The sequence below is a fragment of the Nipponia nippon genome, unplaced genomic scaffold (assembly GCF_047370975.1).
Source record: "Nipponia nippon isolate SJK-2023a ecotype South Korea unplaced genomic scaffold, ASM4737097v1 scaffold_11, whole genome shotgun sequence".
NCBI lineage: Eukaryota > Metazoa > Chordata > Aves > Pelecaniformes > Threskiornithidae > Nipponia > Nipponia nippon.
The window spans coordinates 5,664,675-5,943,728 of record NW_028262302.1 but is presented as its reverse complement, the minus strand read 5'-3'; the positions used below and the strand labels follow the sequence as shown (position 1 = coordinate 5,943,728).

Sequence of the window (279,054 nt, the reverse complement as noted above, 5' to 3'; positions counted from 1 at the left end):
CCCGCAGCCACTGCATGGGGCTCACTGTGGGGGAGGCATCTCCCCTTTAAGGAAATGTCTCTATTTGCCTTATGTCCCTGGCCGGTCCCTTGAGCTTCCTCTGTCCCTTGTTCCCAAAGTGCGTAGCTCTGCTCCCCAGGGTCCGGTGAGAGGCGGTGCGAGGGACACGCCTGTGCATTTATAGCATTGACCTCCAGCCCTGTCCTGCAGCTGGGGAAGGGTAAGCTCGGCCCCCAGGGAAGGAGGACAGCAGAGGGGAAAGCGAGCGGCCGCGGCCCCAGCCAGCTGGATGTTTCTCCCATTTGCAGGAGGATGTTGCTGGTCACAGGTTACCAGTGTCCAAATATTGTTTCTCTGCTCCTGTCTCTGCTCCGTGCTGCCTAGAAAGGGGATGCTCATCCCAGGAATGTAAACTCTGCCCAAGGCCTCTGAGGAAATAGCTTCAGACCAGTAACAGGATTGCACTCGGCAATTAAGGGCTGGTCTCCCCAGCCACACGGCTCCGAGGGGAGAGCCCTTTGCTCCAGCGCCAGAGGCTGGCCTTGTGTCTGAGAGGTGGCCCCGAGGGACCTTCCTGCAAGGACAGGCGTGAGGCCCCATGTGGTCACGGTCTCTGCAATAACAGGATTCTGTCTGTCCAGTGAGTTGGCAGCAGCTGCTGCTCAGTGCGGCCTCTGGTCTGGGCTCTCAGGTGGGAGGAAACGCTCCATTTGCCCCCCATCTCAAAACCATCCCTAGGGTGGTGGTGGGGGGTCCCCTTGGCCCAGAAGGGTCTGTGGGGTGGCAGAGGGAGAGCACAGGCATGCTCCAGCCATCGCAGTGGGGACATTACCTGCTCCTTGCTGCCCAGCCAGGGGCAAGAGCGTGAACAGGCACCGATCGCTGCCGCGGCAGCCCCCGGCAGCCGCCGCGCTGTGCCGCTGAGTGATGAACTGCAGCGCACCCAGCCCCCCGGCGGGGCCAGGGTTTCTGTGCGCTTATCTCTGCAGCATCTCCTTGCTAATTTGCCAGGCCCCGCTCCAGCAGCTTTCTCACACGCTCAGCGGTACCAATGCCTGGAAGCTTCAGCCAGACCCCGGCTCCCACTGACGCCTGAGCCGCTGCCACCTGCATGTCCCGGCGGGGCTGGGGACAGGCGGCTGGCGTGTCCCACATCCCCTGGGGACAGACCCCACGGGGCTGGGGACAAGGCACTGGCTCACGCCGCAGGGACGGACCTCACACAGAGGTGGGCAGGCAAGTCCTGGAGCAGCCTCCCCGCTCTCCCAGGAGGACAGAAACGTGAATCCTGGCAGGGACACAGAGCCCGTTATTTCCCTGGGACCTGTGGCCCACAGGGGATCGTGTTGCCTGCTGGCATCTCGTCCCTTCCCACCTCCCATAGCTCCAGCTTCCCTGGCCGCTGGGGCTTAAAAATAGAACAGAAAAGGCCACAGAACTCCTTTGGGTTTACCCTTGGCAGCAGGATTTGGCCCCAGACCTGCTCCAGGGAACCGCTGTGCCCCCTTCCCTCCCAAGCTGGAGGGACCCCCCATGGCGGACAGGACCGGGATGCTGTCCCTGGAGCTGAGGGGGCTGGAAACCCCCTGCCAGGGCTCCGATGGCAGGAGCTGGCTGGGCAGGCAGGGACAGCTTGGGGGGAGAGGGGTGGGTGGACGAGCATGGGGTGCCTGGATGGGGATGGGGTGCGTGGATGAGCATGGGGTGCCTGGGTGGGGACGGGGCAACAGCAGGGGAGCGGGGTGGGCGGATGGGAAAGGGGCTGCTGGGTGGGCACAGGGCAGCCGGGTGGGCACGGGGTGGCCGGACGGGCGCAGAGCAGTGCACACCGACCCTGGGAGAAGTGGGCAGGACCCGGGGGAGCCCAGCAAGCCGAGGAACCCCGACACAGCCCCGGTGCTTCCCGCCCCCCGGGGATGCACCGGGCACGGGCCGGTCCCTAGAAGCCCCGGGGCAGCCCGATGGGGAAGCGGCCGGTGCCGGTGCGGGGGGCTGGAGGCAGGGGGGACTCCGCCGCGCCCGGGGGCACCGGCCGTCGCCGCGGCCGCCGGGGCCGGGGCCGGGCACCTGCTCCCGCCCCGCGGCGGGGCCGGGGCGGGCGGAGGCGGGGCGGCGGCGGTGAAATACGGCGGCGGAGCGGGGCGCGCTCCCATGGCCCGGCGGCGGCGGCGGAGGCGGCACGGCGGGGCCGGTGGCCCGGCGGCGGCGGGGCGGCTATGCCGGGGGCGGCGGGGCGGGATCGGCGGCGCTGAGTCGGTGCCGGGGCGGCGGGAGCGGCGATGCGGCTGCTCGGCGCCTTCCTGCGGCTGCTGGTGGCCGGGGCGCTGGGGGCGCCGCCCGCCCCGGTGAGAACCGGAGGACGGGAGCGGGGCGGGAGCGGGGGCAGCGGCAGCCCGGCCCCGCCGGTGCCGCTGCCCGGGGTGGCGGCGGCCGCCGGGGCAGCTCCTCCCGGCGCTGGGTGGGGGGACGGCGGCGGAGCCCCCCGTGCCACCCCCGCCAGCGCCCGCCTTTCCCTCCCTGCAGGCCCCGGAGGCGCGGGGGACCGCCAGCGCGGAGCCGCCCGGTGAGTTGGCAGCGGGCGGCCGCCGGTGCCCCGGCTGGGAGGGGGCGGCAGCCCGGGGAGGGCTGCGCGCAGGGCCGGGGGGGGGGGCTCGGTACCCCCGGGGCCGTTGTCCCCCCGGAGCCCCGCGGCGATGCGCGGGGGGCAGCGGGGAGCTGTGCCGGGGCTCGGAGCAGCCCGTTCCCCCCAGCCCGTTCCCCCCAGCCCGCCCCGGGCGCTTGCGGCACCGGGCACCGCCGCGGGCCGGAGCGGAGCGCAGCCCTGCCCGGGGCTTGCCGCTCCTCCGGTGCCGGGTGCGGGGTCCCGGGCAGGAACGCTCCGCTTCGGCTCCCCTCTGCTCTCCGCGCTGGGAAACCCGAGGGGACGGTTGTCTGCTGCGCTGCGGGGCTGGGCTCCGTGCCCGCCGGGGGAGGGCAGGGGAGACGGGGGGAAGCGGGGTGCCTGAGACGGAGGAGGCGGAGCTGGCAGGCAGGTGGTGAAGGAGCCCATCGGGGTGCATGTGGTGGCTGTGTGAGCCCCCGCACCAGTGCGGTGATGGACTTACTGGGGGCACAAGGGGGTCCTCTGCATCCCTGTGCCCCTGCGATGGATGCAGGACCCCATTGCGGCTGCTGCACCTGCCCCGGCAGTGGCTCGGCTGGGCTCAGCCTCTCTGGGGTGCCTCCTTATAGCCCCCCACCCCGGTCTCTTGCAGTCCTGACCTTTCGGGAGATCTGGAATCGTAGTTTCTGCCGGCCTCTGGAGCAGCTGGTGGACGTCATTACCGAGTTCCCCAACGAGGTGGAGTACATTTTCAGACCCTCCTGCGTCTCCCTGCAGCGCTGCGGAGGCTGCTGTGGGGACGAGGGTCTCCGTTGCGTCCCCGTGGAGACAAGCACGGTCACCATGCAGGTAAGCACTGCCGCTGCGGGGCCGTGGCTGCGCCGGGAGGTGGTGGGCTCCTCGCCAAGCACCGGGAGGGTGAACTTACAGCTTCGCATCCTCCAGGTGTTGTAGCAGCATGGATAACAGGGGAGGGGGCTTGCTTACAACTGCTCAAGTGCATGCCAAACCTGGAGGGTCCCTCTGCCTGCTCTTTGGGCTTGTCCCTGAGGCCAGATGACACCCCGGGTGGTACTGACCTCGCTCCCTGCTTCCCTGCCCTCTCCTCTGTGTGGTCCATCTTGCTGACTGCCGTTCCCCTTCCAGACCTTCCCTCTGCTGTGGTAGGGCTGGGGGCGTCCCAGTTGCCTGTGACTCTGCTTGCTGTGACAAAGCAGGCGCTGCCCCTGAATCGCAGGGAGAAGCAAGGCTCTCATGTCTCAGGAGATGCCCGTGGTGGTGCTGACAGTGAACCTGTGCCGGGGGGATGGTGAACGTGAAGGGCTGCACCAGCCATGTTTCCAGTCCCCACTGTGGGAGCTGCGCGAAGTGGGGTGGGAGATCCCGGGCTGCGAACAAGCTGCCGGTCAGCTCTTGCCCGTGCACCAGGCAGCCGTTGTCCTCACACCGCAGCCTTTGTGCTGCGCTGCCGGAGATCAGCCCTCTGCTGCTGCAGGGAGCAGGGAAAAGCTCTGCTTTCCCATGGGTGACAGACTAGAGAGTGCCTGCAATAAATCACCAGTGGTTTTGGTCCCTCTGGGGTTGAAAGCATGTTGGAAGACAGGGTGGGAGTCTCCAAAAAATCTTGACTGAGGTGGAGCAAGTGCCTGACATGAACGGGAGGCAACTTCCCAAGCACAGGTCTCCTTCCACGAGAGGGATCCCACTGCTGTGTGTGGGGTGGCAACGCCAGGCACTTCTGCAGGGGTTAGTGTGGGTCACACCAATGATGAACATACCCTGGGGAGCCCCTGGATGTCCAACCCGAACTCTGGACTGGGCTGTGGACTGGCACATGACAGGGCAAATCCTGCACCCAGGGCTCGGGAGGCACCGTGGTACTGACTCCAGGCTTGGTGCTGCAGGAAAGGGGGCCAGGAGGAGGCAGCAGCAACGGGAATGGTCTGGGAAACATGACTGGGGGATATTTCCATAAGAGAAGGGACATGTGCAAAGCGGTCCAATATGTGAAAGCTCTCCACAAAGGCAGAGACAGAAAATTCTCCTCTAAGGCTGGGAAATCCCAAGACCACGGGACTTAAATTTGAGCCCTGAAGACACAGGGCAGTATACTAGCAGAGCCTCCCAAGCTGCCGGGGCGGCTGGGCCTGGCCAGTGCTGCGGAGGTGGAGTCTCCGCTGCTGGAGGTCCAGAGGAACAGGTTAGACATGCGTCTGCCCGAGAGGCTGGGGTGTCGAGGCAGTGCTGCGGGAGCCCTTCCAGCCCCCTCCTGCCGCCGGCCGGGACGTAACCTTTGCTCTTCTTTCAGCTCCTGAAGATAAAACCAAATGGGGAGGCACCCTATGTGGAGATGGCATTCACCGAGCACAAGCAGTGCGAGTGCAGGTAGGGACCCCGGGCTCATTTTGCAACCCTGTGCCTCTCCAGCAAGAGTGACCCTGCCAGCTCACCCTGTGTGTGAGACAAGGATGCCCTGGGGGCACCCCAGCCATGCCGGGACACCCCCACTGTGTCCACTCTGGGATTTGCCAGTGCTTATGGCCCTTGCTGAGCTGCAGGCTGCACTGTGCCTCTGCAGCCTGCTCCCTGCAGCCAAGGGGGTGTGTAGCATTGCGCGGCCAGGTCGGGCACCATGCGCTGTCTGCAGGGCTGGAGCTGCTGCGGCACCCTGGCTCTGAGCAGGGATCTCTGTGCCCCCATCCCTGCGGATGCCGTGGCATGCCTGGCGTGTGCTCCGCTGGCCAGAGGAGCTGCCTGTGGGTAACGGAGCAAGGCTGGTGGCTCTGAGGCAGAGGTTTGGTGTGGGGCAGTGTGCCCCAGGTGGCTCAGCAGGGAGCTCCATTGCTTGGAATACGTGAGTGTGACTGCGGCCCAAAGAGAAAGCTGAAGGGCTGGGCCTTGGGCCTCCATTTAAGGGAGGCTGCCCCATCCAGAACTGGGAAGCAGGGGTTTACATCCAAGCCGACAAATGAAAGCTTAAAACCCTGCATGGATATGCAGCGCTGGCCCAGGATGGATGTGCAGCACCAACCTGCCACAGGCTCCTGGCACATAGTTAACCCCTCGGGGTGCTCATTGCATCCCAGAAGTGGTGAGAGCTTGGGCAGGACGGGGCCTCTGCCCGGGGGCTGCAGTGCTGTGGGAGCAGGGAGCGGCTACGGTGCTGCCCACAGCTGGTCCCCACCGCAGAGCCTCTCCAGCACCGCCTGCATGGGGGTCGTGGCATTCGCTCTCTGTCATGACCCCAGGGTGATTTAGTATTGCGAAAACTGGGGACTGAGTGTCCTGCTGGGCAGCTGTTAGATGCGATCCTTGCCTGGAAGAAGAGCCTGAGGATCCCTGGGTTGGTATTCCCCTGCAGTCGTAAGAGCGGCTGTGCTGGAGCAGACCCAAGGCCCATCAGCTCCATGCCGTCTCTGGAGCATCTGTCAGTGGACTCAGAAGAGGGAGTGGGAAAAGGCACATGTGTTACTTCCCCTCCCTCTGCTTCCAGCTATTTTCCGTGCAGGGAATTTCCTGAGCCTGTTGTGGTTTTCCTACCTTGGGTAACTCCCAGGGGATCTCCTACGAGTACTTGTGCAGGCTGCCTTTGAATCTGTGTAAAATTCTTGCTTCTGCAGCACCTTTTGGCTTTTCCCTAAGCCACCTTCCACACCTTTACATTGCTCCCCTTTGAAGTTTAGTGTAGGCGTGGTGGATGTCCTGGCCTTGGCCCGTGTAGAGGATGCTTAAGCTGATTATGTCGTGGCTGTTGTCTGAGAACCACTACTGAGACTTTGCAGCAGATCCCACTGTTACTCAGGATGTTGCATCTTGTTTAACCAGCTGAGCCATGAAAGCTGTCACTGAGAGCAGCTGAAACTGAACCTGTGCTTCCCGGCCTCATGAACAAAATGTTGCATCCCCAGGGAAGTCACCAAAGCTGACCATCCCCTGCCCCTTTGCTGTCTCTGCCTTCTCTCTGCCTACTGCAATCAGGTCCGGGCTGAGCAGCTGATAACATGGAGAGAAGTCATACTGGGTCTGTTTTAAGCATGAATGATAACAGGTAGATTGTGCTGCACACTGGGGCATCTCAATAAACCACCTCCAGCAGCTCAGCAGACAGCATTGCCCAAGTAACCACTTCACTCTGTCCTTTTCCCGCCCTGCAGGCCCCGGCAGGACCTGATGAGGTTGGGAAGGTAAGTGACATCAGGGCGGTGCTACCGGCTGGGGTTGTGGGTCTCATCTCCCACACATCAGCCTCTCTTGTGGTACTTTCCTTTCAAAGGAGGAGGCCCAAGGGGCGAGGTAAGAGAAGACAAGACAAGAAGAGACGTAAAGACTGTGAACTGTAAGTGAGAAGGGGCAGGTATGGGTGGTGTCTTCTGGGTTCATTTCTTTGGGATGAGCAGCTTCATTAAGCCTTTAGGTCTTTACTGACGCTGTGAGCAGCGAGGGACTTGTGCAGAGCAGACACAGGAGAAAGCAGGATGGAGGGGACAGTGGGCGGCTGTGGGGAAATGGGCCTTTTACTGAAGGCTCAGTAGGTGCTCGGTAGTCTCCAGGCTCAGCTGCTCAAAGCTGGCCAGTCCCACCCGGGGTGGGGATGGATGGGCTGGGTGACTTGATGGTGTGTAGCTCTGTCACCATCACAGACCACGCTGGGTTTCCTGGATCCATGAATTTCCAGTTTCAGCCTCATCTTGCTGCCAGCTGTGTCCTTCTTGCAGTCCTTGGCTACTTGTTTGGGTTACTCTACCCATTCCCTCCTTACATTTAGCTGACTGTCTCGAACCTCTTGCTGTAACAGCACAGGCTGGACTCTTACTGCAGACACTTTTGGGTATGGTGGCTGTGGCTGGCACCTTCCCATTGTATTTCCCTGTTTCGTCTGAAGCTTGCTGCTTGGGGCTCAGCCAGCACCTACAGCCCCACTTTCCTCGGTCCTCCCCGTGAAGAGGCTGCCTGCGGTCCTTACCTCATGGTTCAGTGCCAGAGAGGCCAGGCACAGGGAGGGGGGACCCGGGGCAGAGCGGGTGAGCCTGGAGGTCCTGGTGTCCCTCGCCATGCCGTAAGCACTCACCCCATGCCGTAATCTCTTTGCAGATGTGGCACACCGCGCAGGTAGCCTCCGCTCTGCCCCCAGCCTTGCTCCTGCTGCCTGGGTTTGAGCCAGCTGTGTTTCCCCCCGGCGCTGGGGACTTGCGGAGCCGTGCCCCTCCAAGCAGTGGTGGGGAGCAGGACTCTGGCAGGGAAGAGCCGACTGGACTCTTGCTTGGCCTTGGCGGGAACGCAGCCTTGAACCGAGGACTCCCTTGCCCTGTCTGCACTGTTGGCAGCAGGACAAAAGGACCCATGACCAGGCCTGAGGCTGAAGATGAGGAGCTCAAGCAGCATGTTGGTGTTCAAGGGCATCATGGAGGCAACAAGAAGCAGAGCTGGTGGACGTGCTGCTGGCGCTGGCTGGGGGCGAGCGGAGAAGGCTCAGAGGGCTGCAGCTGCAAAACTGCTCTGTCCTGCCAGCGCCCTGCAGCTGGGGAGGAAGGAAGCCTAGGGCAGGCAAGGCTGCAGGGCTGTGTCCGTCCCAGCCTTGGCACGGGGCAGCCCAGGAGGGTGCCAGGGAGTTTGCCTGGGAGGCCCTCCTGGAGGGGAAGGGGAGGGAATTGGGGTTGCCAGGGCTCCTCACGTAGTCACGGCCACATCCCAGCCTTGCCCTGCTCAATAAAACCTGATGGTCAGATGCAGGAGCTGGCAGCGCGAGCACTCCTATCTGCTTTCCAGCATCTGCAGGCAGGGCTCTTCCCCATGGGCACCCACCCACCTGGAGGAGGACAGTCCTGTGGTGGCCCAGGGCTTGTTTCCAGCACCGACCCCTGCAGTCCCCAAGGGGCTGCCTTTGGTGTGATGCTGGAGATGGGCAACCGGCAGGTCAGGACCAAGCTGCTTCCCAGGCTGGGGGCTACCCACAAGCTGGAGCTCAGGTGGGTACTGGGAGACCCTCAGGGGAACTGCCCTTCTCCATACCATGGCATGGGGCTGGTACCTCTCCCTATTCACCCTCCCCATCCTGTTCTCACCCCAGTCCAGACGTCTGGCTCGCTGTCCTGTGGCTTTCCTTCTCCCTGGCTGGGCTGATGCAAGGTTAGGGTGGCAGGGGGCAGGCTGCCTGTGGGCCGTCCCACCCAAGAAACACCCCACCAGGGCTCATTCACCTGGCATGGGGGCAGGCTGGCCTGGGGGCCCCGTCTCTTGCTGGGAACACCCTGGGGTGTGTATGGGCTGGTGGCCCTCACTGAGGTGGCTATGGGTGCTGCTGTCTCCTGCTTTCCCCGCTCGGCCAGGTCTGTGCCCAGGTCCTGGGGGCAGCCCCAGCCCTTGTGTCTGCGTGCCTTAAGCAGTGCCCCTGGGGCTCTTCCTCTCCCCTTTCCTGCCCCCACTGCAGGGGGGCTGGGGCTGGCTGCCAAATGCATCCCGTACTGCTCCGTGCAAGCCGTACCCTGGAGCAGTGCACGTAGCTGGAAATCCTAAGGGCATGCTGGGCACCAGCGTGCTTGTGGGGCACCCCTGGCATGGCATTAAAACAAAATCAAGGGTTATTCTTGAAAGCTTCAAGCAAAAGGCTAGAGGGCAAGATGTGCAAAGACTTCAATGTTGCCATCAAATGAGGTGACCTGCAGTTTATCCTGCACTGAGGAACAAGAGCAGAGCCTAACGTAGCAGGTGTTGGGGTCCAAAGCAGCTCCTCCCTGCATCCGACACAGCAGCCTCAAGCCAGGGCACGTCCCCTCGGAGCCATCATGCTGGTGCCACCTGAGGCTGGCACAAGGACGTGGGGACAGGGCAGGTCCTGTGGCAGCGGTACCCTGGCAGGGAAAGCCAGTGGTGGGTGTTGAGGTGATGTGAACTTCCATGCTGCCACCATGCAGCATGGCATGGACTAGGCGAGTTGCACCTGTGCAGCTGGGCATATCCTCCAGGAGCTTGCTGGATCCCTTTTGGACCCCATTTCCACTTCTGGCATCCACAGTGTCCTGGGGCACAGCCTACGTGGGCTCTGCCTCAACAACGGCCCATGAAGCTCCTCCTTGGTTGCCTCATGGATGAGGGGACCTCGCTGCTCCCCTTCCCATGCTGCTCAGGGTCTGCATGGGCCACATGGCACCCCAGCTCTGGTGGCCTGTCCTGGTCCATGCAGGCTCTCCCCATCCCTGCATGCCGTTTCAGCCTGGCTGGTTGTGCTTTGAGGATAAGAACTGTGGGCAGCACTTGAGGGATGTACGTGACGATTTCTGTATTATTTTTAACAGTAAAGTTTCACCGTGGTAGTATTAAACCTTTAAAAAGGAAGTTACATAAACCCAAGGATGTTAATTAATAAAAATAAGTTTGTCAAGAGTGGTGATTATGGTTAAAAAAAATTCAAACCAACTCCAGCCCAGCAGCTTTTCCTAACAGTTACTGGTGTCTGGCATCACCTCTTTGGCTGCTGAGAGTTCTTCAGGCAGCTCTGCCCAGAGCCGGTGGGGCTGGGTGCCTGCCTTGTATAGCCACGCTGTGTCGCTTCTCCCCCTGCATCGCCTGAGCCCCCTGGGTGCTGTGTGTGGCCTCATCCCCTGCTTCTCCTGTGGTGTGGGGTGTCGGGGTGGGTGACAAGGACGTGGGTGCCTGGGAGGGATGTGGCTGTCCTGTTGCAGCAGCAACAAGAGAATCAGCTGGGGCAGGGCAGGAGCAGGGGAAGGCACCACCGGCATTGGAGGTTTGGGAGGTGCATCTCCAGGTGTCGGGGCTCCCTCCAGCTCTGGGGGGTGTTTCACTGAGGCGTCGCCAGTGAGGGGAACCCAATGAGCCCTAGCAGCTCCCTGATGCTCCCAGGGGAGGACTGGCTCCCTTCCCTGCCCCTGCATGTCAGTACCAGAGGGGAGAGTCCTGGGACCCTCTTCATCCCAGGGTGGCAGGGACTTCCAGCAGAACATCACACCCAGCGGTGACATAAGGGTCCCAGTTGCGCCTTTTTTGGAGGCTTACACCAGTAGCTCCTGTCAGCCCTCCCTGGTCACAGTGGCCGTGTCCCCTGAGCACCCTGACAAAGTCAGCTACATCTACAGAGCCCCACGTCCCCCAAGCACTGCAGAGCAGGGCTGTAGGAGGGGTCTGGTTCTCTTTAAAGGGACCGGGACAGACCCCAGCCCCAAACTCAGCGGGGAGCAGAACAACCCCATGCTGGTCCTCCACAGACAGGCAGCAAACATGCCCCAGCCCCAGTGCTCCCAAATCCCCCATTCCCCTTGCAGATGGGCAGCTGTCTGACAGGAGCAGCGTGCCACTGGGTTATCAGCGTCCCTGGGCTCCCCGTGTCTCCCAGCCTTACAGAGCAAAGGTTTGTTTAATAAGGCTTTAGGAGCCAGAGATGCAGCAAGATGGTTTAGAAGGAGAGTTATAGGGGAGACAAAACATAAGTTGGGCTCCAGGCTGCACTAGGAACAAAACATCACATATTTTTGGAGAAGTACCTGAAAAGGTGATGTGGAGATCAGCCCAGAGATGTAGTATCATAGCTGATGAAGCCTTGATGTGAAAGCTTTGCTGGTAACCTCCGGCATCCCCAATCCTGGGATGCCAGCAGAGCACTGCCTCCCAGCAGCTTCTCCCTGCACATGCTGGTGCAGGTCTCCCATGTGCTTTCATGCAAATAAACACGCGCTGATATCCTAACCTCTCGCTTGTGACTTACAAGATTTTGCATCCTCACAAAGTTGGGCATAATCTTTCTGCTTGTTGCAGCCAGCAATGCTTGCATCCTCAGCGTGTTTTAAGCTTTTGCCAGCTCTCATGCATCTAACAGAGAGATCCTGTTTCACTAACCTGGTCTCCTTCCATGACAAGGTGACCCGCTTAGTGGATGAGGGGAAGGCTGTGGATGTTGTCTACTTGGACTTTAGTAAGGCCTCTGACACAGTCTCCCACAGCATTCTCCTGGAGAATCTGGCTGCTCATGGCTTGGATGGGTGCACTCTACGGTGGGTTAAAAACTGGCTGGACGGCCAAGCCCAGAGAGTGGTGGTGAATGGAGTCAAATCCAGTTGGCGGCCGGTCACGAGTGGTGTTCCCCAGGGCTCAGTACCGGGGCCGGTCCTGTTCAATATCTTCGTTGATGATCTGGATGAGGGGATCGAGTGCACCCTCAGTAAGTTTGCAGATGACACCAAGTTGGGTGGAAGTGTCGATCTGCTGGAGGGTAGGAAGGCCCTACAGAGGGACCTGGACAGGCTGGACCGATGGGCCAGGGCCAACTGCATGAGATTCAACAAGGCTAAGTGCCAGGTCCTGCACTTGGGTCACAACAACCCCATGCAACACTACAGGCTTGGGGAGGAGTGGCTGGAGAGCTGCCTGGCGGAAAAGGACCTGGGGGTGTTGGTTGACAGCCGCCTGAACATGAGCCAGCAGTGTGCCCAGGTGGCCAAGAGGGCCAATGGCATCCTGGCCTGTACCAAGAATAGTGTGGCCAGCAGGACCAGGGAGGTGACAGTGCCCCTGTACTCGGCACTGGTGAGGCCGCACCTCGAGTACTGTGTTCAGTTTTGGGCCCCTCACTACAGGAAGGACATGGAGGTGCTGGAGTGTGTCCAGAGGAGGGCAACGAAGCTGGTGAAGGGTCTAGAGAACAAGTCCTGTGAGGAGTGGCTGAGGGAACTGGGGTGGTTTAGTCTGGAGAAGAGGAGGCTGAGGGGAGACCTTATCACTCTCTACAACTCCCTGAAAGGAGGTTGTAGTGAGGTGGGGGTCGGTCTCTTCTCCCTAGTAACGAGTGATAGGATGAGAGGAAACGGCCTCAAGCTGCGCCAGGGGAGGTTTAGGTTAGATATTAGGAAAAACTTCACCGAGAGGGTGGTCAAGCATTGGAACAGGCTGCCCAGGGAAGTGGTTGAGTCTCCATCCCTGGAGGTATTTAAAGAACGGATAGATACGGTGCTTGAAGACATGGTATAGATGAACTTGGCAGTGATAGGTTGACGGTTGGACTCAATGATCTTAAGGGTCTTTTCCAACCTTGACGATTCTATGATTCTATGATTTTAGGCTGTAAGACAAAGGGCAGCTCTCACTCCCCTCCTTGTTATTTGTCAGTGCTGGTCTTGCTTTGGAAATTCCCACTTCCCAGCAAGGGCCGCAAGCTCTTCAGCAGGTTAACCTAAAAATAATGCCCCAAATTTAACATCCTCCAGACAGCACTGACATGGGAAACTGGAAGCCCACAGGTAAGGGCCGCTGTGCCTCAGGGCTGGTACACATCTTCTCCCCTTGCAAGGCTCTTCCTCACAGGCCGGTCCTTGGGGTACTTCTCCTGGCCGATGCCTTTGGCTCACTCTCTTCTGCGCTGCCCCTTGTCCCCTCTGCCTTGCTGGCCCTGTAGTGCAACTGCTCAGGGCTGAGCAACCCCAGCATCGCCCAAACTCGGCCCCGCTCAGCTCTGCAAAGCTCCGCTGTGGGCTCCTGCTCCCTCTGCCCGCCTCAGGGCACAGGTCTGTCAAACCACCACCTTCCAGCTCCTCCCTTCCCGACCAGAGGGGACACTGCTTTAACTGTGTGAAGCAACAAAATGCTTTAAATACAGTCCTGATGTGACTTTGGGTAACAGCCAGTTTATCTCTGCGAGGGCTAAAGGAGGTGTTTGGCAATGAACTCACTGGAGTTTTGTTCCCCTCCTGGTGACTCCTCTTCACACATCTCTCCATCACCATCACCCCGATATCCAAACCCCTGTACAGATCCCTTACACTGGGTTTTGTAGTTTACCTGTCCTCTCTGTCCTCTCCAGACCCACATAGATCTGCTGAAGTCAAGCAGATGAGTGGTGCTGACCGAGTCCCTGCTCTCCTCCCGGTGCCTGCTTCACTTCTTGCCTGCTCAGACTTTTCTCTTGAAGGAGGAGCTCCCGGGCGCTGGTGGGAATTAAAGGGCCCTAGAGACTGGGGGGGGATAAACAGGCTGGGCAGAAAAAAATGGTCTCTCTTAGGTAGAGATTGGTGGGAAAAAGGAACCTGGAAGTGTTTTGAGAAGAAATCAAAGAACCAAGCACACGGATTATGTTTGGGCAGCGGCTTGTCTTACACAGCAGACCCCTTTGCATCCTATCAGACCTGCCCTCCGAGGCACAGTATGAGCCTTTCGCACTCCCAAGCAAATGGTCTTCATAAGAAAGAGAGCATTTGGTTGTTGAATGCTGAGCTGAGCCACGGGCACAGGCTTTACTTTTCCTGTTCTGTTATTAAGAGACTGGGCTGTGCAAAAGAGCTGCCTGGGGAAGCTGAGCTGGGGAGATGCCCCGCCGTCAGTGTGCGCAGGGTACGAAGTAGGGGGTCAGCCACAAACGGGTGCCCCCTTGGGCATCCTGGCCTGGCTCTGGGGCCTTCCCTCTGCTCTGGGCTCAGATGCCGTCTGGTCGCTCCCTGGGAAAGGCTGGGGCCAGCCCCGCAGCAAGCACCGGCTCCAGCAGGGGCTGAACGCGGTGACCATCCAGGCTGGCGTGGCTGCGATGGCACGGCGTGGAGTCACCTCCTGTTGAAGTGAAACCGCCTTTCTAGAAACCTTTCCTGTTGCAATGGGACATGCCCGTGGGTTAGCAAGGGATGGACAAAGACGCGGATGCCTCCCTCTTCCCAACTGATCGCAGCACAGTCTTTCTTCGGGTATCACTGGGATTTCATTCCAGCTCTCCTCCCCTTGCGGGTCCCCCGCCACCCCTCCAGAAAGGCGGTTATTTGGACCTGGACCAACCATCCCATGGACACAGCAAACCAATTGGCCTGAGCACTCCTGATTCAGCAAACCTCCTTCGCTAATAACTGCGACGATCTAGCGAGCCCTGCAGACCTGGCCTTCCAAGAAAAAGCCGGGCCAGGAGGCCAGGAATGAGTGGGTTAAGCCAAAGACCAGTATTTTCCACATACAAAACATTTGTTAGCCACCAGCTGGGATCTCGACTATGCCGTCATTTTGCTGCACCTTAATGCATTTGTGCTGCCATATATTTGCTCTATATATTTGAAATAAGTTTGTAAAACCAAATGAGTCTGCAAGAGTCGGTAAAAGGGCCAGCCCAGGGTTGGGGGGCAACGACACCCGCTTGCAAGATGCAAACCAGAAGGAACCACCCGTGGCCAGGGCCACGCAGAAGAGGCAGGTCACCCACCTTCAGCAGGCCGGCAGGGAGCTGCTGGAGCGGGTGCGCCCCTGGAGAGGGAGGCAGAGGCAAAGGCTGTTTAAAGCACGGCTCATTACGCGTCACGGGAGGAAGGAACTACGGTAGCGAAGGCAGCGCTTAATAAACGGGAGCGTTATTAATTAAGGACAATTAATGGTGACTAACGATGATGATAAAGCAAGCAGAGCAACGGCGCCCACCCCGCGTTAACAGAGCGATGAAGAACCTGCCTGGGGGGGGGGGGGGCGGCAGGACCCGGGCCGGGACACACCCCCCCCCCCCCCCGGGACCGCCCCGCTCCCGGGACCCCCCCCGGCCGGGACCCCACCCCCCCGCCGGGACCCCCCCACCCCTCCCGGGACCCCCCGCTCCCAGGACCGCCCCGCTCCCGGGACCCCCCCGCCGAGACCCCCCCATCCCGACCGGGACCCCCCCCGACCGGGACCCCCTCCCGGCGCGGCCCCCGGGGGCGGGGCGATGACCTCACCCGCAGCCAATCAGCGCCGCCCGCGCCCCGCCCCGCCGCATCTGGCGGCGCCCGCGCGGGCGCGTGCCCGCGGGCCCGGGGCGGGAGTGGGGCAGGGGACGGGGCCCGGGGGCGATGCCGGTCACCGGCGCCGGTCACCGGCCGGCGAAAGGGCCGGGGCGTGCGGCGCGCCTCACCCGCGCGTCCCCGCTCCCTCTCTCCCGGCGGCGCGGGGCGGCGGCGCGGGGCCATGAGCCGGCCGGAGGCCGAGCCCTGCTCCCGGGCGCTGGCGCAGGCCCGCGTCTACCTGGGGCAGCTGCGGAGCCGCGTCTCCCCGGCGGGCCCCGAGGGCGGCGGGCGGCGGGACTACCTGGTGGAGGCGGCGCGGCAGCTGCGGCTGGCGCTGGAGCGGGACGTCAGCGAGGACTACGAGGAGGCCTTCAACCACTACCAGAACGGCGTGGACGTGCTGCTCCGCGGCGTGCAGGGTGCGCGGGGCCGCCTCGGCGGGCGGGGGGCCGGGGCGTCCCTCCGGGAGCGCGGCCAGGGGCCTGGGGCATCCATCCCTCCGGGGAGCACGGCCAGGGGGCCGGGGCATCTATCCAGGGAAACGAGCGAGGGGACCTGGGCATCCCTCTGGCGAGCATGGCCAGGGGACCGGGGCATCCCTCCGGGGCGTGTGGCCAGGGGTCCAGGCCATCGCTTCGGGGAGCACGGCCAGAGGCCTGGGGCATCCATCCAGGGAAATGAGCGAGGGGACCGGGGCATCCATCCAGGGAAACGAGCAAGGGGACCGGGGCATCCCTCCGGCGAGCGTGGCCAGGGAACTGGGGCATCCCGCAGGTGAGTGTGGCCAGGGGTCCAGGGCATCCCTCCGGGGAGCATGGCTAGGGTCCTGGGGTGTCACTTCGGGGAGCACAGCCAGGGCGCCGGAGCATCCATCTGGAGAAATGAGTGAGGGGGCCGGGGCATCCCTCCAGGGAGCACAGCCAGGAGACTGGGGGATCCCTCCGGAGAGCGCAACAGGCCCCTCACGCCCACCCCCTGTGCCGCCCGCAGTTGACCCCAACAAGGAGCGTCGGGAGGCTGTGAAGCGGAAGATCACGCAGTACCTGAGGCGTGCGGAGGAGATCTTCAACTGCCACCTCCAGCGGGCCGCGGGGGATGGCAACCCCACCGCCACGGTGAGGGGCTGGTGTGGGGCGGCACGGGTGGGATGGCAGTGGATCCGTGGCACTGAGAAGCCTGGGGGGACACACATAAAGCAGCCCCGCTGAGCCTCCTCAGCCACCTCTGCCAGATGTTGTGGTAAGGTGGTGGAGAGAAAATGGCAGACACATGAGCTGCAGAGTGTCCCGGCGCGCTGGTGGCTGCGAGGGAGCTGGCAGCCCCTCACCCTGCCTGGAGCAAAGAGCTGAGGTGGGCCCAGCTTGCCTGGGGCACTGCCAGGACCCTCCCCGCCCCCCAAGGTGTGTATGTTTAGCTTGTGGCCATCATAGTGAAAATGGCCATTTTCGGTGGGACTGAAGCCACCGGGGGAACCACCTTGTCAGATGTTAAAAATGTTTTCCCTGTCATTGTTCCTATCTGGATGGAAACCAAAGACGATGGCTGCTTGCTGCATTGTGGGAAGGAGGTGGTTAATGAACGGGGAGGGGAGTGAAGCAGGGCAGGGTTGGGGCCCGGTGAGAAGGAGGAGAGGAGAACGGCAACTACCTTCCATACAGATCCCCTTAGTGTTGAGGCAATCCAGGCCCAGGTGTAAATTTTGGAGTGATTTTACCTCTACTGCAGGTGCAAGCTTTCCCTGAAAACTTCAGAAATCCAGGAGCTGGCCAAGAAAACGGTCCAGCTGATGTTAGGAATCAACCACAGCAGTTGGAGAGTTGTCTCTGGGTGTTGACCAGCGCGGCAGTATTGCTGCCCGCTCTGGAAAATGGCAGGGACTTCTCCCACCCGCTCTCGTGGACAGTAGCATCTCTAGGTCCCTCATCCTCTTCTTCGCTGCCTTGCAGGGTTACAGCAGCCTGCGCTTCCGTCCGATCAGGACGCTGAGCTCGGCAGTGGAGAACCTGAGACGGTGTAAGGTTGTGGGAGTGATCGATAAGGTAATGCCTTGACCGGGAACTGGGGGGTGAGTCTGGGGCTGGACCAAGGGTAGCGTAACCTGGAGGGTCCTGGCAGCTGGGATGGGGGTGCCAGCCCCCAGCACACCCACCAAGGAACGTGAGGGTTACCATCCACACCATTCCCACCAAGGAAAATTTGCAGGCGAGGATGCAAGACCCTTTAGGGGTTAGTTGGGAAATCTGTTAACGCCCCCATTCCTTTTGCTTACAAGATCTCCCAAGATATTTACAAGGAGGTCGATGCATCCGGTTCTTTCCCGTGCATGGAATCGTGCTTGATGCCTAGGTACCATGGTAGTGGACTCCTATGGATAACCTAGACTTCAGCAGAAGACAAGCTATACGGATGAATCAACTAAGCAGTTCATGATCTTGGAGTGAAGATGGCTTACCACACGCACTGGCACGTTGCTCTCCTCTGCCGTTCACACAGCTCAGTTTGTCAGGACTGGTCCTCCTGTCCTGCCGAGGCCCAGGTGGGCAGCCCAGCGCACCCCACAGAGCCCAGAAGGAGCAGAGTGAAATCCTTTGTTGTGAAGGAAGCAAAAATAGTGTGGGAGTCAACTCTTTCTTTAATTAACTCTCTGCTCCCTGGCTATCTCATTGCTAATTACCTGTGTCTTGGCTTTCAAGAGTAGGGGTTTGAGTACCACCAAACGCCTCTAGTGGGGTGGGAGTTTGTTGTTCCAGAGTCTCTGGGTCATTCCTGCAGGCTGTGTGTTGGGGTGGGAGCAGTCGCCGTGTCTGACCGCTACTGTCTATACTGCTCTCAGGTGCAGATCGTCCAGGATCCGGCCAGTGGTGGGACCTTTATACTTAAGGTGGGTGTCTTCAGTTTCATCTGCCTGTTTCTTCCCGTCATGCCAGAGCCTCCTTGTCCAAGCAGATGTCTGGGGCAGGTGAGAGGACCAAAAAATAGCAGATCACAGAAGGGTTAGAGGAAGTTCTTTGTTCATAAAGCTTCTGTTGGCTGCCTCAGCCATCTTCTGTGATTGGAAGGGAACTGGTTCTCCTCGGTCATCCATTCCTCTGCTTTGTAGTGCTGCAAGCCAAGCCTTATGCCCATGCTAATCGAGGTCAACCACTGAAACAGGAGGTGGGTGAGGTGTGGTCAGTACAAGTCCTAGGGCATTTTCCAGTGCCCTTGAAACTAAAAATATAGGACTTTAATAGTTGGACGAGGAGGCTCTGGCATGACAGGCAGAAGCATCAGTTCCAGAGGGGAGAGGAGAGAGGGCTGGGACGATGGGTTCCCATCCGAAGGAAGTAGGGGCAATTGTGGGGGAAGGCCACTGCTCTGGACCAGCAAGTGTCCTCTGGGTCCTGCAGTACAGGTGGGGAGCGCTCTGCCTTGGCAGAGCTTTGCAGAGCCCTGCCTTGTCACAGCTGGCTGCTGGGGGCTGACAGGGAGCTCCATTGCAGGGGGCAGCCGTGGGACTTAGCAGCTGGCACGCTACCTTTCTGGCTGGCCTCCTGCCCTGCCAGGTGCTAGGTTGCAGGGAGTCCAAGCCTCTACTGTGCTGTAACATCCATCTACCTGCACCTCCTCAGAGCCTCCCCAAATCCCATGTTGAGACCCGTGAGCGACAGACCATCATCCCTCATGGGGTCCCCTTCATGGTCAAGCTACTGTGCTACTATGCGAGTGAGGACTCCATCTTCCTCCACCTGGAGCACGTGCAGGGTGAGTAGGGACAGCATTGCCTCCCATCTGTGGAGCATCCTGCTCTTATCCCCAGCCTCCCTTTCTTTAAAGTCTCAAATATGTTTCTTCTGCTGTTTTGGGACTGTTTTTTATAGTGACAGCACAAGCTGCCTTCTTTATAGAAGGGTGATGGGTACCAGGGCTTGGAGACTTTGTGGAAGGAGGTGCTGCGCTGTATTGGGGATTCTGGAGGTTTGGTCAGAGCTGACTGGGGAAGTAACCTAGAAATGGGCCTGTGGAGACCTACAAAGAGAAGGAGGTTATGTGTGTAGGGGTGTTATGTGGACACTAGCCTTAGGGGCCATGGAGTCCCATGGGAGGGAATGGTCATGCCTTGAGGTAAAGAGGTTGATGCGGTCCAGTGTCTTGAAAAGAAAAGCCTCTTCATTTTACTGGCATTGTTTATCCATGACGGGAAGGTGATGGAGAAGGAGAACCAAGTGAGGTAGTTCACCTGGATGTTGTAGAACAAAACAATTGTTTGATAAGACCTTTATAAAACATTTTTTGGTTACAAAAGAAGAGGCCACACTGGATTTTGAGATCAGACCAAAGAGAGGAGATGGAGAATTGGGGCATAAAGGGCAAGGGAGCACATTGCGGCTTGGGTACAACAAGGAGGCAAGCTTGGGGCTTATCCCAGATCCTGGTGAAGAAGTGTGACAAGGTGGAGGCTTGTCCCAGGGAGCTTCTTTGCTCTCTGCTGGTTGCACAGATGTGTAGAGAGCAGTTGCTGGAGTCTAGCGATGACAAATGAAATGACAAATGTGTTGGAGAACAGCCTCAGCTACTCATGCATTGCCGTAGGATGAATTTGCAGAAAGCGGCCAGCAGCTGAATGTGGTGAGGCTGGGAAGCCCCGGCAGTGTGCTGTGGGCTCCAGGGCTCACTGCTCTGGCTCATTGCTGACGCACAGGCTCTGTGCCATGCTCTGGGAGCTCTCTAGCATCGCCGTCACGCGGGGAGGAAAGGCCTTCAGGGGAAAGTGGGGATGGCGGTGGGATCGGAAGCATGTGTGAAGATGTGGCTGGCCTGTGATATGGCAGTGGCAGAGCTGGGATCAAGGAGACCATGCAGAAGGGGGAGCAGGGCTGCTAAAGGAGGAGGGAATGGGCCTTTGGTGTGCCAGGTCCTGGGGGAGGCAAGGCGTTGAGCATGGTGTGTGTGTAGGGCTGGGGAGTATTCTGCATGGACTTGAGCTTTGCTAGGGAAATTAACGATGCTCGGTCACGTCCCCAGCATGCAGGCCTTGGCCTGTGCCTGAGTGGGCTGTGTGCACAGCGGGGGAACCAGGGATGCTTTCTGCCCCATCACTTGTTCTCTGCTTTCCAGGGGAGATGCTCTGGTCTCACCTCCGCTCCAAGTACTGTGCCCAGCAGGGCTCTGCCGATTCAAACACCATTCAAGCCCTGAGGGACTGTGGCAGAGAGGACGGCGTGGGAAGCTCCCAGGGCAGCAGCCAAGTCTGCGTCTTCTCTGCTCGGACAGGCAGTGGCCTCCCAGGCTCTGCGACCTACCGAGTGTTAGGAAACACCGATGCCTTGCACCCTCGGGAGCAATCCCCCGACCCCACAGATCCCAGCTTGGGGAACCGCTGCCGGGTTCGCCTGGCTCCCACCGGTGGCACGAGGGCTGCACCTGGAGGGCAGGATCAAAGCGTCACCCAGGCTATGTCTGGCATCGTGGACCATGTTCCACCACCATCAGCCAAAGGCCCCGACCACCTTACCAACCAGGGCTTGGTCGTCTACCCCTGGGATGCTCTAACGAGCAGCACGGACTGCGTATCGGAGGGAGCAGCCTCCCAACAAGACCCTGGGCCACGTGCCGGTGAAAGGTTTCCCCAGTCACCCGGCCCTGTATCGAAGACTGTGAGAGGGGGCCAGCCAGGGGCAGGGGAGCCGCTGTCTCAGCAAGTATCTGGGGTTCCCTGGGCTTGGCCTCTCCTGAGCTCCTTGGGTCAGAGGCAGCTTCGTGCAGGAGTTGCCCCGTCCGGCTCTGGGCCTGACCCAGCAGCGCGGGAGCCGTTGTGGGGAGCAAGCGTGACCTGTGGCCGGCTCGGAGAGCAGCCGCTCTCAGGACAGTGCCCGTCTCTGACCTCCCGTGGGCATGGCTGGAGAGCGTGGGCTGTGAAGGAGGAGCAGGTGCAGCTGTGGGCAGCGGAAATCCTCCTGGCCTTAGAGGGACTTCACCAACAGGGTGTATTGTGCCGGGACCTCAACCCCAGGAACCTGCTGCTTGATGCAGCTGGTAGGTGGTGCCCCAGGCTGCTGCCCTGAGGAAAAGGAGGTTGGCCTCTCGGCTGGGAGACTGCCGTTTGCCCCATTTCCAGGGACACGGACTTTCCCGAGTTTGCTTTGGGGGAGGGTGGGAGTCTGGGGAGGTTTAGATGTTTCTGAACCTGGACGTGTGGTTTCAGTTGGGATTTCCAAGCCGTTATTACAAGAGGTGGCTCTGCAGTGGGAGAGTCAGGGGCCGCAGCCACAGGAATGCATTGCCCCTTCTCCCACGGCGGGGCTGGCTGCCTGGGAAATCCCAGCACAGGGAAGCTGAGACCAGCTGAACTGTGCCTGAGGTTAGTGGGATTGCAGCTTTGCCCTGCTTGTAGTAACTGCTCACTGGGGTGTTCTGGAGTCTGCCCATCCCTTCAAGCCATGGGTACCACTGTCACTGCAAGCTGAGCACATGTCCCTGCTCAGCTGGCAACCGCTGGGGCAAACTGGAGAGCTACAAATTGCTTAGGAAAAGAAAAATGCAGAGACCTTTGTAAGGGGAAAGCTAACCTTCCTCCCTTTGGCACTACTTCTTTCCTCACTACAGCCTGCCCTGGGGTCCATGAGCTTGGAGCCCACCTACCCAGTCTCACCAGCTGCACGGGCCTGCTGGGCATCTGGAGCAAGCACTGGGAGGCTGGGGGATGCGCAGTGCCAGGGAATGCACAGTGGCAGGGGCCCAGTGCCCTGGCTGTTCCCAGTTGCGGGGATATGGCTCGACTTTGTGCTCTGACCAAACTCCCTAGCTTTGTCCTAACCTCCCTGCTTTTGGCTCTGGTGCTGCTCTGCAGGTCACATCCGTCTCACCTTCTTTGGCCAGTGGACAGAGGTGGAGCCCCAGTGCTGCAGCCAGGCGCGGGAAGAGCTGTACAGTGCCCCAGGTAAGGGATGCGTCTCCTGCCAGCCCGGGGAGAGGGGGCTTCTGCAGGCAGCGAGATGTGCCTGGCATGGCACAGCCACTGGTGCTCCCTGCTTCCAGCTCTAACGCCTCTCTGGCTCTTTCTGCAGAAGTGGGAGGGATCACGGAGCCCACCGAAGCAGCTGACTGCTGGAGCTTTGGCTCTCTCTTGTACGAGTTGCTGACAGGCGTGGTAAGTGGCAGAGAGGAGCTGTGCAAGGAGGGGGGAGGAGGAGGCGACACGGTAGCACAAGAGCTGCCTGCCATGCAGGTCTGGGAGGCTGCCTTGCCCTGCTGGCACCTCAGCACCGTGCCAGGTTACTTCAGGCTTGTGACTCCTAGTGCCTGTGTGTGGTCTCTGGGTATTCAGGGCCCTGGGTTTTAAATTCTGCTGTGTAGAGCTGGGGTTATGTGGTGATGAAGGCTCGGCAGGGTGCTCCTACCCTCCTCGGTGCCTCTGCTCACCATCACTCTCTGCCTCCTGCAGCCGCTGTCCCAAAACCACCCTTCAGGGATTCAACCTCACACCCAGTTGCATCTGCCAGAGGGGCTCAGCCTGGCCGCTACGTCGCTGCTCACTGAGGTGAGGGGCTTGGGTGGATGGGGCTAGAGGGTCCAGCCTGGGTAGCTTTTCCAGTGTCCCCATTGTTCCATCCCCTTTCTCTGCAGCTCCTACAGTACAACCCAAAGCGGCGTTTGGGCTTTGGAGGAGGTGGCATGGCGAAGCTGAAGTCCCACTCCTTTTTCAGCACCATCCCGTGGAACAAGCTGGTGGGCTAGGCAGGCTGTCCTTCCCGCAGAGAGCTGGGCACGGAGCCACTGTCCCTGGCACTTGTGACCACAGGTGGCACTGGCAGCTCTGCCTGCTGGGGGAGGTTTGCCTCCAAGGGCTGCCCCGGGGTGGGGTACGCATGAGGTTTTGCAGCCTTACGTGTTGTTCTGTCTCTGCTTGTGTGTGTTGGTGTCTCAGAGAGAGGAGGCTGCGGTCTGGGGGAGGCTGTCTTCTCCTCCAGGTCCTCCCTGGTGGGAAAAGGAGCCCAGGTACCTCCCCCTGGGGAGAGGACATGCTCCCCTTCTGGGGCATCCCTTGCTCAGCTTAGCACCAGGCCCTAGGACTCCCTCCCTATGGTTTTTATCTCTGCTGCTACCACAGTGACTCCCCTGTTGTTTTTTTTTTTTTGTGGCTTCCAAGCGCATCTCCTCTGAGCCTGGCTGCATGTGTGGGTAATTCCTGCTGCGGGGGTGAGACGGGAGGGAGACCTCTGCTCTTTTCCCCCCAGCACTCTGAAAAGAATAAACCACTCGTTATCGCTTGCAGAAGTGTCCTTTTGTTTCTGAGCTGCACCAGGGAGGCCTGGGCTGAGCGAGGGAGGACCCCAAATCTGTCTCAAACTTGCCTGGGAGCCCGGGGTTGGTGTGGGCCACTGGCTGCCGGCACCCTGCAGCCAAAACCGAGAAGGTGGCACCGATTGCCTGGCCATCTCCCCTTGTGCCCTTGCCTGCCTCATGGTCTCGTGGCTCCGCAGCCATGCAGCTGCAGCTCAGAGTTGGGAAAATGCACAGAGTGCCTGTGTTTTCTTCCAGCCTTGACTGTTGTCGTTATCTGTTCTGGCTCCAGCCTCCCGTGCCTGGGTGCTCCTTTCTGCTGGCAGGACAGCAGTCCCGCTGCCCTTGTTGCTGTGCTTTGAGCATGGTCATTCCTGGTAGAACAACCAGCGAGGGTTTAAAGGGATGACCTCTGAGAACCAGCACTGATGGAAGGAGGGTAAGAGTAAATACAAGCCAGGATGGAAGAAAAAGCGTGAACAAAAGGTGTCCACTAACAAACAGCCCAAGGCAGAAGATGCTGTGCTTATTTGTGCAAGTCAAAGCCATAGGCTGAAGGACAAGCTAGCAATGGCAGCAGTGTAGTTTTGGCCTTCCTCTTCCAGCGCTCCCTCCCATTGCTCACTTGTCCCCAGTAGTAAGGAATTACTGGTACCAGTGAAACTTTTCTGTGACTAGCTGGTTCCAGCTCCTGCTTGCCACCAGCAAGTAACACCATGCGCCTTGCCCCCTCAGCCTGGCTCTCGGGCAGCAGCGGGAGCGCTTCTCCACCAGAGGGAAGCAGAGCCCGGGAGAAAGTCATCTCCCACCCCAGCAAAGGCAGGGGACACCCCAAAGGCTGTGCAGAAGCAAGAGGACTAACCAAGGAGCTGACCACCAGTGCCAGAGCAGGCCAGATGCTGGGAGCAGCTAGGCCTGGGGCTCTTCCTCTCTAGGGCAGCCTGCGCTGGCTGAACCCTCCGGCGGCAGCAGGCTCCCCCTTGGCCATCAGCCTCCTAGCCCTGTGATGCAGGGGAGGGGCAGCAGGACTGACTCTCAGGCCTGCCACTGAAGCCACAGCATGGCTTCTTGCAACAAAGTGCCCTGGGCATCACCCAGGAGGGTCAAAAAAGGCAGCTTCAAGCACAGCAGCTGCACAACCCTCCTACAGAAAGCCCCAACGGGGCAGATTAAATAAAGCAGTTTGCTCGGCTGCATCATTTTAAGAGCTTGACTGTCCATTCACTCCCTGGGTAGTTCAAAGGCCTCATTTATTGCAGCTCCAGACAGAATACAGGCATTGCCCTTCCCCAGGCTCATGTACAAAGTCAAGGTGGGCCCCTGTATCCTAAACCAGCACAGGGCAGCAGGTGCTAGCAGCATTTTTTAATCAGAACCGTCTCTTTCATTCCATTTATTTGTGCAGGAGCAGCTAGACTCTTTGCCCTTCCTTTAAGGCACAGGGAAGGGTTTTTTTCTCTCGCTCCTCCTAACCTTCTACCTCAACCAGGGACGGTCAGAGGAAAACTGACTCCAGGCGCGGGTTTGTCCATAGCTGCCGGGAAGGTGCAGGCAGCAGTACTAGGAACTGCTCTCCCTTTTGTCAGCATGCCAGCTCTGAGTGCAATTGTTTTCTGTTAAAAGGGGCTGCCTTCTTCACTCGTAGTCGGGAAGGGCAACCCATTCTCTGAAGCTGATGTCAGAGCTGGAAAAACCCTGCCATGATCCAGGAACGATTTCACATTGTTCCAACAGGGAACAATGTGAAACAGCTCCTTGGGGACACGCTCTCAGCACCACAGACAGCTTTTGCGTTACAGTTCTTCTTTGATCTGGCCTCCTTTCTCCCTCTGCAACCCTTAACAGCCCTTTTCCCACTTTCATGATTTACAAGACTTCCATTGCATCAGGGAAAAAGGAAACCGGCTCTACACCTGTACTTTAAGAGCCTGTCCCAGTTCTCCCTCTTGGCCATCATGCCATTTAGCAAATACTGGGATTTCCATGCCGTCCGCAACAGTTCTGTTGCTAGACTGCAAAAAGGATGATTTCCAGCCCTGAAAACCTCATCTTTGCTGGGAAGAGCCAGTTCTGTGCCAAAGAGGGTTTGAGGACAGTAGAATTCACAGCCAGGGAAGCCTCAATTTAGTACCACCAGGGACGGGCCCAGCTCCCAGTCCCTCTTTTCTCTTACCCTCAGGTAACAGGCTTCTTATGCTACACTAGGGATGATGCTGATGCCTGAGTCCTCGCCCAGGAGCTGCTGCTCACCCCCTCAAACACACCCCACCTTGCAGTTGTTGCCCAGTTTTATTTCATTTAAAATCCGCTGTGTTAAATATTTTAGTTACAAGTTCTGTGTAGAGGGTAAGAGTAATAGACTCTGCAGGCACTAGCAACCCCCTCACTCCCCAATACATGTGTGCGCTATTGAATTAAGGACTGCCCCCCTCCCCCCAAAACCAGCAGCCTTGGGCTGGGATATACATTACACTTAAAGACCTGGCCCTCCCCAGCTGTCTCTTTGCTGGTAGCAGGCCAAGCCCTCACACGCAGGAAGCCAGCAGTCGGATCCACCATCAGTGAGCTGTGATTCAAGGACAGCTGCTCGGGGCTGGTTCTTACCCCCGTGTTGGGCATGTAATGGTGAAAGGGTTGTCCCCCCAGGAACAGTGCTACCTCCACAGAGGTCACGGGCTCTGCCCACCCAGACGTGAACATTCGTGCCACAGTGACCAGGCTGGAGAGAGACAAACAATCTCCAAGGGAAAGCAGGGGAGCTGCCACCGCTGCATTCCTGTCTGTGAAGGGAGTGTAACTAGGGCACTGCCAGAGGCATGACACCTACCTCAAGCCCTGCTCTGCTGCAAGCAGCCTGGGGGTCCCCAGACTGCCCCTGCAAGGCAGACAAGTGTGAAATATTTTCAAGCAAAACAGGGACAGAACAGTAGCCTTTCCTCTCCTCTCCCTCCCAGGAACCTCAGTGCTAGGAAATAAAGCTGAACCTGCCTTGGAGTGGCAGGGAAGGGTACCCTAGCACAGCAGCAGCAAGCAGTTTCCACTGGTATAGGACAAGCTAGAGGTGAGAGTTTGGTGCTGTGAGGGAGAGGATGCCATATAGACAGCTCTGGAAAGGCAGTGCCATTCAGCGGTTGGCCCACTGCACAGCAATCCTCGTGAGAAACTGAACTTTCGTTAAACAGAACAGGAAAGGAGGTATGAGCTATCCCCACAACTCCCTCCGGGACAGCTCCGATCACAGTGGAGGGAGCGGGACTGGAATGACCGCTGCCTGTTCCTGAATGCCCTGCATGGCCCCTGCTGGTGCTGTGGCCCTGCCCTGGGTGGGTTGTGTGGGGGTGTGGCTGCTCTACAGGTCGAGCAGCAGCACGCGGGGATCCTCCACCGCTGCCTTGATCTTGCGCAGGAAAGTCACCGCCTCTCTGCCATCAATCAGCCGGTGATCGTACGTCAGTGCCACGTACATCATGGGACGCACCTCAATCTGAAGGGGAGGAATAAGACAAGCATTAGTGAGCTCAGCCCTACTGCCTGCATGATGCCCTCTTGTGAATTCAGGGAAGACCTGACTTTTTCCTGTCCTGAATCCAGGGCTCAGGCCCTCCTGGATGTGTCCTGCCTGGCAGGATTACCCACCCACACTCACTCACCCAGGCACTGACCACCACCCAGGCTGGGTCCACACCACACAAGACTAGGTACCTTTCTGGAGCTGTTCTCTATCACAAAGGCTATAGCCTCCTCCTCCCCACACCTAAGCAGATTATCCAGTTTGCCCCCTGATGGATAGGACAAGGCCCCCCGCACACCTCAGGCAAGTACCAGTGCCAGCAAAGCTGCCCTACACCCATTCGTCTCTGCTCCTCCCTCACAGTAAAGCCTTTTAGAAGTTGACACCAACCCCCTAGAAAAAGCATATGGGCTGTGGTCCTCATCCCACTGAGCCCTCCCCTCTGTTCACTGAAACCTCCTGTGCAGCTCCACCTACCTTGCCTCCAACAGCCACAGGCCTGTCGAAGATGGCATGCATGCCTAAGATGGCAGACTGGGGTGGGTTAATGATAGGTGTCCCAAAGAGTGACCCAAAAACCCCTCCATTGCTGATTGTGAAAGTGCCGCCATCCATGTCTTCAATGGCCAGTTCATTTTTCCGTGCCTAGAAGAAAAAGTGAGGTCTTAGAAAGCCACACAGATCACAGAAGGCAAAGGACAAGGCCTTGGGCGTTCACCCTCTCCAGGAGTAAATGCTGATGGCAAGAGCTTCGCTTATTGACCTGTTCAGCTGAAAACCAGCACGAATTACTTGAAAATGCATTCTGTCTTTAGCTCTGAACATTTACTGGCTTTGGGGAAGGATTCTCTTGCCTTCACTTCCAACTCTGGATTTTGCAGGAGACAGACACAGGGACTTCTACCCCAGGGCAGTTCAGCCTTGGCCTCTAAAGACAAAGGTGAAGACACACCATGCCACAAATGCATAGTCTGCACTCTTTTGGAAGGGCAACAAGTAGATAGGCCTGTCCTGTAAGGCATAGGCACAGCTACAGCTGTAACTGGATCATTCCCCACAGCACAGCTCAGTGTGTTAGAGGTCAGAGATGACGACTGAATGGGACTGAATCAATTTATGCCTATCTGGCACCCCCAATTCTTCCCATTCCTCCCAGCCCTTTTCAGAAAACCCTCCAACTTTCCTTACCTTCTCCCCCAACTCATAGATAGCACGCTCTATGTCAGCAAAATTCATGTTTTCTACATTCCTAACGACAGGGACCACAAGACCCTAGGGAGAAGCAAAGTGCATGATCAGCAAGTTCACGGCAGTGACACACAGGTAACTTATCAGGCAGGAACCTGGCCTCAGCCCAGCAGAGTTCCTGCCTCCTCCTCCTCAGCCCACAGCAGGTGGTTGGCAGAGCTGCCTCACTCCCTGGCAGCCTGCCGGGAAACCTGGCATGACACGCACCACAGGCCAACACCATAAATGAGACATCTTTGCCTCTGTAAGCCGATCTCATAAAATCAACCAAGCCTGTTTGGATCCAGTTCCACATCCATAAAACCAGGTGAGGCACTGGGCAGAGTTCAGCTGCCACCTCTTTCTAGGTGAGAAGAGCAGAGTCCCTTTGTGCTGGACCTTTCCTGGACTTTGGGAACAGTGACAGAACTTCAGTCCTGGACAAACCTCTGCCTCACAACAGAACCAACTAATTCAACATCTGTATCTCTATCCCATACTCTCCCTCAACAGGAACCCCTCTTTGAGGCAGCAATGTGATTTACTGATATGGTGGGACAGCACAGCAGGATTAGCCATGAAAAAAAAGGGTTTCCCTAGCTTGGCCCTACTCATTAACCACTGAGATCTATATTGACCTTGTTACTACATCTCCTAGTACAGTGGCAGAATATTCTTGGTCCTCCATCTTCACCCAAAACCCATCTCAGCAGTCCACAATGTATCAGATGTCTCATTTAGAAGATCAGTCTCATCAGTAAGTTTCCGCTGCAGAGGAGCTCAAAGCTGAGGTGGCTCAAAGTATACGATCATCTGAGACCTGAGGCTGCAGGGACCATGGCCAAAGCACCCAAGGTACCTACCCGGGGAGTTGCTACAGCAACACTGATGTCCACATAGTCCCTGTACACAATCTCTTTGGTCGTGTCATCAATCACTAGAAGGAGGAAAAAAAGCTGTGTTACACATGCAGTACCCAAGATCAAGGGCTCAAAAGGCCAGAAGTAGCCACAAAATCGTAACAACTTGCTCATATCTAGCTTAACCATAACTCCAGAGAAGAATGAGCCCTCGCTGCACTGGTGGGAGAAGCATCAGTACAGACAGAAAGGAAACACAGTCCAGACAGGTCAGTCCCCCTCAGACATCCCCTTGGTTATTCTCCTCTTCTGGGTTTGAGCAAACACCTCTGACAACCCCCAGGAACTGCATCGCACCTACAGCAGCTACCTCTACACCAACCAGCAGGCTCTTCCCTCTGCGGGCTGCATATGCATGGCCCCAGCCCCGCTCCTGGCAACCTCTTCCTAACAGAGCCCCTCTTCACAAGCTCTTCTCTACCTACACAAGTGGCATGAGCAAAATCAGCTGCAGCACGTAGGACGGTCCCCGCTTTTTCTGCATATTTGACTTGCCTGCCCAAGCTATTAGCCCTGCCATAGACTTGGACACCTGCTTTTCCCCCCTCTGCTGCGTTCACTGGTGAGATGTGCAACTCACCAGCAAGTGTCACCACTCACCTGCATTCACAACGGGCTGGTCCTGCAGAGCAAAAGCTGCAGCTTTCACAAAAGCTGACATGAAACCTAGCTTCAGGTTGTGTTTTTTCAGGAAGGGATCCTTGTGTACGGCTCTCATCTCCCGGATGTTGCTGCAAAACACATGATAATGCTGGTCAGCATGGAGTCCAAGAAAACACTGTTCCCTCACTCCGTAATAGATTTCAGTGCCAGCCCCAAGGACTGCAAACCTGCACCTCCAACTGGCAAACCCCCAGTCTGCTCAAAAATCCTTCAAATGTCACAGGTGAAATGGGCTGAGGGTGGCTCTAAGGACTTTGCCAAAGGATCCAACAGGAACTGGTCCTGGACCACAAACTCAACAGGATGGGGTTAATCTGCTTGGCCCACACCGCCAAGCACAAAAGCGAGATGGGGCACGGCCTATTTCCTGCTGAGGCCTGGCGTCACCACCAATTCTCTGGAGACACCACTGCCAACACCAGCGTGGCACCGCAGACAGCAACTCCAGGTGTGGCTTGGCCAACCTTGGCAGGGTGAAAAAACAGGAAATACCAAGAGCAGAAAAGATGCACATGGTGATCGAGGCAAAAGACTTCAATCATTGTGGCAAGCCCAGTGTCAGCAGCACGACGATGCCTCTGTACCCAACTCTTTGGCGTTGGGAGTTGAGTGAAATGAAAGAAATCTTCCCAGGTGCTACGGTAGTGGGTGCCAGCCCACCCACAGCCCTCAGCCAGGCTAATCATGTTTCCCCACTGCTTCTATTTATCAAACCCGAGGCCATTTACAAAAATTCAACCAAGCTGCGCCTACAAGCTCTGCCTATCCCAGGCTAATACCAGATGCTGTGGAATTGCACAGTCCATCCCTCCCCCCCTCCACAGACCTTGAGTCTTTGAAGAGACAGTTTCAGCAAGGGGCAGGGGTCTCCATGGTTTAGAGTGTTTGTTTTCCTGCACCTAACCTTGTTTAGGGCTAGGATTACTGCCCAAAGACATTAGTGCCTCCCAAGACACAAGGACTGCAGCAATGAGGACGAGGTTTGCTCTGAAACTGCCTCATTATGGCTTCCTCCTTTCAGACACTGACCCCCCACGGGAAGCAGGAGGCCCCAGCACAGGCCCTCACCAGTCAACCTCACAGCAATCAATCCAAACCAGATTACCAGATGCAACAAGAGCCCAAGGCCAGCGTAAAGTGACACCTCAATGAGCCTCTGAGAGGAGATAAAGCTGCAACACTTCCCCTCCAATCAAGACTATTTTGCCAACCTTATTGTTCCGAGACCCAAATATTTACATGTTTTGTCTTAAGGAGCAGAATAGGATTTCACAAGGCAATTTGATTTGGGTACAATTTCCCCTTAATGCACTGTAACATAAGCTGCCCACCCTCCAAAGCCATTAGTGCGCTCAGTCTGTGCAAGCACTTGAGTCAGGAGACCCCCACCTGCCTGGAGGGGATGGGGAAGGACGCTAGTCCGTCTCTGGAAAGCTGCACCATCCGACAGCAAGGGCCTCAGACCTATGTACTGCTCACCTGAAAGGCTGATTAGCCCTGGGGAACCACCTCATGGGAAGCTAAATATGTCCACCTCCAACAGCAGTAACCTGGTGGAGTGGCAGAAAGCAGATGCTCCATCTTGGTGTCTCCTAACAGCCACTATACAAGTGACACTACTCACTCCTGCTCTTCTGCTTAACATCTACCAGTCCTCAACCAAGAACCACACAGATGAGGAATCAGGTTGCCCCTTTTACAAGCAGCAGATGACTCAGGAGGAATGACAGGCCGTTAGGAAGCCACGTACCCCTCACACCACAACACCATGGCCCTGATGAAGCTGTGCAGATGGTGGCACACACCTAAGAAAACGGTCCCAAAAGATGTGTTGCCAATCTCTCCAAAGAGAACCAGCAAGGTCTTGGCTGCTATTTAAAGATGACTGCCTGCATCTATCTCTACTTTACAGGGAAAAAGAGGTCTGCTCCTCACCTCATATCAATCTCATTGAAAGTGGTCAGCATGGCACAAGTATTCTGAGCCTCTTTCAGCCGCTGAGCAATACGCTGACGCATCCTATTCATTTTCACCTGAAAATTAAAAAGACATAAGCAGAATTGCCTCAAGTTCATCCAAGGGGCAAAATGCAGAAGAAACTCAAAAGGCCCTTCTTCTTGCCGTCTGGTTGACTAGTAATGGATACCTAGGGCCAAGGTTTTCAATCCAGGTCTCCCTGAGGAGCATGACAGGCTGAGGAGTTGATTTCACTATGGAGCTGCCCAGCTCAACGCACAGTTTCCAGCATGAGACTAACATGAGAAGAGCAAGACTGCTAAGAAAGCAGGCTGCTCAACTATGTTCTCTTAAGAACAAACAAGGCAAGTGGAGCAGCTTCAGTCCTTTGCTGAGGGCTTGTGGAGAGACCAAGCAGGTCACACCGAGCCTTCTGTTCTCAGTCAGTACTTTTTGCTAGAAAAGACCTGTGTCAGATTGGACCTGGCTCTTCCTCCACCCCACCCCTAAGTGGTCCCTCACGTAGAGTATCTCCCCATCTGTCACAGCCCCACCGAGCTGGGTGTGAACAGGTAGATATGGACACATCCGGAAAGCTCAAGGCTTACACCAGAACAAGTTGTCACCCAGCAACAGAAGTGCTGGCAAGGCCCCTATTCCCACAGCTTACCCTGTGCTCTGATCTGGCACCTTTGCTGGGCACTGCCTCCCCAGGAGGGGCTGCCGCTGGGGCTGCAGCCGGCTTCACCGCAGACACTGAGGGTAAAGAACACATCAGTCAAAAAGGGAAGCCAGGGCTTGATCGGAACGCCCTGAGGTAGAAAGCCAGTTTCAGCTCCTTGCTCAAGAAACACAGTGCAGAAGCAGCCTTGAATTGGGCTGCGCAGGTACCAGGCATAGCTGAGATCTTCAGCCTGGAGCATGCAGGGCAATAATGCAGGGAGGCCTTCACCATAAACACCAGACTGTTTGCCATCTTTAACCTTACACACTCTTCCCAAGGAAGAGAGGCTTGAAAATAGGAGAAAACAGCTGTTGCCTCACCTGGTTTGCTGTCGATGGGCTGAGTTGACACAGGCGGCACTGGTGGCATTGTAGTGGGAATTGGTGCTGCAGCAGGGGGAGGAGCAGCTGCAGCTACAGGTTCAGGGGCTGCAGGAGGAGGAGGAGGAGGGGCTGCTGCTGGCTTGGCCTTGGCAGGAGCAGCTGAAAGACAAGGAATAACCATAGTAAGGGCATAGACAGCTTCCACTGTCAGGGATCTCTGAATCCAACCAACCTGATAAAAGTTAACCCTCCAGCAGAGTGCCTTTATGTTCTCAGCACTACTGAACTGATAGGAGGCACCACAAGAGGATCCCATGGTGAAAGTGTTTTTACTCATTGACACTCTAGATCTCCTCACTGTGCAGGAGACTGGATGCTAAAGAGGGCGGAGAAGGGAGTTATATCCGGGGAATTCTCAACTAATTTTAGCTTAGAACTGCAGTCTCCTCCAGAGGGAGCAAAAGGAAAGTTCCCCCCTCAGAAGGACTAAAATTATGCTTTTCTAAAGGACAACAGGAGTATTTTCTTCCAGCTACAGAGGCAGATGGAGGAAACATTTAACCTCTCTCAAGATCCCTCTAAATGCCTTGTTTCTATCTTCAGAAGGAAGGCCTGTGCAAGTTATACACGTCTGACTTACCTCCAGTTTTCCTGAGTTTGAACAGAGGTGTCCCCCCTTCCACTTTGCCACCATCAGGTACCAGAAGGGCTTCAATCACACCAGCTGCTGGGGCTGGAACTTGCACTGATGTCTGCAAAAAGGAAAATCAGTGAAATTCCCCCAAATACTGGATGGAGAACAAGTGCCCAAGAGAAGATGCCAATATGCGCAGATACACATTGTAATTTGGCACAGATGGCGGCTCTGTCTCGCACCATTTGCACCAGTTTTCACACCCTCCACCGGGATTTTGTGCCAATACTCAGAAGTTTTAGGAGATGCTGGCAGTGCAATACAGCCTGATCTTCCTGCTCCAGGGTACAATCAAGAATCGACCCGCTGCCAGCATCTTTCTGACAGCAACACCGGAAGCAGAACTTGGCAGGGAGTTTTAAGAAGAACTTCAAAGCTTAATAGCCCTTTAAGGAGTGAGTAAACTTAAAGGCTAAATTTAAAACAATTTGAAGACATATCGTGGCTCTGCGGATTTCTCCTCTGTTTAAACAGAAACAGATTTCAAAGCTCAGAGCACCAAAATTGGAAGGAGTGGAATTGCAGCTCCAATAAACATCAGCACCATTGATGCTTAATCAAATGTATGAGGAAGGAAGAGTTATCGAAGAATTCTCACTTAAGACACAGCCAACTTTCATATTAAATGAGAAAAGCTTTTCTCCATGAAGGCAGCAGGAGACATTGGCAGGGCCGGCAGGCTCTAGGAGCTCTTAGTGGGAGAGGAGCCATGCAGGGTACCCGCTAAAGAACTAGAAAAAGGTTTGGTCCAGAAAACTCCTACCTTGTCTGTTTCAATCTCACACACCACTTCATCTTCTGCCACTGTGTCTCCAACAGCTGAATGATAGATATGAAGACCACCGTGAGGAGGGAGGTGTGCTCCAGCCTCCCCTCTTAACCCAGAGCAGTTTCCCCCACTAACTCAGAATTTTCTCACCCCAGTTCTCCACAACTTCTAAAGAAAAGTCTAGCTCAAACAATCAATCTACTGCACAGTCAGAGTCTGATTCCAGTTTAGACATCACCCTTCACCCAACATCACCCATGACAGAGAAGTACTGAGGCAGTAACTGCAATCCTTACCCCTTAGGAGAACTGCAGTTAACTGCCTCATTTGTCACAGACTGAAAGGCACAGAGCGGGCTGTCAGCCAGTGAACTACAATCCATCCCCGAGCTGTCCAGTGCAGCAGCAACGGTGCTGAGAATTTCAGGGAAGAGACAACTGCTTACCTTTCTCCCACCTAACATCTCCTTCTGTGACTGACTCTGCAAAGGCTGGTGTGTTCACCGTAACCACGTCATCCCCTGTGAGAGAGACAGACAGACTTGAATGCATTCACAGCTTAAAACTTAGGGCATTGCTTCATTCTTGTCATCAGGACTCTACTAGAGGGGGTAGGTCAACAGACATCAAATGGCCTTCTTCAACACTGATTAACATTTAAACACAAGAGAAATTCCCACCTGATCGAAAGTCACATTGTGATAGGAATGCCAGACAAAATTTTTAGGGCCCTAGGACATAAACCCTCAGCTGTCCATCGAGGAAGGACAGTAGTGGGCCTAACCCAAGGATGGAAGAGGTAGCTTCAGCTCTTGTCAGGACAGCAACAGGTAGCACAAGAGCCATCCCACTGACTCCTGACTTTTTACTTACTACATACTGCAGTGGTTCTGAAGTAACGGACAGTGAAGACACTGGAGCTATTTACTCTGCAGAAAGAGAGAAAGATATGAACACAGAAGCACGTTACTCTGCAGGCTGCCGGCACCAAGCTCAAGTACAGAATTTACATTTGCTTAACTGATCTGAAAGGCTGCTCAGATGTTCTAATGTATTTTTTCCAAGGGACTCCTACTTACTGTTCAAGCTGCAACAGTCCCAGTAAGAAAGGAAACATTACAGCTTACCATCACTTGTGCTCTCAGAAACTCAGTGAGAACTGACACCTATGGAATTTTAATTTAGGGAGACAACCCAACAGAACCCCCGTGGTTTAAATACTGACAAAAGGCTGACCTAGCCAGCCCCACCCTATGCCTAAGACTAGTGCAGTAACCACGTTTTACCTCCAGATCAGGACTGTCATCTCTACAGAAGTTGCTAGATTGCTCCACAAAAAGAGAAAGCACCATAAATTGCCTATGGCAACACATCAAAGAGACAGCTATTTCTTTCCATCATGTCCCTTCACAGGGAGCTGGCAATCCCAAGCGTTCCAAAGGATGTTTTTAATACCTACTGACACCACATTTGGAAACCTGAAGCAAACGTGCTTTAGCATTTCCTCTAACACAGGCTACTTGATGCAAACAGACCAGCACTTCAGGCTTTTATGGATGTGCTCTTAAGGTTATTTCCCCAGATACATTTTTACAAGACCACCTCAGCAATCCAAACCTTCCCATATGAACACCAGCTCCCTGAACCACCCCACTTTTCCTGACAGAAAACCTACCAGGAGGCCACCATAGAGCAAACAAGACTTCTAGCCAGATAATCCAAGGGTAGAGATCCATTTATCACCAGTCTCCTCATTCCTATCCCTTCCCTGCCTCGGTATCTGGTTCCAAAGCAAGCTTACTTTCTTTAAGCATGCCACAGTTCCTGACCTGCAAAACCTAGATTTTGTTAAGGCTAGCTCCACGCTCCTACGATGTGCACAGGGATTTTATGACAGCCAACCCTATTCTGCCTCCCAGCCCCCAACTCTTATCAGGGGTAGAGCAGCCGCAGCCCCTCCACATCACAGCTTTCCTGGGGATACTTACACAAGCTTCCTGCTGTTGGTGTAAGCCAGTCCCTGGCTCCCAGCCACACCTGTGAATGAGAATGGTGTTACCCCACAGGAACGTTATCCATCCGCCCAGCCCTCAAGTGTCCCTGTCAGGTAAAACAGTGCAGAGGACACCACTGTCCACCCTGAAAGAGGCTTGGGACTAAGTGGGGAATATAGCCATACAGAGGCACCTCAGTGCCGTCAAACCTGCCCAGAGCTTGCCAAGAAGCCCAGAGCTTGTCTTGTCTTCATCTAGATTTATAGAGATGGGGAAAACAGTTATATCTTGACGACAAAACTAATAAGCGTGACTTTGACAAGGGTAAACAAAGCAGCAGCTACGCCAGTCAGAACAAAACCAGGAAACAGCTATGAGGGACACCTCCAGGACCACTAAAACCTCAGTTTCTGCTAAGTTATCCTCACCAATACAAAGGGGTTCCTAATGGGAGCAAGGCATCAGTCCCCTAAGAGGCACCCCCAGGAAGCCGCACAGTCGCATGGACAGGCAAGGAGGAAAGGAAGAATGAAAACAGGTCATAGAGCAGAGTAATAGGCCACCATCATCCCTCTTCTCTGTCCACCCCCTGTCCCAAGAACACTTCTTTTCCGAAACTCACAGCAGGGAGGTACTTGCATAGCTTCTCAGTTTTACATACCCCACTGTCCCCTTCCCACACTGCTCACATGCCCTGACACTGCAATTTTTATTACGGACTGAACTCCTGTCCTTTGCCTCTTTCAGGGCACTGGGCAGTTTTCCAGACTGATCTTAAAGAGAGTCAGTGTAGCAATCGGGGAACATAATTATCTCAATCACACAATGCCAGAAGGAAGAACCATTTCCCCACTTGATTTTTAAAACAAGCAATACAATTTTGACACCATCCCCTACTAAAGAGCTGATATTGGAACTCTAAAAACCGGAAAAGGTAAGCAGATTTAACTGGTTTCTCAAAGCGGAATCAGAGTGATGTAATGCTACATAAACACAGTACAGCTAGAAAAAACAGAGCTCTGGGAAAATCCAGTTTAAGCACCGAAGAGGAGTTCACAGGCATACTAGATTTGACATGTCACTTAACATTCACCCATCATTTTCAAAGGAGTTTATTATTGAGCTAGGCTCTGCAGCAGCATGTGTTTCAAGCACTGCAATGCTTGAAATACACTGTGCTGCTGCTGTGAAACCTTCACCAGAGCTGAACGGATCGGGCAGCACGTACATTAGGCAAGGGAGGCACTCACATGGAAACACAGCTCATTTCACCAACTGTTTCTTCATTACATGACTGACAGAAATAAACCCCAATCAAACCTATTACCAATTTCCATCATCAGCTCTGTTCTGTCTAGGTAGTTTGAAATGAAATAAAAGCGTAAGACTCACCAGACAGAGAGCATCTTGCCAGAGTACAGTTCCCCTGTCAGAGAGAAGAGGAACTATCAGTATTGCAAAAAGACGGACCCACCCTAGAAGGACTTTGGTTTTCCCACGAGACCTGGATCAGAGACAGGACCCACCATTCCCATGCTCCAGACTGCAGGCATGCTACTTTCCCATAGTGTGCAAGAGCAGGAGATGGCGAGAGCATCTACACCCTTCTCTTTGCTTTGTCTCATTCTAGGATGCTTTCTAGGATACTGTTAAACCTGATGCACTTGGTTTTCCATTGTGGTTCCAGCTGTTTTGCCCTTCTCATGCACGCTTTCTTCTTTAAGAAGGAACAGATTTCTAGAGACTCATTCACTAAAATCTGCTGTGAATGAGAAGGTCAAGGGTACCTACTGGATACGATGAAAAAACATCCCACGATGTTTACTCCTACAGTCGTGAGTCTGGGGTTTGGTTTTTTTTTGTTTGTTTCTTTGTTTCTTTTAAGGCTATGGAGCTTTTGAACTCCAGAAAGCCAGAATTTCCCTCGATGGCAAAATTTCTACTGCCTTCAATGATGTTTCACTTCATACCCATGTAATCATTGACTGCACTTCTAGCTCAGTGTAACATTCCTCAAAAGTAAAAGATATTTCAAGATATTCCAGTTACTTTCCTTATTGTTATTATACATTTCTCTAGCATTGAACCTGCAGATCTGGAGAACCTAAGAACTCTTTAAAAGCTACAGGAAAATATCACAGTAACCATGACTAAAATGCAGTTGACTGGTTTGGAACAACAGCTACTCAACAAGCTCAAAGCACTCTTATCCAGCAGCTAAGGTAAGAGGTAAAAATTAGATTTTATTCATATCTTCAGTGTCTGAAGGGAAGTTTGCATATAAGCCCTGATTTCAGCTTCAGCAGAGCAAGCAGGATGCGATATAACTTATCTTAAATATCAAAATAATTTGTGGAGCTGTGTGTGGTAAGACAATGTAGAGATCAAGGACCAAAGAGCTACTTAAGCTTGTCACACCGTCTACAGGACTGAGTGCTGTAGCATGCAAAAATACATTCAGTGAACACTTCGTATCATCAAAACTACTAACAGGCCTGGAATCGACCCCTTGGCAGTTTAATTATCCAAACTTACTGATGGATTTGGCTTCTCTGATATTAATGCACAGTCAGCTCAATGATTGATGGGCAGTTCAACAGGGTTATGATTAGCTGTGCCGAGGATGCAGGCAGCCAGGCTGACTTGCTGCTAAACCAGCCCGGGTCTGGCAGAGCTCAGGAGCTCCAGCACAGTGCCATGCAGCTACCCTGCTTGCTGGTTCACTGCAGGGACCAATGATCCTGGACCGACAGTCCTGCAAAAGCGGCTTCCAGCAGGGCCCGCTGGAGCCCCTGCCCCAGGTCCGGCTGGGGAAGGGAAAGCAGGGAGCACTGTGCAGACTTTGCAGAGTCATCGTGAACGCTACAACGCTTAATCTTGGTGCAGCACTGGCCCCCTGCTAACTCAGATCTGGTTTGTGTAAAGCCAGCCCTAAGCTGGGATCAGCAAGACAAACTTCAGCTTAACTCCACTTGGTCAAGCGTCTAAAGCACCACAATCCTCAGCACATATGTTAGTTCCTGTATTGATGAAATTCTTCCCACTTTCCGTAGTGTCCCAGATAATATGAAGTCAATCACAAATAAAATATCAAGTGACCTGAGCTCCCCTCTGCCCATTAATGTTTTCCTGGGTGCTTTATTAAAAAAGTGGTTAAAGATATTCCTAGCATCCCAGACAATAACTTGTTAAGAAAGAGGAACAGCCTCAGACTGAAGCAGAAACAGCCAATTTTATTTGCTCAGGACTAGTTTACTGTAAGGTTAAAAAAAAAAAAAAAGTTTAGAAGGCCTGTCCTAAAATAAATCGTTGTGAGAAAACACATCTGCAGCTCTCTTCCATGAGAGGTGCCAAGTCTGTGTTCCACAACTGCTGCAAAATTAAGGGAAAAATTGGTATCACACTACCCTTCTGTCTTTTAGGTTAAGAAATGAGGGAAAAAGCTCTAACATGAGGACGAAGCCACTAATAAAAGACACTGACATTCCTCTGTCTTATGTCCTGCAGAACCGCTGTGTGTCCATCTCTTAACTACAGTACCTCAGAGATGGATGTGCAGCTCCGGGAGATGCCTGACAGGGCTGTTCCCTGTTCCCTTTTTCCCTGAAGGAGTCACTGTGATTGCACCTGTTCCTGGTATCACCTGGCTAAATCTGTCAGTGAAAATGGAAACATTTAGGTTTTGCTAGCTGGCATTAGCGCTTTGGGTCACTTTAAAAAGACAGCCTTCACTTGGAGAAATAAGTCTTGGTCTAAGTAGCTAGTGACTCACCTACCAAGTGATTAATTTTTCCCTCAAGTTTCACATGACTTCTCAGAATTGTTTTTATAACTGTTATTATGCCACAGTGACCCTGGCACACAGCGTCCCAGGCCGCACCTTTCAAGGAGCCATCACCTTCCAGTAGGTCACTACACACTGAAATAAATTATGGAATACATCAGCTAAAGTGACAGGCTGTATACCTACAGATTTCTTCTCCAACAGTGGGAAGAGGGACCAGTTCAGGTAAGGACACTAGTCAAAAAGGAGGGTACAGTTAATTTCAACAGAGCCAGAACAGAAGCCGAGTGCTGGGCAGCTCTGACGACAGGCAAAGCAGCCATCGGTTCTCCAGCCCCAGCTTCTTCAAAGCAAAGAAGCTGCTGCTTTAACAACAAGGATGAGCGCAAACCACTGCTACACACAAAAAACCCGCTGCACATCTTTTGTGGGTTTTAACACAATTATGTATAGCATGGCAGGGCAGACACTAAGATGGGATGGAGATACCAATACAGAGTGGTAAAGGATACTGTTACTAAGACGACAGGCTGAGAACTCCTCCAGCATGTGGGGAGGATCAAACAGGGAAGAAAAAGTTCTTTACAAACTCTTCCCCAGATAAATAGAAAGACTTGATTCTCAAAGCACTGAACGCAGCTCCTGATCAAACCATCCTTTTCAGACTAGCTCTTCTCTGGACTTTTTCAGGTCACCCTTCAACAGCTGCCCGCCCCCCCCCCCCCCCCGAGTCTTACATGCTCGGATGCAGGCTATTGATGCACATTCATGATTTCTATTTGATATATGAATCCAGGACCTTTTTCGTTTTTACGAGATCATCAAAATCCAGCCAACCCTTCCCTGCCCTCGTTGTTTCTTGCTGACCCCACTGTTCTCCCATTCAACCCTACACTTCTGAATTTTGTACATGTCTATTGTTCTCACTTCTCCCATCAGAGGTTTACCAAGTTCTGGCGTTTCTTTCTGTCTCTCCAAAAAGCCTGTATTATCCCCTTTGTCAAAACTTACTTCCCATATCCTTACTGAAATGGAAATCAAACTACTACGACCATCTTCTCAACTTTTCTAGTACATCTAACAGGTTAACTAAAATTATCTCCCCTTCCTAGTACGCAGCTATAACCTCCTGTAAACTCCCGATTTGCAGACTAGTTTCGTAAAAGGTTTCAATACTCCATCTGGCTTTCCCCTCTGTTCTGTATAATTACATGGCACCACTGAGAGTTGACAAAGCTTAAACATTGTTAAAATGCCACTTAAATAAGCTTAAACTGCACTATAATCAATTTGTACCTACATATATGTATAACAAAATATAACTATAAAGTTAGTTATAAATTGCTTAATGTGCAGTTGTATATACACACCCACCCCCATATTTATAAACACAAATCTGTTTGTAGCGCCCAGAGACAAGCATTGAACACACAACAGCCCTATGGGGAAGCGTGACGTAGTTAGATGTTTAACATTACAATTAGCTGTCAACACTTGCTTGCCTACATTCACGCGACGGCTAAAATCAAAACTCATGCTCTATGGCTTCAGCTGGTCGTCTGGAAGAGAACTGGTCTTTTTCCTCCTGTAGGTATGCATCTATATGTATGCATATGCACGCATATATAAATATATACACGTGTATGTACATAAAGCTACGCATGTTTGCTATTCAAACGGAAGATGTAGCCAGAAGGCAGCAAATGACAGAAACCAGCTGGCCAAGAGCGGGCCGGGAGCTGATTTAAGGAGCTGGCTCTGGCTGTTAGACTCTGCAAGCCCAAGCTGCCGCCAGCACAGGCAACTGCCGTTTGCATCTGTTCAACGACTGCTTTGACAACTGAGCACAGGAATTAAACAAGAACGTAGGCACGGGTTCATCTGCCGTTTCTGCACGGGCCGGCCCCGGCCGGCAGGGTCTCGGCGGGTGCGAGGCGAGTCGCGGCTGCCAGCAGCGAGGCCCCCACACGCTTCAGCCCAGCAACAGGCGGGGACGGCGGAGCCCGAGAGCGGCGGTTTTCGGAAGCTGTTCCCGTCGGTCAGCCCTGCCCGGTGCCGCAGGGGAGCCGCCGCCGCCGCCTTTCCCGAGAAGGGCGGCGGGCCCGGCCCGGGCGGGGCGTAGCGGGGCAGCGGCACAGGCACCGGCGGCGCCGGGCCCGGGCAGGGGCAGCGCCGAGCTCACCCCGGCCCCTCCGGGGGGGGGGCTGCCCCGCCGCCCGGGCCGCCCCTCCCTGCCCGCCCTCCCCTCGCCGGGGCGGCGGGCGGGGGGGAACGGGGGGGACGCGTCCCGGTGCCCTTGGCGCCGCCGTCCCCGCCCGCCCGCCCAACCGCCGCCCTCCCTCCTTCCTCCCTCCTCCCTCCCCGCGGCCGGTGCTCGCGGCGGGCAGTACCTGCCGGAGGGCGCGGAGCGAGCGGCCCAGCGCCCGGCCGAGGCAGCGGGACCGCCACAGCAGCAGCATCGCGGCGGCGGCGGCAGCGGGAGGAGCCGGAGGGCGGACACCGGAAGCAGGCCCGGCGCGAGCCGGAAGCGCGCAGGGCCGCACCAACCTCTCCGGAACGGGGGGGAGCGGGACTGGGGGAGCGGCACCACGGCGGGCGGGGGGTGGGACGGGGACAGGGACGGGCCGCGGTGCCCCGGTAGCCTCCGGTGGAGCCGCACCTACGCTGTCGCCCCCAGCCCCTGCAGGGCCGGGGGGCGGGCGGGCGGGCAGGCGGCCCGGTTGTGCCTTGTGTCGTGGTCGTCGGCGCCTTGGCGCGGCCCTGCCCGCCCACGTGCTGTGCCGCCGCCGGCACACGCCGAGGCGGCGGCTCCCGCAGGGCGGGTTGCCTTCCCCGTCCCGCCCGGGGGGTCGGTGGGCCCGCCTGTTGGCGGGGGGCGCCGCTCCGCCGTGCTCTGCATTGAACCGGCTCTGGGTTGCTGCAGGAGAGCGGTGCCGGCGGTCTTCCAGCTCGAATCCTACCGGGGGATATTGCCGCCGGCGGCAGCCAGTGGGACGTTGCATGGTTAGAAATGGGCAAGCAGCTCATCTCGGCACGGCAAACGGGCGAGTGAGTCCACAAGTAAGCCCGCTGAAAACGTTTGAGAATCCCCCAGCTGCCTGCTTCCAGGTGGGGAACCGCTGGTGGAAGAAAACCCCAAGGAACCCGTTTGCAGAGTCTGAGAATTAGCTGGGATAGTCGTAAAAGGCTGCCTGGCAGCCAGGCATCTCTCAAGGAGCCAAGCCCACGTTATGCACGCGCCCTTAATTTACCCATTACTTAATAATACATGAATGGTAAACTGCAACCTTCACAATAGTCTCCTCATATAAATTTGCAACGAACATCCTGGGGATCGTTTTCAAAGAAAAGAGGTTGAATAAAAACCAACAGGGGATAGTCTCTGAGGCTTTGAGGATGTGCTGACTGCTTTAATCAAAGGCAATTGAGCCAGAAGGGCTCTCTGCCAGGGATTTCTCCACGATCTGTCTTTCGAGGGCTAATACCCTTGAACAAGACCACCTGATGCCACCTGTTTTTAATCACAGCCCCCTGCCTACCAGGTGAATACCCCAAACATCGCCATGTTCAGTAAGCATGTGGAGGCAAAGCAGACGAAGCCCCAGGAGTGGCACACGTGGCTAGGCTTTGTCCACCCACCCCACAGCTCCTGCACACAGCGTCTCACAACCACGCGTCCCCCTGGGGCCGGCAGGTTTGTCCTGGGGCTGGGGTTGGGGCGTGCTCAGCTGAGAGCGGTGCTGGCTCTTCTGGCTGCAGCAGTGTCTCTAAAGAGTCCCTGTGATAAGCAAGGGACTCGGTGTTGCTGCTTTTCCTGGGTTGTTCCATTTCCTGGCCACGTCCTACACCGCAGACCTCCAGGCCAGCTGAAAAGCCTCAGCGTCCCCATGGCAGGGGATGTTGGAAATGCCTGGGTGCTTTCCATGGGAGCTGGGCAGCACCTGGAGCTCCAGGCCAGCTCCTTCCTTGCCTGTGGCACTGCTTGCCTTTAGCCTGGTGTATTTGCATCATCTCACCAACAGTTCACCATCCTGGGTCCTGGATGGTGTTTCCAGGCCAGACTGTAGCGGGGGAGTTGCTCGTCTGGCCCTCTGCCCACCTGGGCAGCCAGCAGCTCCTTGCCCATCTCACCCCAGGGGCTATGAGCCTGGGAGACTGCCGAGCGGCAGGGAAGGTGGCTGGACGCTGGCGCTGGACCTGACCTCCTGGACGTCCATCTGCATATTCAGAAGTCGTTCCCAGCCGGTTGGCTGCCTCCGGACTCCCCACTCCCTCTTTAAAGGACCTGAGCGCAGCAGGCGGACGGGGATGCGCCGCACTGCCTCTGCGGCACCCACCCCGCAGCGCAGCCCGGATGCCTGCCCTCGGGGCGCTGCGCTCCCTGCGGCCCTGGAGCCAAGGTGAGTGGGTGGAGAGGTGCAAGCGGCTCGGGTCAGGGACCGCTTGCCGAGGACAGATGGATGCGGCGGCTGGGGAAGGCTCTGGGGGATTTGCAGAGGGGCGGCAGGCTGCTCCACGCACAGCTCTCCCACTGAGAAGCGCCTGGGGAGCCCATATAAGGTGGCTCCCATTTTGGAGAGGACATGCTTGCCTTCTCTTCTGAGCATCTACCTTTTGTTCCGTGGTCTTTTTCTTCAGGTAAGAGGAGCCTCGGCTGCTTTTCAGTATTTTGGAAGGTGGTACCAGTGAAGGCTGGTAGTAAGAGTAGGAACCAAAGCATGCATCTGCTAACTCAGTGGGGAAAGGGCTGCATCAGCGGGAGCGGTTTGCTTGGGGCAGCACCTCCCGGTCCTGCGGCGCTGGGGAGGCTGCGGGGGGGAGCCGAGGCCACCCATGGCGGGCTGCCATGGCCTGGGACCACAGGCTCTGCTCCCACCCTCCAAATCTCCAGCAGAAAGATGGTGGTGCTGGAAGCCTTAGGCAAGTGGAGGGCTTCTTGCCAGCTCTGAGTCAATCTGCTTACGAGGGGTGTATTGCCCCAGGTTTCTGGGGCTGGGAAGCCTCCGTACAGGGGATGGGTAAGCTCCCTGACCTTGCTGTTGAACACAGAGGAGGTGAGAAATTGTGACCAAGTGCCAAAAGAAGGTGTTTCTGTAACAGACCAAGTGAGGTAGCAGGACCGGCTGTCTCATTCCCATGCCATGCGGAAAGGCTTAAGGGTGGATGAAATCTATGGCTGCATTGCATTTGCTGTGTGGCTTTGTTGGAAGCAGCTGGCAGGCTAAGAGGCGACCACAGGCAATGGTGAAGCTTGTTGTACAAGGGCGAGGGTGATGCTGAGACCTGCTGGCACCCCCACCTCGTACTGGCCACGGGTAAACTGAGCAGTTTGAATGTCCCCACAACAGACTGTTAGGAAAATGAAACCCTAATGGTTGGGAGGGTTGGGGAGACAACATGGGAGAGCAACAAGTGGTGTTGGACAACCCAGAAAATACTTGGTTTGTCCAGACTAGAGCTCTGCAAAAGGTAGAGCTCTCCCAGATACCTGCCTGGAACACAGGGCTGTTTGAAGAAAGGCAACCTGCTAAAAACCAGTGAGAAGAAACCCATTTTCTACACTGCTCATTAGGCTGGGGGACTCGCTGTGGAGCAGACAGTCACGGGGACAGGAGACTGATGGTGTTGAAAGTGATCAGACATTTCTGGGTATGGCAAAATAATCTTAGACACTTTAAAGGTGTCTGGAAAAGACATAAACTGTCCTACTTCAGGGATGCAAATCTACTGCTAATTAATGTGGATGAGGAAGAAGCATCCCACAAGGACAGCTACTCTGTAATTGCCCAGGATACGAGCTTTTGCACCTTCTTTTGCAAAGCTGTTCAAGTGAACACACGAACAGAGGGGTTGGATCCCTGCCTGGAGTCAGCATGATAGTTTTAAGCCCAGGGCTGCTGGTTCAGTAGTTTTTATCTTCCCTGGTAATCCCCATCCCTTTTATTCAGTGTTTTGCCAAGCGCTTAGGAGCCCTGTGCTGTGTTAGCCTGAACATCCTGCTCGTAGCAGGTCACATCACACTTTCACCCTTGCTGTGCCCCTTTCCACCAGCCTGTTTGTGTTGCCCCGGTCCCCCAGCGCTGCCACCCATCACCGTGCCCTTGGGGCTCTGGTGGCGGGTGCTGGGTGCCGGCAGAAGCAGGCAGCAGCCATGCCCTGGCCTAGCTGCTACTTGCCATGAATGCCTTCACCAGGGATGTAGCTGCCGTCCCCATGCTCTGCCAGCACCTGGGAGCACCTAAAACCACCTTTGCCCAGGTGTGCGTGGCAGAGGGCTCCGTCTGGTGCTCACCACCCTTGTACCTGAGTCCATGAGCCCAAAAGGGAGTTTCCCCAAATGCCTCCAGTGCAGGTGCAGCTGGCGGTGTGGGAATTCTGCACTGCCAGGCACATCCAGGGCCCAAACCATGTGAAATGTAGTCTGGGCACGATGAATGCCTGGCTGGTAGGTGGGAGCTGTGACAGTGTCCATGGCATTGCTGCTGTCATGCGACACCCGACAGCCTGCTCACGGGTTTTGCAGTGCCTGGAGGTTTCTGCCTGGGTCATTCCCTGGTGAAATAGGTTTTGCAGGGGAGCAGGGATGCCCTGGAAATCTGGGAGGAAAAATCCTGGCCATGTGCATGGACAGCTGCTCTATGAGGTCCGCTCCACTGATGTGTCTTGCCCTTTCTCCAGCTCCACACTGCTAGCAGGCTGAAACATCAAACACCTGGGAAGCCTGCCAGTCTGTCATGGGAAATGATCCCCAACCGGCTGAAGGTCAGCTCTTCGGTGTCCAGGCAGGAAGAAGAGGCGATGGATGGCAAGACTGGCTCTGAGCCGGACAGAGACCGTGCCACTTCAGGGCACGGCCAGGGGCTGAAGTCGGAGACCTGTTTCCAGACCCACTCTCTCTTGCCTTCCCCCAGTGCGTCCTTGATATCACAACTCCTAAGCCACCCGATGGCTGGCAGAAGCCTGGATCCCACCATCCTTTTCCCTTCCTCTCAGGCAGTGGCCCTGCCTCAGGACTACGAGCGTGGTGCATCTCCCGGAGAAGGAGTGCAGGGCCTGGCTTTCCCCAGGACCCATGCCCCGGCTCCCGTGCCCTGTGCTGGCAACAGGGACCAGCTCTCCGACCAGCACCTACAGGACCAGCTCTCCAACCAGCACCTACGAGCCAAGCGGGCCAGGGTGGAGAGCATCATCCAAGGCATGAGCCTCCCACCAACCCCTCAGGCATTTGGCACAAGCCTGGAGGCCGCTTTTGGGCACGAGAGGGAGAGGGGTGGCAAGATGCCCTGGGAGAGCAAGAGGAAGCCGAGGGCGCCCCAGCAGGGCACAGGGGCGGCCGGGCGAGTGGCCCCCGTGGGGGGCAGCCCCCATGCCGAGGGCTGCCAGCAGCTGAAGGAGCAGCTCTGCTTTCTAGAGCAGCAGCTGAGGCAGCTTCAGGAGAAGTTTTCCCAGGTCTGTGACTCTGGGGATGCTGCCCAAACCCAGGAAGGTGCTGAGAAAGTGCATCCACTGCCTGGCAAGCCTGGAGACAGACCGGACAAGGACAGTGCCACTGCCACCAGCGATCTGCACCAAGCGCCTCTCTGGAGGAGCGACCTGGAGCTGCATGGGCCGGAGGAGGATGAGGACAGAGGCAACACAGGTGGCCTGTCCTCGGCAGCAAGAGTCCTCTCGCAGGCGCTGAAGCACGAGCTGGCCGGGGTGACGTCCCGGGTGGTGGATTCTGTCCTGAAGACCATCTGGCCGAAGGCAGCCAGCCACCTCCTGCAGCAGCATTGCAGCCTCCCGGTGCCAGGGCCAGATGCCAGGAGAGAGCATTTTGCTGCTGGTAAATGCAGAAAGTCACTTGCTAAGCCATCTCCCATGAACGCACCGGGCTCACTGGGCTCACCCCAGGCTGAGGCCCTGTCAGGAGCTGTGGGGAAGAGCCCAGGCTCTCACGCTGGCTCCTTCAGTTCAAAGGGGGTCAGAGAACCCTCTCAGGTACCCAGAGTGGGTTATTCGCTGGGCTCGGCTGCCCCCGTCCAGGACAGCCAGCTGCTGAGCCAGCTGCTGGGCTATGGCGAGCACGGCCTCTGGGGCAGCGGCTCTCGCGGCACCCCCTCTGCTCCGGAGAGAGGTCCTTCAGAGCCCCTCGACTTGCACTGGGGAACCATCAAACTGAGGTCATCAGTCGTCAGACAGCAGAAGCAGCAGCAGCATCCCCTGCCCCTGAGCCCTGCTGCCATGGAGAGCCTGGCGCTGCTGCCGGCTGGCAGGGATGGCCACAGGGAGGTGCAGGCTGCAATGGATGGGGCACCCTTCGCCTCCACCCATGTATCCTTTGGGGGCAGCTGGAGAGGTCCGTGGGCTCAGCCGGAGCTAGAGAGGTCCCTGAGTTTCGGTGTGCTCCCCTTGTCCTCCAGAGTCACAGCTTGGCACAGCTCCTGCCGGTCCCCCCAGGGCCAGGGTCCCCGCTGCTCCACAGGGAGATAAAAAGGGATGGGCAGGAAAGGGGTCCTGAGCCGTGGAGGGGCACTGCTGTGCCTCAGCATTGGGTAGATGCTGTAGCATAGCTGGGGGTAGAAGTCAGGAGCTCCCAAGCCAGTTCTTAGGCCATCCTGGCGGTCCATCATCCTATGCCAGGAACAGGTGTCTCATGGAAATCCCTGTTCCCACCGGCCTGGGAAGTGCCGTGGGGAGTGGCAGCTTCCCTGGGGATGCCGAAGGGAAAAGCCAGTGGGTGCCCAGCCAGGGATGAACCCCCTTCACCCTGCTGCCAGGCTGTGGGGAGGGGTTATTGCGGGCACCAGGCATGTGCATGCCAGGGCCAGTGCTCAGGGATGTGCCCAGCTGCATGCAGGCTTTCCTTGACCCCGAGGCAGATGCAGGAGGCGCTGACCCCCGGCCACCTGAAGAAGGCCAAGCTGATGTTTTTCTTCACCCGCTACCCCAGCTCCACTCTGCTGAAGACCTATTTCCTCGACGTGCAGGTAAAATGGTAGCACCTGGTGCTGGTGCCAGGCAGGGCTCCCATGCCGCGTGGCACCCAGCCTGCCTCGCTGGGGAACCGCGGGGAAGGAGATGCTCTCGTGTCCCCCTGCCTCACTGGCAGGAGCACCCACTTCAGCACGGGCTGCCCTGGAGCGGGTGCTCAGGGCTGCAACAGGCCTGGGCTGCCAGGTCTTCGCTCTGTGCAATCAAGGCGTTGGGATTAAAGCACATCGCAAACGTGCCTCCCCACCGCAGGGCGGCTGGGATCCAAATCTCAGCGGGGAGAGGCATCGCAGACACCCCCATGCCACGGTCCTGGCTGGTGTTTTTGCACCCCTGGGGCGGGGCTGGGTTTGGGGCCAGGCCAGCAGTGTGTGGCTGGGCTTGCGGGGGCTCGTGGGTCGTGGGGCTCCGGGCTGGCATGACGCCTGTCCTCCGGCTCTCCCCCCTGGCAGTTCAGCCGCTGCATCACCTCCCAACTCATCAAGTGGTTCAGCAACTTCCGTGAGTTTTACTACATCCAGGTGGAGAAGTTTGCCCGTCAGGCCCTGCTGGAGGGCGTCGTGGACGCTGGCACCCTCCGGGTCTCCCGGGACTCGGAGCTTTTCCGCGCCCTCAACATGCACTATAACAAGGGGAACGACTTCGAGGTGAGGGGGGGGAGCCGGGGGGCAGGGGTGGTGGGGCGATGTGGTTTGCCAAGGTGAGGGGAAGCTGGGAACCCGGTGGTGCCAAGGGCTGATGCCCGTCTCACCGCAGGTGCCAGGGCGGTTCCTGGAGGTGGCCAGCCTGACGCTGCGGGAGTTCTTCAGCGCCGTCAGGGTGGGCAAGGATGCTGACCCCTCCTGGAAGAAACCCATTTACAAAATCATTTCCAAACTGGACAGCGACATCCCGGAAGGATTCAAAGCCGCCAGCTGCTCCCAGGAACTGCTCCGCAGCTGAGTCTCTGTGAAAGCAGCCCCGGGTTCTGTGTGCAGCCACCACGCGCGAAGCACCTCACGGGCACTCTGTACAGCATCTGTTATTCTGAGTATTTTCTCTCTGGCCTGTAAGACAGCTCCTTGGGTGAGGTCTATCACTTGCCTGAGGTGCTGGGATTTTGTGCTATGTGTTTTATTCCCCTGCTCAAAGCTGGTGAGGTCCTGCCAGAGACCCTTGGAGGGGAGGGATGGAGATGAAGCCATCAGGTTGAAGCCTGGAAAATCGCCCTGCCCCAGCTCTCCCAGTGACCCTGGGTGAGCTGTCTTCCTTCTCTTCTCCAGAGGGCCACAGATCAGGGCAAAGAGCCTTTCTGTTTATAAAGCAGGCAGAGGTCCTAGCAGCGGGCAAAGTTTTCTTGGCACAGCAGACCAGTGGATGAGCCCGGTCCAACAGCACGCCTCAGTTTCTGTCCAGATACAACACGCCAGTGTCCAAAGAAAACAGCTGGTGAATTCCAGCATTTCAAGCACCCCATGGGGCTTGTTGACCCTGTCTGGGAGATGTAAAACCAGTGTTTGTTGTAGCCAGCATGAACAACACTCCCCCCTGCCTCCCCTGCGCTGTTTGGCAAGAGCCCCCCGTGCAGCTGCGCGCTGTGGCCAAGCAGGTGAGTGCGTGCTGGTGGAAGCAGCCCAGGAGCGACCGCTCACCAGCAGTGTTACCCGTGATGCTGGAGGAGAGCAGGGTGCCCTGCAACTAGCCCCCATCAGCCCATTGCCTGGGAGGAGGGTGCCATGTTAAACACCCACCCGCGTCCCCTTACACCATGCTTCTGCTGGCAAAACTGCCCCAAACATCTCTGCTCTGCAACCTGCCCATGGTGAAAGAGGAGCACGTTATCTGGGACCTGTTGGTGCCTGTGGGTTTTAACACAAGCCGGTGAGGAGCTCGGCCATGAGGTCTGCAGCCCCATTGCTGTAGGGGTGTAAACCCAAGGAGATTTCTTTTCCCTGTGACCAGGACTCAGTTGCCCATTTTCCACCTGATGGAGCATGGCAAAGCATTTTGTGTTAAGGGCTCTCTTGTCCTGGCGGAAGCAGCAGTGGGGAGGGAAAGGCTGTGAAGAGGAGGCAAGTCCGGGGAGAGGCATGACAGGAGGGCTCTGGGAGGGCAGCGGTGTGGAACTGTGGATGAGCACCGACATCCCTGTGCAAAACACTCGGGGAGAAGAGGGTTGGGAGGAGGTCAAGATGTTGAATGTGCTGCAAGGTGCCAGCTGGGTACTAGAGCACAGCAAGTGACACAGGAGAGGAAAATCACAGCTCCAGCATCAGAGGAGCGCATGGGGCGATCCGCAGGCAGTGCGTCTGCAGGGGTAAGGAAGCGTGTGATAACATGAGGGCAGGATGGGGTCTCCGCAATAGGGACTGTTTTACAGTGGTTCCCCCCATCGCGAGTGCGGCTAGCCAGATTTCCTGCTCCTGTTTGTATGTTCATTTCTGGAGGTTTGTATATTTTACAACCCCAACATCAAATTTACTCAATCCACTTTTAAATAAATGCGTAGTTTAAGTTACCCCTTTACATGTCTAGAGACCTATTTGATAACTTCTGCTCTAAAGTGTTACCCTGGGAATTTCTTGCCTTTTGCTGGGAAAAGAATAATACTGCAGCAAAAGGGCTTAATCCTCCTGCCGGCATCCCTGCGGGGCCGAGCACCCCCACTAACCAACATGCTCGATTAAACCCGCACCCTCACCCCAATGCCTCGGTGTCAGTCTGCTCTGAAGTGCAACTTGTCGGGAGGATCAGGAAGGGGGGGCTGGAAGCAGACGGAGGCACCTCCCAAAGCTCATAGGTGCCAGACTCAAGTGGACAGCATCTGAGAAGCGCTGCCGGTGGCACTGTTCCTGCAGGCAATAACTACCTCAGAGCTTCAGTAATGCATTGGTTAGGCAAAACCGACACTGCTGGAAAAAGAAATGATGGCCTGGCTCAGGGAAGGGGTTAGTAAATTCTTTTGGCCATAGCTAAACAGTTAGGGGACGTAAGGTACAGGTTTACGGAAGGCATCCTGCTGGAACAAAGCCCTTTTACAGAGAGTCCCCGGGGGAGCAGCTTCTTGCTTCCTCTGCTAACATGCAAGTTCGTGGGTGTCAGTAAAGCGGCAGATGGGGGGCTGAGGGCAAGGCAATGCCCCAAATCAGAGAGTCATGGAGTGGCTGAGGTTGGCAGGGACCTCTGGAGGTCATCTGGCCCAACCCCCTGCTCAAACAGGGCCACCGAGAGCCAGTTGCCCAGGACCATGTCCAGATGGCTTTTGAATATCTCCAAGGAGGGAGACTCCACAACCCAATCGTTAAGGAAGATGTTGAACAGGATTGGACCTAGTATCTGGAGCAGTAATTTTGCTCCAGTGTTTGCCATATAGCTGCAAGGAAGCGGGAACTACAGAGCTGTGTTTTACAGTGGCTTTTGCGAAACGTGGACCAGCATGACCACAACAAACAGCATCTCACATCAGTTATCCTCTGCCTGTGTTGAGGCCTCGCCACTTGTATCCATGGGTTGAATTCTGCCGGGGCAGACTTTCCATCCAACAGAAACAGGAAAAAACAAAGCAGGGCTAGAGAGACACTGCGAAGGACACAAGCCTACAGGGCATTTATCTGGCTGGCATCGTCCCCAGCAGCTTTTCAACCCCCTGTTCACCTTCAGCCAAGTGTGACAGAGAGCACAGAGGTGTCAGGGATGCAGAGGGAGCACCTACCCGCCTTTCGGTCACTCCATGCTCCCTCTGCTAGCAGAGCTCCTGTCTGGGGAGCCTGGGGTGCAGCTGCCTGCTCCGGGGGTGCTCAGCTGCCGGAGCCAGGGGGGCTGCACCTAGGCAGGCACCGCTCTGCCGCACCATGCTGAAGTGGGGTGAGCTGAATCACAGCCCCGTGCTCCTGCGAGAGCCTTGGAAAGCAGCAGCTGGCTGGCAGAGAAGGAAGGGGGGCTCACGCTGCCTTCGCTCCATTTAGGTCGCAGGAGCGCTGGATATGGAGAAGGCAGCACGGCTGCTGGGGTTGCTCTAGGGGCGATGGAGCCTGAAGCATTAGGGAACTAGGGTGTGAATTCTCAAGAAATTAGGGTTTCACTGGTTGTGCTGTGCAAGGTATGGTGTGTAGTTTCATTTACATTCTAGCAGTGCCCAAGATATAGCAACTAATTTTTAATCAAAGACTAATAGGTGCCTGTCACAGAGAGATTTCTACAGACAAAGTCTGTCTGCTTGGAGGGCTGGGGGGAGAAGGGAGAGTCGCTGCCCACGCAGTGGTTACGGTCGTGACCACCAGGCTTGGGTGGGCTCTTGCTTCACCATTACCCGAGGAAGCAATGCGGGTAGCACACTCACCTACTGCTGACTGGGTTTCATCTTTAAAAAAAAAAAAAAAATCCTTTCCTTCCTTCTATCCAAATTCCTGTGGTATATGCAAAAAGCCCACAGCCACCCATAACTGTATCCTTTGGGAACAATTCCTCGGGGCTATCCTTTTACACTTCCAATCGCATTCATAACCCATCCGCAGCAATGCACCCTGTCCACACAGCTAAACAAGCAGCAAAGACCACTAAGCACTAAAAATTGCTGTTTTCTGCCTCCAGGCTGCTGCTGTCCTGTAGCAGCCGAAAGAGGGAGATGTGACCATGCTGACTAAGCTGGTGAGGCCCTGAGAGCCCTTATGTACTCATCTATGTTATTACTTACCATAGGAGCCCTTATTACTCATGTACAGATAATTAGAGCTTGAAGAAGTTCCTAGTGAATGCTCATGCCGTGTGCCAAAATAGCTTGGGAGGAAACTCTGACAAGCAATAAAACATCTCCATTTTTTCTTTACTCTTGCTAATGACTTGGACCTGTCTGCAGTGACTGAACCAGCCCTAGAGGTTCCCAGCTCAAGCAGATGTTCTTGAAAGGGATCTTCCCTCAACTACACATCTCAGATGTGTATTTGGCATCAGGGCAGCTCTCTCCAGGTAAGCGTCCCCTGGTGAGCCAGCGGCCCGTGCTCATGAAATCTCAGCAACATTTGCTGTCCCATTATATGCATTGGAAGGATGGATTAATCCAGGTTACAGTACAAATACCATGTTTGAGAGAGCTGACATCACTTTTCAGCTGGAGAAGACACCCCTTCCTCTGCCTCTGGTGCACAGAGCTGTGCTGCAGACCCAGCGCCGCTCCAGGGGAAGGCACGAAGAGATTGTGGAGATCAGCCTCAAGGATAAAACACCCTGTGGGGTCCCTCAAGACAGACTGGCATCTCTAGCTGGTAGCAAAAGCTTTTTCTTTTTGCACACCACGGAATATATTAGCGTGAGCCATGGACCAGGGGATGGGAGCTGAGGAATGGGGCTGTGCCAGGTGCCAGCTTCACAGGAGCAGCTAGTTGAGCTGTTCTCCCTTGACTTATGCAATGAAAAGCCCCATTTTGATGAGACAGTGGCAATGGAGCCGCACAAACAGGGCTACACTCTCCCTTCTGGGGCGCCCCAGCTCACCAGCCTGCCTGCAGCAGCTTGGGTGCAAGCACTAACGCAAGCCTGGAAGCTCAGGTGCAGAAGGGAGATGTCTCACAGGGAGCTCTGCCCAGGCAGGGCAGCGCAGGCAGGCACGGGGAGGCCACAGTGTAGCCCAGGGGCTTCCGAGGGAGATATTTACTCTGAGCAAGGGTGCACAAAAGAGTGAGAGGGTAGTCAGCCTCTGGTGACTTGCCTCCACCACCCCAAACCAGCAGGCTGGCTGGGGGTAATGCTGGTCTTGGAGGGGAGACAGCTGAGGTGGGAGAAGATGGGAGGCAGGCTGCCAGAGAACAAGCACATGTGTTCATGCATAGATAAATACCAAAGTAGTAAATCCTTTTTTAAAAGCAGGACTGATCTAGAATGCTTGAGAACGGCTATTCAAGCAAAGCCAGTGAGAGCTGTGCCACGGATCTCAAGGAAAAGCAGATTTAGGTCAACACTCAACACGTGTGAGGATACAGTCTATATTTACATACTAATTCCTTCTCAGCTAACTGTACAGGCTATGTGGCAGGTGAAGTCCCATGTCATTAAGTCCCATGTCATGATCAACTTTTTTTTGGGAACACAGAAACATTACAAAGATGTAAAATTTGAGAAATGTCCTATTTGCTACTTTTGAGAGGGCTTTCAGCATATTTACAGTAAGCAATCACACCTACCGTCAGTCTCTGCAGTATTTCTATAGGCTTCCCAAATTTAGTAATTTGTTTTCTAGCACTAGGCTTTTGATTAAAAGTTCATAGAGTAATTTTCATTTTGTGTATTAGGGTCAAACACCATTCTTGGTTTTGCTATTCCAATAAAATGGGCACTTTCTGTGGCTATTTCCCATTACCTACTAAGCAACTCGTAATGACCCAGCATGAAGTCCAATTGGCATGAGCCAAACGTGGCAGCTTCCCTGCTGGTGTTCATTGCTCAGGCTTTTATCATTTTCTCACTAATTGTTCTACTAGATTAACAAGAAGTGTTCTTAAGCGTGCCAGCCTGTACCCGACAGGATCAATCTTTTTGTCTTATTGCAATCATGGAAAATAAGCAGCTAAAAGCAAGTGGTGAAGTGAAAAGCTGGGAGTATGAAAAATACAAGAGAAAAAACCTGAAACTTCAAGGAAAATATTTTACTGGATTTCCCAAAGCGCATATAGGTCATCTATAGCTTTACACAAAGAACAGAAATTATAAAAAAATACTTTGTATTATTTTAAAAAGCTAAACAAAATACCTGACAACATATATGTGTATATACAGATCTATACATCTCTATATAAAACCTGTCCTCATTTGGTTCTCAGAATGCAAGCACAGAATATTCAACAGCTTAAGTAATTGTTTTCCATTTCTAATTTCCAGGTCTGCGAGTAAGAAACAGTAGAAATAAGGACAACTTTTGAAAACACTATGAATTCATGCTCAAGGGAAAAGCGAGGCCAGCCCTACGCATCTCTGCGTCTATAACTGGCAGTGCAACCTGTGTTCAAACAAAAACAATTACAAAGGCTGTTTTTAAATAAAACATTTCAGGAACAGTAGCTACAGTTACAAAAAGATAATGCTGTAGAAACGGTATTTTTAAAAGCCACAGTGCTCTCCTCTCTTGAGCAATCGTTACAAAGCAGAGTATCATCCATTCATGTTTAGAAATATCCCGGGCTGCAGCTGCGAGCATTATGCCAAGCAGCAGCAAAGCCCTATCTTCTCAGCTCTGACAGCTGCTGGCCCAGGTATTTTTCAGTTTGTTGTTTCTTTTGTGGAAGGCCGTGCCCACAGCATGGCATTTCCAAGCGAGCACAGAACACCAGAGGCTTTTTACTTGGCAGTGGACTCTTAAATAACCCCCAGGTATAGCGCAAGCCCCTGCGCAGCACCCCGCGTCACCGCTGCTGCCAGAGCTCAGGTAGAGCCCTTCACTGTGTTTTTCTTCGTCACGCCACAACTTCAAACGAAGCGTTTATTCTGCAGCTATTTCTAACCCCTGAGCTTGAAAGGAATCTCACCTCCGTTTCTGACTAAACTTTGAATGAGCAATGTTATCTAAAAGACCAGAGCAATCTCTTTGTTGGAAGTTGGAAACACCTCAGTCATGCTCCAGTCAGTGAAGTTCTCTGTATTCATGGGATCTTGGCTTCCCAAGGTGGTAACAAGCCAAGCCAAGCCAGGGCAGGAGTGTTTGATCTGGTGACAAATGTTCTGTTTCAGCAACTTCATGGAGCTTTGATTATGTATTGAAACGTAAAGGAGTGACAATACCGTACTCACCCATATGTTAGCACTTAAGTGGAGACGTGTCCATTAACACGATACGATTTCCTTGTGTAAGCATCTTCCGTACCTGCACTGTAACCAGTAGCAATGCTTTTTGCTTTTGAACAGTCACACCAATCAGGAAACAAAATCCTTGCAGATCCCAGGTTTACTCATAAAGATGATTGCATTTCAGTTTTTAGAAGGGGCCACCTGATGCTGGAAGGAGTTAACTCTGGACCAGTGTTTCTTGAGCAGCTACTGTGGGGAGGATTGCAATGGCACAGACCATCAGTTCGGTGCCAAAGACATTGTTGCCCTGTGAACTCTCCAATAACTGAGACGAAACTGCAGAATCCTCTTTCTCCCGAGTTGTTGTAAGCTTGTTTGCATATAATGGTGCCGTGCAATTCAAACAAAAAGATGGCAATTTCTTTCATTTACACACTCAGTGGCTGTCCTATTCCCTGCTAAAAACCTATGGTCTGTCTGCATCAATACACTCATAGTAAAGCCCACCATCTCCTGATGGTATTGCTTTACTCAGATCCCCACACCCCATCTGTGACCATTTGCCCCCAAATTTACTGGTTAAGCAAAACCAAGTTTAGCTTTTGACTGCGTCACGACTCACAGGCCAACACTTATGTGGCAACAGCCTTACTACCGTTCTCAAGATCTGTTTCTTAACACACAGCGAGTATGGAGGCCTCAGTCAGTCAGCAGACTGGCAGTTACCATCGGAAGACCTTACCTCTCTTAATACTACCGGATGGCCTGTTACGTCAACCACAGCCCACCATCAGCCTCAGAGGCGCCCAGCTGTTCTTTCAGCATAAGTTGTGTTCCGGCAGCTAGTGGCAGTAGCAATTTTTTGCAGAGTAGCTCCTCTCTTTGCAAACGATGCTGGAACCAGTGTGGAAGGTGTTCCTCGGGAGCATGGCACTGACATCACCTGAAAGCCGTCTGTAATGTCCCAAAAATCTTTTCTGAAAATTTACTGGCCCTTTCGCCGCCCATCCAACATGCTCCAGTGATCCAAGGATCTTGCTAGTTGAGCAGTTTGCAAAACTCGGTTCACCATCTCACAAAGCTTCTCCTGTAAGCCTTCTGGCGTCAGTTCAATTGTCTTTATTCAGTACATTATTGAATGGTCACGTGTTTGCAAGCATTCAGTGGCTTTTTCCACTGGAAATAAACCATAGAGTGAACAGCCCCACGCCTAAGCCACAACAACGCACACTGGAAGCTGAAGTTGAGAAAGGATTCTCAGACATACAAAATAACAATTAAGAGAGCTGGGGGAGAGGAAGGCGGAGAGGATAAATGCAAGTATTGTAGACGTAACTGATGCCATGCAGGTGTAAAACAGAAATCCATAAAAGTAATGGAGTAATGACAAGGTAAATAAGGTGTTACAAAACAAAAATCAGGCCCTACATGTGAAAGATCTACATACAATAGCCCTAAATCCTGGTACAAATAAAGGAGCACTGAGATTAACAGGGAGGAAGGTTTTATGCAGACGCCTCTCCAATGTCTGTTTTCCCCATAAGACATTTAAACAGAACTGCAGCATTGCGAAAATCCCCTGCCATGACAACTCAGTTCTGCACTGTTAAGATTTAGCACACAGGTATGTTATCAATACATACGACTGTAGCGTAGCTTCGGACATCCAGTGCGCCCCAGAACATGAACCCACACCATAGACAGTTCAAAATTACATGTGACTCATCCACCATCCCACATCAAGATGTGGCATCCCCCCAGCCCATCTGTAAAATGGAAGAGGACTGACTCACGAGGGTAAACCCCTAGATAAAAATCAAGTTAATTAGTCTATGAGAAGGTATAAGGTGATTTCTGAGAAGCATCTCTGACGACATGCATCTTTGTGCCATTCCCTCTCTGGTAACAGGGCTTATCTGCTCCACATTAACTGTTCAGAGCTTGGCTCAGACGCATCCCGGGCGCAGGACGGAATCCCTGTGTGCATAGGGTTCAAGGGCAACATGTCAGTGACGCTGCTGGAGGTAGGCTGCTGCTTCCAAAGGCAAAACTGCTCTTAAAATAAACCAAACTCCCTGACAGTGACATCAGCAAAAAAACAGCCAAATAAAAAAAATCCCAGTTGATAACAGTGCAAGTAAAAAAAAAAAAAAAAAGGTGCCTAAATGCTACTGAGCATTCTTCTCCCTGAGATCACCAAAAGCAGCATTTAACATATTATCCTATTTTCAAAGCCTTTGTCTTTTATCACAGTTAGAAAGTCAGCAAAAAAAAGGAATCTGACACTAAATGCTGAATTCCAATTCTTACTTTTTTGCAATGTATTTCTACCCTTTTATACTTTACAAAATTCCCAGTCTTGATTTTGCTGCTGATTTATATCCTCTTTGCCAGGGAAGATGCCGACCAGGTGCATATTTGTAAAATATTTTAATAACGTTAATGACTTCAAACTCAATGCAATTTTAGCGCCATTATTTTCAGAGGTCTTCCTTCTCCACAGGTGGTGTATCAAAGGTAGGGAACAATGAAACCAGCAATATTAAAAAAAAAAAGAAAGCAACCTACACATTACAGAAAGTTAACAATGTTTCTACAATACAGAGACTCCATCTGTACATTCAGCTATACCGAACTCTGTACTCACCAGGTCTATACAACTTGACACAAACACAGAGGAAAAAAAAAAAATAATCACAGCAAAGACTGAAACTTGAAAAATAGCAGTGCAGAAGGCTCTGGAGGTCTTAAATCCCTGTTGGACTGGACTAATCCAGCTGGAGAACTGAATGTAAAGGAAAATGATTTCAGCATCACACTTTTTTTTTATATAATATACATATGAGGTGCATTACACATTTGTTTATGACCTGTGCTAGAAAATGCAGAAAAAGATGCCCAATTAGGTTAATTATCACAAGGAGAGTAGATTATTTGTCTCTCCTGTACATCAAGGCTAACAAGTAGCTTCCACTGTTGAAAACAGATTTCCCTCATCTTGATGGATGTAGCCAAGGACAAATTAAGATAAAAGGAACCACCACCATCGTCCAGAAAAGGAAAATCGATGTGTACTACAAGAGATAAGCTATACATCTTTATCTTAAAAAGGTAATTCTCCCAAACTGGAAGAACTAATATACCAAATTCTCAACCTAAAGCATTCATCTAAATAAGAGACTGATACAGAACTGCTGCAGAAAGAGTATTTTCCAAGGCAGTGACATTTGAAATCAATTCCTCTGTCAATAAAAACACCCAGATGAAGAACATATATAAATTACATCCTGCAAAACATAGTCACCTCACCGCCAACCCTGGACCTCACATCAATTGTGCAGATTTATAAGTCGTGTATTTCTGAAGTTGTGTTTCACTAGGAATGGTAAACAACTGTCTATGAACAAGAACACGGCACCCGTACTTTTATTTACAGAACTTAGCACCAAAAGGCCAGACACGGAGAAGAAATGTCTGAATGAAGAGAGAAATCTTGCAATACTCCCTGAGAAAGACAATCTCTATGAGATTTCTCAGCTGTAACAGACACTGTTGAGGAGCTCTTCTCCAAACCTCTGGCTGCACTGGATGCTGCTGCATCAGAGTATGTAGTGGAGAACAGCCTTTGAGAGAGAAATTCTCTGGACAACTGTGACTTTTGAAATGAAGTTCAAGACTATGATTTAGATGCAGAATCCAAGAAACTACCAAAGCAGAGTGCAAAGTGACAACATGATATGGTCAGCATTTTTGCATTTAGCAAAACATAAATCGTGCCAGTCTTCCAGGTAGTCCTTTCCTTCAACATAGCACATTGTAAGTCTAGCTTAGGAACAAGAGAAGAATGGAAATCCACAGGACTGAGACAATCTTCTCAAGCCAGAACTGGACAAAAGTGACAAAGGAGGTGATAGAGAAATATTTATCACTGAAGGTCACAGGTTTCATCAGTTCCCCAAACTGACCCAAAGCCAAACAGTCACTTCTGGTTTTACTGAGGTAACTCTAGCTTTTTAGTCAGATTTTTATTCTCCTCCAAGTTCATCTTCGAGTAGAAGGTATGGACATGCACTGTTAGCATACTACTAGCAATGCAGCCTGCTCACCATGCTGGTGTCTCTCCCAACAGATTTGTAGATAAATTGCTTAAAGGGTATCTGAATATTCTTCTCAAGCTACATCTGAAACATATATACTGCAATGAGGCTATATCAGACAGACTTTTAAGTAAAAATGAGGAAATTTATACCTACGTTTACTTAGGGCCTTCCCTTCAGCCTTACAGCACATTCTCTCTGTCTGCTGGGAGAAGGGAAAGGAGATACAAACCATTTTATTCCTAATAAAGGAATATGTAGATTGTAAACTCCTCAGAAAAGGGTATTCACATTCCTCCTTAACTATAAAGTACCTACTGCAAAACTTCCAGTAATCATATCACGCATTGTGCAAACCTGTTTGAACTGTTCACATTAGAGCTTCAAGTACGCCTCTTTGTGAGAGATCTCGGTAGCGTCTCCGAACAAGCTGAAGTTCTGAGATTTCTTAGCCAGAGTGAAGCTAGCAGGTTCTTTTATCAGAAGTATCTTTAGTGCTTTGTTTAGGATATTTATGCTTATTTTTCTTCATTCCAAGAGGAAAAAAGCAAAAGATTCAATAAGAAACCTTGGAAGACTTCAGAAGAATTATTTCTTGCTACAACATATTTAAAGACTCTACAATCCAAAAGCAGCTACTAGCAAGTTAAATCCTGTTTTCCATTAGATGTCAGCAGTTGTCAAGCTTTTTAGCAGGATATAAAAAGACCATTTAATTTTGATGCCTCTCCTTAAGGCAGAAGAAAGATCTTGTTCCGTATTTATGCAGCATGTAGGTTCAATGGAGCGCAAAATGTTGACTGTGCACTGCAAGTGATACTCCACACAACAGTGCAATGTTAATCCACTGAAATTTTTTCCATAGAAAAGCAGTGACTTTTTCTTTCATGAAGTTAATGGTTTAAAACTGTATTGGGCAATATGAAACCACAAAAATTTAATTATAGTGGAAACAATTTCAAGCTTTTGTTTTTTCTTCAATTTAATCCTAACATGAAATCAAAGCTTTAGTGCCGTCTGGTTGTCATTACCTGAAAAATCTTGATTTCTGTGTGGCTCTAATTGAAGAGTACAATGAGATCTGCTACCAGACAAGTTAAGCTGTCCATGTCTTCTTCAAAGGAAAAAATTTGGTAACTTCAGTTCAAAGGAAATGGAAAAACAAACACCTCAAAGAATAGCAGTAGAGACTCATCACTTGCACAAGAGCTCTGAGCATCCACAGATGAGTAAGTTGAAACACTGTAGGTGTTTGTCGGTAAAGCTGTGTTTTCTGTACTTCAAACAGTAATACAGTCTTCTCAAAAACCAGAAGCTACATGTACAAAGGCTAGTACCTGGATCAACAACCGTGGTCAAACAAAACTTTTATTACTATCTGCATCAGACTTACCAAAACAGAATAAAAAGATAATTTTTAAACGCTGCTTAAGATACTTTGTCACCCACATATGGTGTAGTGCCAGATTAAAGTCATTGTCTGTATTACCTACCTGTCAAAACAAATACTTAGTTTTTTTGTGTTTTAAGGCCATTTACACTCGGAAGCAGGGAAGCACTGCAGCTCTGTTCCCTTTCTGTGCTAATCCCCAGAGGAGAAAAGTAACATCCTACAAGATTTAAACAGAATGAATCTTAGTTTTTGAAAGATGCTTCTATTTTTGGGGGGGCAATGTTTCAGTTTACATGTAATCTGCTAATGGCTTGTGCTTTTAAAGAGAATTTAAAAGTACTTTCAAATCACCCTTAAAAGTTTTTTTCAAGATGAGCTGCTTTCTAAATCAGCTTGCTCAACGATACTTTTGACCTGCAGACAAAAAATGGTAGGGATTAATTTCAGATTCTCTTCCACAAATATATATGCAGCCAGTTGCTAAAGCGGACACCTCAGACAGTGGAGTTGCTAGCACATTCTAGCCACACAAGACAGATTCCAGCTCACATAATTAGAGTTAGTTAGTTACTAAAACTAACTGAATTCCCATTTTTCTTTCTTTCTTTTTGTTTTTTCTTCATTTAGATGGAGAGTTTTTACTTCTCAGGTGTTTTTGTTTGTTTGTTTTTCAAGGAGCACTGCAGTTATAATTTCCCTCCAAAGACAGCAAAGCAACATCACAGGAATTGGTGAAGTGATAACAACCTTGCAGTCTTCATGTACTCCCCCGAGAGTACTAACTGTTCAAACACAGCAACTTCATATATGAATATACTGGTCACTGCAGACAGTTCAGATGCGATCCTAGTAAAAAGCATCAGAAATTTCTTCTGTAAAGCTGAACATCCATACATACATGTGTATCTTCACCAGTTAAAGAAACAAACTTTGTCCCTGTGCACACATACAAAGGAAGCAGTACGGAGAAATATTTGAATGACTGACACTCCAGAGCACAAGCCCTAGGGCAAGGCCTACCCTCCCAAAGAGATTCTATCTGAGAGTTCAACAAGTCAGAAAAAATATTAGAAAAAAAATGAAACCGTGCCATTTCCACCCAGGTGGCTTTAAGGTTTTGCATATTCAAATCTTAAATCCTACAACTCAAAGAGACCAGGGCCTCCCGACTAGAAACCTAACACAGAATGGAAAACATAAGCGACTTCAAAACACTTCTGGCTCTCCATTTCCAGAAACCTGCTGTACTTGTTGTTTGGTAACAGTACTTGTGCTTACCTGGTTTAAGCAAAACCACGAATAAAAGAGCACATTCTGCTTCCAAACAGTATTAATCAGCTAGAAAGTGATAATCCACCTGAATGAAATATTGTCATTACCAATTTTCCAACCTACACGCATGAGGAAGATTTAAGGCTTCGGCCTGCAGATCCAATACCACGTAAATTTGGAAGTGGTAGAACGAAACACTGCAATTGCTGGAACACTCCACTGGTAAGAATGAAACAAAACAGTTTCACCATGAAGAAGAAAGTGACTAATCTTCAGCAGAAATCAGAAGAGTTACTCGGTGTTCCTTTAGTTGGTTGAAGGATTCTGACTCACACCTGCAGGAACGGATGAGCAGGAGAAGAGAAAACAACTTTGATTCAAGTTTTATGAGAGAATAAAGATGATTGCCCTGGAGACTCAAAATAGAGAGAGAATTGTGTCATTCATATTTCGAATTCTAGGAAATTTCTGTTCTTTCTCTTATTTCTACAATGATAAGAAAACTAAGTACCACCAGTCTTACACCACCACGTTGTAAGAACTTGAATTTCTTTTTACCCACTTATAGTTTGCGCTGCAAACGTGCAGATCTCAACTGAGATGGCCACCTCTGCTCCTCAAATACGTTATCTCATAGTATGCAGGTTGTCCTGGCACAGTTTGATCCCAAATTGTCAGGGGACCTCAAGTTCAGTATTGAGACCTCACTTCCCAGAAGTAATCTGGGCAACATCAAATAACGAAGAGAGGCACAATAAAAAGGAACCATGTACCCATCAGTATTTGGCTTCCTGAGGATGCAGACCATGTGAATGTTCCACAGGCAAAGAAAACTCTCGGTACTGCTTCCCCTTTCCAGTCCACGTACGCCGAGTTACAACACTCCAAGAGAGTTCCTGGGTTTCAGTTCAGTCAACTCACAGTTAGCTAGCTGCATGCTGGCAGAGACATTAGGAACTTCGTAACAAAAAGCACAATTTGCCTCCAACCCAGATCAACCACATTTTCTTCAAGTCCCGAGGTCTGTCCAATATTGTGTGGGTTTCCAAAATTTTGTGGCAGCAATATCAATAATAAAATGGCACAATCTGCTAAGAGAAATTGTGTCCGAAGGGCACGAAACAATTCACCATGACAGCTGTATTAAATAAACGGACAAAGAATATTTTTTCTTCTGGTAACAATAAATTTGCTTAGATGGCAACAAGCTGTCCCACAGGCTGAATTACTGCATTCCTTTGAAAAGGATTCTCAGAGTGTTCCAATGATGTTGAAATCTCAAATTGGGAAAAACTGATTTTGGCTGGTGAGGTCGTGTTCTTCTCTCTCATTTAAAAGCACACTAACGACAGACTATTCTTCTGCAGGAAGCATACTTTCTAATGTGACTTGCAAATCACGATTCTTCAATTTTCCAATTCAATCCTTTCATAAAAGCCACTACTGAAATCCGACTCAGGATCTCCATGGTATCTAAATGGTTGTTCAGAGATTAAAAGGCTTCAGAAAACACTTAAAACAAACACCTTAGAAACAGACAATAACAGTGCTGTATTTTGTTTACCAACAGGCAGGCAAGGAACAATTAATGCACAGGGTTTGCAAAGATGACTGAAGCAAAGTCCAAAAAATACCAAACCCAACCTGATGGGTGAAAAGTGAAACTTCACCAATTCTTCCCTTCTAAAGACTGGAAACTAATAATGCAAGGTAAGTTGTTTATGTTGATGTAAACATTTTGAGAAAAAGAAAAGCATGACATTTCCAGAACTGATATAGTATTCTATGCTATATTTTCACTCTTTCATACCATAGTCAGACCATCATGCTTAATGAGTAATCCTACAGTAAAACACAAGGTGACAACAAAGCTCTATTCACATAGCAGCAGTATGTCTTAGGTTGCACGTTCCCTTGCACAAAGCTCATGTACTTCTACCATGAGACAGGTAGTTTCAATACTCTTAAAAAAGCAGGCGATCTTGAGAAAAACTGAAGCACCATAAGAAATGGTAAGCAATGATGAATTTTTCCTTTTTACTTGATTTCTTCATTCACTGAAGGACTAGAGTATGTAGAATTTGTTACAGGTTGTAGTTCTGGCATAAGTTAATTTCCTTTGAGAGCCACTTCCCATCAAGCAGATGAAGACTGACCTGCTTAACATTCAAACCAACTGAAACAAATGGCAAAGATTATGGAATGATATTTCTGTACTACAGAAACTGAAAAAGTTCTGAAATTCAGGGAACCAGGAAAACAACAACAACAAAAAGCCCCAAGCCCTTCAGCCTGTTCTGATCAAACAGTCTAACAAAGAATCTGCAACAGTATGTTTTCATAACTGAAATTTTGCCCTAAACTTGAAGATTGATACATATTCTCTTTTCTCATCGGAGTAAAGTATAACTTTATGCGTATTCTCTGCTCATCTCTCTTTAATTCTACATGCACCACAGAATAAACAGTGTGACCCCTCTGCATGTTATCTGCTAAAATAATTTTCAAAATTGTTAAAAACAGTAAACAATATGATCAATTCTGTCACACGCTATCCATTTGCATGCTCCAGAAATATTATTTAGCCTGGAAAGAAAAATGTTAGAAGAGGGTCTCGTTCTGGTGTATTACCAAAAATACAGACAAAACCATTATCAGTTCTTAAAAGTGAAGAAACAGCATCAACTCATAACAATGGCGTACCACAAGAACTCTAGTTTTGTTACGGACAACTGAAGATAGACTGAAACCCATTTTACACATACCTGAGAGTAACTTCTCCGAAGCGAAGCTTGCCTGATTTCCACAGCAATACACAATACTGATTTCTTGTTAACTATTAGTTTCCCTTTGTCAACAATTCTCAGTCAGAATTCAAAGAGTACTTAGAAACATTTAAAAAAGAAAGTATATATGCTACATAATAGCATGTGTACACAGAAAATGCATATTTATTACCTTCCATTTTAAAAATGCTGCATTCAGGGAGCTTGATTTTCTTGTATTAAACACATTCAGGGCATAACACAAGTTCAGCTATTCCCCTCGTTTACCAAAGAGCTTTCAGTCATGCACCACAGACAAGGCTGAGAAACATCCAATAAACCAAAACATCAGAATGGCAAACAAAACCATCTATTAGCACCACAGCTCTCCTTTAACAGCATGAACTAGCACCACACCAGAACTAGTTGATTTACCAACCTAGACGCAAATCACAATGTAATCACTCAGCACAGCAACAAAGAATAGGACAGAAGGAAATTCAGGACTTCATTTTCTTCCCTCAGAAAGGTCAGGAGAAAAAATTCAATTCACCAGTAAAAGAGCAATTATTTTCAGATTTAAACACCTTGCCTGTTTACAATATTGTTAAACATAGTGCCTTGTGTTAACACACAAAGCCTTAACACAAAATTTGAAGCCTTTGCTTCAAAACCTGAGAGAACAAAAGAAAGTTTTCATCAGCAAAGCCTATGCTGTGCAAAAGCAATATACCGGCATCTATGAAGAATTTGTACCACATTTAATAGCGTGGACTGCTATTCATTTCTCTTTTTTAGCAAGCTAAACACATTTATTAAAGGAATAGAAAGGTATAACTTCTGGTCTTTGTTGCTTCTTTTAATGATGTTTCTTTATGAGACAGTAGACTTATGAATGGAATGAAATACCCTGATAGGGATCAGTGTTGGCTAAAAGACCAAATGAATTTTCTAGGCTGCCCTCCAGAGAACTCTGTAGTACCTGTTTTCAAGTTGCACGTTAAAGAAATGTTTTTCATACATTACTACCTTGAGTATTTCAGAGCCATCCAACAGAATTTATACTCACGTAGTAATGGAAATTTGACATAATTGAGAAACTAGGATCCAAAAAATAACGATCATTCCTGCTCTCCAGGAAGAATGGGAACAGTATGACTCCTAAAGGCCAGCAAAACCTGGGGCCTTAATAGAGCTGTCTATGAGAAGAAGAGCAGGTGATAAACCTAGAAGACAGGACACATTCCAGAATATAAGCACAGCACCTCTTCCAGGTAAGGACGGTTCTGAGCGCTGTCAACATGTGAACACAGACCACATTTAAAATGTCAAACAAAAACCATGCTATATGGTCCACCAAGAACACCGAGTTTATAGTGAAATTTATTGTTCTGCTTCCTAATACAATAAGCTACAAGGTACATACAGTATAAAACGAGAACGGCCACAAAGCAAAGGTGATAAACATTCTGTGACGGTACAGTGGAGGTAACGTCTGTCTAATTTTTCCACTTTATCCCACAAACAGCAGCTAAAACTACTGGCCCTCCCCCTCCCTCCCCTCCAAAAATATTAAAAAGTAAACTGTCTCTCTCACTTAGGAGCAGCGGGATTTGTTGTTTTTTTTGAGGGCACTGGTTATCTGCCAACATCTCAAGAAAATTGCTGAAACTAAAGTAACAAAGAAAAACTGTGAAGGTGGGAGTGACATGTCCCATGCAAGATGCTCATGACACCTTGGTTCACTTCTCCTCAGAGCAAATGGCCTGTAAAGAAAGGAAAAGTCTGTTACACCAAGTAAAACAGCAATTAACATAGTCAGAGTTAAGATGTAGTAAGCAAAATCTGAACTAGTCAGGACTAGGCACACAGCTAAACTACTCTTTTAATGAAGAAATAATCTTTCTGTTAATAAGGTTTGGAGATTGATAGCTGACAATCCTTCTCCTTTTATTTTTAGATGCTGTACAGGAAGGTGCACACTGACACAGGCACAGCTGACACCTATTATACAAGGCTCCAAATCAAATAATCTTGTCTGGGAGAACTCTAACAATGATATGAACTGCAACCTCAACTCTTAAAAAAAAAAACTAAAAAACATCAAGGCTATAAACATGCAGGAAGACTGAATACTTACCTTAAAGGCACAAAATCCCATTTAACCACTTTTTCATATATACTTGGTGCGGTTGAGGGCTCTCTCAGCAAGATGACCACTTTCATCTGTTATCTTCTCCCAGTCTGTTTGTCCAACAACAAAACCAATGGCCCTTTTCCTGTCTGCATCTTTTTTTTCTTCTAGATCTGCCCATCGCACCTATGGAGAACATACTATCAGTAGGACAATCTCTTAAAAAATCCTGAAACAACTCTAGGCTTTCCATTGCAGATAAGAATACACGAATTCCAATTTGTACTCATTTTCATTTCAACAGGTAAGTATTAATTTGTTTTCCGATGGGTAAAGATGGAAACTACACCAGTTACATTATTTTTAATTGAACTTCCCAGGTGTTCCATGGAGTGGAAGAAAGGTACAGATGATTAGCCTTTTCCATTTCAATGCTATAATTCTGAGAGCTCAAGTGTAATTACTACAATTATTTCTCTGTTCAAAGCACTGCTTTCTGCAGGAAGAATTATCAAAGATTCACTTAGTGTCTTCATTTTCTGTACAACCCGTCTTTCAATTGCGCAATGGAAACATCTAGAAGACAACTATGAAACTACAGAAAGACAGTATTAAAGAGCAACTCAGCAATGAATGCATGAACGAGGGACAGTTTTCCTCTCTATCTTCTGTGATGCATTTCTATTTAAATCTTTCCACTGTTTCTTTACACTAAACTTCTTCACACATTTGTTATCTCCCATCCTCTGTGGCTCTTCATGGTCATGTAGATCACTTGCATTCATCCTGTTCAAACATATACAGTCTCTCCCTCACCCACAAAACCCAGACACCGATGGGAGGGAGTGCCACAGGGAGGAGGGAGGCTACAGTCCAGAAACTCAGCTGGAACACACTGTTTTTTCTTGTCCTGCAACTGTAAGTGAAGGAGCTCTTCCTTGACATCCTAACTGATTAGTCCCATTCAGGCTGATTCGTTACTTGGGGACATCGCCTTATCACCTTTCTGCCAGCACCTTCCTGTTCCACTTTCTACCTGGATTTCCCCAGACATTCCTGCTGATAAGCAGTGTCTGCTTTCTTCCACCATCACTTCCTCTGCCAATGCCTTAGCATCTCCATTTCCCTCATGCACGCTGTCCAGTACTACCCATGTTTTCTACCTGACATTACAAAACAAAACAAAGCCCAAACAACAGTAGTTAACTCAAATTACTTTTAGTGGCAAAAGCTGGTCTTTCTGATTTGGAGACAAAAAAAAAAAAAAAAGTATTACCTCTTCCTATTACCTCTCTTTCATCTTCCTCTATGATTTTTTTCCCCTTTTTCTCACAATGGTATTTTGAAGATGTAGCATTTTGTGTTCAGAACAGAACTACATATAAAGTGGTTGAAGCCAACTTCTTACACACTATCTCCCAAGCTTTATGCAAGGTATATGCAGGAGGTAATGTCTACAAGACTTAATTGATATAAAACCTACGTAGCTGATATGTTCAAAAAGATTCATCTGAGGAAAGTAAGAACAGTGTACTGTTTCTCTGCCTACTTATTACAAAACCTAACAAAAAAATAGCTTAATAAAATCATCATCTTGTCTTGGAATCTGCACTGTATATCACACTATCTCATCACAAAACATACAGCATAAGAAAAGGACTCTATGGGTTGCTCTGGTTGCAACCATGGTTGCACCATCTCCCCTAGCAAGAAACGGGACATGATTCCATTCTCAATCTCAAAAGCCATGCCATGCGTAGTTGATCTTTATTACCTACAATTCCTCACTTCGTTATCATTAATCTGTTTACCTCTGGAAGACCCTACTCTCAAGGATGTCCTCTTACAGAATCTAATGGAACAGCAAAATGAAAAGTGAGTCAGTGAAATTGCCATATTCATAGACACTGAATGACTTGATGCAAACTCTCTTTTTCACAGAGATTGCTAAATGATCATATACAGACAGTAAGTCATTTGAAAATTTATTACCCTTTTCTTTCCAGGTTCAGAAGCACGTGTATCATAGTCATCTGGAAGCTGTAGATAATCTTCCATTCTGCTGGCAATTGCTTCCCAGTCACGTTTCCTTTTAGTGCCAGTCCGCAAACCATCCAGCTTGTCTGAGAACAAACACAGAGCCTCAGAGTTAAAGGAGAATTTTTTTTCTATTATTCACACAAACAAGACGAGAGTGGAAAAATTTTCAAAAGAATAAGCAGCAGAACTTGTACATCCAGCTCGTCTTGACAGGTGGAATGATGAGAGTTGAAATAAACTAGAGAAGACTCAACACCATTTTCAAGTTTTATTGATCTTTCACATTAATTGTTTGGCAGTAACACTCAGTCTTGTTATTTGTATGAGGGAGAAAAGCTTCCTCTTCTGGATGTTCACACTATATGGAGTCTGTCCTTACAGGTACAATATAGCCACCAATAGCTAGGAACCACAGATCCACCTTTCTGTATTTGAACACAATACTAAAGCTGTAGCATTTTTTGCAAATTTGGGGTTTAATACTGTGTCAAACATGGCATACATGCAGTATCAGGGAACAAGTGACGATCATATAATTTAATGCATCAAAGACAAGTTTTTGAGATACTACTTCTGCTAAACAAAAAGGTCCTTGGAAACCCTGATCCCCCCCTTTCTTTTTCTCTCCCCACAAGGAAAACACACTAAAAATCCTCCAGGACTGGGAAAAAAAAAATCTCAGAATCTTTTGTTTCACGGTGTAAGAGGTCAGTCATGAATATTTGAGCAGTACGTTTGTCCAACAGTCATAATTTTCTTCTTTTTCTTATTGAACTGATAAGGCATGAGAAGAAACAATTCCATTTCTAGGTTCTAAAATTTTGATCCTCTTTGGACACTTATTTTCAGTGAAAAAACACCACCTTCTTGCAATTATGTAGCAAACTGCTTTTGGAAAGGAGATGAAGTATTCATTGTAAGATTACAAACAACAAAGCATGAAAATGAAAAACGGCTTTACAAGTCAATGGAAATCCTAGTACTTCTGTCAATGTATGCTACCATTTTATAAGCCAACAATTCAAGTATGTGCAGAAGGAATACTAAGCTTGGCAGTTATATTCTGTAAAGCATTTCCAGTGATGTCAGTAACATTGTTTCAGAAGTCACTGATGTAATTAAATTCACCCACAAAAGACCTCAGAAATAAACCAAATACAAGGCAGCATATTTTCTGGATAGCAGAAGAGGATGTTCAAAGGTATGTATTTAAAGAGCTCAGTTCAGAGATGAGGTTTTTCACTTAATATGGGAGAGAAAAGAGCAACAACGGAGATAATGTGAGGCAATGGTGAGGTAGACATGCTAGTATAATTTAAATGCCATAAACTAATGAAGTAATTTCTCCCTCATACAACTCTAAAAGTTTTAAAGACTCCACCTTTGCCCTGTTTCCCTGGACAGATATAGAATTTCTTCTAAGAAAACATTTTAATCCCCCTCTGCCTTTTAAAAAAGCCAACATTTAAGAAAACTGTGCAGGATATTTGTATCTGTAACATGATATCTTGTTACACAATTCAGTTAAGGTTCTTCTTTTGCTCTAAGTTAAATCTGCCCAATTTGACGTTCAATCTCCACAGAAAGACGGCACTCCCTCTAGAAGACAAAATTGATTTATACAATATTCCTCTGTTACTCCAGCACATAACGTACTTGCACTGTTCCTCAGTATTACTGTCAGATCAATCGGCGTAGATCATTTGTAGCATAAGGGTTTCCAGAAAAAAATTACATTGAAAAGGAGATCAACAAATGCATTGAGGAGCATTTAGGAACATGAAGAACTGAGAATTCAGGAGCTCTCTGTTGGCAAGTTTCTATACACAGACATATTCCTGCTGGAAGGCAACATGCTATGATGCAAGTTCAGTCTCCCACTCCCTGCTGCACACAGACCAATTGAAAACATCGCCAAGAACGTGTAACTCTCAAACATCGCTAGAGGAGTTCAGGAGGCGTTCAGAGTATGAGGTTCCCCTCTGTCCCTTTTTGTTACTGCTACACAGAATTTATTTTACAATGTTATCTCCTTCCATGTTTGAAGTTGGATTGCCTTTCCAGAGGGATCTGCTTCCATCCATACTATCATGGTTCAAGGTACATGTGCCATGCAGTAGACACACTACAGAAATGTCAAAAGCCTACCACAAAGCATTATTTCAGAATATTCTTTTCTGAAAATGAGACAAGGTGTCATTTTTGTAACAATGGTGCTCGTAAATATTTATGGCAGATGATTATTTAGTGTTAAACTATCAAACATCATTTTACCATTTCAATTTTAAAAACAACGAAGCAGCAGCATTTCTGAAAACCCACAGAACTTAAAAACTCACCTTTAGAATTTTAATAATAAAACATCTGAAAGTAACTGACTTAATTAGCTCCTTCAAAAACTAAATGAATCAATCAGCTAAATTTTTGCCCTCCTTATGCAAAAGTCAAAGTTTTATGTAAAATGTTATTTGCATTCTAGAGCAAATTTTACAATGGTATCAAAACTTCAGCTATGCCAGAGCTCATTTCTCCTTCCCTGAAAGTCTGCAAAACTCACCACTAAGCCACACTTTGGAACAGAGTATTGCACTAAACACTGCGCATACAGTCAAATTTTAAAAATGTGACTCCATTTCTGTAAATTTAAATGTAAGAACCTGTGTGCACCATGCATTGAGACAGACCAGTGATTAGACTTTAGAATAAAAACGTGGCTGTGCACTCACAACACATAAGGAAATGATATACCACACACATACTCAGAGGAATGCATCACCCCTGCCAAAGTAAATCTGAACCAATGCAAGAGCTCTGGGGCATACAGTATGGTGATTGTCACAAGTCAGTGTTGCAGCTAAAGAACTCAAACTTTTCAGACCTTTTCTGAGGCTTATTACAGTCAGTAAGATCTTATTGTGCTCTCCTGTAACAACACCTACTCAGAAAGAAAACAAAAAAGCAAAACAAGACTTACACTGCTGTTTTTAGATTCTGCACTCGTATCACTTCTGCAAATGTGTGCCCTCTGGAACTAATGCAATAAACCTGATGGACAGGCCAGCTCCCAGGAAATAACTCAACTTTGGAATAACAAATGCATACCACAGTTTACATGCCTTTCAGGAAATAATTTAAATTGTTCATCTACAACAAAGTCTTATTGTGAATTAAATGTAATAATTCTTACTCACAGACTGCAAGTGCTTATAACGCATACCTTGAGCTAAAAGTTGTCTGCCCTTGCAGAGCAGTTTTTCAAAGAAACAGCACTCATTGCATAGGAATGCCTCACTTCTTTAAAATGTGTGTTCTGTCAGAATCTACTTTTAATCTATAGTTCTATGTATTTATAAAAATGGATCTAGAAGGTAGTTATAAAAGTAAAATCGTGAATACAGATTTAATAGAAAGACATTCTCAGCACCTGTATCTGTGTCTTGCAGCATGCTAACATCCAGTTTGTTAATGGAGTTTGATTGTTAAAGGATTATTGCAACAGCCTTGCAAGTAACTTACTTTAGCATAAAATTGACTCTGCTGCTCACTCCCCATTTTACATTTAAGTGGAGACTATATAGAAATTCTGCTGTTTATATTATGGAGTTTTCATATGGAAAGAAACACACCACAGTTCTTTGTTTCTATTTGTTAGCAGTATTTGATCACGAGAGAGGTAAATTTTGAAAGCTATCTGTAAATTTCTGCTGCAGTTGCAGTCTCCACATTGCTAGAAACTACACATAAAACTTAAAATATTTTTAGAACACACTTTGGACTCTTGTGATATTTGTAAAATGCACAGGATGACTTAAGGTTCACCGTATGCAGCGCAACGCATCTGTTCTACTGCTCAGTATTTAAAGAAGTCTATGTTATTTGGAATACAACACAACGTATCAGAACGTTCTTCAACAATGCAGTTTTCTAGTACTATAATTTGGTATATAATTGGGAAAAAAATTATAAACTTAAGAAACAATCTTAAGATATTAAACCAATCAACTCTTAGAACAAAAAATCAGAGCAATCCTGAATTAATTCTGTCTAGCTGCCTAGCTGTTTGATACGCTGCAACCATTGAGTACAAGGCTCCTCCAGTCGTACTGCAGGTGCCACAATGTCAATATATTCCACAAACATTTAAATGACTTAAAAGAGAGCACAGCAGCAGAAGAGATGGTGCAGCTAAGCAGTTAACAGCAAAAGATGAAAGGCTGCTTTATGTTAGCCAGAACTTCTAATGCTATTTCTATGGTGCAATTGTGATTTTGGTTATTGGAAAGTAATGATACACAGGGCTGTACCACACGTGCAGAAGCAAACCTCAAAATGTTAAGACATGCTGCGTCCCATTCAGATATGTTACTTCTTACAGACATGACAGCAAATAGCAGTTTTATGCAGATTGCATTGATAAAAATCTTCACTTAGAACCATTACTGTTCATAAAAAAAAAACCCAAACAAAACCGATCATAACGACTAGAAACCCCTTTCCGTGTGTACACTTTCCACCATAGCTGTGATGCATGCATTTCAACCTGAAAGTTGCTTTTGACTTTGACAGAATCCTAATATTAGCACTTATGTCTAACGCAACCAGCAGCACTAATCAGAACGAGAAGTTCAGCAAAAATAGTGCCCTTGTGCTCCTGGAAAGTCCATTTTGCATCCTACTAAGAAGAATTCTAGTACTCTCCTGGAACTGAAAAGCATAACCAACTTTAACTTTTCAATACCTAAATTGTTGAAAAGATACACCAACGTCTAATCATTCAGAACCAACTTCAAAGCATAGCACTACTTTGTCCTCACACATGTCAATTTTGGAGAGCAAGAAACATCTTCGACACAGTTAGCTACTAGGCATGTCTCCAAGAAAGTAAGAAGTTACTGACGACATTTAGGCTTGAAAAAAAGGTATGCAGTATGAACAAGAATGCAGTGCAATGTAAGTTGACTCTTCAGTTTTTATAATACAGAAGAGATGAATAAGAATAGAAATAACTGTTTTTTTAAAATTTTAAGACAAAATACTTTCCTTGAACAGATGGAAGGACAATTAATGAGTATATAAAACAGCGATGGTTAGAAAGTCATAACTCCCTTGCCTCGGGCAGAAGACATATTCCTTTTCTGTATAGATGCTTTTGCAGTTTCAGACACGTGTTTGAGATCAATAAATTTATTTGTCCTTGGTAAGGAGGCACAGTAAGAACAAAAATTCAGGTTTTGCAAACATCATCAGATACCAACTATAAGAAACAGGAAAAAATAAATACCCACCTAGCTTTGCCTCAGAAGTGTCCATCTCCCATTTGCTTTTCGGAATGTAACCCTAAATCATACACAGAGAGAAGCTCGGAGGATTAGAGAGAGACACACATGCAATCACTTTTGAACTGGAAACAGCATTATAACGGGAGCTTAAGGTATTTCTTTTTGTAAGGCACAATTCTTGTTATCAGATGAAGGAAACAAATTACTCGGTATTTCAGAACTTCTGCATCCACTTCCCATTCAGTGATTTTAGCAGCCCTTGCAAATGATTACAAGACTGCTGCCCTCTGCAAACACAGAACTCCGGAATGAGTTTAACAGACAGCAATGGCGCTGCGTGCACAGTTATTATATTATATTATATTATCCCAGGTGGCAAAGTTACTGCAACACAACTTATCAGGCATAAAGAATATTCAAAGCTTTACAAATACAAATGAAAAAGTTGCCGTAGTCACAAGCTTTTAAGAATAGATTCCCAGATTTATGACACACAAGCTTCACTTAATCCTTTCGAAGGGACATACTAAGTTCTTGTATGAGTGGTTAGTCCACAACTAAACAAAATTCTTCTTTTAGTTTAAAAGAGAGTATCTACTGAATCACTAAGTATTATTTTTCATTTTAAAATAACCCTCTTAGTTCAACGATTCTTTTAAAACACTTTTTCCCCTAGAAAATGTCATCATACGTTTTACATGTAATGATATTTAGCCAGTTTATTCCTTGTAAATGAGTATAATGATATTAAATTTGGTAAAAAGTATTAATTCTAGATATCTTCTTGTTATCTTTTCATTTTATACTCTTGGATGAGTAAATCCTTCCTAAGCAACCCCTTATAACTCATGTCAGCTGCTCAGATTTGTTATAAAACTACCTAGGTTTCTCTGCAATCACATTAAAAGCTCAATGTAGTAAAATGGAACCCCTGTGAGAATGTCATTATTTTAAAGAATGATTTTTAATAGAGAGGGAAAAGAACTACTCTAGAAGATTTCAACAACAAACAATCCACAGACCAGTTTTATTACACTAACTTCTTTCCTGCTCTATCTATAGGTTGCCTCCACTGTGGTAAACATATACTTGTATTTCTTAATGCTCAGGGTTACTAAATCAGAGCGTACTATTCCAGAGAGCTACACTGCTTTTGATTACATTCAGCATTGCTCTTCCAAAATCCTTGAAAGACCTTTTTTCTATCACGCCTATATCAGTGACTTGAGATTATCAGATCTCTGTATTTTATTGTTTTTAATCAAGTCTGTAATTAATACAAACTAAGACAGTTTGTGCTGCAATATTTCCATGTAACAAATAAATAAACTTCATGTATATATGTATATTTATACTTTTAAACCAAGTTGCACATTAAAATTTGCTGAGAAAGTTTACACCACAGCTAGAAGCCTGTATTGAACAAAGTGATGTGTGATACACTGGTGAGAACACTTAAGTTAAATGCATCAATAATTCATACCATCAAGCACAGAAAAGCAAGAATTGTCTGAATGCTACAAACAACCCTATGGGAGTTGATAATAGCAACAAAAGAGTGACTTTGATGGTGTGAAATGGCCTATTGTGTGCTGAATCTGTACAATATCTTGGTCCTCAGATAGGATAAGGAAAGATTCAGACTCCATCCTTTGGTACAAGACAGTTGGATGTTTCAAGGACATCTGCCAGATGGCAGGAGCTTCAGACCTCTCTTTTTCCACAGGATTAAATGCAGCAAAATGAATTGAAGAACCCTTACCAACTGCTCTCAAGAAGGCAACAGATACCAAATACAGTGTACTGTTCCACCTTTCTGTCTGACATACCTCTGTCTGAGATTAGCCATGTGACTGAATAGCAGAGATTACATACAGCAGATAATTCTTTGCTAATTTTCATCTCTTGTGAATCTGAATAGAAAACATTCTTATATGTAGATTACTTTTAGTTATTAATAATTTGCATAGTTTTTACCACCAAGCTTTCTCCTTGTCTCATAAAGGACAGGACTATTGTTTTATGTGCTGTACATTAGGACACTCCCCAGAGCCCATAAACACATACATACATACACGCACACACACACTTATGCACAGGTGTCTCAAAAGCTAAAGACAACTTTCTTTTCTAGATATAGCTCATTTCCAAGAAATGAGACAAGCAGCCATATTCCTGTAAACATGGGTGCATCATTGAAATGTTCTAACCACACTTTATGCAGTCTCATACTCTGTGCCAAAGAATAATTTAGTAAAGAGAATAAATGAGTCATGTTGCAAAAAACAGATGTTTATTAAAATCCACTCTTCCTAAGCTTTATTTTTTTAATTCTGTATTTCAACTGCTTTCTAAACTGCCACTCCTGAGGAATAGTAAATTTCTATCAAGAAAAAGGACTTTGCTCGTCTCAGACATTTTTGGTTACTTCCTGTTTATTGGAGTTTAACTGCTTGGTTGTGGGAACCAGGGTTTGACACATTCAACTCATCAAGCACTGACCAGCTGCAGCTCCAACACACACCAAGAAGTTACATTAGGAAGCCTTCCATGGACTTTTAAATACATACCTAAGAACGTCAGCCCTCAGGGCAATTCTCTAACCTTCATTTATCCAAGAGACCTAAACCCTCATCTTGGAAATACCTACTGACAAAGTCAGCGAGCCTTGGCAGAGAAAGCATCCTTCTTCATAACTGTTGTCATACACTGTGGCAGTTGAGAAGAGTTCTTTAGACACGTGAAAGGAAATAAGCTAAATTAACATTTGCCCATTCTTCCCATCCCTCCACTTAGTGTAATTCTTACATAATCTGGAAGACAGCGCTATAGTGTACTGCAATTTATAAATGTCTGTAAGAGGCACGTTGCCATGCTCCACTGATAATGCTGTTTGTGGCACAGACTCACAGATTCTTAAAAAAAAAAAAGCAGTTCAGAATAATATGATTTAACATTAAAGTTCTCCTGGAAATGTTTACTGAACAAATGACTAGAAATGTGTGTATTAAGATTGCACTGCTAAGAATGGCAATGGGTTGGCATTTATAAGACTGAGACTTTCCCTCAAACACATTAACAAACATTTTGTTAGAGATGGCTGATGTGTCTCCTACCAGTTCACTTTCTTCCTCCTCTGCTGTATCCTTCTTCACTTCTTCTTTCTGGTCTTCAATATTTGCATCAAAATCCTCCATCTCCACCTGTTCCAAACCACAAGGCACAGACTTACAAGGCACTGCTTGACTTCTAAGTATTATCTTTTTAGCAGAGTAAGTAGAAGATTCCAAGTTCAAATAGAAGAGGAAAGAAAGGATTCATCTTGGAAAGTATGATGATGCAATATATATGAATACTGGCTCCATTTTGGCTTCCCTCAGAAGCAAGTTCCCTTCTAGCTACAGAGTGACAAACTGTGTGGGAAAGTAGCAATCGTTTATTCTCTTCCTTCAAGTGCATTCTTTATGCTCTAAGTGTCTATAACAGTAAGATACTTCACTTGCTTCCCACACAACCACGTTTCAAAACTTGAAATCTCAGAAAAAGATCCTAAACTTGCCATTTACACATCACTGGAATGGTGCGCTCTGCATAGAACATCTCTATCAAGCCTTTATCTTTTATGCATTTAAATATCACAGTGAAGAATAATAACCACAGAGATTAACATAATAAAGAAAATGGATGCTTTAAGACATACATCTAACCCTGCCCATCTAATGGAATACTTTCTGTGGTCTACATCTCTAACCAGGATTCATGTGCATACCGTTGCGTACCTAAAATTCTTGAAGTATGTACAGTTCTTCATTACCATTAGTAAAGCCTTGATACACACAGAGTAAATCCCAGATCTGGCCTTTTCTGAGTCTACATGAGAGCTGAGCCTTTTGTTGTCCTCTTAAAGATTACTATTTTCCCATACAAAGAATTTGGAGATTCAAAAATAACCTGTTGACCTCATGACAAACTGCAAAGAGTAAACTCTCATCCTACTTCAGCAGTTCACCAGTTTCTATGGCGATGGCAAGAGCTGTTCTGACAGCAACACGCAGCTATGGTACATTCACGATGACCATATGATTAACACACTAATTTATTCCCAGAGCTCCTGAAATATCCTGCCAAAGAAGAATGCAACAATACAGAAAGCTGACACACCAAAGATGCATGTCGCGGCAAACTGCAAATGGAATAAAAAGGCAGCATATACATCTACAGCAAGTGTAATCTTTTGCCACGTTATTTATTTGTTTCTTCATTCTCTGCTACAGGTCTGTATTTCTCAAAGCAGGGACCGAGAGGAGCTCAAATTTGTTCATTTACTTATTTATTTTATCAAACTACTTCCTCAAATTATGATCCAATTAATCCAGTAACCTGAAACAGTGCTGAGTTTCATCTGAGAGAGCAAAGATCCTCTTTAACTGGTACTCAACAGTTGCTAAAGAGCAAAGTGGCTTCAATTCTTCCTCAAAGAGGTGTAAGTCTGGGCTCCAAAAAGGTGATAAAAAATAGCATGTACCTTCCTGTTTGGGTAATTGATAAGAATAATAGAATACACCTGTCTGACAGCTTGATTCTGGCTTTCTATATAACTGCCCTGTTGTGATCACACCCTTCTCTGCTTTGTATTTTCAGTATAGTCACATCTACATAATTTGTAATTTTAACAAAGCACAGAGATTCTCACCTCTTCGATAGCAGCATCCTGCAACAGAGAACGAATGTCCAGGCGCATCATGTGACGTGGTGCCGCCTCCCAGTGATCAGACATCTAACAAAAAACAAACAAAAATGAAACACCTCAAAAAAATGTAACAGATTGAATGGAAAATTGGGTTTCTGATCATGAACAAGATGTATCTGTACTTAAGAGAAGTAATTTCAATCAATCCCATGAAATAAGTACCAGCTCTTCTTAGAGGAAACATGTAAGCATTACGTAGCCTGAGAGAGGTCAATAGTTTTCCAACAAGAGCAGACCTGAAAGCACGATGAAACCTATCACTAATCCTATGACTCCAGATGTATACAGTTACCCTGCTGATTTCTTTTAGCTTGCGTCCGTGAATATTCCTCTTGGAACACGTCTGGTTATCTGCACTCATTTCAGCTAAGTACACCTAGAAAGAGAAAAGACAACATTAAATATTGTAAATAAATTTTTAGAGCTCTTTTTCTACTTGGTGATACACTCTGCAGTTGTACATTGTAAGAAAGGTAAATTTGTAACTGTAGACCACAGCATTTTTCCTGAATGTGGAAGGGACTTTGCATTCAAAAGTTTAGAAATAGCAGCATACAGGTACTAGCAAGTTCAAATGCTTTTTAGGCTCCATTACCTCAAAACCCTTGGTTTTTGCAGCACTCCAAAACTGTTCAAAATGTCGCACTCTATCATTGATAGCGTCAAGGATAATGAAGGGGAAGAAGCCATCATCCAAGGTCTTTTTGAAAGTTTTAAACATGCTGGTACGATAGGTCTCTTCCATATCAGCTTCATATTCATACTCCATCACCTTTATCAAGGACAAAAGCATTTAAGAAAGAGGACACCCATTAAATTGTTAACGTTCAACTGCTGAAGGTCACGACCACAAAGTACACTGGTATGATAAAAGCATCTTCCAGGTCAACTTTTAAGAATTTGCCCATTCTGCCCTTAAGTTATATTGACTTGTTCTGAAAAACAGACCTCTGCGCTCTTCCAAAGCCACAGACTGAAATTCTGATGGCCACTGTGTTGTTTCAGAATGTCTTGTTTCTTTATCGAGATAAGCAACTGAATTAAAAGTACCTTCTTTTTCACTTTTTTCCCTGTATCTGGGTCTCTCTCTTCTTTTTCCACTTCAGTGATAAAATAGTCATCCAGACTGAGCACTCTTGGTGCAGGTCCTCCACACTCTACTTCCTTATCCTGGAAGGAAAGCAAAAAGGAAACATATACTCTTGCTGTAAAAATTCCATTCTGCTATAGAGGATCTTCAAAACACTTCTGGCAAACAGCAGCTCCCTGCTCTATATTCAAAACAAGAAGAGAGCAGTATCCCTCATGCTTGCTAATAGCGGAGAGGATTCACATGCCACATGAAGACATGGAACATGAAATAACAACAGGCTGAAATTCCAGACAAACAGAAAGAAAACAGCAGAGGAAGCGCATGCAAAAGACAAGCAGCACTACACAGCGAGTGGTTGTTTACATACCCTGATGAGTTTTGCTACATGTGTCTTTCCACTGCCAGGCAACCCTCTCATTATGATTACAATCTGAAATAAAGATCATGTAAGAAGACAGGATACTGTACTACATTTAACAATGTCTTTTGCAAAAATTTTCTTCTAGAAAATTATGTGCTCTGGGCTTACACTTTTCCATATTATCAAGAAAAGCCAGTACCATGCCTCACTGCCTGTTTTACAAACCAGGTTGTGAGGAATGGTAGTAGTTCCACAGAATAGGAGTATATGATGTTGATAATCATGTCAGCAGCTTATACTGCATAAGATGTTACAGATCTGGTTCAGATAAAATTAACTGAATGAAATTTGTCTAAATGTTTTACAGCCGGAATCTTGTTCTTTCTTATTTTATATGGTGCATTGCCAAATCGCTGACTCTGTGTAAAGCCAAGTCTTTCCTCTGATACATCAAAGACCAAGTGAAGATCTCAGAAGAGTCTAAAATACATTAACATTACCCACTAATGGGAATTTCATCTTAGCATTCCCAGGAAGTTTACATCTCCTGTGGACTCCCAAGAGCTACACTACAACACTCAAGGCATTTGCAAAGGAACCAAGAGAATTTCCAGAGTTTCCTCAAATGTAGGCTTGTTCCCAACATATTACACTCATGAGCATTTTATCCGAATACAGACCTCATAGAAACCGATTGTTGCTTTCACAATGCATACTCACTCTCTCTGGCCTGCTATCCCGTCCTGGTGGCTTCAAAATATCATCTACATTTTTAGATTCTGGTTTCCTTTCCACCCGTGGAGCAGGTGGTGGCTGGCGGGGCATTGATGGAGCAGAAATTGGAATCCTTTCCTCAGGGTAATTTCTACGATCACCTTCAAATTCCAGTGTTTGGACAGAAGAATTTTCTTAGTTCAGTGAAATAAAAAAATTAAGATGTTCATATCCAGCTGAGCTGATTTAAACACACCTTCATTATTTTAGGATAAATTCACAGCTTTGTCCCCAAAATAATTCAAATTTCTAATCTTGAACCTATTGCAACCAAAGACATTTTTTAGCAGAGTATGTAACCGTTGCATTCCTGATCTCACCACCACTGAGAAACAAAACTACATGACACTGCCCAAATAAATTTTCCTGAATTATATATTCTGAACAAAGAAATACTTCAAATCAACTAATCTTCACCTCTGCGAGTCCATGTTTTTCATAATATTCTAGCATGGCTTCAAGATTGAGAAACTGTACCTCCAAACATGGAAGGCCCATGATCATATGCTGGACGATCTGTCTTTCGTTCATATGGTGGTCTTTCAAAACCACCCCGCCTGGAGGAAGGATGGTCTTTTTTGTCACGGTAAGACTGAGTCCTTGAAGGTGTAGTAGGAAGAACCCTGCCAAAAGAGTATTTTTCGTATTTCTAGAATTTCTACTATACATTCCAGAGAGAAATGAACGTGTACCTCACAGGCAAAATGGACAGCCTGATATCCAATATAGCCTGAATTGTACAGATTTTAATAGTGTTCCAAAACCATGTACCTATCATCTCGGGGATGCCGCTCTTTGTCAAATCTCTCTCGTTCGTAGTCCACAGAACCACGGTCTCTGTGCAGTTCCCGCTCTCTCTTGAAATCCCGATGATCTGTGTTGGAATTACCTTGACGCTCAAAATAAGGCTCACGATCTCTTTCTCTGTTGTAACGACCAGGGTGCTCTGAAAGGAGAAACCCAGGGAAATCCAAACTACTAAAACATACTCTGAATTTTGTATTCTTTTTGAAGGAAAGCAACAAACAAAAGTGCGAGAAAAGTATATAGAAACACATGATGTGAGGGCTAAAATGGAATTAATCAGCCACTGAATCTCTTTTCCAAACTGTAACAGACAATCATACCATGAAATCCTACTTAAAGCTACAAAACTGAATTTTTAAACTGGCTAAGTCATTGACTGCCTCTTGACAATATAAACTGTTAGTCTTATGGGCCTCTGAAGAAAATAAAGTCATTGTAGCTTAAACAAGATTTACTTAGTTTAAAACATGCTTTTAGTGCCTTACAACTTTTCTTAAGAGCTAAGTGTCTGAGAGCTAGCCAAGTGCTCCCTACCTTTTTGAAATGTTTGCCTCTCTGGTAGAGGTTCCGGACGCAGGGTTACCCTCTCCCCATATGGAATCTGTTCCACTTTACTGGTGGTTATATCTGGTTAAAAATAATAAAAAAAATAATCAAGGTCTTAAAATACCCCGCTTCCATTTCCTTTCCTCTGTCATGAAAAACAATCAGTCAATGGCATTAAAAGTGACTGGAATAGCTTACCAAAATTTCTTTTAATGGATAATGCAAAGAGAGCTATACATAAATACACAACACCATGGTTTTGAAAGTCTGAAGCAGGTTTGTGTGTGTGTTTAAGTATGCATACCACTTTGTCTTAAGAATGGGACTTCTGCCTGTTCAGATGAGTTCAGGTAGCACACATGGTCAGAAGATTATAAACATTAAAATGCTCTGAAAGTTTCAATAACTCATTGAACTACTGTATTGTCAAGATCATTAACTGAAACAGTCACTTTAGATTCCTAACAGTGACAATTTTTCTAACACCTTTTAGTAAAACATTTACTTAATGGAATCAATATGGCTTCAATTCATTTCACGGCACCTTAGAGAGAAAAAACGTACAACGCACAATTTAAGAACTTCTTTACAACATTATTTCACTCCCGTTAAAAACTAAGGATGAGAGAAATTAATTCTATTAAAAAACTAGTGTTGAATTTTAGCTTTGATAAGCTCAATACTAAAAATCAGATCCCTTCTACCATTTGTGTGTTAAATGCCTGTTTAAGGTGCATGCCCTTCAGAACTAGAACTTTATTTCCCTCCCTGTCTAGAGGGTACCTCACACCCATTAAGCAGTATATAAATAATGCAAACACCAGTCACATTCTGCTTTAAGTTACTAAGTCACACCTAAGAACTGTAACAATCCGAAGTACTTTCTAGCACAGTTATTTCCATACTCAGCTACAAAGGTATAAGGGAAAGTACCAATATCAATCTAAATATAACACATTGATGTGATCACATCAGTTGGTGTTTATTAGAAGCAGACGTGGCTATACACCATTTGGTTCACATGAAATAGCTCATTATCACAACACTGAAGAAAGCATTAAACTCAAGGCTGGAGGTTACAGACTCCTTAAAACTGCATTGCTTAGCATTAGATTGCAATGTTCACAGTCTACAGGTCAACTGCAGAACATCTACTAGAGCATGCTTTGAGTGTCACATTCCTCTAGAAAGAAGCTAGGAGGACTAATTAGCTCTCCGTTACAGATCAAACGAATACACTGTAATACCCACCTCGCCCGTGGCCATAATCCACGGTTTGTTGAATTACAGGTGCTTTAGGAACCGGGGGAATAACCGGAGGAAGGGACACTGGTACAGCTGACGGAACAGAGGTGTGAACGGCAGGTACTTTCACAGGCGAGGAGACAGGTGGAGGCATCATTGACTCTTGTTTACACAACTCGTACTCCATATTTGCTCCTTTATCCTCATTTGTGTCCCAGAGTCCGTGGAAAGAATCTTCATCCCAGCGTTCCTGTTCCACAGCAGAAGGTGATGGTTTTAAAGACTGATCATGACTTGGGGTTGTAGTTGGAGTAGAAACTGGAGCATGTGGCCTTGTCATAGGTGTAGCAGGCCTTGTCAGTGGGGCACTTGGTCTTGTCACAGGGGTGGGCTGTCTGAACAACACGGGAGGCTTTATAATAACAGCAGGAGAAGGTTTAATAGCTTGGGCTTCTACTGGTGCCTCTGAAGATAGCTGAGAAGAGACCTAGATGCAGAAAGCACTTTTAATGTAGATCTGTAAACTAACCTTCTCATATCCTCTGTAAGTCAGTAAGCACAACGGCAATTGGTAATGAAATCATTAGTATTTTCTAGTACCTCCATCAAGGTGCTACAGGTAGGAGGACAGTATTTCAAGAACTGGTGGCCTGAATTAATTTGGTGTTTGTTCACTATGTGAAGGCTTAAATACTATTTATTTTCTCCTTCAAAATAACCTTACCAATTTAAGCTCCAGTAGGCCTATCTCAGTTCAAAAGTGTCTACGGTTTTATTCCCAAAGACTCCTGCTGTCTGCAAAGATTCCTGCTGTCTGTGAGGAGGCTGAAAAAGTCTGAAAGTAGGGCAGCTTGGTGATGCACAATAGGATTGATAAGGCCAGCTTCTTTCTGGAAGTCAGTGGAAAAATTCCCAGAGAGCAGAATCACCTGGAAACCCCTTAATGAAATCAACATCAGATCAACATAAGAAATCGGGAGGTCTTGCCCAGTGGAAAAAAACAACAAAACAAAACCCCTTCATGAACCAAACATTCCCATGGAGCCTCATGTGCTGTGTCACAAGTCTTTTCAGCATCACAGCAGATGCCAAGTTACAGGCAGCCTTATTAGCAACATGCAACAAAACTTGCAGAATGGTTGTAGATACAAAGCTGAACTTTGTAGTAACAGTTCAAAGTCACAGCAGAAGTCTGAAGGAAGGAATCCCAAGAAAGAAAACAGTTGTTTGAATACCTTTAGGCAGATAGGTGAAGTAGTCTGAGATACAAAATATCAAAGTTGAGTAAAGTCATTTCCTAAAGGCATCAACATATCTGCAGTTCTTGGTAGCAAACCTGTTCCATTATTTTACTTTATAGACACTGTAAACAAGGAAGAGGTCAACTAGGCAAAAAGAAAACTCGCAGTGCCTCATTCCCTGCGTAACACTTCTGTGGAGGGAGGGACAGACAAAGCTTGGTCTGGCTAAATGTCAGACCCAGAGGTCAGTACAGCTAAATTTATTGGTACCAGTAACATTGGGGTTAAGATGTGATGAAGAATAAAGACTGTGCATTGACTCAGGTATCTCCTCCAACATACATTTAACAAAATTGTTTATTCGTTCTAAGAAGGATTTATAAACCCGAGTTAACATGACTGTAGAGGCTCAGCTGGTCTCTGACCAGGTATGAATTATCAATAAAACAAATGTAAGAAGAGTTCCCAGAACCAACCACGAGATTAAGCAGCAGAGGAATAACTTGCATCACAATGGGAGATGAAGTCATGAAAGTACACAAATGTGAACTTCCATGCACTTTATGATATTCCAGAGGGTAATGAGAATTCCTAATAAAGACATCAAATAGAAAGCTAATGCCCACTTTACATTGAAATATCTCAGTTTTTGATGAACAAATCCTCAAATTTCTCTCTTTAATTTAACCTCTTCAAAGAGCAGAAAGCTCTTAAAGTAGAAAAAGCAGAGCAAGACTGGAATTAAAGACAGCATCAGAACCGAGCAAGGAACAGGAGGGTATTCTCATGAGCCTTATGCCCCTGTTTTGGAAGAGCTCACTGTTGCATATCATCCCACAGCAGTCCAGGCTGTTGAACCTCAGGCACTACTGTCCCCAATGGGTCATGCTCAGAGGACACAGTGGACTGAACGAGTAAGAAAGGCTTTGGAAAAGAAACTATGAAGTTGCTTTGCCTCAACAGAAGATTGAGGAGGTTGTAAAGGCTGCTAGGGAGGCATTCCACAGAGAAGTTTGACCATCAGAGTGCAGAACTGATCTGACATACACATTAACAATAATTGCTACTAGCGTGTTATTAAGTTAACACAAGATGAATTTACCTGAAAGGCACCTGGCCTTGTGGTTGTGTTCTGTGATCTAGGAGAGTCCTGTGTGGAAATGTCAGGTTTAAACTCTTTCAACTTCTGTAGCTGTTCTTTTTGCTCTCTGCATATGAATCACAAGAAAGTGTTATCAGTCTGTAGCTTAAATGCAAAATTAAAGAAATGAATGCTCACAGTGAAAACCAAGTATTATGCTAGCACTAGGGGCCAAGTCCAAAGGAGAAAAGGACACAGCAGACAGCAGACTGTAAAGACACAGTCAACACTATGATTCAGAAAACCCCTGTTTCAGATTCACCTAACCATGGAGGTATTTAATATATTAGCTGCCTCCTTTTTTGATCACAAATTTCCTCTGCAACATGCAGTTATGCTTTTGTGCTTGGCCAGAACCACTCCACTTTGACAGGAAAGATTTTAGCTTCTGACAACACCTTCTGCAAACCAGAAGCCCACTGGAGATGCATGCCCTAGTGCTCTCAGTGACTTGGCTCTGGGTTGCACACTAACAGGATCGAGGCCAACGCAAAGCACAACAGAGACTCCAATATTTAAAAACAAAGCACTGACGTCAGCTTTTGTTTCCTTGTTTCACGTATCAAAATGCTACCTAGTCTATGGAGCAGAGACCAGGACCAGCAGTGAATACTACAACCACCACGTTACAAAGATCTATCTATTCAATACGATTTCCTTTCAGTTTTTGTTTGCATCTTTTTATCTAGTTTTTTACTGCTAATAATCCTTTATTGATATTAATTGCGTGTATTAAAGTAGTGCCCAAAGAACAACTAAGAATGGGATCCCTCTGTACTAGGCATAACAGAGGTCATCCTGACTAGCAACCCATCTGTTCAGTGCAAGGGGAACTTGGCTTACAGAAAGGGATCCGAAGTGCTGCATTAGTAGAAAGAGTAAACTGAGCAATTGCTAGCACTTAAAAGGTCTTCTTTACATCTGGCTTAGGAAAAATACACCAGACGACAAATACAGAACAGCATGCAGCTCAGAGTATGCTGTTTTACACACAATAAAAGCAAAGCCAGATGAAGGCTTTAGCTTTGGAGATGAAAGCATTTATGCACCACACTACTGGTGTAACTTTTGGCTCAAAAAAAACATCAGCAATCTCCTTACGGTTGTTCCTACTGTTCAGACTGGGGTCATCTGCTTATAAGAACCTGACGAGAAGTACCAGTGTAACCAATTTTTAAGATTATCCTCATATTAAATTAAAAATCAGTATCAGTAGTGTCATGTTTATATTTCCCCTTTTTACTGACTTAGAGGTATATATATCTACTTTCTTACATAAAATGTTTTAGTTTCTGTGTTTAAATATTTCAGCCCTAATAAATCATTCACTTAGGCAGTGATTCCCAAACTACAGTCCTTAGATTAAGTCCACTGGATTGCAGCCAGTCATATTAAACAGCAAAACATACGCCTGGCAACCTAAGGCACTGGGAAAGTCAGGAAGCTGAAAATGATCTGTTGCTCCCAACTTTTGCAAATATTGCTTTGTAACACAGATCTCACAGTTATTAATACCTGTTGAATTAATCTAATTGCAGTGAAAGATTAAATTGTTGAGAATAAAAGTTCTCCCTTTTTTAAAAATTATTTTTCTTGCATTTTGGCATGCAACTAAGGCCTTCCATATGGCACAGATGCTTAGCAATCTTTTGAGTCTGAAAACAAAACAGCTTCAAGAAAAGCACAAAACGTCTCTGTATCTTTCAACATGGGTTAATGTAAATGTAATAATGATAACCAAGCATTAATTTTAATTGCCCATTATTTTAGCATAATACTTTGTTTATGGTATACCCTGGCTTTACTAGGCACCAATCCTTCGCTATCTCTCAGTAATTCATGAATAGGATGAACTACATGAACCTCTGTCTCCAAGATGCTTCCTCTTTTCTCTACAATCTGCTCTGAAAGATCTCATTCACTGAAAATAGTCAAAGAAACTCAACTTTCAGTTTTTTTTTTAACGCACCTAAACCCATACACCAAATCACAAAGATAGCATTTGGATAGACAGTATGTGCTCCATTCATTCTAATACTACTAAATTTACTGAGTCCTGGATGTTTCTGATGTTTAAGAGGATATTCTATCAGTTATTTTGAAATAAACACCTATTAAAGCCTTAGGGAGTCTAGTAGCTGCTTTCTAAAATGTGGTCTTGGTGAACTCTTGCATTCATATCCTCCTGATTGTTATCACTGCTGTTATGCTGTTCCTCAGAACTAAGACCAACCAAACTTGACGAAATTATTCACTGACTATGCTGGATTTCAAATGATAGAGCATTGTAAAAAGAAGAAAGAAAAAAACCCACATATGCTTTAATTAAAAAGTAAGCAGTATCAAAAAATTAAATAGGTCCCATTGTGTGAATTAAGAACCACATTAATGTAGATCTTGACAGGCAAGTATTAAAAAGCAGTTATCCACAAGCTCATCTGACACTAATAAAAAGACTGAAAAGCAATTATCAACAAGCTCATTTGAAGAGAACAAAAAGATTGGTCAGGTGACATGGACAGATCTCTTCCTGGAAAGTAACAAACAGGGAATGCCATATTCATGGGGAAACGGACAACCATCTATTTAAGAAAAAAAAGTCCATCCACAAAAGCTGTGATGGAGGTTCTCCAAATAACTTGTTCCACATGACCTCCTACTATCACGCTGTGGCAAAAAGAAATGAAACCATTACTGCACAAATCAAGGAATGAATCAGTAAAGGAGCACCACCTCCACAGAACAGGACTCCCACCCAAAGTGACAGAACCAGGCAACTCACCGAAGCATTTTGAGCTCCTGGGCAGCCTTCAGAATTATCTCATGCTGTCTTTGGCTAAGGACCATCACTCCTCCCAAAGACTGGTCAGAGTCCAGGTTTGAATCTGCTCCCAGCATGTCAGATGAATGTGAAGGTGGAGGAAGGGATGAATCTGAATGATCATCCAAAGACCGCAATCTGTCTCCATCATCTGGATACCACCTATCCGACAACCGTTCCCTCTCCCAGTCAGTCCTCTCAGGAAGGTAGTCTTGCTTCTCCCGCCATGTGTCATATCTCTCTGGATACTCTCGAATCCTCAGTTCCCCCCTGTCTCGGATGTCTCTGTCATAATGATCTCTGTTCCTATCCTCCCTCCACCTATCTTCACGGTATCTGTCCAGAGGTGGTAATGGTGGTAGAGGAGGGATATCCAGGTCACGGTTCCCCATTTCTCTGTCATCCATAGGTCTCATGTCCCAGTCTCTGTCCCATTCTCTGTCTAAATCTTGATCATAAATGTCTGAGGATCTTCCAGTCCTATCTAGATCTCTCTCTAGTTCCCTGTCTCTTGGCCTTTTCCAGTCATCCCACCATGAATCTCGTCTGTCATGGTCAGATGATAAAGGAGGTAGTGGTGGTAGGGGAGATAATGGAGGCAATGAATGGTGGGATTGCAACCTGTCATCTCTGTCATATGCATCTACAGAATCATCCTGATAATCAGAGTTGTGATCTCTCCAGTATCGTTCTCGTTCCCAGTCATCCAATCGCTCATGCTCCAAAGAAGGGTCATCTTGACTATCTAAAGGAAATTCATCTTGCATTCTATCATCTTCATGACCCCAAGAACCCCTGAGTGCCTCATCTCGATGGTAGGGAGGCAATTTGTCAGGGTCATCTCCTAGGTGAATGGGTTGATCTATATTGCCTGTTTCAGATCTTCCCGCTTCCCTCTCCCGGCTACCTGCCCTCCTGATGGGACCCGTCTCGCGGCTACCTGCCCGCCTGACCGGGCCCCTCTCGCGGCTACCTGCCTGCCTGACAGGGACCCTCTCCCGGCTACCTGCCCGCCTGACAGGGACCCTCTCCCGGCTACTCGCCCGCCGCATGGGCTCCCTCTCCCGGCTGCCCGCCCGCCGCATGGGCTCCCTCTCCCGGCTGCCCGCCCGCCTCACCGGGCCTCTCTCCCGGCTGCCCGCCCGTCCCCTGTCCCGGCTGCCTGTCCGCCCAGCTAGCTCTCTGTCCCGGCTAGAGAATACTCTCTCGTGGCTATCTGACCGTCCACCCAGTCCCCTCTCTCGGCTGCCAGACCGTCCATCTGGCATCCTCTCCCTGCTGCCTGACCGCCTATCCGGCATCCTCTCCCTGCTGCCTGCTCTCCTGAACATCCCCCTGCCACGGATGGACGCCTGCCTAGCCTGCCCTCTGCCTCTGTATACATATCCTCTGCCACGGCCATCGTCCATCCTGCCCATTCCCCGGCCATGGCCATCATCCATCCTGCCCATTCCCCAGCCACCGTCCATCCTGCCCATTCCCCGGCCACCGTCCATTCTGCCCATCCCCCGGCCACCGTCCATTCTGCCCATCCCCCGGCCACGGCCCATTCCCCAGCCACGGCCATCCCCCTGCCCTCTGCCACGGCCATCATCCATTCTGCCCTGGCCCCTTCCTCTGTTTACTGGTCCCTTGCCTCTGTCTTCATGCATGAATGGCCCTTTCCCTCTGCTTTCTGGTCCAGGTAGGCCCTGGGCGCTATCTGAAGCAATCAGTTGGCCTTCTGATGAATCCAAATCCTGATTTCCTGTTACAGGGGTTACTGCGCCGCCTGTTCTTGCAATGCCTGACTGCAAAGCTACAGGGTTACTAGAAAGGGATGTTGATTTCTGGTTCTGAATAGGTGGAGTAGGTGCTTTGGACTCTTCTACTTGCTGGTTAGGATCATGAGAACTCCACGTCCACTTTTTAGGAGGGTCTGAAACGGTTTCTTTGACTTCAGGTTTGGATGGTTCCTGTTGAGTGTTTGTCAGGTCCTCATTTGCCTCAATGGGACCTGCACTCTGTGCATCAGGAGTAGACTGTGTTCTGCTTACACTCTGCTGATTGCCAGCTATGTCTGTAAAAGGTTCTTTATTTTCTGACTGTGAGTCTGTCTGTGACTGCTGCTGCTGTCCCAAATGAGGCCTGGGCCCCCTCCACCGTGGGCCACTAGGTCGGGAACCATGTCCATGTGATGCATTTGTTGAAGTATAAAATTGTGCTGCCGGTCCTCGTGGGATAGTCCCCCATCTACTTGAAGACTGTCCATCTGTATTCTGTCGGTCAAAACGTGACCTGTATCCTTCTGAGCGCTGGGAGTCAAAACGAGGCCCTCTCTGTCTTGAGCCTTCAAATTTGTCATATCCTCTTCCTCGAGGTCCATCAAATCTATAGATGACATAATGGCAATTTTATTCAAATGAACATGTCAAATTAAAATCCTCTAAGAGAGAATTTCATCCCCCCCCAAAGTCACTTCTAACTGATGAATCCTAGTGTGCCTTAGGATCAATCCCTACTGAACCAGTGCAGAAGCAGAGAGACATGTTCTTCAATTCAATGTTGTCCACTGAAGACCAATTTAAGCCACTTGCAGATTACGTAACCCTAAAAGGAAATTTGGCTTAAATATCTCAGGACTGAAACCTGACAAAGAAAGCTGGCAAACTCATTTGAAAAAAAGCTTTCCACTTCTGTTTAACGGAAGATTTGTTGCAATCAACAACTCTTGTTGAACTTTTGTTTTGACGGTATGCAACAAGCCTACTTAACTATGGTGATGAATGCCATCTAGAAAAATCTTTAAATACAGATCCTTTCAGAAAGTGCAACGAACTGTGATATTGCCCAGTTCCATGCAAGATAACATGCCTAAAACAAATACACTTTTATTGCATTACTTTTTAAATTCCTTTTGAGAGAACTTACAACTGCTATTGCTTGAATATAAGGAAATAGGTCAGGCAAATTAATGAAGAATAATTCATGCAATTGCATTTAACAAGGCTGATTTAGTAAAAAATCCAATCTTTAAGCATATGCTCAAATAATACTGATTTACATAATAGACTAGAACAAATCACATTCATTTTACACAAAATAGAGAACTCGTGTCTGAAGTCAAGTTGCTTGGATGTTTGGGATTCACAGCTGTGTCTCACGGGATGGGGTCAGGAAGGCCAAAGCACGGCTGGAGCTGAACTCAGCAAGGGACACAAAGAGTAATAAGAAGGGCTTCTATAGGTATGTCAGCAGAAAAGGAAGGTCAGAGAAAGCGCACCCCCCCCTCCGATGAACACGACTGGCAAACTGGTAACAAGGGCTGAGGTACTCCACAACTTTTTTGCCTCAGTCTTCACTGGCAATCTTTCTTCCCACACCTGTCGAGTGGATGGACCGCAAGACAGGGACTGGGGGAGCATGTAAGAGAAGATCAGGCCCGTGACCACCTGAGGAACCTGAACATACATAAGTCTATGGGACTTGACGAGATGCATCCCAGAGTCCTAAGGGAATTGGCTGATAGAGCTGCCAAGCCACTCTCCATGATATCTGAAAAGTCATGGCAGTCAGGTGAAGTGCCCAGTGACTGGAAAAAGGGAAACATTGCACCCATTTTTAAAAACGGTAGAAAGGACAGCCCTGGGAACTACTGACCTGTCAGCTTCACCTCTGTGCCTGGGAAGATCATGGAACAGATCCTCCTCGAAGCTATGCTAAGGCACATGGAGGACAGGGAGGTGATTCAAGACAGCCAGCATGGCTTCACCAAGGGCAAGTCCTGCCTGACCAACCTAGTGGCCTTCTGTGATGGAGTGACTGCATCAGTAGACAAGGGAAGAGCTACAGATGTGATCTATCTGGACCTCTGATAGGCCTTTGACATGATCCCCCACAATGTCCTTCTCTCTAAATTGGAGAGATATGGATTTGATGGGTGGACTGTTCGGTGGATGAGGAATTGGCTGGATGGTTGCATTCAGAGGGTAGTGGTCAACATCTCCATGTCCAGATGGAGATCGGTGACAAGTGGTGTCCCTCAGGGGTCCATATTGGGACCAGTACTGTTTAATATCTTCATCAATGACAGACAGTGGGATCAAGCGCACACTCAGCGAGTTTGCAGATGACACCAAGCTGAGTGGTGCGGCTGACACGCCTGAGGGATGGGATGCCATCCAGAGGGACCTGGACAAGCTTGAGAAGCGGGCCCATGTGAACCTCATGAGGTTCAACAAAGCCAAGTGGAAGGTCCTGCATATGGGTCAGGGCAACCCCCAGTATCAATACGGACTGGGGGATGAAGGAATTGAGAGCAGTCCTGCAGGGAAGGACTCGGGGATACTGGTGGATGAAAATATGGACATGAGCCAACAATGGGCGCTCGCAGCCCAGAAAGCCAACCATATCCTGGGCTGCATCAGAAGAAGTGTGGCCAGCAGCTCAAGGGAGGTGATTCTGCCCCTCTGCTCTGGTGAGACCCCACCTGGAGTACTGCTTCCAGCTCTGGGGTCCTCAGCACAGGAAGGACATGGACCTGTTGGAGCAGGTCCAGTGGAGGGCCACAAAAATGATCAGAGGGATGGAACACCTCTCCTATGAGGAAAGGCTGAGAGAGTTGGGGTTGTTCACCCTGGAGAAGAGAAGGCTCTGGGGAGACCTTACTGCGGCCTTTCAATAATTAAAGGGGGCTTATAAGAAAGATGTGGACAGACTTTTTAGCAGGGCCTGTTGCAACACAACAAGGCACAATGGTTTTAAACTAAAAGAGGGTAGATTTAGACTAGATGTAAGGAAGAAATTTTTTTACAATGAGGGTGGTGAAACACTGCAACAGGTTGCCCAGAGAGGTGGTAGATGCCTCATCCCTGGAAACATTCAAGGTCAGGTTGGATGGGGCTCTTGAGCAACCTGATCTAGTTGAAGACGTCCCTGCTCATTGCAGGGGGGTTGGACTAGATGACCTTTAAAGGTCCCTTCCAACCCAAACGATTCTATGATTCTGTGGATATTAGTTCATTACCGCCTAGTTACCAACAGCAGTTGACTTGTTGCTGAATTTACTGTTTCAGTGAGCAATTCACCAAACAAGTTCATTTATACAATCTCAAAGAATTTTAATAATCCTGATAAGTTAACACAGTAAACTGCCTTTTTTGGGGGCAGGGGCAGGTCAAGATGAACAGGAAGAGAAAAAAGAAGAAATTACATGGAAGGTATAGCTAGAAGGTTGGATACTGTAAGACACACTTCATCCCCAAAATTCTGAAGATTAGTTCAAGCCAGTTCTTTAGAGTTTCTCGAGAAAAGTTAATTGCTGAAAAGAACTGAAGGGAGTGTGTGTTTTTTTAATATGTCTAGTCATCACCTGGGACTTTTTAGCTGGGATGGCAGCAGGTAACACACAATATTTTTAATTTATCCCAAGTTCAGTTAAAAATTTATTAGGACTCTCTTTTCTACTAACTATATTGAGAAGAAACAGTAAACAGATTTTTAGGAAAGCTTTGATAAAACCCTAGAATGGTCATGCAATCACAATACACGAACGCACAAGGGTTACAGTGTTCATTAAATACTGTAAGTATACTCAAAACCAGAGCTCTTGTATGTGCATTCTAGAAATTTTTGATTATCCATAGCCTATCATCAAACATCACTGAACTCTAAAACAATGCACATAAAAGACATGCACTAGCAAATCAAGAAAACAGTCTGTTCAGAACTGTACATCCAACAAATCCCCAGGACCAGAAACAACACTTCTTAAAAAACATCAGGAAGTAGAAAATTACTCAAAGTTACAAAAAAATTCATTTTACTTTGCTAGCAATTCATGAATTATTATTCATGAATGACCACTTTGGAAGGAAAGAAATAAACATGACTATATGATTGTAAAGTCTAGCAGAGTATGTAAGGATAGAAACAATTTAACAGAACAACACTGTTCTTTGATTCAGTAAGCATCACATCAACCCATCTTGAACTAATGACCAGACAGAACAGATGTTGTTTTTGCAACCTGATATCATGTCAAGTATGTAAGAAAAACATTCCAAAAAAAAGGATCTTGGATTAAACCATATAGCAGGTACAAAACCACATAAAAGACACAGAACGCCGGCTTTTAGAGTAGCTTTACATTAAGGCAGCAGGCCATCCACCTGATAAAATGAAGATTTAAACTTGAACAAAACTGTATCTTACCAAAAGACAGCAACCTTCAAAACCAAGACCATCACGATGTAATGCAAAAGAAAAAGTGGCACAGAATCCTAATGCTAGGATCCTAAGGCTCAAATCCTAATTTCTTTCCTTCTCTCTCTTGTTTACAGTTTTTTGAATGCTAAGTAATGCTACATGTGTAGAAAACCATTGATTTGTACTTAACCACTACCTCTCTTATCAAACAGCCATTTTGAAAAGTGCACTGAATAGGACAATCACATAGCTGCAGAACTCTCTCACACGAGAAGTTAAAATACTGGTGAACAGCCTTGAATTTTCCTTTCTTTCTGCAATAAATCTTGGATTACAAACAAAGATTACTTTTTACTGTTTCTAAAAAAATATATAGCACCTAAATTGCCAGTAATTAGCTATATTAGTATATTCAACTGAATATATATCTGAATGCTTTTCTGAATCCCTTTCAGAATGCCTACATTAAAGTGCTACCATATATAGCAACACCTTAAAAACAATTCTTCAACATTTTTGCTTTAGATTTTCCTAAACTTGTGTTCCAAGTACCACAGACAAAATCTGCTTGGAATTTAGATCACTTTTCATATAGTGTGAGTTATCATCTTCAAACTAAGGACAGCAAACACATATCAAATATTTACAACAGCTTTCCTATTTTCACAAAAGGGATATTATGTCTCTGGGAATGAAAAGGGTGCAGTGTGCCCAAGCATTTTACTAGAGGGGAAAAAAAAAAGCATTCTACTCTAGATAATGCTCAGGTGAAAGGCATCTATCCATCCTTACCTTAATAAGATAAATACAGAGCATGGTGTACATACCTTAAAAACAAAACCTCCACCAAACAAGCACACGTTGCATGACCTCAGGAAGATTTGAGAATAAGATATTTGTTTCATTTCTTAATATATCACTGGAAGTCTTGTAGCCTGGAACACGTATAAATTAACAAAAACATCCTTACCTAGGGCCTCTGGGGCCTTCAAAACGTGCTGATCTGGGAGGATCTGGAAGCAATCCACCTGACCTCACTGGTTTATCCTGCATGGTAGGTGCATGTGTTGAAGACACTGCAGAAGTAGCTTTCAGTTCCCCACATCCTTGCTCAGAAGAAGTAGAGACAGTCTGTTTACTAAGATGAACTTGAGACTTTCCATGGTCTGAAGAGCCAAAGGATGAACTTACTTGAGAATGATAGGGTGAATAGACAGCTGAACTAGCTATTTTTGAGGCATAGGTACCAGGGGTGGGAAGCAGAGCTGGCCTTGGTGTCTCAGTAGACTGACTGCTTTGAGAACTGGATCCTGAAGGGACAGAGGAATTAGATAACTGAGAAACAGAAGAGAGAGGCGGGGGCACCAGCGGAGGTGTAGTTGAAGGTAAAGTTGGAGGCATAATAGGAATGCCACCTTGAGTGGTTTGAGAATATGGAACAAATGGAGGTGGCAGCGAAACATTTGCAGGATACTGATTCTTCAGATTTTGGAGTGAGCTCACTTTCTCCTGCAGATGGGACTGAGTGACCTTCATCTGTTCATCCCATGCTTTCCACTGCTTCTCATACTCTTGAAGCTGGTCTTTGTGAGGGTAGGTTTGAAGCTGATGCTGCCACTGTTGGTTCATTGATCGCTCCCAATCTTTATGAAGCTGCTGGAACTGTTTTTGCTGTGTCTCATAATGTCGCAGCTGCATGTCCACTGACATTGTCTGCAACGAGAAGACAAGAATAGCTTCAAAACACCATCTTAGTTATTTTCAGAGCCATGTATTTCAGTATCACTTGTAATATCACAATTTCTGACTTGGGCAGAAGCTTGAGGAACAACTACACTGAAACAAAAGCAAACGCCAACTGCGATGTCTAAAGTCATTGTGACAATTTACACATTTTTTGACTAGACGACATTTATGTATAAAAGGCACCTTTTTTTTTAAAAAAAAAAAAAAAAAAAACAGGACAGCTGAAGAAAGCTATAATCAAAGGGCTCCAAGCTGTATTATTACTGGATGCTAACAATGGCTAAAGCCCAAATCAATCTTCATGCTTTCAATATATACAGCACATGGCTATTTCTCAAGGTTTCAGTTTCTGCTGTTAATCAGCTCAGAGTTGCTTCAGCTGTCAGCAATTATTTTTCTTTAAGTCTTGGCCAGATCTTCTTATTTGCACAATGAAGCTTCTTTCAAGGGGGTACTGTCTTTTATTATGCATAAATACAGGTCCTAATATCCACGGCTTGATCTTGTCTGCGATTTTTAGGGTTCACACTTAAGAGATTTTTTTAAACAAGCAGACAGCCCAAGCTACAAAGAAATGCTTAATGTACAAACTCCACCAACCCAGAAAAAGCTGACTCAACTCTCTAATACAGTAATCAACTTCTACTTAAAAGCTTAAAGATTGCAACACTGATATAATTATCCAAACTTGTTATTAAGACTTTTTATTTTATTTCACTGATTATTTGAGTCAAAAATAATGTGAGACAGTGATTTTCTTAATTACTTTATCTGTGTATTTTTGGCATCTATGTTTACTTCATCATTGTATATATTTATTTTTGTACTACACAATGTTGTAAAAAAAAGCAGCTACCAAATTACTCCATGCAATCATCTGTTTACCTGACCTTTCTTCTGAACTGCTTCTCCAGCAGTAAAACATTCAAAGCTGAGTAAATTCAATATTGTGTTCAGCTTTGCTCCTGTATCACCCAGGTATGACTGAAAAAAAATCTTATGACAAGCGTAAAGTCTTGTATTTCTCATCCTACTGAAGCTTCATCACCATTTATTAATTCTTTATTTCATTCTGAAGTTGAGTGACAGTAGGAAAAGGGGATATAGACTTCTACCCAAGCAGAAAAAGTAGCTAGACAAATGAGCCAAGCATGACAAATTATTCAACTAGTTTTTCAGCAGACTATGAGAGCTAGGTCACCCAGGAAGTATATCAAACACCATCTCCTTAGTGTTTCACCTGTAAGTGCGGAGGCTGTTGCATGATCTGTTGATACTGCTGTACTATCTGCTGCAGCTGGGCATGCTTCTGCATTATTCTCTGATATTGAAATCCAACACGGTGATGGGGATGCTGCTGCCATTGAGCTGCTGCTGCTTGCAATTGCTGCAATCTCAAATCTTCCTCAGGGTCATCAGGAGGTTCAATATTGAGCTACAGAAAAAGGCAAATACTATAAATAAAGGAAAGCTCTTCTGTCAGAAGAAAAACACACTTGGTCACTACTCAGTTTACAGGAACTTTCTCAGTGTTTGTTATTTTATAACTCTGTATTTCAGTGTTCTGGCCACCCACAGCTTCTGGAAGGCTGATTTTTATTTCATTTATTCTTAACGTGAATAGTCTGATCTAAAGGTTAGGCTGATGGCAATTAGGGTATTCATACATACAGAAACTACCTACAGGAAAGAGATTAATGCAGATCTGTTATCTGTTGCTCACAGCAAATATAACGAGACAACAGCGCTTTTTCATGATGAGGTAAAGTAGCCCCAAGTGCATTATTTTTGCCACTTGGTAGGAACCCACATATTGTAAGTTAAAGTGGAGCACGTGCTGTAGGGTAATCTACTACCCTATAGTAATTTGTTCAAACATCAATCATGACGTCCATCCATTATGTAGTAACTGTTCTTAAGCATGCTGACAACAATATTCTGTGCAAAGTTCTTGGCTTTCAGACAAACTCTAACACACAGAGAGAAGGGGAGCCAGAATTGACAAACTGCCAAAGAGAAATTAAGAAATAGTGTCTTAAAGGCAGCATTCCTCATCTACCGAGTACTTGATTTTGCACTTAGGTATGACAAAGTGTTTCTCATAGACAAAGATGACAATGTTGGGGAAGGTGCGAGTAAGTCAAGCTTGGACTCGCTTGGTGCATGTGTGGGTGACTATATAAGTCTACATACAAGGAGTGTATTTTTATTTTTCTAATTGGTGCAACCTTAGCAAATGTTCTTTTAAGATCGCTTTGCCATATTTAGTTATTGTTACACAGTATACACAAGAATTCGATGGCATTATTTTCCCGTTTCTTTGTCCCATCTAGCACAACAAATGGTGTGGCATCACTTTACAAAGCCTACCTGAGTTTCAGTGGATGTAAGAGAAGACTCGTCTTCTTTGGAAGCTGGAGGCAGGGACTCATTAAGCGGAGGAGGTTCAGACTGCTGAGCTGAAGCACTCATTTTCCCTTCTTCAGACTTTGCTCTCTGCTCAGATGTGTCCTTCACTACTGGACCTTTCATTTGCTGCTGTCCCTGAGCATGGGCTTTTGCCCTTTGCTGCAGGCTAAGCAGGTGCTGCTGGTACCAGTATTGCTGCTGTTCCTACAATAGACAGAAATTTTCTAAGACAGCTTTCACAGGAAAAACCATGAAAATTAATTCATGATAGTCACTAGAATCATACTCTAGAAAAGTTTTTACATCTGTTTTGAGGGAAAGCTCACTTCGTCATCAACAGTATTGCAATGGATGTCAGAAGATCAAATCAAAATTCAGAAACCACTATGTGAGGCATAGTACCCACAGCAGAATTTATCTCCTACCTCAAAGAGCTTACAACTAAAGAGAACAATAACAAAAAGCAGAAAGATGGCCAATAATAAGCCAAATTACTACAGATGTGTGGTAAGTACCATACTTATTATTTTTAGTGCTTTTTATTCCTAACAACTACAGGTACTTATTATGAGACTAACTTAGGTAAAATGAAGGAAAAATGGAGGACAAGTATGAGTAAAGGAGCAGTAAAGAGAAAAAGGAGGAAATGTACAAAAAAGACAAAGAGGGCAAACAGAGAACACAAACATCAAGTAGAGTGAAAATGACAGCTGAGAAATTATGGTGGAGACGTTTGAATAAAGGCTGTCGAAAGGAAAAAGAACAATCAGAACCAGCATATAGTGAGGATTATTCACCATCTGAATTCTCATTAATTCTGATTCATTCAACAGCTTAAGAGGAAAATAAATATGGTTGCACCAAAAAAAACATCCATTGAAAAAGTGATCAAGCTTTCAGTTTTAAGTATTTCAGGCTAGAGTTAGAGTACTCTGGGTAGATGACAGTAGCTTCAAAGCACCGTAAGCTGCCACCAATATAAAGAACAAAAGACTAAAGATAAGTATCTCAACACTTAAGTAGTGGTGCATCTTAAAGAGACCTGAATAGGAACCGACAGTTCTGTATCTTTTCCAATACAAGAAATACCAGGCATCAAATCAGACTAGCAGGACACAGATTTAAAACATGTGGGAGGCAGCTCTTCACCTGATATGGCCTTGTGCTACCAAAGTCCCTACCAGAGACCACTGCAAGGGCTAAAATTTGGTGGATTCAAGACACAGCTCCATAAGCTCACAGAAGAAAAATCTACAGAGTTTAAAAATAAAGACACCAGTTGCAGCTAAGGCAGCTCCTATATTTTAGGGAAGTATCGCTATACACTTGATTTTTAACTTATTCTCTTAGCATCTGCTTTTAGTCACTGTCAAAGACAGAATGATAAAATACTGTACTTTTGGTCTGAGCTAGTGCAACCACTCTTGTGCTCTCACATCAACACCACCACCTCTGAGAATCTGTGACTGCTCTACACCTTTCATATCCTCTGTTCTTCCCTTCCATCCAAGCATGCACGGTTAAGAAAAGACACCTATATAAAGCCCACTCAGAAAAGAATCCAAAAGATGCAGGTATTTTAAAATATAAGTGTGACAACAACTGGTTGTTGGTAGGTGCTGTCTGATGAGATTTCTCAAAACTGAGCCATTCTGCCTATCTTAAAACAGGTTTAAAAGAAGTGCAAGCTTCCTCCAAAAGCCTACCTCACGCTCAAATCAGGAATTACGTTTTCTCTTGGTAGCAATCTAGCAGACACAATTAAACAAGGAGCTGTATTTTTAAAAAAATACTTCTGTAAAACTGTAATGTGGAGATGAGGTCAATGAAAGGAGAGGCTATGCTTCTTGGACTTTATGTTGATCCTGCAGCAACTCCTGCCAAGAATCTTTTTAACAAGAATATGACTCGGAAGAGCTGTCATGGCTTTGGGTGGAAGAGGTGCATTCACGCTCCAGCATGGGCTCTCTCAGAAACCTTCAACGACATGTTGTAGTAAGTGCAACTTTCCACACTAGAGAGGAGCGTACATCCCCAGCTATACAAAAGCGGATTCAATTAACCCTCTCAAAAGGCATTATAAGGTCATTTACCATGATGGTGCTGGATGCGATGCTTGGTGAGCACCTGTTCTGCTGCCACAAAATTGTTGTCTCCACAGGTCCACTTTGTTTCCTCCTCATTCTACCAATTGGACAAAGGGCTAAAACTCATAATATGACCAGGGGTTCACAGAAAGAGCTATGACAATAGCCTGCCGCCTATTTTTTGCAGCAGACGAAGTCTGCTTTGCAGACACGCATTGCAGGTTTTATCTGAAAAGTGCAAGAAAAGTGGAAAGATAGATTTCTACAGCTTAGTCTGAGCAAAACAGAAGTGCTAGTGTAAAAAATTCCTGATGGCAAGAAGTTCAGTTATTTGAGTGCTTATCTTCTCACAAGGACTATCATTCTTCAAGTCCAATTACAATCCTTTAGCCCAAGGAACACACCAGCATCAACATATGCCTTTTTCCATCTTTGGCTGATGAAGAGACTACGCCTGTTGCATTGCACAGGGAACACTGAAACCAGCACTGTCAGCTCCTGACCACAGGACATACCACCAAAAACATTAATGCAGAGCCCACACCAAAAGACTACTTCAAAATGAGCTTAGGTGACCCCAGGCCATAACATAATGCCTATTCTGGGGGACACTCAATCCTTTTCTGGTAAAGATAGCAAAAGAATGGTTTAGCACCCTTTATAAAACAAAGAGGCATTTTAAAGAGTGCAGCAGTCTGCTGAAAGGTGACATGGTAAAGCTAAGGTAGTTTTAACAGATGTACATAAATGCATATTTATGGGTACAGATGCACCCACACATATTTGTTTACTACTGTAAATAAATAGCAGCATACAGTACCCAAATATCAGATGGGGCATAATGAAATACCACAGGTATTTTAAAAGGACTTGACAAAAGATGCATCCGATCACAGAGAAACATAAGAAACCAGCAGTTTAATCCAACTGTACACCCATGTAAGAATGCTAAATTTAACTATGCTAAACTCACAATATTGTCAAGGCAAAGAGTGGTATCTTATTTTCAGACAGGAAAGGGAAATAATAAAACACTAACTCATGGCAAATTGCATAATATTTTCTATGTTAAGAGAAAAACAACGATCTATTTGGCTGCAGTCACTATTACTGTGGGATGAGAACAGAAAGAATTGCTTTCAATTACCAGTTTAAACAAAGGCTTAATAGTATCTTATAAATGACAAATTACAGTATTTCTCTACTTGGCTTTTAAGATCATTAGCAAGAAAGCATCACTATGCTTTGCTTTTCCTATTCCTATTGCGTAAGGACTTGTTGCTCCAAATCCTATCTCATTTTACAGCCTAAGACAGCCAAAATCGTATCAATCTGTTATAACAAATTTATGACCAGCAAAGTACCGTATTCCTTTTGAATTAACACTGAATTGTGCATGACAGAAAACAAACTACTCAAGATAGAAGTTGCTTGTATGAACACTCATCAACCAGACAATGTAAACTTCAGCAGTATTCTGCTTCTTCTATGTGTGCGCCACAATAATGCATTACTTGCAACTCTTCTGGAAAGGAGAGTGTAGTTGAGGAACAATTAAATAACAGGGGAGGAATTACAGTGTACTGTTCGATCTTGAGTTCAATAATTTAAGAAGTCAGCAAGCAGCCTCAATACTGAATTAACATCGTTTTCTACACCTGATTTTTCAAGGTTTTGGTTTGGTCATTAAAAAATTTAATGAGTTCTATTGCTATCACTGTAAAAGATCAACTAGTACTGTCCAAAACCCTTGTACAATTAAATTCATGAACTGAAAGCACCACTTTGCTAGGCAGTGATTAGTTATACGGTGCAAACTTAAAAATTATACATTCCCAAACGTATTCAGGTATTGGTATGAAATTTTAATGGATGTAATTAAAAAGGTGTCCCAATGATTAACAAATTTAAAGTGTCAGTGACTTCAATATGACGCAACAGGATTTTTGCAAACTTCAAATCAGAATCCTAAGATCAATTTGCCAAAAATAGATGTCTTTTAAACTTCAATAGAGTCAATTTAAAGCACACACTTCAGCTTTGTTCCTGCAGCTGGATCGCTACAAGCTGACCCTAAAACCATGCAAAAGCCTCCGTGAATCTGACTGACCTGTATACATAGCTGAGGACCTCAACATGCGTGTCTCTCTGTGCACCCTTAACCTTAAACAACCATATTGTCCCTAACTTAATGCATGTGAATGGTCACGTCAAGTTCACTGGAACTGCTCACATTTGGCAAGTGAAGCATGCGAACATTTTGCAGGCATTTTGGCCCTAGCGTACACATAAAAAGCACACAGCATTAACAATGTTTTTCACCTCAAAAGCATTTCAGATCGTTTCCCTCCAATACCCCATACAATTTTACACTGGAAGATCAAGCATGCGTAGAACAAAACGTATAAGTAAGTTCAAGCAAAGGGCAACTATGTACTACGACAGAAACACTTTTGCAGCTTTAACTATGTGGGGTAAGATTAAAATAGTCACAATTCCACACCAACTAGACAGACAACCGAAACGCGACCCACGAGAAAACTATATGAAGAAATCACTGAAGACAAGAGGCACTCATCTTGCAACGTGCAATAAGCAAACAGGCCGCTGCATCTCACAACAGGCCAGATGAAGTCAACAGAGGTTTGGTGCAGGTCGCCCACATGCTGTACTTTAGAAAACAACTCTACGGAGACTAACAAACCCCCCAAGAAAATGAAATTCAGCCGGGAGTTAAGACTTTTGCCTAAACAACTCTTTTGATCTTGAAAAATGACAATGTGTTACATCCCGACAACCACCACTGGATAAAGAAGCATTTTACGGAGCCTCGCCTGAGCCATGCCATTCCCAGACTTCCAAGGGTCACGTCCAAACCCTGTAAGTATTATGCAAATACGGCGTGTTTATTAACCGCCCTTACTCGGAGACCTTTGCAACACCTGGTATCCGCCAGCGGTTCATCACCACCGCTGCCCTGGCAACTCCCTGCTGCCCGCCGGGGCCGTGGGGGCGAGCACGGAGGCGGCAGTGCCTTACCTGGGGAGTCATGGTGGAGGGGTCCGGCTGCTCGGTGCCACTGGCTTCCTTGGTGGCACCCTGGGCAGCCTCCGGCTGGGCAGCGGCGGGCAGGGGCAAGGACGGCTGGGGTGGGGGGAAATGGGCCTGCGACGGCTTGGCCGGGGGAGGGATGGAGGGGGCCAGGCTGGGCTGAGCCGGCTGGGAAGGGGAGGCCTGGGAGGAGAGCAGGTAGGGCTGGGGGTGCGCCATGTAGCCCTGGGCAGGAGGCGGCAGGTAGGGCTGGGAGGCGGTGGCCGGTGGGGGCTCCAGGTAGGAGGGTGGGGGCTCGGAGAAGGAGGGGGGCGGCTGGGAGGCCTGCGGCCGGGGCAGGTAGGGCTGGAGCGGCGGGGACTGGGCCGGGGGCGGCTGGGCCGGGGGCAGGTACGGCTCCGCCTGGGGGGGCGGCAGGTAGGCCTGGGCGGGGGGCAGGTAGGCCTGGGCGGCGGGCTGCGGGGACTGCGGCGGCGAGGAGAGCTCCATGTCCATGGGCACCGGCGAGGAGGGCACCGGCTCGCCCCAGTCGCCGTGCCCGCCCGGCGGCTCCTGGCCGTCGCGCTCCCGGGCGGCGGCGGGCGGCTTGCGGGTTGTCGGCGGCGGCTCGCGGTGGGCGAACTGCTTCTGGTAGCTGCGGACCGGCGGCGGCACGGGCGGCGGCGGCTGCTGCCAGTCGGTGAAGGAGCCGGGCAGCGGCGGCGGCGGCAGCCCCGGAGGGGGCGGCCCCGGCGGCGGCGGCGGCCCCAGCAGCACGGACTGCAGCTGCTTCTGGTGCATCTGCTGGAGCTGCTGCAGCTGCGCCAGGTGCTGCTCCTGCAGGCTCAGGAACCCCGAGGTACCGGCGGGCGGCGGCGGCGGGGCGGCGGCGGCGGGGGGCGCGGGGCCCGGCGGCGGGTAGCTGGGCAGCGGCATCGGCGGGACGGCGGGAGGCGGCACGCTGGGGGGAGGGATGGGCAGCGGCGGGGGCGGGATGGAGGTGGGCGGCGGCGGGTAGTGCCCCGCCGCCCCGTACAAGCCCCAGGCCGGGTACATGGCGGGGCCGCGGCGGCGGGAGCGGAGCGGAGCGCGGCGCTTCCACAGGCCGCGGCGGCGGCGGCGCGTGCGGCCCACGGCGCCTGCGCGGGGAGGTGCGCCGCCCTCCTGGGCAGTAGAGTGCCAGCGGGGCGCCTAGAGCGTCGAGCGGCGCCCCTCGTCGGGGGGGGCGGCTCCGGCAGCGCGCCGCCTAGCGGGCAGCCGCCGTCACCGCGGGAGGGAGGGCGCTGAGCCGGCGGCAGGGCGCACGGAGCGGGGCGGAGGCCAGCCCAGAGCGCCGCTTCCCCGCTTCCCGCCCGCCCCCGCCCGGCCCGGGCGAGGGAGAGGCGGACAACGGAAGGGAGCTGGGGCCGGCTCCGGCGGGGGCTCCGTTTTGTGCAGGGGGGCGACGAGCAGGCGGGCGCCGGCGGATCCCGCCGCGCCCCGTAGGGCTGGCCCGGCCCCCGGCGGCCTCCCGCAGGGTCTGGTGCTACCGGGGCGGGGGCGCCGGTGACCTCGGTTACCCCGGGGCGGCGGCAGCAGCCATGTTTCCGCGCCTACTCGCCGCTCCCGCCGGGGGCTGTGCCGCTGCCCCCCGCCGGCGACGGCTCCGGCCCGCGGCGGGTGTCGCCGCGCCGCTTCAGCCCCACGGGGCTGCGGGAAACCCGGTGTGGGTGACCCCAGGTGCGGTGGCAGAGCTCATTCATTGCTGTTAGCCGCTGACGGGTGACGCGAGCGCGGCCGTACGCCCGGCTGAGCCAGGCCTCGGGAAAGGTGCCCCAAGGCCGAGGGGTGACGCGGCCTCGTGCGTGACATGCGGACCCCCGCGCAGGGGTGGGGCCACGCCAGGTGATCCAGAAATGACGTCAATGGTTTTGTTCCGTTTTCAGTGAATATGCTGGTGATAAACCCGAGAGGCAAAAACTGAGAATGGAGCAGCGGATGTGTGAAAGCGCCTCATTCGTTACAGAAGCAACTGCACCGAGGAGCAGGAAAGAATTTTTTCTTGAGTTTCTCTCTTCCCACACTGAAGTATGAGTTAAACATACAAATACGTTCTGCAGCCAGTTAGCAAAGATTTATGCAAAGTGCTGAACTCCCATTGCAGAGAAAAGGCCCGAGGGCTTGTGCGTGTGAGTTCTAGTAGCCAAGCAGCGAAGCCTAGTGGCTACTGTTTAGGTCAGCAGTGCACCAGCGCCGTGGCGTCTCACTGCTTGCCCTCCTTCCCAAATAGAGAAAACCCGAGCAATTATTCTCATGTTCAATCTCTTGTTCATGGCTGCTGAATCAAGGATCCCGGGCCAGCAGACAAAGGCAGGTGTTGGAGGAAAAGTCTAAAGACTTTTCAGTCAGGAGAAAAATCAGGAAAACCAGATTGTTAGGTAGAAAAAACATCTTTGTCCTCTCTGCTGGAAAAGCTGGACTTTGCTTTCAGTTGTTAAATTCCAAGGAATTCACAGAGGTGAAAACACCATGAATCTACAAGAAAAGCTTCAAGTAGAGAGTGAACTCAAGTTACGAGATTCAAATATTTAAGAAAACTATCTTAATTAATTTAATACACATAGGAGTGTCTTTTCTATTCTTTAATATCCTTTCTTTTCACCTAGAGGTGATTATTGAACCTTTTCCGTCTAGGTGGATGCTCCTCTAAGATTTCTCTTGCAGTGAATACGACTTCCAGATAGCACTTGTACTTTCAGCCCTCATCTCCTCCACATTGTACACATACTTAACATTTATATCCCCAAGCTCTTTGGGCCAGTTTACTCACTGACTAAGCTTTCAAAAGTCTGTCCTTTCAAAATAGGGAATTCCTGTTGCAAACATCCTTGGATTTATGCTCCTGATCAATTCACTCAAAGTGAGTTCGCTTGTGATCAGTTTACTCAAGGTTATTTCCTGCAAGCAGGTCTCTACCAATATTCTTGCTGTTTGTTGTGGTTACTCAATATTCTGAAGAAACCTGTTACTTCCCTTATGAAGAAATACATGTACTCAACCATTTTCAGCAGCAATTGTTTTCCAGCCTACATTGAGGAGGCCAGCGTGTTAACTTCCAAATAATTTGACAGATGCTTTTGTCAATACCCAAATCTGGTTTGGGCAGCAGTAGAGTTGACTCCTGCCAGCCAAGATACATTGGCTTTACCCAATGTTACCTTGTCCTAAAGCAACCCCGTTAAGTCTACATTATGCCCTCTTATTCTTTTACAGTCTGTAACATTAATGTATGTCAGCATGCTGGTTTTAATTAATTTTTTAAATAGCTCATGCTCTTCCTGCTTCTAAATGCTATTCTACCACATTTTAGTTATCCCTCAATTAACCTGTGTCACATCTTAGATCAGCAGCTTAAGTTTCTTCACTTCATCTGGTGGTAACGCTGCAGCAATCTTGGGCCTTCTGGTGGCCCCCAGAAAGGAACAGAAATTATTTTCTCCCATTCTTTGCATAACTTCAGACCTTCTTTTTGTGGCTTTTCTGATTGTTTTCTCTGTCTTCTGAAGCTATGGAAACTGGCTACAGCAAGAGACAGGATGTTAGGGGGGAGGCTGGATTCCCGAGAGTTACTGAGAAACATTGCAGGCATCTGTTTGATATCTAACTCGTGTGCAGGTTTAAACCAACTGCCAGAGTTGGGTCAGGAAGGAATTTCTCTTCTGGTTTGGACTGGCAGAGTTCTGCATTCATAGGAACATCAAAGCATTCTCACTTACTAAACTCTTTCCTGTTACACAGATAACGATCTTTCCTCCTTTGACATACTCTAAGTTGGATCTGAGGCTGGGATGCCATGGTGTGCATGGAGTAAATACTTCCCTGTGAATGAAGTGTCTGGTACACAGGTTCCCTGGGACTGCAGGGGAAGCACTCGATAACTCAGGTGGTCCCTTCCTGTCCTGTGTTTCTCTTCTGACCAGGCTCGTTGAGTTAATACCCAAGTTTTTCTGTCTTGCCAGTTATACTCAATTTATGAAAATTTCCTGATGGGTTTGCTCACTGCCAATGCTTTCTCCCTGCTGCTCATCCTCCAACCCTCTTAACACTTCTTTAGGAATTGCCTTATGCCTATTCCAGGTTCCTGCTCCTGTTACTAAAACAAGCAAGGCAGATTACAAGTAATGTTAATTTAAGGAGTAGACGACTTTGGCAAATAGGCACATTTCCTTTGATTCCTACCCACAGTTCATGCTACGTACATATATTTTTGTTAAGTCCCTCCAACAGGCATTCTGCTGGCAGGCAGACATTCCCCAAATCCATCACGTTGCTGTGCCTTTGACCTCTTCCCCAGCACCAGAAAGACTTCTATCAATATTACCATGAGCGTCCATTTCTTTCTTCTCCAGTCTCCTTCAATTTAGGTTAATTCAAGTGAAGTTATTTGCACAGGAACAATTTTAGTTAACTCTGTACTTGAAGAAGTCTTTCAAAACTAAATTATTCTGAAAACCAAGTTACACAGATCTAATCCTACAACTGTTTCTCAGTCCTCATTTGACTAAACATGGTCTTCAAGTGTACACGGCAATACTTAAACATTTAGCTTAAAGAAATGTGACTTGGATTGAGAGAAGAAAACTAAGCATATTATTTTTGAAATGTACAATTATATTCCAAGTGTAAAATCTCAGGGTTGTTGGCTACCCTCTTCCTGGCTGGAGGTGAAGACGATAAACTTCAATTGTGATAGATTGGAAGGGGCCATGTTTTGAAAGTGTCAGTATGCTGTTATTTCAGGGATGAGTTTAGTAGGTGAGCCTGCAGCAAGCAAAGAGATAGTACGTGGAGTAAGACTGATGTGTTCCCAAAGTTTCCTGCAATATCTGTAGAGGCAGGGTGCTAGCAAGAACGCTATTGGCACGTCAGGGCATTTCCCAAGGACAGGAAGTGCAGAGGAGGGCAGAGGAGAGGTCGTATCCTCGCTGTATGCTGCCCAGCATACAGACATCTGAGTTCAGCTATTCTCTGCAGCCTGGACCAGCGTAAGGCACTACAGGATAAAAGCTCTATTAAAGTTTGGAAATGTTCTTAATTATACCAAGAATGTAAGGTTTCAGTCTCCCCCTTTACTATACCCCAACTCCAGCATTTTGGCCAGGAAGCACGCTTACGGCGTGTTAGCCCCTGGTGACCCTCATATTGTCTCTTGCCTCTCAGTCTTAAGACAATTCTCACCGTAGAGCAGAGATCAGAAGAGCAAATTTTATTGCTAAATTTAAAGAGTAATGGAGAAGATATGAGAATGCAAAGTTACGGCTTTGAAATATTTTTTCCACTGCACTTCTCCATGTGGCTTAATGATCTCTTTTCCCTCTCTCCTCTGACCACTTCCTTCCCTGCAGCAAATGCTGCAGGTCTCTGTGAGACTCTCTTGATCCGCAGCCATTGCTCCAATTCCCCCCACCTACTCTGCTCCCAGCCCATGTTAATACCTTTCACAGTTTGACACCTTCCTGTCAAAGTCTGATAACTTCCTCCTGTTCTCTGACACCTAACGGAAGGGATAAGGCTTTGAGGTGCATAGGTGCCAAGCAAACAAGAGGGAGAGGTCTGTCCCGACCCAACCCTGCCCTCCCGCCATCACTCTGCGTATAAGCAAAAGCACCAAGCTGCCAGCTAACCCAGTACAGACACAGGAATCTGAGCAGGACACTTAACCCAACTTCATTCACTGTACAGTTGAATAAAAGCCCATCAATTCTCAATTAAAATCTTCCAGACCACTAGGCCAGAGAAGGCACGCCAGCTGGTGCAGATCTGACGGCTTTTGTCCAGAATGTAGATTCCAATTTGTTCGTGGGACAGGTGTAAGGGAGTTTCCCAGAGGAATGCTTGTCCTGCTGCACTGCAGCAATAAGAAACTCCTAAAATTTCTGTGGTTTCATTCTCAGCCAGAGTTGCATCACCAATATTTAATTCAGAATGCTGAAATCACTTTTTCCAATGATGCCAATGAAGAGGGAGTTAGGCATGTTCTGGGCACTGCCATACTCTCTCTTCCATATGCTTCTCCCAGCTATAGGTAATCAGAACAAGTCAGAACAAGGATGAATAAAAACAGGCTCTTCCAAGTAGCTTTTTCTTCGAAGATCAAGGCTATGAAGTCAGTCCAATGTCACCCACAGTCCTATGAGCAGAGTCCCAGCAAAAAAGAAAGCAGGAGGATTGGAACCAGAAGAACCCTTATCCTGGCATCAACGGCTTGGCTGGACAGGTTAAAATCGAGGAGCTCCATAATCATCTGGCATCCTCTCAATATTGTATCTGAGAAAGAAAGAGGGGAAACCTATGAAGACAACCTACTTCACATTGCTCCCCTCCCCATGCAGCAACAGGCTTACAGGCAGACTGAACAGCAAGAAGCTTTGTTGCATTTCTCTCTGCAGCTCAGATCTCCAGGAAGAAAAATATTACTTCCGAAAGTGAAAAGCCTTCGTAAGGTTGCTGTTATCCTTTACCTCAAACTCAGAAATCAGGCATCTCAAAAGCTCACCATCTCCAAAGAAGAAAAAAATGGTGGTTTTGTAAGAAGGTTTTTGTTTCTGACTTAGGGTTTAAGAGCAGACCACTGTGGAGAATAAAAATTTGGCCATTCAACTTACGATTCATAGCCACAGTGAATAAGGGGCAAAGATGTTTTGAGAGAAGAATCTTCTGAGCCATGTTCTAATTATAGATCAGTTAAGACTTTACATATTTATAGCAATCAACCTCCTCATTTCTGACATACTGGTCTGTCTGCATATTACTAGACTCACTGTCTCCACTGCGAGCACAACTGCCTCCTTTCCAGTATCTCTCCCATCCCATCTGAAGACTTCAGCGCTTTTCACTCCACGTCCTGACTTCTCTCCTTACCATGCTACTGAACATATCTACCACACTGTGAAACAATTTGGCATAGCTTCTATGCAAGATAAATCTTCTGGGCTGTACATTATGTAGAAGAAATATTAAAACACCGGATATGACAGCGGTGAGTAAAGTCGTCTTAGTCTAGGCTCTGCGAATGCTTTGGAAGGAACAGAAAATGAATTTAAGCAAATGTTTTTACAGTAGATCACTGGTCCTATTGCATATAAAAAAAAAAATAAAGTGAGCCAGTACTCACTGATACTGGGAAAATCTGTTGCATTGAAATTGCTGCAGTAGCACCCTTCTGAGTTGGTTTGTTTTTTATCTAAGAAGCAAATTCAATCTCTTAGCTGAGGGTACACAAAGCTACCAAACAGAATACGGAACAAGAATGGTTCTTTTCCTCAAGAACCTGTAGAGTGCATTGCCTGGTAGTGCTGCTGCTGCTAAGCACAACTGATCTATGAAAACACTGGCCTCACGGAAACTAGTTTTCCAGGTAAAAGCAAATGAACCTGTAGACTGCAATAGAAGTGGGTCTGTGACCAGCCTCTTCCCACCAGCAGGCGTACTTCTACTTTTGTGCAAACACTAGGCCCTTTACTGCAACCTGCACTACAGACAATGCAGGAGAGAAGTACACAGTGAGAGTCCCTGTCGGACAAGGATTCTGCCAGGCAGTGCTCCTCCCTGCCAGAGGTCCCTTACCTGTGCCTGGAGATATACATTATAGGCACTCCAGGGATTTTTCGTATTCTCCGCTTGAGCTCTTTATCCACCGTGGCCACAATGTAACATTTGTGCTGCAAAAAAAGAGGCGAGTCAGATTCAACACCAGTGAACCCACAGAAAAGAGACAAAGCTGAGCAAAAGCTTCTATTCAGTGAGCTCATTTAACACAAGTGGCCTATGAGACCTTAGCGAGGCATGACTAGGGCTTGTACAGAACTCCACAGCAGACTAGCAACATCCTTCCGCTTGTCAAAATAGACTCATAGAAACATCCAAAGTCTGTCCAGCCTTTCCGGCTGGCAGCTGTCCCATCCTCAGTGCTCCTTGATGCTGTCCTATACAACAAGAACGCTCAGGGAAGAGTACACCTTGCTTCAAATAAAGTTGTGCTAGGGACTGAAACTGCCCCTTAGTGAGATTTTACAGTTACTCTGTGGGAAATTTAAGTCATCAGTAACTAGGAGGGCTCAGGAATTTTTAGTATGTTAGCACAGTATAGAAGAGTTCAGAAACAGAAATACCTGAGTGACCCTCTGTACCAAGCAGTCATCTGCGTAGGTCCCTTTGTGCATACATGGCAAGCGTTCAAAGCGAGGGTCCTTGGCAATTCTGTGGGGACATACAAGGCAGCATCACAGCAATCAGACCAGAGCGTACAGTAACACAGTATGGAGGAACAGGAACACCCCTTTCTATGATATGCAGCATGTTATTCTCAGAACAAGGGCTGAAGAGATGGAGCAAATGGTACACAACACTCAGTTGAAATGAGGAGCAAAAGAATGCAATTTGTCTGGCTAATTATTATAGGTTAAGTATTTCTTAGTACTTGTTAGTTGGGTTCAAGATCCCCACAATGTTAGGCTCTTGCCTAACAAAGTCATTTGAAACAAGTTATCTGTGGGCAGAACTAGAACTTCTAGTATCTGATCTTTCGTACCATGCATATAGCAACACTTCACCTCCTCTCTGAAGGGGAACGTCAAAGCTGTTTAGGGGATGCACTTGGAAACTTTACAACATAACGGGACAAAATAAAAAGTAAAGAATAATGCATCTGACTGGTACGTCTGGAGAGCACGAACTACATTGGATTAGTTTTGTACAGATCACACAATAACTTGGCTCTAGATTATCAGTACATGCTACCTACTCCTACAGCAATAACATGAGGTTCCATAAGACTTGGGTCGTTTCTTTATCTTTAGAAGTTTCTATAATTAAAAAAAAAAAAATCTATATATATTTTCAGAAACAAGAGGAAGTGCTATTTTGAAAGTCTTAGGGGGAAACAAAGATTTACAGATCAATATTGTGCACTCATACCTAGCATTTAGTTTTTAAAAATTAATCTAAAACTCGAGCCATTGTACTGATCTCATACAGCCAGAGAAACAAAACCAAGTTTGGGACTCTGCAACAACCTAACAACCCTCTAGTGCAAGGGCGCCGTCATGGAAAGTGCTTTTCCTTTATTTATATTAAAACATTAAGTTCTAGAAACAGAGAACACCCTGCACCTACCTTAATGCCACACGGTACTTCTGTCCTAACTTCTCAATTTCACCCATTACACAATCTGTGATACATGGAATACCTACATGCAAAAAAAGCCCATATTAAAACCAAGCAGTATTTCTTTACAGACCCCTTCAGTACTGCCCACGTGCCCAGGAACAGTTAACTGTCATGGCATTCTGTAACATCTTACTTACAGTTTTAAACTTATGAAAACGGATAAGGTTGCAAAGCAACGAAATGCAGAGCCACTGAGTGCGACCATGCCATGGTAATTTAGATATTTAAGTTATTAGTGCTTTACCTTTGTTGACATTAGCATTTAAGACTGTTGCTTAACTGAAACCAAAGACAGTTCCAGTGTTACCACAGCCATGAACAATGAGCTCGATGATTCTAGCACGTGTCTTTTTTACAAGATTTCCGTTATCCTCAGCTATTGATATGGGGCCGATAAAGCACATCACGAGCACACTGTGGCACTACGTGAGCCAGAAGAAGCTGCGACACTCACACTTGGCGTAGAGACAGTCCATCATTGACTGCACTAGGTCCAGCTTGGCCTTGATGGAGAAGTTGATGAAGTTAGTGTCAACCAGGATGTGATAAGGGGGGCCCAGCTGCGTATTATACTGGAAGAACAAGCAAGAGGGATGCTGGGGGCTGTTGGGAAGACAAAGAATTCCAATCAGTTACTTGCAATTAACAACATATCCAATCCTACAACTTGCACAGAATGGAGGACAGGCAATGAGCAGAAACAACACAGGGCAGCGTGGGAGGCTGGCCTGTCCGGCCTCCCGCCGCCTCCCAGGCCCCCTCGGTTTGGGGCACCATGTCCTGCTCCGACAGCTTTGCCCAGAAATGCCCTTGGTTGCGGCCTGCAGCGCGCCCGGCCTGCCCTCCTCCCCAAAGCGTCGGCAGCACTTACACCTCCCGCTCCTTGATGGCACTCGGGTCCTCCTTCTTCTTCACGCGGGCTTTCGCCCGCTCCTTCTCGTTACTGCAAGGAAACACAGGCACTCCTGGCGGGGGGGCGACAGGGAAGGGCGGCCAGCGGCGGAGCGGCCTGGGCCGGGATCCCTCCCGAGCGGGACAGGGGACCGGCCGGCCCGGCCCGGCCCGGCCCGGCCCCGCCCCGCCCCGCCCAGCCGGCTCCGGGGCCGGGCCCAGCCGCGGCCACACTCACATGCGCTGGTCCCGGAGGCTGATCATGCGCTTCATGACCGCGTACTTCCGCGCCTTCTTCTGCTTCCCCTGCAGGGAGACGGACACGCAGCCGCCATGAGCCGGGGAGAGACCCCGGTCCGGCCGGCCCCCCGCCCCGCCCCGGCCCGCTCCCCGCTCACCATGCTGCCTCTGCCGCCGCCGCCGCTGCCGCCACTTCCGGTGCCGCCACGACGCGTCACTGCGCCCCGCCTCACTGGGAAGGTCCGTGGGTGGCGTCACTTCCGGCCGCCAGCACCGGGCTGCGGGAGCCCGCGCTGGTCGCGCGCAGGAGGGGGCCCGACGCCGCGGCCGCCGCCGGAGCCCTTGGTAACGGCGCTCCCCGCCCCCTCCCGCGCCTGGGGGGAGCGGGGCGGGCTCGGGCGGGGCGAGGGAGCTGCGGCCCGGCCGCCCCGCCGTTGCTCGGGCGTCCCCCCGGGGTGGCCCGGCCCGGCCGGGTCCGGTCCGGCCGCGGGAGGGACGCGGGCGGCGCCGCTGCCGGCCCGGGGCCCCCGTGCTGGGGGCCGCCCCGCCGCTGCCGCTGGCAGGCCCGGTGCTACCGCGGCGGGGGTCCCCGCTCTGCCGGCGGCGGGCGGCCGCCCCGGGAGGGCCGCGGCGGGGCCGGGGCTCCCGGTGAGCGGGGAGGGTTGGCGGGGCCGCCTCCGGCTTTCCCTTTTGGTTGGGCCGTGCCGTTTGCACGGCGCGGTCGGTGTCAGGCCGGGTGGGTTGGGGGGGCCGGCGCCTGCGTGCAGGCCGCGGGGCTTGGTGGCCCCGCCGAGCCGCAGCCGGTGCGGGCCGGAGGGGGAACCGCAGCACCCCGATCTCTTCTGTTTAGCGGAGCCGGGAGGTTACGGAGGTCCCCTGCCCCCTTTCTTGATCCTGCGGGGCTGGCGTGCTTTGAAGAATTAACGTAATGCTGGCTTTGCTGCGCTCCAGCTCGTGAGCTGCTCCGTGAAAAGCAGCGGGTTGTCCCTATCTGTCGTTCTTACCAACAGTTGTGACCTGAAGTCCTGGCAAAGGAGCATGCTGGCAGCTGGGCTTTCTGCGGCCGTAATGGTGCAGTCGGACCCAAAATTTCTTTTCTGCACATGTAAGGAAATATTCTCCAAGCTCTTGGCCTAGTCCCGGGCACTTGGTTTCTAGTGCCCTGTGCAGGGCAAGGTGAGAGACAGGCCTCCCTGTTGTTATCTTTCTTGTGCAAGCTTCTGGGATTAGCGAGAACTTGTAGCTGTTGGTATCTTCCGTGTGCAGCCGGTTTTATCTGGTGTGGTGGTCAGAAAAAGCATCTATGCAGCCAGTGAAGTGCTATTCAGGAGTTTCTTCCTGAAGTGCTGGCTTCAGTAGAACTGTGAGTGAGCCTCCAACAACAAGGAAGAAAACTAGGCTGGAAGGAGAATTAGGGAAACCAGGGCTGAACTTTCTGCCTGGGTGATCGTGCCAGGCTTAATTGTTGATTGAGGAAACGCAGTTGGTGGAGCTGCTTAGGTGACCCGCGTGGTTCGGGTGAAGGAAATAATCGAGGAGGAAGGGGGCAATCTGCTTTCCCTGTGGGTGTGTAGGGTGGCAAGTGGCTGCGTGTTGTCCTGGCTTGGGAAGCAGATCTGGTGTCAAGATGAGACTTGCCTGAAAGTTGCCATCTGGCTGGCTTGCTGTGTTTGAGGAGGACGGGAGGAGCTCACAGCCCTGGTGGTGGTTCAGTTGTGATGAAAAGTCCTTAGACTTAGGCAGTTGGCAAAGGTCTCCCACGTTTTGGTTTTTTTTTTTCCTGTTGTCGCTATTTTATTTGGCTTGTGTGTAAATGCATATGACAGATTACAGCCCTGACAGGAGAATGACTGTTTTGTATGCGCACTGGCCATTGATGTGGCTTTTGTCCTTGACAGCTGATACTGGAGCCTGCTCAGTGCCTTTTGAGCTGACTCTTCAGTCTTCTGTGGGTGTATTTTAAAGTTAGGTTCCCATGGGCATTCCTGTTTGTTGGTTTGTCTGTGCTTTATTTAGTGTGAGAAAATACTGTGCCTTTTCACTCAGAGGAGAATTGTCATCTTGTGTGTGGCGTGAGATGCACTGGCTGTTGGTGGTGGACATTTGTGCACCTGGATCGAGAGGACATTCCGCTTGGAGATGAAGGGTGTTCTTGTCTTGGTTGGATGAGGTAGCATCAAGCTGCAGAAAGGTTTTAAACCCATCTTTCTTCTTAATTTTGGAACTTGTCAAGGGAGAGAAGAAAGGAAGTTAAATTTATCAGTGCCCCAAAAAACCAAGAGTCACAACAGATTTCCTAGGACCTCAGTAAATCAGTTCTGTATAGCCTGGCCCCAGCTGGCTTTGTAGCTGTAGCCACACGAATATGCCATCACTGTGTTACAGTTCCTTTTGTATGTGCAGCTATGCTTGTGCTTCCTTCTGGAGCTTTGCCTTGGCTTCGCAGCAGCAGTAATACAAACAAAATGTGTTCCTATTACTGGCCTTTCTTTCTGACTTGAGAGAAGCAACGGCACTGATATAGTTTATTTTATGATTCCATGTTGTCTATCCTGATTATGCCAGTATTTCTCCTTGAGTCAAACCAAGGTGAAGCTTTCCAAATCCCCATTTTCCCTGTAGATGGCAGGAGACCATTGCTTGCTCTGTCCTTGGATCAAAATCACTAAGACCTGTCAGACAATTCAGCATTTTTTTTTTCCAGCCTAGCTATGATGGCACCTTATATTGCTGATTTTCATAATTCGTTTCCCAGATTGTTAGCTGGCAGTTCTTAGCACAGATACTATTTTAATTTAGATCTGCATTCTGATAAGTGAGTGGCAACATATCCTGGATACCAGCTACTCGCAACTAGGTTCTTTACCCCAATGCATCCCAGCTGCAAGAGCATCCTTAAAGCTGCTGGCAGCGTGTATGATAGAGGGAAGTTGACTGTATGACAGCCACTTCATCTCTGGCATCCACCTGTCTTGGTGTCTTGCTTACCACTTCATGTAGAGATAATAAAATGAGAAGTTGCTGTGCTGATTGAGGGGCGTAACTAATTCCGTGTGTCCAGCGAGCTCTGGAATTCTGCAACCCAGATCAAGAGACTCGGGCTTCAATTGACTTAAAAACCCTTGCAGTTGAAATGATGTGTCTTTCTCTTTTTATACTTTCGGGAGAGAGGCTGTGTGACTTGGGGTATGCTTTACAGAAGGGAGAGAGGTATGGACTGAGGCAGAAATACCTTGGGTAGGTGAACCCATGGTGCCGGTTTTGTGTTGATGTTTTTTCAGTGACATGAAGAGGCTGGTTCTGTAAGGTGCTAGAGGGAGATCTCATAGATTCCCAAACATTGATAAGTTTCTGTGAAATTCCTCAGCTGCGTGGGGAGGAGCCACACACCTTCCACAGTCAGGCCAAGCTGGAGCAGAGTTTCAACCAGGCATTTGTAGCACAGACACGTGGGCATTAAGGACCATACATTTCAATGACATCTTGGATGTGTACTGTGAAGGGACTAAAATATCAAGGAAATTGCTGGGTCTGTGATTCTTAATGCACAGAGATATGAGTTTAGAAACCTGAAGCTTCATCTAGGAGGAGAATGAGAACTTGTGCCCTGGGGACTGCAACATTGTTCGCTCAAGCAGAGGAAAGAAGAAAATAGCTGAGTGGGTGGGATTTTCCTTGAGATGTGGGGGAGAAAAAGAGAGCGAGAGTCTGCCTGCTTCTGCAGCACAATCAAAGAGCTCTGCACAGACTTACCTGACGGTTTTCATATGAGTTAGAAAGCTTAGTGGAAGTGTGCAAAGGCAGCCGGATCTCTATGATTATTGGGACAGAGGGAAGTAGGAGACATCTGAAGAGGAAGGTGGATGAGGGAGGAGTAACGAGGAAGTGGCAGCTGAGGCGGTGGTATGGCAGGCAGGAGGAGCACATCACTTACATCCCCAGAAGAGGTGACTCTCTTTACAGACAGCTGCTGTGGTGAGCCTGGATATGTTCATTTCATTGTCGCTCCTTTACGTAATCTGTGTTCTGAATGAGTCGATACCGACTGTATAGGCTCTGTGGCTTTTCTCCTGCCATATGTCCTGTTTTTTGTGGGCTGCATCAATCTTTGCTGTTAGATTTTTATTTTTTTATCTCAATCCTGACAGTAAACTGTAATTTAGTGATAGTGGTGCTGAAACTGAAATGCCTTATGAGGATACTAGTTTCCTGAACACCTAAAAAAAACAGCAGCAAAAAAATATTATCTAGTTTGCTTTGGGGTCCAAGCACTTTCAAAGTTTTGGTTGGGTTTGTTTTGTTTTTTTGTTTGTTTGTTTTGTTTGTTTCGGTTTTGTTGCTTTTTTGGTTTTGTTTTGTTTTTTTTAGGCTTGACTATAAATAGCCCTCTAGATCTGGGCAAAATCAGTTCGAGAATAGTACATGGCATTTTAGGGGGTATGAAGGCTTGAAGTGGTACCTGATCCTTAGCACTCCTCATGAATAGCACACAGGTTCTTGGCTGCTCCATGAAACCCATGAGGCCAACGAAACCTGTGGAGGCAGGATGTGTTTTGTTCCATCTTGAACCTGCTAGTTTCAAGGGGGTCTTATAATGAAATGAGATTGTGACAGGTGGAGGTTGAGGATCTGGTGAAGCCTCACACCTTGTCAACAGCGATACCTTTATAGCACCTCCCCTGTGGATTTGACATCTAGTGCTACTCTTGCATCTTACACCTCTTGCGTGTTTCTACTTGTGAGATTTTTCCACACCAGTGGAGAGATCTAACTTTTCTCTCTCCTTTTCTTCCTTTTCCAGGGAAGCTAGCAAACGACAGGCTACAGGGAGCAGCATTGCAGGACAACCTTTTTCAACAAAGAGGAAGAAATTGCTGTGCTCAGTTCCTCACCTTTCAGCAGTGACTCTGTGATGCAAGTTCCAGGAGTTTCTGTGACAATCTTCTCTATGGCCCCTTCTTGCTGACGTTTGCCCCAGTGTTGGGCACAAAGAGGAAAGATGCTGAAGAATGGGTACCCCCCTTTTGGCTTTTAGAGCATGGGCACTTGTGTAAAGGTATGTGATTGCACTTTGGTTGGAGGGATGGAATATCTGTAGAGGCCAGCAAAGGGGATTTGCTGGGCTGGAAAGTCATGGCTATTGTTGGGGGGAAATACCTCATTTAAGCTTTCTGCATGCTGATGTCCATTGCTGCTGCTGTTGAGATGACTGATGAATAACTCCCCTTTTGTGTTTGTTTAAAAAAAAAAAAAAAAAAAAAAGAAAAAGCAGCTTGAATGCACAATGTAGCTTCTCACTAACTGAATGGTGACACGGCGAGCTATATTGTATGCATTAGTGTATGCCAAATTGTTTGTCTTAATTGTCACACACGTTCCTTGCTGCTGCTCTTTTTCCATCTGTCAGCTACGTCTTATCAACCAAACAGCATGTTGTTGTTCTGGGTGTGGTCTTTTTACTACATGTTTGTTTAGCGCTCCCCTCAGTGAGAACTTGATTCTTGATTGGTGTCTCTCTAAAAATTGCTGTAATCTTAATAGTGTACCAAGGTTTTAGCTTGTGTGTTGATCTGTGAGAGTTTCAGCGGCGAGGCTCCACTTTGCAGAAGTGAGTAGGAACATACAGAGGGACTGGTTTCCAGTTACATTCATACCTTCCGTAGTAGAGTTACAGGGCAAAAAATGGATTCAGCTCTGCCCTAGAAAGATTTTGTTCTGAACAAATGGGGATGGTCTTGTCTGCAACCCTTTTATTCCATAGCTTTTTCTTCCACGGTTGCTGGTTGAGGGTCAGCTTCTGTGCATTTTGGTGGTGGCTCTGTGATGTGCTTTCATGGCAGACTAGAAGTTAACTTTGTGACTTGCAGAAGCAAGTAGTTGTGAGAGTTTAGATGAGTGGCTTTTGGCCGCTGCTGTTGAAGTTGATGATCCTGCAAAAAGTAGCTGCTCCTTGCATTACCCAGAGCCTGCTCTCACTGGTTTCTGAGGATAATGTGTTGTCCCTTTAGATCCCTGAATCTGAATGGGAATCTGTAATGGAGGGAGAACTGTTCCTTGTAGCATGCTGTGCTGTTTGCATATTTCACAGTCTTATGGAATAATGCTTTAGGGATGTCCTTGGAGAGGAAGATGGATGATCGATAGGTATTTGTCTGAGGAATCATAGATTAAATTTAGGCCAGTGTGTATGAGGAAGAGTCATTGGACTGGACTTGGCCTATTTTGTGTTCTAGATGCAGCTGTGATCCTCGGCTGTGTGTCTCACCGAAGGGACCTGATGTTTTACATTATTGGTAAGTGAAGGAAAGGCTGCCACTGTATTTGTTGACCTCTCCGTAGGCTTTAGAAGGGTTTCCTGAAAGCCTCTGCTTTCACGTTAGTTCAGAGTCTACCTAACAAACATGAAGTTACTGTCACCCCGCATTGTGCCCTCCACCTGGCAGACTTGCCTCTGCGCCATTCTTCTTGTTCCTAAAGTCCTTCCATTGACCTCATTCCTAAGCCGTCCCCCCCTTACTTTTTCTTTCGAGAACTAGTGCAGGGTTGTTGCCTCCATGATGTTTCTTAATCCAGTCTTAATGTGATGTGCAGGGGTTGTGTGGTTATATGACTGTTCCCCTTAAAGGAATCTCTGTAGTTTTAATTTGCAACTCAAAGGGAATTCTGTGCTTCTGTTGGGATGTCTGCTAGCCATACCTGAGACTGTACCACCTTTACCTATTTCCTCTGTTTGCAGTCATTTGCAGAGTTTTAAGGGACTTGTTATTCTCTAACCTTACTTGTAGCATAACACAAACCATCAATGTTCTCACAATAGCTTCTGCCTTAAACACCTAATTTGCAGTTGAGTAGAATGTCATTAATAAAAGCATCTTGGGCTGATGCACAGGGGATTTTGGTGCCTGACTCAGCCACGCTGCTGCAACCACCCTCTGTTCTCTCCTTGCTGCAGGTGGGATCACGGTATTTGTGGTAGCTTTCTTCTTCACCATTAAGTTCCTCTTTGAGCTTGCTGCACGTATAGTCAGCTTCCTTCAGCATGAGGACCGGGAACGCCGAGGGGAGCGAACTATTTATGACTACGTGCGAGGCAACTACCTGGATCCCCGGTCCTGCAAAATCTCCTGGGATTGGAAGGAGCCCTATGAGGTGGGCCATAGCATGGCCTTCCGAGTGCATGTAAGGGAATATTTCTGTTTCCATGGAGCTTTGGGGGCAGGAACGGACGTCTGAGTTAGGGATGGGCTCTTCTACTGTTTTTTGTTGGGGCCAAGCTGGATGTAACTTAGAGGAGTAGGAAAGCTATCTGTTTATGTCTTCTGCCCCCTGTAACTGTGTTGCAGAGCTTTGTAAGTGCATATCTGAGATTTGCACTCCTTAAAATCTTATCTCCCTCTCTTTAGAATCCTCTGAAGAGCCGAAGGAGACCAGGCTTGTCCTATCTACTGCTTCCTTTACTGGGAAGTGAGTGGGCTGAGCCTTGCCTTCAACAAACTTGGTGCTATCTTTTGGTTGTGCAGCTGAAGTTGGGAGCGTGGGAGTGGGCATTTTACCAACCCAAGAGCTGTAAAGCTTCATGGCTGCTCCCCTTTCCTCCAAAATTGAGTGTTATTCTGTCTGAACTGGAAAAGCCTGCGAAGAATTCTTGTTTCCCTCCAATCCCAAAAGGCCAGTTCTAGGGGAATGGGACAAGTATACAAATAAGATGGGTGAGGGGCCTGAACACTGAGAGTTTGGAACTACGTGGAAAAAGTTTGAACAGGTTTTGCTGGGCTCATGTGCCCACCTTTCTGCCCCACCCTCCCCACCCAGAAGGGTATCAAAATAAGAAGAAAGGTTCAGCTAAGTTGCCATACCCATCCCTCCCGGGAAGGCAAGGAAAGCCCTTCTGCTTGAGGGTGAGGAGTCCTAACTCTGGGGCAGGCAGTGAAAAAGAGCTTAGGGGAAAGGGACTTGTTCTATTCCTGCTATTTAAATTTGTTCCTTTCACTTTACTGACTCTCACTCATGGCAGCTCCAGCAATGTGCCGTTCCACTTCATGCTTGTCTCCCATTTGCTTAGCCCTTTATTCATCAACAGTAGCTGTTGCACGCACTGGTTTCTCTCACTGACAGTCAAGATACATACTACTTCAGGCCCCACGCCCCCCCCTTATTTAGAAACAGGGAATAATAGTAACCTTTTGCTGACTGCAGGCTGATTGCAGATGGCAGGCAGGATCTGGCCCACAAGCTGCCAGCTCTTGAAGAGGCATGCACATAGGGTTTCACGGTGCAATTCTTTCATTTTAAGGAAGTACCGATCGAGGTATGTTACCTTCTGAAATTGTCGGGCAGATCACTTCTGTGATTGAGCTGCCTGTGATTTTATCTAACATGTTGTTTTCATGCTGATGCTTCTTATCAGTATAGACTGGGTCAGCTCATTAGGTCAGCATCTTCTCCACGCTGTTTTCTGTAACAGGTTGGGGAGAGCTTTTTCAGAGCTTAGCTGTACAAATGGACAAGATCTGCTTGTTTCTCTGAAAGGATGTGGCTTTGCTTTTTTCCTTTCAATAGTGGGTTCTCTTGGTTTCTGTTCTGATATTGCACTAACAGTGCAGAGAAGAAATGCCTAGAGGCATGTTCTTTTCAGGGCACTCATTTGAACGCCAGCACAAAAGAGAATGAGGTTGTTCAATGCCCACTTGTGCCCTGTTCACTTGGGAGAACACAGCCTGTGTGACAGAGCTGGCTGTTAATTTTTTTTTCCTTTGCTGAGCTGGGGTTCTTGCCCTTGTTTCCCCAAGGCGACTTGCTTTCTCTTCCTCTGTGCACTGCATATTTTTGCTGACCTGGACTTCTCCATTTCCCATGCAGTTATTCTATAAAAATGGGCAACCTTTCCCTGCTCACCGGCCTGTGGGGCTGCGAGTTCACATCTGCCATGTGGAGCTAGCAATTGATATTCCTGTAACCCAGGAAGTTCTTCAGGAGCCTAATTCCAATGTGGTGAAAGTGGCCTTCACTGTGCGCAGGGCTGGGAGATACGAGATCACTGTAAAACTTGGTGGCTTGAATGTGGCCTACAGCCCCTACTACAAGGTGTTCCAGCCAGGTAAGGTCTAAGTGGCCCTGTAATGATTCAAAGTAGATTTGGAGGTATTGGAGGCAGTTAGGTAAATGTGTTTCCAGCTAAAATAGGTAGGTGACAGGGAAAGGGTTACCCTTCACCATTTTCCTCTTGACGTGTAGATCCCAGCAGTAGCCCCATGACTAAAACATACTTGTGACTCCCAGTATGTGGCAAAATAGAAACTGCCTTACAGAATAAGTCATTAGTGCTGCTTAAACTCCCTAACCACTTGTGTCATGTTCTCCATCTTGTAGCAACTTCTTCATGATCCATCTAGTAGGCAAAGAATGCCTTTTGTGAAAGTATCAAATTATTTGTATCTGAATTGGAAATGCTGTCATGATTTGACTCTTTTCCCCTTTTGAATACCCTACTCTATCCCTTTAAGCTTCTGGACCAGTTGCTACCTTTGATTATACACTTCTTTAAAAACAATACCTTTTTAGCCTTTTAAAATTTGTTTCCTTTACTTTTGTTTTTTGACCCAATCTGCATCTTTTCTATTTCATGTGCATGTTCATTGAAAGTACCTCCATTCCATTGCATAGGTATAGCTTGCTAAGATGCCCCTTCAGAAAGAGGAAGCTCAGATTTAAATTGGATACCGTCCAGGCTAAAGTGTCTTTGGCAAGCTGAATTTGCAGGTTTCCTTGGATGTCAGCCAACTTGTACTTTGTATCTGCAGTGGGAGCAAGTTCTTGAAGGTTAGAAGGGAGGAAAGAGCATTCTTTAGAGGGCCAGTAACTGGGTTTGCATTATCAGTATTAAGTTTCTGACCCAAGGCAAACCCTATGCACCACACCATGTGTTTCAGAGGTCTTTTTTTTTTTTTAATGTAGAGGCATAGAATGTGTTTAGATTTGATCCATTTTCAAGGGTATTGTGCCCCTCATTGCTTTTCCTTTACTCTTTGTAGCTTCACCTTGGAATTTGTTTGACTCTAAACTGTTGTTGTCTGCTTCAGGGATGGTGGTTCCCTCCAAAACCAAAATTGTCTGCCATTTCTCCACTCTGGTGCTGACCTGTGGACAGCAGCACACTCTGCAGATAGTTCCCAGAGATGAGTATGACAATCCCACCAGCAATTCTGTGTCCCTGATAGATGAGCACAATTACAGCCTCTCCATCCATGAGGTGAGTGCAACCCCATCCCTTGCTGCTTGACTTCAGGTGAGCCCCCTTTATTAATTTGTTTTCTGTTTAGCTGGGTCCTCAAGAAGAAGAGAGCTCTGACGTTGTGTTTGAGAAGTCTGTGGTGTCCAATCGGCAGACTTGCGAAGTGTTCTTCCGACTCACCTTGCACTGTAGGGGGTGTTTCCATGCCTGCATCTCCTACCAGAACCAGCCCATAAGCAATGGTGATTTTGACATCATTGTTCTAAGTGGTGAGTCAAGAGCTACTCAGTGTTCATTCCCCAGGTGTCCTATTACAAGATTCTTTGCACACTCGTGTAGCAGAGCTAAATGTGGCTTCCCTGCAGGCTAGCCATGATGAATTGCTCAAGGCATGCCTATTCATTTAAAAATGCTAAGGTAAATTAATTTGCTGCTGATAAGGGAGATCTCTGAAGGCTGATATTCTGTTCCATCAGCAGATAAAAGTATGTGCATTTTTTCATGTATCTCAGGAGATTTACCTCTGAAATTAGGCAATTTTTATTGCTTGCTAGTACTTGGCATCTGAGCCATACCATAAGTGAGCCAGTCGTGTATTGTATGTTAAGCTATATGGATGAAGAACGCTGCATGTAACCTGTGTGCTTTTTTACAATTTTATAATTCCTGGTTTCTTCAGGAGTGAGCCAGTCTGCAATGTGGCTGTCACGTGGCTATGCCTTCAGGCTGGTGCTCTAAGACAGAGGTTCTGTATGCCTTTTTCCTTTTTTTCTTGAACAAGTCACTGTCTGAAGCCAGGACAGACAAACTGCTGTCTTGAAGTCTTTTCATCCCATTCCTGGGTTCTCTTTATCAGAGTTTCACTTGACCAGGTTCTCCTTTGGATGTGTAGCCTTTTCTTTAAAATCATAGTAACTAATTTGGTGGTGGTCTGTGGATTCTTTACTTTTTGATTCTGGTCTCCGTTAAGATTTACACAACTCTTTTATATCTGTTTCCCTCAGAGAATGAAAAGAACATTGTAGAACGCAATGTGTCCACCTCAGGTGTCAGTATTTACTTTGAAGCCTACCTTTATGATGCTCCTAGTTATACCAACACTCAGTGGCAACTTCCACCAACGCACGTGAGCTCCTCCCAGCGCCGTCCTTCTACTGCAGCTGAGGATGAAGATGAAGATTCTCCTTCTGACAGCCAAACCCCTGAGAAAGTGAAGAAACCTAAAAAAGTGTACTGCTATGTGTCACCTAAGGTAGATATCACAAAGTTACCACTCTTGAGTGCATGTTTAAAGTGCACCGCAACTGAAGAGCTTCCTTGTGCCCTATATCTTAGCTCCAGATTTAGGTGCCTCAGATTTGGTTAAAGGTTTGCCTAAGGCTAGACAGGAAATGTGGACCTCATGACTGAGAATAAAGTTCAAATGCTCCTTGAAGTTTTAGGACTCCATGTGCCTTTCTAGGTCTGATCCAAAGCCTACTGGGAATTTTCTCACTGATCGTTCAATAGATATTCTGTTTGCTTTTCCTTTGCTCTGGTGAGGTCAGACCTGCAATTCCCCTTCTCAGTTTCCGACACCTGTAGATCGGAACTTAGAGGAAGACACTTCTCAAATTTTATGTCTTTGTCCTGTTTCTTGAATGTTTCGGGGAAAAGGAAGAAAAATGGTCAGAGGACAAAGGGTAAATGTATACGTAGAAGAAGCAGGATTCAAACAAGTCAAGAGAAACTTAGGATTCTCTTATAGTAAGAATACGTTAACAGAAACTACTACCCCTTATTATTGCATTCAGTGAAATTAAAAAGAAAATTCCACTAAATCTACTAATAAATTTAAATTCACTTGGACAATGTCCACCCAAGGGTGTTAAGAGAGCTGGTTGACATCGCTGTGAGGCTGCTCTCCATAATCTTTGAGAAGTTGTGAAGATCGGGGGACATCCCAGAAGACTGGAAGAAGGCTAATGTCACCCCCATCTACAAGAAGGGCTTCAAGGAGGATCCAGGAAATTATAGGCCCATCAGTCTTATTTCAGTCCCTGGGAAAGTTATGAAACAAATCCTCCTGGGGGCTATCACAAGTCAAATGAAGCACGTGATTGGGAAAAGCCAACACGGATTCACCAATGGCAAATTGTGCTTGACAGACCTGATTGCCTTCTATGACAAAGTAACCTGCTCGGTTGATGTGGGGCGAGCGGTGGACATCGTCTACCTGGAATTCTCCAAGGCTTTCGATGTGATTTCTAGACAAGTGGTCCGTGGGGTGGGTGGGGAACTGGCTGACAGGCTGCACCCAGAGGGTGGTGGTAGATAGCTCCTTTTCCAACTGACAGCCTGTCACAAGCGGGGTCCCCCAGGGATCGATATTGGGCCCAACGCTTGTTAACATCTTCATAAGTGATTTGGATGATGGGATCAAGTGTACCCTGATGGAAGTTTGCTGATGACACCAAACAGTGGGGAACTGGGCGCTTCAGAAGGGAGAGCCACCCTGTAGGAAGATGTGGATAGGCTGGAAGAGTGGGCTAACAAGAACCTTATGAAGTTCAGCAAGGACAAGTGTAAGGTCTTGCACCTGGGAAAACATAATCCAGGGGTGCAGCACAGGCTGGGATCTACCTAGCTGAGGAGCAGCTCTGTGGAAAGGGACCTGGAGGTCCTGGTGGACAACAAGCTCAATATGAGTGAACAGTGTGCTGCTGTGGGAAAGAAAGCCAACAGGATGATGGGTTGCATCACCAGCAGAGATAAAGTCATTATCCCACTCAGTGCTTGTCAGGCCACACCTGGAATACTGTGTTCAGTTTTGGCCCCCACTATACAAAAAAGGTGTGGACAGGCTGGAGAGGGTCCAGAGAAGGACCACAAAGATGATCAAAGAACTGGGAAGCCTGCTATATGAGGAAAGGCTGAGAGAGCTGGGTTTGTTCAGCCTTGAGAAAAGGCTTAGGGGAGACCTTATTACCATGTTCCAGTGTTTAAAGGGTGGCTACAAAGAAGACAGACTCCCTTTTTACAAGGAGTCACATGGAAAAGAGGAGGGGTAATGGGTACAAGTTATGCCTGGGGAGATTCTGCCTGGACACAGGAGAAAAATTTTTCACCATGAGAACAATCAGCCATTGGAATAATCTCCCCAGGGAAGTGGAGGATTCCCCAACATTGGACACTTTTAAGATTTGACTGGACAGGATGCTGGGCCATCTTGTCTAGACTCTGCTTTTGCGAAGAAAGGTTGGACCAGATGATCCTTGAGGTCCCTTCCAACCTGGTATTCGATGATTCTATGATTAATCTATCGATCTGAACGCATTCTGAAAAATGCAGTGATAAATATCAAAATGAAAGACTAATCCAGGAATTGCTTTCCTGACAAAGAGAGAAAGAGGGCTGTGAAACAGTTGTAGGATGGAGGGTGTTGCTAGAGATTTCTAAATCTCTGCTGCATGCGGCTCTAGGAACTGACTTTGGGAATGAATGCTGGGTCTTCATGAGCTCAGCATCCTTTCATCCTTGGGGTATCGTTCTCAACTTCTGTACTCTTTTCTATTGCATTACCTGGTAAAGGACATCACCAGAAGCGGGTACTGTTGCAGGCTCCCTTTACGTGCCAAAGTTATCAATGCGATTCTGATGCTTGCATAATTGTATCCCTGGATATCTCTATATATACACCTAGAACATCTGTCCTGTACAGTAGATAGCTGTTATTATGCTGTTATTTCTTTAAGGGGTTGCTGTTCATATTTGCTTTGTTTCTGGAGAAAAGCTGCTCATCATTTTTTCCAGTCATTACAGCTAGAACAGGGTTGTGCAGGAAATGGTTTTGTGTTTTGTCTAAAGATGCTAAAATTTCATCTTAGCTTGCTCTCCAGAAGGCAGCAGTTCCACAGTTGTTAGTTATTTGTTCTGGCAGAAATACACTGAGAAGAAATGTCTGCAAATCTCCTGGATTTAGCATTGCAAGTGCTTTTTAAAAGTTGTTTGAAACAGTTGTGAATATTAGGGAGTAGTAGCAATAGTTCTGTTAGGCAGTGTGACTTTTTCCAGAACCTTTTTGTCAAGGCATTACAATGTCATCCTGAATTTATGCCTTTCAAGTGTGCTTAACATTGCTTTCCAATTAGACTGGTGATGTTCTACTGAACACAATGGCTTACTGCTATAAAATCTGTGTCACGCTGGTATCCCACATACGTCCTAAATGCAGGCAGTAAAGTCTTACTGACAAGCTGCTTGCAATTCTGTACAGCTTTAAAGTTTTTTTTTATGTATTGTGCCAGAGGAAGATGTCACCAAATGTTGCAGAAACCTATGCCTGGGGTTGGAGGGAGGTCTGGCCTTATGGATCTGTCTTGTGCCTCGTGTTTCAGGGACAACGCTTAACAGATGTGTGACCTTTAACGTTTTCTTTTCCTTGTGGTTACTCAGCAATTCTCAGTGAAAGAATTCTACCTGAAGATCATTCCATGGCGCCTTTTCACCTTTAGAGTATGTCCTGGCACAAAGGTGAGCCTCTCTGCATGTGGCTGTCTCACTGCACCTCCATGTTATTAGCTTGTGGTCCTTGTGAATGACAGTCTGGTTTTTGCTTTTGGAGAGAAAGGCTGCCACCCATAGAGCAACATTTTGTTGTATAAAATTCAGACCCTGGAATTCCCTCTCACTGCCTAAATTCTGCTAATATTTCTGAATAGGAGCCAGTTGTATCACTCCTTCCTGCCTTTTGTCCCAATCCTAGGCAAAAATCTTGGTTTCTTTTGCGTTTCTCTTGTTTATTTTCCTCATAACCTTGCTAAAATGCTATGACTGTGCCTGCTGAAGCCCCTAGGCTAGGGTGTGAGGTTTGAAGCAGCCTCCTAACTGGAGTGCAGATGCTTGAAACAGTGTTCTGTTAACTGCATCTGCATGGGTGAGCAAAGAAAGTCTTAGAGCGCAAGTGGTGTTGCTCTGTCTACTGAACGTGCTGTGCCTTCTGCATGATGGGTTTACCCTTTCTTGCATCTTTTTGCTGCTAGTTTTCATACCTTGGTCCTGACCCTGTGCACAAATTACTGACACTGGTGGTGGATGATGGGATCCAACCTCCTGTGGAGCTCAGCTGCAAGGAGAGGAACATCTTGGCAGCCACTTTCATTCGCTCTCTGCATAAAAACATAGGTAAAGGGGCGGTGAGGTGGGTACAGGAGTCAGGAAGTTAGCACTTGAGTCTGCTAGTTTCCCTTGGGAATGAAGGTTGTCAGCACTGAATGACCTCTGATGGGAACTCTGATTCCTGGAGTCTCACGTTCTGTTCCTGTTGGTGCTTCCAATGAATGTATTTCATCGTGCCAGCTGTTCCTTTTCAGTTTGGCTTTTCTGTCAGGCTCTTTGAAAGTGCACCTGTGAGTATCTGAATGTCAGTATGACTAACTGCAAACTGCCTTTAGAGTTCTGTTTCCAGACTTTGCTGTAAGAAACTCATCCTTGAGCTGTAAAGCTGACTTGTGCAGTTAGTCTTAGGAATGCCTTCTAGATGTTCAAGGTGTTGACAGCTCAGGCCTGACTGAAACTGTCACTATTCTCAGGAGGCTCGGAGACCTTCCAGGACAAAGTGAACTTCTTCCAGCGAGAGCTACGTCAGGTGCATATGAAAAGACCTCATTCGAAGGTCACACTGAAGGTCAGCCGTCACTGTCTACTGGAGTCGGTGAGTGTATAGGTCACTTTGCTTAAGCCCAATGCTTCCTCCGTCCTTTTTCTTCTGCTCAGTGCCTAAAGAAATCCAACCTGGCACGTGCTAGTGCAACCACACTAAAAATTATTAGTCCTTCTGTAAATAATCTCAAGGTAGCTTCTCTGTGTTCAGGTTTGGTATTGTGTGGGATGCTGTGTTCCTTCTCTACAGCCAGTAAGATCAGACCGATTTTTTAAGTAATTAGAAAACTTCAGCTCTGATAAATTTTTAAGGAACTCGTCACAGAGTCAATCAAGCCACGAGAGATGTCTAGGGTAAATGCACGCGTAGCCTGTAAAAGCAGGAAATCTGCTGGTGCTATTCTGTCCCTGCTTTACACTGGAAGGTACAGAGCCATTCAGTGAGATAAGCTGTCAAGTAAGATGTTACTGAGCTGCATGCATGAAACTCTTGCATTGACGGACTTCTAGCGGTGGTTCAGTGTGGTGATAAAATATTCTTTAGAGTCCTTGAGTTAAGTCTTCACCGATGCTGACCTGAGCTGATGAGTTTCTGAAATCAAACTTAAGAAAGAGTCATTCATATAATACAGTTCTTAACTGACGTTCTAAATACTGTCTGTGCAGGACAGGCAGTTATCCTAGCTTATTGTTTCCACATGTGTGTCTCAACAGTAATGTTATAAAGATGGAAAAGAACATTTCTGGGGAAAGCAGGAGTGGCTGGGATTTCCCTTGATTTACAGTCAGTAAATCTGTGTTTTGGACTATTTTCTGCACGTACGAGCTTGCAGTGTTTATGAGATTATGTTTCAGTTAATAGCTTTCTACAAAATGACTTCACTTCTAAACAGTATTTCCATGACTATTTTTTCCCCACTATTTTGGAAATTCCTGCACTGTCATGAGCACTGGTGTTACAGCCTAGTAAGACAAAATAAATTAAGTGCCATAATAATAATATATGAAAGCTTTAGTGTCCAAGGTTGACAGGCACAATGAATGTGACCAGTGCGTTTAGCCCAGAGGTGTGACTAGCGTGATGCTGTAACTGTTTTGAAGATAAGCTAAGCCAAAGCTACCTGTATGACTGAGGACTGCTGTGTAGCTTTTTTTAATTTTCTTTAATTGGAATCCGGAATCTGGACACAGGAAGTTCTAGACACTCAAAATATTTTGTTACTTTTTTGTATTGTGACTTGCTTTAAGTATGAACTCAGTGAACCCTTCAAGCTATTTTATAATGCTCTCTGAAATGTTCCTTCTTAAAATCTAACTCGTGGGCTGACAGTGCTTTACAGAAATTGCTCCTTCCCACAGGCATTTTAATACTTTAAACAATACTGTACTGCAGCCTTGAGAGGGATACATCTGTGCTGTGCTAAGACCTCGTGCTGGTTTTAAGATGAGCTGTATTTATGTGGATAATGTCTCATAACAGAGTATTAGGGATTGGCTTCTGTGGCTTTGGACAAATAAGAATTAGACCTTAGGAGTTACTAATTCTCAGTTTTATACTTTAGAGTACTAGACTATTTCTTGTTTTTTGTGTTGCTTAAATTGCCCATCCACATGTGCAGGATTGCATATTGGTTACGGGGTGCTAAGCAGTAATGGCTGCTGCTGTTTTCTTTTTTTTCTTTTTTGCAGTCTTTTAAAGCAACACGAAATTTTTCTGTTTCTGACTGGAGCAAAAACTTTGAAGTGATTTTTCAGGATGAAGAAGGTGAGTTATCCTGTGAATATATTTGAGGAGGAAGTGAAAGGAATGACAGTGGAGTAGCTTTAGTCTGAAATTCTGGTTTCTTGTAGTATATCTATCCTTTGTGGCTTTCCAGCCCTTTCACTTTCTCACAGATGTTAGTGAATTATCCTGCTGGTGCTATTCTATCCCTACTTTACGTAGGGACCTGAGGCCCAAATAAAAAATACTAGGACTAGGTTTGGAAGCAGAACCTAGAGTTCTGGAGTCCCTGTCTGCTGCTTTTTTGCTATGGAGCTGTTCATTGCAATGAGCTCTCATGTCAGGTAATTCTGAGCAGCATGCATGAAACTCTTGAATTGATGACACATGGATGACCAAGCTTGTTTTATCTTGTAGCTCTGGACTGGGGAGGTCCACGCAGAGAGTGGTTTGAGCTCATCTGTAAGGCGTTATTTGATACCACCAGTCAACTCTTCACCCGCTTTAGTGATAACAACCAGGCCTTGGTGAGTCTGCAGTTCCTATGCTGAATGCGCAGAACTGCATGCATTGACATGCTGCTGGTTAAATAGTGCTGCTGTTAAATTTATTAAGTGGTGTGCAACCTTACCCATTCTTTAACTTGCTTGCACAGTCACTTCCAGTGCCTTTCTCAAAGCTTTGCTCAATGATCTTAACCCATTGAAGTGTCAAAGAACTGGCTGGATGAACAGCAGAGGGTGGCTAGTCAGCAGGGAAGGCTGGATTTCTGGGCAAGAGGAGGTGGCATCAGAGTGTCTAGAGGTTTTGTTGGGTCTGAATGTTTCAGAATCCATTTCTGCTCTTATACAGCTTCTGGCCTGTGCATGTAAAACATTTTGTATTCTTCCTAGGCAGGCTCAGGCATTTTATTCCTATTGCTTGGCTTTGAGGATATTACACTGAAGCTCCTGGAGCAGCCTGAGAGATGCAGTGACTTGAACTGGTCCCATACTTTCTCTTTGTGCTATTCTTGTCTGGTACTTGGATGTTTCATTTTGTTTCCTCTTCGCAGGTGCATCCAAATCCAGGGCGTCCCACATATTTACGACTCAAAGTGTATGAATTTGCAGGCCGCCTGGTAGGAAAGTGTCTTTATGAATCATCTCTGGGAGGTGCTTACAAACAACTGGTTCGAGCTCGCTTCACCCGATCCTTCCTGGCTCAGATCATAGGACTTCGTATGCATTACAAGGTAAAGCTTCCTAGCCTTGTCTGAAGCCTGTATTGGTCTGGGGAGAGGTTGAACGTTGGTGTGGTAGAAGCAGATCCAGAGTCCTGGTTAACTATGTGTGGTTTTGGTTTTTTTTTTTTTTTTTCCTTCCCTCCATGTCCCTGCCTTCTTTTTCTTTCACACAGTATTTTGAAACAGATGACCCAGAATTCTATAAATCCAAAGTTTGTTTCATACTGAACAATGATGTGAGTGAGATGGATCTGGTCTTTGCTGAAGAGAAGTATAGCAAAACAGGACAACTGGAGAAGGTGAGCGAGGCAGTTCCTGAAGGTGGGACAGTTTAACCCCTTCTGCCTGTAGCAGGGGAGGCAGAGAACTCTGCCATGTGCCACAGAAAACTGAGCTTACTCTGGGCAGTAGCTCCTTGCTTGGGCTTATTCCGGTTGGGAATTCAGGTTTGGGGAATGCTGCTGGTGACACCCACGGTCAAGTGTTCTTCTGTTTTCAGGTGGTGGAACTGGTGACAGGAGGGGCTCAAGTACCGGTGACCAATGAAAACAAAATCTTGTATCTAAATCTGCTTGCGCAGTACAGGCTGGCCAATCAGGTTAGGGAGGAGGTGGATCACTTCCTGAAAGGTAACATGCTGTCTGCTCCCCGCTCCTTTCTGCCTGTATGTCCCAGGGATAGCGTTTGATGCTCTTGTCTTCTCTTTTCTTCCAGGTCTTAACGAGTTAGTTCCCGAGAACCTCTTGGCTATTTTTGATGAGAATGAGCTTGAGGTAACGGCTGGCTCCCTAAGCATCTCTATCCTTACTTCCCCTCCTCTCTGACAAATGAAGCGCTTTCTGGATCTGGAATAAAGCCAAAATGTTTCTCCTCTAAGCATTTTAAACATTTGTAATTTACACAGTAGCTGTTGCCTTGTTTCCTGAGCTCCTGCCTTTCTGACTGCGGTCTCTTGCCTTTCAGTTGCTTATGTGCGGTACTGGAGATATCAGTGTCTGTGACTTCAAGGCACATGCTGTAGTGGTAGGAGGATCTTGGCACTTCCGTGAGAAGGTAAGTGAAAGGGTTTTTCCCTTCTGCTTGCTGAAACTAATTATCCCAACTACAGTAGAAGAGAACTTAAACTGGGAAGAGATTTCTTGGTTGGAAATTAGGCTTCCAGAAGGACAAACTGGAAGATTCAGGGGTAGGACTGCACACATTATGAAATAATGTTTCTGCCCTAGAGATATCCTAGATACCCTAGAGATGATGCTTAATCCGTTACCAGCAGGAAAAAAATCATCAGCAGTGGTCTTTTTAAGAAAATCCAGCAAAGCACTAATTAAGAACAGTTCAGCAGGGAATCAGGAGGAATTGGTGGGAATTATTGCTACTGAAGACGTTCATGGTGATATACTTATCTCTAAGGGATGCTTGAAGATCATGATTGCAGCCCACGTGGAGTGTTTGGAATTCAGTGCTGTGGTAAAGACTACTGATGTAGTAGCCTAAATTTGTATCCTATAATTGTTCCCATCCCTCCCTGCCTTTCTTGGTGGGAGGGGTATGGGAATGGTAGCAGCTTCATTTAGAAAAATAATGGAAGCTGCCAAAACACCCAAGATGAGAAGAGATTGGGAGTACAGGCTTCTAGCTGTAAACACTGGGATGGTTCCACCTTCCTGCAAAACTACCAGAGGATGTGAAAAACCAAAAGGTGAGCGTAGTGCAAGAAGCAAACGAGCTTCTGCATTGTAAGCCTACCTCATTGCCTATGCAGATATTTCTAAAAATAAAATCTCTGTGGGGAGAGCAGAAGCCTTTCTGCTTTAAGGGAAAGGACTGGTGGGAGGTAGTAGCGTGGGCCATCTCTTAACTGATAAGAAGCACCTATGTATTACTTGCCTCTATGTGTCACCCTGGTAAAACAAAAAAATCGTGACTATTAGTAGAGTACTTGCTTGCAAGGTCAATTGACTGATCTTCTTTCAACTTGCTTATATGCTTATTTGATTTGCTTGACTGACCTGGCTTTACCTTTCCTGTTTCCTGACAGGTCATGAGGTGGTTTTGGACTGTGGTCTCTAGTTTCACGCAGGAAGAGCTGGCCAGGCTCTTGCAGTTCACAACTGGTTCCTCCCAGCTGCCCCCAGGAGGGTTTGCTGCACTCTGTCCATCTTTTCAGATCATTGCGGCTCCAACTCACAGTACTTTGCCGACAGCCCACACTTGGCAAGTATCCTGGGGTAGGACTTTCTGCATTGTGCTTTTGGGAATGACACCAGCTAGTTGTGGTGGGGAGGCAGTGTACAACGTGTAATGTGTGTGATGCTCATGTCAACCCATCTAAAAGCAGCTGATGGGGCTGGTCCGCTCTCAGATCTGGTCTGAATGGAGTTTTTCTTTTGTTTTACAGTTTCAACCAGCTGTGCCTCCCTACTTATGACTCCTATGAAGAAGTGCACAAGATGCTGCAGCTAGCTATCAGTGAGGGTTGTGAGGGCTTTGGCATGCTGTGATTTCCCCTTTCCAGGAGACCACTTAGCCTCCTGGCTCTTCATGGCAAGACCCAGGTTCAGTCCTGTGCTTGTTCTCCTTTCCTTCACATGGGCAATGGAGGCAGAGCAAAGACTCCATGTAAAGGAATTTGTCATCCAGAAGATGTCATGTGGCCTTTCTGTATCCCAAATATGTCATCAAGAGCTCATCTTTTCCCTTTCCTTCATTCTCCCTTTGGTTCAATGTGAAACAGCAAAAGGACTGTGGTGCATTCATCAAGGAGATATTGCACTTGATTTCCCTGCACACTGTAAACCCATCCTTCTGTGAGAAGATGAAGTTCATAAGCAGAAGTTACAGTGAGGTGCAGGAGATCTGCTGAGCTGCCATTATCGTAGCTCTCTGGGAGGAAGAGGGAAGACCAGCATGGAGCTCTGCTGGAAACCTGGCTCATGGGAAGCCTTAGTAACTTTCCATGTCTTGGCTCAACTCCCCCTTTGCTCCACTCCCCCAGTGATGGTCCCTGATAGCTCATCTAACTCTGACTCATGAAGAGTATAGGGTTGTCCATCCTTTCAGCACCTGACCCAGAAGGGTTTCTGATTCTCCTTCTCCATCTTGCTCTGGATGCTGCTGTTGCCTGTGCCACAGAGAAAAATGGGCAGTATCCACTGGAGGGAGTAATCCAGTGGGGAGAACAGTCTCATCGGAGCACAAGTGCTGGCCCTGACAGTGATCCTGTACTACCTCCGCCAGGGTCCAGCAGCAGAAGCGTCCTTCTCCAGCAGTGGCTGGTAATGAGCCTCTGCAAATGAACTGGAAGAGGAGATTCTCCTCCATTGAATGTTTCTGACAGTTGATGTTGCACAGGAAGCTGTCCCATGCCCTTGCCTTCTTTTCCTTTCCTCAGGAGAGAGAGTACGGGCATGAGTGTGATCCTTTAATGCTGAGCACCAATGCCTATCCCACATTCACCTTCAGGGTACGTATGTTATGTAGTAACAGTGACCGGTCAGTAAGCAGCTACAGTGTGCACTGGGCTTGCGTTTGTTGTTGGGGTGATGGTACTGGGCAGAACGTGGTACCTCCACCCCAGCATCCCACAGGGTCTTGGCTTCTACCTCTATCATGCAGCAGCCTGAGGCTTCTCCTTCTCTACTGCAGTTCAGGCAGTGTTTCCAGAGGGGTGCTGGTGCCTGGAGAGCAACTGGCTTTCTGTCCTCCCAATCTTCCTACTTTTTCTTCAGCTCTCCTTTCTTCCTGTTCCATTCAGTGCTGCTGGCTTTCCAGCACAAAACGTTAACTAGAACTTCACTCAAATGATCACTCAACAACCTGCACTCACCGTTGTCTGGCTTGTGGGAAGAGGAGTGGGCAGACCAGCATGAGAAGTAAACTTATGATTGGGGTGTATTGTTGCTGGTGGTCCATTCAGCCCTTCCCAGGGAAATAAAGGGGAATCTGGGAATCCTGATGAGTTCTTCAGTGAAGCAAAATTCAAGATCTTCAAGTTCTCAACAGTCCCTTAGACAGTTCAGGTCAGGAGTCAAAGGCACGCAGGAGTCGAAGTGTGAGAAACCTGCATTGCTACTGCTTGCAATGTAAGCTTTCACTGGATTATGGAACTGCTGGATTTCTTCCAGAATGGAGTCTTAGACTGGCATCCCTGAGCTAATTTTAGAACACCATGTTAAATAAAAGGTCACGTCATCCTCTTCTGCTGTCCTCAAGCCGATCCGGGCAGACTTCTGCACAGTATGGATATTTTGAAGTAACTGTGTGTGCTTTTCCAGTATAGCTTAGTTGAATTGACTGGGAATTTGGGGGAAACATTCTACATCTAGAAAATGTTTTGAAGGCAGCATCTTAGCCATTCTTGGGTTGAGTGTAATAGTTCTGTACAGAAAAAAATAAGCCATTTTGGTGCCAAAAGCAGCCAGCTGAGCATTGAGACTACTCAGGGGGATTTCTTTGCCTTGTGAATTCATTCCCTCACTGGCACTGAGGTGCTAGGAGGCTGCCAGCTTGAGAGTTCCCACTGTTGCACTCTGACAGATCACTTTAGTAGCGGCTGTTCTCCCTTTTTTATTGCAGGCTCCATTCTGCAAGGTCCTGACCTCCTTTGGGTGGAGAGTATGGTACCATTTTATTTACACCGCAGGTGGCTTCCGTGGTCAGTAGAGTTACAGCTCCTGTGTTATTCGTGCCACTACTTCACTGCTTTCTCCAGGGACCGAGAGGAGGTGGCAGTGCTTGGCTTAACTCCTGTTCGTTGGGAGGTATAGCTCGGTGCTGTTCCCGTGTTGCAGCCTTGTCTTGGAGTCTCACCTGGTGAGGACGTTTCCAGCCTTGTGGCTATGGGCCAACTCTGCCAGTGAAATCTTCCTCAGGAATCTTCTCCCTTCTTCTCTTGAGCTGGACTTTTTTATTCTGAGGATGACGTAGTTGGACATTGGGCAGTCTTCCTCTGCTGGAAAGAGCTCCTAAATGCTTCTTGTTGCATTGCAGCCAGCACCCCACGCTTCCCAGCAGCTGTGTGGATGCCAAGGACTCTTCTTAACACAAGTGCAGTCAGAACTGTGATGGGTGCTCTTAGTCAACTAAACTCATCCCCATTGTTTCCACAGGCCCCTAGCTGGCCCCATGTTTCTGAGATCCATCACAATGTTTCTAAACTTGTCTCTAGCTTTATGCCCTTTCCCAGTGCAGTCACTTTTTATGCTGCCCTTAATACTGGCAATGGGGATGTGCTTTGGTCACCTATACTGTATGTTACTTCTGGCAGAGGCTCGTTAATTTTCTTTTTACTCTTTATTTATTCCCACTTAATAGAGGTCCTTCTGTAGAAATCTTTAGGATCTTGGTATCATCTCAGACAGGTTCCGTGTTTCCTGAAGCTGCTTTGAGGTGCAGAGGGCCTGGCTTCAGCCTGTACCTGCAGGCCATGTTGCATGTTTTTAGAAACCAGGAGCTGTGGATGATACAGGTCAAATCCTAGTTCCCTCTGGTGAATTTCTGGCAGGGTTCAGCCAAAATTTGGAAGCCTGTGGTTGTAGTAGCTGATTTTGTAAATAGTTTGTATAATAAATAAAATATTTTAAAAACGCTGCCTTCTCAGCTCAGTGTTCTTTCGGGGCTGTACAGAGGGAATCAAACTGGTTAGTGCTCTCCATGGGCGAGGGGCCTCCCCAGGTCTTTGGATGTCTCGCTGAGGTCTGCTGCAGGGGGGAGAGGATGGTTCTCCACCTGCAGTCTTTCAGGATGCCTGACCGAACCCGGGACCTGTGAGCTTCTGGGAAGAGGCAGGACTCTCGGCTGGGGCCCACGGGCTACTGTGAGGTCTCTGCAGTAGGCTAGAAAATGGGCTGAAGCAGCTGGACTTGGAGAAGACAGAGGTTCGATACAGCAGTGGTGAGTGTTATGAACAATGCAGAAAGTGAGATTCCAGTGTCCTCTGGAAATCACGGAGGTTGTGAGTCTAGAGCTGCTGGAGTTGGGGTCAGGGCACTAAAAGGTGGGTGACTGTCTGCAAACCTGGCATGAGCAAAATGATACACAGCAATCCATGCAGACACGTCTTTACATGCCATGACCAGTATTACTGATGGGAAGGGGGCCAAGTTGAGGCTGGAGTTTTCAGAAACACTATCTTCTTTGGGCGTGAAGGGGAGAGCTCAGCTTGCTGGATTACTTTAGCATGAAGTAGGTTCTAAAGTTTCTGCCTCTCTTTGCAGGATGCATGATATCATCTGGCTGCCCAAATTGTCCCTCCTCATCACCAGTTTCTTGTGATGTCTTGGAGAGGGAGTGGTGACAGTGACCTGTTGCTGACTCCACAGCCTCCATTTATCCTGGCACCTGGCATGGACTTGGGGCTAGGAGAGAAATGCCCACACACTTCATGCTGGAATCCTACGTGCCCCAGCTTGTGTCCCCAGCAATAGCAGGGAGTTGCCTGATGTCTTGGGATCCTTGATTCCATACAGGGCCACTTGACCCGAGATGTGTCAAGATGTGCTGCTTGGGAAACTGGATTTTTGTGCATTCAGTTCCTCTGCTCAGCTTTCTGATTGCCTCAATTGTAGAACTACGGAGAAGGAATTTCTTCAGGTACCTGAATGAGAGAATGGGGAAATGATGCTTGATTTGGATAAGATTTCTTGCTTTCATACTGTTAACGGCTGAGTTGGTCAGCTGGACCAGGCTGTAACTCCTGGTTCCCATAGTGAATTACTATGTTTTGTATGGTTTTTGGCTGTTCTGCTACCATCTTGTGTCTGACTGACCTGGCCCATGACAGCAGATAGAGTTTGAACATGTGATTATGGGAACTATAAAAGGAAAACACTTACGGGAAACAGCAAAGTCCACCAGAACCTCAGCCTGTCTTGGCTTCAGCCTTATGGTGCAGAATCTGAGATTTTAGAATCTTCCTCTTAAATTCTTTCCCTGTTTGTTTTTTTCATTGAATGCGTGAGAAACCCTAATCTCTGCTCTCCAGAGCATGAAACTTGATTGTAGGAGGGAGGTGTTACTGCATGATTGTGTTCATTTTTAGACATAATTTGCTATAACTTTTTTTGCAGTAAAATGAAACAGCTGTAGCTGAAGTTCACCCAAAATTCCCGGTCAGCCTTTTCCAGCTACCCTTCTGCAGGGATGGCGTGCTACAAAGTGTGTTGAGGCGTGGGCAATTGCACATGGGGTTGGAAGTGCAGAGCGAGGCCGAGAGCCAAGCCTTTCAGCCTTGGTATAAAGCTGCAATGAATACAGATGAAGGAAGCGGAGCTCTTGCACCATATGAGGGATGGAGAAACTGGAACTGGCCTAAAGCTGCTCTAGAGTTTTCTCTGAGGCATGTGAAGGCCAGACTGAGTTTGGGTGGGTTTTGGGGGAGTGACTCTGCAGTGGCCAAAACCAAATTCTTCTCTCCCTCTTGAGGCAATTCTCTGATAAACTGCGAGAAGTGTGTTGGCCCATACCCACCCCTTAATTCAGGGATTTATGCTAATATAATTCTGATGGCCTGTAAACTGATGCAATTTTCTGAGTAATCGTAGAGATCTCGTCTCTTACCAGAAGGAACAGCTGCCTGGGGCTCTCCTGTGCTTCAGTAGCTGAGGCGTGAGGTTGCCTCGAGGTGAGATAGTGCCGCTTACGGCAGCGGGTGAAGAGACGCAGGGAAATACAAGTCTCTGCAGTCCTCTTGGAGGATGATGGAACCAACTCGGGGGGGGGGGGGTTCAGATTTGTCTGGGGAAGTGATTTGCTGTTTAGAGACTAGCTCAGATTTGCAGAGACCTCTGTTGCTGGTGTGGAACAGACTGGGACTCCTGCTTAGTGCCAACGGGCAGCCCCGTCTCCCTTGTCTATGGCTAGAGCGGTCAGCGGTGGTACGCAGCCTTCCCTCTCCCAGGCCTTTCCATATTGGGAACAACACGCAATACACTGGTAGAAAATGTAGTCGCTGTTGAAACTAAAAATTATAGTACAAAAATGTCGCCTTGGCGTCTTCTAGTAAGACGTTGAACTGTTGTCTTTCCGCTGCACGTCCTCACCCATGGAGAGCAGCTCACTGGGCCGCTGTCTCTTGTGCTGACCGGCGTTGTCTTGTCTCCTTCTGCTCGCTCCCTTCCTGTCCTTTCTTCCATCTCGTTGCCCATCCCAAAGAGCAGTCAGTCTCTCTGTGTCCGGGTGTTGTCTAGCTCCTTGCATGATGGGGACCTGTTTCAAGATGGGGGCTCCTAGTGCTACACAGTATTGCTGTTAAAAAGCGAGTGCCTGGCTGTAGGTAGCCCTCAGGCTGTCCAGTTGGAGGGACTGGGCAGATGCTGGCTGTTCTGGTAATTAATCTTCCCCTTTTTAGAAGACTTTTATACTCTGTTGCGCTGCCTGAGGGGGCCCCGTGCCCCGAAGCCCGCTGCGCGGCAGCCTGCCAGCAGGGCCGGGCCGGGCCGGGGGTGCTGGGGGGCGGGCGGCACGGCGGCAGCCCTCCGCTGCAGGCAGGAGGTGCCTGTGGCTGGCTGGCCACCGGGGGGGGCGATAGTCACCTTGAGCTGGTCAGGCTTAAGAGTGGCCAACTTCGGCTCTCTTGAAACCCTGCAGGTTGGGTTACTGTTGTCTTTGGGATTTTTTTTTTTTGTTGTTGTTGTTGATCAGACCTCTTAGTCTAGCGAACGAGCTGGCTGGCAGATTCTCTTGCTGTGCTTCTAACCCCCAAACTGGAGCGTATGAGAAGTGAGCACCTAGGATGCATCCCCTGGTTCGGCACAAGTCCCCGTTGCACCGCTCCCCCTTGCCCTTTTGTTTTCCATCAGGCAACGCATTTACAGTGCCTGAAAGGAGGCTGGATTTACACACGTATGATTAACCTGCAGCATTCTCTCGCGGGAGACTCGGGACAAATAGCTTAGCAAGAATAATGTGCTTAATATGAACAACAGCGGTAACACTAACCGGATTAGATGTATTCCATCAGGCTCTGAGACACAGATTAGTCATTGGTTTTTAGAGGGAGTTTTAACACATGGACCAGGAAAACAGAGTTGAGCTTATGCACAGAGCGTGCTGATATTCTCTTTTTAGGGCTCATTATAACTAAATGGACTGTTTTTATTAACTGCGGGCACCACTAGCCTTTCCGGAGAGCCTGGGGGAGTGGAAGTTGCCATGAGCTTGGATGAGTTGCAGTAGGTGACTGGAGCAGTGCAGCAGCTCCAGGGACAGGAGGGACAAAGGACCCTGTTACGACCCTTGGGGGGCGACTATCCTGAAGTGGTCCCTGCACAGCAGGGCCTGCCTTGGACACTCTGCACCGGGTTGTTTTTGAGGAGAGCTGGCTTGGCCCAGCTGACCTCGTGCTTTGCAGTTAGCGGCGTCAGTGGCCTGCTGGAAGCGGCTTTGGAAGGTGCTCTGGGAACATCTTTCTAGGAGTTGGCTCTGCTGTGCTCCCGCCCCTCCTGTTCCTCCTCCTGAGCAGGGCTGAGCTGCAATTTAAGTGCAAAGTGGCAGGGTTTCAGAGGAGCCGCATACCAAACGCATTAGTGAGGTGTAATGCCCTTGGTGCTGCTGTGCTGGCTCAGGCCTGAGGCTCTGACCTTGATGGATCTGCTCCCAGGCAGTGTAAGGAGCAGAGGGAAAGGCACCAGGTCAAGCAGCGACAGCAGAGGGAGGAAGGTAGAGAGTCATGGGACTGGTGGTGTTGGATCCAAGCGGCATCTTTAGGTTCTAGTGCAGAAATGCTTATGGATCAGAAGGCATCTCTCTGGCTGCATTTCTCAGCAGGATTCCCTGCTCCTCAAGCGCTCAGTTCAGCACTGGAGGTTTAGGATTGTGTGAAGAGGTAGTCTGTGGAGACAGATAGAGGACTGGAGTCCAACACAAGGTTGTGGTGTTGAAGCAGAAGTTTATAAAAGGCTGAATGGCGCAGAGGAAAAACACAGCTCCTCCTGATCTCTTTGTCTTGTCGAACAAGGTCAAGGCAACAGCCAGCAGGGATTGAAAGGCAACAAGCATGTGGCTAACCAAAGCTGTCTGCTCCACAGATGGGCTGAGGAAAGCAAGAACTTTCCTCCCTGTCCTCCTAAGGGTGGATAAAAGAGCGTGACATGGATGTGGATAATGAAAACATCTATGGTTAAATAAGATTTAAAGCAAACAAACCTTCCTGCTTCAGGGCCAAAGCCTGCCTCTGACAGACAGGAGTTAGAAAAGAGCTTGCTTTCTGCTTCTCTTGAAGCTAGCCACTGTCCGGGGCAGGATGCTGACCTGGAGGAGTGTTTGGCAGCTGGTGGCCCTAGGCAGGAAGAGGAAGGCAGAATCTGCTTTAATCCTGTCATAGATTAGGGTTGAGCCAATTTAATACTTGAATTAAGGAACAGGCAGATCCTTCACAGAACTGGTTGTTAACGGCTTTCCAGAAACCCTCTCCCATCTGGGGGAGGGCCACCCTCAGCACCCTGCTGTGCCTGTAAGAGGGGCTGCACAGAGAAGGGGCTCTCCCTCGGGCCCTGTGGTCCCGGCGCAGCACCTACCATGTTCCCAGTGGGTGCATCAATGTACAGCTGTGCCAAAAATGGCGAGAAGTCTTTCTTTGATATGTTTCCAGAGCATCTAGGTGTCTGCTATTAGCCAAATTTCAGTAGTGTTGTTCTGTTCCCTGGATAGCTAATTTCCTTTATACTCCTCTCTGAGCTGTTGGATGGATGTGAGGTGATGACAAAGCCTGAGCCTGGAGGGGAGCTGTGTTGTCGTGCTCGGTCAGGGAGCCCCACACCTGTGTTCTCACACGTCCTAAAGGCGGCAGACTCACGGCAGGGAGTGTGCACAACTGCTCTGCGAGGCCAACATCTGCCCTGTACCCTTCTCAAGCCATGAACCCTGCTTGTAGATACCAGAGCACCTTTTCCCCTCCATGGCATCAGCCTAGCACAGGTTCGAGAGGAGGAGGGTTGTCTCCTGAAGCACATCCTTGGTGAGCCCCATGGAGAGGTGGATGCAGCTGTGGTTTCTTCTCTGCCTCCTCACCTTCATCCCTCTCTCTGCACCTCATCCCCTCCCCTGTTCTCTTCCACTATCGCTCCTTCTCCTCTCTGTTTGCCAGCGTGGTAGTGGAGAAGACAAGGTGCCTTGATGCGCTCTGGCTTGGTCTTCTCCCTTCTCCAGAAACCTGCACAGGGAGAGCTCCCTCCCCAGTTTTCTCTGGCTGCCTTTTGCCTTTCTAATCAGTCATGGTAATTTACCCTGGCACTGTTTGGCAGGGGCCGTACCTTGGCATCACGAGCAGCCAGGGTCAGCTGTCAGCCTCTGAGCCATGAGCCTAATGCAACAGAACAGATGTAGGTATTTTTTCCAAGTTTTCCCTGGGCAGCAGGATTAAAGTCTCTGTGTTCTCAGCTGGGGTCCCCGGTGTAGTCACTTCCCTCTGTGTTACACAACACCCTGTTAAGAAGAACAGCACAAACATGTTCATTGGGATCCCTTCCCCCAAGCCTAGAAGGCCAAGGAACAAAGGCGAGGGAGGTTTCCAAAGGCTGAGGAGCTGCCTGTTTGGTCCAGGAGCCCTGAGATGATCCTGCCTAGGCATCCCCCTGTGAAAGGGCCCTGCTGCTCTCCATCCTAGTGGTGCCAAGGGTAAAAGGGAACATGGGGAGGTGGTGGGTAAAAGAGCAGTGGGGTCATGTTCCTCTTAAATCCATCCGGCTGTGTGCAAACCTGAGTGGGGACCAAGGGGGGGAGAAACTAGTGTGGCAGCATCACCGCCAGGCCTGGTGACTGCACCTGCCGCCGGAGCTGGAGGCTTCTGAGCGTGCGTGTGTGCCTGAGCAAACATGCAAACACAAGGGAGTGAAAAGAAACCCCGAGGGGTGCTAGCAAGGAAGACGGGGTTAGGGTGCGGTCCACAGTCTGGGCAAACTTTCTTGCTTGAATTCAAAGGTGTCATGCCCTGAGAAGACTGATGTTTTCTGATGGCTGCAAAGGTACTGAGGGAGCTTGCTGGAAACAGGGAGGCAGCGTGCTTTCCTTAGCCGATCCTGAAGCGGTTGGCCACAGAGAGAGACTGTGGGCACCTTTGGCGAGCAGGAGAGGGCTTCCCCAGCAAACCAAAGAGAGCAGTCAAGTCCACATGAGCACACACAAGGATCTGATGTCTCTGTTCACCAATTACTCGCTTTAGTGACAAAAGACCATAAATGAACAAGGGAGTTAATTAGGTCCGCAGCAGGCCAGTTTGGAGGTCTGCAGGGCTGAGATGTCTGGAGCAGATTCAAAGGCACAGGGGGAAGAGAAGGCCCTGGAGCTCTGTGTAGCAGAGGTGCTGCTGGGTTCTCCCCCTCGGGGAGTGCTGTGAAAAAACATCTCTGACCAGAAGGATGTTCCCCCGGAGGGGGAGAGACCAGGTCCTGGCAGCATCTGTTTGTTCAGGCCCCTGATGAAGGATTTAAACAGCTTGTTAATTCACTCCTTTGTCCAGCTGCAGACCCTTTGTCATTGTGCGAGCCTCCAGGGCGGTGTGTGCAGTTGTGAGCCAGCTCCTATGGCCCTGGTACTCTCCATGCACTGGATGATCCAGTGAGCCGTCGGCAGGGCTGGGGAGCCGGGGGGCATGTTGCAGCTGTCTGGCCCATTTCCAGTAAAATGCTCGCAGCAGGTCCTTTCCATCTGCTTTGGCCCAAGAGTGACCCTTGCAAACCTCCTCTCCCCTGCAGTCGCCTCAGCAGATGGTGGGAAGGCAGATGGAAAGAGGGAAATCTCCAAAGCTGTAGCAATAGAAAGGTCTGACCCCATGGTACCTCTCACCCCAGCACCCACAGGTGTTGGGTTCTTGCAGTGCCACCTAACCTCTGAGCCTTGGCCTCCGTGTTCCTTCTCCCACCCCTCTGAGCACCTCTTGCTCCCTTCTCTGGACCTCGGTGGAGGCTCTGGATGGCATCCAGCTGGAAGAGAGCCTGCCCCAGCTCTGCAAGCAGAGTAGGTAAGGGCACCGCATTACGAGAGGAGCTCACAGCATGGCAAAAGCTGAGGAACGCTTGCGCTCTAAATGATGTGTTGATGGGGTCTTGGAGCATATGAGTTTGGAGGTGGGGGGTATTCAGTTGTGGTGAATCACTGCAAACCACTTTGGGCAGCTGCGCTCTTGACTCCACCCCACCCCCCCTTGCCTGCTGGATGCATAAAGTCTGTTTTGGGAGCGGGGCAGAGGGTCCTTTCCTTACCTGTAATTTTACCAGACTGCAGGAATTCAAGGAGGTGGAAGGGTGCGCTTGGCCCATGCTGGAGGAAGTTTCAGCTAAGCAAGTGTGTTTGGGACAGCTGAGTTGTTTATCACCCACCAGGCTGCACCAGCTGCTCTGGAGTCAGGACTCAAACCATGACCAGACTTGGTCCCCATTCCAGACTTTTCCTTCACCTCATTTGTTAGTGGCTTCAGATGCAAATTCTGTAGCCGGTATGTGGAGGTCTGGCTGGCTTGCAGGGCTCCTGTCCAGCTGCCCTTGTTTGATCCTCTTCCCCAGTGGGCCTGGCTGGATGTGAGCACTGCAAAGGTCTCAGAGGGAATGTGCGGGGTACCCAGGTTATGGTGTTCAGTGCTGTCCCCCTTCCTCTCCGGGTGACAGCGATTGTTGACTTGGACAGAGGACAGGCCCTTCCGATAACACAAGTGAGACATGCATCCAAGTACAACACAGAGGTGCACGGTTTGCCTTGCAGAGGCAGTTCACCCCACCTTGCATTAGGTACGATGCAGACAGCTCATGAGAGACAACCTTTCCTCCTGCAAAATAGCTTGTGGAGGCAGTGTGGACAAGGAGAAAGAAACAACCTGAAAAGGAATAGTAGGATGGTGGAGAGAAGCTTGGAAAGGTCACCAGGCCTGCAAATGCAAAGATATCTGGGGGCCACGTAGAGGGGCTCCACTGTAATGCTTGGTACCATGCCCAGCCTGAAGCTCTAGCACCATTTAGTAGGCTGGACCAGCCTTGGCCTCGGTCTTGTTTGGCTTGATGTTGTCATCGTGTCCCAAGTACAGTATCATTGTCACTCTTTAATTCCTCCAATGAGGTGTTGCAAACAGATACACATGTGTTGTAGCCGTACTTTGGATTTGGATTTGCCTCTGGGGACAGGCAGTGATAACTGTTAAGAGCTGTTCAGAAACACAACAGTTCGGGATCTAAACTGGTTTCTAGCAAGAGCAGAAGACATGAGGCTGGGGAAGAGGCTGCTTCCCCCACCAGAAGCATCCTGCTGGGCTGGGGAGGGATCCCGAGCTGGTGATGCCCTCTGAGCAGCTGGGGTTAACGACCAGGCTAAGGTTATTGGTAGCATTACCCGACAACTGCTAATTGGGTTTGCCCTTGCCTGCCCCTGGGATTTCGCCTGGCAGCTGCAGGGGCAGGTCTGGGTCTGTGGAGGCAGGTCCCCCGTGGAAAGAGGCTGCTGTGATTGATGACCAGCGATGAATGAGAGGGAAAGGGATAGGAGGAGAAAGCTGCCAAGGCTTTAACTCTGGTGGGCGCAGAGGTTCAGCCTGGTTCGGAGCTGCTGGTGGGAGGGGAAGGGTCCTTGGCCAGCCAGGTTGTTAACAAGCCAGAGGTGAGCGTGGGTGATCAGGACGGCCACGGCTGCGTTGCATAAATCAAGCTTAAAATGCCAGAAAAAGCCTCCAGGGAGATGAAATGTCTAAATGTCATCAGCTCTGCAGAGATAATGAGAACCAGAAAAGCACTGGGAGGTAAAATGGCACAGATCTGTGAAAACAGGCTTGTGGGCCCGGGATCCTCGTGGATACGCGCTGACTGCGGGGCCGGTGGGGGGGATGGCCGTGGGGGAGTCTGGTGTTTATGGAGGGACTGTAGGGTTAATCCTCCTCAATCTTGGAGGCAATTGACTCTGAAAGAAGAAAGTCTTCCTGCCAAATGATGTCCCCCTGTTCCCCCCCCCCGCCTTGAACAGAAAGCAAGAAATGGAGTGAAATGGCAAGGACTGGATCTGCTATCACTGTGTTTGTGTGGTCAGTGCCAGTGAGGGGGATACCCCGCTTTTGCTCCGGGCTTAGCCTCTTGAACACGACCCTGTAACTTGGGGGTTGAGGGAGTCCCTTGGGGACTGGAGCCAGGAGGTGCAGCCAAGAGCGTTGTGCGGGTCCACGGGCATCATGTCCCCAGGAGAGGCACTCCCAGCTCCTCTGGTTGTGATCAAACCCATCGCAGCAAAGGTGGCTGATAGCTACCTGTGTTCAGGTCAGATCAGAGTGAACGATTCTGGAGCAGGCTGCCCAGGGAGGCTGTGGAGCCTCGAAGGGGTTCAAAAACCCACCCAGACGTGTCCGTGAGCATCCTTATTTCACAAAATACTGATGAAGTATCTGGTGGGGGTTTGTTTTTCTAGCTGCCTCCTCGTTGGTGCCCCGAAGGCTTGTGGTGAAGGGCAGATGTTCAGTCTCTCCCCTTGTACCTGTGCTCCAGGTGTGCTCCTTCCTCTGCCCACAAAGGCTGCGTTCCCAGCCTCGGGAGAAGCTCTGTGCCGGCTGTGAGATCGCAGCCTGGATTAAGTGGCAAAGGCAAATCCTTGGCTTTGGGAAGAGCACACTTGACCTTTGCCGCTGCAGAGTTACACTCTCCCTCGGGAGGAAGTGTTGGCTGAGCCGCTGAACAAAGCGCTGGCTGTCATGAGCATGACCTGGCTGCCTCGGGGAGGGAGGGCCTGGGGTGGGGGTCAGATTTGTGCTCCAGGGGGGAAGAAGAGACAGCAGACCCACTGACCTGGAAGCTTAGAGGTGACCAGCTCAATTTACTGAGAAACACAAAGCTGTGTTGCCTCCTCTGTCAGTAAAAATACAGTCTGGGATTGTCTGGGCAGATGGGCCCACTGGCACATCTAGATGCGAGTGGGGAATTTGCTTGGTAAGATCCAAATGACGTTTTGAATCCCCTTTCTCTCCTTGTTTTCCAGCCCGTTCTCCTCTGTTGCGTCTTGCAGTGCCTCTTGTCCTGAATCGCTGCTAGCGCCTTTGCAGGTTCTCCAGGTCCCATGGCAGAAGTACTCGGGAACAAACTTGGCCCTAGCATGGACTTATTACAGCGTTATACGTGCTCAATGGTAGGTGCAGCTAAACCTGCTTGTTTTCTTTAAGCAGTGGTGTGTGTACAGCTCTTGCATGAATTCAGACATTTTCTGCGACAGTATGCCCTTTGCTCCATGTAACGTGGCTCACCCTGGTGCCAGAGGGCCCAGCAAGGATATGGGCAAACACAGACTGGGTGTGTGGGGTGGTCTCTTTTCCACTTTGTACCTGAGGGCTGAAGCTGGATGGTTCATCTGAGATCACAGAAGAAGCCTGCGTCAGAGCCAGGGCTGAACTCAGGCCCCGTTGTCATGGGCTCTGTTTAGAAATTGTCAGGTCTCTCTATGCTGATGTTCTTCCATGCATTTACCTAAGTCAGGTTGCTCTTATTTCCAGGATTTTTTGACAGCTCTACAGCCCCAGCACCAGGCTTTTGAAGCAGATACATAAGGATGAAGAACCTGGCTCAGTACAAAGTGCTATAGAAATGCATTTGCATCTCCATCGCTGCAGGTACAGTGTTTGAAGGTTTAGTGTTACCCCTGACTTTCACACCCTTGTCCCTCCCCAGCCTCCTCCACTGAAGTGCTCTGATGTTGGAACCACTTTGAATTAGTGCCTCTAAAGAGGTAGCTCAATATTACTGAGAGCACGTGGGTTAGAGAGGGAAGAGATTCACTCAAGTGGAGATGATGAAAGAATCCAGGTCTGCACAAGCCTCCAAAGGGCTGTAAAATAAGTATAAATACATTTATAGTCTACTGCATTGCAGAGAGGTGGAGAGACTGATCCAACTTGAAAGAAGTGTCTCCTTTTGTGCCACCTTTGCCAATTCCTGTAGATGTTTGTGCAGTGCTCAACCACTGAGTTAGCAGAGTGGTCTGTCCTTCAGGGGTGATGAGGGCGTAGCATGGCAGTCAGTACCGCAGGACAGGAACGTTGCCTTCACCTGCAGGTGGACCAGCAAAATGGAAGGAGATGAGAGGAGGCCCTGCCAGCTAGGCTATTGCCAGGTGAGAATGAGGGGAGGAGCAGTTTTGGAGAGCACATGTATATCTAGCATCGCTTTGCTTTGCTTTACAATCAGGAGAAGGATTGTTAATCAGCTGCTGTGAACTTAGACCTAGGCCACCTGAAGATCTTGTGGGAAGCAACCACTACCACGTTACCAAAGCTTTCCTGCACTGTGGGGGCAGAGCTACCTCCTGCTCCATCAGCTTTACAGGTCTTCTGCATCTCTTGTCTCTGTGTCACTCACACCCTTGAAGTATCAGCTGTGTTTCTGTTGGCGAGGGATGGCTGGGAAGAGACCAAAATCAGAGTATGTTACTGAATGCTTGCGTGGGAGGTCTGTTGTTAGCACGGGCGTGAGAGCTGCACATCTGAGAAACTAATACGATGAAAGGGGCTGTGCACGTGAAACAACTCAGGGCAGCGGGCCACGTTCCTCCTTTAGATCTGCTTGGTGCTGACAAACCCATTAGTGGCAGCTTGATGCTGCTGCTGATCAGGACTTCGCTGAGAGTGAAAGCCCTGGAGGCTGTTGGCAGCTGAGCTTTGCACAGGACCGAGCTGATGGACTCAGTTCTCCCCCACCCCAGTGCATATGGTGCAGATTCCTCACCAATTTTCTGAGCAGGCAGTGTTTCTAGGAGGTGTTTGGCTGAAGTCTAGGCTCGGTGTAGCTGCGTCAGCGGGTTCTGGGGTGGGAAGGGCACTGGATTTCACTTTCCCATTTCCCTCCTAGAGCCTTGCTGACACAGCTTCCTGGACCACTGGTGTCAGGAAGAGGCAGTTCGGTTTCTGGGGTGGGTGTGTGGGGCTTGGCCCAGCCTGCACGGGGCGTGAGAAGGGCACCGAACCATCCTTTCAGCCCAGCTGCTTCCTCCACTAAAGCACTGAGACAGAGCCTCTGCCATACCCAGACTGTTTGGAAACATGTTGATAAACTTCCAAATGTCTATTTTACAATCCAGATGTGCTAGCCTTGGCTGTAAACCCTCATCTGAAGAACAGGTGTGCTATAATGTTTCTAGCAGTGGCCTCAAAGCCAGCTGGAGGCTTGAGCTGAGCAGGGGCCAAGGGGCTGGTGCCATATAGGATATGGATACCGGGGCAGGGACAGGTGAGGCAGAGAGCTGTAGGTCAGCCGTAGTTCATGGCAACCCAGAGTCAGACTGTGAGGGAAGAAAGGAGCATGCTAGAATATCCTTCAGCCCCCAGCCTCTCCTTAGCAGCACTGGAACCATCTCAGGAGAGGTTGCCCTGGTTGTATGGGCAACCTGGATGCATCTGTGGGTGCATCAGCCTTGGTTGGATCTGTCCTGGTGAAGGAGCACAGGGCTAGAGCTGGCCACCAGCCTTTGTGGTATTTTCTGTGGTTTGCCTCAACCTCTCCAGCTGCTCTGTGGTCTGGGAAGCACTGCAGGTCACAGCAGCTCCCCACCGGCATTGCCAGGGGAGCTGAAATGGGGCAGCTGCTTTCTTGGGCCAAAGCTCATGTGTGCCTTTGGCCTGAAAAGCAGGCATCCCCCCTGGGCTGGGAAAGGTGTCCTGCTGCTGGGCCTGGATCTGGCTCCCGAGAGCTGTGCTGGGGAGAAGTGCAGTCCCAGTGGGAGGACGGGCAGCAGCAGTGGGTTGCCAGAGAGGGCACCAGCCCTCTGGTGTAGGGGGGACAGCCAGCCCTGGGTGCAGGCTGGCGGGAAGCCTGTGGATGGCAGGGACGAGGCGGGCGTGAGGTGCTGATACCACACCGCCTTCGCTGCTCATGGTACCTGCAGGCTCAGAGGTGAGAGCCACACTGCTGGCCTATCCCCCCACCCCCAAACCTGCTCTCACTTAGGATTTTAGCTCCACTGGTACTGCTGGGTGATTTGTATAGCCTAAAGGCTTTGTCAGTGATGTTCATACCGTCCAGAGCCTCTGCAGAGATGGCCAAAGCTTGCAGGAAAGCAGAGCCTGACTGAGAGCAGCAAGGTAGGCAGCACATGCCATAGGGGCAGCTGCCTTTTGTGAAAGTGGGCAGCGAGACAAGGGTAACTCAGGCCAGGGGCAGTGCTGAGGAAAGCCAAGGGCTGCATCAGTCCCATCCCCTCATAGAAGAAGCGACCAAAGTGGCATTGAGAGGGGCCCCCACAGACAGCACTTTCTCCTGCACCTGGGGTGGCCCTGGTCGTGATCTGTGCCCAGCCAGGAGCCTCCAGCATCCCCTTGTCCCTTCTGGCGGGCATAAGGCAAGCTGGTGCTGTTCCTTCATTTTCATCTGCTCACAGATTGCACTCCTGGCTTGTGCAAGTACCTGTCCTGCTCTGCACCCCTGCCTGCCTTCCTCCTGCTCATCTGCAGCAGGAGTTGCCTGTAGATCAGCCTAGCTCGCTCAGCCTTGAGCAGGCGGTTCTGATGCTGCTGTGGGGATGTTCCCCAGGGGCATCGGGAGCTCCCCACCTCCTTCAGCCACGCCACCCTCCAGAACATGCTCCCCTTGGCTCAGGGATGCACAGGGCCAGGCTCTGGGAGGGAGGAAGGAGAAGGTCTCTCCCACGTCTGCGGTGCCAGCTGCCTTCTCGGCCACCACCCCTGCCGTTGGGTCTTGCCAGCCTCAAGGGAGCGCAGGCGGCCACCCGGGCTCTTGACACTGCTGCGTGCTTGAGCTGTGTGAGGTTGCCTTGCCTGCTCATCCCAGATGAAAGAAAGGAAGAGGAGAGGAAGGGAAGGCAGAGGCATGGCCTGAAAGCGCATGCCAGAGCTCGGCACGGAGGCAGAGGTAATCATCGGTAGAGAGGGCAGGCTTATATCATCTCTGCTTCTGCCCTGAGCTCCAAAAACAGTTCTGGGAGAGGCAGGAAAATCATGAGAGCCATGTCTGTAACCCTGTCATGGATTTTTGTTCTGCACTTGGCGTGGCCTCTGTCTGGGTGGGAAGTGGATGCTTCCCCAACTCAAGCCCCTTGCTCTTCTCAGAAGATGACGACCTAATGTGGTGCGGCATGGAAAGGGGCTTTGCTCATCTTCTCTGCCATTGCCCTGCATTTATTTCCTTGTTAAACTCTCATTCCTTGTTATTCTTAGTTAAGGTTCTGGATGTGCCACACCTATGTGTAGAGTGGGTGAGAGCAGAGTCAGCATGGCAACTGGTGAGGGAGACTTCTGGAGCTGTGATGTCACTGGAGAGCTGGATTCCCAGCCTATGAAGTCATAGCTGGGAAACTGGGTACTCAGCCTAATCCCAAAAATTACCCAGTGGGGCTGTAAAGTGCCAATGAACTAGTCTATTGCTTGATGATTGACTACTTTAGCTCTAACACATGCCACCTAATAATTGCCTCTTGTTGCAGTTCCCTAAGATTCACTTATTAATAAGCTCTTAAACATCCACTTGAAATCACTGCATTGTAATGAGCTGAGATCACTGCTCATGCAGCCATTCCAGCGCCCAAATTAGTAGGAAAGCACCTAAAATCCTGTGATGGGGAGTAAGCCTGCAATTTCAGGATGGCAGAGTAACCAAACTAAAATACAGATACAACATTAGCCTCATCGATCATTCCCACTTCAGGATCTGTGTGGCCATCATCAGTTTTCCTCTGATGTGCAAAGCTGATGGGCTGAAGGACTTCCAGTCCAAGTTCCCCATGCCTTGGGCAGCCAGGGTGAGGGTCTTAAGGAAGGAACAGCAACTTGAAGGAAATGAGAGTTGTTCCTTTTTAGGAAGATTGCTTTGGAATCAGAAGCAGGAATGAAACAACTTTAATCCCAAACACTCAGTAGAATTCAAAGTTTGATTCAGGTTTGTTTTTTCTGGTCTTTTTTTTGTTTAAGATAATGCAAAGGAAATGTGGTGCTTTTGAGAGAAGTTCAGTGTGGGAGGAATTTCTCAGGAAGAGCTTCTTCAGCAAGGTCTGGGGATTGCCTGGTTTCTTCTGTCCTCGCTGTTGGGTCATCTTGCTTGGATCTCTATCTTTTCTCTTCTGCAGGTTGTGGGCAAATTGGGAAGTGCTGCCTGTGAAGTGGTACCAGACACTAGGAAGGGAGACTTTCCACTGAGGAGAGCACCCCACGCTCCCTACATATTCTCAAGCTGCTGCTCCTGCTTCCCTTTTCCCTTCCAGTCTGTGACAAGCTGATGTTTGATGGCTGCCTCAGGAAAAGCCTCCTGGTGTTAAGACCCCAGTGAAAATGGGAGGAGAAGGTTATGGCAATTTACAGGGCCCTTTCCACACTCCTCTGAACAGTGCCTCAACCACGTGGGGAGCACTCCCTCTTTGTGGGTCATGGCCCTTAAAAATGGCACGAGGTTCTGCTTCCTTCTTTCCTTTCCTCCCTTAGTGAGGACAGCTGACTAATGAGCGCTCCGGTTGAAGTCCCCTGTCAGGTTGATGTCCTGAGCAGGCTTGCTCCCGCAGGGAACGCGTGATGGAATGGGTTTCCTGGTCAGGGCAGCCTCTGTGCTCCTCGGGGACGCTCAGCCTTTCCTGGTTTCCAGGCCCCTCTCCCCACCATGTTGTGGTTCCAGCCGCAGGTATCGAAGAAGCAGAGAGGCCAGACCCACCTCCTGGGGAGAGGGGAGATTGCAGTCGGATCATTGCAAACAGGACTTCATTAATTATAAATGGACAGGTTCCCCTGAGCTGCTGTAGCTCTGCATGAGTCACATTCTAGCTGAGGTTGGTTTTTTTTTTCCTCCTGAAGAGTTGCTGAAGGGGCTTGAAATAGTGTGATGGATAAATAAGGAACCAGCTGTGCTCTGCACCCAGCCCCACCAGAGCCTTTCCGCAGCAGCAGCCCACAGCAACCTCCTCTCTGCCTCACTCTGCACTCCCATCCCTTGGGCCCTGCCATCTGGTCCCGCTCTCCAGGTTTCTTCTTCCTAGCGGCATGTTTTCGTCGCCAGTTGTAACCTCTTTTCCAGCGTGTGGTCTCAGCCCTTGGTAATGCACAGACATATGTTTAGACAACAGCACGACCAAGGAGTCCAGTTGTGGGACACCCACTTGGCTGGTCTGTGGCTCCCTCCTCCATCTCAGAGATGGTCCTGGTTAAATGAAAGCAGAAGGAACAATAAAATCAGCAGACCTTGGCTTTTGATTAGGAGCTGCTGGACAGTTTCTCTTCTGTTTTCTGACAACAAACTGTCGTTTACACGGCTCTCGGCTGCCTGCTGGCGGCCTCCTCACAGGGAGAGGCCGGGATGTACCCCAAGGCTCTGAGGGATGCACCAAGAGTGGGTGGAGGTGGCTGGAGGGCCAGGCTGTGTGTCTGGCTGGAGCGGCTTGTCTGTCCGGTGGGAACGTTTCCTTCCCTGGGTGCCGTAAGCATGAGTATGCCGAGCTGTGTGTATCTCATGGCAAAGGCGAGGGGTGGGAATGGTGTCTGTGGAGGATTTGCTGGCTGTGTTTGCAGATTCAGAAGCTGCTTTTCATGCCTCTCTGATGCCCATGGTTACAGAGGTCCTCTCCAGAGGTGTTTCTGCACTGCTGCCTCGAAGTTGTTTCTCCATCCAGCCTCCTGGGCTGCTGTGTCCTCCCTCATAGTGTGAGATGGCTCTTTTCAGATAAACTGTGACTTGTGCTCTGCACCCTAATCTTTAAGCTGGTGGGGCTGGCCAGCCTTCCCCTGCCCTTCAGCCCTGAGTGGGGGAGTGCTCCTTCTTCCTCTGCGGGAGCTGCAGGCAGCTCCTGAATCCATGGAATGTGTCCCATCTGCAGCGCGTTAGGGGTCTGCTCACAGCGGAGGAAGAAGCACATGTGGGTTGTGAACCCTTCTGAAGAGGAAGAAAAGGGGCTAATTCATCTAAAGGATATGGTGCCAGGAGCCACATCTGGGGGCCAACTGGCCCTGGAAGCATGGCCCCCAGGTGCTACCCCCCAAGGGGTTAGTGCAGAGGTGGTGCGGACACAACGGGTAGGGGAATGAGGGGATGAGGGGTCCTGGCGCAGAGGGACCCCCATCAGCGCAGTCCTGCAGAGCCCCTTCTCCCTGTCCTTCAAGATGGCTCAAGGAGATCTGACTCACGCTCATCTCTCTGGGGCACAGCCCACCTTGACCCCTCCGCCTCTGACCCCACAGCTTTGATCCTCAGCTGCCCAAGCACTCCTCCTCCTCTGCCGTAGCGGCAGCAGGCGAGAAGGACCATGCTGTCAGCACAGTCCACCCTTGCTCCTTGCCTCTGCAGGGTCTGATGAGCCCCTTGCTTTCTGTGCTGGCTTCCAGGTCTGCCTTATTCACCTCGGTGCCCTGGCCCTGGAAAGCATGGACTTGGAGAGGTGCTGCAGCTGTGTCTGCCCTCGGCCTCTCCTCCGGTGCAATCTCTGCTGCCTAGAAGCTTGTGCGGTGTATTAAGGGGAAGTGAAAGCACCAAAGAGCACTTTGAGCTGCCCACCTGCAGCTCGCTCGCTCCCCCAGAGGAGCCCTGCGCTCCCCGCTGCCAGGGGCTGGGCTATCAAACCCTGCTCACTGGCTTGCTGCCCCATCCTCTCTCCACTGCTGGTTTCTCTCCCTGGGCACGGTTTGATCTCAGCGGCAAGCAGGCTGACTGTCTGAACTCCGCCTGCACGAGTTCCTGAGGAAGGAGGTATTTCATGTTTGCCTGCTGAGCCCCCACCGAGCGGCACGCTGATGCCCAACCCACACTACAACTCCCCTGTGCTTCCCCATTTTCAATGGGTTTGTTTTCAGGGATGGCTGAGTATGAAATGAGCCATGGGGCTGGGAGGCAGCGAGCCTGTGCCTGAGCACCTGCGCATCACCCACCTGCACCGGGGATGCAATCGCTCCCCTCCCCAGGTGCCTGAGCCTGTGCCTGCATCCCCTGGGCCGGGCAGCTGCGGGGTGGTGGGGCTGGGGCTCAAAGCCCTTGGCTGGCCCCTGCTCTGCTGCAGCACTTGCGTGGGATGTAACAGCGCCGGCATGTCCCTGCGAAAGCAAACGAGTGTTTGCATGTGTGAGGCTGGAAGGAGCTCAGTGTCCAGCTCCAGGGGGGTTAGCGTAAACACAGAGTGAAGCTGATTTGAGCAGGGATGCCAGCTCCCCAGGCTGGGCTCCACTGCAGCTAGGCGCAGCTGCGAGAGTTACTGGAGGGTCGTTGATGGCTTCCTTGGGTTTGCACATCTCATTCCCCGGCCCTGTTGGGGAGGCATAAGCTCCAGCAGCCCCGCTGCCATCAGGGCCCAGAATGCAGGTTTCTGCGGAGATGCAGTCCCCTAGGGATGCCACAAGTTTCCTTCTTCCCAGGGGTGACGCAGTGCCTCCAGGGAAGAGGAATCCACTTGCACCCCGACTAAGCCTGCTCTAGCTTCGAGCACTGCCCAGGCTCTCGGCTGCTTTGTTTATGGCTTTGTTTATGGCGTTGATAATTTTCTCGTGTCAGGTTTAGGCACAAGCATTCTTTCCACTGCTGCATAAGAAAGTAATTAGGTGAGGATGGAAAGGACATTCCTCTTCCTCAGAACAAAGAAACAAGCCACGGCTGTTATTGGGCACTGCTCACAGCATCCAGGGCCATGCAAGCTCCTGCCCAAGCGGTGGCTCTGCCCTGGTGGGGCGGGCAGGCGAGCTGATGGCACCCCAGGGAGTGCCAAAGCACTTGCTGGTATTTCCTCCGACACCACTGCCCTGTAAGCCAGCTGCCAGCACCAAGGTCAAAGCCTGAACCCACTCAGCTCCGTTGCTCGCACGTGCTTACCTGCCAAGTTACCTCCCCTCTCCCTCACTTGCAGGGCCCCGGCTGGAGGGGATGCACCAGGGTCCTGTTCTGCTCCACACCCAGTGCGCTTTTGGGGGGATTCATTCCCTGTTCTTCCACTCCTTTCCTGGCTCCTCCACACCCCAGAAGGCAGGCAGCAGTGCTCCCATTCCAGAGAGGGGACATCTGTGGTCCAAGAGGTCCTAAAAGGCAGTGGGAAGAAGGGAGCTGGAGCCACTGGTTTCAAATGGGAGAGATGTTAGGAGCGCAACTGCTGGAGGCCGGAGAGAAGGCACTGGGGGTGCTGGACCCCTCTGCCACGAGGCGTTTGGGAAGCAGACGGCTTGGTGAGGGCCAGGGGAGGCGGCACCTGCAGTGGGAGAGGCTGGTAGGAGAGGAGTGTCCATGGGATGGGGTCCTCAAGGAGCTGGGGGAGTGGCGGGCATGGGAGGAGAGCCGGTGCTCTGTGTGGCAGCCACCCTACACATCAAAAGGGACAAGAGATTAGATAAATTCACGGGCTGATATGACAATATGCCTTTTAAACCCAGTGGCCAAGCTGCAGTATCTGGCTGAAGGAGCCCCTACTCTGCAGTCTGCTGGAAGGTGTGAGGGTACACCCAAAGGATTGCTCTTTGCGCACGCAGAGTATCTCCTGTTCTTCTCGCGGGCGTCCAGCCGCTGCGCTCGGGTCAGGATGCCGAGTGAGGTACGCCTTTCATCCGCCTGAGCTTGGCATGATGAAACCGGGTTGATAAGTGTTACTGGCCACAGGACCCACTGCAAGGACACACGCCGGTGAGCATCTTCCCGTGAGCACCTGCGGTGCCTTCCTCTGCCTCCTTGTGCACAGAGATGCAGTGAGAGGTCTTGAGCCACCCACCAAGTTCAGAGCCACCACTCTGGGCCAGAATGAGACCACCCCAAATATACCGTATTGCTGGCTGGGAGTGAGCCTGCCCTCCTCTGGAAGGATTCGCTCCCTGCCTGAGATGGCCAAGGGCAGCAGAGAGCAGCAGAGATGTGGCAGAGGACAAGGCCAAGCTGATGTGTGTGGCTGAAAGGGGATTTCTGCCCCCGCTTCTCCCTCCTCCTACTCTCCCCTCAGTCTTTCTCAGTGCATATAAAGCAGGCATTTCAAGTCATCCCTTGACCTCCAGGTGCCACGCAGAGAGAGATGGTGAGAGGGATGGACATCTACTCTAAGCTGGTGGACGTCTCCTGGAAGAGCTCTCTTAGCTGAAAGGCTTGGAGCTTTTAGGTGGGTCCTTTTCTAGCCTGGACCTATACAAGCAAGAGTATAAAGCCCTGAGTTGGGTTTGAGGGGATCTGCGAGCTCTGCAGCCCGGGCGGGATGGCAAATAAGGCTCTTCCCATTGCCGTGCCTTTCTCCCGGGAGATGCGATCAAGAGCAGCAAGAGGGCTGATGCTGCCGAGGCAGCTCCACAAGTCCCCAGCTGCTGGGGGCGGCGGTGTATTCCTCCGGCACCCGTGCCTCCTGCTCCGTGCGCCCCGCGCCCGGGCTGCTCCGCCTTCCCCGGGCGCTCCCAGCCGCGGCGGGAGCCGGCGGCTCGGGGAGGGCCGGGCGGCAGGGAGGGCTCCGGGGCCGCACGCCGGCTCCCGGGCAGGCGGCGGTCGGGTCTCCCCGGCCAGGCAGGGGTTAAGGCTTCTCTGTTGTAGTTTGTTTCCCTTTGCCAAAGTGGGTGTTGCTGGAATGTCTCCTCTCCTAAGAGGGGGGCCGAGCCGTGTCCTCTGGAGAGGGGGGATGTCAGCATCAAAAAGACACAAAAGGGGGAGGTTTCCAAAAATAAAACCCTCCATCCCCTCCAGGCGCTGCCAGTGCCAGGGGCAGGCGCGAAGGTGCTCGGAGCTGCCTGCGGAGCGCGGGAGCTCGCTGGCAGCCCGGCGAGCGGGGCCGGCCGCCTTCCTCCTCCTCTCCTTCCTCCTGCGGGGGCCGCTCGGCTGCCCGCGCCCCTGCCTCGGCCCTGCTGCCTGCGCCCCCGGCCCCGGTGGGCGGCAGGTCCCGGCGGAGCCCCGGAGCGGGATGGGGCGGTGAGCGGGGGGCGGAGAGCCGGCGGTCCCCGCTGCCCCGCGCCGCCGGAGGATGCCCGCCGGCCGCTGAGCGCCCCGCGCCGCCCGTCTGCCCCCGCCGCCGGCTGACACCATGCGGGGCGCCGCCGCCCGCCTCCTGCCGCTCACCTTCGCCGTCCTCCTGGGCTTCGCCGGCTGCCGGCCCGACTCCGCGGCCAGGCTGGAGCCGGTGAGCGGGGGGGCGGCGCGGCCGCGGGGCCGGGGGGCTGCCCTGGGGGCGGCGGGCACGGCGCGCAGCCCGTCCCCGGCGCCCGGACCCCCCCCGCCGGCACGGCCCCTCCCCGCCGCCCTCCACGTGGACCGGGGCTCCGCGGCCGCCGCCGGGAGCCCGAGCGGCGGCGACGGCCGGAGGCAGCGTCCCGACCGCGGGCTGCCTGCGGGCGATGGCGGGCTCGGGGCCGGCCCGGGGCAGAGGACCAGGCTGGACCCCGCCCGCCAGCGGCAGGGCGGCGGGCTGAAAGCCCGGGTCGTGCCCCGGGAGAAGGAGCCGAGCGGCAGAGGGAGGATGGCGGGGTAAGTGCTGCGGCCGGGGGGAGCCTTGCTGGGGGCGCGTAGCGTCAGCCCCGGCGGTCCCGGCGCCGGGGAGCCCCGGGCGGAGGGGCCGGGTCCCGTCCTGAGCCCCGTGCTGCGTCCCCCCGCGTCCCCCCTTCCGCCCCCGCGGGCGCCGCCCCGCGTCCCCTGCCCTGTCCCCTGCGCCCGGGGCGGTCCCGGGGCTGCCGTGGGGGGGGCTCGGGCCGGGCGGCCCCCGGCCGCCTCTGGCACCGGGCCCGGGCCCGCAGCAGAGCGGGGGCCCGCAGCAGAGCGGGGGCCCGCCCGGTGCTCGCTCTCGTGCCGCGCATCTGTCCCGCACGTGTAGCGGGCCATCGCGCTGCTCTCGCCCTCGCGATCCGTCGGCGTGCGTGTGCATCCCTGTGCACGCACGTGTGTGCGGGTGCCAGGCGGGCGGGACGCCCTGTTGCCGGCTGCCTGTCGCGTGGGGATGCGTGGCTCACGAGCGTGCGGGATGCGATGCCCTTCCACTGACGCACCAGGGCTCCGGCAGCTCAGACCGCGGCGCGGCACGGCGGGTGTCAGCCTGCCGCTCTCCGGGGCTGCCTACGGCCGTCCCAGAAAGCGTGCGGGCTGGGGGGCTGCCACGGGGGGAGAGGCGGCGTGGCCACAGTACGTGGGTGGCGGGAGAGGCTGGAGGGGCTCGCTTGGCTCTGGAGGACGGAGTCTGGCTGCTGGCGCTCTTGCTACAGGTACCTGGCCTCTTGGCTCCTTCCTCCCATAATGGGCCCCTTGTAAGCACTCCGCGCCGCAGCTTCCCATGGCTTCAGCTGGCTCAGCCGGGGGAGGCTTCCTATGACTTGCCTGGCAGGGCCGCTTCCAGCTCCAGTCTCTGGCTACGGCCCTGTGGAGGTGGAGGGGAGATCATATGGCAAGGCCAGCTGCTCTGCTGCGAGGGGAGCCTGCGAGCGGGACGTCTGGCACGGCGCTGACGTACCCTTCGGCCCCGGGCCCCCTGCTCTGCCCTTCCCTCTCCGCTGCCCCATGGCTGATGCCCCTTGTGATGAGCTCCTCTGCCAGCGGGGACAGGCTACTGAAGCTGTCATGCAGGCAGTTTGACCGACCCATGCGGCAGCGCGTGCCCGCTCTCCGTGCCGGGGGGACGCAGAGGGCAGGCTCTGGGCTTAGTGCCCTCTGGCACGAGCAGAAACTTTTTCTGCTAACATCAGGTGGGGAGCTTCACTAGAATACAGAAGGCAGCTTAATCCCTGAGGTTTCTCTCTCCCATACTTGCCTCCCTGCAAAATTTAGACAGAGTTGTCCCCTCTGTGTAGTTTCCTACAACAAATCCGCAGAAGCAGTAAACCCAAATTTGTTCTTCTTCCCATTATGTTTGTTACGCAAGTATTTATCACTAGCAGCTAGTCAACGGCAGGTAGGTCTTGAGCAGATTTTGGCTTACCCAGTCCATTAGCCTTGGTTTGCCAGCTGCCCAGAGGGAGAGTCTTGGGAAGATCCAGTCTTCCTCAGGCAGGTTTGGGCTTTTTTGGGCTCAGGAGGATTTTACCCTTTCTCCAGTCAGAGTGTTGGCAGCGTTGCTTTGGGATCATGTGGCAGTTCAGTTGGATTGGAGGCATCTGAGATGTAGCCCGTTTCTTTTCAGTGACTACCCTGAATACTCTCTACCAGGTTTTCAGGCTGCAGCTGCCTCCGGTGACAACAGCCAGCCCGCACCACTATCAGGAGCGGGTGGGCAGCCCAAGGTTCACCCTATGTTCAGAAGAGTGCTGAACCTCTTTGCAAGTAGCTTTCTTTCATCCCTTAATCAAGGATGTGAAAGCGGATGGTTGATCCAGCACTTAGGCTCCGTTGACCTGTTACCAGCTAGATTTGGCTTCCTGGGGTGTCGGAGAGCGCCGTTGCCTGCAAGCTTAGCGGAAGGAAGAGCTGTGCCTTGGTGCTGTGTTCCCCGTGCGGGCTGTGCTGCGCTCTGTGCCTCCGCGCTGCCCTGGAAGGTAAGGGCTGGGGATATGGGGCTTGCTCTGATCCCCAAGAACCTGAACTCTGGAACATGCATATAATGGCTTGTCATCAGCAGCTTTCCATTTCTTCTGGAGTCCAAATCAGCGCGTTTTAAACTTCTCTACGATCTACTGTCTTCGGAGCTTATGAGAAAGCCTAGTTGAAATAATTGTCCGTGAGTAACCACATGGCGTTACTCCTCATGGAAAGCTAGCTGCGGCTGCCTCCAGCCATTTGGTGAGACTCCGTCCTTCCACCTCATCCATCTTCTTACGTCCCTTGCTGCACCGGACACATTTCCATCCAGGAAACTCAGGGCCCCTAAAAAACTTCATTTCATGATGTTTCATTTTTTTGCCAGGTGGGATATTTTCTGTTCTTCTATTTACACTGAACTCCTACTACTCTCTAGTATGACAGCCTTCATTTTCCCTTACTCAGGTAGCTTTGCAGGCTGCATTCAACCCCGGCACTATTTATTTATACTGTTACTTTGGCTTAAAATCTCAACTCCTGTGTGGGTTGCCTTTCCTGATTCCCCAGTCAGAGTTCTCTGCTGGTACCTCCAGGGGCCTTGCACAGTCCTGTGCTTGAAAAACCTGTTTATTGGTGCTATGTCCTTTTCTGGATAATTATTTTCTTGCTTTGTTTGATAGCAGCGTACCCAAAATTGAGTTTTTTTCTTGGCGACCGTTTGGATGTGTCCGCCACCCTGCTCATGACTGACCTTGTTGCAGGTGGGACCTGCTCCCACCCTTCCATGAATGCGTCCAACCGCAAGTCTTGCAAGGGCTGGGTTTTAGTGTTTTCTCCTGGTGGCTCATTGTGAGGTGACTTTTGACACTACAGCTAATATCACAGAAAATTACTGTCTCCTAACGCTGAGCGAGGAAAACAGTCCAGCCCCCAAAGTATCTCTGCTTTGCTGTGGTCTGTTTAACCTGCCTGTTTTCCCAGCCCCCCCCGACAGGTTTGCAGACACGCACCAGTCCCCGCTGCCATGGAGCAGGTGACTTCCCAGTCCAGTGCGTTCAGTCTGATGTTTAAAGTGTGTATAGGTTCATCGATGCAGCTTCTGGCCCATGGAAAGATTTTCCTCCTGAGTGTGGTGGGGTAGGGAGCTCCCAAGCGCTGACACACGACAGCTATGGCTGTAGTCGTGTGCTGGATGCATCCCTAATTCGTGTCCCCTGTGATGTGACCCCCCTCATTCCTCTGCCCCGGGCCTGGGAGGGTGGGTCCCAGTGATGATCCTCAGGTGATGGGCACAAAATCAGAGGAGGGTGGGTAATGGGGGAATACTCTGGAGAAGCCTCCACTTCTGGTACCTGCCTGGACAATTTTCAGGGGCATGTGAGGCTCCCCAGGTAACAGGCTGGGAGTCCCACACTCTCTCCTTCTCCCTCCCACTTTCTTTTTGTGCTTTCTGCAACCCAGTTCTTGTTTAATTGCTGTTAATTGTTGTAGACACCGTCTGTGGCTGTATAGTCCTGATTTACCCAGGCTTTGTGGGATATAGGTTCTCACTGCAGTGTATGTATAGGACTGCTCAGGAGCGGAGGCAGTTAATGCTGATGTGGACTTGGCAGAGGATTTTCAGTGGCTCATCGATGCCAGCAGCCTTTTGCTAATGTTCTTCATTGGGTCTGACTGCAAATATTTCATATGTAGTTGGATGAAGTTCACTGTCCTGCAGTAGAAAGGCAGACCTGATGATCTAATGGTCCCCCCGGCCTTCTGCGAGGATGCTGTAAATGACCTGAATGGAGTCAGCATATCTGGCAGCACAGAGTGCTGCATGAAGTTGAAAGATGATGCATAGATTGCTGTTAAAATAAATGGTGAAAAAAATGGTTCTACTGAACGCTTCAGAAAGAGTATGTGATCATCGCTGAGACTGTGCACATGCTGAAACTATGCAGAGCCATCATCTTACTACTGTTTTCTTCTTTTCCTTCCCCCTAGTGCTTGTTACAGTTGCTTGGCTCTGGTTTCAGAGAACACTGCAAGATCTTGCAGGCTTGTATCACCCAGGGTACCACTTTGCACAGCGGGGGCCTGATCCTGACGGTGGCCTCTGGCTGCTGCAGCAAAGCAGATGATGAAGGGCTGGCTTGCTGCAGCTCCTTTGCCCAGGTTGCAGGTTCTGCTGGTGCCATGGCCCAGTCAGGGCTGTGAATGGTACTTCTGGATGTAGGGAGGCTTCATGGCACTGGCTTCAGCTCTGTGAGGGGTGTCAGGGAGATGCCTGTCCCAGAAAAGGAGCAGGCCAGTGCGTAGTACCTGACACCTCCTGTGCACCAAGCTCTCACAACGTGCCTGGGACTACACCAGGGCACGGATGGTGCATGCTAGCTGTGGAGTGAGGAGCAAGCTTGGTTTGCAGTTGCTTACTGCTGCCTGTGCTGTTTGGAGACCTCAGGGCATACCTGGCACTTGAGGCAGGGGCTGAGATGTGGATCCAGTGCCTTACCCTGCATTTTGGCAGAAAGGCAAACCCAAAGGCCCACATCTGCACTAGTGAGCTATGCCTTAGCGCTTTCTCGGGCACTGTGGCTATTCAGCTGTCTGAGTTATTCAACCCCCTTTCTCTCCAAAAAGGGGAAACTGACTATTGGAAATGGTGTCTGTCTGCTCCAGTCTGAGCTGGGCTGGGAACTATTTTGGAAGGTGCTAAGTGGCCCATGAGCCTTCTAGCAGTCCAGTGTTACAGGCAATCAAGTCCCAGTGCCTGGGAACGTCCCCAGCAATGTTTCATTTCTGGCCCTTGGGATGGTAAATACGTTAATTAACCTATTCCACTGGTAAGGAGCCAGAGATAGGGAAGACAGATGGTTTGCCCAAGGCTTGTTTTGGCATCAGTGGCAGGGCTGGGAATAGGGCATCCCTATGCAGCATGACCTAGTGTGAGTGTTCAATGGGACTTCAGCTTGGGAGACCTGCGTGAGGACATGTCTTCTGTTCTGCTCTGCCCTGGGACTGCGTTGAGCTTCTTTCCACCTGGGAGACCTGCTGACCCCTGCACATGCCCACCCATCTTCTGGTCCCTCTGCACCCCAGGATGAGGGCGAGACTCCTGCTCCCTTCTCCCTGCTGCCGTGCTTCCAGTTTCAAGGGGTGGGTAAGCAGGAGGCAGCCTGGCTGCTCAGCCTTGTGCGGCAGCCGGGTGCCTCAAAGGTATGAGCGTGGCTTTGTCTCACGTCATTGTTAAGTCTGCCAAGGGCTTGGTGCATCATGGCACCCAGCAGGTCCCCTTGCTGGGCAGCTCTGCCTGCTGCCTTGGAAGCCCCTGTCCCCTGTGCGATGGGGGGTGACTGGGGCTGCTCAGTGTGTACAGGTAGCTTCCCAGCAGCCACCCCTGGGACAGTAACACCAGACCTGGAGGGACCCTGCCACTTGTTTTGTTCTCCAGAAGCAGGACTGGGTGGAGAGGCCCAGGACTGGATGTGCCCCTCAGGTGGCTCATGAACTGCATCTTTGCCCAAAGTGATGGTGATGGCACGTGCAGCAGGATGAACGCAGCTGGGGGCCACCACTCTCCCAAGCACAGTCCCTCCAGGCTGTAAACATGCCATGCTCCTTAAACCTCCCAGGATTCATTCTAAATTCTTTGTAAGGCATTGAAAATCGCATGGCGTTCAAGCCATGCAAATGTCAACTAAAGGCTTTTAAGTTGAACCAGACATGCTCAGGACTGGGTCCCATGTGGCAAAGCCCCCATAGCTGTTTTGCCACTGCTGATGCCCTTGCTCACCTGATGCCCCATGCTATGTGAGGTCCTGCTCACTGGGCTTTCATTGGGAAATAGCTGTGGTCCTTCTCTGCCCTCCAGTACTACCTACATGTCGCTCCTCCTAAGTGCTCACTGCCAGTCCTGGAGGTCCTCCCTGCCTCCATCTCTGCCCACCCGCTCATCCAGGAGATTATGGAAGGAAGGGACATTCCTGTCCACTCTCTGCTCCTGCCTCCGAGGACATCCCTGCCAGGTTGCTCTCCTCTGCGCATGCTGGGCTGTCCTCCCTTGAGGAGCATCGCCCTGGTGCTAGCATCTCCCTTCACCTGGGGTTGGCAGCTCACGTCTGGAGTTGGCAGTGACACAGAGTGACTCTGTTAATGAGAGGTTTGTGCCGAACCCAACAGGGGTTTCATGCTTTCAGGAGTGATCTTGTCTGCTCAGGCTGGGGCCCCTGTCTGTTTTAGTCTCATACCTTTCTTCCTACAACCTCTGGCTCGCTGTTGGCATTGAGAGCAGCTAGCAGCATGCTCCCTCCAGCATGTGTGTGAGAGATGTAGATAAAACTTGAACTTTAATCCCACGAAGAACTGATAGTGTGATTCAAGGCCAAAACAGCTTCTCTGGAGAAGGTAGTTATTTTGCCTACAAGAAACAGGCTCTGATTAATGTCAGTAAGTTGAGGTGGGAAGGGGGAAGCGCTTTGCTCTTTGAACAGACTGGCTGAGTATGACTTGCAAGGTGTGTTTCAGCCATGCCAAGGGGAGAATGGGAGCTGTGACAGTCTAAGCGAAGATGCTTATGCTGCTGCTTGGAGTGGAGTCCCTCAGCAGACCATAATTACCTAAAGACCTGCTCCAGCTCAGTGGTTTTCTCTCTTTACCGATCTGGACATCTTTTAAAAGTCTAAGGCCTTCCATGGGCTCTTATGCAGTAAGTAAAGGAAAGTTGGCTTTCCTTGGGTACTTTCTGGGGATGTCTTAAACAACCACAGATCTCTTTGAGTTGACAGAGAAAAGCTGGAAATCAGTGCTCTAGCCCAGCCAGAGCAGATGTGAGTGGATGCAAGAATTACTTTGGCTTGTTCTGTTTGCAGGAAGTCACACCAAGGGAATTTAAGTGCTTTCTCCCTGTAAAAATCTACCCAGGTTAATAAAATGTTGATCCTGAAGGGCTGGATAACACTTTACAAATGACGTGGCTTCTCAGGCCACTTCCCCTTCCCACGTGGAGCGCTTGTATCTCTACAGGCAGCTTCATTCACGAACACCAGAACAATCCTTGGCATGCCTGCTGCCCACCGTCTTTGGCTCTCCTAAAACGTGAACCCCACAGCTTGAGCTCTGGCACTTCTGGAGCCTCATCTCATGCCATGTGGATGCAGGAGTCACGGGCATGCTGGTTCAGAGCAGGATCATCTTCTGACCCTGCTGTGTTCATGTGAAAGTCAATCCAGAAGACAAATGTGCATGTTTCCATGGTTCCTGTAAATTCTGTCAGCAGCTCCGACTGCCTTGTCCCGCATTAGAAATAAACCATGCTCCCCACTTCATTTCCAGAGGCTTTCCAGAGCTTTCAGGCTGCCTATTTCTAACTTTTTATCTTTGGGTGACTGTACTCTCTCATCTACCTAGACATGCAAAAGTTACATGTTGCTAAAACCTTCCCTCCATGATAAGTAAATATGCTTGGAGAGCAACCTGCAACTTGTTATTCCTTCTCATTATAGATGTGTAAATATGAGATATGACCAGAGGGAGTGGGATTAGCTGCCTGCTTGGGCATTGGCGGAGCACCTCTTGGAGGCACAGCACTGTCTCTGATAGCTGTATGTTGGCAGTGATCACTACCTGAAAACACATCATAAGGGAGAGATGGGGAGGACGTCGTTTATGCAAAGGCAGCCAAAAAGTTGTTGCAGCAAAGTGCTGGTATTAACCACCATGGGAATGATATGAGCATCCTGGAGTTAGTCTGGCACCGTGCATGTCATGCAGGCACAAATTCCATAGCACCGGAGAGTCCCCAGCCCCCGGGGTTGCTGCACCAGAGGCAGATAACAAATGCGGGACTGGGGTGCTTGCGAAGGGAGAGCAAGCCGGGAAGAGGCCAATGCGGCTGCTGGCGTGCCGTCCCTCCCGGGGTGGGGTTGAGCAATGAACAGCAACAGGCGGCAGCAGTTAGGCAGAGAATGAAGCGTTGTCTTCAGCCGAAGCAGCTCGGGACACTTGCGGAGGCGAGATGCTATGACCAAAGTTGGAGTCAGGCCTGATTTACACCCCAATACCATGAAGTGCCGTGAGATCTTTAATGATCGCAGGCTGCTGGCCTCCAATTGCTCTCAGGAGGAAAATGGTTCCTCTGAGCGCTGTGCCAGGAACCCAGCATAATGCCAGTTCAAAAGGGAGATACTCCCCGAGGGATCGCTCACACTGCAGCATTCACATAGTCCTTGGGGGTTTCTTTTCCAAGCACTTAAACAACTCAGCTCTTGTCCCATTGGTTTTGATCTCAGCTGCTGGTCCATCTGGAAGGAAATATCAGATGCTGCAGGAAATAATTTTACGGGTGACTCAGAGGTGCTGGCTGCAGAGAGACCTCAGCTTCCCTTCTCCTAACCATGCTGCTTTGTCTCTCTGCTTAGGCCAAATGTCTGCGGCAGACAGTGCTGCCCAGGATGGACCACGGCTCCCGGCACAAACCGCTGCATCAAACGTGAGTATGGCAGTCTCGGCTGGGGCAGGTCTCACGATGCACCCCTAAAAAGCGCTCAAGTACTGCTGTGACCCCGCACATCCCCTGCACTGTGCCAGGGCAGGAGATGGACCGTGGGGTCCCCAGAGGCAGCACTGCAGCCTCCCCATGGGGCTGCTAGGCTGTAGGTCAGCTCTCCCCACCGGCTGGCAAAGTCTGAACATGCTGAGTAGTTATGGCTTTACTTCATTATTGTTACTAGTGTCCATTTCGAGCAGGGTCTTGTTGGGGCAGGGCATTGCAACGGCACATTTATGGGCGAGTTTCAAGCCCTGGGCTCTCATTGTCCTGCTGAGAGCAAAAGGCAGGTCTGTGAAAGTCCCAGCAGGTGGGAACCAGCAGAGTGGGGCTGTGCTCACGTGGGCAAGCGTTGCTCAGGCGGAGGGGGAAATCAGGGCTGCAAATTATCTGAGTGCTGTTAAGGAAAGCAATTAATGGAGTTGGCACAGCGGCTGGGACGGGTGGTGCTGGAGCGTGGTGCGGCACGTGGGGTGTGTAGAATGGCAGGGGGGCTGCAGGGCGCTCCTGCAGTGCGGAAACTGCCTGGCCAGGGCCCTCCTGCCTGCACCCGGAGGGGTTAATAAGGGCTCTGCTCCTCCGGATGGCCCTGCCACAGCCCTGGGGGCTGAGGTCATTTTGGCCTCCCCTACACAGCGCTGCAAGGGAAGGGGTTTGGGCAGGCACCAGTGCGACGCACAGCAGAGGCAGCTGCACTGTCGTCTCCATCCCCAATAGCTCCGCAACCACAGCCCAGCCCCTGCCACGACCCCGGTCCCTAAACAACAGGGTTACACCACCCAGCCCACCCGTGGGCCAGGGGACTGCCTGCCCCATGCACCTGCCCAGTCCCTGGCAGGTGAGGCGCTGCCCGTAGTGCCCGGGCAGCTCGGAGGGCAGGGAGCACACAGGCCCTGGGCAGGCTTTCTGGACGGGAACGCCCTGCCCAGAATAGCAGAGAGCATCTGCCTTCACTCGAGTGGCAGCAGCTGCCCAGATGTTTAGCGGGGAAAGAGGCTCAGCTTTGTTTGCTGCGGGATCTCACGGCGCTTCGGCCGCGCTGGGATAATTGCATTAGTGATCGCTGTTCAGGAGCAAGGGGCCAAGGGCTGACTCACCTCCCTCCTCCCTCTCCCCCCGCCAACAGAAGCCAAACGGTAGAGACCGTGCTGTGCTGCCAGACAGTGTCTGTAAACAGAGCGCGGGGCCAGCGATGGCAGCATCTTTCTCTCATTAGGGGTTTTCGTAGGAGCAGTAGATCTGGGCTCGCAGCCACGCAGCCTGTCTAGCGATTGCTCAGGTGCTGGGCCCTGGTTCCCAAGGATTCATTAAAAGGACACTGTCAACATGGTCGGGCCTGACAGCGTCCCCCCAACTGGGGATGGTAAATCTCGGCCAGGTCTTAGGTGGAGACCAGTGATGTGTAAACATCATTTTGTTCCCAGCTACCTCCCTTGCCGGGCTTTTCTGCTGGAGTTCAAGCTGCTGGGGACATTCAACTGCTTTTAAGGCTGCCAAGGCAAGCTGGACAGCCCGTCCCAGTTGATTTCTGCACTGTAATACTGTTTAATGTCTCATCCCGTGGTCTTTGATATGGGGCATATCAGGGAAGTTTGCGGGGTAGAAATGCAGCCAGAGGGAACCTCTTAGCGCGATGAAGCAGGGAAGAAGTTGGCATTCGGGTCTTGGGCAGGACCTTGGTTTTGATGTGTCTGAGCCTGGGTGCAGGAGAGAGAATAGGCCAAATTGTTGCCTTCCTCTACTCCCTATCACCTACCGAGCATGGTGATTTCTTCATTCTCCACCCGTGCTTTTCCAGGGACTTTCCGCTTGTGACATCTCTGCATATGACTGAACTCAAGCCATGGGCAGGTTTCCTTAGCCTTTTGGTTTGTTCCAGCTTCGAGGACCAAAGCGCAGTGAAGACTCAGGGAGTTTTCAGAGTCAATGACTGGGAAGGTGAAAAAGAGAAAGCTCTCTCTGTGGGACACCGAAGTTTCCTGGGAAAGTGGAAGTGAGCTAAGGGAGTTTAGGAGGAAGATCTCGTCTGCTCGCAATGGGTTTGGTTTCTGCCCATTGGTAGTGTGGTTCCAGCACACTGAACTGCATACAGGGCATCCTGTGGGGCTCTGGAGATCTTCCTGCCAGAGGGGACATTAGGGATAATAAGCTACATCTGAACTTCGGCCCAAGGAGTTCATCCAACCTCCTGCTTATTCGACTTCATCCTGGGGTGAGACTCAGGCCTTTATGTCCTGAGTTCAGTGGAGAAGAAACCCGTACACACAAGCTGCCCCCTTGCACTGCCCATATTTCAGGGGCTGCAGTGTGCACTTGTCGATAATTTAGCGGCTGCCTATTAGCTCATCATCCTTCCTCTCTGCTTCAGAGCAGGGGAATCCTCTTGCTCAGCCTCCCAACGTCAGTTCCTCAACCTCCACTTTCATCAGTATTATTTACTATGGTTCTCTGCTGCTTCCCAAGATAGCAGCCTGGGCTGGGCTCATAATGCAGCTTTTTTTCTGAGATGGATATTTTAAAGCTTAAAAGAAACATTTTTAATCAGCATGTTGGGAAGAACTAAATAAATACAGGCACTTCCTAATCTCGTACAGATGGTCTTGCGGTTAAGATACTGGATGAAGGCGCAGGGATTCCAGGACGAGTTGCTGGCTCTGCTGTGGTCTCACAGTGTGTCTTCAGACAGTCGCATTAGCACCTGGGGCTTTTCCACATCTGCAAAATGGAGATGACATTCGCATGCTCTCTCCTTTTCTCTCTCTTCTATACAGTGACTGTAGGTTTTTTTGAGCCCAGACTGTTTTTCATCTAAGTTCTGTTTTCCCTCTCTGTTATTTCTGCGTTGCTGTTGATCTCCCTGCCTGTCAGCCTGCACAGATCTCTCACTTGTGTTAAATTGTCCATCCCTTCTGGCTTTGCTAACACAGTCAGAGCCTTAAGTTAGAACTGAGATGACATATTGCTCTGCATCAATAAGCAAACTTTTCCATGAGAAAGTGGACTATATCACTCCAGTGGTACAAGTCCTTCAGCATCTTCCCAGTTTTCCTGTGGATGCCTAGCTGGATGGACAGGTTCCCCCACATTTAAATAGGACTGAGTAGGAGCTGCTTACAGTGAAGATCTACACCACTCTCCTAGACCTAGAGCATGTGCAGAGCAGCAGGGACGCAGTAATCGGATGTCACCTTGCAATGTCATTGCTCAATCCTGGGCCGGGTGTGCCTGCAAAGTGATGGGAGGTTGGACTTGGTGACCTTTCCTTCTGATGGTCCTGCCTGCCTGGCCTAGGTGGGTGGTCAGAGTCACGCCGCAGTCATCCCTGCAGTGTGACCTTGCAGGGGGACTTACCTCATGCACTGAAGACCAGACAGCACCAGACTTGATCTGTGAGGGCACTGCTGGATGCTCTTGAACAAACTAGCATTGCTACTAATGATATTTCAGCAGTGCTCCAAACCTTATCCTTTTATTAAGAGTTTTGAGATGACTCTTTTTGCTTTCCCTAAATCCCCAGCTCCTGGAGCAGGCAATTACATGAGACTACAGTGAGAAGAAATGAGTGGCTGTCATCTTAACAGAAACTGTTTATAGCCCCCACAGCTGGGGGGAGACATCTCAGAGTAACCCCTGTGCTCAGAAACCAGAAAGCAAAGAGAAAGATTCCAAATATATATATATATATATATATATTTAACCATCTTGTTTCTTCTGTCAGTGTTATGGTTTTGGGGGCCTGACTCGTGATTTCACACACTCAGCATTGGCAGTACTTCTGCTGAATGATCTGCTCTCCCTATGTCGCAGAGCTGGACTGAGTGAAAACCAGTGACTTCTTAAAGCTCTTTCAAGTTCTGCCTGAGTCTGCAAAAGCAACTGGGAAGGGGAATAATCCTAGAGCTGGAGTATTTCAGCTAGGGCAGCACCCCCCCGCCATCCTGCGTGAAGGGTCCAGACGACTAATCCCATTCCCTTCTTCCTCTTCTCTATATCAGCTGCCTTAGGGGCTTTTTAGAGTGCCTGGTCACTTATCACTGCTTTCCTGCTGAAGGGCACAGTCTAATGCAACTATGAACCTTGTTAGTGGGAGAGGTTGTGAGAACCACTGTGATCCCAGGTCCCGGCATCGTGGCTCTGCAGTATTTCAGCACGTGAAGCCGTTGTTTTCAATGGCAGGCTTCTTGGTCTGGTGGTGTTTGTTAAAACAGGCATTTATTGGGAGATAACGGTAGGGACTGGCAGCCTATTTAAATCACAGCTGAGTTTTATATTATAAATTACATCAACTTTTGGAGTGCCAGACTTCCCAGAGACGGTTAATTCCTGCCTGACTAGGACCCTGTCTCTGTTCCAGAGTCTGCAGTGGTGGCTGATTTATTTACTGGGGGATTTCATCAAGACTTCTGGCTTTAACCTATACAGCCCTACGTGACTTGGGTTCTCCCTTTCCTTGAGATCTCCCTCTCTTCCTGAGTGTTAACATGGTAATAAAGGTCAAATGAAGCATTCCAGCCAACGTATCCCTGATCTAGTTAGGAAAAGCTGATGGCAGTCCAGTTTTGGGGTGAGGGAAGGGTTGTGGGGCCTATACTGCTGTGAAAGGACCTCAGAGCCTGTATAAGGACTTTCCTCACTTGGCAACAACGGGATGACGTGTGGACGGCACACGAGGCTAGAGCTCTCTGTGTTTGTTGCCCAGAAGCAGTGCTTCTCACAGGCCTGCTTGGATCTCATGGGGATGGAGAGCACAGCCAGAGAGGGAGGGATGTGCTTATGAAACCCCAGCAGCTGCGTGCAAAGGTGGTGGGATGTCAGATGCTCCTGCAGCCTCCCTGGGGCAGTCCTGGGGAAGGGGCCCTCTGCAGAAGTGGTGGCTGCATGTTTCAGCCCATCCACAGCGTTCCCACATGGCTGGAGGTTAATGTCCACCTTGTGTTGTCCAACGAGGTTTCATTACCCTTCAGCCAACCAGCCCTTTCCTTCTTTGAGGGAGGACACTGTTTTCCAGTGCCTTTTCAATTACTCTTGCTCAGAACAATGAGCTTGATCCTACCTGAGCGAGCTGTGGTTTCCTGGCTCTCACTGGCTGGGCTATAAACCCAATTTGGCGTCAGTTAATTTGGGAAGTGTTAGGGTCTGGCTATTAATTAATAGCACTTTCCTCACGGGGTGCAAACTGAAGCTGATGTGCTGTAATTAGGAACACACACAGGCTCAGAGGGTGATTTGGGCATGAAGTTAATGAACTGTAAGTCCCCATAGCTGCGTAGGAATTTGAGCGCAGTAACTCCAAAATCAGCTGTGGAGGGAGAGCTGGAAAGCTCTGGAGAGGAAACACAGGGGGACCATGCAAATCAGACCCCAAAGCGGACTAAAGCAGGAAGGTAACATGCAAACTACTCTCAAGAGACAGCGATAATGCATGGTCCTCTGTCTTCTCGTCTGGCAGTCGTTGCCTCCCCTTGCTCTGGGATTGAGGTCCTACTCCTGCTCGGAGAGCTATGGGCAGTGCTGGAGGCTGTATGCTCTCTGCGGACCATGCTGCTCGTTTTTGAGCTTTCTGAAGTGAGTATTGCTGGAGAAGAGCCCTGCAGAGACCAGCGGGGAGATGTGGGAACAGAAACAAGTCTCTGGTGGCAGTGACCTTGTGTTAGGGGCCCACGGCAGCAGTAACACCGAAACTTTGAAGGCCACCTGCCTGCAAAGAAGAGATGGGGCCACCCTGGTTGTGCTGCCTGAGCCGGGTGCCACCACCGTAGGGCTGAGCACGCTGCCGGGAGCCCCTCGTCCACTGACCACCTTTCTGTGTCTCCCCAGCTGTCTGCGACCCACCGTGCCAGAACAAGGGCTCCTGCAGCCGTCCCCAGGTCTGTACCTGTCGCTCAGGCTTCCAGGGCTCCCGATGCGAAGAAGTCGTTCCCGAGCAGGAGTACCACCCGCCCGGTGCCGCCGCCGCCTTCCAGCCCCCTGCAAGCTCCCTCCGGAGGAGGACCAGCACGGCAGGGCGGGATGCCTCTCTGCGAGGGGCTCAGGCACCCATCCCGCGGCACATCCCAGCTGTGTAAGTCAAACCCAGTTCCCGGCAGGATGCTTCCCCAAACCCACAGGCAGCTAACGCCACGCTCGGTCAGGCCACAGCCTCTGCTTCACGAGAGCAGGCAGCTTGGCTCCCGGTGGAGGCTCCTGCCCACACTGTGGGAGCTGACGGAAGGGGGTCGGGCCCTGCTGTCCCTCCAAAGGACTTGGTTTGGCCCCAGCACTGTGTCACGGTCCCCAGGCACACGAAGGAATGGGACAGGCTAGTGGCAGTCTCATGGGGAAGGAGGACCATGAAGCTCAGCAGTTTGCCCTTGTCCAGTTGATGAGCAGTGTTGGTGATAGCAGCAGGGTGGATGGAGGAATGGGGTTTAAATCTCTTTCCCAAGAGGATGTGTTTAGAGCAATATGTCCAGGTGGTATCCACAGGAGGGTACCTAGGTACGAGGTGTGCTATTAAATGCCGGTATGAGCAAAGTGATGATGCTCGGAGGTGTCTCCTGGCAGACTCTAGCCATTATTGAGCCATTTGTTCCATATTTCTGTGTCACCCTGCTGTGGTGTGGGTCATTTTGGTACCCAGGCAGGCACCTCTATATTGGGTATGGAAGCAAAGATGCAGCTGTTGGAGCTCACAGAGGTCCGTGCAGGAGAGGCTCTGTGAGGAGCACGTTGAGCTCGGAATGACAACTGTGGCATCGTCCAGTCCTTTTGGGTGAGGAAGAGCTTATGGCTTCTGCCCACCTGCCTCAGGCCAGTGTTGAGGTGCTCCTGTACCCGAGCTGCAACTCCTCCACACTTTGTGTTTTGTGAAGTCCCTCTGGAGCTGTGGGTTTTCTGTTGAAGGAGGCAGTAAAGGTGGGAAAGGTGCCTTTCCCTGACAAGCACTTCTGTGCTGCTGGCAGCTCAGTGGGGATGGAGAGGTGGGAATGGTGCCTGCTTGCTATACAACAACGCACGCGTTTTTGTTTTTTTAAAAAATCACCTCTGCTTTTCTGTAAGTCCATCGATACAGGAGCAAAGTGTTAGACTGCACCACCCCTAAAGGCCCATGTTCTTGCTGCTACTCACCCAGTTGCTGGGCCAGAAAGACTGGTTTTGTTGGTAGCCACCACAGCAGAGAATTTGCACGTGGCTTCCAGCAGAAGTCCCTCAGTCATAGTCAAGAAGACATTACAACAAATTACAGGTGCCTAACGAGGATGTAACTTCAGTTTCTCCTTTTCTTCTCTGAGCTGTTTTGACTTCCTCTGTCAGCATCACTTAGAGCTGTCTGAGGAGAGAGCAGGTCGGCCTTTGTTTTTCTGTATTTCTGCAGGTTGTATTTAAAGTGTCTGTTGCACTTAAAGTAGCTGTTGCCTTTCTGTCTCTTCTGAAGCAGAGGCAATGCATGGGCTGGAGACATTTCTAGACACTTACTCTCGGCCATCTACAGTTTTGGAGGGGCTCAAATGACTGACGAGGAATTGACTGACATGAAGTAGTTCACTGAAGCCAGCATGTCTTGGTGCCCAACTGAAAGAGTATCTGATGGGAACCAAATTCAGGCAAGACAGAGATGATGCTGGCAGGGAGAGGTGGCCAAGCCCCTGTCATCGCTGCCCCGAGAGAGGCTCAGTGCCCGAGCGAGCATGCAGCCCTCGCACGTGCCTGCAATCCTGGTCATTGCTGACAAGTTTCCCCCCAGTGATGACCTCCTCCTACCCCTCCGTGACACTGCTGTGTGTGCAAGGACTGGAGGGGAGGGAGAGCAGTGCCCTTGGAGATACACCACCTGTTGAAGGCTTTCCCAGTAAGGAACATGACCTCAGGCTCTGTGCAGAGGACGGGGGGCTGTGCAGGCACTGGCAGAGCATTCCTGTCCAGGCAGTCAGACAGAGTGTCTAGCGATCGCTGAGCTGGGATTGCTGAATGCCCGGCTGCCTGCCGTACCTTAAATCCTCTGGCGCTGTCCCAAGGAAATAGGACTCCATTAAGGACCGTGCTGTGCCTTTCCACCTTCCCTCCCCATGGAGGCCATAGGACGTCGCCTTATCCCACAAGATTCGGCAAGAGTATTTGACGTTTGTCCTTTGCGATGGCCACAGGTAGGACCCCGGGACACGGCCACCACTCTCTGCCTTCTGGAGTGGTCCTGTGCTGTGCCTTTCCTGCCTGAGCGATGTGTAGCGGTGCTGTGCAGGCAGGTGTGGGGCTGCCTGCACCCTGGCATCGGTCTGCACTGAAATGCCACACTTCAGCCCCTGGGTGTTTTCCCGTGCAATTCAGTTGCTTCGGTTTTGTCCATGGACCATATAACATATGGCAGACAACCGGCATGACGTAAAAGCCTTACTGCCGTTAAATGGGTTGTTTTCCAAATACTTTTGAGTGTTGTCTTCAGCCTGCCAACTTCTGGGCTAGCTGTGGAGCCTGTAAGAATGAGTGTCTGCAGCCGAAGGCTCGCTCCTGCTGCTGTTGCACCCGGCCATGCCCTCCAACTGCTTCCCTTGTACTGGTGTTGGTGCTCATTGGGCCCCATGGCAAGTTGGCTCAACAAAAAAATAACACAGCAAAATTAAGGATAATTTTCTGCCACTTCAGTGAACTAAATTGAAAGATAACATGAGGACCAGAAGGACTGGACAGAATTGTAAGGCTAGCATTTCAGGGGGAGGAAAGGGGTGGACTCCCCTTTTGGTGGAAGCCATTTATTAGGTTGGTCATTTGTCTCATGAAAACTTGCTCTCAGACTTGTCTGAACTTGGAGCCTGCTTCTTGCAGTTACAGCATCATCTATTTCTGTGCTACCACTAAAGTAATTTCTGTGCTTCTGCATCAGGCTTTCTCCATACAGTTGGGCTGTAGCAGCAAAAGCAAGAAACATATTGGCCTTCACAGAACTAGGTAGATCTTGCTCATATTTGCAAGTATGAGGATCAATTCTTAGGCACTGCAAACTTGGGGTCACCTTCACTGGAGTTCAGTTCACTGTCAAGTTTGAGAGGAACAGCTTGGGTTTTCCATGGTCTCCTCCTGGATAAGGATGGGTTGTGCTGGTGGAACACTGACTTTTTCTAGTGAGCCTGACATGGTCCCACAGCAGCTGGCTTGCTTGTCTGATTTGTTGATAAGGAAGAGGTAGAAGAAGTTCTTGGGTTTCTCGGAGGACACTGGTGGTTCCAGGTCAGTGGTTGTGAGAAGACTGTGAGATCCAGGACAAATGACCAGTGCCCAACCTCCCTGGACATTCGCATTGCTAACAAGGAGAAGTTGCACAAGAGTGGGAGCTTATAGACCTCTAAGCCTCATCTTGCTATGCCAAGACAGGACATCAATCCTCACATGAGTGAATTTGCTTTCTCCTTTAGTTTATTGGTGTGTATATTGGCTTTATTTGTGTTTGTTTGTACAGAGGTAGCAATCAGAAGCTCTGAAGTCATGCACTAGAACAACGCTGTATTAGATGTTGTATAAGCATGCAACAAAACCCATGAATCCTCCCCAGAGACTTGCTCGCTAAGCAGAGATGGGGTTGATTTTGATTTCAGCATGTTCTGAAGTGAATCTTTAGAGAGAGTTAGGAGAGCAGCCTCCTAGGTTATTGAGGAACTGATTTCTTATCCTCATCTATTTGGACTTGCTGCTTACGATGACTGCCACTTCACTGTGGAGAGTGGCCTGCTCTGGAGGTAGAAACTCTTTGGGAGTCTGGAGGAGCCTGTAAAGCCTTGGTGAAAAGCATGATGAGGCAGCTGCCTGTTTTCATGGCCCTGTTTCTGACAAATGTGCTCAGGCTCTCCAGAGGTCATGCCTGGAAGCAGAAGCAGCGATGCCTTCTGCGGCTTCCCTGCCAGGAGAGCCCAGGAAGAACGACTGTGACAGCAGGAGATAAGTTACTGTCAGTCTTCTGCCCTCAACCTTGGTGAGAAGTAGCAGCTCCTTGACAAACAGGGTTGTACCGGTCATACGCAACTGGTTGTACTGGTAGGTTTGTATTTGCACCTGGCAGGTGTGAAGGTTAGCAAATGGATCTGTGGGCATTCCCAGTGTAGCTGTCATAGATCCATTTCTGGGCATGCTGGCAGTCCTGGGAAGATGGGGACGTGGACGTCAGCCTGAGCATTGTGCTGAGCACAGGTGTCAGTGCTGCCATGTTACACACAGCCATCGGTGCCTCTGTTTGAAGGGGTACCAGGGAAGAATCACTGCATCCTTGGTGTGCCCATATGGTGCACGTTATCTCTTCTTCCTGGGACTAAAGAAGAAGACATAGCCAGCCTTATCTGAGCTCAGCCCTTGCCCAGGGGAAGACATGGCTAGGAGAAGGGCAGCTCTGGGTTTACTTTGCTGACACCAGAGCTGGTGATGCTCAGGCTTTCATCCCTGAAAATACAGGCTGAGCAACGAGTACCAATTCCCAAGTCCCTTCAGCAGGCCATGGCTCAGCGGTGGTTTAGAGCTGGGCCTGTGGGGGCTTGTTAGCTGCCGCAGAAGCTGGGAGGCCCCGGCGCTGTGCTGCTTGGAACAGGGAGTGCTCTGGAGAGTAAAATCCTGGGGGTGTTAGAGGCCCTGCCGGCATGGACTAGCTGCAAATCCTCCCTCCTCTTGATCTCAGCCTGAATCTCTGCCCGGAGAAGCAAAGCCCCGATGGATGATTGTGCGGGTGGAGCTGCACCTCAGCCCAAAAGCCGAGCTAAATGGAAACAGCTTTGTTTTCCTAAGGCTGGAGTATCAGCAGAATTGATTTAGCAGGGAGTGGAAAGGGCTTGCGCCCCTGCCCCTCACCATCGGGATGGGCAGCCAGCTGCCTCTGAGCTCCGGGCTGTGTGCGAGGAGGGTCCTGCCACTGCCACCCGAGAAGGTCCCTCCTGCAGGAGTGCTGGGCATAAATCTGTAACCAGCATCTATGCAAGGGAGCCATGCTGCCCAGATGGGATGTGTGTGCTGGACAAGGGCTGCCTGGGAAGCAAGACATCCTTCCTCTTCACAGAAAAGAAGAGATGCCTGGGACCTGCAAAGCATTTTCCCAGCAACCCAGGCAAGGGAAAAGGACATAGCTGTGGTATAAGGTACTGAGACACTGTGCAGACAGCTTAATGCAGCTAAGCTCTTGAGGGCAGGGAGCTTCCTCTGAGAGGACTCTGTTTAGGCAAGGCAGTTGCTGGGAGTTGCCTGGTGTTTTCAGGATGGAAAAGGAAGAAGGCTTAGTTGCGACATGCCCGCCCCACTGACTCCTGATCTCAGAGCCTCCTCTCCAGCACCCTGGAGGAGACATCTCCTCCTTTCCTGATGAGAGGAAGGGCTATATGCAGCCCTTGAGGAGTTGTGGCAAGCACTCCTGGCCTGGGGACAGTGGGAACCTGATGCCAGCAGGGAGGCTCTGCCAAAATCTCTATTCTCTCTCCTGGAAGCGAAGGATAAGAACAGCTGGGAGCAAGCAGAAGGCAGGATCTTGGGTGTGTGGCAGAGGTTGCTGGATGGAGAAAGTATATTTCCTCCCTTTTGAAAATTGGATGAAACCAGCTCCTGTTCTGGTGGCAGTCAAATGTCTAGCATGGTCCTTTGCAGAGGAGGGCAGGACCCATGGGTGGACGTAAAGCCCTCCACCCTGGGGTGGCCACTCAAAACATGACATTGAGAACTGTGGCTTGGCAAAATCAGCTTGATTAGCTTGTTGTCATTGAGGACTGGCAGATAAAACAAAAGTTCATTGCAAGATCACTTGCTTTTTAAAGATGCTGCTCCAAACAGAGACAGATTTGTCTTAATTGTTAAAGCAGGATCTGGAGCCTCCTGTCTTGCCAGCTTTAAACTTTCCATGTTTATGAGGAAAAGGGAAGCTTTCTTACTGCCTTACTTGGGTTGCTGCTGAGTGTCCAGGACCGTTTGTCCACGATACATGTAGTGCTAGGAGGAGGTCTGTACTAGCCACACACCTACTGATCACACCTCCTGCTCTTCTGCTCACTTGTGACTGTCACTCACTTTGCATTTACAAGGGTTACAATTTATTAATACCCAAATAGCAGAGAAAACAGAAGCTCACCCTGGCTGAGAAGCCCCTCTGTGTAAGTGCATTCCCATGGCATGGGCTGTGGCAGGTTTCCTACTTTGCTTGGGATGGCACCAGCCCAGGAGATCCATAGCATGTGACTCTGAATTCCTGGGGTAAAACACTGGTGCCAGCCTTGCCTTCTGCCACTGCAGGATGTTTATGCATATTTTCCCAGTGCAGATAAGCCCTAATTGCATCTTTCTAAGGTGCTTCCCTTTGGCAACGTAGTTTTCTCAAAGTGGCCAAGCATTTAGGTTCCTTGATCCAGAGCCATCTTTTATAGATACCTGAGACCTTGTTAAAAAATTGAAACTAAAAAGCCAGTGCCAGTCCATGTGAGAATATGTTAAAAGAGATTCCACTCAGGGCAATGTGATCTCCATAAGCTCCAGATCTCGGCCCCTCTCCTGCTTTGACATAGTTGAAAACCTTTGGCAAGCTGGCTGGGAAGCCTAAAGGAAAAACTCAAGCTACCCAAGAGGAGCGTAAATGTAATTTTTCTTATATAAAAATACTTCTATTTTTAAATTACATGATATACCTGCTCTAGCCTGGCACCAGATACCGTTGCTCTACTTTCTAGTGTTCTAAAGCTGTCAGCACCATTCTGGTTTATGTGTTTTATGTATTTACTTTCTAGGGGGTTGCATATGCTTCAGAGCAGCAGGAGGATAGCTGGCTTTTCAGGCTCCTTTTAAACTCCAAATATGGTCTTTACATTAGGCTTGGTTCTTCTACACCTCCTTGGGAGCCATTCCTATAGCTTAATTCAGCCTCTAGGCTTTAGGAGAAAACGTTCAAATGCACTTTTCCTTGTAACTGAAAGAAAAATGCTGCTACTGTCAGCTTAGTCTGAGACTACATGCAAGAGAGCAGGGTGCAGGGCAAATGCATTGTACATGTGGTAGGTGAGGTAGCACAGAAAATCCTGTTTATAGGCTATTTTATATACTATATATATATCATTTGGGACATTTATGACAATACAATTTATATAGCAGTTGTATAAAAAAGAAAAATGTTAGAAGAGCGCTAAGGCCACATGATCAAACGCTGGAGAGCTTTTCCCTAATGCCTGAATTAGGATTGTCATCCAGTTTGCTTTCAGCTCCCTTGTGCATATGGACTACACTGCAGTTTCTCATACCTGATCATCTGCTGCCTTATTTGGTTTAAGCTGGTACTTAAGGAAAATCAAAGCTGTTCTCTTTGGTTTTGAGTGTTTTCCATAAATCACCAACTGCTGGCAGGACACAAGGGATGAATTGAAGCTGATTTGGTACAAGGAGCGGTTGAAACGGAGATGTAGAGGTATCCATACAAAATATGCTCGTTCTCTCCTTTCTTCAGAAGCACCTTGAGAAGTGCTGCCCTGAGTGCCTGGTGCTGGATGGGATTGGTACCCAGCTCTCCACACCAACCCATTTTTGTCTTGCTTGTGTGGAGGCTCTCTTCAGGGACCTGCAGAAACTAAACATACAGGCAGGAACTAAGAAGAGATTCAGGCTGGAAAAATATTATCTGTTACAGCTGAAGGAAAAAAATCCTCCATGGGAGGAAGAAATCTGGAAGAAGGAGAGGCTGAGATTTTGCAGAGTAGGAGTGAACAGCAAATTAGGCAGCAGAGAGTAATGCAGTGTGGCCGCGTACGAGAGACTGGCGGCGCTTAGGACTTTGGAGGCAAAAGACCCAAGTCACATGGACTTTTATCCTGCGCACCCTGGGGTCCTGCACTGAGTCAAGGTATTCTTTATTGCCAGAAAAGATCTTGACAAATTGGAAGGAATTCTGAGGACTACAAAAGGAGGGAGGGAGGAAGCCAAGGGGAATGGTTAACAGACCCACATCTGCAAAACTGAGCCAAATGCTGGCCTTGGAGGATGGGGAGCATACTCTGAGGCTGAGGCTATCTGGAGGGGGCAGACAGGGTGTATTAGGTTGCCTGTAGCCTTGGCAGGGTGGCCGTGCTAATTTTTCAGCTATGAGGCTTTCTACAACAGCAAAGTGCCAAACTCTTCCAGGGATATAATGACAGGTTGATAACAACACTGGAGCTCTGCCTTCTCCATCGCTTTGGAGCTGCTCTGCTGAGGAGCTGGAGCTCAGGCACTGCCAAGGCAGGCGCAGCCTTTCTGCCTGCTCCGGGGCCCTTCCCACCAGGGATGCCATGAGACTTGCTCCTCCTTGCTGGTCCTTGGTGTGGATATCGAAGGCCATGTGGAAGAGGTGTGAGAGAAGATTTGTGGTCACGATACCCCTGGAAGCACTGGCTTTGCCACCAGGCATCATGCATACGTGGCCAGGAGCACTCCTGGTCCCCAGCCAGGCTCCAGTCTTCTGGCTACTGAGCAACTGGAGGGATGGAGCCAGTGCAGAACAGTACAGAACAAAATCACCGGGATGCTCGTACCCTGATCCCTGGCAGGGTCAAGACTTCGAGAGTGGGCAGCAAAGTGTCACATCCCAACACAGCTCTCATGGCTGGAGTGCTGCAGGTGAGGGAATCCTATGTGTGGCAGGGGGTGGAGAGATGTGAGGAGACTTAACTACATCGAGCTAATAGATCCAAAGGCCAGGCGCCCTGCCGGTTGTTCAACCATTATTTTAGATTAAAATATGTCTTGGATCCATAGTGTTCCCAGGATGAGTGGGAGACTTCCTAGCACCTCCTGCTGTAGATGAAAAGCCTCCTCTTCTCCAGATGAGAGGACTACACACATCTCCTCTCCACGCTGTTGCTCCCATGCCCTCTGTGTGTGTGTGTGTATCCACAAGCTCTTCACCCCACTCACATACCTAGGATGAGAGAGGCTTTGCCTGCCCTCTCCGTGTCCCATGTAAAGCGGGGGGCAGGCAGCTGGCTCCCCCCACTCCCCAGGGAGTGTGTGGGCATGAGGATGAATAGGCTAAAGTGTTTTTTCAGGGCTTTGAAGTTGGCAGCCTGGTGGAGGGGGTGAGTGCGGCTAGTCAACAAGATGGAAATGAAACTCAAGAGTGCTTCTTTTCTCCCTGCTATATGGGGGAGACAAGTGACCTCCCTGTGGCTGGCAGTGAACTTTTCTCTGGCAAACGCCTCTGCAGCATGTTTCATTAGACAGGGGCCGGGTCCTCAACTCGCAGCTGTTGTGTCTTGTGGAGACAGAGGGCCCTTTGGGCTGGAGATCTTGGTGTGCTTGTGGGCACAAGGGCAGGTTGATATGTTGTCCTCTCCTCTTGTGTGCCTCTGCCCTAAATACAGGTCCTTCCCCTGCCAGGCAGGACCCTGCTGCTCACTGTACTGAGGGGCACAGAGAGGAGGAGAGGGACAGTGGAAGCATTGCCAAGGCCTGCGGTGGTGGCTGAACCCACTGCTGGGTGGTCATGTTGCATGGCGGACAACCCAGCTCTCCAACTGTGCCAGCATCTTATGCCCAGTTTTGTAATGGTGCAAAAACTGTGGCCGTGGGGTGATGTCTGCAGTAAGATGGTGGCACTGATGGAGACCTTCATGTGATGGCAGCTGGTAGGACACTTCTGGATGGGTCTCTTCTCACCAAGGCGTGAGAGCGGCTGCACGACTGTGTCTGGCCGCAGTGCCGTGCCCGTTGGTGGTGCTGCTGAACACCAGCCCCTGCATGCAGGCAGGGGAGCCAGCTGGAGCAGCTTTCTCACTGCTTCAGCCCAAAGGAGTGTGCGGCTGAGCTGGTGAGAGGAGGGCTGCACAGCCGCCCATCTCGCCTGCCACTCACTGCACATGCCACAGGCCAGCCAGGGCGGCTCTGCCAGAGGGGTGGTAGCTTGCCTGGCCTCCCTCTCCCTCTAAATCCCTGTTTTAGTCTATGGAGTGCACAAGGTTTGGCCCAGATGTGGCATTTGTAATCAAGTAGCCTGGCCTGGTTCCTCTGCTGGCTTCACTTGAAGCTCAGAGCGGTTGCAGGTTGCATTTTGATTTTTCTGGGAGGCATTGGCTTGCACTTCAACTCTGGAGACAGGCAGATTGCAAACAGCTCTTCATCATGCTTGGCATTTGGAAATCACGGTTCTGGCCACTTTATGGGTCAGCACTAAGGTCTGATGAGACCGGGAGCATGATCTGCTACTCCCGGTGACAGCCTGGTGTCGTGCCCTTGCACAGGGCATGTTTCTGCAGCCTCGCTGGGCCAGGCAGGTGCTGTTCCCATGCTTGGAGAGCTGGACTGCTTCCAGGGAGTCAGTTGCTCACTCCCTAATACACGAGAGCAAAGAAGAGCACTCGCAGAGTGGCAGGTGGCACGTGTGGCAAGGGAAGGGCATTTAATGTCATCAGAGAGCTGTGCGGAGACATGTGGGCAGCCACTTTGGCTAAGGAGCAAATTAGACCCCCAGAGACTGGTTAAAGAGAACCTGTTCACTGTCTATGTGCTTATAGAGGTTCACTTATGTGGTGTCTGGCAACTCCTGAGCAGATAAAAATAGCATTCACAGCCCATCTCCTTTGCCCTCTTTGGCCTCATGCACTACACAGCGGGCTGGGAGCCAGCTCGGGTGGCCCTACAGCACCGACACTGCTTTGGGGGCCAGAGGAAGGAAGATGCCAGGGTGGTGGTGGTGGAGGGACTGAGCTTGGTGGCGTGGGGCAGACACCTGGTGCCTTTGCTGTCCCATGGACTTGCACACGCGTTGCTGTGGTTTGTAGTGAGGGATCCAGAGAAATCTCGGCCAGCTGCTGGCGCATATGTCAAGCAGAGCAGGGATCTGGAGTTACCAATGCAAGATGGCACAGGAGAGAGCCCAAAATGAGAGCCATGTGGGCTCTGTGAAGCCCCTTGCTAGCCATGGTGAGGGATGGCGGTGGCATCTGGGTCCTGGACTGACGGGACTCCTGGGCATGTGCCAGCAGCACTGGATGCGTGTGTGGGCCAGGGCGCCTGACCCTCGTTCCTGCCTGTGCAGCCCCGCTTTGGCAGTGCTCTTTGAGCCCAAGGCAAAGGGTGTTGTCAGTGGCACCTCTGCCACAGTTCTTGGCCACTGAGGTGGCAGGTGAACATGCAAGGGGAAACCCTGGTAGCTGAGGTAGGCACTAGGGTTGCCACTTGCCTTGATGTCCCTGTGACGGTCCAGGTGCCTGTGTCTGATGTGCCGTCTGGCATGAGATCTGGCTGCAGGTGACTGTGAATCAGGCACGAGGGCACCCAGATGGTCGTTCCTGTGGCCTTCATGGTACACAGGTCCTGCTTGGCTCAGCTGGGAAGGTCTTCTGCCTGGGGGAGGCTGGTGGCTGCTTCTCCTGGCCAGGAGAACTTCTCTTGCCTTCCACCAAACCCTGGGGATCAGGGGCCTTTGGGCTTCAGTGTCTCCCTCACTTGCACGGGGGTACCAGGGCTGAAGGCAGCCACAGGAGGGACAGTGGGAAGCCTGAAGTGGGCAGGTTTCAGAGGTATCTCTGCTGCTCATGGGGATAATAAACTGAGCCAGGATTTATGGACATAATGTGGGTGGGCTTGAAGTCAGGTGCCTTGTATGGTGTGTTTTCCCCCCCCTCCTCCCCGAGTCCTAACAGAGCTGTCTTCCTTGTCAGCATGTTTGTGAGCTAATTGATAATAAACTTGAGTGCTCTCGAAGCGATGCCTCCCCTGTGCTCTAGGGCCCAGAGCCTGAGCCATGAATCCCATCTGCCTGCTGAGGAACCTGTTTGGAGTCCAAGAAAGGGGAAGTTTCTGGTCTGCGGTCAATTTGCTGCTTTCCAAGGCTGGCTGCTTCTCTCTCCCCCTGTAGACACAGACGCTGGTGTTGAGGCTGCCCATTCTTCTGCGATGCTTTAGTGGAAAATCAGCAACTGCTGAGCATTACAAAGGGGGAAGTGAATCACTGATTTTGGTCCCTGTTGGCCCCAAGCAGGGAGGGCACCTAGCCAAAGGGACAGGCGGACGGACAAGACAGACACCGAGTATATTGTTCGGCATTTAAAAACCAGGGGAGAACCCGCCTGTTATCCTGGCAGGTTATCAGGGGCTGAGCGTGACTCGGGCTCCATCCTGGGTAAGCCTTCTCGCCTTGGAGCCGTGCGCGCAGGCTGCGGGCTGGAGGAGCTGGGGTGGGCTTACCAGTGCTGCAGCGGCTCCCCACTGTGGGACCCGGGTCCCAGCCCCGTGGGCCTCTCTGGGTGGCTGGAGGCAGCAGTCGCGTCCCAGGCAGCAGGCTGGTTGTAGTTGGCAAGATGGAGCTTGTTGAGCTAGGACCCTGGGATGGGGGTTCCTGGACTCTGGGAAGATGGTTGCTTCTCTGAGGGTCTCTTATCTTCAATTTTGTTTTGGCCAGTGCTGTCCCACTCTGTTGTTGCCCTCCTGGGAATTGCTCCTTAGGTCTCTACAGTCTCTATCATCTCTCCCTGATGCTCAGCAGGATGCAGATTTGTTTCCAGCTGTAAGAGTGACTTTCCAATCCTCATCTGGCCAGCCCTTGCCTTGTCTGGGGTTAGCACCCCTCCCTGCTGACCACACTCTCCAGGATTCACTCTCTCCACAGTGCCTCGGGCCATCCACCCTGCTATGGTCAGTCAGGCTTTGGCTGGGGAGAGGGTGAGGCAGGCTGGATGAAAAAACAGTAATACTCCTGTGGCACTTGGCTCTGCATTTCCTTTACGCAAACACAAAAAACACCATTTCCCAGCTCGCTAGCCATCTGGCCAAAGTCAACAGTTGGATGAAGAGTGGCCGATAGAAGCTAAATCCAGGAAAGACTGAGGTGTTGCTGCTGGGGAGAGGGAAGTGCTTTGAAGAGTTTGCCACCTTTGCCTCCAGCCCAAGGAGGATGCTTGGTCTTAGGTCACTATGAGAAGCCACAGCTATATACTCACCTGGATTCCCTGTGGCTTTTGCTTACCCAGAGAACCATGATCATCAAATGTGATCAGAGATTTGAAAAATGCTTTCTATATACAGTGGGTTAGAAAAACAGTGTTGTTTTCTGAACCCCATGATCTCAGTGATTTAGATTTGGTTATTGTGATCCTGTGTACCTAGTCTGGAAATTGCAGGCCTTTAAAAAAACACCTGTGGTTGATTCAGAAAACAGCAGTCCTCATGCTCGTCTGTGTGGTTGCTGGGAGCCTGCCAGCTCAATCTTCTGCTCGCTGTCCTCAGTGGGGTGAGAGATACCACTCACCTCCTCTGGGCAGGGAACAGGCACCTTGCCGGTTCATCTGGGACTGGGCAGGAGAGCCATCGTATCTGGGGAATACAACATTTTCGTACCTTCGCTAGCCTGCTATCTCTAAAGTAAATATAGAGCAGAGTATAACCGGTAACAAAACCTGTTTAAAATAAAGCATTTATACACAGACAAAGGTGCAGCGGTGGGTGTGCAGTTCCCTTGCTGAATGTCATACAGGTGTCATTTGGATCCTGCAGGGATGTGTAGCACTAGAAGGTAAGGGACGAGGTCTCCCTCGCTTCTCCTGACTTCTGGCATGTGTCCTCAGGGGCTTATGGGGAGTCCAGGCCCTTGACCTGCAGCTCAGAAGAGGGCATCTACAAGTACTTGTTGGGCAGTTTTGAACTGTCATAGATGCAGGTCACTCTGTCTGCCAGCTCCCTTCCATCCCTAATCTCTTTTACTTTTGATTAGCACCTAATACCTATAGGAGTGAAACTTTCCATGTGCTTGGTGACCGAGGTCCCTCAGCCGTCAGCCCGGAAGAGATCAGCAGTAGCACAAACATCCATGCCTCTGGAAGGAGAACGCTGCTCCCTCTACCTTCCCTCCTTGACCTGTGTTTCCCCTGGAAACCTGGTGGCTGCTGTTAGCCGGACACCTCAGAGGTGGGTGCCCCAGGACATCCCAGAAGGAGAGCTGTCCTAGGAGTCTGCCTGCTGTTTCTGCCCCACAGGCTGTGCCTGACATGGAGAAAGCTGTCAGCAGCTCTGACGGATGAAGAGCAGGGAAACCAGCTGCTTGGCAGGCGGTCGCCTGTAAGGGAAGAGACCACTGCCTCTTTGCAGAGATCTGTGCTGGCCATGTGCCTGGCTGAAAGAGTGGAAGTGAGTAATACTGCAACGGAGGGAGGCTGTACAACTGAATGAATGTGAAGCCCTGCGACTTTAAATGTCCCAGAACGTAGTCCTTGAGGTCTCAACCTCCTCTGCCTCTTCAATGCCTCTTCCCTGAGCAGGTGGAGGCATGGAAAGTGGTAGCACAAGCTGCCCACTCTCCTGATCTGGAGCTGCCCCATCTGTTTTCCATCCTTGCCCTTGCCCTTAGGACAGCCGCACCAGGGAGAGAACTTACAGCAATGCAGATCCCTGGGAAGTGGACAAACTCCAGCCATATATATTAAGATCCACCAGATGGTTAGAGCTTGCTAATGCCTTCTGGCCAGGTCTGTACTGATGTGGTGAGCTCAGGTCTGTTCCCTGAGGCCCTTCAAGCAAGCCAGTGCCCATCTGCCCAGTGTGAACTGTCTCTGAAGGTTTGGAGGGGAGAAGCTCTGTTTTGTATTCCCTGACCATGAGCCAGCCGCTTGGCGTGACTTGGGGCTGGATTGGGACTGACAAACTGAGATGGAAAGACGCCCTTTGCCATTGATTTCTGTGGCCCGGGGTAGGATGGTGTTACTCAACTCAGTCTACAAGTCCCAGAGCTCATCTGCCTAGAATAGAACCAAATAAACAAATTAATTCAAAGCAAATCTGCCTCCCCCACTGTGACACACGCTGGAATGCTTTGCCAACAGGATCCCAGTAGGATGGCTTTTCCTCAAGTGTTGCAAGCCATGGTGTAATGTTCCTCCTCCGTTTTTCCTTTGTGAAGTTGGCAGTGCCCCTCGCAGTAAGCACATGTAATCCACTTTTCTTTGTAACTGAAATGCTAATGATTATTTTATTTAAAGCCCTTCATATGTTCTTTTTTTTTTTTTTTTTTTCTCTTTACAAAATCTGATGATCCTGGGAATGGCAGGAGTTGTCCGTAAAGCCAAGGGGTGGAATTCCTGCAGGCAGGCAATGGGTAGCACCAAGCCAAGCCCTGCTACTTGCACGTAGCATGCCCCCTTCCTCAAGGATAGGTATGATGTATTTTCAAGCACAAGAGCTGATATTTCCCTGTCTTGTGCCACCAGCCACCTTCACCCAGCAACTCTTCAAAACTCAGGGCTCAAGTTGCACTCCAGTGACCAGCATTAGGACAGTAAGTGTTGCTGGGCTGGGGAACTCTCACCTCTTTTCCTTGGGGTGCTTCCATCTATGCAGTAAAAGACCTTGGAACCCCAGCCACGTTCACCCGTAGGACTATGCTTGGGGTCTCTCACCAGAGATCAGAGAACAAATGTGCCTGAACTTCCAGGGCTTGATAGCTCTCACCTGGCCTCCCTAGAGCTCCATACAGCTTTTTCTTTGTCACTAACAAAACCAGCAGGAGCACACCAGGTAATGAAGCAGTAGGTAACAGGCATCAGAAGTTCCTTTGCTGGCAGCAGGGCTGGATTAGTAGCTCAGAAATGTGTGGGCAGGTCATGCCTGGTCCCCATGGCCATCAGAGGTAGGTGGTACTCTGCAGAATCTCAGGAGAGCTTCTGAAAGAGGCTGATAGGGACTGAGGTAGGACTGAAACAAAGTTTGCTTCTCTGCAGTTATTGTGGTTGGCCTTGCTTATTATTGAAAAACAAGCACTGTTTGCTGTCCTCATCTCAGTTTAGATCTTGATTTTAACAAGACAACAAATATTTTTATCAACAGGTAATAATTTCATTATCCGTCTGTGCTCTTTGACCAATTCCACTTGCTCTGTCTCCATCCCTGAATGACCTGTAGCCAGACTCTACTCCAAACAGCGTATGCATGGGTTACCTGCGCTGCTGCTTCTCCGGACTCCTGTTCATGCCTCCTCCCAGCAGCTCAGCCACTCATTTTCAAGGTTTTCCTGTGTTAGAAACAATTAGGTAATCAATATCCAGACTGGGGATTTCTGTCTCTGGCATAAAACCGTTCATTCTTGGATTCCTATAGCTCAAGGCCAGAAACTACCAATAGATCAATAGATAATCTAAAATTGCCTCCAGGACAGCACAGATTATGCATCTTTATTTAGTTATATTTGCACTGTTCCAGTGATATCTCATTTCCCAGCAGGACACTTTCCTCTCCTGAAGCAACGGTATCGAGAGTTGGGTAATCTGCTACTGGGGTGTTTTTTGCAGAAGGAAAACAGCTATACTGCTGTGTGTGGGTGTGATTTCTAGTAGGGAATCATTTGGCTTTGGTTTGCAGATGTTGTTTCGTGGTTTGCCTTTCTTGGTTAGATTACGAGGCTCTTTACACCTGGTGTTTTGTTCTTGTGGAGAAACCTGTGCCCTGTAATCAGAGCACCTCTTCATCTTCTTTTTGCTAAATTGAAGAGATATTGAATACTTTAGGTTTCTTACAGAAAGGCATTTTTACCAGCCCTCAAATTACTTTTGTCATGTTTCTTCTTGTATCCTCTCCAGTTTTTCAACATGCCTTAGATGATGTGACATATTTCACATCAGAACTAGATGTGATATTTTAGTGTACATACTCCCTGCTGTGATGAGGATGTGTAGGGAGGAAAAAATACCTCCCTGTTCCTGCACTGTTTCACTGCCCTGATGTCAGGGCATTGAACTGACAGTTCATATTTAATTGCTTGTCATTACCCCTGAAATCTTTTCAGAATTGTTGGTTTCCAGGATCATCTCCTTCTATCTGCAGCTGCTGCCTGCATTCCTTCTTCCTAGAAGCGTGATTCTGCATTTGACTCTATTAAAATCCCGTATTGCTTGGATGGATTTGCCCTCCACAGTGATCCAAACTGCTCTGTGTGATTGCTCTGTTCTCATCACAATACACCACATCATTGCAAATTTTTGTGTCAGCAGCACACATTATCAATGTCGATCGTATGTTTATTTCGAAATAAAAATATTTATTTCCAGATGAAATCCTTGAATCGTGCCAGGCCTCGTACTGGTCACCCTGGAACCCATCTAATTCCCTCCCCAGCGACAACTGCTTCTTGTGTTCTGTCACGCAGCCAGTTTGTTATTCATTTCACATGTGCCTGATTGACATCGTACTGCCCTGTTTATTTTTTTATTGGAATAGCCTGTCGGTGTGCATGTATGTAATTCTAGTGAATGATGAAAACGGACTCCTTAGACAAGAGCGGTTCTCCATACACCCCGTTGACTTGACCTCACTTCTGTATTCCTTTCCTTTAGTTCCCAATTAATTGACCTGTTTGTCGTCTTTTCCATTCTGTTGTTCAGGGCTGATTTTGGGCTCGCTGGCTGACAGTTACCTTGTGTATCACGCTTGACCTGTTTGGATACCAGCACAGCATTAGCTCCCTTTCCATCTCCCCAAATCTTAGCGTTATTCCAAGCTATCCAAGCCAGGAATGTCAGTGAGCCAGAGCTGCTGTCAGCCAACTCTTTTTGGGTCATCCAGTTCTGTTGGGTTTAGAAACACCTCCCCTGTGCCGACTGTGACAGGGAAAATGGTGACAACCATAAAGTGGGATGGACCTCTCTGGGCACTTTGGTGGGACAGCTTGTTTGCCCCAGCCTTTTGGTCAGAGGTGGAGGTATTGGACAGGGTATGCAGAAGATCTGTTGGTGCTTAAGTTCAGTTGCAGAGGAATCCAAGGCATGGACTTTCAAAGAAATTCAAGGGACATATGGACAGCCAACCTATTTTGGCCCCTGGTGTACTAAAGCCTTTTTCCTTGCAGGTGGTGCAGGCGAGAGGGAGGGAGACATTTGCTGGTAAGCACAGGGCACCCTCTTGGAGGCTTGGTGCTGCCAGTCAGTAAAAAGGAACGGGAGCCAGTGCAGTAGAGCAAGATGTGCTGTTCTGTCAGTTTAATGCAAAGAGCTCTGCCTAGTGGTCTGCATGGCTTTATCACAGAGTGTGAGAAGTGTGACCTTGTGAGCTGGATGGCTGCTCCATGTTTAGTCCCCAGAAAACACCAAAAGCCATAAATGCAATTACTGCAGAAAGTTGTAACTGCACTTACAGGAGTGAATTCTTGGTCATTGTCTCTTGTTTGTGACTCTCGTGGGCCAAGTTTTGTTTATTTGCTTGGCCTGGCTTCTCTTCTGACTGCCTCTTTGGTTTTTCACTGCTCATTTGGGGCTGGGAAGGCAGGTCCTGAGAAAGCTCCCACCATAAAACTGAACTGATTTGGAGCTGCTTGTGTTTGCTGGGGGAAGGATGGGGCAAGGAGCAGCCCTCGAGCGTGATGGGCAGACAGAAGTGCTGCAAGGCAGCCGGGGTGTCCCTGTGGTGGGGCAGCCTGACATGACGGTACAGGGAGAGTATCTTGGTGAGCACGATGCCCTGCCAGGCTCAGGGCATGGGGCGCAGTCCCTAGACTAAAATGGTGCCATCGTGATGACTGAAAGCAAGTGAGGAGTGGGACCCTGCTCAGGTAGGCAGAGCTCTGTGTCCAGGTGGGGGCTCAGGCAGCTCGGCGGTGAAGGTTGCCACAGGGCATCCTGGTGGACAGGCACTGTGGGTTGATGCAGTTACCTGTGAGGAGTATCATCGGTTCATTTTTTCTCTTCCACAGGACTCGGAGCAGAATTGGCTCTCCTGTCTCCCCCCAGCACACAGGGCCATCACGGACTGTCCGGCGCTACCCAGCCAGCAATGGCCAACTCACCTCTAATGCACTCCCCAATGGGAATGGACATGAGCAGAGCAGCTCTGGGCCACACGCGGTTTCCCAGGAGCATACCTTGTCTGCAAGGGGTAAGGCCTCCAGGGCTGTCACTCTTTTGGGGCTTCTTGTTGGGGTGTCCTGGTAAAGGGCAATGGTGTGACTGGGGATCCTCAAGAAGCCCTGGACTCCCAGGGCTGTACTGCTGGGTGGGATGGAAAGAGAAGGTCAGCACAGGCATTGCTGGGCTTGGTGAAGAAAGAGACCCTACCGAAGGAGGACAGATCAGGGGAGCAAAATGCTGATGGCAGGGGAGAGGAGCCAGTGAGATGTGAGAGATGCCTCCCAGAGGTGTTGAACATCACCCCAGCACTGCTGCCCTGAAGGGGGATTGCCTCAGTCTGTAGGAACGGTGTCTCCCAACTTCCTCCTCAGTTTCAGCAGCCCTTGAGGTCAGATTGTGCAACCAGCGTCTAGTTCTTCCCTTTGGCTGCCCCCTTGGTGCCTTCTGACATGAGCAGGGATCAGGCCAGGCTGCCGGGACATGCAGTTGCTAAGGCAGAGCCTCAGCAGCTCCCCAGCTGGGACAGATGCAAGTTGTCTTCTGCAGCTTGGCTCCCCCTGAAGCCGTGCTTCCCCAGGGAGGCACCATGTGGCATCTCAGCCCTTATGAGTAGGGCTGTGAGCCTGACTGAAGCTGTAATCTGAAAGTGGGGATTGAAATGGGGGGAGTCGGGGATGAGCGCACCAAGGGGGGCACCCGCAGAAACAGCTGTCTTGCTGGGCAGGGATGAGGGGCTATGGTGTCAAGCCAGCTGGTTCATGGTTACACAATAGTGCTGCCTGTTGTCCATTCTCCCCAAGCCCCCAAAAGCTCTGAGTGCCATTTCCCCCCGTATCTAATGTGAGGATGGTGAGGGACCAGGAGGGGACCGCAGGATGTTGGAGGACACTTGCAGGGAGATATTGGTTTTCTCAAGCCCTGATGCTCTTTTTGATGGATACCAGTGTGGCTGTTCGTGTGGGAAGCCCTCCAGTGGTTTAAGGGCAGCCAGTCTCCTGGCTACTGACATGGCTTGAGAAGGAATATTGTCTAAAGCAGAAAACCACTCTTTATACTGGAGTTAGTGCATGTGTGTCCCTTCACAGAGAGTTATGCCACTACAGCTGGGCAGGCAGAACATGCTGCTGGCCATTTTTCATGTGTTGACAAATCCTTACTGATGCTGGAGCAGAGGACAGGCTGGAGTGAGTGAGGGGTAAAGAGAGGCACTGCCCCAAGGAGAGGCACAGACCCCTCCTTGCTCTGGGAATGCTTTGGAGCTTGAACTGCAGATCATCAGCCCCCTGGCCTGGAGATGCTGTTTCCACTTAGCGCTGTCCTTTTCTTTCATAGGGGCAAACCTGACAGAGAAGATTAGGAAGATAAAAATCGTCTTCACACCCACCATCTGCAAACAGACATGCCGGAGCGGGCGCTGCTACAACAGCTGTGAGAAAGGAGACACCACCACTCTCTATAGCCAAGGGGGACATGACCACGATCCCAAGTCCGGCTTCCGCATCTGTGAGCACCCTGAGGCCCCCAGCCCATCTTCTTGCCTGCTCCCCAACTCTGCTCCTTCTGCCTTTCTGGCTTCTACAGACTGAGGGCTTGGGCTGCTATAGGGATGGGAGGAGATGGCCTCTCCCAGTGCCTTGGAAGATGTCTCCTGGGGTCTTTGGGGCTTACTCTATCTCTGTCTCTGGGGGAGGAAGACAGACCATGCCTCATTGCTCTCTTTCCTGGGCAAGCAACTTCTGTTTCCATCCCACCCCAGGTAGGGGGGACGCGTGTGTTTGAGTCAGGCCTGCAGCCAAGCCTCACCACCCCCTCCTTCTCAGAGCCAGCTCACTGCTTTCGTTGGCATCCAGTCTTGGGACTGGCTTTCATCACCTAATTTCCTCCTGTTCTCTCCTTTCACTCACGTGGCAGCCAGGAGAGCTGGCTGCAGGTTGCAAGCTGTTCATATAAACAGGGCTGCTGAAACCTCTGCTTGCCTTTCAGAGCTGCTGGGATTGCTCATCAGGTCACTGGGGTACCCAACTGTGGGTTGGGCACATCCTCCTGGAGCCAGTTGGTGGGAGCAACCCACAGGGCCTGGTGGGACTCGTCCTCTGAAAGCCTCTGTAACTCTCAAGTTCCTGTAACACTGAGAGAGTGCAAAGTCTGGCTGTTGTGGACACTAACTGATACAGGGTTCATGGGAATTTCTGCCTAGATCCCAGTCCAAAGTTGTGTCTCCTCCCTCCAAAACTGGTTGCTGGGGTTGAGCAAATGAACTCGAAGCAGGGTGGGAGCTCATCCCCTGGGATGAACCTAAGAAGCCATCCTGCGATGTGCAGCAGCACCGTCTCATCTCATGCTGAAATGAGTCAGGATGATCTGTCAGGAAATCCCGTGCCTTGCCTGAGCGTTGCTCACACTGAGAGACGCTCTGGATTGCTCCAAGCATCTGATGAGGCCAGAAAAGACATGACTTAGGTTTCATCTGTGGATGCTTTTTCCGAGTCTGTGCAGACAAATTGCTCCTGATTCTTTTGTCCCACTCCAAGCTTCTCCCACTTGAGCAGCTGGCAGGGCCAGGGCTGGCTGGGAGACAGGCTCTGAGGACGTGGCTCTCTGCCCGTCCTTCTGCCTCTCCCGTCCCCACTGAGCTCCCTTCTGGGCTGGGAGTAAAAACCCTGCCAAGTGGGGAGGGGGCGATGCAGAAGAGAAGGAATTGTGCTGACTGTGCCGTATGTGGCTGCTGTAGCTCCTGCCCCACTCTGAGGGATCCTGCTGTGCCAGCAACACCACCTTGGCCCTGGGGGGGTTGCCCCACAGGGCACGGGTGCCCCAGGCTGGCCATGGCCTCAGAGCCCAAGGGAGGGCTCATCATCTTCCACCCATGACTCCAACCCTGAGCAGAGCTCAGGGAGGACCCTGGCTTCTCCACCTGCTGCCTGCTGGATGGTGGTGCACAGCAGGGACCCTGGGCTGCCTTCAGGCTGCAAGTCCTGAACCCAGCCCCGTGCTGGGTCTGCTCCTTGGGCACCACAGGGCTAGTGCTGGCCCAGATCCAGCTGCCTGGCCTCCCCCAGCCACCCCTTGGCGAGAGGCAGTGGCTCAGTTTCCCTGCTAAGCAGACCTCTCTTTGCCTTGCAGACTTTTGCCAGATCCCCTGCCTGAATGGAGGGCGCTGCGTGGGCCGGGATGAGTGCTGGTGCCCCTCCAACTCCACGGGGAAGTTTTGCCACCTGCCAGCTCCCTCTCTGGAAAAGAAGCAAGGAGGGAGAGCCCCAAAGACCCTGGCCATTGGCTCCATGAAGCACTCCACCTACACCCTGCCCTTGTCGAACCAGCTGGGTGAGCGTGGTCGGGGGCTCCAGACCCTGCATTTCCCTTGTACTTCTGAGTCCTCCTACTTGAGTGCTCCTCAGATCTTCGTTAACAGGCCCGAGGAGGCCACTACCTCCTTATGCTTGGCTTTTCAGGCCAGCTTGTTAGAAAGGTGGTTCCCTTAGTTTCTGAAGGGCTCAGGTTGATGGGGAAAGTTTTTGGTAGGTTTGTCCTGTTTTGGGGCCAGAGAAGTAGTTTCTCTTAGATGCAGTCTTCCTCTAGATTTCCTGGTGGGGTCAATCTACCTCTCCTCCCTTGTGACTTTGTTGATGACAAGATGCTCTTCGGGTGCCAAATTGTTGCCAGATTGTCACAACTGTGGTATAAACTCATCTTCCAGCTTCCCTAAACCCTTCCCTGGTGAACGTCCACATCAACCACCCTCCAGAAGCCACCGTGCAGATTCACCAGGTGGCCAGGGTGCGGGGTGACACAGAGGTGTCGGAGGAGAACAGCGTGGAGGCGGTCCTGGTGCCTCAGCTGGCTGCCGTGCCCTGGTACACCTACACCCATGGGAACGGCAACAGCATTGCTACAGAGAGTGGCCAGCAGCAGCAGCAGAGAGCCCCAGGGCTGCTGGGGAGGTGCTTTCGGGAGGCTCTCCATGGGCAGGTAAGAGGTCAGCCATCAAGTGTTCGATCATGTGTGTGGATACACGTTTCTTGTTCTGGGGTACGGGTGCGTTGGCTTATGGGTCAGGGAGGGTGGCCTTTCATTGCGTGAAGCTCTTCAGCGTCAGCATGGGCATCACCCAGGTGCCACAGGCACAGGCAGCAATGTGTTAGTACTTGGGAAGAAAATCAAATCCCTTGTTTTGGCCCAACAGGGAGACCTTGCTGCCTTGCCCTGACCAGGCTGTGCCCTGGGGCAGCACAGCCCAGACTTGATGGCTTTCACACACAGTCTCGTTTAAAAAGGGTGCCCTATTTATAGCAACATTTAGACCCACGCTCTCTGATTATTGTAGGAAACGTATAAAACATAGGAAAATTCCTTTCCCTCTCAGACGATAAATGAAAGTCTGATTTCCATGGAACGATGCCTGCCCGGGCAGCTCAGTCAGGGTTGGGAAGCAAATGCACGTGAAGGGCTTTCTCACCCCTGTCCCGCAGTCATCGTAATTTCTTATTTTGTCTTTCCCCATATGTTTCTCTTGCGTCACTGGAAAAGCATCGGAGGTTTTTGGCACCCACAGGAGCACCTGTGAGCTGCCCCGGAGCAGCTCACGCTCAGTGAGACTCCCTGGCTGGGCAGCCTGGGAATCAGCCCCCTCCCCACTGCTCCCCAGCCCTTTCTGGGGGGCTGCTCCCAGTTCCCATCTGTCCTTCAGTCGCTCCCATCAGAGCAGGATGCATTCTCAGCCATTCCCTAGTGCAAAAATAAATGAAATCAAACCCTGGGGCTGGAAAAGCCCCGCTCCTCCGTGGGGAGACAGCGGCTCTCTGTGCCTGGGAGCAAATAATGATGCACAGAGATGCTTGTGGATGCCCAGAGAGGCTGCAGGAGACGCTCTGGGGGGGGCGAGGGGGGCAGTAGGGGGTACCCTTGCTGTGCGCACACCTCACCCAGCTGGGGTGATGCCATGCCCGGGAGAGGGTGAGGAGCCCGGCGGGGAGCACTTGCCTCTCCCCGCTCAGCCGCAGCCGAGCCGATCGGTATGCGAGTGCTGGGCAGGCGGCCACGCACGCCTGGACAAGGGCCAGCTCCGGCCTGTGGGCCGGCGGCTCCGCTCTAATGGGGAAGCCTGTAATCCAGAGGGCCTTGCCGGGGGGGCAAGTGGGGTGGGAAAGAGAGACTCATTAAGCAGAGCAAAGTGCCTGACCGCAAGCTCCCTGCCGGGCTGGAGTAGTGCACCCATGTCGCTGGCTAATCAGCGAGGCATGGGGCTGATCCGAGGGCTTTGCCCAGTGATATCATCTCTGGTTCATCTCCTCCTCTGTTTGATGTCCCCTTCCCCTCTGAGGGGTGCAGTCGAGGGAGCCTCGTGTTTTTCTGTCTGCACAACTGTTTACTGTCTTAAACCACATCCCTGGTCCCACAGTGCCCTGGTGAGGAGCTGTGCCAGGAGGGCTGTGCCAGCCTCTGACCGCAAACCGTCATCCCCTGTGCTGGCTCTGCCGCTGCCCGCCAGCCGGCCACAGCGGACGGGCACATGTCCTCTCCCTGTCCCACAGAAGCCTGATCCTCTGGTCCTCTCTCTGCAGTGCACCAACCCCCTGCCTGGGCTGACCAAGCTGGAAGACTGCTGCGGCAGCGTGGGGCTCTTCTGGGGTGTGGACCGGTGCCTGGCCTGTCCCCCTCGGCCAGGTGAGTGCTGCTGCTGCTGGGGACGGTGCAAGGTATGGCCCGCACCCTCGGCAAGCAAAAATGGTCGGGCTGCCTTGCATGGCCGAGGAGGCATGGAGCAGAGCCACAGGTCCCCGGCCGTGTGGCTCTCCTTTGCCCAAGGCCCTTGGGGACAGGCACTGTGTCCAGGGTGACATGTGGGGCCATGCCTGCTCCACTGCTGCCCCAAGGAGTGCTCTGGTTTGGGTGCTGGCCCCAGGCTCAGTGCTTTCTCCCCAGACTGCCCCGTGAAACCCTGGTGCAGGCGGTGGTTGCTGCCATGCCAGCCCCGCTCGGAGGGAGAAACAGGAAAAGAGCGGCCGTGGTTTTAGGAGGTGCAGTCTTAGATCGGTGGAGGAGACTGCAGACTCGGCCCTATAGAGTTACGGGCTTGCTCTGGGCCCGACACGGGCTTGGCAGGGGCTCTGGAAATAACACTACATCAAACAATTGGCAGGAGCGCACCCGGGGTCCGTTCCAGGGGCATGGGCGTCCAGCCCTGTTTCTGCTGCGCTCAGGAGCCGGACGGGCTGATCCAGTGGGAGACGGGGATTCCTCGGCCGCTTCATTCAGGGTGCTCCATGACAGGCATGGCCCCTTGCGCCACAGCCCCCCTCCTGCATTGCAGTGGAGAGGCTGTGCTGAGGGACTCCTGGCTGGAGGAAGGCAGCCCCCCAGGCAGCTGGTGCTGAGCAGGTCCACTGCAAGACAAGGTGCACTTGTCCAAAGCAACATGGGCAGGGAGCTGCTCACCTCTCCCCTGCCTGCCTGCCTGCCCCCTTTCATCACTGCCTGGCTGCTTGTTCACATGCCTTCACTGGATTGGAGAACTAAAATAAACAGACCCCACGGTCCAGGAGACTTTGACTCATGAGGAGAGAGGAGGTGTTCAAGGTGACAGCTTTTGTGCAAGCAAGTGTGGTGTTGGTGCCTTCTAGCTCTGCCCAGAGGCTGTCCCGCTCGCTCGCACGAACGCTCCCAAGAGCTGTTTGCATCTCGTTGTCCTCCCTCAATTCAGTTCCGCCACAGCCAGGGGTAGGGCCGTCTGGAGCCAAATTCCTCGCAATCACAGACGAGGTTGTCAGCATCCTGGAACCCAGCGCAGATCTGGGGAGCTCTGATTGCTGTCATCTTCCTGCTCTGCACGGCTCTCCTGTGGCCCTGGGCCACGCTGCTCCTTGCCTGCCCTCGTCCATGTGCCAGCCCCAAGGGAGCCTTGGCTACGTGCAGTATGTGGGTGACCACAGGGTCTCCAGGTTCAGCACAAACAAGGAAATGCCCCACATGGGCCTCAGCCCCCTCCTCTTTGTCTCCAACTTTTGCATCCTCCGTCACAGCTTTCTCCTCCCCATCTCACAGCAGTCTCCCTGTTTCTTGCCCTGTCTCTCTGTGATCTCCCCATTAGGAAGCAGGGGGGCCACTTAACACTTCGGTTAGGCTGCAGATGGCTGCAAAATCTCTGCACCTCCTTTCTCTTTCTCCGTGCCAGGATGCTAGGTATCACTCAGCAGCCAGAGCTGTCGCAGTGATTGCTCTGCTGGACTTAGATCTTCAGGCTTCAAAACGTGTATCTGATCACAGGCTTCCAAGACATGAAAACAGGCATGAAATACCCCCATGTGCTTCCTACAGTCAGCCAGCCAGTAGAGCAAATGCACTTAAGAAATGCCTCCTAGCTGCCAGCGGGTCCTGCTTCCACAGCTCAGCACATGCCTTGTGTCCCAGCAGCAGCTGAAACTCAAGGGAGGTTGTTGCTGCTGGTCTTCATTGAGTGGACAGATGCTTGTCTGGCTTTTTTTCAGATTAATTCCATGGGGATATGAAAAAATGTATCCCTGTGGGTCTTCCGTCTTCCTGTGCCACAAGCAAATCCCATTCTCAGTCCCCCTGGCTTTGGGTGATAAAGTTCCCCCTTGGAGACCAAATGGCTCTTGTTGATTTTGGCAGGAAATCAGGCTAGTTGAAAGGGCAGTTTTCATCCTCTTTAATCGTGTGCAAGTATCTTCCTCCTTCGGCTACCTCTGATTGACTGCCCGGTAACCAGCCCCACATGCAGGAGACCACACAGTGCAAGTGAAGGGAGCTGTAAGGCAGACCCTCAATGGAGGCAGCCTAAGAGAGCCCAGCTCTTGTGCAGTGAGAAGCCCAGGTGGCTGGCATGCTTTTGTCTGGTGTGCTGTCTTCGCAGACAAGAGATCCCACCCCAGAGTGGAGCCAGGGAAACAGTCCTTTCTCCATGATCTTACTGCTGTAACAGAGCTACCGAGCACTGTGACCTCTCATTGCCCCACACCTCCTCTGCCAGGGCTCCCAGGTCCATGCCTGTCCGGTGTGCAGGCATCGCTCTGCATCGTTCCTGACTGTAGACCACATCCTACACTCACATCCCTTCTGTCTCCTGGTCTTGCTGGCCTGCGTTGTGCTCACTCAAAGTCACTGGGCTATAGTTCAGTGACCTGGTGTCTCGTGCACAGAGATAACGTGTCCAGTGGATGTTTCCAGCTTTCTTCTTGGCACTGTGGTCTTCGGAGAGAACTTCTCTTTGCGCTCGTGTGTCCTGGGGAAGCGTGCACCAGAGCAGACTTGACAGCACTGGGAATTTAATTCCAGCAACCAGAGACAGAAATGGCAGAAGCTAGTTCAGTGTAAACACTTACAAACGTACAGAAGTGCAGCCAGGCAAGAGCTAGACAAATGGAGAACTTGTTTGGATTGACTGTCTGCCCGAGACACTGATTGTTAGTAGAGTCTGGATACGTCCGGATGTCTCTGTCGACTGCAGCTTTCATGTTTGGTACGTGTTTGTGTGCGGAAAGACATCAGAGAAGAAGAAGAATCGGAGGCAGGCATCTGTCCGAGCGAACCTGCCGTGACCAATCCCTGCTATTTTTTGTGTTTTGCCCAGCATCAGAAAAGCTAAGGCACTTGAATGCTTTGCCTGCATCCTAAGGAGACTATGTTAAAGGCTGAGTTCAGAATTAAGGTAGAGGTGGGGTTGACCTGGCCAGGACTCTCTGTAGCGGGTGTTACATGAGTCTCAGAGGTTTCCTTAGGCTCTGCTCAGGCTTTTGGCTGTCTGGTTTGCTGCTGGGAGGGTGTATATTGTTAGTCCCCTTCAGAGAAGTGGGCACAGAGATGGGTATTCAAGCAGGCTATAGTAGAAGTCACTGGGAGTTTGCTGTTGCTCATGTAAGTGAGAGTTGAAGATGGCATCCTCAGGGACAACCCTGGGAGAACGGGGAGAGCTGAGACCTTGCTCTGTGAGCTGTTGGGGCAAAGGCTGTCACCCAACCCACGAAAGAAAGACATGAGCCAGAGGCAGGGACCTGGAGAGTGGCAGGACACCTGCACGCTGTCGTGCAGCTGCAGTCCTTCAGCTCTGGCTGGAGACAGCTGGATGAAATGTGCTGCACTGCAAGGTAGGATAAATCAGATAGAGACATCCAATGACCCCTCTGGGTCTTTTAGTACTCGGAGGAGGTGCTGGAGCACACACTGAAAAGCTAGAATGGAGAGGCAGGAGGATACGGGAGCTGGAAGGTAAAACTTGAAGACTGATAGAGGGAAAAGGGAATCAGAGGGTGAGGAAGCAGCTGATGTAGAGACACTTGGACATGGCTGGGAGGAAGCCCCAGGACCGGCAGGGTATTTGAGCGGTGCTGGTGAGGAGGCTGCACTGAAGCAATGTCCTGTTGCCTGGCAAGCTCAGGATGCAGGGACAGTAGCAGGCACACTGCTGGGCAGAGCTACTCCTGCTTACCTGCCAGACCATACACTATTTTGGGGTATACAGTGGTCTGTAGAGAACAACATGCTGGAACAAGGTCAAGAGATGATCCGTAGAAACTAAACCAAACAAGACCCAAGCTGCAGGTTGACGCAGACCCCAGGGAGGGTGTGGATTTGAACACTGGTTTCCCTGAAGCCTTGGCCCTCCTCAGACACATGGGGATAAAGGAAACTGCTAGTGGAGAGTTTTTTCTGAAGGCAAGGTGAGGTGATCTGCCCAGAGGGGGGGTCACACTCTTCCACCTCCTCCCTGTCCCTGAGACCACACAGCTCTGCAACCAGCAGCGCTCCAGGAGAAGCCCATACCAGTGATGGACACCCTCTCCTCTACCACACAGGAGCTACAAGTCTCACCTTTCTGCAGGGGTTTGGGGGACTTTCTGGCTGCAGCAGTAAACCTGCATCTTCGAGGTCCTGGTTTTTCACTGCCTGCTGTCCCTTATTTCAGGCTGCAGTCAGCCTGAGCGTGGGCTGGGCTGTGCACCCACCGGTTGTGCTCACTGCAGATCTTCCTGGGCTGCTTTCTCTCCTGCCCATGAGTTTTAACTGCATTAAGAAACAAGTCTTTGAAGGCTATTGTTTTGTTTTTATTCCCGCTCCCTGTGTTTTTTCAAGTTTTTTGTCCTGGAGAAAAGTCTGAATTTCACTGGAAAGTTGGATCTTGTAATGTCTGGTTTGGCGTCCGCAGCACTCCCCAAACAGACCTCCCACCGTGAGAGGGGTGGCAGCTCACCCATGGAGCCGTCGTCATCAGAAACGCCGAGCGGCTCCACAAGCCACAAGCTCCCCTGCGCTGTGCCGGCAGGCATTGAAACAGCCACAGGAAGCCCCTTGCAAATCAACCCCCTGGTCTGCTCGTGTGATCAGATCAGGGAGGATACAGGGAAAAAAAACCTGGAAATATGGGAAGGAGGCTACAGAGAGGGCTGGTTCTGCCACTGCTACACCATGTGCCACAGGGAGCCTGTCTGAGACAGTAAAGAAGGGCTGGTTTCTCAGAGAGATAATGCCTTTTGTATGATAAATGGAAAGAGTTGAAAGAAATGGGCTAGCTTTCAGCAGCCAAGCATTTCCTCACTTCTCATCTGACCGCAGGCTTCCTCTTCCCCTTTGAACAATGTGATATTGGCTGGCCTAAGGCAATGTATTATCTCACCGTACAAACCTTGCCTTGCTCAAGCCCTTGTGGCTACCACCACTGGAAGTGGTTTCTTTCCACTTCACCATCAGCCTGAGCTTCTTCATCCCATCTTCAGACAGCGTTTGGGGAGCCAGGGCACTTTGGTAAAGCCTCTTCTCCTGGGAAGTGGTGGACAACTTCTGAAGTGTGCCTGGCTGCTTAAAGATTGTCCTACTAGGCTGCAAAACCTCTCTGCCCGATTTCTGTGCATTCATTTCCCGTCTCATTCTGCTGTGCTCAAGTATTGTTCTAGCTAGGGACAAAGGTGCTGGTGAGAGTCCTGGGCTGTGGCTGCTTCGTGCTCACCTCCTCCTTTCTGGATCTGTGAGCTTATTGCATGCATGGTCCCCTGTGAGAGCCTGGCCCTGCCAGGGATGCCCAGTGCCTGCAGAGCTTGCAGAAAGCAGCACCGGGCGATGGGATGAAGCAGAGCTGGAGGGAGCAATGAGGAGAGCTGAGGGGGAATTCTGGTGTGCAGGTACCTGGTGAGCACATCGCTTCGGTGCAGCACCCACGGGGCTGAAGTGCCCGGGACATGAGGCTCCAAAATCACACCCACAGCAAGCCTGAAATCCCTCTGCCTGACAGATGCAGCTCAGCTGCTCCGTCCCCAGCCTCAGGCTCCGAGAGCACCCCTTCCTGGAGAGAGTGTAGACAGACAGACAGACACAGGAGGCTGGGACCCCTCTGGCTGTGGGTGCTGACAAATTTCTGCCCTCTCTGATCATCAGATTGGCTTTTTCCCAGGTGCTGCCCTATTGCTGGGTTCTAGAGGAGTGGTCTCCCACTCCTACCAGCTGCATGGGAGAGGGGTGGATGCTGATCCCCTTTGCAGGAAACTTAGGTGTCCTAGGCTGGTTTTTCAGGGGTTTTTGGCCGTCTCTGCTATAGTTCAGCAACATCAGAGCTCATGGAAGGAAATGGTCCTCTGCTCGAGTAACCAAGTACAAAGCTGAGAGTTAATAGCTTACATCCTCCTGCAGCCACACGCTGTCTTCCTTTGCAGCCAGGTCCTGGCAGAAAGAGAGCAGCTTCCATCCAGTACTTCAGAAACTGTCTTGGTTCCCCTTGGTACAGAGATCTGCTCACATTACATTACAGTTATTCTTCCCAGGGAACAAGAGTTTCTTTGCAAAATTAAGACATTTGTCTGCAGCCTCACGAGTGATTTGCTGCAGTAACGAGCTGCAGGTTTCTGCAGACTGGAGTCATACGAGTGCTGAGGTGGCACGAGACCTGCATGCTTACCCCCCATCACTGGTATCTTCTTGCCCTCTCCCCAGCAGCATCTGGTGGAGGGATGCTGCAGGATCTGTTTCTCCGCAAGGGCTTTTCAGAGAGGGAGCAGGGCTCTGACACATGTCATCGCTGTTTGATCTCCAGCATGCTTGGCTCTCTGTCGGAGAGCTCGCACATAACGATACTGCTTCATTTGAGCGTCTGTTATCACATCGTGCTGAGGCTGACAGATGCTTCCAAGCACAGTTAATGCCTGTCGGCAGCCCCGAGCCCACAGGCTGCGGTGTGGGAGGACCTGGAATCCCACCGGGACGCAGAGCCTGAAGCCCATGAGCCAGAGGTTGTTTTTCTCTTCCCAGAAGGTTGGAAATGTACCCAGTGATTCCCAGTATCACCAGCAACCCCCTCACCCCTAACATCTAGATATTTGTAAGTACCTCCTGCTTACAGTTCATGACTGAACTGTTGAAGGGAGTGAATAGATTTTTCGTCTTAGTCATTCATCCAGCCACGGAGGATCTCTCTGCACCCAGAAGACCTTGTAGCTTCATTTAATACACCTGGGGAAACCAGGCTTTCTATTCTCCTTCCTGGTACAGTCTGGTGAATGGCTTGTTGTTCTCCCATCTTTTATTTCCCAAGTGCCTTTATCCTAGGAGGCTGGTCCCTAACTTTTGCCTTTCAAGAAGTGTCCTAGAATGGCTTTAAACTGCATTATAGGGTCAAAGTGTCCAGGACAAAGAGTTATGGACACACCTGTTCTCTGCCTTCAGCGCATTGTTTGTGTTCTTAACCTTTGCAGGCTCTTTCCGACCATCTCCTGCCACAAGGATGGTCTCAATTTGTCCCTGGTTCTTGAAAGCTGCAATGCGTTAGGAATCTGCCAGATCCTTGATATGGCTATTGCCATGGAGGGCTTTCCACATATGACACCAGGGTGTGAGCTACTGATGCCAGGCAGGAGGAATTCGAGTGGTGGGAATACGGCTGGACAGTCACTTAGCTGTTACATGCACTTCTTGTTTCCAAGAGTATGGTCCAGAAAATGAAAAAGAAACCCCACCCTGGGAAAATCCCATCCTTAGGCAAAGCACCCTTCTTCCTACCCCACCCCGTGCTTACTCACTCCCAACCCATCACCTCCCGAATTCCCTTTCCCTTGCTCCAAAATATGGTGCCTAAATTTGACCTCCTTGGAATTTATGGGCCACATTTTACTTGCCTTTATAAAATTTGGAGAGATTTAGTTATGCAGGTTATAGGCCCTTTTGAAACCCACAAAACTATTTTAAGCAGCAATTTGAAATTTGCTTTGATGACAGTGATAAGGGCAGGAAATCACATGCTATAAAAAAGTGGGAAAATGTAATAAACAGTCCCTGGGCTGCTATTTCAGCATCTTGTCAAGGACCTGTTATTCCTTTCACTCTGATCCCCCTTGTCATGTGCCACCGGGCTATCCAGGCAGGCCTGGGAGCAGCTGAGGTGACACAGTGATAGATATGAAGCACGGGCAGCACCTCTAGGCCACCATTTTGGGCACCTGCCAAGCAGCAGAAAACACCGCTTGGGAAATGTGGCTGCTTCCACCTTTCCCTCTGCCCTGGGAGTCACTGGAGGCCCATCCAAGGCAGACCTAGGGACCCTTTCCCCTCCGCAAGGAGGGCAGAGAGAAGGTAGGACGCTGGTGGCTGGCTCTACTGCCAGCGTCCCACACTGTTTGCTTTCTTCCCAGCACACCCTGTGATTGAGAACGGGCAGGTGGAGTGTCCCCAAGGATACAAGAGGCTGAACCGGAGCCACTGCCAAGGTAAGGATGCTGCTTTCATATCTCTCTCTCCTTCCCACATCCACTGTCAGAGCTGTAATTATCTTCATAAGTAAAATACAGTTATCTAACTCCCTGATATAGATCTACAAAGAACGTGACATAAAAATCCCTGTGCTTTCATCAAGCATGAAAAAAAACAGGTAACACTGGACTACCTGACTCAGCTGATAAGCGCAGTCAGCGCATAGTTGGGCCAGCATAAGAAAACTCACCTACTAAGTCCTACTGACACAGTAAGGACCTATGTTGCTGCTCTGCTATGTGTGAGTGTAAAAACACTTCTCCCGTCATGTGAAGCAACAGAAATTCTGTTGCCTGAAAACATTTGGGAAGGTTGTCGGCTTGTTCCATTGTTCATTTTCAAGTGGGAAAGTGCCATAAAAGTGAGTCCTTCTGTTCCAGGCGTGCTGCTTGCCCGTGCTGACAGGCTGCCTTGCCTGCCCCACGCTGCTGGGGTCTGTCCATTTCTCACTCCCGCAGTCCCTCAGCTCTGTATGAGGAAGGCACCATCTCTCCGCTTTTCTCTCCGGTTCATGTTTGTTTGGCATGTCTTGTCCCGTAGGGCTTGTGTTTTTCCGTGCTCTGACTGAAGTGGAATTTTGTGGTTCCCTTCTCGTGATTCATGATAAGCTGAGAGGTGTCATCTCGAAGATGCAGCAGGGAGCCTGGGCCTCAGCCATGCAAACCCAGGGCTGGCAATCCAATGATTCATCCCTTTTAGCTGGGACTTTCCACCATGCTTACTTAATTAATGATTCAACCGCCCCACGTTGTCCTGGGGGAGAACTTTCAACAAGGCAACAACTTCTATGCTCCTTGGTGTTCAGATTTCATCCCTTATGTGGCCACAGACAGCGCTGTGGGTATAAGGAGCTACCCTGAGACATTAAACCGGAGTCAGAGGAGCAGAGCAGCTGAGGGACTCATGTCAGTGAGCAGAGACCTGTGGTGCCTGCTCTGGATTTGTGACCCCTCTGGAGCAGGGAGAGGCTCAGCGTTCTGAGGAGCAGAGGGAGATGGCAATGTGGAGTTGGCTAGGAAGATGTTTTTGCGCATGAACCGTGGACCAGAGATTTGTGCTTCTGTGTGCTCCGTAAGCCGGGCTGGAGAAGTACTGTTCTGCAGATCGTCTGCTGCCTTGAGGCGCTTTTCCCATCTCTGCTGTTGCAGCGGGACGTGTGTCAGGAAGCCCAGCACCTCACTTAGGGTCCAGAGTGAGCAATTTGGCTGATAGACTGTGGGAGAGGCTACACGGGGCCTTCTCTTGCCAGCCCAGGTAGGAGGGGAGCCAAGGGGCTGGACAGCAGCTGATGGTTCCTGAGGTCATTGGCTGTAGGAGAGGAGCTGAGCTGGGAAGAAACTGAGCTCTGGCTTTGCAGGCTGTTGTCAAAGCACAGATGAGTGACTGGAGGGGGGCCCTGGCAAGAGCCCACTTTCCTCTGTCCTGTATGGACAGAAAGGGTTGTCTCTGGTGCCTTCCAGCAGAGGAACAAATGGCTTATCTCTGCAAGATCTCCCTGCCTTTCCTGCATCTTGTTGACCAGGAACAAGGCTGCAATGATTCTGAGTTGAGAGTGCCTGGCAGACCCATTCAGGAAACCTCCCAGTGCTGTTGGGATGAGCAAGAAGGATGGCACTGGAAGGGATAAGGTGGTTGCTAGACATGAGGCAAAGATTGTCTTGGAGGCTGCAGGCTGGGGTGCCTGGAGACAGCAGTAGGAAGGTCTGCATGCACAGGGGTCACTGCACAGGACACACACTGGCACCTTGGTGTCTGTATATCCTTGGTGTCTGTTGCTGACTCAGGTCTTTTCTGCTCACCAAGCACCATGGTAAACCAACCTGCACCTTTCCACCACAGGCTGCCTGACCCAGCATGTCCATTTCTGAGAAGCACCAGCAGGCTTGTGTGGGGTTGGAAGGAGCAGCTGAGACAGCATACAGATATTGGTTTTTGGTCCCTGAGGCCTCTTCTTGTGGGCTAGCCCCGTCACTGGCATGCTGCAGGGGCAGGAGGGCATGGGCCCCGAGTGCGCCTGCCTGCTTCTGTTCCCTGTGGGGATTTCCACTGCGGGTGGGTCCTCTGCTGCCAGTGGACTAGAGGGGGTTGGACTGAAGCCGGGACGTGGCCCTGTTTTAAATTAAGCTCATAAAGTCCAGCCCTTGGTGCTTGTTTGTTTTGTGCTCTCATTACTCTAATCCCTTCAATCCCTTTGCTTATGTGGAGGCCAAACACTTCGTCCACTTGGTGTGCTGGAATGACACGGCGCTCCGACCATGCCGGGGAGTGACAGGGATGAGCCCCAAGGCTCCTCTGGAGAGCCCAAGCCTCTTCTCTGAGTTGGGTTCCCAGCACATTTGGGGTCTGGCCACTGGTTGTTCTCATGAACTCTGTCCTGTGCTTGGTTCGGAGCAGGAAACCATTACATTATGCAGCCAAACCCTACTCCTCCCTGGCCTGCTGCGCATCCCTGTAGCATTGGTACTTCCAATTGACTGAACATCATGGCCTGGTCTCGATGGCCCGTGTGTGTCTCAACCATGTATGGGGCAGCCAGTGAGGCAAATGGGGGAATTTAAGAGCACAGGACTGGAGAAGACATCTCAGGTGATTAAGTCTGAACTCCAGCTGTTACAGCTGGCTGCGTGACACCCTCACTCCCACCAAGCAGTGATGCTTCAGCTCTGAGGAATAAGGTACTGCTGGGAAAGCCGTTCCTGAGCCTAGCTGCTCTCAGTCAGGCTCCTCCACTATCTCCATTCCTCCAAGCATCCCAGCAGCCCACCTCTGCACCTCTTCCACCTTGAGACAGTCTCTAGAGCACCGCTGGGGGCTCTCAGGGCACCTGAGGTCCCACCAGGGCCTTGTACACTGGCACTGGGACTGCCCCATGTCTTTCGGAAGTGTTTGGCATGATGCTGCCTAGCATCACGTTGGCATTTCTTGGTCTTGGCAGCTCACAGCTGTCCTGTGAGCAGTGAGCGTGCCCAGGTCCCTCTCGCTGCCTCCTCCCACCTCTTAGCTTGTAGTATGTGTTCCTGTGATTTGTCCTGGGGTGGTGCTGATGTTCATCCCACTACTGCCACTCTGTGCTCCCATCCAACTCTTCCTGCGCTGCTTGTGCCTCCTGACACAGCACATTTCATCAGCATGCTGACTTTTCTGGGCCAAGCTCTTTAGTGAAGATATAAAGCTACATCAACCATGAGGAGGGCTTCCTCCTCACTCTCCACCATGAAAGCTGCCCTCAGCTCCCCCTTATGCATCTTTTTACCAATCCCTGTCTTCTCCCACTTAGCTCATACATTCCTATGTGGGGCTGTAGGAAAGGCTTTCCTGCAGCCGAGATGGGTGAGCATGATGGTGTTTTCCTGGGATAAGCCCAGCTCCCCCCCCCCGAAGACTGCATCTGGTGCGTGCTGAGTCAGGGGCAGAGGCAGGGCTTGAGCTTGGCGACCTCCCACTTGCTCAACCTGTTCCTAGAAGACACTACAGCGGTGAGCCACAGCCTGGCCCACCATCCCTCCGCCTCTGGAGGGGATCAGTCACTGCCCTCTGTGCGTTTGGCACTGAGTTTCTCAGCAAGGATCCTCTGTGGATGACGGCTCCATACAAGCAAGACCAGGGATCGGGTGAAAGGACAGGACTCACCAGTCCAGGCTTGCAAATGACAACTGCGATGCCCGTAAGAGTGACCCTGCCAGGGTGGCTCACTGTGGGGGCCACATCTGTTTTCCACAAAGCCATCCCTGCAGCTGCAGTGAGCAAGCTCCGTGCTGCAGATGTGGGGGACTGCTGTCCCGTGGAGGTCCCCACCACACACCAGACCGGCTGAGACCCCCTCGGTCTGTGGCACCTGAATGGGAGGCACTGGGTAGGGGGTTCAATTCACCCTTAGCTTCCTCATATCTCACCAGGCTCTCTCCTGTCCACAGATATCAATGAGTGCTTGATGCAGGGCCTGTGCAAAGATGCTGAGTGTATGAACACCCGCGGCAGCTTCCGCTGCACCTGCAAGCCTGGCACCATGCTGGACCCGTCCCGTAGCCATTGCATCTGTAAGTGCTCCAAGGAACCCCTCCATCTGGGAAGGGGCCTGAGCAGGACTCTACGGCTGAGTGGAGGCTGCAGCGTGCTTCGCGTCTCTTGCAAGTGCGGTTGAGTTACACTGTCCTGTGCTTGTGTGCAGGATGGGCCCCCTTAATGCATTGTTCTTCTCCGTGGACATCTCATGGCCCCTGTAGAGCCTGGAGGGGATGTGCCTGTGGTGCGGCAGGAGAGCACACAGCCTCCTGGGCTGAGAGAGCTCCCACAGGAGCTGGATTTCCTTGGGGCTGGTGCTGCTGGGGGTATGGCCCGATGGCTGAAGGCCAGGGATTGTTCTGGGGAGAGGATGGGGCAGCTCTCAGGACAGGCTGGGAGGCGCAGGCAGAGAAAGTCCCGAGGCGGAGAGACCGAGTGTCCCCCATTCTCTCTTTGGAGAGCACAGAGCTTGACCTCTGGCACTGACCCTGCCGTTGTGTTTCAGCGGACAAAGCGGTGTCGATGGAGCAGGGGCTGTGTTACCGCTCAGCAGCCGGAGGTGTGTGCTCCTTCCCCCTCTCCCACCGCATCACCCAGCAGATCTGCTGCTGCAGCCGCGTCGGCAAGGGCTGGGGGAAGAACTGCGAGGAGTGCCCCGTGCCCGGCTCAGGTGAGACGTTCCCACTTCAGCTTTCCCTGCTCTGGTTAGACCGGGGTTTGGGCTTGCCTGAACTTGCTGCCACACAGATGGCTGCAGTCCCCAGAGCTGAGCAGTGCAAATGCTGGCCTGTGAGATGGGTGCAGCAGCCCAGGAAGCAGACCTGGATAATACGGGAAGACAGAGAAATCCCTGATGGGAAACCACTCTGTACCAGAGGGAGAGCACAGCCATGTCTGTGCCTGGGTTTCCTCGACAGCCCTTTTGTCTCTCGTACATCTTCTGCTGGATGAAAGCCAGGTGAGGATGAGTTTGGCATATCTCAGCATGGGATAGGGTGGAGGGGAAAGCACTGAAGTCCTCAGGGATGGGAAAAATCTTCAGGTGGTTTGTGCAGAGCATCTTGAGTGATGTGCAAAGCACTCAGTGCCGAGATACCAGGGGTTTGCTTTTATCTGCTCCCTTGCTCAGCATGGACCTTGCTGTGGCATGATCCCTACCTAGCAGTACTGACCCAAGGGAGGGATTTAGTTTTTGGTGTCTGGGAGTACCAGCCAGTGCCTGTTAGAAATCCACCCTGCCCTGTGAGCAGAATCCTTCTGCTCGAAGCATCCATCCACTGCAGCCCAGATGTGTTTCTATAAGGATTTAACTCCTAGAAATCTCCAGAAAATGATAGGATGGGAGAAACTGGTACCTGCATTCACATCCCTACCTGTCCATCTTCATTCCTTTCTTCCGCTTGTCCCACCATCATGTCTGGGTGCGGTAAGCCAGGTGATCCCTGCACCACCCTCTTCCTTCCAACCTCTGCCCTCTAAAGCTTTGATTTGATTTTCCCTTGCAGAAGCCTTCAAGGAGATTTGCCCAGCAGGACATGGCTACACCTACTCCAGCTCTGATATCCGCCTGTCGATGAGGAAGGCAGAGGCAGAAGAGCTGCCCCTCAGCTTGGAAGAGCAAGGGGAGAGCAGCAACTGGACGTTGGACTGGGCAGCAAGGAGACAGCAACTGCAGGACAGCCTGCGTGGGAGCGTCCTGGAGGCATTCCCCCACCCTGGCACCTCAGCAGGAGAGGGTAGTGTGGGGTCTATTGCTTAAAGCTGCTCCATCCTAGCAAGGGTGGGCAAATGCCCAGGTCCTGCCATGCCCTCATGGATGGACTTCTAGCTGATAAGGGCTTTCTACATTTGTATGAATATGCTAGATGTTCTTCAGCCCTACTAGTGTTCCTGGGGCATGAGACACCACGTCTTTAAGCCTTTGGAGAGAAGGTTGAGTGTTTCAGGTTCCTGTGACTTCATCTTTGCAGTTGGTGCTGGCTGGCCAGGCTGCTTCCACCAGGACCTCAGGTCTGCGTGGCAGCCCTGGCACTGCAGTCCTTGGGCTTTTGTCCAGCCTAGCTGGAGGGAAGTGTGACCAACGGCTTGTGCCAGCACCTGCTGGAGCAGAGCTCCTGGGGTCTGTGCGGTGCCAGGAGAGGAGTCCAGGTGTGTTGGCTTTGGGAACAAGCTCTTGTGGAGGAGCATGAAGGACTGAGCGGCCATGTCTTAGAGATGGAGTGAAGTTAGGGCAGCCAGGGTTTGGGGAGGATGCCTGCTTGCCTTGTCTCTACTCACCATGCACTATTTCACTTTCTAGGTGAAGTTTCTCCTGCTGCACAGGTGAGTAAGGTTTGTCTTGATACATCTGGGTGCATCCATGGTAGCTTGATGGGCAGGGAGGGGGATGTCATACAAATAGGTGGCAGGGAGGTGTGAAATGTGGTCACAGAGAGCACTAAAGACAGCACGTAGCTGGTGCTGGAGGGAACAGTGTATGAACTGCAAACCCTGTCACCCTGGCTGAGTTGCCATGGCTGAAGGCACTGTGCCACGGTGCCCACTGAGCCCTTGTTAAAAGGCCATTAGCTCAAACCAATGGGAGCTGAGGGCTCTGCTGCACTAGTTCATGGTCAACTAGTTCATGGTCAGCGCTGACTCCAACTGGCATTTGCTGGGTTGGGGTAGCAGTCCAATCTGAGGCCAGAGCTGGCTGAGGTGTGGGCGCTCACTCCCTGCTATCAGCCTGGCCTGGCTGTAGGGCTGATAGGCAGCAGGGGAAGGGGAACTGCTGCGGTCAGCTTGGGGAGTGCTCCTCTCACAGAGCCCAGTGTTGTGTTCAAGCCCAGCTCACAGACAGGTCTCCCCATGCATTTGTGGGTGCAGCAGAAACTCCACTGGAGCAGTCGGGGCAGGGGTCTCCCACACTGGCTGTGTGAATTCACCCTGTCTGACAGGAGCAGCCTGGGGACCGATTCTCTGCCAGGCTTTCCCAGGTCTGGGTTTCTTTATTATGAGTCTCACTTGAAAAATGTGCATCTCTTGATCCCTGCTGTCAGTAGAGGTTGGGCCATATCTCTCCTGAGCACCTCTGTGCCCCCTTGCTATAGCAGCGCAGCCCTCAGAATGTACTTACAGCCCCTCTGAGAGAGGGGACAGCACTGCCATCATCCCTGCTTCATAGACATGAAGTGACTTCCCCAAGGACACATGAGAAATCTCAAGATGGCAGAAATTTGAACCAAAGCTTCCAAACTTGAAGCAGAGCTAGTCTGGAACTTATGTTGCTCAGCCGCCTATTTTCTTCATCCATTGCAGAAAGATCCTCAGACCAGAGACCCAGGTTGTGCTCCGACATCTCCTTTGGCAGCCATGGGTTTGCCAGGAGGGGATGCGGAGAAAGAGCGTCTAGCACCAAGCACCCTTCTAGTAGGTAGCACTCTTGAGGCAGGTCAAAGCAGTGGCCGTCCTCAGCCCTTCAGAGCCACCAGTGACAGTAGCAGCATTTACCGTGCCCGGATGCCCTTCCCGGCCACCTTGCAGAGGTGCCTGCCTGGTAGCAGTACCCTGGGTCTCACCTGCACAGCGTGCTGGCATGGCCTCTCTGTGGGCAGCCCCCCGGGCACAGCCAGGAGCTGTGTTTTACTCAGGACAATGTGCTCAGGACAGAGCGCCCCTGCCAGCTGCACCCAGCCGTGGCAGCTTCTCCTGCCAGGACAGTGTCTTGGGGAGCAAGAGGAGCCAGGAGGTGGGTGGCAATATGTCTCAGGGATGCTGCATCCCAGCTACGTGCACGTGGATAGAGGCAGTCCTATGTTTCTGTCCCTCAGGGCGCTGCTGATGCCACCGCAGAGCCTGTCCCGCGCAGAGGTGAGTGCCAGGGTAGTCGTGGGGATGGTTGAAGAGGATGGGCAGTGAGGAGGGAGGAGAACGGGGAGGCTGGGAGCTGCCTCCTCTGCACGTCAGCCCCCTGGTGCTCGGCAGGACAGGCTCCTGGCTGGGCTGGCTGCAGGGCGGCACGGGGGACCCCTGCCACGCTGAGTTGGCTGATGTGGGGCTGTAGGGATGTGGGGAGGTGGTGGATCTCCAGCGAGGTGGAGGAGGCTGTGTTAAATAACAAAATGATGAAGTTGCTGCAGCCACCCTGTGGCCCCTTCCCATGTGCTCTCTCAGGGCTGTAGATGCAGGGACACCCAGCACAGGTGTGGTGGGTGGGCGGGCACCTCTGCCTGGGATCGGGCACTGGACCTCACCTCTCTTCTTTGTCCTCAACAGAGGAAGAGGAGTCCTGGCGTGGCTCTCCCCAGCCTGGCCGCACCACCACCTGGGATGCTGCTGCTCCAACACAGATGCCAGCGCAGGGCTCAGGTGCATGTCCACCACTCTCGGGGACTTCCCTCCTCTCTCTGCCTGGGACTATGGGGAAATTATGCCCTGAGCTCTGCCCAGGGGCTCTCTCCCTTCCCCAGCCTGCTTGTCTTCCCACATGTCCCCTTTGACTTCCCAAAGAAAAGTCCCTGCCCTACCACCCTGGGGTGTTGTCCCAGCCTGGTCCCGGCTGCTGCCAGCCAGGGAAAGCTGGCTGGCCATGGGGAGGCATGAGAGCGATGCCGTAAGGGGAGCAAAGTGTTTGGCTTTCTGGGTCCTTCCCCACCTGCGGCTCACTTGCTCAGTGCAGCAGTGGCTGCCAGGCGAGGGGGATCACGCGCCCGCTCCGGTGGCTTTGGCCCCGTTCCCCCCGCGGCGTGAGCTGACTCATCGGGAAGGGGGAGCACAAGGGGAGGCATGTGGCTCCCGGGGCGGCTTGTTTACTGCGCCAGAAACAAGGGCGCTCTTGTTCCAGGGTTGCTCAAGTGTCTGGGAGCGCGGCCCCTGCCCTCCGCCGGGGGCTGGAGCACCTTGGGGAGCAGGCCTGGCTGAGGCACCTTGCTGAGGAATGCGTCTTCCTCAATAGCCTTTTGTTTAGGGTTGGGCTGGCCCCCCCCAGCCAGCTCAGTGCTGAGGGGTGTGTGGTGCCCCGCTGCTCCCCTACTGCTGCCTGCACCCCGTTTAGTGGGGGTGGGGGGGGGGGGAGCCCTGCTGTCACCCCAAAAGGAGCCACCTCACAGATGCCAGGCTCTGCTGCCAGCCCTGCTCCGAGGCATGGGGCTGGCAGGCTTCCTCACCATCCTTTTGTGGGGCCAGCACGCAGGTGAACAGTGCAGGGGACTGGGGCATCCCAGCTGGGCTCAGGCTGGAGGAGGTGGCAGGGTCTGCCGTGTACTCCTTGCAGCCCTATGGGTGCAGGCTGCCTGAAAATGTAGAGGAGCAGGCTCAGCATCGCTCTCCAAGAAGGGAAAAAGCAGCTTCCCCAGCATGGTGCTGGGGACACAAGGCAGACGCTAGACTCTCTGCACCCTTTTGGTGCTGTCCCCAACCCCGTGCTCTCTCCTCACAGGGGTCAGCAGCTGTGCCTCTTCACCCTTCTCCTGCGGAGCCGGTGCTTGCATGCTCACCGTGGAGGGATACCGCTGCTTGTGCCACCCTGGCTACACGTTGAACCCCAGCCGTCGCCGCTGCATCGGTAGGTTGGCACCTCCTCTGCCTGCCAGGCCTCGATGGACCATTCGATCCTTCCGGCTCCTGGGGGAAGGTTTTCTGGCAGCTTCTGCTGAGCCCTGCCCACCTGCTGCACCACAGGGCTGGCAAGGGGCTGGCAGGCAGCTGCGGGTGGTAACTGCCTGTCTTCCTTCCTTGCCTGGGCACAGATGAAGATGAGTGCCTGAAAGATCCTTGTGCTGGAAAAGGGCGCTGCATCAATAGTGTGGGCTCTTATTTGTGCCTCTGCTACTCTGGATACACCCTGGCTGTCTTGGAGGGCAAGCAGAGCTGTGAGGGTAAGTGGTGTCTGCCTGCCACAGGGCTGCCACCTCCCCAGGGTCTCCCCAGTCTCCTGCCCTCGCACTCTCTCATGCACATGCACACACACACACACACACATGCACTCATGCACACAGTGTACACGCACCTGCACACACACATGCACATCTGCATACCCTCCCTCCCCGCAGGCCTGCCCACGGACAGCCTGATCCATGGGGATCACCCTCTCCTGCTCACTCAGGGACAGGACCTTGCCCATGATGATCTGGGCAGGAGCCTGTGATGCCAGCCCTGATCACTGCTTCATGGCAAGGGGGGTGCTAGGACAGATGGGGGATGGAGGACAGCCCCGGCACGGGTCCCCTGGGCCGAGCCTGCTGCAGGTGGAGCAGCAACTTTCCTGCACCCAGCCTTCCCCACGCTGGAGGGGGAAGGCTTCAGGACTGTCTCCCTGTCTGTTGCCAGATCGAGATGAATGTGAGCAGCCCTCTACCTGCCGAGGACAGCGGTGCATTAACACCCCCGGCTCCTACCGCTGCGAGTGCAAGGAGGGCTTTGCCATGGGCCCCAGAGGACAGTGCGAAGGTGAAGCTTGCTGCTCCCTGTTCCCCTGCCCCTCCAACCCACCCTGTGCAGGGCTGAACAGCTGCGTTCCTTACCACTCTGCGTCTCCTCCTGGAAGGGAGGAAGGACCCCCCATGTTTGTCTGCCCTGTGCCCTCCCTGAGGGCTGCCTGGCCTCTTCTCTGCCTGAAGGAGGGACAGGCTTTCCTGGGCTGGGAAAGGGGAGTTCTCCTGAGATCCCCTCCCACCTCCCCAGGGAAATCCCCTACGACCAGCCCATGCCGGCTTCCTATTCTGGGAGGAGATGCCCATATGTTTTCGTGCCAGCTTGACTCTGTCACCAAACCCTCGTGCTGGCAAGTGGCCTGCAGGGAGAGCAGACTGCAGAGACTGAGGCCACCTGTCGCCACACCATCCCGCTCACGTGGCACGACCTGGCCTCTTCAGAGCATTCGATCTTGTGAACATACGATGTGCCTGATCAAAGATCCCCCTTTCTCAGTAGCTCGTCTCCAACAGAGAGTGGGAGGCTATTTTAGGGAAACAGGGCACGCACAGAATGCTGCTCCCCCCGCATGGCCTCCAGAAAGCACTTGCCTTAAGGACTTCCTGAGCTGGAGGCTGCATCCTAATCATAGTTACGAAAGTCCCTGATGAAACAGCCCTGCACAGATGTTCTCTGATCCCTTTCTCTGCCCGTGCACATTCCTGGCCTTGGCAACATCATGCAGCAGCGGGTTTCGCTGCTGGACTATGTCAGCCCTCAGGTGTGGGTGTAGGATCCTGAGTGTTAAGTGGGACTATAAGAAGTGATGCCCAAGCCCTGGCAAACTTGTCTCACCTCCTCTTGGGCATCACTGTCCCCTGGAGGGGGACTCTGAGGACCCAGCTGGAGGGGACATCCTGGAGAAGGCTGCACTCTTCACCTTTGGGAGCATGAAAGGAGTGTGTTTCTTGGCAGATATCAACGAGTGCGTGGATCCCAGCCCTTGCCCCCACGGGAAGTGTGTCAATACGCTAGGCTCCTACAAGTGTGTCAGCTGTGGGGATGGCTACCGGCCCAGGAACGGGAGATGTGTTGGTGAGGAACATGGGCTGTCTCTGGGTGGCACCCTCGCCCCCCCCCGCGGCAGTGCTCCCTGCAAGCCTCAAAAGGAGTAGGGGCACGGGCAGCATGCATGGCCAGGGCAATTTGGGTGGCAGGGATGGCGCTGAGCACCCTCCCATTCCATATTGCTCTCTGCTGTGTCACGCAGATGTGGATGAGTGTCTTGTGGAGGGGACCTGTGCTCACGGGCGGTGTGTCAACCTGGATGGCTCCTTCCGCTGTTCCTGCTACCGGGGCTACGAGGCAGCACCTGACGGGAAGAGCTGCCAAGGTACCGTGGAGCCGTGAGTCCAGACCCCCTGAAGTGTCATGCACCCAGTCCAGAGGTTTCCCTGGGCTCTTCCTGAGCACTCAGCTCTGTCTGAGTCCTGGCAACCATGTTGGCTGGCTCCCTCAACACGTCTTCCCTGGTCGTGGTTCCGCATCCTTCCCACTCATCCCACTCTTCCTTGTGTGCTTATGCAGACATCGACGAATGCACTGCCCAGGCTGCCTGTCCCTCTGGACTCTGCCTCAACACTGAGGGCTCCTACTCCTGCATGGCTTGTGATGCTGGCTACGCTGTGTCCAGAGACAGCAACACGTGTGAAGGTATCACTTTCGCAGGGACAGGGGAGCAGGTGCTGGAGGGAATGAGGGAAGAGACATTGCCATAGCTGGGTTATTGGTGGGGTCTGGGGACTTCTTTAGCCTCAGGATCCTTCTCCAGCTCTTTAGCTCTCCGATCAGCGGATAGATAGTGGAGGGAGGAGCTGCAAGCAGATGTCACCTAGAGCAGCAGGAAGGTGATCTTCCTCACCCAGGAAAGGGATGGGGGGGCAAGGACTCACTGATGAAACTCCTGGACTAATGGTGACCTGGGGGATGCTGACAAAGGCCAGAGGAGTACAGGAGGCCTGGAAACGTGGGCAGAGAGGAGCTGTGTGTGTTTCAGTTCAGAACTGTGTGCCTGGAAGCATGTGCCCTGAATGCAGGTCCTCAACAGAGGCAGAAACCTTGGGTCCACAGCCAGTAGAGAGACTGGGCACGCAGGGTTCATCTTTTTTCCCCAGTCCCTAATGCAACTTGGACATGTTTAAAAAGGAAAGAGTAGTTCAAGGGCTCTGCTGTGCCAGGTATGCGTGGCAGAGAGCTAACACCAGCATGGATCCGTGTTGTTTGCTTTGCTCAGACATGAGAGTGCCCTGCCCCAGCCTTACAGCCTGACTGCCCCAGCGCAGGCAGGGAAACTCCCTCCCTGGTGGCTGCCCCCAGGGGACATCGTGGGCTTGAGATGGCTTGGTGCAAATTCCCTGTTTGGGGCAAGGGAAAGGAGGGGGCAGAGCTGGCGAAGGTATTTGTTTAAAGATTGGCCATGTGCTGCAAATTTCTCTCTGGAGCACTGCAGAGCTCGGCAGCCTGCACATAGCTGGCAAACAGAAGATCTTGCCTTTGATGTGACTCTCAGAAGACCCCCCTGCATGGGGGCCTCCAATGGGGGAGGAGAGGGAGGCTTTCCTCCCTCTCTTCTCCTCTGTTTTGGTGTCTGAGAAAGCCAGAATGAAATGAGCTTATTTGGCATCTGATTTTTGGGTGCAATGGAAGAACCATGGTTTGATCCCTTCCATCCGCCCTCCCCCTTTCCCAAGACCCCATGTGAGCCCCTTCTCAGCCACCTTGCCCCAGCCATGTCACGAGGGCACCTTATCAGGATTCAATACTGTTTGGGTCACACTGACCCGATAGCAGGATGCCACGTTCTTCCCTGCCTTGGCTGGTGGCCTTGTCTGTGGATCTGGGTTTCATATTTGAAAAATGATAAGGGGTTCGTGATAGTTTTGTGATAAATAAACTAGGTTATGGTTCATCTCCAGAAGGATTCAAGAATAATACTACTTGTAACCCTTTGAGACTGAACAGCTGGGAATCCTGCCCTGAGGCGATAGGGAGCGATGCTTGTTTATGCCTGTGGTGTGCTCAGCACCCTGTGAAGGGGAAGAGAAGGTCCCTGCCCTGCCCTCAGGAGCTGCCAGTCTCAGGGATTTAGCTCCTGGCAGAGGAGAAGAGTACAGCAGGACCTTCTCCACTGGCATGTCTTCTGCTGCCTGCACACCAGCCCATCCTTCTGATTAGCAGCGTCCTCCAATGCTTCCCCCTACCTCATGGGCCTGCAGGCAATGGCAGCCTGCTGGCATGTTGCAGCCCTCTGTTAGAGGGAAGGCACCCCTCTCTCCTCTGCTGTGAGCAAAACCCTCAGAGTGCCAGCATGCTCTGGCCAAGGCCTGGGGGAGTTGGGTGGGAGAGGGTTCATGGAGAGCTCTGCAGCTGAGTAAGAGCTGATGTAGGCCCCCAGCCAGCTTTGCCAGGAGAAGGACATTGCAGGCAAGAAGGTATGGCTGGTGCTGCGTTACCTTCCTGATGTTTGCTCTTGTGCAGTTGGCTGAGGAGAGGGTTTGTCAGCAACTGTGGCTCTGCGCTGGCCCCTTGGTTGTGGTACCCAGTGGAGAGCTCTGCTGGAGGTGGACACTGGGGTTAGCAGTATCCCTGTGCTCACAGAATCGCAGAATGGATGAGGTTGGAAGGGACCTCTGGAGATCATCTTGTCCAACCCCCCTGCTCAAGCAGGGCCACCTACATCTGGTTGCCCAGGACCATGTCCAGACGGCTTTTGAATATCTCCAAGAAGGGAGACTCCACAACCTCTTTGGCAATCTGTGCCAGTGCTCAGTAACCCTCACAGTAAAAAAGTGTTTCCTGATGTTCAGATAGGACCTCCTGTCTTTCAGTTTGTGCCCGTTGCCTCTGGTCCTGTCACTGGGCACCACTGACTTGGTGCTGGGATCCGGTTTATCCTGGTCCCTGTGATGGAGGGGAGTGAAGAGTCTGGGCTGACTCCTCACCAGTAACAGGGAGTCTCTGCCTTCATCTCACTGTGACAGGATGGTCTGGGAGGGCAGCTCAAACCCACCTTGCAGCCCAACAGCTGGGTGATGGCTTCTCTGGGTGGGGTCTTCTCCAGTGGCGGCAAGAGCTGGGACCTCACTCTGTACTGTGCCCTTCTTGGCAGATATGGATGAGTGTGAGGACCCTGCTGTTCAGTGCCTGGGGGGAGAGTGCAGGAACACCCCGGGCTCCTACAAGTGCCACTGCCAGGCTGGCTTCAAGCTCGTCAACGGCACCGTGTGCGAAGGTACGAAGCCCATCCCTGCAGCCCTCTGGGTCCAGGTCATACAGCCTCCCTATAGATCTCCCTTCTTTCTCGGCAGAGAGTATGCCAGTGCCAAGACAGGTGATGCCACCATGCATGGCACATCCATAAGGTTGTAGCCAAATGCAGGATCACCATGGACAGGGAAGATCTCTGTCTCCATGGCGAGAAAACCAGGGGCCAGGAGCCCTGCGAGAGCTGCCTGTAAGAGACTGCAGACAGGGAATCCATGTGGCTTAGGTGAAGGACGTCCCCCAGAGCTGGGTGTATGGCCCTGACTCTGCTCCCTCTGCAGATGTGAACGAGTGCCTAAACAGTGAGATCTGCAGCCCCAATGGCGAGTGTCTCAACAGTCACGGATCCTACTTCTGCATTTGTGCTCCTGGCTTCTCGAACGTGGCTGGCGGAATCAGCTGCCAAGGTGAGCTGGAGCATGGCAGGGACATACCTCGGGTCCTGCCCTCTGCTTCCTCCCCTGCTGTGAGATCCAGGCTGATGATTTTGGCCTGATTTTGCAGATGTGGATGAATGTGCAGACAAGTCCCGGTGCTCGCAAGGCCAGTGCCTGAACACAGAAGGCTCCTACAGGTGTCTGTGTGAAAATGGGTTCAAACACTCCCAGGAGACTGATGACTGCGTGGGTGAGAGCTCATCGCTGGGGAGATCAGCCCCCTGGGATTTGGGGGGATGGATGCAGCCAGTGCAGGGGGGAGGGCAGTTCTGCTCCCAGCACCCAAAGTCGCTGGTGACTTGTAAGGAGGACTAGCAACGGCTCAGGGCCACTGGCCAACTGAACTTGACCTAGGTGCTGCAGTGAGCAAGCAGGGTCCCCGTCTGACCATCCTCATCTCCTTGCCCTCCTCTCTGCAGACGTGGATGAGTGTAAAGAATACGGGGATGCCATCTGTGGCACGTGGCGGTGCCAGAACAGCCTGGGCTCCTACCGTTGTATCATGGGCTGCCAGCCCGGCTTCCACTGGACCCCCTTGGGTGACTGCATCGGTGAGTACAGCCCCGGGTGTCCTGGTCCCTCCTCCTGGCAGGGACAGGGTGGCTGTGGGACATCTCTGCCAGTGGCGCGGGGGAGAAGGAGGAGGAGAAGGAAGCGTGTGGCTGGTGGAGAGGCAGATAATGCTGAGAGTTTGTTTTCTTGGCTGAGCTGCCTGCTCATGTCTAGACTTCTCTCTTCCTGGCATCTGGAACAGACACCGCATTGTGCTGCTTTCCGCTGGGGGAGAGTCCTGGGCAGGTTACAGCCATTCCACGCTTGGGGCTGGACCGCAGCTCCCTGTAAGTTGTGCTTGCTGGGGCTGCAGCCTGTGCCAGTCACCTGCCTGGCAGGGCTGGGTGAGGGGAAAGGCTGCTGGTATCACTGAGTGCTAGGCTGGGAAGCCTGGGTTTGGAGTTCAGGCTCCAGCAAAGAGGAAAGAGCAAAGGGGTTTCCACAGTTTTTGAGACTCCCCCCGGCTCAGGGAAGGCTGCAGCAAGGAGGAGCTGCTGCCAGCTGCTAGGCTGAGAGCTGCGCCAGGACTTAGCATGTGGAGCTGCTCGTGGCCTTGGGAACAGTGGGCTGTGGGCAAGTGGCTGCTCTCCCTGCTCCAGGGAAATCTGCCCCATTCGGTGGTAGGAGGGGAGCAGGATGCAGCCAGCAGGGCTGTAAACCTCCCCTCCGTAGGCAGAGGACCCAGTTGTGACTGTCCAGCCCCACTGGGCTGGGACAAGGCAGAGATTGCTCCCTGGCACTGTAGCAGTTGGAGAAGGACCAGGTCAAGAAGAACAAGGCAGGAGGGTATCAGCCTACATCTGTCGGCACTTGCCACACACACTTCAGTTCTACCCTTATTATCTCCTGCTGATGTGAGCCTGTAGGCTCTGTGTCCCTTTACGCCTCTGCAGGGACCTGCGCTACCCTCAGTTGCCCCTGCCAGCCACCTCACACACTTCCCATCCATTTCCCATTCCCACCCTGCTCCTGTCACTCTGTCCACATGGCCTCTCTGCAGCTCTGGATGTTGCAGGAAGCTTCTCTTAACACGCACACTCAGCAAGGGAGTGAGTGGGGCAGCCAGACCCAATCCCTCACATCAAGGGAATGCCTGCTCCATCCCTGGGTCCTGGGGTCAGAGCAGAAGCGCCTGGGCAGGGGGGGGTCCATTGGGAGAGGTGGGGTCTGGGGCAATTCCTGCTCTCCGCTCCGCTGCAGACATAGATGAATGTGCCAACGAGACACTGTGTGGGAGCCACGGCTTCTGTGAGAACTCGGATGGCTCCTTCCGCTGCCTCTGCGACCGTGGCTATGAGAGCTCGCCCTCCGGGCACTACTGCATTGGTGAGTCTCCCGCGATCGCTCTGCCAGTCAGTGGGGGAGAACCATTGGCAGATGCCAGGCTGGTGTCCCCACTGTGTGATGGCTCCTGGGGCATGGACAGGGACTGCATCCACTCATGGAGAATCCCAGACATGGACAGGGTAGCTCATGGAGGCAAAACCCCTCCCCTTAGCGCAACAGGTCCTTGTGACTGCAAAGGAGCAAGGCTCTGTGAAAAAGCGAGCGGCTTCTGGTGAACATGGGGCCCTTCTCTGTGCAGGTGGGAAGGAGGTGCTTGGGGGCTGGAGGCACTAAAGGTGCTGGAGAGGTACTTTAATGGGTGCCTGGAGAGAACAGGCAGGGTGTAAATAAGGAAAAACATTTCACCATGAAGACAGGCAGGCAGTGGAACAGATGCCCAAGATGGCTGTGCAGTTGCCATCCTTGGAAGTTTTAAGGACCCAACAAGATAAGGCCCTAAGCAGCCTGGTGGCATCCCATAACTGACCCTACTTTGAGCAGGGGGTTGGACTAGAGACCTCCAGCGGTCCCTTCAGACCTGGATGATCCTGTGATCTAGTGACTCACTGCAAGCTGGAGTTCAGGCTCCTTGATTCCGCTGAGAGCAGGGCAGGAAGCTCTTGCCAGACTTGTGTTGAGCCACGGTGTGAACAGAGCTCTCAGCTCATCCCTAGCAGCTTCCATCTCCCTGCTGAAGGGTGACCCCATGCTGCAGACCACGCACAGGCTGCCCATGCAGAGGCAGGGCTCCAGCTGCCACTGCTGCCCCTTGCTTTGCAGATGTGAATGAGTGCGAGTTGATGGTTGCCGTGTGCGGGACTGCGCTCTGCGAGAATGTGGAGGGATCCTTCCTCTGCCTCTGCCCCAGCGACCACGAGGAGTACGACACAGAGGCAGGGGAGTGCCAGCCCCGAGCAGCCATGGGTGAGTAGGCAGCTAGGACAAAAGCATGGGTGGCAGCTAGAGCAGGAGCGTGGTAGCCCTGGCTGGGGTGAGATAAAGCTGAGGGGCTGCCAGGGCTGTACAAGCCCACACAGGCATGGGCAAGCTTTCATCTGGGTAGAGCTGAGGAGCCTGAAAGCGGGGACCTGGGAAGGCCACGCTGCCGGTGATAGGTGTGCTATGGGACCTCCTAGGTGCGGGATGCTGCGTTGGGGTGCCAAGGACCCCATCCCGTCCCTGCTCTGCTGTCTTCTAGAGGGCCCTGAGACACACGCAGCCCACCTCTCTGACAGCGCAGAGCGCAAGCAGTGCTACTACCACATCAGTGACGTTCGCCTGTGTGACAGCGTCCTGGCCAAGAATATCACCAAGGAGGAGTGCTGCTGTACTGTGGGGGCGGCCTGGGGTGACAACTGTGAGACTTACCCCTGCCCCATCCCGGGCACAGGTAGGACTGTGGCCCCACCACACCAGGCAAGGCCAGCGCTCTGCCCACCAGCTCCGCCTGGGTTGCACTAACGAGCTGTTTCTTTTCTTCCCATCTTCCCTTGGCATCTGCCTCCTGGCCAGTGGAGTACCAAGAGATCTGCCCTCTTGGGAAGGGCTATGTTCCCCAGGAAGATCTGCTTTCAGGAAAAGTCTCTTTCACAGGTACTAGCACCATTTTCTCTCATTTCTTCCAGGGGACGAGAGAGGGCGCTGTGCAAAGCCCTGCAAGGAGATGCATCCACAGAAATACCTCCCCGGGGCTGTGGTGGGGGATGCTGACATCCTGCTGCTGCTTTCCTCCATCCAGAGAAATCCCAGATTGCCACTGTCACCAAGCTGGACGTGCCCCTTCCTCCAGTCCTGCCTTATTGCTGGCAGTGACTCTCTTCTTGGTGCAAATCTCCCATGCCCATTTCAAACGAGGGATGAGGTCCATTAAGACACAGCCCTTCCAGTTACTGATAGATCTCCCAGTGGCTGGCTGGCTCAGTCTTTGGCATTTCACCTCCAGGGGCTTGTGTTCTCGACCTTCCAGAAACACCCTTGATTTTTCTGTTTGTGAAAGTATCCTGTTCCCCATCATCCCTCCTCCTGCTCTGCCCGTGGGTGCTTCCCCCTCTGCTCCCAGGCATGTGGCCGGTGGGAGAGGCGGGGGGCTTACTCAGGGACCTGCCAGTGATCCAGGCCAAGGTGCCATGTCGGCTTTCTGCGGGCACAGCACCCAGCCCACCCTGCTTGCACGGCTCTTCTCCCTGAGACGCTCTCTCCCTGCTTCCATCCCTCTCAGACATGGACGAGTGTGAGATATTTGGCTCCGAGTTCTGCCGCAACGGACAGTGTTTGAACACGGTGCCAGGCTACAAGTGCTTCTGCCGTACAGGCTACTTCTACGACTCCAGCAGGCTTGAGTGTGTTGGTAAGATGGCCTCAAAGAGCAGTGAGGGCCCCCACCATGCACAGAGGGGCAGCTGTACTGCTGCACCCAGAGTTGTCCCCGCTGCCCACGCTACAGGGCCAGCTCTGGGTGACAGGCTTCCTGGGACCCTCCCAGGGAACGAAAGAGGAGGTGGCAGGGAAAGGGTCACATTGCCCATGTCTGCGAGCCTGAAACATTGCTCTGTCCTTGTGCGTGGGCAGACCAGGACGAGTGTCAGAACGAAGTGTACTGCATCAACGGCGAGTGTCTGAACACGGATGGCTCCTACCACTGCTTCTGCAGCCTCCCTCTCGTGCTGGATGCCACCGGCAACCGGTGTGTCAACCTCTCCATCAGGGCAGGTGAGCCCGAGCCCCCGCCGCAGCACACCTTCACCCCGCACATCCCACCCCGCAGCTGGGTCTCCCGGGAGGGAGCAGTGGGTGGGGGCTTGGTGCCATGCTGAGGGGTGCCAGTGCCAGCACAGTGTGCAGCCAGGGCAGGGGGGCAGGAGCAGGGGCACATGGTCATCCCTCTTAGGACAAGGTGGGGTGGCACTTTCCTGGATGATTTTTATGGCATCCTTTGCTCGTGGCACTCACAGATGCCTTGGAGGAGTATGAAATCCACCTGGACGTCTGCTGGCAGACTGTCGCCGACTACATCTGCCAAGACCTGCTGCATGGCGAGCAGACCACGTACACCGAGTGCTGCTGCCGGCTCGGCGAAGCCTGGGGCCAGAACTGTGCGCTCTGTCCGCACAGGTCCTCTGGTGAGCAGGGCGGCATGGGCAAGCATCCCCCGGCAGAGGTGGGGACGGGCTGGGCTGCTGCCGGTCATGCCAGGCAATGTTGGCTGCGTATGGCTGCTGTGAGGACTCCTCCTGTTGTCTGCATTGCCAAAGCCAGCCCAAGGAATGGGTGAACGGCCCACTTCTCCAGGGCTGAGCTCCACCAGTGGGTAGGATGTACCTGAAACTGGTTTGCAATGAGTCTGAGGTGTCTGAGGGGAGAGTTGCTCTGTGAATCCTGCTGCTCCTGCTTAGCTTAGGAGAGGTGAGGCAGCGGCAGCCCGAGATGGGAGCACACTGGGAATTGGGATTCTCACTGCTCAAGGACTTGCTGGCCCCGGACAGGAGCTGGTCTTCTCAAAGATGGGGTGCTATCAGCAAACTACAGAGCTGCAGCTTTGGAAGCCAGTGAATGCAGGCCTGTCTCAGCTGGCCCGGTGTGGATGCACCCTCTCCGGCCATAGCAGACCTAGCTCTCTTAAGCCAGGCTGCACTGACCCTTCCTTTTCTCTCACTGCTTCCAGCTGATTTTGCTTTCCTGTGTAATGGAGCCAGTGAAGACAGTGAAAGAGGGGCTGAGCTCCGAGAAAGACCTAGGTACGAGTACGGACCAGGCTTGGAAGACCCCCACTATGGCCTTCCCAGCCCAGATATGGGCCCCTACTACAACTATCTGGAGTCTGAGTATGGAAACCCCGATGCTGGTTTCCCTCGGAGGGAACCCAACAGCAGCCCTCTCCACCACGGCCTGGGGCGGTCCCCGCCCCGCTACCTGCCTAGCCAAACTGGTGAGTACTGGGAGACACAGAGAGGTGCCTTCCTACCCAGCCTGTGTCCATGAGGACTGCCTGGCAGCTCCCACCCCGGCCAGGATGCTCCAGGCTTGGAGCAAGCTCTGCTCCTGTCTGCTCTGAGGCGGTCCTGGCCCTACCAGCACCGTCTTGCCACATGCCCGATGTCCCCTCCGCGGCTGGGCGGAGGGTCACCCTGCTCTAACACCGCCTTGCCACTTTCCAGGCCTCTACGAGGGCTTCGAGGGGCTGCAGGCTGAGGAGTGCGGGATCCTCAACGGCTGTGAGAACGGGCGCTGCGTGCGCGTCCGGGAGGGCTACACCTGCGACTGCTTTGATGGCTTCCAGCTGGACATGACCCGCATGGCCTGCGTGGGTGAGTGGTGGCCTGGGCCGGCCCGGGGGCTGCAGCCGGGCCGTGCGGGCAGCCTGGCCCCGCCATCCCTTGGCGGCTGCCGCTCTCTGGCGGCGCTGGCCGGGACAGCTGCCGGCGGAGACCCCGCTCCCCCTGCTGCTCCCGTCCCACAGAGCTGGGAGGAACGTCCTGGAGGCTCAGCCGGCAGCTATATCAGGGCACCTCAGGGCATCGCGGGCAGCAGCTGATCGCTCCCTTCTTTGCATAACACTCTTGTACATCACCAACCACTGTTACTCTGTCCCTGCTTACTTTCCTCTATGTTCACCGCTGCCCTGGTGGTGAAATTCCTCACTTTTCACCCTGTCCTACAACACACGATCCCCAAAGCTTCTCTTTGCATCTCCTCTACATCCCTGTGCCATGTCTCCATCCTTTTCACAGTGCAGCTCCGCAAGCCAGCTGAGGCACCGGGCACTCAAGAGAGCAGATGAAGACCCTCGTTTTCCTTAGGCGCGGCACTTACTCCAGTTCGCAGCATCGTCATTGCACAACACAGTCATGCAGCTTCATACAGAACCCGTGGTCTCTGTCTCCCCAAATGCTGCTGGGCAGAATGGCTGCCTGAGCTGTTACACCCTCTCTGCATTTGTGCACTGTTTCCCTTTCCTTGGCCACAGTGCTTTGCACTTGCCTTCAGTGAACTTTGTCTGGTTGATTTTAGACCGCTTCTCTGCTTGATCAGAATGATTCTGAACCCCAGCCCCCCTCCCCCCCGAGTGCTGGCATCACACCCATACATTTCATAATCATGAGGATTCTTCCTTTGTCCACCTTAATGACAACATTGAATGGAGTGGGGGTCAGGACAGGCCCCTGCAGGCTATGCTTTAAATGACTTTTATTCTAACAGCCAGGTATTGCTAATTATCTTTGGAGTGCAGCTTTGCAGCCCATTGTGCAATTGCTGCAGTTTCATCTAGACCATATTTTCGCAGCCTGCTTGAGTGTGTCATGTGAGAGCATGTTGAAATCCTCACCATGGCCAAGGCACATCATATCCACCGCTTCTCCCTTATCTGACATACCAGTTATCAGGTCAGCGAAGGGAACCAGATTGGCTTAACATAATCAGGCCTTAACAGATCTGCACCAGCTATTTAATGACCCTGGTATCCTTTGGAGGGTTATGACCTAATCACTCACAAACCTGGTCTGCCTAAGGGAATGGGGGGGAGCAGTCTGTAATTTTGGATTCTCCCTTCTCTGTTTTTGAAGCTAGTTACCAGATTTACCCTTCCTTGGGTCTCTGAGACATCCTGACTGCAGGAGCATTAAGCATGTGAAGAGGAGTTGCAACACGGCTTTAGCAATATGGATGTAACTGCTTTATCTATTTGATTGTCAAACCTCTCTATCACAGTATGGTCTTTCCCTCCCTGTGCTCCTGCACCCTCATTTAAACACTACAAAATGGTCTGTGCCCTGTCTGGTCACCACGAGCATTTTTATGATAGCTGGAACAAAGCCCGCATTAGCACTCCAGCCAGTTCGGCTGGCTTTTGTTTCCTCTGCTGATAAGGACCAGACCGACATTCCCCGTTGTTTCCTGCTAACATATTTATGGAGCCTTTGCATGTTGCCTTTCGTGTCCTGGACTAACTAGCACTCATTTTACACTGGAGCCTGTCTTGTTTTTTCCCTTCAGTTCGCCTACGTGGTGCTTAGTCATCCCTGTGTTTTTACCTTGCTGACTTCAGGCCTTTAGAGTACTGCTGCGGCTGCTGCAGTGCTTCCCCTCGCGCCTCCCCAGGGCTACCTTGCCCTCGCCCCGCAGCACAGGCTGCCTGCTCCCGCCCTGCCTCAGCGGGCAGGCTCCAGAGCTTGGTGCGCACTGCTGGTGCGACTCTACCGCTTCTGGTTTTCGGGTGCCTCTGGGCTAAACTAGCCTTGTTTTACTTCTCCTCTCTATTTGGTGGTCTACAGCCAGCCCAGCCTGCCTGCTCTTCCCCCTTTTACCTTTCCCTGGAGCCCTCAGCAAGGCTGCCTCCCCCCACTTCCCAGGCTACGGAGCACATCTCCCTTGATGTGCTGCCTAACATCCCCTCCTTGGGCTTCTGAGCAAACCCGCCCCGTCCATGGCACTGTTCTGGTCCTGAGGTTTAGCCCAAGTCCGCAGTGCCTGTTCAACCATTGCTTTGGCTGCATACGAAGGCTGCCTTGTTCCCCAAGCTCTCTCATCTCACGATTCCCCTCTCCTCCTTCTTTCTCTTCCTCCCACTGCACCTGGAGGTTTTGCTTCCAGCCTCCCTCCCTGGGGTTGCCCTTCCCTTTCTTTGCCAGATGGCCCCCTCCACCTGTGCTAGGGATAACCCGAGGTCCCTGGGGTGGCAGAGCTCCTCAGTCCTCCCGGGGTCCATCAGTCACTGCTGGGGCCTTCGCTCTCCCTTGGGTGGCCAGCTGAACCCACCAGCTGCTCCCCACTCCCACTCCCTGCTGATCTGCATGGGAGTTTGTGGTCAGAGGGCTCAGACCCACCTTGGCAGGTGAGGATTTGGGCTCTGGAGGTCCTGTGGGTGCAAACAAGGGCTCTGGGTTGCACAAGGATGCTCTGCCCAGCTGGTGGCCCCACCACAACTTGGGGTAGCTCAGGCAGGGTGTCCAGGGAAGTGCATTTAGCAGAGCAGACCCGTCACAGCGGGGCAGCTGCTGTAGGGCTCACGTGCACGCTCTAGCCCAGCGGCAAGCCAGCAGAGTGAGCCCTTTGACACAGTTTGCAGGTTAATAAAACAAGCCCTTGTTTGCGCAGCGTGAGGTCCCTCTGTGTTCTGGTCCTGGAGGTGATAATCAGCCTCTCAGGGCCACCATCATCTGCCTCCTCAGCCTTGTCAGACCAGGAAAGGGCGTTTTCCAAGGCTGGAGGCGGCCTTTCTCCCAGATCTTACGCTAGCGCAAGGTATTAGCAGGAAGCTGCTAACCCCGGGGTGTCACAAGCTGCAGAGCATGGGGGGGTCCTTATCTGGTGTGCATTGCTGGGGGGGGGCTCCCTCCTGTGCTGGGGGTGCCAAATGCTGGGGCTGTCACTCTTGGGGACTGAGGGAGCTCTGTGGATGTGCTGAGGGGTGTGGGAGGCTGGCGGGGTCACAGTGGGCATCCTGGAGGTGCTGGGGGGGGGCATAAGGCACCTGTGGGGGAGAGCTGAGGGGGTGGCAGGGGCACAAAGAGGTGTTGACTGCGGGCTGGGACTGCTTGCTGCGCCACCGGCTCATCCCTGTCCTTCTCCTCCTTGCAGACATCAACGAGTGCGAGGAGGTGGGTGGCCCTGAGCCCCTGTGCCGGGGTGGCACCTGTGAGAACACGGAGGGCTCCTACCGCTGCCACTGCTTGCCAGGCTACATGGCCCTGGCCTGGCCCCACCACTGCGTGCCCCAGACAGCCCAGAGCCCAGCGGCAGCGTAGCTCTAGGGGAGTGGGGGTGAGGGTGCTCCCCTCCGGCACGCAACTCTGGCAGCCGGGACCTGGGAGCACGGAGAAAGGCCCCCCGGGGCTGCGGGTGCTTTGAGGCTCTTCACTCCTTCCCCTCCGAAGCGCACAACTTCCCCGCCACCTCTCTCTACGGGCCAGGGCTGAGCTCCCAGCCTCTGCACCCCCCTCCGCCCTGCCAGCCCCTGCTCCTGCCGCAGCAGAGCCCACCCCAGCCCCCGGCACCCGTCGCATCGCCCCGTGCTGTGGAGGCTCATGGGACGCCTTCCCCTGCCACACAGCCCCAGCCTCCCCCCCTCGCCCTGCCGAGAAAGGGGGTTCATCTCCCTGCCACTGCTGCACTGACCTAGCGACAAGCCTCACCCGCACCGTGGGTGGTGGCCCCGCTCCTCGTGAAGCATCCAGCCCCCAGGCGGGAGCTTTGAGGGGGCAGTCAACCCCAGCTTTCTAAAGCTGCTTCCTAACCTTGGGGCGTGGAGGAGAGGCCGGAGGGGCCCCAGGGCCAGCTCTCCCTGCAGCCAGCCCAGGAGCATCCCGAAGCCCCGCACTTTGCCTTCGTGTCCCATGGCTGGGCAGGGGGATGGGGCGGGGGGGGCAGGTCCAGCTTCCTTTCTGTAAAGTTGTTGGTGACTTTTTTTTTTTTTTTTTTAACTGAGTCTGCTGGAAACTTCTCTCATGTTGTTAAATAAAACATTTATTTTGGGCCCCTGTGGCTCAAGACACTGGGGCTGGTCAGAACTGTGCTTGTCTTGCCTCTGCCAAGGGGTACCACAGCCACACCCGCCCTGCGGGTCCAGGCTGGCAAGGGCACCCCACTCTCGTAAGCCAATTTTTACCCCTCTCATGCTGGCACCCAGCCTCCTCCTGCTCCCAAGCCAGAGCAGAGACCCTTGCCAGGCCAAATACTTGCTTATCTCCCCAGCCCAGGAACCAACTCCGGCCCCCGCAGCCAGCACAGCGGTTGCGGCTGCTCACCCCCTGCCTTGTTCACACACAAGCAGGCTGCAGTTTAAGCGTGAGAGTACGTAAGTTCCTGCAGTTGGCAAGAGCCCTCGGGCAGGTCTGGGAACTGCTTTCCAGCCCCAGAGCCCTCACAAGAAAAGCCTTTACCTAAGCTCCAGCAAGCAAGGCCATGTTCTACACCACCACCTCCTCAGGGAGCCTTTGCACAATCTCAGGCCAGCACAGGACCAGCGAGGCAGGAGCACAGCCAGACATTGCCAGCTGGACACCCTAGCAGGCAGCAGCAGAGACACCTGGCTACTCGCAGGTCATCCACACTCAGGGGAGCATACCTCCTCCATCCATGCCTTCAGCTGAGAAATAAGACCAGCCCAACCCCAACTAGAAGATGGCCAGCCACTCTTGCTTTTCCTCCTGCTCCTCTTCACCCACAGAACACAACACAAGCAGATTTTGTCTAGCCTTTATTAAAAGGAAAGTTATAAAAAGAGGTTCAGGAGCTCCCAACAGCTCCGAGTTAGTAGTAGTGCAAACCATTGGTTAGAGAAAGAATCATCCCTGCAGAGATATCGAACGCCATTTGGCTTTGCATCCACAAAAAGTTTTCCCAGCTGCAGTCCTGCCAGCTCGAGCAGGGGCCCAGGACAGGGCAGGCTGCCAGCTCGGGAAAAGCCTCATCTCCTTCCCTCTCCTTCAGCTGCATGGATGGTAAACGCAGGTCCCAGGGGCATCCCAGTTGCAATGGAGCAGGAGAAGCGCAGGAGGGTGGATGCAGGCGACGTTCTAGAAGAGGCACTGAAGGGTTTCCAGGTAGCAGCTCAGACACCAGCCAGGTTCATTGCAGAGAAATTCCTTTGTGAAGACAGACAGCTCCATTTCAAACAACTAAACCACCTCCACAGAGCAGCTGGAGGATGACGCTCAGTTGCTCCTGCAGCAGACACTGCTCCCCCTTGAGCTGCTGTGGGAATTCTAAATGGGGTAAGAGCCCTCTGCCCGCAGCTGACCTTTCAGGAACACAGTACTGGCTGCTCAGAGACTGCAGAGCTCTGAAGGAAGCAGTAAGAAATGCTTATTATATAAAAGAATTTGGCCTGTGTTGTCTTCTGTTTTTCCCCTCCCCAAGCCCTACTAATGGCAGGGCTCCTCAGCTGGTGATCTGAACTGGTATCTTCCAGCAGAACAACATCTGGTCCTGGTCATCTACCAGCTCCCACTTCACAATCAGTTTTATCTGAAAAAGAGAGAAGAGGGAAATGAGAGCGTTCAGGAAACCGCAAGGCAAGGATGCAGGGAGGTGCTGTTACTCGTGCAGAGCGAGGCGGTCCTGGGAGATCTGCACAGAGGACTGCACTGGGGCATTGCCCCCACTGCAGTAGGTGGGCCACGCTCACGCGGTGGCTCCTGGAGCGTCTTACACGGATGGAGGGTTCTGCTGCGTGACAGAGGAGACTCCCCCACACTGCACTTAGATCCCCACTCTCTGAGTAAGCAGAGAGTGGAAATACCCTGCAGCCTCCCAGCTGAACTCCGCCCTGGAGCCGAGCACCCCCAGTTTGGGAGCATTTGGCTGAATGCAGCAGGCTCTGCAGGGAGGCTACATATGAGCACAGCAGAGAACAGGCAGATATTTGGGCAGCTGAAGCCACTTCTCAGGAGCTGGAGCCAGGCTGCTTCCTCTGCTGGGTCTGTCCCAAAGTGGGAAGTTCAGACAGAGTTATACTCACAGCAGAAGTGCCACCAGATAGTCTGAGGAATCTTCTAACCTCTTCCCCACCACCACAGGACAAGGTGTCCTTCCTTAAAGGCAGGTGGTGGGACTGTCCCAAGAAGGACTGTAGCTCCGAGGAGCAGACCAGCTGCCTGCTTACTTACACTGGGGTACTCGCTCTTCACAGGGAGTTTATTCAGGTAGCTGTAGGAATGGCCCTTCTGAATCGGGCACTGGATCCCGGACTTGCATCCGTCAGGCTCGGGAATGGGAAAGGGTATGTCCACGTGCAGCATCTCGCCGTACACCCTCGCTTTGCTGCCCTGGCTATCGATCTCTGCAGAACACGGAGAAGCATGAGTACGGCACCGGAGCAGGGAACACGTTTCTACCCTACACATACCCTAGAGGCTGCGAGAACACAACTGAGCCACGCTCCTCCTCGCCGGCCGCCGCTTCCCAGCCAGCCCCTCTGCAGCCACCCTTCCCCACTCCCCTCCGAGCAGCGGGACACCGGGGTGACCGGCTCCCCGCTGCCCACCCGGCCGGGGAAGCGACGCTTACTGCTGGCGAAGGTGACGTTGATGCTGTAGGATGTCCCCTTCAGGAGCTGGCAGGGCTGCGTGGGGCAGGGGCTCACGTTCACCTCTTGGATGCTGCCGTCTTTGGAACCTGCACGGAAGAGCGGGGCTTACCGGGCCTCCTCCGCCTACCGACCCCCTCCGCGCCCCCCCTTCCCTCCGCGCCGCCCCGAGCCGCTCACCGCAGTCGACGAAGCGGAGGGGCTCGGCCAGGGCGGCGGCGGCGGCGCCCAGCGCCAGCAGCAGGGCGAGCGGGGACGGCGCCATGGCGGCGGCGCGGGCAGCGGCGGCAACGGCGGCGGCGGCTCCTCCGCGGCGTCACATGAGCGCGGCGGCCCCGCCCGCGCGCCCGTCAGCGGGGCCGCGCCCCGCCCGCGGGGCCGGGCCGGGCCGGAGGGGAGGCGTGGCCCCGCTCCCCTCCGCCCCCGCGGGCCGGGGGAGCAGCCCTGCCCTCCTCCCGCAGGGCAGCGGTGCCGGGAGGGGAGCGGAGCGGCGGCCGAGGGCAAGGCTGCAGGCTGGGAAAGGGCAGCGGATCCGCCGCCGTAGCTCCTCCGGTGCGGGAGAGACAGGGCAGCGGCGGGGGGGAGGGCGGCCGCGCTCAGCTGCGGCGCTCGGACGGACAGACGGCCCCGGGGACGGACAGGCAGACGGCCCCGGGGACGGCGCTGCTGCTGGAAGTCCCCGCTGCTGGGCTGCGCTGGGGCGCCCAGAGCCAAGGGGCAGCAGCCGGACCTGCTCCCCAGCCGTGGGCTGGCCGGGGGGCGCCCTCCGTGCCTCTGCTGAACGGGGAGAAAAGTAAAACCCCGGGAGCGAGCGTAGCAGACTGGCCTGAAGCCTTACCCGTGACGTACTCTGCACCCGATGTTCTGCACGATGAAAGCTGTCTGTGTAACCCCAGTGCCAAGAGTTACATCTACTAAGCAATTGGTGTGGTTGCCGCCTTTTGCGGCATAAAAGTTAGCCCCGCTTCTCAAACTGGTGAAACGCCGGAGACTCCCCGCTTCGCGCTGCGGGCGCCGAGACAAACCAGAGGGTGTCGAAGCCACTTCGGCCAGCGTTTGACCCGGGCCAAGGCTTACAGCTCCTCACGGGTTTCCGGTGGCGGCGAGCGTTGCCCCGGGTCAGGTCAGGAGCGTGACGGAGCAAAAGCACGCGGGCGCTGACGGGGCCGGCGCGGGGCAGAGCTGAGGCAGCTCCCCCGCCAGACCCCCGTCCCGCTGGGGCGCCTGCCCGCTCGGCCGAGCGGCTCGGGCGAAACCCCCACGCTTTGCTCAGGCTTTCCACGAAGGGCGGCGCGCCAGAAACCCCGGAGGGGCCGGCAGGACTCGCTCCTGTGCGTCTCTCTGCTGAGCGCTTCAGCTCTTCAGAAAAAGAGCGGATCCCTTCCTTCAGAAAGGAGAGCGGGGCTTGCTTTTTTTATTTTAGTATTCTGAATAAGCATTCGGTTTGCAGAGGCCTCAAGCAAGCAGACCCGGGTGCTTACAGCAGCCCTATCAGAAAAAAACAAACACCACCACCAAAAGATCCTGCTGAGACTAAGCCGTCTAGCTAAGCCCACCTAGCACTCTTCATAACTGACCCACATCAAAGTCTTTTCCTTGCACATGGCAACTCGTGCCCTTAGAAAGGCTTTCCTTCTCCCCATCCTTCACGTCTTACGGATGATAAACAAAGCCGCCTCTCTGAGTGCCGGGAAGAGAAGCGCAGTCAGGTCAGAGCAGCACCGTAAACCACCGTCACACATTCACAGGATAAGCACTGTCATCCTCGGCAGCAAATTCCACAGCGCGTTAAACCAGGCTGCCTCCCCGTGAAACGGCTCTCCAGATGCCTTTGCTTTGCAGACGCTTTTGTGCGATGGCGGTGACTACGTAAACACAAGGCTACACGTACTTCAAAGGCTTTGAACTAAAAATCGTTGATCTAGGATCAGAATTAACACACGTCTATCCCCCTCAGAACTGGATTAATAAAAAGCCTAATAAGCCTAAGTTTGTAAAACTACAGCCAAGGCCTTTACACAAGAAGGAGGCAGAAACCTTCTGCCCAAGGTTTTTAGCTGGTATCACACATTACCATCATGCCAGTTTTGCAATAACAGCACTAAAGCTTAAATTCCCTGGGGCAGCATAACCATCATCAGCCTGACAGACCTTGCTTTTAGGCAAATGCCCCTTTCAACATCTGATACAAGATGTGGGCCTCCAGGTCACCTTGGAGCGCAACATTTCACCAAAACACTTCAGAAATAATCAATGTAACTTTAGGCTGGGCTCCTTATTTTGCAGACAGACAGGCGGGCAGCACTCCTCCTAGATTACCGGCATCACAGGGAGCTTGTGTTAAGGTGCAGAAACACCTGAAGAAAAGGCTAAGAAAGCCAACAGATAACACCTTTCCAGCAAGACTGATACCGGAGTTCTTCATTTCTGTAATCCAACCAACTCTATTACATGAGGAAGAAGTCTACGGTTCCACTTTATGAGCTAGCTGCACCCAATGAATCCAAATCCCTCTAACAGCATTGCACTTGCAGCTCAGTAAACAGAGGCACCTGCAGGCATTACAGCAGCACTGAACACAGAACGCAGGTTCTCAGAAAAATCCACATACAGAGACTAATCAATTTCACTGTTCTTTCAGTCAGATCATGCTCCTTTTGCTACAGATTGTCAGAATTCACATTGAAATGCATCGCAAGCCGCTCTCGTGTTCAACGCCACGCCAGAGGTTTTATTATCACCAGTTTCTGAATCCCCGAAACAAGCTCAGTTTTCCACCGAAACGGACGCAAGATGATTTAAGCATACACATTGCAGAGGAGAATAGAGCAAACTATCTAGAGAATTCAACTCACAGACAAATCTCTTCAATACAGTGTGCTTAAAGAGAGCTAAAGGCAATCCCCAATCCCGGGTACCACAGACCAGAATAAGATGGGGAAAACAAAACACAACCAAACCTAAAAACAGACTACATCAAGCTATCAGGAACAAGACAACCAACAAAATCACAGCCCAAGAAGGAAGAAAACCCTAAACTGTAACTCTGGGTGAGAGAAAAACACCACCGTACCACATAGCTGGCAGAAGGAAAAAACGGCCAGTGATGGGAAAGAGGTGCAAAGAAGTCGCTGTTCTCCTCAGTTACACCCAGCTCTCCGAGCCACTCAAATAATTTGCCCCCAGCACCTAAGTCATTCCTCGGCGTAGTAGATTATTAATTAGATTAAATTAACTCTGAATGAGGCCAGCTGGCCTCTTTCTCATTCTTTCAGTCTGCAGTAACCATCTGAGCAACCTCCCGAAGTGCCTGGAGGGTACTTGTGACACTTCTGACACTTAACACCGGTAAAAATGAAATTAGAAAGTGAGAGTGCCTGTTCTGGGGAGCTATATCCATTCTCCAAAAGGCGTTCGCAGTGAATGCAGTCACAACACGGGGAAACACAGTGGGATCGGTCTAATACACCCTGCGGGAGAGAGCGGGAAAGCCGGAGCGATACGGAAAGCAGGCATGATGATCCCCCACCTTTTCTCCCAGGAGTTCTTGATTCGCTCCCCCAAAGTCGTCTGCTTTTGGGACACCACATTGATACTAACTGGAGAAACACCCCAATATGTCTTTTTAAAACACTGAGTGTTCCAATATGCCTGATTGAGGATTCATCAACCGTTGCAGGGGCCTGCGTTAATACCGGCCCCTCGGGCCCCTGCCTGTGATACTTCCCTGGCTTTATCCCAACATCGTTAGAGTTAACCCCAGAGCAAGCAAAAGTAAACGGCTCAAACCAGTCTTTATTTACATGCTCAGGGTAGGACGAACGCGCAAAAGCACGTGGTTGCAAAAGCATCGCCGTGCTTGGAGCGGGACGGTGAGAAAGCAAACCACCGCAGGCTCCCCTGCCATGAAGCTACCCCCTCCTGCTGGGAGGACTGGTTTTCTGCCGCCGGCCTCTCCGCAAGCGCGGCCGGGGGCGAGGACCAGGCTTCCTCCCCCCCAGACACGCGAGGCAGAAAGGGATCAAGACTCCCCTCACCGCCAGGCTGCCGTCACATGGCAGATCAACAGAATAAACAACCCCCACAGCGAATTCCGGGGCAAACGCGCTCTGCCGGAGCGCACTGCGTTATTTATTTTATTACTCTTTATTGGTTTATTGCTGTTTGTGTCCTTCCGTGAGCGTCGCCACTTGTAGAAGAAAACGCTCCCAAGGACGAACGGTGGCTTCGTGCCTTTGTGCAAAGCTCCAGCGGCTTTGCTGGCGTTACCGAGCCAGCAGCCGAGCTCCGCCCGCGGAGGGGCGCTGCCCCCGGGCCGGCCTGGCCTGCAAGGTGCCGGTGCCGCCGCCGCCGCCGCCGGCCCGCTGGGGCGGGCAGCGCGTTGCCTAGCAACCCCCGCCGGCTCAGCACTTCCGCCTCGGCGGGCGCCATGGCGGCCTTCGCCGGAAGCGGCGGCGGCGGGCAGCCAATGGGGGGGCGCGGGGCGGGGCGCCGAGGCGGGCGCGGGGGTCAGCATGGCGGCGCCCGGGGCGCTGGGGCGCTGGTGGAGGTTGGCGCTGGGAGGCCGGGCCAGGTACCGCTCCGCGGTGGCGGCGGGCCCGCCCCGTTCCCCTTGGCTCGTCGGGGGGTGTCGAGTGTCCCCGTGTGTTGCCGCTCTGCGGCAGGGGGTGGCGGCTGCGGGGCTGGGGGCCTAGCGCGGGGTCGGGCCGGCCGCCCTCGTCGGGCACTCCTCTGAGGCTCCCCCTTTCCTCCCCTCTCCCCGAGGCAGCTGGTGTCCCGCTCCGCTGTGCCGAGGACGAGCGCTGCCGAGGCCCCCGCCGGGCCCTGCCTGTGCAGTTGGCCGCCCGCTGCGGTGGGCATCGTCCTCCCAGCCGGGCCCGACGGAGAGTGACCCCAGCGAGGGACAGGTCTTCCTCAGCGAGAGCTGCATGAAGGTAGGGACCCCCGGAGGCAGCTGGGGTGCTTCTGGGAGGGATTCCAAACTGCCTGGCCTGCCCTGGGCACACAGGGGAGGCGTTTGAGTGTTCGCCAGTTTGTTTGGCAGGTCTTTTAATCCTCTTCCTTTTCTTCTCTGCAGAGGCTGCTGGAGATCACAGAAGGGTCAGAGTTTCTCAGGCTGCAGGTGGAAGGAGGTGGCTGCTCTGGTTTCCAGTACAAGTTTTCCTTGGACACAGTTATCAATCCTGATGACAGGCAAGAACAAAGGGGTGTAGTGGTGGTCGGGTGTGACTGTTCTTTGCAAAGGTAACAAGAAGGGTGTGCGTGACATGATAGTATCTTGAATTGAAGGGAAGAAGCCTGTGAGATAAGGAAAGTGCTCAGGCTGTGCTTCTCTGTTGGGTCTGCAGCACAGTTAATGGTTAAACATGCTCCTTTTCTGCAGGGTGTTTGAACAAGGTGGTGCCCGTGTGGTCGTGGATGTGGACAGCCTGGCCTTCGTGAAAGGTTCCATGGTGGACTTCAGCCAGGAGCTGATTCGCAGCTCCTTCCAGGTGGTGAGCAACCCACAGGCAGAGAAGGGTTGCTCGTGTGGGACTTCCTTCTCTGTCAAATTCTGACTGGACTTCCCGTGGATGGACACTGTCTGCAGACACTTCCTGGCAGTCTTCAGAGGGTTTTTGCTTGTTCTTTTCCCAGCTGCTCCCTCTCATCTCCTTTACCCCGTAACACAGCTCTTACACATAACTCCAGCTGTGTGTGTGTCTGCACTGAGCCTGTTGCCAAGACTTTGTTGGCCTTCCCTTCAGGAACATGAAGTAGCCGTGAGCACGCACACCAGAGCATCTTCAGCGCCTTGTGAACCACTGGTCAGATGGTGCTGACTCGCCTACCCTGTCCTGAATGTGGAAACACTTAACTCCTTGTCTCTGCAAGAGATGGCTGTATATATGTGTGTGTGTGTCTATTGAAAGTTCTTACTAAAAAGGAGTCTTTGAGATTGATTGGTATTGCTTGTGCCTTCTCACATGGGTAGAATCTGGGTTCTTTCAGGCTACTGTTGCTTATCCCTTGTCTTCCAGCTGAATGGGACCCGGAGTCTCTCTCCTGTATCCTGTACACCTCCCAGTGTTGCTGGCTTTCCACTCCCCAACTCACAGTGGGTTTTTCTAGGTACTTCGCTGTTCTCTTACCCAGCAGGCTTCTCTCGGTCCTAGGAACCTACAGTGGTTTTGCTGTCAGTCCCTGGGATGAAAGTTTTTACTTGTTCAGAGTAAGTGCAGCTAAAAAATTGAGGCAGGAAGAATTAATAGCTTATTTATTTTATTTAAAAAAGAAAAAGCTTGTATATATGTAAAAATAAAATACACAGCCCTCCATCCCCCAGTGCTATTTTAGGCTGTTCCTAAACCTGACTTGGAATTGTAGGTCATACAAACTCTCGGGTTTCATAGTGTGTCTGCTGCCTTCCCTTGCCGGCAGGAAGGGAAGTTCAGGTGACACAGGCAGAGGAGGATCTGGAGTACTACTTAAGGGTCCTCAAGTCTTTTGACTTAGTTGTCTGAGAATCTTTTCCATAACTTGCTTCACCATTTAATCTCTAACTTGTGCGTGGTTTGATGAAAGAATGAAACAGCTCCTTTCCTTTCTGAAACTCCCATGGAATGGGAAATATAGAACTTTCCAGAATAACATCCTTTTGATTAGTTGTTTTCTGTAGTTTTTTATCTGCCACTAGATGTCTTTTAAATCAAAGTGATTCACCTGCCTCTGGGTGAAAGGAGAGATGGGGAAGCTATTTTTGTTTCCTCTCTTGCGTTTTATCTGATGATAGCCTAACTGTCTAAGACTCGAGTCTGTCACGTGAGTGTGGGAGCACTCCATGACTTTGGTCTCAAGGAAACTGCTTATGGCAAACCACGAGCTTTTTAAGACTGTGCCACAGGCATTTTGGCTGTTAAGCCCCCCCGAATGCCTTCCTAAACTAATTAGCAGTGCCTACATACAGCACTGATTTGCCTGTTGATTTCTAGTGCTCAGAGAGTTGATAGCCAGCTAGTTTCAGTTTCATCCATAGCTGTTACAGGAGTTCGTATGTGATCTGCTCTGACTTTGTCGCATGGGGAATACGGAAGGGATTTGGAGCAGCAGCTCTTCTGGTTTAGCCCTTTCCATTTCCGTTTCCTGCAGTCAACAAGTTCTACCTAGTTGTGTTGCTATCAGAGGGAGTAGGATGTAGCACTGTCCCATTTTGTAAAAGGGAGTAAAAGGATGTGATTAAAAGACTTGTCTAAACCCCTGCAGGATGTTTTGGCCCTACCCTTATGCTCCCAGGTCTTGAACGTGATGTCAGCCAGAACTGCCTTGGAAAAGTGTAAGACCTAAAAGCGTGTGTAGGTAGAAGACGTTAGGTAAACTCAGGTTCTTTCAGCTGGGATAACTGAGCAATGAGAGTTGGCAGGAAGAATTGCTTTCTGAACCAGGAAGTACAGATCCGTTCTTGATCCATTTTACACAGTCTGACCTTGGTCAAGTCTCTTTTGGGATCTTTTATGGGAAACAAAAGTGCACAGTAGTGCTGGGGAGGTAGCAAACCAGCAGCTACCAAGGCATTTTTTCCCTAAACTAAAGCCTGCCTTCAGCCCCTGTAAGTGTGCAGCCTTCATCTTGGATTACTCTTCTTATTAAATGTAAATGGACCATGTCTGTTCAGCCTAGCCAGGTTCCACCTGCCCTCGCTCGCTCTGCACTGATGAAGTAAATCAAGCAGGTGCTGTCCGTGCGGAGCGCCTCCCTTTTCAGAGCATTTGCCTCCTCCCTCGCAGGGGCTGTACAGAGGATGAGGCTTGGGGCCCCCACCGGTGTCACACCGGCAGCGTCGCTGGGCTCACAGGGGGGAAGCTTGCACGCGTGGCTTGCTCTGCCTGCGGTTCTGGCAGTACTGCTCTAACTGCACTAGGTGGACCCCTTACTCCTCGGGAGCCGCTGCGCTGGACATGTACGGGCATTTCAACTTCTGTCTGGGGTGAGGTTGGATCTGCTCCGTGCAGGACCTAGGCAAGAGCACAAGTTTCTTCGCAGCTGCCTGTTTTGGAGGCAGGCTGGCGCTGAGTTCATCTGGTATTGCAGCAGTGTGGTCTCTAGGTCAGAGAAACTGCTAGGAGCTGGAGAGGTTTCAGCTGTACAACTCATTGCTTTTGGCCTCCTCCTCCTGCTTCCTGGGAGCGGCTATAATCTACTGGCCGAAGCTACTGGTCTTCCAGCTCCCACTAGGGAATGGGTGCAAAGGGCTGTCTGTCACCTCCAGAGTCCTCCTGACTCTTTAAAAAAAGTCTGTCAGTACATCAGAAATTGAAAACTTCTGTCAGTGTCTAGGAAGTCAGCAAAGAGGGTCGTGTTAGCAGAGGGGGGTGAAGGTGACCTTGGTGAATTTTGGCTGTGTAGGCAAAAAAGGCTAGATCCTGGCTCTCATGGAAGAAAAAACCCAACCTGTCAGGGTTGGTACACTGAACAGCCTTAGGGGGCAAAGATGGCACCACACAGTAGGCTGGGGGGCAAGACCGGCGGCGCCAAGAGAAGAGTGCAGAGGATTAGACAGGGGATTTGGTTCTGCCTGGGCTGTGAGGGACTGCTAGGGCATGCCTGCGAGATGCCTACACTGTAGGGATAGATGGGAGCCCTTGTACTGAACCACCGAGAAAAAGCAGGAGTACGGAGCTGGAGGTGCTGCCTTTGCTTTATTGCAAATGAGAAACTGCAGTGGAAAATCTTTCTCTGCTCCCACATGAAGAAGGAGGATTCTCTCAGTTCACCCACCTGACAAGGAATGGATGATCAAGAAAGATATTTATGGAAACCTACGTTAAGATGAAACTTAAAGGGAAAAGGGCGCAATCAACAGTGTCACTGACAGGCGGGTAGAAGAGGATGGAATAGAAGTCCTCGCTTTGGTGAGGGCTTGTTGGAGCTCTGCAGGGACTTGTTAGTAGATGACCAGCACATCCTTAGCCTGTGACTCTGGCTCTGTTCTTCAAATTAGGTATCTATCGTCGCCTATTAGCTGTGGGTCCCTCTTCCAAGCTTCAGGCCAGGCAGTGCTAGAGAAATGGCAGATTTTTGTCATGCCCCTTTTCTTGTGGTTTAGGGATATGCATGGGAATAACAGGCTCACCTCGGTGGGCTTCTGTGTGGTGTTACTTGCTACAAAGAGCATTTGGGGGTGAGTGGCTCCTGTAAGACCGAGGGCCAGCCTAGGGTGGCTGTTAGGAGAACAACCGGCCCTCTCACCCCAAAATTTTCATCTGCAAAATTTTGCTAAGCTCAGTCCTCTCCCTTGTGAAATTCTATGTCTGTACAGAGCTGTTGGGTGAGTCAGGAAGACAGCTAGGAGTGAGGAGCCGGTACCCCCCGGATGACACCCACGGGGGCTTCTGCTCCCCCCACACTGCAGTATAATTTCCTGCCTTCTTAGGGCTTGCCTGAATCCACCACCTGAGGGAGGACTCACTGAACGGTGGAGAAAGCAATAACAGGAAGGCAGCAGCCCATGAAAGAAGGCTTCTCTTGTCTGTGTCCCACACTATGAAGGCAACTGCTTTTATATCAAGACTGTCTTCAGCCTTGCAAGCATTTTGAACATCCACTGGCAGCTGAAAGTAAAAAACAGCGGTATAAACCCCACTCTTCACACCCTTAGCTGGGACTGGCCAGAGGAGTTTATTGAACTCAGGGCGAGAATTCTGTATTTCTAGGATGAGCTGCTACAGCACGTGCTTGAGGACTGAACCACATGCTCTCTCCGCTAGGAAACACATCAGAGGGGTTCATTAGCAGATGGTGTGATAGGATGTGCTTCATTTTGATGCTTCGTTCTCTTTGCCTGTTTTCATGGACACCAGCTGAAGTGCTCGCCCAGCGTTCACCACGCTCCTCTGGAGCGGGCCACAGCTGCTGGAGAGATTGGCAGCAGAGAAAGGGATAACCTCGCCTAATGGTGTGTTTGATACAACTGTCAGCCAGCCTGGAAAAAGAACCGCAATTCAAGGAGACAGAGCATTGGCGAGAGTCAACTGCAGCTGCCTGTATTGTATGAAACTCTTCTATTTGGGTAATCTTTTTGTTGCTTTTTTTTTTTTTTTTTTAAGAGGGTGAGTCCTTGAACCAAGCACCATTGGGGGCTAGGTATAGGATTAATGGTGCAGTTTGGATCTTGCTGGGTTCTGAAGAATATGTTTTCTCAGAGTGGTTTCCAGGATTAGGCTGCAACTGGCAGATATCTGCCCAGGAAACAGCTCAGCAGATCACGGAGTTGGGGTGGGTTTAGCATCCAGGCATGGACAGAAACGAAGCTGTTCATGACAGCGAGATGGGCCATTACTCCAAGGCTGTGATTCCTGGCCCTGTGGGGAGCAGTTTGTGCGCAGCGCTTCCTGCCTCTGGCCTTCCCAGCACTTGTACGGCCCTTAGTGTGTCCTGCTTGAGCAATAAGAGTTTATGGCCCTAGTCTTTGTGGTTGATTAGAGCCCAAGTTTGTGCCCCTGTTTTAATCAGTGCTCATTTACCTTTGGCATCCTTCAGAGGAACAGAATGGTATGTCTTTCAGTTGCTATGGAAACAGTGAGACTAAATGCACATTTCCATGGCAACCTGCCATTATCTTCAGCTCTATCTGTGGGTCTCATTTTCTGACCATGGGGGTGGGGTGGTGAAAATGGAACTTTATCTCTCAAAAAAAAAAAAATTTAAAAAAAGAAAAGAAAGATGCTACCACCACCATCCCCACCATCCCCTTTCCTCCTCTGGGTCAGGCTTGGGGTGGAGAGAGGCCTGTGACTACTGCTGCCATCCCGTGCGCTGGGACTCCGAGGTATTGTCTTCAGCCCCTTCTCTCCTTCACCCTTCTAAAAATAGAGATGTTCAGAACAATTTGATGACAATGTTCCAGCACTTCTCTGAGCTCTTTGTTTCCTCAACTAACGCTCCCAGAAAAGGCCCTTGAAGTTAACTGAACTTTCCAATGGGTTCCAAAGGTCAACGTGTCCCAGCTCCTTTTGGTCCAAAGGGCCAAGCGTTAATTACAGGGTCTAAGATTCCAAGGAGAAGCTTTTGTCTGCTGGGACCGGAGGCACCAGGGCAAGTCACATTAACCTCAGGAGTGAGGGACCTTCTTGCAAGGGGCGCAGCATGGACTGCTCCAGGAGGTCATGCCCATCAGAGAGTTAGGGATCAAAGGCGATGCTTATCCATTTAATGTGTGACTCGAGATGCAGGGCAGAGAAACCAGGTGTTTGCTGTATGATGGGTCTTGCAGCCCCCTGGTCAGAAGTGCTCTTGGCCACTGCTAACATCTCTGCCCCCCCAGCCACTGAGTCGAAAAAAGGACAGAATCTGCTGTACTTTGAGCAATTGCACACCGCTGTTTCTTAAGCCCATGCTCATTATTCTTGTTCTAGCTGGCTTGACCTTTAGCTAATTCCTCTTATTCATGGTCTAATCTTGGTTACTGAGGAAAAAAAGCTTGCATCTTGCACTGTTCCAGCCTGATGCAATAGAGTCATCTGTGGACATGATGTGGTAGAGCTCTCCCTCCACATCTGCCCCAGTAGCCTTTCACAGGTGGTGAAGCAGAGGATGATAAAGTTCTGTCTGCTCAGGAGTTAGCATGGAGGTAGATGTGGTCTTCAGAACAGGTTAGCCAGGTGCTGCTCAAGCACAGCTCTTTTCCTTGCTGCAGTCTACCACAGCACTGATTGCACGTGACAAAGAGCTGTCACAGTCAGCCTGGGTTTGTGTTGTCTCATCAAGGGGAGAATAAAGACCAGACAGCGCTGTACATTGCTCAACTTGAAGGATTTTGCCCTGGAAGAACTACTGCCTGGACACACTGCCAGGGTTTGGTTGGGATCTATCACTTGGAAGACACTGAGAATGGTCTCTGAGACGTGGGGTCCCCGCTCCTGAGCGGAGGTGCTGAGCACTGGGACAAACTCTGCATGGTTTGCATGGGCAGAAGTTTGCCGGAGGGTGTGCTCCTGGTGCCAGACTGTGCTGGCTTGGCTCTGTGAGGTGCCGTGGCAGAGGGTACAGAGGAAGGTTTGCTGTATGTGCTCCCTGTGTGAAGCGGTGGCTGCCGTTCAGCTGCTGTGGGGAGCAGTGTCCCCGCTGACCTGCTGCATGGCAGCCTGAGAGCAGGGACAGCCCGGGCTCCTCCTGCTGAGGGCTGCTGTGGGCTGGCAGGCTTGTGCCATGGGCTAGAACCGTAAGGGGAGTTGCCTGCAGGCTCAGTTGTAGCCCTGCTGCCGTGGCTCACAGAGCTGCACAGCTGGGGTGGTTTTAGGCTCTTCCCTTAGTGCCCAGAGCGGCTGAGTGGGTGTTGACCGAGGGAGCGACCCAGCCCCTTGTTCAATCTCTCCTTGGTACACGGGGTCAGTTCTCCTTGCTGGTGTCCTGCGCTGCGTCTAGGCAAGGGTGGCTGTGCTCCAGCCAGCGTGTCCAGCAGGCTGCGTGGCAGGCTTCCCCTCGCCTCCCTGACTACCGACACACACTTGCCACAAACTTCAGACATGGAAGATTCATGTTAAATATAGAAACTTTTCAGGGAAGAGCTAATAGCGTTTGGAAAAGAGAATTCAGTAGCTGCCTTTGGTGACAAAGGCAGAAATAATGGGGTGACGCTATTGTTAGCTGAACTTTATCTACCAGTGCCTGCAAGAGCTTAGTGGGGAGCAGGGAAGCAGTGGGACTGTGTGGCAGATCCCTCAGCCTCTTAATGAAATGCTTCCCCCTGCTGCTGCCATCCTATGTTCCCAGATAACAAGCACAGGCCAGAAATAGGACTGCTGTGGTAAAAGAAGTTACTTAATCCTCTTCGAGCTAAGCAAAAACGTATCAGTGAAGAGCCAATTCACAGGGCAGAGCTGAATTACATGGAAGAAAATTGTGTCTGCAAATCAAATGGAACACCAGCACTGTGAGAGAGCGAAGGCAAAATGGACTGGTGTGGTAGAAGGGGGAATAGCCCAGAGAGATGCTCAGGGGTGGAAGGCAACAGGAGGTATGTGCTGAGCCTCCCCCAGCTCCGCTGCCGAAGCACAGGTTTGTGGATGGATATGGCTGTCAGAAGGCAGGAGGGCACTTAGAGCTGTCCAGGTATCATCAGAGGCAAAAGAACCTGGGAGCCACTGAGAAGACAAGAATCGGTGAGGGAATGGGGTGTAGGTCACGTAGAGAAAAGCGAACAGGGTGGAGGAACAGGGAGTGGGCAGCCAGACCGAGGGGATGCAGGGGCTGAGCAGAGTACCTGCCGGTGGCTGTGCCCGCTGGGTGGCTGTCCCCCTGAGATACAGCCGTGGGGGTGCCAGGTCCATGCAGCCACTGACCCACTGGCTGAACTTTGGATGGCGACAGCCTGTGGGGAAGGACCTTCAGCAAACAAAGTGCCAAAGTTTCAGAGATAAAAACCAGGCCTGCCAAAGGACTGGAAAATTACCTGCTTTTCAAGGACTGGGCCCCGCTGGCTTGGACAAAAGGCAGCGGATCTGAAAGCAAGGGTGCGCAGAGAGTCTTGGTCAATGTGTTACGTGCTTAGGAGCATGGGCTAGTTCTCCAAATGAGTAAAGGCTCCTGTTGTAAGGAGCTGAGGAACAGACTTCTGCTGCTTGAGGATGTCCTCTTCTACAATATGCTGGGTATTGCGAGTTGATGTCTTCTCGATCCATGCTGGATGTGATAATTTTACAGGGCAGATGAGACTGCTGGAAGTGTCAGGTTGGGAGGGCTTCCTGAAGACTGGGGCTTGGGGGGAGGAAAACAGGGGTCCTAGCCCTCCTGGGGCTGGTCCAAACACAAAGTAGTTCAGCAGAAGGGCGGCTTATTGAGGGAGTTGTTTTTCTCAAGACAAAATGAGGGTACACCTTGCATGGAGTACTCTACGCTGGGCACAGAGAGGTCTCACTCACTGCCTGAGCTCCTCACCTAATGCTCAGGTCTGAAGGGCTCACTACACTTGACCCTACAAGCTTCTTATTGCCTAGGGGAACCTGATCACATCCTCCCAGGGATGCTGATTTGTGTCGCTTGCTTTGGAGTCTGTGCTCCCTTTGCCCCCTCCCCTCCAGCTCATGTTTTCCAGGTACATTTGATTTATACATACTCATTCCCTTCCTCAGAGGAATGAGTTTTGGTGCGTGTCGGTTGCATGAGAGAAAAATTGATAGTGCAGGCTGCAGAGCAAAGCAGCTGGGATCTTTCTTAGGAGAGACGCAGTCGTTAATTATAGGAGTCTAACTAAACCCTGGCTCAGGCAAGAAGCATTTTCTAGATCTCCCTCCTTTCTTTTGTACCTCCCTGCACAGGTTGTCACATCAAAGCCAGGATTCGGGGATGAGTCGAAACGACACCCACCTTTTTGAATAAAAATGGGATGCCGAGTGCCAGGGAGCAGCTCCCTTTCTGCCTCCCTCCTCTCCCAGACTGGTGCGAGGGGTACCACACCTCTCCCCGGTGAGAGCTGCAGACAGCACTCGTCTGTCCCTTGGGCTTGCTCCCGCTTCTTCCCTGCCTCAGGCAGTGTGGTGAGTCAGCTGCTGCCTTACTAAAGCCTCTCGGGTCTGATCTGAGCACCAGCCTCCTCTCCCCATCTCAGGTCTGTGCAGCCCGGCCAGTACCTCGCCATGGCAGGGTCCCCCGGGGTCCATTTTATTAGCAGAGTCACCGCAGAGCTGGGTATTTCAGTCACAAGCAGCCCCATGTGTGCATCACGGGCAGAGCCGGCAGCACTGGAAAGGATTTTCTCCGTATGAATTTACCCCAGAGGAAAGAGAGTGGGGGAAGAGCGGGAGGAAACAACCTGGATGGCCTTAAAAGCCTAATACTCCCTATGCGTGTGCCTCTCTGATATGTTTCTGGCTGATGATCCCAGTACAGGCCGTGCTATTGCCCTGTTTCAGAGACTGCCTACACAGATAACCTCGTCTTAACATCGCCAGCTTGCTCACAACCTTTGCTCATGTCTCTTCATGACCTGTAATACCGAGATAAGAGCGCTTGCCGCAGCAGGAGTCTGCCTGCATTAACAACTAAGCGATACTAAGAGGAAAGAGGGATACGAACGTACCTAGGGTAGATAAAGCTGATTTGTTCTCTTTGCAGAAGAAAGTTGTGTTTTCCTCAAAGTTTCATGGGGCTGCCAGGAGATGTGTGTGCCTAGCCAAGGGAGGTACTGTCATCAGAAGCTGATTTTTGTGCCCCAGATGGATGCTCCTGGCCTTTCACTGGGGTCTGGGCAGGGAGAGAAAGGAAGCGGGGCAGCAGCTCGCTAATTAAGGGACTTTCTCTCTCTGCTGCCTTTCTGCTGCTCAGAGAGGGAGGCAGAACCGGTGCCTGATGAGAGCCTCTCGCCTGTGCTGGGACCCCTCTTAAAAGCTGTTAAACATTTAAAAAAAAAAAAAAAAATCTGCGAGCGCTTTGTAGTCCTCACAAGAAAGTGAAACAGAAGAGCCTTTGTGCTGCACATATAAGAACAAACCTCTGTACGTTGCTGGGGGAAGAAAGGCTGGTGGAGCTGAAATCTGGCAACGGTCCCCAGCTGGCGAGGGAGGTGCTTTTCTGCCACGAGCTCTTGTCACGACTGATGCAGAGACAGAGAGAGGAAAAGCGCAGGATCCTCTGTAGGCAATAACTAGCACCTCAAACCTGCCGGGGTGCCAGCGGGATGGGGAGGGCGAGCGGGATGGGGAAGGCGAGCCAGCACTCGTCCTTTGCCCCAGGCAGGGGCTTGGCCCCGGGCTCACCCTGGCAGAGGCACCCAGCCTCACCACATCACCCCTCCTCCTGTGAGACCCCTTCCCAGGGGTGGTGGGAAACTCCCAGCCAGGCAGAGTCCCCCTGCTCCACATCCCCCAGGTTTCCATAGCGATCGGTGGCATCAGCTGTGCGGGGAAGCTGATGGAGGGAAATGAAGGTTTCTCCCCATCCTGGGCCAGCGGTGGGGTGGGAGGAGAAGAGGAGCATCCTGATGCTCCTGATGGAGGTAGCAGCACCTGGGCTGCCCCAGTTCACCCCCAGCCAGGCCAGGGCATGAGGGTGCAATGGGAGTGTGTAGCCCCCAGGGGCTCTGCAAGGCAGGTTTTGGGGGACTGCATGTACCCCAGAGCCAGCCACACACACCCCCTGCCCTGCCAGCTTCTGGAGGCTACTGATACCGAACAGATGCCACCCCTGATTTTGTGTCCCCTCCTCCCGCAGCCTGCATCCCTCTCCCCCACAGCCTGCTTCATTTTTCCTCTCTTGGTGCATTGTCAGTCAATGAAGTCAGAAATTAATCTTTGGCTTTAATGGAAAACACGGTGTGGGGGCCGGAGAGGCACAGGCAGCCTTGAAAGCAGCATTTTTATTCCCAAGATGGGGGAAAGGAGCACTGTAGTAAAACCCCAGGGAGGGAGAAAGGGGTCAGGTGATGGAGGGGAGTATGGGTGTCCAAAGCAGTGCCCCAGCAAGAAGAGAAGGAGAGTCCCGGGAGAGCTCCCTGTACCCTTGGCACCACAGGGAGAGTGGATTTCGTCATCTGCTAACCATCCCCACCTCTCCTCACACAGACAGGAGGAAGGGAACCTGCACATTAGAACCAAACAGAAAACCTGGGGGAGACTTTCAGAAAATAGAATAAAAATGTCAATTCGAATCCCAAATGTTTCATATTATTTAGCATTTAAAAAAAAAAAAAAATTAAAAGATAGGTCAGCTTTGACATGAAACTGTCATATTGAAAGAAAGCCAAGCTACTTCATTTAGAAAATGTCTAAACAAAATGTTTTGACATTTTCAGGAAAAAATTATCCCATACATTTTCAGACAAAACTTGCTAACAAATGTGACTGAAAACTTCGGCGTCCTGAAAACTGCATTTTGAGGCAAACTTGGCATGTGCCAAACATGTTTCATACACTCCTGGGCACAACCCAGGCAGCCGAAGCACGGCGGTGCTGGGCAGAGTCCGGAGAGCTGCCCGGGGAGCAGATGCTTCCTCGTGTCACATCTGCACACGGGATGTCACATCCAAGGGATGCTTGGTGCAGGCTGGGCAGGTCCCGGCCGTGCCCAGGGCAGCTCCGCATGGCTGCCTCAGGGTTTCACCCCGACCCAGCTCCTGCCAGCACCTCTCTGCCCACAGTGGGAAGGATGGCACAGGCACCCACAGGATGATGTGCCTGCTCCTGCCTTTGGCCCAAGCCACGGCTTTCCTGCAGGGGTGGAAACTGGGGGCCTGATTATTTTTAGCATATGATGGTGGGGAAACGAAATATAAATCCTTCAATGGCTCGTGCAGCCTGAGGAAGAGAAACACGGAGGTTTCTGGCATAATCACGTTCCTGAAAGGGGACTCTTGGAGAGCCCGAGTGCATAATTTCCTGATCGCAGAGATAGGAGCAGGCACAGGCACAGAATACTGTATCCCCGCCTGGTGTATTGACAAGCGTACATGCGTTTCAGCAGCGAGCTTAGATGTCAAGAGGAACTTGTCATTTACAATGGCAGTCTACTGGAGTACGCTGAGACCTCCAGTCTCACGTGGTACCTCTGCTCCAGGCACCAGCTGCGGCACGGCTTTGGCCACCCACACCCCTCTCCCCCATTCCCACCCCAGGCCCCTGGCACCTTAGAGAGGCTAAGGGCATGTGTCCGGGGGGATTTCACAATCGCCCATGCCAGGCAGGGCTGGGCTGCCTGGACTTATTTCCAGCTTGATAAAGCAGATCTCTACAAGGTATGCCCTTGAGGTGGGAAGGTGACCAAAGCCAGTGCCAGGCAGGACCCTCTACATCATTTCATGGCTTAAATAACTTAACGCTTACCCATCTCAATAACCTGTTCTGGCACACTGGGAGACCTGAGAGTCTCTGACCTATTTCCATGAATTCAGCATTTTCCCATCTTCACCACTTCTGCTCCTGCAGCCTGGAGGAGGGAAGGAGGGGCTTGGCGGAGGAAGTGTGAGGAAAATGCATCTGCAAAGGTAACAGAGAAAAAAGCAAGCAGCAGATGTGACACGAGCTGTCTGCAAATCCCCAGAGGGACCAGAGGACTGCTGAAAGCATCTCCTCTGAAGCAGCTCGCTCCCAGGAATGCCTCGTCTCACTGCAACAGGCTTGACACCAGCGGTCCCAAACCAGTGTCAGTGAGAGCATGACGCGTGCCCTGAGGACCTCTCAGCCCTGAGAGCTGCCAGGGACTCTTTCCTTAAGTCAAAGCAGGGCTTCAGAGTTAACATCCTTCCCTTCTGGAGGGCTGAGACATTCCCCAGAGCCTGGCTGCTCCAAACTCAGCCATACGTAGCAGCAGAAGATAGTGATAAAGCTTTGCTTCGGGGCACAGGTCTTCTCTCTGTAGCTATTCCGGCTTTAACAGAAAATAGCCCAAGATATAAAGCTGGGTCCTGCCTGTGGCCTGGGCCAAGGCCCCTTGCAGCAGCCAAGGACCACAGCTGGGTGTGCGGTGGCTGCCGTGGCAGCTGCGTAACCCAGAGCAGAGGGATGGAGCGGCAGAGCAGCTGCTCTCACTGCCCGCCTGGCTCCCAGCGCCACTGCCTGCAAAGCCTTTCGGAAGAAAATGCTGTTTGTTCTGACATTTAGAATAGATTAAAAATCGTTACAGGCTCTTCTGGAACATTTTAGAAGGTGAAGCTATTGATTTAAAAACTCAACATCAGTTTTGTAAGAGAGGTGAAATCTCCCCGGCTTCATCCCTTCATCCCAGCACCTGGTCCTGGCTGACGGCAGGAGGATGTTTGTCACCTCGCTGCCCTCCACCCCCAGTTCATCTCAGCCCTACCTCCCAAAAGGTTCCCAGTACGCAGGAGATTTTCACTCTCTTCCATTTTTTGGAATGAAGTCTTGAGGGCTGACAGCACCGTCTGCATGCCAAGTGTTCGTGCCATCAGGGAACCAGTGGCCCAGTCCTCAGTGCCCCACTGGTTTCCTTCTCCCCGCTCCCTGGCTTTTTACACACTGAGGACCCTGTCTTCAAGGAGCAACTTCACACCTGCCATAATTTATATCTTCTCCTGACTTTGTCACCTTGACCTCAGATGCCATTTTCCCCCTGGCACAGCATAGCATCCCGCTCTGGCTCATTGTGCTGATGGCAATTAATAACTTTACTGGTTTCAGTCTAAGCATAGGCAAAGGTCCTCCTTTTCATGCCTGCTCTTCATACCTGCATGCTCACCTGCTCCAGCTTTGGTTGCAGAGTAGGAGAGCTGCCCAAATTTCCCGTGTTTGAGCTTTGCTCCATTAGCTGCCAGGACTACCAGGACCTCCGCTTTCCTTGTCAGCTGGCCTCTTTGGAAGATGAGGGGCATCCAGCCTACCACAAAGCTCCCTTGGTGAGTACACTGACTTACTGAGTAGCTCTGACCACTGCTGAGGACAGAGATGCTCAAGCGCACGTGTCCCTGCCGTGACATGGATTCGTGTCCTGGCCCATCTGTGAGAGCTGGCTGTGCTGTGGCACAGCCCATTTCACATGGCCCCGTGGCAGCAAGACAGCCAGAAAGCAGGGGGACTGGTGGGGACCTCAGTCCCAGGGGATTTAGGCAATACCTCTAGTGAAGACCTTTTGTTGTGCTGAGATGAGGCACCAAGGACATCACAGCAGTGTTACGCCCAACACAGGGTGACAGCCAAGCTGTTGCCAGCTTAAACAGGCCCATGTGCCATGATGCCTTCAGCTTGACTCTGATTTTCTTTACCAGTCTGGGTGTTTTGCACTCTTGATGAAGTAGCAGAGGTGGTGCAGTGCTGGGCACTGCCAATGCAGGCAGCGAGGGCTCAGGACGCCCCCTGCCCTCCAGGTGCTGAGCAGGAGGATGAGCATCTCGCACCCGCCCTGAGCCCCCACGCTGTGCTTACTGCCAGATGCCAGCCAGCTGTGCTTGGACACTGCATGGGGCTCTCTGGGGACATGGTGCCTCCCTTGCTGAGCTCCTCAGAGCATCCCCATGCCTGCCACGAGCAGGCAGGTCCCCCCTACAGCAAGAGGCAGGACATTAAAGCAGTGAACCACAGTGGTGCTCAGCCCCTCAAACTTCTTCCCCTGTCAGCAGAAGTGAAATGAAATTGCCTCTGCTGCTGGCTCCGGAGCAAGCTCATATCTCTTGGCCCCTAATCAAGGCAGATATGAAATTTCTTATCTGTTAAGTAAAACGGTGCTGCACTTCAATCCATCCAATTATTTTTTCCAATAAGTGTAAGTGAGGGGACTGGCAGGGTCAGCTGCAGGAGCTCATACATTCAGTGGTGTGCTGGCAGCAGGGTGGCCCTGCCCCGGCGGGCACCTCAACCCAGTGCCCCGCACAGGACCAACCCGAAACACACCAAAGCACATGCTCTCCCAGCCAACATGACCCAAAAAGGGGTCTGGGCTGGGGAGCTAAGGGGTCAGGCTGGCAGGCAGGACCTTTGCAGCTTGCTGCCCAGCAAGGACATGTCCAGAAATCCCTGCAACGTGGCCACAGAGCTGTCCCCCACTTCGGCCCGGACTGGGGGCACCCCAGGCTGCAGGCACTCTGCTCCGTACTTGCAAAGCAGAGGTAACAGGTTCAGCATCAAACATCAGTTTGTCTTCAAAGCCAGCACAGCTGTCCCCAGAGGAGACCCATCCACCTCCAAAAGGGATCCTCCAAGGGGTCTGTGCTCAGCCTCTGAGCCTGGGGACCACCTCTAATGAGCGCTCAGTTGAGACCACTGGATCTAACCCAACAGAGACAGCAAAAACTGATGGCAACGAAGCGGCTTTCCCAGCCCGCATCAGAATTGAGCCCTGTCCAACAGCATCCGATGCCTGGATCACCCAGCTCCAGCCATTTTCCATTTGCAGCAAGACAGCAACCCACATCTCTTCCTTGCTGCTTGGAAGTCAGCAATGGTGTAGTTAAGTGCGAGGGAGGATCAGAAAAACTGGCCTGGCTACATGTGGCATTGATGTGTGAGCATCTGGAAGCTCCAGACGGGGATGGGGGCACAGAGGCAAGGGAGGTGCCAGAGGAGGAGGAAGAAAGATGGGACCAGAAGGTGGGAGAAAAGACACAGGAGTCCTGCAGAAAGGGGGAAAGAGAGATGAGCTGGAGGAAGAGCTCTTGAAGGAGAAGTGATAGGGGAAGGTAGCAAAGGAGAGAAAAATGAGACACATGGAGTCATCCCAGAAGAGTCCTCCCTGCATCATCTTGCTCGCAGTCACGCTGGGGAGAAGCCCTGTCATTGATTTACCAGGTGCTGCAATGGCTGCAGCCCCCTGACATTACCCTGTAGCTGTCCCTGCACCCCAAGGCACTGGCCAGGAGGGCATAAGGCCCCCTTCCTTTCGCACTTCTCTGCGGGCCAAGCAAGGTCCCCAGGAGGGCTGCCTGCAGCTCAGGCTCCTGCAGCGGTGGAGATAAAGACAGTCAGGGACAGTGCTCTTTAGGTGCTCAGAGTGGCCCTGATCACGTTTTGCTTCCCATCTCCTCGCACCTCGCTCTTCACTTGCTGCCACGCTCCCCCAGCACCCCGCCGTTTCCCCAAATCCCCTGCATCTTTCCCCCCACTCCCCCAGCCAGGGCTGCCCCGTCCCAGTGGCTCTGCCAAAGCCGCTCATGGGCCCCTGTCCCCAGCTCCTCTAGCCCTTACAGGGTCACCTCCCAGGGCATCGCGGGCAGCAGGTGAAGGGTGCCAGTCCTCCTTGCTGCCTCCTGGATCCTTCCTGGCAACTCGCTGGACCCAAACAGTTCAAATGAGAACTGAAGCCCCTCTCTTGGCGGGGGGGAGCTGGCACCAGCTATGGCTTTTGCTGGTAAACTCTGTGTTTCCAAACAGGTGATGGCAAAGGCTGCAGCAGGCTGGAAACGAGGGACGCCCCTCGTGACAGCAGCTCCTACAGCAAGCACCTTTGCAGATTGCCATACCAGGGGCAGAAAAAGGATGTTCAGATGGAGCGAGGGAAACAGCCCCTGCTAGCTCTGCTGCCCTCCCTGAGCCATTGGGCTCTGTGCCACCTTCACAGGGTCCGTGCGGTTTGCCTGAGAACAGCCAAAACACTGGGAATGTCGAAGTCGAGCCTCAGCTTCACAAGATGACAGCTATATTTTTTTTTCCCCTACCTTTTAATAATGCCAATAAAAAGTGTAAAATAATTCAATGCACTTCAGCAGTTAACATGCATATAGTCACCAATTAATTGGGAAACCGTTTCCAGGGAGGGATTTGCAAGCTTCTGCATTAGCAGGGGAAGAAAGAGAAGCCTGTTCATTTAGGGCAGAAAAAGTTGATCTCTATCTAATTGATAGCAACAGCAATCGACATTTTTTTTCCTATAATCTTCTGAATTCCTGACTTTGAGTGAAATATGGAGCCTTTCCTTCCTGACTGAAATTGTGTGAAAGGTTTTGGGGGAAAACCCAGCATCTTTGCTCTGCGATATAAGGCAGGAGGGCAGGAACTCTGCCCCAGACCAGTGGCTCTGGCAGGATGCTCAGCACCTACCCTGAGCCAGCCCCAGCAGGAAAACCTCAATTAAATACATGTTGGACTCAGGGACCAGGCACGCGAGCACTAGCAGCCCACCCTGGAAAGGCAGCCTTGTTCCTGGGAAAAGCAATGCTGGGCGATGCAGACTTTCTCCGAGGTCCTTCCCACCATTTTCTAAAAGGTTTTCTCTATTTAAATGTTAGCTGCAAAATGGATTTGCTCTTGAATCCTCTGACTGAGCAGTGGGGAAATTAATACAATAAAAATGTAGCTATGTAGAGCAGTTCTCCACTGACCTCTCAGCCTTCCTCTGATGGTAGGCTTTGAGTCTGAATGGGATTAATTGGGTTTTCTTCCCCGTTAAAGAGGCAGGCTTTTGCTCACCCCCAGCTCGCCTACAGCTGAGCTGAACTTACGCCGTGTCCTTCCTAACACTGCTGACACTGCCTGGATGGAAACAATGGGCTGGAGAAAATCTAATTTGGGGGAATAGGCAGATCCCAATTGATTCTGTGATCAAATTCCAACCTGGGGGGCTCATTTGGACCCAGGGTCATGCAGCATCCCTTGTCCTTTAATACATCTGGGCATGTCACCATAGCACCTCACAGGGAGGAAGGATTTTCTGGGAGGAAAGAATGAGGTGCTAAAACTTGTCTTTAATATCTGAGTCACAAGATGGACTTAAGCATTTTTTTCCCCTCTTTTTTTTTTTTTTATTACTTTGTGACACATTATTAGAGCAAAAATAGCCATGAACGAAAGGGAGCGATTCAATACCTTGATACCTTAGGCCAGTCCTCTGGTGGAAGAGCACGTTAAATGCTAAGGGAAATACCCCATGTACTGACTTCATTTCAGACAGAAATTCCATATACAAATATCAAAAGTAACCAAACAGGTATGAACTGGCTTGGCCCACAGAAAACAGACTCAAAGTGAGGGAGACAGCCTATTCCCCTGAGAGACGAGCCCCTAAAAAGAGCTGAAACACATATGTCTTGCCAAAACATCTCTCTTCCGCGCACAGCACTTGCTGGTAAAGGTCCTCCTGACATGACATTTCAAACAATTGCATTTTAGACCAGCCCAGCTCAAGAGCACACAAGGGATGTGTCAGTCTGGGCTTCGCTCTAAATAATGCATGTGGGTTGCTTCGCAAAATAACTGTGGGTGACCTCCCGTCTGTCAGCCTCGCAGTGCTGCATGTGTGATGGCCCCTCAGCTGCTGCTGGCAGGGGCATCCTCATCTGAAGGAGTCGGGGCCACAGTGTAAGAGCGTCTGCATCGTCGAGGAAAATGGTGTGCTGAGAACTGTGGTGCTAAATTTTGAAAAAGGTTTAATGAGAAAAAATTTGCTTTAATAAAAAAAAAAAAAAGGATGTGACCTCTGGCTAGTAGCCACTCCCAGGTAACACCCAGAGTAGGGAGCCCATGGGCATAATGCTCCATGCCAAGTCCTCTCCTGCTGTGCTTAGAGGTTATTCAAGCCTAATACACATTCTTTCAAAAATAGGGTCCAGACGTGGTGGACAGCCACACCACAGTGACTATCTGTCTTTACCCCTCACCAACCAAAAAAGTCTTTGGCGAGGCAGCCAGGGTTGCTCCCCACCCGTGGCAGTGCACAGCAGCCATCTCAGAAGCTGCTCATCCTCCCACAGCGATGCTGCGGGGCTGTAACCTGCGTCCTGTCCTGGGCTGGGGGACAGTGATTCCCCCCTAGGCCCTGGAGAGCCCATTTTCGTGAGCAGGAGCTGCACTCCTCCTGCTGTTTACAGACGAAGAGCGGTTTGGGGAAATGCTAACTGCTGGCTTGTGACTTTGACAGCAATGTTTTCTTGATGGCCTGTCAACTGCTGATAACAGCAACGTCCTCACACTTAGGAGCACATGTCCCAGTATAATAAATCCCACACTCTTGTCTAAGGTTGAGAGGCGGAGAGAGACGAAATTGGGTCGCTGCTGCTGCAGATTTGTCGGCGAAGTTGGGGGTGCATTCAGCAGAAAGCTGGTGGCTTGTGAAGGCTCTAATCCCACAGCTTTGATGGGCCTCACAAATGTGTCATGGCATTGATGAGTTGCTGGGCTGGGGCAGCGAGGTGTGCAAATCTCTGATGGCAAAAAGCAGAGAGGAAACAACAGTTGGTGCAAACCATGCATTGGAAAGCAGATCCAGGTAATGCATCTGCATGCCCCAAGGAAGCGGTCTCAGGAAAGGATGGCTCCTGCACTGGGGATAGAGGCAGAATCAGGAAAGCAGGTGAAGAAATCATCCACCTGCCTCCTGCACCGCAGAGCCAGGGAAGAATCAGTGCAGCAAAGAGCAACCTGGTCATATACATTTTCAGAGCATCAGAGGCTTCCCAAGGATTCAGGGTAATTCTGCTTTTGGAAAGGCAATGGCTTTGATCAGAAATGACTTTCAGAGTACATTGTGTCCTAACTGATGAACCCCTTTGCCTCTTAAGGCTGTTTCACCAGTGTACAAGGGAAATCAGTGAGTGAGAAGGTACCCATGGAAAGAGAACTAGATAACTTCATTTTCTGAAAATGGCTGAGGGTACATTTTCAGGGCCAAGAGACAATTAGTCCAACCAGCCCTGGAGCTCCACCACCAATCCTAATCAAGTCATCTGTTGCCGCTGCAGAATCCAGATGTAAAAATCCCTGTACCCCACTTTAATCTGGCCCCAGCTTTAGACACCACTCTTCCTACCACACTGGTCCACCCCAGACTGACAAGGGTTAAATAAATTGGCTTATATGACAGACATGTCCTTTTCTACTTGCCAAGGCATGTTTCAGAGGAAATCCAGAGACTACACAGTCTCTGATGGTCTATACGGACTTTGAATCTGATGGCCTCTGATCTATAATAAGGGCTCTGAATCAGAGAGCTGTTCCCGCTGTGTATGTAGGCTATTTCTGCTCCTTATAATTGTTTCCTGCGCCTCATGATGTCCATCACTGAGTTCACATCCGAATTTGTTTTGATAGTCAGAAGACAACCAGGAATAAATACAGCATCCCAGGAAGAGAAGAAGGGCTGAATAACTAGAGCTTTGGGTGTGCAACCTTGAAGGAGAAGAATGGGTTGGGTTATAGCTTCATATGGTGAATGAGCAGTGCCCACTCTGCATGCTCGTACCAAAAAAAAAAGAGATGGTGTAAGAGCTGTAGAGATTTTGGAGAGACTGTAAATCCAGGAGAATAACCTCTTTTTTTTTATATAGTGGCGCTCTCTACTTCTCTGCAAGTGGTCAGGATTTCAGCAGCACAGAGCTGTGCTAAGCCTAGGAACGAGAGCCCAGGGAGCCAGCAGCATGGGTCTGTGCTGCGGTGGGATTGTCCTTGATGTATAAAGCTTTGAGCAAGAGGCTGGACAAGAGTAAATGTGTTAATAAACCGCTAGAGCCTGCCAGATATAAAATAAGGGTCCTGAGAGCCCGGGTGCAGCCAGACCCCATGTGAAGAGCTGTAGCTTTCAGATTCACAAGCACAAGTATCAAGTTATCAACTTTCTATAGAGAATTTAATCCATATGAATGAAGCCACTGAGCCTTCAAACTCCAGTGTTTACTCTTATTCCAGAAATGCAAGTCATTTGGGAATACACTCTTTTTTCATGGGGATTCCTGAAATAAAATAAAAAAAAGAAGTCTTGGTAGTTTTCCACTATTTCATTCCTCCCTATGAAGATCAGGACAAGGCTGACTGAAACTATACCGCATGGTAGAGCCAGCACCGACATATTTTTTTGAGTTGGCCCTCTTGAGAAGACACTGAATTGCTCACTCCATTACTGGAAATGGACGGAGATGTTGGTTCTAGGTGTCTGTCCTTGATAGGGTCTCCACACCCTTGGGCCACTGCCATGAAGATGACCCCCCCATGAAGATGACCCACCATATGCATGTCATACCGCATCCTTGCGGAGACCTGCGTATGCTTTCCAGAGAGGAAAGAAAACAAAGGACTGGCCTACGTGCTCCTCAGAGTCAACATGACAGCGACCACTGGCTTTGGGGGTCGTGCACGCGGTGACTGGATGCCAGTGGCATTGCAGGAGGGGTGGTGGGGAGGCATTGAAACGAGGAGTGTGTGGTGGCCTTCTGGACCAGCTCAAGTAGTTTTCTTTCCACTGAAGGCACTCACTGGGACGTGTGTCTGACTCAGCCAAAACAGCCCATGGGTGACGGCAGACCTCAGTTTGTAGCACCTAACTTGGAAACTGTTATGAAGACGAATGGTACGCGTCACATCAAATCAGCACCTTAGCAGCTAGCAGCGGCTTAGCAGAAAGATTTGTTCAAACAATGAAGCGAGCTCTGTGTTCTTCAGAAGGAAGAGCATCTGTTCGTGAACGCTTGACTAATTTCTCATTATCTTATCGAAACAGCTTATACCACTGGAAGAGTGTCTCCTACACGGCTAATGTTCAGCCAACAGTTGGCTACCTGTTTTGATTTACTGAGATCATCAAGAATGACACATGCGATGTAGGAACAGGCACAGGTATTTCAAGAGGAGAGACAGGTAAAAAACATTTCAGGAGGAGAGAAAAGTAAAAACTACTCCTTTAAAGCGAGGACAAAGAGAATGAGCAGGAGCAGAGCTGGTGGCTCTGTGGGGCCTGACCTATAGCCATGGCCAAGGTGAGATGCTGGGCTGGGTTTGCCCAGGGCCTGCTTGGGTCAGCTTCCAATAAACGTACTTGCTCCCTGGGGTCCGGGTGAAGGTGAAGGTGGGAGTTTCTGTGCAGGGCTATGCGGGCTATGCCGGTCTCTCATGGCCTTTGCCATGCCACAGTAGTATCCGTCACCGTGTTGTTCTGAGGGCGTTTGCAGCAGTGCTCCGTTGGCTTCCCTGTTAAAGGGCTGTTCCCCTTGGACTTCCCCCACTGTGTGCTGCGGCCGAGGTTCAGCCTCTGCATACGCTCCCTGCGGGCCAGTCCCCTGCTGCCTCAACAGCAGGCTGGAGGCAGAGGAGTGCCAAACTTTGGGCTGAATTTTACATCGTAGACTCCAGATCTGCAGTGAAAAGGTTTGTTACTGCTCCCACTGGGAGAGTCAAGCTCAACTATGGCTGGTCCCTGGGGCCAGTCCCCTTCCGTGATATTTTCCTTCAAAGCATAAGGGGGAGGGGGCACTCTGCTTGTGTCCCTCTCACTCATTACAGAGCCCAGTGATTTGTTTCATCTTCTCCATCTGTGTCACAGAGATAAAGCGATTTGCCTATCACTGCAGACCACTTGGCGATGGCTGGGTGGAAAGCACTCCGAGAGCCAGCCCTTACCTTGTTCTAGCTGTATCATCACGGCTCCCTGAAGGAGCTTAGCTGGAGGAGCTGGCCCTTTCTGCCATCCTTCATCACTTTTGCATCTGCTGGCATGATGTGGATGCTCCCCGGGCACGCCGGAGCTCTGCTGCTCTGGCTGCAGGAGAGCAGGAAAAATGAAATATGCCTGGGGTGTGAGGGGAGGAGGGAAGGGGCAGGCAGGGAACCAGCGCACGCTATTTCCACATCTCAGATCTTCCATCATCATTACAGTTGTAAATGACAGTATAGAATTTACTAAGAGACAGAAGTAAGGAGGAAGCAGAGGGGAGAGGCTGGAAGAAGAAAGCGAGAAGAGGTAGAGAGCAAGAAGTAAGATAAATATTGGCACAGTTTAGGGAAATAAAACAACAAGCACAAGGAAGAACAGTGCCAGACTTTGGAAACAAGAGAGGGAAAAGGAAGGGATGGAGAGAAACAGGACCTGGGAGGGCAATGGGGGAGACAGGAGAACGGTTCTCCAGCAATTAGCTGGATGAGGTGGAAGCTGGCTGCTTCCCTGGCGCTCAGGAGTCCTGATGGATTATTGATCGAGGGAACCCAACGTATTTCATCCAGCAATATTTCATGGCTGGGAAAGGCAGTTGATGTTTGGGAGGAGAGGGAGCGGGGGCTGTTGGCAGCCTGCCTGCTGGTTTCAAGCGGCAGCGGTGCTCATAGGGTTGAATCTGCGTTGCAGAATGCAGAAAGAGAGGACAGGGGTTTAGGAGTCATCCAGCCTGATGGGACACCTTTTAGAAATAAAAATAAAGGAATTAACAGATGCAGAGAAACACAAGGGACAGAGAAAAAGCATTTGTCTAACATGTGGCAGAGCAGGGCTTCTCACAGAGGTCGAGAAACCACCTAAAGCTGCAGCCTGTGAAAAATGCACTGATACTTATTTGATGAAGAAATATTTTTTATTTATATAAACCTCATGAAAATGCATACAAAATCACAGCACCTGCAAATACAGGCAGAGAAGCTAAGATGCCTGCACTGAAATCAAAGTGACCTAAAAGACAGACCCAAGGCACTTTGGTTCACATTTGGGGGTCAGGAAACACTATGGTATCTGGGGTTCAGCTCCCTGACTGCGGCAATTCGTTAGCTTTTTGGCCAAGTGTCTCTAATCCTGTGACTTGATCCCAGCCCTCGGCCTGCAGAAGCACCCCGCTCTCCTGCTGCGGCGTGGCGTGGTCCTCGCAGAGATCACCTGGCTGGCTTCTTCCATTTCATTTCTCTCCCTTCCAGCCTCCGAGCCATTTTCTCCTTTCAGCAACCCGCAGGTTTTTTATCCCAGCCGCTAACGTCAGTGCTGCGAGCCCTGGCTCTCCCTGCCAGCTGCCTGCTCGCTGACAGAAGGGGCTGCGTCTCCAGGCAGGTAACTGCAAACCCTTGGGCAGCTTCTCAGGGTGTTCTCTCAATGGCTCAGTGAGCGTGGGTTTTGAAGCCCAAAGCACCATCACATGCCAGCAGTAAGTCACAAGCAGCCCGTGGGGCTTTGCATAAGTGTGCAATGAAGCGCAGGCGGTGGCGGGGACAGAGGATCTCGCTGGGTGAAGCGCAGAACTGGGGCTGGTTTTCTTCAGGCATAGGGTGGTCCCTGGGTGACTTGGGGCATCTGGGGTCCCCTCCTGCTGCGTGAGCAGAGGCCAAAGTGCCGCGAGGGGGATGGAGTTGCACATGGCTGCTTAGCACACTGGTCCAAAGCCAGGCAGTGTGCAGGAGGAGGGTGGGCAGCAGCCGCCCAGGATGGCTCCCACATTCACTTGTTGCCCTTATCCTCCCCTCTTGCAGGCAGCAAGGTCTGCCGGCAGTGTGTGGGCTGGATCCAGCCTCCAGGATGCCTCCAGCCTGGGGGGGTCTCAGGAATCCAAGCACCAGCCCCACTCCCCAGACAGATGCTGCAATATCCCGATGTCAGGGATGCAGCTGAGGTCCTTGGGAGGGACACCTGTGACAGCCCCCACAGCTGGTAAGAAGCTGGGGTAGCTCGCTCACATGCACACGGTGTTTTCTCCTTTGCACCCCCAGCCTCCAAAACCAGGGAAGGGCAGATGACCACCACCGCCCCCCCGGCTGAGCAGAGCTGTTGGCTTCTCCCCCCGGCCAGGACAGGCAGCAGCTGCTCCCCACTGATGGCTACGCTGCTCAGAGGCTTTTCTGGGAAGAGGCTTCAGGGGATGGCAGATGGACATGAAACAGGCTGGGATGGCAGGGATGCGGGGTCACAGGGACCAGACTACCCTGCAACAGCAGCATGGATGTGGGTTGAACTGCTGGGGACGGCAGACGGGGGGAAGCACTCGCAGACAGGATCGAGCCCGTGTCTGGATGGGTATGTGAAGGAGGCTGAAGGAAGGAGAGAAGGTGAAGCAAGGGCATTAGCTGGGCACTTCGCAGCAGCTGTAGCTCCGTGCTGCCTCCTTTGCCTGCCCTCCTCTGCCTCAGCACTGGGACCCTTAGAAAAGGCAAGAAGCTATGGGAGCGAAGCCATGTAGATGCAGGGTGTCCTGCCAGCTCCACAGCCCCTCACACCCTGGGAGCTCGTGTTCCCAGTGGGCTCCAGCACCAGGTTGTCCCACTCCTCGGACCTGGCCTTAAATTGGTGGCATTCCTCAGCATCTGCAATGAGGCACTTTTCCTGACTGTGGTCCTTTGTGCTGGCTTTTTATACAACTCTTAATGAATTTCAGGGTTTGCCCCTTGTAGAGCCTGGATTAAACAGAATTTTAATGAATATTAAGAGTAACACCTTTAATTGAAAGATAGCCTCCATCTGAGGTGAAATCTTGGCTCTGCAGGAGTCACTGAGCAGCTTGCCAATAACTTGCTTGAGCCAGGATTGTACCCATTAGTGTTCAGGGCAATTTCAGGGTTCTATCTTTTTCACAGGTTTAAAGAGAAAATGCCACAATTTGTTGTAATAACCCAGCTCTCTTTAATGAGCAAATTAAAGGAAGTTGGTGCAGAGCAGGAGGGAAAAATGGGGTGGTGAGGAGAATGCTAAAAACCTACCATACCATCAGGGTGACATTCTTTCTATGATGCTCCTCTCCCTCTGACCCAAGCTTGAAGCCGGGGTGGGCACCTTCATCCAACCTCCGTCCCTCACCCTGCACACCCAGCCTGCGTCCAAGACTTAACCAATCCGTTGTGCCTGGCTTCCCCAGGGTCTGGCTTGCTCCACTGCATGGACAGCCCTAACTCTAACCCACATGCTGGTCAAAGTCATGTCTTGACAGCCCCTTCTCTGCAGCCCCCAACCATGCTCCTTTTTCTCTGCCTTCTTCAGCCCATGCCCAATGGCACCTGCTTCTGTCACCATGATGTGGCGTCAATGGCTTTCTCTCCGTTGGCTTCTTCTTAAATCAAGTTTAAACTTCTCATCCTCACCTCCCTAACTTTATCCTTCCTCTCTTTTCTCCTTAGGTTCTGATTGCCCTTCCTGATCTCCTGACCACTTTAGCTCTGAGATCTCCAGAAGGCACTTCTCCTGTGGCTGGCTTTGTGCTGTTATGTGCAGCATCCCAGATATGAACCCCACCTTTCCCTCTTTCGTGTCCATGCAATACCTGCTGCCACCATATTGCCTGTCACTGGCATCTCTGTGTGTTAGAAAATGGTATTTACTGAAGTCCACATTGCGGCCAGGTGTGAAACAAGAATAGTACCAACTGGGCAGCATCTTCCAGGTCCAGACCTTCTTGCTCTATGGTAGCACTGCTGAAGGAACAGAGTAGGCTAAGGTGAGGACAGAAGTTTGACAAGATTTGGCTGGCAGTTCCTGTGCAGATGGAGAACGGGACTTTAGGACATCCACAATAAACATTTGTGAAGGCTTTAAGGATTGGTAAGGCCAAGTCAGTCAATCCAGTGCTGCAGAAGTGAAGATAACATGATCAATGCAGCTCCAGCCAGCAAGCCAGCATGCTGCTGCTTCCAGAACAACCTGCAAGGCACGATGGAGAAGCCCTGTGGAGAGTAAATCGCAATAATTGAACCAAATGGCCATGTGGCTATTTACTGCTCTCGCAAGGTCATCATGGGATGCAGTAAACCAGTAAGCCTGTGCAAATTGCACAACTGGGGGAAAACAAATGGAATACTCTTTGGTACCCCACCTCCCCAGTTTCCAGGGCCAGCAGAGCTGCTGCAGGACCCCCACACTTCGAAAGCATGCTGGTGTGGCATGCAGCACAGGGGAGCGATACTCAGCTGTGAAGAGCTCAGCTGGAGCAACTTTGCAAAGTTGGCACATCGGTCTGGAGCGGGGGCTTGTTTTTAAAAATACAGGACCTTCAGACAGCTGAGAGTTGCTGCAGTTGGGAATGATGTTTAGCCACATGTCCTGGCCATGCTGCTATGAGGTGACCCTGGCTGGGACAGCTCAACCCAAAAGCTAAGTGGTCATTTTGGTCTTCAGACCTTACCTGCTCAGGCCCAGAACTGAGTTTCTGTGGTCTCATGGGTTGTGGATGAGGACAGCATGCTCACCTGGTACATCACGGACCAGGTGTTACCTCCTGCACCCCAAATCATGGGGAAACCCAGGCACTTCCCTCCGTTGTCCTTCTCTGCCCTGCTCTGGAAGTCTCCACAGCCAGCACATGAAATCCGCCTCCTCCACATCCCAAAATCTCCCATCTGCCCTGCAGACAGGGCTGCGCACGTGGGTCCCTCCCGGTTGGTGGAGGAAAAGGGCAGGAAGGCAGGTCCCTTCAGGACAGCCGTGATGCTATTTGTGCTGATGGGTTTGGCATCCTGCATTAGAAACGCATCGATGGCTTTCGGAGAGCCAGAGGGGCTTGTAAAACATTTTTATTTTGTATTCTTACCTTTTAGAAATGTGCTTTTGAGTTTGCATCTTTAAATGTCTCACAGATAACAGGCTCTTAAGTCAATTGATTATGGCACAGTCCCTCCAAACTATTATTGTTTATGTCATAGCCTGGCACACTCAACAACTGGAATACTTTCCTGTTCATAAATGATCTCTAGTCTGGGGCTGAGGCAGTTGTTGGTACAGCTAAATCCACAATCCTGAGAAGGGACACAAATAAAAAACAAGCAGCTGCACAGACTTCATGCACAGTTGGCTGTTACAGCCGAGCATCCGCAAGAAAACAAAAATATCGGCTACTTCTCCTTAGATTAAAGCTCCCCACCACAGCCTGCCTGCCTGTTAAAGTACCTCAGAGCTAGTCTGAGTCAGTGTGGTACCAAAATTGTTGCAGATGCTGTCCTTGTCACAGGTCCAGCTCGGGAGTTGTCCTGGGGTTAAAGAGGCAAAGCTGAATCGGCAATTTATACAACCACTGTTTCCCTCTGTACCCCACTGCTATTGTATTTTTGTCCCTATCTCCAGGCAATCTCGCCTCCCAAGGTTTGTAAGACTCTTCCTCCTGTTAATCTAGCCCCTACAAGGTATTTCAGCAGCTGATGTGAATGATTATTGGCCTGCTATGGATTTCAGATGGTGCATCAGTGCCACCCATGATAGCACTTGCTCTTCAGCAGGGAGAGCACTGTCCTTGCCTGCTGCAATGACTGAGAGGGAGGTTCAATTATAAGCACTTATTTTTGGTAGTTCAACATTTTCCATACAAATAGTACCCTCTGAAATGCATTTTCTCTTTCTTCCTTCAGCCCATAGGTGGTATATTTTGTAAAGTTTTATAAAAATCTATTTGACTGGTTTGTATTATTCAGATAGGAGGGGGGTAAAGTGGTTTTAGCACCATGGATATCTTCCAGATTGTGTTTTTTCTCTTCCAGCAGTTTGATACGATAACTCCCGCATATCCCTCAGCTGCTCTGCTCACGCCCAGGTTCAACACTGTCATTATGCTAGAGGACAATTTGGTTATGAAGAGCAGTTTTAAGCTGATGGCACAAGCTTTAGCAAGGCCCAGAGCCTGAGAACATGAGACTCCATGGATGCCCATAGGAAGTCGCTCTTGCTGTAAGTGTATCTGCTGCTGCTCTGCACCAGGGCTTCCCACCCATCTCATGGACCAAGCTCTCCAGAGCCTTATCACAAGGCAGGTCGGAGCAAGAGGGGTGTTTCCCAGCCACACAGAGATGTTTGCACAACCTCTTGTGGTACCCAGATTGTGACCTTCTGCAGGCTCCAGCACTTTCTGTAGCAAGCCAGCCCACCTACCACCTGCTTTAGGGACTGCTCATTGCAAGCCCCCAGGGAGGGCTCCAGCCCTGAATGGGTGCAGTAGCTCTACCAGCACCGAAACAAGGCAACCATGACCAACAAGTGACATCAGTTGCACCTCAAAGCCCGCGGTGGTCCTTGGGAAGCAGAGTTATGCTACCACAAACCATAGCTATGGTGTAGGAGCCTGAAACTGTCCCCCTGGCAGCTCAGCGCATCCTTGGCTCATATCCCAGAGCTGCAACTCTCCCATTTTTCCCTATGACAGGTTGTTCCTAGGGGTCTCCTTGCCTTCACCTCCTGTTTCCTGGCAATTTCCTCCCACCACTCATCAATTCTCCGTATAATCTGAGCATTTTGTCATCACAGCAGAGGAAATAGTCCATGAGCACCCCCTTGGGTGGGCTTGCCACACTTCATCCTCCCTCAGCAGACTGAAAGCAAACCCCAAAATAGCCTGACCAAGCTCATGGGCCAGCAGCAAAGCTTAGATGCTGGAGAAGGCTGACCAGGAGCAATGGTCTGGGCTTACAAGAGCTGCAGCTGCTGCCCTCAAAAAATTGAGTTTGTCCTCAATTAGTTGCCACTAATTCACTCCCTGACTTCCCCTGCCTTTCTCCCTCCCTGACTCGTCCATCCTTCTTTTCTATCTCTTGGCCCCCATTTCCCCTCCACCTCTTGTCACCCCAAACTCCTCCAGCCTCCAGGCCCCCATTTCACAGGGTGAAGGATCAGTGCTAGCTTTGGTCCCTGGCACCTATGGGCAAACCAAGAGGCTTGGTGGGACACGGGCTGGTCTGGGTGAGGCTCATCGAGTGGCTCGGGCTGCAGGAGCTGGCATCTGTGGCTTGCTAGCGGGGATTTACACAGATCAAAAGATTTGTTGGAAGGATGCTGAGGGGGCCGTAGGGTTATTGAAAAGGAATCCAAGGTCTTTCTGTGGAGAGACAAAAATGGAAATTTTGACCTTGTCTGAAGATCAGAAATGGGCTGCAGAGCTGGGTTTGACATTAACGAGCTGAGAGCAGAAGAAGGGCCTCTCTGGAGGTGCCTGCCCTCAATTTATCCATTTTCTCCCTATTAAAACCACGGCACTCCCTGGGGACGGCAGCTCCAAAGCCCATCTCATTTTGTCATTTGAATGAAGTGTTTGATCTGAGAATTATTATTATTATTTAATATTTGATGGCTGATAATGCCTTTGGCACTCAGCCAGAGCATATGGGCAAGACAAGTCCCTGTCCCAAGGCTTTAGGACCACGATTCCAGCTTCCAGTTAGTCACAGGACACCTGCTCTTAATGAAAAACGATGTGACGCATATGTGGTATGAGTCATTATAATGTTAACTACTGTTACTTCAAGCCCCGACATCGACAGGATCACTTTTCTCCCTGAAGATGATTCATGTGCCTCATACGTGACAGTTCAGCCATTTTTTTGCTTATTCAAGTGAATTTCAATATTTTTTAAGTGTTTGGGGGGCAAAGCCCTTCTGCTCCCGTTTACCGAGCTGAATTTCCTTAAAATGTTCACAACTGGTTTCCCCAGAGGCTTGATACAAGGAAGGAGGAAAAAAGGAGAAGCCCTGAGATCTGCAGGTCTGCGTGCATGGGGGTTTGCAGTGGGGGGCTCCCCCGGCACGAGGTCCGCTGCCCACCCCAGCCATGAAGTGTAGGTTGCCCCATGCACCCAACTGCCCGTGAGCTGAGCATGAGCCCTCGGGAGAGGGCAGGGGGATGCTGGAGGGTCTGCAGGAGGCTGTGGGATCCCGCAGGCAAGGATGCAGCCCACTGCTGCCCCTCCTCTGAGCCAGCAAGGGACTGAGCACAAATGGGGAAGGTCCCTGTGGTGCTCTCACAGCTGCTCCTTGATATCTTCTTCCTAACCCTGCTGCCTGCCTTTCATCTTCGGCAGCATCGGCTTCGGCTTTGGGCTTCGGCAGCATCGTACAGCTTCGTGCCTCCTGCCAACAGCTGAGTGAGGAACTCCCCAGGGCTCAGTCTGCCAGTCTCTAAAGACGCTTTATTCAGCAATTAGTCAGTGGGGGACCTGCCTTCGAGAAGGTGACTGCCACCGCAGGTAGTCACTGTCTTTGCTGGGGTTGGAGCCGTGTTGAGGCACAGAGGCAGCCTGAGAACCCCCAGCCGCTGTGGCTGCCCGTGTCCCCACGTGCACAGGCTGGCACGCATCCTCACTCAACACAGCCTTTTTAGGCAGAGCAGGACAACTCTGAAAAATGAGAGGGAACAGAAAAAAAAGAAGTAGATGAACCTTTGAGATCACAGATCAGGCCCTTGTGGGATTAGAGGATTCAACCCTGTTGGCTCAAAGCCAGCTCTGGGACATGGGGACTTCGCTCTCTGTCATCTCCTCTCAAAACACAGCTCAATCCTGCTATTTTTTGCTTGCCCTCCAAAGCCCCGGGGACCAGTGGCTGCAGTCCATACCAGCAGCAGAACCAGCCCTGGTAGCAGGAAGGCTGAATCATGTCCGTCAGCCATTGACCTCACTTCCATCCTGATCGGAGCTGGGCGAGATTTGCCAGGCACGCACGTGTCACAGACTTCTGTACTTGGGAAGAATTATGTCAGCGTGAAGTCTTCAGTTTATGCCCTAAACTCATCATAATAGGATGCAGAAGTGCACAGACGGGTCTCAAACACCCTTAACTCTGCCCTGGCCCAAACACATCTACATTTTCTACAGCTGAAGCTCACTGAGCTTTTTTGGTACAGGCTACATGGGAGTACAGGTTTGGGGTTGTGTGGCTTTTTCCCCTTGATTTTCTTCATAACTCAGAGTTTCACCTTCAACAGCAATCTCAGCTCTGCCATTCAGTGACACCATCCAAACACTACATAGTTGCAGAATCACAGTGCATCAGGCTGGGAAGGACCCTACTGAGGTCATCCATGGCAGACAGGTAGTCCTAGCTCAGCTTTGGTTTTTTTTAAGAGACTGTTATCTTTCATGGCCAGATTTACCACAAGGCTCCGGCTGCGGGTGAAAGCAGCCAAAGCATATGGACCAGCTATTCTGGGCTTAGAGCTGCTTTGCTTTGCCAGAGAGATGCAAAGCAGCTAGACAGCACACAGGGTTCCCTTCCCTATCCCGCTCGTCCTCCAGATGTCTGCTATTTGCCTGAACACATCCCCTCCATGACATGCATGCGCCCATACACACACTCCACCTCCTTCTCCCCCCTTGCCCCCCTCCACATCCTTGTACATCCCACGCTGCTTTCCCGCCCTCCCAGCCTACACCTCGGCTGGCTGTCGTCCAGGAGCATCAGCTCTGAAGGGGACATTTAGAATTCATGGAGGTCTCTTGCCCTCATGAGGACTTGCCCTTTTCCATAATGACCTTCGTGTCCTGTCGTCCCAAATGGGATGGGCATCCAAGCAACTGTCCAGGAGGATGGGAGTTTCCTACGCTGTGAGGAGCTGGAGATGCTGCCACATACTTTAGGCATGCAACAAGGCTCCCTAGCTGAAAGGAGGAAAAGGTCCCACTGAATGGCTATTCACAGCATGTCAACTGAGAGCTTAATTACTGCAGAATCCAGGTGCTCTGAATAGCTTTCTAAAGGCACCTGCCTTCCCCCATCCATCATCTGCCTAAGAAAAGGGCCTGGCACCAGGCAGCCTGAGTGCTGCTCCAGCACCGCTGAGAAGGGGTAGGAAGAGGAGACCCCCTCCTTCAAAATAGCTGCATGAGATGCTGTTGGGGCCACAGGTGATGGGGGACAAGGGGGAGGTAGGAAGTGACTTCCCCGGGAATTTCTCTTTGCTGAAGCATTTTAGTCTTCAGCCTCCTTAGAAGCTGACATTTACTGAGAAGGAGGAAAATGACACTAATCCCAGAAGGATACTATTCAAATATATCGCAGACACGGGCTTTTTGGGAGCTTCACCTACATGGGAAGTTGGAGACATCTGTGTTATCAGGTGCTAATCATATCAGAGATGTGACAAAATCTGATGCTGGGTGCTATGTTTTGTAAGGGACCTGCAGCTTATGCCTTGCTTACTGCTGCCTCCTAAACAGCCAGATTTCCTCGTAAATGCTTAGAAACTTCATTCTGCACCCCAGGGCTCAGTGCTTCACTTTTACAGAAGACTATTTTTTTTTTAACTGTATTTTTTGCAATAAATGATCTGAATCTGTCTTCTAATTGAAAAACCTCAACTTATCCATAACAGCTGAGTCACTACCAACATGGTACTGTAATGTTTTTATTATTTTCTGTATCCCTCTATGAAAGCAATCTGACAGCATGTTGGGGTTTTTTTTCCTCACCACTATACATTAACCAGATGGTTTTCACTCTATTGTCCACAGATACACCCACATCTTTTTTTCTCCCTTCATGCTTCCAGTTAATTTAGAAATCACTAGTGATTATGAAGAGTTGAAGTTATTCCTTCCAATATGCTTTACCTTCTCCTTGTCCACGCTTAATTTCTTCTCCCGTCATGCTGCCCAATTAATTAGCTTTGGCTGACCCCTCTGAAGCTTCTCTCTCGTCTCTAGATTTCACTAATCTGATCATCTCTAATAGCTGCAAATATAACTTTAATCTGTTCAGTGCTCCCACCAGTCATGATAAATAGGTACTTCAAATCCCCCCACTTATTTTGCCGGTGCAAGGGGTGCCGAGCGCCTCTGACAAGCAGGTCCTGCCTGATGTCCTCTGGTCCCGCTGATGCAGCTGCCCAAGCGGCAATGTCCAGTTGTCTCAAGTGTGATTTGTTTCCCTTTCATCGTGTCTCTGCTCTCTGTTTCTGCTTCTTTGAGGATGCTCTGCAGCTGAGTCCTCACCTTTGCGGAGGCCTTCCAGTTATTGGGGGTTTTAGTAGTTTCTGTCCCTTTCTGGCGCGAAATCTTTCATCTCAGCTCTCCGCTTGAGACTGTTTGGCAGGAGTCCAGGCTTTCAGTCTTGAGTGATCTGGATTTTTTTGGCCGTCAATAAAGTAATGTTACCAAATTTGTCGTGGCGTATTTATCTGTTGCTATGTCTGTAGTTAGATGAAGCATGTGAAGCTCAGGACATATTGGCAGGGAGTTTTTAATGTTTGAAGAACATAATCAAAACAAAGCCCCACCTTCCCATGTGAGGCAGCCCTGAAACACAAGCACAGCCTTTTCTTCGCATATTTTATGCCTCTGGCAACATTTTTTTCTACTTATTTTTTGAAGAGGGGCATCATTTAGCTGGTATAACAGGTCCAATGTGATAGCACATCAGCTAATATTTAATGTAATGAGATCTCATTTCCTTCTGCTGGATGGGCTCTTGCCAGAGGTCTCCCTTGCAGCTGAGAGCAAAGGGCCATTTTGATATCCATTTTCCTTTCATTCATCCCAGCGGATGCATAAATCTGACAAGAAGTTTCAGCGGAGTGGGAGGCTCTGCGCATTTTGCTTTGGATTCTGTCCCTTTTTCTTCTCTGGGCAGGGAAGTTTCCAACCGGCAGCTTATCCTCGGTGCCCCGGAGGTGGTTTGTCTCTGACTGACTCCTCTAGGTCACACAGCCCTTTTGCCTCCTGTCACTTGCCAGGGACACTGCCCCTCTCTAATCTGGACTGGATGGCTGCGCTTATAAAAGCAAAGCCCCAAACCACGTCACTTAAGCTGGTTTTTGCCATACCTCCATAAGCACTAGCATATACATATAATATCTGTGCATGCATACATTTCTCTCAGAGCTGCCTGAGGTCAGAGAGACTTTGATTTGGGATGCTAATGTTGCCTTATCATCATTAAAGCAGGAGAAACAGTGCTGCAGCTCTGCCACTAAGCAGTATCTGTAAAAGTTGGTGAGGGCTAATCCCCCGCCCCGCCAGGCAATCGCAGCGCCTGCGTGTTAATCCAGCGATGTGTGCCGTCCTGGTGAAGGACAGAGTGGCGTAAAGCCGAGGCAGCTCTCAGAGCCTTGGCAAGCCATAGATGAAGATGCTTCATCCAGCGACCGAGTTTTTCTTTCAGTCTCCCCCATGGCATGGAAAGAAGGGGTTTCGAGCCCACATCTCGCTTCCCTCCACCTCCACAGCCCCTCCAGCCTTGCCAAAAGGCTGTCCATGTGTGATGAGGCCTCTTTGTTTGCCTTTAATTAGTGCACGCTGGCTGAACGGGGCTGCATGGGCTCTGATAACTGAGGCAAACAACAGGACCAGGAAAGCGGGTAGCCGGCGGCAGGCTGTGCTCCAGCTGACCACGTCCCCACAGGCTCCCAGGGATGCAAGGAGGACCCTTATGGGGACTCTCACTCAGGGAAGGCAATTGCCACCAAACCTCCTTGTTCCCAACCATGCAACGGCAAGTCCCATTGCCTCCCCTGCTTCCTCACAGGGCTGCAGCTCACCCCGTGCCCACGCAGGACCTGGGACCTCAGCTCTGCTTGCAAACACCCCGACATCCTGGAGCATGCACAGATGGGGCTTTGCCTGGAGTTTGGCTGAGTTGGAGTCACTGGAGAGCTGGAGAGGCCATTACAAGTCGTCTGCTCCATCCCTCTGCCCCAAGGCGGGCTGTTGCTTGCCAAGGCCATTCCCAAAGGATGCCTCTAACCTGGACTGACAGACCTCAGACGATGGAGATGCCAAACCTCCTTTGCTGTACCCCAAGCCCTTTCCTGTCTGTTCCACTCCTGAGGGACGTGGGGATGGACTATTCCCTTCTCAGACCCCCATCAAGCTCTGCTGCCTGGGTCTGGTCAACAGGGACACCTTTTCCCTGGGCATCGCTCTATTCATAGCAGCAGCTCTGCGCTCCGGCTGACATCCTGGAAGACAGCCTCCCGGCTGAGGCCCCCAGCCTGGGGCTGGTATTTTGGGCTCACGTCCTTCCCAGACCTGCTGGGGGATGCTGACAGCGGGACATGCGGATTGTCTCCAAGGAGGAAAAGCTGGCCACCCGTCACCGGTTATTCAGGGAACACAGGCGCTTTGGTCCCATCATTAGCCCACGTAATCCAGCCAGCCCTTTGGTTTTGCAAAAGGATCTCGCAGCTGCTACTGGAAAGATGTGCACCTCCCTGGGAGCCGGAGCAGAGGGGAGGCTGCCCTGCCATCTCCTCCCCTAGCCAGAGCCCTGGCCCCTCTGGGAATGGGACCACAGGATCCACCTGCCCTGGCACATAACCCATCATCTAGTTCAGCACCTGGAAGAAGTTGGGAGGTGTTAGAGACAAGCCTGGACCTCCAGAAAGACATGTTGTGCTGAGAAGCCACAGCATGGTCCCAAGGGGGCCCCAGTGTGGACTGCAAGAGGTGACCACTGGGCAGTGGGTGCAGGTGGCTGTGGGTTGCATCTGGGTCTGCCTGGTGTGGGCTGCTCCTGGCAGAGCAGCACTGGGGACGGGTGAGGGCAGGCAGCTCTCCGCCCACGCTCGAGCAGGTCCCCCTGGCTGGACCAGACTTCAGCTGCACGTGTATCTGCTAGCATTTGCCCTGGTGCTGGGTGCTCC

General features: G+C 51.0%; 10 protein-coding genes across 38 annotated transcripts; 6 read left to right on the top strand and 4 right to left on the bottom strand.

Moving 5' to 3' along the window:
• The first annotated feature begins 2,216 nt into the window (after positions 1 to 2,216).
• Positions 2,217 to 8,705, top strand: PGF (placental growth factor). The gene is made up of 7 exons (XM_087747336.1): positions 2,217 to 2,345; positions 2,524 to 2,563; positions 3,255 to 3,451; positions 4,911 to 4,987; positions 6,757 to 6,786; positions 6,876 to 6,938; positions 7,694 to 8,705. Exons 1-7 carry the CDS (start codon positions 2,280 to 2,282, stop codon positions 7,713 to 7,715), a joined length of 495 nt encoding a protein of 164 aa, XP_087603462.1. The 5' UTR covers positions 2,217 to 2,279; the 3' UTR covers positions 7,716 to 8,705.
• A 6,685-nt stretch (positions 8,706 to 15,390) lies between these two features.
• On the top strand, positions 15,391 to 23,553 carry RPS6KL1 (ribosomal protein S6 kinase like 1). The gene is made up of 10 exons (XM_009474523.2): positions 15,391 to 15,746; positions 16,318 to 16,442; positions 17,274 to 17,366; positions 18,161 to 18,208; positions 18,939 to 19,071; positions 20,425 to 21,342; positions 22,157 to 22,246; positions 22,374 to 22,456; positions 22,751 to 22,846; positions 22,933 to 23,553. The coding sequence occupies exons 1-10, from the start codon at positions 15,509 to 15,511 to the stop codon at positions 23,041 to 23,043; spliced, it is 1,935 nt and encodes a 644-aa protein (XP_009472798.2). The 5' UTR covers positions 15,391 to 15,508; the 3' UTR covers positions 23,044 to 23,553.
• A 2,732-nt stretch (positions 23,554 to 26,285) lies between these two features.
• DLST (dihydrolipoamide S-succinyltransferase) lies at positions 26,286 to 42,675 on the bottom strand. The gene is made up of 15 exons (XM_087747335.1): positions 42,544 to 42,675; positions 37,762 to 37,795; positions 36,364 to 36,412; positions 35,249 to 35,304; positions 34,822 to 34,896; positions 34,371 to 34,426; positions 33,554 to 33,665; positions 32,911 to 33,072; positions 32,537 to 32,622; positions 31,846 to 31,943; positions 29,848 to 29,978; positions 29,191 to 29,264; positions 28,289 to 28,372; positions 27,578 to 27,745; positions 26,286 to 27,073 (listed from the first exon to the last, which is right to left on the bottom strand). Exons 1-15 carry the CDS (start codon positions 42,610 to 42,612, stop codon positions 26,939 to 26,941), a joined length of 1,389 nt encoding a protein of 462 aa, XP_087603461.1. The 5' UTR covers positions 42,613 to 42,675; the 3' UTR covers positions 26,286 to 26,938.
• Positions 42,676 to 46,736: 4,061 nt separating this feature from the next.
• PROX2 (prospero homeobox 2) lies at positions 46,737 to 50,068 on the top strand. Its single transcript, XM_087746842.1, is given in 6 exon segments — positions 46,737 to 46,762; positions 46,764 to 46,809; positions 46,811 to 48,466; positions 49,015 to 49,122; positions 49,579 to 49,773; positions 49,883 to 50,068. Coding segments are annotated over 6 exon segments (2,217 nt in total).
• A 17,702-nt stretch (positions 50,069 to 67,770) lies between these two features.
• Positions 67,771 to 107,209, bottom strand: YLPM1 (YLP motif containing 1). 11 transcript variants are annotated; one of them, XM_087747325.1, is made up of 21 exons: positions 106,105 to 107,207; positions 100,940 to 101,182; positions 99,810 to 100,004; positions 97,794 to 98,536; positions 90,599 to 93,007; positions 87,778 to 87,883; positions 85,441 to 85,921; positions 84,178 to 84,270; positions 83,608 to 83,782; positions 83,314 to 83,459; positions 82,783 to 82,970; positions 82,069 to 82,131; positions 81,659 to 81,778; positions 81,204 to 81,380; positions 80,901 to 80,984; positions 80,552 to 80,635; positions 78,975 to 79,061; positions 75,865 to 75,916; positions 70,532 to 70,662; positions 68,546 to 68,725; positions 67,771 to 68,171 (listed from the first exon to the last, which is right to left on the bottom strand). In XM_087747325.1, the coding sequence occupies exons 1-20, from the start codon at positions 107,149 to 107,151 to the stop codon at positions 68,579 to 68,581; spliced, it is 6,771 nt and encodes a 2,256-aa protein (XP_087603451.1). In that variant the 5' UTR covers positions 107,152 to 107,207; the 3' UTR covers positions 67,771 to 68,171; positions 68,546 to 68,578. The 11 variants fall into 11 exon arrangements, 8 of the variants coding, with proteins under 8 accessions (XP_087603451.1, XP_087603452.1, XP_087603454.1 ...); XM_087747326.1 differs by having other exon boundaries at positions 82,783 to 82,937; XM_087747328.1 differs by having other exon boundaries at positions 85,441 to 85,684.
• A 4,116-nt stretch (positions 107,210 to 111,325) lies between these two features.
• Positions 111,326 to 116,663, bottom strand: FCF1 (FCF1 rRNA-processing protein). The gene is made up of 8 exons (XM_087747324.1): positions 116,592 to 116,663; positions 116,432 to 116,499; positions 116,174 to 116,245; positions 115,757 to 115,905; positions 115,249 to 115,321; positions 114,246 to 114,333; positions 113,701 to 113,795; positions 111,326 to 112,401 (listed from the first exon to the last, which is right to left on the bottom strand). The coding sequence occupies exons 1-8, from the start codon at positions 116,592 to 116,594 to the stop codon at positions 112,353 to 112,355; spliced, it is 597 nt and encodes a 198-aa protein (XP_087603450.1). The 5' UTR covers positions 116,595 to 116,663; the 3' UTR covers positions 111,326 to 112,352.
• Positions 116,655 to 140,840, top strand: AREL1 (apoptosis resistant E3 ubiquitin protein ligase 1). Of its 13 annotated transcripts, none has more exons than XM_087747313.1 (21): positions 116,703 to 116,778; positions 117,444 to 117,538; positions 121,235 to 121,489; positions 122,667 to 122,726; positions 123,386 to 123,612; positions 125,293 to 125,530; positions 126,513 to 126,682; positions 126,753 to 126,933; positions 127,669 to 127,916; positions 131,099 to 131,176; positions 131,686 to 131,827; positions 132,235 to 132,356; positions 133,994 to 134,069; positions 134,445 to 134,554; positions 135,082 to 135,261; positions 135,426 to 135,551; positions 135,752 to 135,881; positions 135,967 to 136,025; positions 136,216 to 136,305; positions 137,291 to 137,466; positions 137,651 to 140,840. In XM_087747313.1, exons 4-21 carry the CDS (start codon positions 122,711 to 122,713, stop codon positions 137,751 to 137,753), a joined length of 2,472 nt encoding a protein of 823 aa, XP_087603439.1. In that variant the 5' UTR covers positions 116,703 to 116,778; positions 117,444 to 117,538; positions 121,235 to 121,489; positions 122,667 to 122,710; the 3' UTR covers positions 137,754 to 140,840. The 13 variants fall into 13 exon arrangements, with proteins under 13 accessions (XP_087603440.1, XP_087603436.1, XP_087603442.1 ...); XM_087747312.1 differs by having other exon boundaries at positions 117,444 to 117,609; XM_087747323.1 differs by lacking the exons at positions 116,703 to 116,778; positions 117,444 to 117,538 and adding exons at positions 117,668 to 120,408; positions 136,663 to 136,719.
• Positions 138,584 to 235,105, top strand: LTBP2 (latent transforming growth factor beta binding protein 2). Of its 7 annotated transcripts, none has more exons than XM_087747307.1 (38): positions 138,584 to 138,715; positions 148,038 to 148,207; positions 151,189 to 151,335; positions 151,697 to 151,813; positions 170,960 to 171,030; positions 176,905 to 177,148; positions 195,704 to 195,885; positions 197,190 to 197,360; positions 198,981 to 199,181; positions 199,555 to 199,826; positions 201,419 to 201,521; positions 209,483 to 209,557; positions 213,515 to 213,637; positions 214,108 to 214,272; positions 215,108 to 215,338; positions 215,902 to 215,924; positions 217,412 to 217,451; positions 217,857 to 217,949; positions 219,019 to 219,144; positions 219,329 to 219,457; positions 219,909 to 220,028; positions 220,968 to 221,087; positions 221,263 to 221,385; positions 221,580 to 221,705; positions 224,161 to 224,283; positions 224,597 to 224,722; positions 224,820 to 224,942; positions 225,172 to 225,303; positions 226,505 to 226,630; positions 227,411 to 227,554; positions 227,829 to 228,020; positions 228,143 to 228,223; positions 228,849 to 228,977; positions 229,199 to 229,339; positions 229,582 to 229,749; positions 230,292 to 230,555; positions 230,785 to 230,934; positions 234,206 to 235,103. In XM_087747307.1, the coding sequence occupies exons 4-38, from the start codon at positions 151,788 to 151,790 to the stop codon at positions 234,370 to 234,372; spliced, it is 4,830 nt and encodes a 1,609-aa protein (XP_087603433.1). In that variant the 5' UTR covers positions 138,584 to 138,715; positions 148,038 to 148,207; positions 151,189 to 151,335; positions 151,697 to 151,787; the 3' UTR covers positions 234,373 to 235,103. The 7 variants fall into 7 exon arrangements, with proteins under 7 accessions (XP_087603433.1, XP_087603434.1, XP_087603435.1 ...); XM_087747305.1 differs by lacking the exons at positions 138,584 to 138,715; positions 148,038 to 148,207 and adding exons at positions 140,976 to 141,144; positions 141,468 to 141,843; XM_087747308.1 differs by lacking the exon at positions 148,038 to 148,207 and having other exon boundaries at positions 138,604 to 138,715.
• A 701-nt stretch (positions 235,106 to 235,806) lies between these two features.
• NPC2 (NPC intracellular cholesterol transporter 2) lies at positions 235,807 to 237,990 on the bottom strand. The gene is made up of 4 exons (XM_087746962.1): positions 237,834 to 237,990; positions 237,635 to 237,742; positions 237,235 to 237,407; positions 235,807 to 236,593 (listed from the first exon to the last, which is right to left on the bottom strand). The coding sequence occupies exons 1-4, from the start codon at positions 237,916 to 237,918 to the stop codon at positions 236,507 to 236,509; spliced, it is 453 nt and encodes a 150-aa protein (XP_087603088.1). The 5' UTR covers positions 237,919 to 237,990; the 3' UTR covers positions 235,807 to 236,506.
• A 4,124-nt stretch (positions 237,991 to 242,114) lies between these two features.
• Positions 242,115 to 243,595, top strand: ISCA2 (iron-sulfur cluster assembly 2). The gene is made up of 4 exons (XM_087747301.1): positions 242,115 to 242,226; positions 242,422 to 242,587; positions 242,731 to 242,846; positions 243,037 to 243,595. The coding sequence occupies exons 1-4, from the start codon at positions 242,168 to 242,170 to the stop codon at positions 243,209 to 243,211; spliced, it is 516 nt and encodes a 171-aa protein (XP_087603427.1). The 5' UTR covers positions 242,115 to 242,167; the 3' UTR covers positions 243,212 to 243,595.
• The last annotated feature ends 35,459 nt before the right edge of the window (positions 243,596 to 279,054 follow it).

Bases quoted from the DNA above. Each gene is read 5' to 3' on its own strand.
- ISCA2 (XM_087747301.1), top strand. From the start codon at position 242,168: ATGGCGGCGCCCGGGGCGCTGGGGCGCTGGTGGAGGTTGGCGCTGGGA. The intron at 242,227-242,421 runs GTACCGCTCCGC...TCCCCGAGGCAG, and splicing joins GCGCTGGGAGGCCGGGCCAG to CTGGTGTCCCGCTCCGCTGT. The intron at 242,847-243,036 runs GCAAGAACAAAG...CCTTTTCTGCAG, and splicing joins GTTATCAATCCTGATGACAG to GGTGTTTGAACAAGGTGGTG.
- NPC2 (XM_087746962.1), bottom strand. From the start codon at position 237,918: ATGGCGCCGTCCCCGCTCGCCCTGCTGCTGGCGCTGGGCGCCGCCGCC. The intron at 237,743-237,833 runs GTGAGCGGCTCG...TCTTCCGTGCAG, and splicing joins CCTCCGCTTCGTCGACTGCG to GTTCCAAAGACGGCAGCATC. The intron at 237,408-237,634 runs GTAAGCGTCGCT...CGTGTTCTGCAG, and splicing joins CAACGTCACCTTCGCCAGCA to AGATCGATAGCCAGGGCAGC.
- YLPM1 (XM_087747325.1), bottom strand. From the start codon at position 107,151: ATGTACCCGGCCTGGGGCTTGTACGGGGCGGCGGGGCACTACCCGCCG. The intron at 81,381-81,658 runs GTACTTTTAATT...TCCTTGATAAAG, and splicing joins GGAAAAAAGTGAAAAAGAAG to GTGATGGAGTATGAATATGA. The intron at 70,663-75,864 runs GTGGGTATTTAT...GTTTGTTCTCAG, and splicing joins CACTTCTGAGGCAAAGCTAG to ACAAGCTGGATGGTTTGCGG.
- DLST (XM_087747335.1), bottom strand. From the start codon at position 42,612: ATGCTGCTGCTGTGGCGGTCCCGCTGCCTCGGCCGGGCGCTGGGCCGC. The intron at 35,305-36,363 runs GTAAGTATCCCC...CTCTTTCTGCAG, and splicing joins ACCAACAGCAGGAAGCTTGT to AGTAAATAGCTCCAGTGTCT. The intron at 34,427-34,821 runs GTAAGCAGTTGT...TCTATCATTCAG, and splicing joins AGATGTTAGGTGGGAGAAAG to CTGTTGGAGACACAGTGGCA.
- PGF (XM_087747336.1), top strand. From the start codon at position 2,280: ATGCGGCTGCTCGGCGCCTTCCTGCGGCTGCTGGTGGCCGGGGCGCTG. The intron at 2,346-2,523 runs GTGAGAACCGGA...CCCTCCCTGCAG, and splicing joins TGGGGGCGCCGCCCGCCCCG to GCCCCGGAGGCGCGGGGGAC. The intron at 6,787-6,875 runs GTAAGTGACATC...TTCCTTTCAAAG, and splicing joins GACCTGATGAGGTTGGGAAG to GAGGAGGCCCAAGGGGCGAG.
- RPS6KL1 (XM_009474523.2), top strand. From the start codon at position 15,509: ATGAGCCGGCCGGAGGCCGAGCCCTGCTCCCGGGCGCTGGCGCAGGCC. The intron at 22,457-22,750 runs GTAAGTGGCAGA...TGCCTCCTGCAG, and splicing joins ACGAGTTGCTGACAGGCGTG to CCGCTGTCCCAAAACCACCC. The intron at 22,847-22,932 runs GTGAGGGGCTTG...CTTTCTCTGCAG, and splicing joins CTACGTCGCTGCTCACTGAG to CTCCTACAGTACAACCCAAA.
- LTBP2 (XM_087747302.1), top strand. From the start codon at position 162,145: ATGCGGGGCGCCGCCGCCCGCCTCCTGCCGCTCACCTTCGCCGTCCTC. The intron at 217,950-219,018 runs GTGCATGTCCAC...CTCTCCTCACAG, and splicing joins GATGCCAGCGCAGGGCTCAG to GGGTCAGCAGCTGTGCCTCT. The intron at 228,224-228,848 runs GTACTAGCACCA...CATCCCTCTCAG, and splicing joins AGGAAAAGTCTCTTTCACAG to ACATGGACGAGTGTGAGATA.
- AREL1 (XM_087747323.1), top strand. The intron at 125,531-126,512 runs GTAAGGTCTAAG...TGTCTGCTTCAG, and splicing joins CTACAAGGTGTTCCAGCCAG to GGATGGTGGTTCCCTCCAAA. The intron at 126,934-127,668 runs GTGAGTCAAGAG...TGTTTCCCTCAG, and splicing joins TGACATCATTGTTCTAAGTG to AGAATGAAAAGAACATTGTA.
- FCF1 (XM_087747324.1), bottom strand. The intron at 116,246-116,431 runs GTGAGTGTGGCC...GTTTCCTTGCAG, and splicing joins AGCCTCCGGGACCAGCGCAT to TAACGAGAAGGAGCGGGCGA. The intron at 113,796-114,245 runs GTATTTCTGTTT...CTTTTTTTGCAG, and splicing joins TGGTACAGAGGGTCACTCAG to CACAAATGTTACATTGTGGC.